This window comes from Pituophis catenifer, unplaced genomic scaffold, assembly GCF_029215685.1.
Source record: "Pituophis catenifer annectens isolate HBS135680 unplaced genomic scaffold, rPitCat1.0.hap2 SCAF_10, whole genome shotgun sequence".
NCBI classification, from domain to species: domain Eukaryota; kingdom Metazoa; phylum Chordata; class Lepidosauria; order Squamata; family Colubridae; genus Pituophis; species Pituophis catenifer.
Genome location: NW_027256890.1, coordinates 28,319,238 through 28,549,237, shown reverse-complemented (window position 1 = coordinate 28,549,237; position 230,000 = coordinate 28,319,238). Strand labels below are relative to the sequence as shown.

Sequence of the window (230,000 nt, the reverse complement as noted above, 5' to 3'; positions counted from 1 at the left end):
ATGCGTGAACAGTGTGATACCTGGGTAACATACATTTTAATACAAATAGACATAATATTATTACCAGTGGTGAAATCCTCCGCCAGTCGACACTGGTTTAATCATGCGCACTTCACACCAAACACATAATTTTGGATTTCCTGCTTTTTTTTTTTTTTACTTTTTAAAGCATTTTTAAATACCGGTTCCAGAGAGCCGGTAGTAAAAAAATGCTTAAAAAGTAAAAAAAAAAAGTTCGAAGATCAGCTGAGCGACACACGATCGTCGGAACTTTTTTTTTACTTTTTAAAGCATTTTTAACTAATTTTTTTTACTTTTTATCGATTCCGGAGAACCGGTAGTAAAAAAAAAATGCTTAAAAAGTAAAAAAAAAAAAAAAAGTTCTGAAGATCAGCTGAGTGACAGGCAATCGTCGGAACTTTTTTTTTTTTTTTTTACTTTTTAAAGCATTTTTAACTATCGGTTCCGGGGAACCAGAAGTAAAAAAATGCTTAAAAAGTAAAAAAAAAAAAAAAAGTTCTGAAGATCAGCTGAGTGACAGGCAATCGTCGGAACTTTTTTTTTTTTTTTTTTACTTTTTAAAGCATTTTTAACTATCGGTTCCGGGGAACCAGAAGTAAAAAAATGCTTAAAAAGTAAAAAAAAAAAAAAAAAAAGTTTTGAAGATCAGCTGAGCGACAGGCGATCGTTGGAACTTTTTAAAAAACTTTTAAAAGCATTTTTTTACTACCAGTTCAGGCAAACTGGCTCGAACGGGTAGCATTTCACCCCTGATTGTTACTCATAGTTTTTACATTTCATTTTCATTGTTTCATATTGTTTCAACATACCTAAGACTGCCACCTTTCAATTTCTAGACCTCCCTCTTATTATTACATATATCTTGTTATATATATATACACTATTATTCCCCTCTTATTTCTATCTCTTTCACCTGCTTTGTTATTCATATTTCCCTTATTTAGCTCTTCACATCTATTTATATTAAAGTTTCATCCTTCATTCTTTCATTGTTCAGTGTTTCGATGTGCGCTTCTAGTACCAATCACAAACATTTAAACATACAGAGCAGTGGTGGTGAACCTCACGTGCCACCCGCAGTAATGCGCAGCTCCTCCCCATGCGCTGCGTGCACAACTGCACCATCTGTGTATGCGTGCAGCTTTTGTGCATGTGCACTAGCGCACGCTGCTTGCGCAATATCACCATATGATCCTGTGCACAGCTTTCATGGTGCCCACAGAGTTGGGCTGGATTAATATGCAGCCAGAGGCTGCTTGAGGTTTGTATGGGGGTTTGTTATCACTTTGCTCTGGGACTTCCCAGAAACATGGGAGCGTTTGGGGAAATTTGTAACAATAAAGGGGCAGTTTGAACTGCCAGCTGCCTGTGTAGTCTCTGGGCTGTGCCCCGGGTCACCACACACTCTGTCGGACTACCCACCTGTGAACTTATTGGCGTGGTAGAAGAGCAGAGTGAGGCCATCTTTCTGGAACTTCCACTCCTGGCGTGTCGGGTTGGGTTGCAACAGTATGGCTTTGCAAGGGAGGCTCACAGCTGGAAAGAGAAGGAAAGGGTGTCACAAGGACCGCCAAGCTAGAAAAATGTGGGTTGGAAAAACAAATAAAATATAGAATACAGGTAGTTTTCGACTTGCGACTCTTCATTTAGTAACCATTTGAAGTCTCGATGGCCGTAAAAAAAAAACCACCACAGGATTGTTTTCACCCCATGGTCCCCACAGTCACGTGATCAAAATTCGGACACTTGGCAACTGGCTCGTATTTATGACGGTCGCAGCGTCCCGGGGGCTCACGTGATCCCGTTTTACGACCATCTGATGAGCAAAGTCAATGGGGAAGCCAGATTCACTTAACAACCATCTTCCTGACTTAACAACGGTGGTGGTTCGCTTAGCAACTGTGGCGAGAAATGTCGTAAAATGGGGCGAAACTCACATAACAACTGACCTCAGGACACTGCAACCGTCAACAATATATGCCAGCGGCCAAGTCTCCGAATTTTGATCACGTGACCTCGGGGGTGGCTGCAGCTGTTGTGAGTGTGAAAAACGGTTGTTAAGTTGCTTTTTTTCAAACACAAATTGGTTCGGAATGATTTAGCCTAGCAGGGCGTATGGCCCACTGTGTTACCTTACACAGGTAGTCCTCAAAGTAGGACTACAGAGCCAGTGGTGGGTTTCAAATTTTTTTACTACCGGTTCTGTGGGTGTGGCTTGGCGGGCGTGGCAGGGGAAGGATACTGTAAAATCTCCATTCTGTCAGACTTCGATGCTGTCTCAAAAATAAATGAATTTCCAAACTGCCAATCTTTAAGGAAATCTTCTCTTTATTCGAGCACAGCAACCGGATCATGACTCGTGCGGACAAGACTGACCTTTTGCCCCCCAATCCCTCCCTTTCCGATCCCCAAATCTCTGCTTCTCATTGGCTATCTTTCAAGTCACTCTCCTGACTTCTTGTCTCGTCATTTCACAGGAATGTTCCCCCCCCCTCTTCATTTCAACGGAGACCGAGCTTCAAAGGGATTTAGCAGGCAAAAATCCAGGGCTTATCTCCCCTTCTATGTCAGCGCTGAAACGCTGACACATTCCCTCCCCACTCCAGGGAAAGGTTACTGCAAAATCCCCATTTCCTCCCAATCAGCTGGGACTCGGGAGGCAGAGAACAGATGGGGGAGGGGCCAGCCAGAGGTGGTATTTACTGGTTCTACGAACTACTCAAAATTTCCGCTACCGGTTCTCCAGAACTGGTCAGAACCTGCTGAAACGCACCTCTACTGCAGACCCGTTCCCTTCCCTTCCCTTCCCTTCCCTTCCCTTCCCTTCCCTTCCCTTCCCTTCCCTTCCCTTCCCTTCCCTTCCCTTCCCTTCCCTTCCCTTCCATTCCATTCCATTCCATTCCATTCTATTCTATAATGGAACCTTGAATTTGCAGTGTAAATCATGATGGGTATAAGTTGAGGCACTTATCTTACCAGACTCAATTTTACAGCTTGTTTGGTAGCGGTTGTTAACTCGATATTGTAACTTTCCCTGATGCTTTCTAGAATCTAAAATTTCTTCAATTTCATAAACGCCTTTCTCCCTTCTCTAAAACTGGAAGCAGAGGTGATTTTTCGATTGGTCTCACTTTTGATTCTTGAACTGGCTGCCATAAGCTACAATGAAACTACCTGCCTCTTCGGTTCAACTTCTCAGACGGTCATTAAGTGAATTTAGGTATTCCTATGGGGGTTTTTTTACAACAACAAAAATACTGCGGTTATGGGACCACGGAATCTGCGACTGGTTGGAAAAATGATCCAAACACCCAAAATAATACAGATTACAGCCATTAGAACTCCAGAAGCCGGCTGTAAGTATCTTTTGGTAAGTCCACCAACCATTCAGAGAGTTGTTAAGCAACTGATCATTAAACAAGGGCTACCTGTAGTTTAGGGTGTCATGCAAAACCAGGAAGTATTGATAAGTTAGCCAGAGGTGGGTGGGTAGAGCAGGAAAACATTTTGCACAATTCTCCTTCTGTGCCCAAGCCAAGCTCCCGAGAAACTAAACTGTTTGGATGGGAGGGGGGAAATTCCTTTGAGCTGGAGCAGTAGATTAGGGGTAGAGTGACTTGGAAGATGGCCAATGAGTGCAGGGGGAGTGGGGAACGGAAAGGGAGGGTTTTGGGTCTGGAAGTCAGTGTTGGCTGCAATTGGAGTCGGACTCAGAATGCCGTGCTTAATAAATGGGAGTTTTACTTCAAAGATTTTGTTTGAAATGCAATTTATTTGAGACGACCTCGAAACCTGACACCAGTCTCTGATCTCTTAAGCTTCGGAAACTAACTAAATTCAGTAAGCTTTGGAAACTAATCCAAGAGAGAAGCAACCTGGAATTAAGGAGACCGTGAAGACAATTAACCAGTGGAACGGCTCGCCACCAGAAATCGTGGGCGCTCCATCACTGGAGGTTTTTAAGAAGAGACTGGACAGCCATTTGTCTGAAATGGGATAGGGTCTCCTGCTTGAGTGGGGGGCTGGACTAGAAGATCTCCAAGATCCCTTCCAGCTCTGTTAATCTTCCTTCCTTCCTTCCTTCCTTCCTTCCTTCCTTCCTTCCTTCTTTCTTTGTCTCTCCCTCCCTCTCTCTCTTTCTTTCTCTCTCTCCCTTCCTTCCTTCGTTCCTTCCTTCCTTCCTTTCCTTATCATTGGAAGTTTTTAAGAAGAGACTGGACAGCCATTTGTCTGAAATGGGATAGGGTCTCCTGCTTGAGTAGGGGGCTGGACTAGAAGATCTCCAAGATCCCTTCCCTCTCTGTTAATCTACCTTCCTTCCTTCGTTCCTTCATTCCTTCCTTTCCTTCCTTCCTTATCAGTGGAGGTTTTCAAGAAGAGACTGGACAGCCATTTGTCTGAAATGGGATAGGACAGTGATGGCTAACTTTTTGGCCATCGCGTGCCAAAAGCGGGGGGGGTTGCGTGCGTACGTGCCCACACCCATAATTCAATGCACCCCGCCTCCCCATGCATGAGTGCATGACTCCCCTCGCCCTCCCCCCAACTTTTGGCATGCGATGGCACGGTGGGCCCATTTTTCGCCCTCCCCAGGCTCCAGGGGCTTTCTTGGAGCCTGGGGAGGGCGAAAACAGACTGTTTCCTGACTTCTGGTGGGACTGGAAATTATTGGGCTGGCGGGCACATGCGCACAGGAGCTGATCTAGGACAACACTTGTGTGCCCACAGATATGGCTCTGTGTGCCACCTGTGGCAGGCATGCCATAGGTTTGCCATCACGGGTATAGGATCTCCTGCTTGAGCAAGGGGCTGGACTAGAAGACCTCCAAGGTCCCTTCCAGCTCCTATTCTATTCCCTTCCTTTGGCCAAATACTAGGAGGTTGTGCGTCAACAAAGCTTTGCAAAACCCAAGATTTCCACCGCACTTAATCTGCCGTGGCAGCTCTTTTGTCGGCCAGCTCCAGGGGGTGCAGGTGAGTCAACGTTAAGTAGCTCCTTAAGCCAAGCCAGGAGTTTTGCACCAACCTCCACTGAGCAACCTGGAGCAAACAGAACTCAAAGTCTGAAGTCACCAAAAGCAACTCCTAATTTAGTGTTTTTCTTGCAGGGGATTTGGGCTGCACAGGTAACAACAGGTGCTGCGCGGAGCAATTTTCTCCCGCTTGCCAGCTCTCTTCCACCCGTGCGGGGATCCTGCCTCCCCCACCCCCACTGGTGGGGAGGGAGGGGGCTGGTGGGGGGTGCAGGAAAGGGGGTGAAAGGCCTCCGGGAGGGAAGGCAGGGGCTTTCTAGGTCCACAAAGGGTTCTGGAGCAGGCTGGGTGCCAAATACCAATAAAGGAGAATATTTAGTAGCGCAGGATTGGACTGTGGGGTGCTTGGTGCTCTCTGACCTTGGTGGGTTTTTTTGCAGGTGTTTCATGACCCAACTAGGGAACATTGTCAGTGTTACAAGGGAGGGGGCTTGTAGAGGGGAGGAGGGGGAGCAGGAAGAAGAAGAAGAAGAAGAAGAAGAAGGAGGAGGAGGAGGAGGAGGAGGAGGAGGAGGAGGAGGAGGAGGAGGAGGAGGAGGAGGAGGAGGAGGAGGAGGAGGAGGAGAACTGTGGGGGTCCTTGGTGCTCTCCGAGCTTGCTTGTTTTCTTGCAGGCGTTCCATGATATCGTCATTACCTAATTTAACCTGGTTTGGATAATGAAATGTGCAAGGAAACAACCAAGTTCAGAGAGCACCGAAGACCCCACAGTCCTCCTCCTCCTCGCAAAACCCGCTCCCTTCTACCACTGATGATGTTCCCTAGTTGGGTCATGAAACGTCTACAAGAAAACAGCCAAGCTCAGAAAGCACCAAGGACCCCCTCACTTATGGCCATTGCAGCACCCCTGCAGTCCTGTGACCATGATTCAGGCGCTTGGCAACCCGCCTGCGTTTGTGATGGTTGCAGCGTTGTGGGGTCATGTGACCTTCCCAGCCGATTTCCATCAACCAAAGTCAAGCGGGGGGGGAGGAGGAGGAGGAGGAGAGAACTAGCAGGGAAGTTTGCAAATTGCAATCATGAGATGTCTTGCTTAACAACCGTTGGTCCCAGCTGCGATGGTAAGCTGAGGACTGCAGCTGGTCCTTGACTTATAACAGCTCGTTTAGTGACCTTTCGTAGTGGAAAAAAAGGGACATGGCTTGTTTTTCACACTTAACGACCAAAGCAGCATCCCCATGGCCCAACGATCAAAATTCAGACGTTTGGCAACTGACTCGTGCTTATGACCGTCGCAGTGTCCCCAGATCAAGCGGTCCCTTTTTGTGACCTTCAGACAAGCAAATGGGGAAGCCAGATTCACTTAACAACCGGGGTTACTAACTTAACAACTGCAGTGATTCACTTAACAACGGCAAGAAAGAACGTAAAGAAAGGTCGTGAAAATGGAGCAAAGCTCACTTAACAAATGTCTCACTTAACAACGGAGGTTTTGGGCTCAATTGCGGTCATAAGTCAAGGACTACCTACACCTGTATACACCTGTATACACCTGTATACAGAGAAGCCAGAATTTTTTTGGGAGCAAATGTTTCTCAAAGAATCACCACCAAGGTGTTTAGAAAATAAATAAAGAATTTGTTCTACAAGTTAAGTTCTCCACCCCTTCCCCGCTTAAGTGGGTGTCTGTCTATTTTCAAAAGAGGAATTACAAAATAATTTGGCAGATTTGGGGCCGAGGAAGTCACACATTTTAACCACAGACAGCTCTCCCTTTTATAGGTTTTTTCATTTTTGCGGTGGAAAACATGACATCAGGCTGGACTTTGTTCTGTGTGATGGGTGCTCAAATTTTTTTTTTTTTAAAAAAAAAACCATTAATTTGTTCTTCTTATGCCTATTAAATATTAGTGTTATTGTGGCTCAGCTCCAAGGAGAAAGGAAGATTCCCATTTGGGAGTAGACTGAAGGTCTATGCCAGACGAAAGGAAAAACAGAACAGAATAGCACAGTGGGAAGGGACCTTGTAGGTCATCTAGTCCAACCCCCTGCCTAGGCAGGAAACCCTACACCACTTCAGACAAATTGTTATCCAACATCTTCTTAAAAGCTTCCAGTGTTGGAGCATTCACAACTTCTGGAAGCAAGTTGTTCTCACTGTCAGGAAATTTCTCCTTAGTTCTAGGTTGCTTCTCTCCTTGATTAGTTTCCACACGTTGCTTCTTCTCCCACCCTCAGGTGCTCTGGAGAATAGCTTGACTCCCTCTTCACTGTGGCAGCCCCTGAGATATTGGAAGACTTCTATCCTGTCTCCCCTAGTCCTTCTCTTCATCAAACTAGACATACCCAGTTCCTGGAACCGTTCTTCATCTGTTTTAGCCTCCAGTTGTTGTCACAAGTCAAGGACTCCCTCAACTCTGCTTTTGCATTACTATTTTTTTTTTTTGCATTTAATGACTATGGGCCTTACATGGATTGATATTATAGTATAGTATAGTCAGGTCAGGAGTAACTGACAGACTGGATGCCAAATTGTGATTTTAATATAGATTTTATCTGTTATTTATTATTTCATTCTAGAATTTTTAAAGTGGATATTCATCGAGTGTTTTTATTTGCTCTGGTCTTTGACTGTCATAAACTTGATTTTGATTTTTTTTTTGAATTTTTTTTTAAAACACAACAAAATATAAAACAACCATCATTCAATACAATGACAGAAAGTGTGTCGATCGGTTATGATTCTTTTGTGCTTAATCCCATACCCAAAATTACAAATTATTTAATTTCTCTTATTTGACAATTTTATATATCCTTTTATATTATTATTCTCATTTGACAATTATTTAACGAAGGCTCTAGAATTGTATTTGCTAAAAATTGGGAAAAAAAGAAAAAATACCTACTGAAGATGAAGTTATTAACAAAATTATGGAATGTTGCTGAAATGAGTAAACTGACATTTGAAATTAGAGAACAGGAAGACAAACAATGCTATTTGATATGGGATTTGCTTTATCAGTGGCTAGATAATAAGCATGGAGATGAAGTATGAAATATAAAATTAATGTAATGATAAAATATATGAAGTGTTTTTTTTTTTTATGGGAGATTTTGACTTTTTGATTTGATATAGACACAGTTTTATTCTTTCCTCTTATACACAGGTAGTCCTCGACTTAGTGACCGTTCAAAGTTACGACGTTACTGAAAAAGGTGACTTCTGACCGTCAATTTTTCACACTGACGACCTTTGCAGCATCTCTATGATCATCAAAATTCAGACGCTCGGCAACTGACATGTACTTATGACGGTTGCAGTGTCCCTTTTTACGGGCAAAGTCAATGAGGAAGCCAAGATTCACTTAACAAACCACGTTACTAATTTTATCAACTGCAGTGATTCACTTAACAATTGTGTCAAGAAAGATCAAACGGGGCAAAACTCACTGAACAATTGTCTCACTTAACAACAGAAATTCTGGGCCCCGTTGAGGTCAAGTCATAAGTCGAGGACTACCTCTATCTCTAAAGTAAACCCGCAGGGATCAGTTTAAACCATTAGTTCTCAACCTTGGCTGTTTGAAGGTGGGTGGACTTCAACTCCCAGAATTAAGCTGCCTGGGGAATTCTGGGAGTTGAATTCCACCCAGCTTCAAACAGCCAAAGTTGAGAAATAATGGTTTAAAGCAGTGGTCCCCAACCTTTTTATCGCCGCGGACCAATCAGCCTTTGATAATTTTACCGTGGCCCGCTGAGCGCGCGCAGGGGTGGGGGCTTTGGGCCACACGTGCGTACCTGCGCGGGGGCTCTCTTCCCTGGAGCCTTTGCGCACGGCCCAGGAGCTTTTGCGCACGGCCCAGGAGCCTTTGCGCTGCAGCGTTCATGTCCCCCGGCCGCTGCGCGGCCCGGTGCCAGGTACTCCACGGCCCGGCACCAGTCCGCGGACCGGGGGGTTGGGGACCACTGGTTTAAAGCAATACTTTAGAATTAAAAGCTGGGGGGGGGACCCACACATTCTACTCCAGAAGAAAGTTCTAGAATAGAATACGTAATTGAACATTCTTTATTGGCCAAGTGTGATTGGACACCCAAGGAATTTCTCTCCGGTGCCTAATTATATGAATTTATTTTGTGTAAATTATAAATTAAATTAATAAATTTATTTATTAATAAATATTAAATAATGAATATTAATTATTTTAATATTTAATTTTAATATTTCAATTTAAATATTTCAATTTAAATTATTAATTTAAATTAAAGTAATAAGTAAATATATTTATTAATGAATATTAAATAATGAATATTAATTGTATTAATATTTAGTTAAAATATTAATTTAAATATTATATTTAAATTTAAATTATTAATTTAAATTAAAGTAATAAGTAAATATATTAATGAACATTAAATAATGAATATTAATTGTATTAATATTTAATTAAAATATTAATTAAAATATTAAAATATTTCAATTTAAATTATTAATTTAAATTAAAGTAATAAGTAAATATATTTATTAATGAATATTAAATAATGAATATTAATTATATTAATATTTAATTAAAATATTAATTTAAACATTAAAATATTTAAATTTAAATTATTAATTTAAATTAATTAAATATATTTATTAATGAATATTAAATAATGAATATTAATTATTTTAATATTTAATTAAAATATTAATTAAATATGAAAATATTTAAATTATTAATTTAATTCTTTAAATATTAATTTAATTAAAATATTAATAATAATTAAATAATAATATAATAATTAATATTTTCATTTAATTTATTATTCAATTAATAGATACGTCGTTATATAAATTAAAGAAGATACAAACGACGACCTAGGTTTAGTGTAGCATTTGATTTAGTTTTATTTCGTGATTAAAAAAGGAGACGCGGGCCGCAGGTTTGAAACTTACCTCCCTTCTCGCGGACTTCCATTTCCAGGGGGGCTTCACCCAGAACCAGGGACCCTAAAGAGAGGAGACCAAAAATCAAGAAATTTCTCTTTAAGACTCGACAAGCTGCCATGGCGATCCTTGAATATCCAGAGCCTTTTCCTGCAGCTTCCGATTCTTCTTCTGACTCAAAATCGGGGTGTGCAGCTTCCTACGCAAACCTCCCCAAAATACACTTCGTAGGGTCACAACCAGACTCCCCCACCCCCAAAAGTTTTTCCCTCTGCAGTAAAATCCAAGCTGAATGCCGAGGATTCTGTCTGCTCTTTGTTTCCCTCTGGAAAAATAACCAGTTCAATGCGGCCAACCCATCGTCCACTTCTGGTCCAGCGAGGCTGGGCTTGCCCAGGAGGCAGACACACACGGAGAGAGGTCAGCTCCAGGAAGAGCTTTCAGCAAAAACTGTGATTCAGTGTTTCAAACCACACGCAGCAGAAACAGGAAATGAAGATTTGTGCGAACGGTCATGGGTTGCAATCAAAGGTGGCAAAAAGAAATCGCTTCGTTAAACCAAAGTCAAGAAAATCTGATTTGCAACACCAAGGACGGTCTCGGAGACATCCAGGAAAGCACCCTTGGTAGATTTGCATATTGCGCCAAACTATAAATCATGGTTTACGTTACAACCTACGGACGGCTGGGTTCGCTTTCGGTCAGCGTCCACAACGTTGAACTATGTTATGGCCTCCGGTTGGTGCGTATTTGCTAGCTTAGATTGTCCTGCATTCAAAACTGACTATCCGCGAAAAACACACAACCTAAGCCGGGGTTTGGTGAGAGCGAGAAATACAAACCATCAATGATGATTAGTTTGTAAACTTTTTAAATAACAAGCTTTATAATCTTTTTAAATAACAAGCTTGCCCTAAAAGTCACTTTTAGTTTTAGTTTGATTAAATTTCTATACCGCCCTTCTCCTGAGGGACTCAGGATTTGATGAATCTTTTCCCCAATATCTGTATACAGGTAGTCCCCGACTTACAACAGTCCATTTAGTGACTGTTCAAACTTAAAACGGCACTGAAAAAAGGAACGCATGACAGTTTTTTCACAGTTACAAAACTTTGCAGCATGCCCACGATCACGTCATCAAAATTCAGACGCTTGGCAACTGACTCGCATTTATGACCGTCGCTGTGCCCCCCCCGGGCCACGTGAACCCCGTTTACGACCTTCCGCCGAGCAAACTCAATGGGGGTGCCAGATTCACTTAACGACTGTGTGACTCATTTAACAACCGCAGGGATTCACTTAACAATGACGGCAAGGAAGGTCGTAAAACGGGACAGAATTGACATAACAACTGTCTCGCGTAGCAATGGGGGCTCATTTGTGGTCGTACGTTGAAGGCTACTTGGGTAGACACATTTTTATACTTTTACTTTATATAAAGGTAAAGGTTCCCCTCGGACATACGTGCTAGTCGTTCCCGACTCTAGGGGGCGCTGCTCATCTCTGTTTCAAAGCCGAAGAGCCAGCGCTGTCCGAAGACGTCTCCGTGGTCATGTGGCCGACATGACTCAACGCCAAAGGCACATGGAACGCTGTTCCCTTCCCACCAAAGGTGGTCCCTGTTTTTCTACTTGCATTTTTTAGGTGCTTTCGAACTGCTAGGTTGGCAGAAGCTGGGACAAGTCACAGGAGCTCGCCCCCGTTACACGGCACACTAAGGATTCGAACCGCCGAACTGCCGACCTTTCGATCGACAAGCTCAGCCTCTTAGCCACTGAGCCACCGCTTCCCTTAATATACCAACAAAACCCTAAGAGTTGCACTGCCAAAAATTGTGACAATCCCCTCCTGAAGTCTGCAGATAAGGTCCGGATTTAGGTTGGGGTGCACTGGCTTGCAAATGCACATGTCGTTATTCGTGAACTAAATAAACTTCTCCTCCAGGTAGCAAAGGGTGGAAGGTGTGGTAATCCAACCGACTTGTTGAGTTTCTTGCCCTGCCAGTTTCAGCTCCCACGAACGAATGACTCACTTCAGCTTTTCTTAGGAGAAACTCAGCTGACGTTGAGTAGCCCAAGAGGTTACTCTTCGGCTACTCACGTCAGCTGAGTTTCTCCTAAGAGGCAGCTGCTTGGGACTTCCCTGCATTTGATCTGCAAATGAATCTGGATTTTGAAACGTCTTTTTGTCTGAAAGGCGTGACACCGCTCGCAGGAGGCAACCCGGCCAGCTGAGTTTATCCTTGCGGGCTTATTGATCGATTGGCAATTTATGGCACCTTTGCCCAATTTGGCATTGAACCAACAGTTAATAACAAAAGAGCACTTAGATTTACATACCACTTCACAGTGCTTTGCAGCCCTCTCTAAGCGGTTTACAGAGTCAACCTATTGCCCCCCAACAATCTGGGTCCTCATTTTACCCACCTTGGAAGGACGGAAGGCTAAGTCAACCTTTAGGAAGGAAGGAAGGAAGGAAGGAAGGAAGGAAGGAAGGAAGGAAGGAAGGAAGGAAGGAAAGAAGGAAGGAAAGAAGGAGGAAACGAAAGAAGAAGGAAAGGAAGGAGGGAAGGAAGGAAGGAAGGAAAGAAGAAGGAAAGGAAGGAAGGAAGGAAGGAAGGAAGGAAGGAAGGAAGGAAGGAAGGAAGGAAGAAAAGGAACAATAGCAATAGCACTTAGACTTATATACCACTTCACAGTATCTTTGCAGCCCTCTCTAAGCGGTTTACAGAGTCAACCTATTGCCCCAAACAATCTGGGTCCTCATTTTACCAACCTGGGAAGGACGGAAGACTGAGTCAACCTGGAGCCGGTCAGGATCAAACCGCTGGCAGTCAGCAGAATTACTCTGCAATCCTGCGTTCTAATCACTGGCTCTCTCAATGCTCGGAATTTGGGATTAAACAGCTCTGTAGAAATTTACTATCTAGTTGGAATTCTGCATCCGTTTAATCATATAATCGCTTCTGACTTGTTTAATGAATCAGATAGAGATTAAGAGAGTTGGAAGGGACCTTGTAGGTCATCTAGTCCAACCCCCCCGCCCAAGCACCATTTCTGACAAATGGGCAGCCCAATCTCTTCTTGAAAGCTTCCAGTGATGAAGCTCCCACAACTTCCAAATTTAGGATCGCATTGGCTTGTTTGGCTGCCGCCGCACACTGCTAGCTCCTATTTAATTGGTTGTCTACTAAGACTCCCAAGATCCCTCTCGCAGTTCCTGCTATTAAGCACTTCATTTACAGGTAATCCTTTACGTTGTGACCATAATGGGGCCCTGCCCACTGCAGTCCAAATAGGGCCTAGGAAGTGATGGTCTCGCTTAACAACTCGAATCCCCTACTCCCCCTGATTGAGGACGTTAAGTGATACCATTTCTGACAGATTCCAATCTCTTCTTGAAAGCTTCCAGGGATGAAGCTCCCACAACTTCCAAAGGCAACTTCTGTTCCATCGGTTGATTGCTTTAACCATCAGAAAATCCCTCCTTATTTCCTTATTTTGAATCTCTCCTTGATCAGTTTCCATCCATTATCCCTTGTCCTGCATTCGGGTGCCTTGGATAATAGCTTGACCCCCTTCCTCCTCTCTGGGGCAGCCCCTCAAGTATTGGAAGATGCTCTCCTGTCTCCCCTGGTCTTTCTCTTCACTAGACTAGCCATGCCCAGTTCCTGCAACCGTTCATCGTATGTTTGAGCCTCCAGTCCCCTCATCATCCTGGTTGCTCTTCTCTGCACTCTTTCTAGAGTCTCTGCATCTTTTTTAATGTTTAATGTCAAATGTTTCACAAGGCTCGGAGGTTTGGTGAGATTTCTGCAGTCAGGGTGTGAGCGTAGAAATCTCACAAGCTCAGGCAGTTTTGCAATACTCCAGGGAACTGGGAAGCAACCTGGTCCACCATGAGAGATCCTGCCACTGAAAGGACCACAGAAACCTGGTCTGTCTTAGGGAGGCATCCTGGTTTCCCTAGCACCAGCCAACATGTCCTGGAAGTCTGCAAGCCGAACGGCACAGGTTGCCACCCAACCAGTCATTGGAGAGAACGACATTCCTGAAGGACAGAAATTATTCATAACCTTGAACCAGGAAAGTCAAGTCCTCGAGGGAGTTGCCCTTCTGTAAATTTACATTATGTAAACTTCTGTACAGGGGACGCGGTGGCTCAGTGGCTAAGACGCTGAGTTTGTCGATTGAAAGGTCGGCAGGTCGGCGGTTCAAATCCCTAGCGCCGCGTAACGGGGTGAGCTCCCGTGACTTCTCCCAGCTTCTGCCAACCTAGCAGTTCGAAAGCACCTAAAAAATGCAAGTTGAAAAATAGGGACCACCTTTGGTGGGAAGGGAACAGTGTTCCGTGCGCCTCTGGCGTTGAGTCATGCCGGCCACATGACCACGGAGACGTCTTCGGACAGCGCTGGCTCTTCGGCTTTGGAACGGAGATGAGCAGCGCCCCCTAGAGTCAGGAACGACTAGCACATATGTGTGAGGGGAACCTTTACCTTTTTAAACTTCCGTACAATTCGGCACTACGGAGTTACTCAGCGAAAGAGTTCGCAGGCAGTCACGACCAAAAACAGAGACGAGAATTTCCATTGTTAAGTGAGACAGTGGGGCTAAGTGAGTTGGGTGCCCTATTCTGCAGCCTTTTTTTCCCCTCAACTTTTAAGCAGTCTTTAAGCGAATCTGGCTTCCTTCAATCACTTTGCTTGAAGTCGGCTGGGAAGGGTGCAAAGGCCATTGCATGACCCTGGGATGCCACAACCATCGTAAATACATGTTAGATGCCAAGCAACCATTTTTTAAATATATATATATATTTGTTTAATTATATAAAATATAAAGAAAAAAAAATAGGGAATTAAGGGAAGGAAAAGGAGCAGGGGCTGCCCCAAAGAAGAGGGAGTCAAGCTATTCTCCGAAGCACCAAAGAGTAGAACAAGAAGCAATGGGTGGAAACTAACCAAGGAGAGAAGCAACTTAGAACTAAGGAGAAATTTCCTGACAGTTAGAACAATTAATCAGTGGGACAACTTGCCTCCAGAAATTGTGGATGCTCCTTGGAAGTTTTAAAGAAGATGTTGGATAACCTTTTGTCTGAAGCGGTGTAGGGTTTCCTGCCTAAGCAGGGGGTTGGACTAGAAGACCTCCAAGGTCCCTTCCAACTCCGTGATTCTATTCTATTCCTATTCCTCTATTCTATTCTAAAAGAAGGTGTGAGATACAAGAGGGGAAAAAATAAAGGCATGGACTTCTGCCTCTTCTTAGCACAGAACGAGATAAAAACACTCCAACTTCAACTTTTTGCTTTTCCACATTAATATATAACTAGCCGTTTCTATGACGACAAATCTTTCTGATCAACAAAACCAAAGTCAACGTTTTCATTTTCTTTTTCACCACAAGCACAAAATCCAGAAGTGATATCCAAGGGAAAAAAACATGCTTAAACTTATTTTCCTCTTTGAATAAAATAATCCGTTTAACCACTTCCTGCTTTATCTTCCATTTTGCTATGGAAATAGCACCGTATTTCTATTTGCACCGAGTAATTTTTCTGAACCCGGGGACCAAATTCTGATCCCGAGATTGAGGGGAAGCTGCATCGGTTGTAAGTGCGAGGACTGCGATTGGAAGTCACACTCGGGAGGGACACTAAACGAGTGGCGGCTAACAGTTGCAGCTTCCCAGGGTCATGTTAGCATCCTCCTCTGTGACCGTCCCAGTTGGCTTCGGACAACCAAAAGAGGAAGTCAGATTCACTTAATGACCTTGGCAGAAACGGTAATAAAGATGACCGCTTCGTTTAGTGATGAAAGTTCTGACCTCAATGGTGGCTGTAAATCGAGGCCATCCTGTACTTCAAAGCCAACTCTGGGCCATAGGGAATCTCCATGTATAATTCCAGGAAAAGCCTAGAGAGGCTAAGGAACATTCTAGAAAACATGGATGAGGCTGTGCAGGTCTTCTCAGCTTCTTCAGGCACGACTGCCTGCATTCATGGTGGTTTGCTGATTGTTGCTCTGAGACCAGGAGGAAAGGAAGGAAGGAAGGAAGGAAGGAAGGAAGGAAGGAAGGAAGGAAGGAAGGAAGGAAGGAAGGAAGGAAGGAAAGATGTGGAGACCCTAGAAAGAGTGCAGAGAAGAGCAACCAGGATGATGAGGGGACTGAAGGCTAAAACATACGATGAACGATTGCAGGAGTTGGGGTATGTCTAGTCTAGGGAAGAGAAGGACCAGAGGAGACAGGAGAGCATCTTCCAGTATTTGAGGGGCTGCCCCAGAGAGGAGGAAGGGGGTCAAGCTATTCTCCAAAGCACCCAAAGGCCAGACAAGGAAGAATGGATGGAAACTGATCAACTTACGGGACCGCCTACTACCACCAACAGCCTCCCACCGACCAGTACGCTCCCACAGAGAGGGGCTCCTCCAGGTGCCGTCGGCCAAACAATGTCGGCTGTCGGCCCCTAGGGGGAGAGCCTTCTCTGTGGGGGCACCGACGATCTGGAATGAGCTCCCCCCAGAGATACGGAGGATTCCGGATCTGCGCACCTTCCGCCGCGAGCTGAAGACGCTTTTATTTCATCAAGCTGGCCTCGCCTAAATCTTCTCCCTTTTAAGTGTAAATTTTAAATTTTTACTGTATTTTAAAATATGGGTATTTTAAATTATGGGTATCAATTCAGCCAAATTTATTTAATTCATTTTATTCGATTTTAAATTTTGTATATCTATGTGTTTTATTTCATGGCTGTGCACCGCCCTGAGTCCTTCGGGAGTAGGGTGGTATAGAAATTCAATAAAATAAAATAAATAAATAAACGAGAGATTAAATCTAGAAATAAGGAGAAATTTTCTGACAGTCAGAACAATCAACCAATGGAACAGAAGTTGCTGGCTGGCAAATCAAAGCGGGAGGGAGGCAGGAACGAAGAGATAGGTAAAGGTTAGAGTGGAGGAGAAAAAGAGAAAGGAAAAAGAAAGAAAGAAAGAAAGAAAGAAAGAAAGAAAGAAAGAAAGAAAGAAAGAAAGAAAGAAAGAAAGAAAGAAAGGAGGAAGAAAGGAAGAAGATATAGGAAAAGGTTAGAGTGGAGGAGAAAAAGAGAAAGAAGAAAGAAAGAAAGAAAGAAAGAAAGAAAGAAAGAAAGAAAGAAAGAGGGGAAGGTTAGAGTGGAGGAAAGAAAGAAAGAAAGAAAGAAAGAAAGAAAGAAAGAAAGAAAGAAAGAAAGAAAGAAAGAAAGAAAGAAAGAAGGAAGGAAGGAAGGAAGGAAGGAAGGAAGGAAGGAAGGAAGGAAGGAAGGAAGGAGATAGGGAAAGGTTAGAGTGGAGGAGAAAAAGAGAAAGCAGAAAGAAAGAAAGAAAGAAAGAAAGAAAGAAAGAAAGAAAGAAAGAAAGAAAGAAAGAAAGAAAGAAAGAAAGAAAGAAAGAAAGAAAGAAAGAAGAGATAGGGAAAGGTTAGACTGGAGGAGAAAAAGAAAGAAAGAAAGAGAAAGAAAGGAAGGAGAGATAGGGAAAGGTTAGACTGGAGAAGAAAAGAAAGAAAGAAAGAAAGAAAGAAAGAAAGAAAGAAAGAAAGAAAGAAAGAAAGAAAGAAAGAAAGAAAGAAAGAAAGAAGAAATCTCCTGGGCCCCAAAACTTGTGCAACTTTAGACTCAGTGCCCATAGAGGCAGAGGGTGAGTAAGGCTGTTTATTAACCAGAAGAACTGGGTGAAGTGTGTGTGTGTGTCTGTGTGTGTGTGTTTGTGTGGGGTCTTTCCCCAGCCAGAGTTTGCACAAAGCAAACACTGCAGATTCCACAGGAAACAGACCTCACCCATGTTCTGTGCGGGGGCATCTTTTCCTGAGTCTGTGTTAAAATTATACATTGAATTACAACAAACCTCCTCAGCAGAGTGCCAAATTGCAAATGCAACAGGATTTGCTCTCATTTGGTATACTAACTATACTACAGGCTTGCCCTGTAGTACCAAACCAATCGAGTCATAAATAATACTCTGGTCATGTATTGATCGGAGCAATCAAACAGTCAACAACAGCCTAATCTACAAATTACCAAGAACATACCAACACTTGTACATAAACAAAGAGCAAACACCACTCCCTTTTTACACTGATGATGTTCTGTAGCTGGATCATAAAATGTCTTCAAGAAAACTACCAAGCTCACAGAGCACCAAGGACGCTACAGTTCTCCTCCTGCTCCTCCTCCTCCTCCTCCTCCTCCATTCCACAAACCCCACCCCCTTCTAGCACTGATGATGTTCCTTAGTTGGGTCATAAAACGTCTTCAAGAAAGCTACCAAGCTCAGAGAGCACCAAGGACGCTACAGTTCTCCTCCTCCTCCTCCTCCTCCTCCTCCTCCATTCCACAAACCCCACCCCCTTCTAGCACTGATGATGTTCCCTAGTTGGGTCATAAAACGTCTTCAAGAAAGCTACCAAGTCACAGAGCACCAGGGGTCCCCGGGTCAACCCTGAGCTAGAAATATTCTGGCGTACTCAAACTGATTAGTCGCTCCCATCTTCTTCTTCTTTTTTAAGACTTTTATTAAAATTATCCTACTATAAAATAGAAATCAAAATAAAGAGGACAGGAAAAGGGAAAAGAAAGGTGTAAGTTAATAGGGTTTGTGGTTATGGAAATGGCTGCTATTGGCTGAGCGGAGGCTGTAATTTTATTTATGCACCGCGCCGAAAAATGCTGGAAATCGAAGTTGGAAACGGGTTGCATATCAAGGCATAAAGATAAATTTAATGAATCGATAGATACAGAATGTGTATGAGGAAGCCTCGTGAAATATGGGACTCGTAGGAAATCCAGTCGATTAATAAAACACAAATTGTATAAGGGTGTAGTAGTTACACACTTGCGTAATGTTTGCACTATAGTAGATATATATAGAACAGTAACTGTTTACTGTGAAGTTTCCGAAAGATGCCCTAATTAATTCATAAGCCATGAGCCAAACTTCAAAAGAAATACAGTCATTTATTAGGAGCACCATTTCGGCAATATTCGGATGCAGTTAGAACTAATCCCACGTAGATTTACGTTCCCCTATGACCCTGTCTCTCCCCTCCTCCCTGGCCATGTTATAAATCACATTCTCCAATTAACCACTTTGGCTAGCTGTGAAATCCAACACCCTCCTTCTGATTGAGGTCAGGAAGAATGTATGGAATGTAGCTTCAGTTAGGGAAATCAATCAGCTCTTATCAGTTCTCCCTCCCTCCTACTCATGGCAACTTGAAAGCTTTGCAAGTTGACATTTACTTTCATAATGACATAATATACTTTTTATTTTTTCTATTGTATTCAGCTCCCTTATTTATTTATTTTTAAAGCACTCATGCTTGCATTTTTCGACAACGTGCAATATGCACTATGCTTGGCCAGGGGCTGGACTAGAAGACTTCCAAGGTCCCTTCCAGCTTGCTCATTCATTCATTCATTCAACTCTATTCTATCTGTCTTTGCATTTTGTGCTTTCTGCTTTCTTCTTTTCTGTGATTTTTTTTTTAAAAAGCAATACAGGTAGTCCTCCACTTCATTTAGTGACCGTTCCAAGTTACAACGGTTACTTGTCACAAGGTGACTTGTCACCACTCTTCGCAGTTACGACCTTCGAAGTATCCCCATGGTCACGTGATGAGGATTAAGTCTCAAGGCAACTGGCATGTACTTATGACTGTTGCTGTGCCCCAAAATCATGTGATCCCTTTTGTGACCTTCGGACAAGCAAAGTCAGATTCGCTTAATGGCTGTGCTACTAACTTGTCAACTGCAGTGATTCACTTAACAACAGTGGCAAGAAAGGTTGTTAAAATGGGGCAAAACTCACTTAAGAAACGTCTCACTTAGCAACAGAAATTTTGGGCTCCATTGTGGTCGTAAGTCGGAGTGGTGGGGTGGCCTAGAGGTGGAGCTCTCGCCTCACAATCAGGAGGCTGTGAGTTCGATCCTAGGTAGAGGCAGATATTTCTCTCTCTCTGAGCACAATCTGCCGAACAAAACTCTGCATTGGAGACAGGAAAGGCATCTGGCCAGTAAACACTCGGCTAGTTCCATTCAGTTGCCCAGACTCCACCCCGCAAGGGATTATGGGGTCGTTAAATGAAGATGATGGTAATTGTGGTTTTAAGTCAAGGACTACCTGTATTACACATAATATATTAAAAAAGAAAGGTTATAATGCTGCAGGCTGTGGTGCAGAAACTAAACCAAGGAAAGGAGAATTGGAAGAACAGCTGGTGGAAAGTCCTCCAGCTGTGCAGATTTAATTTCTTAATTTAATGTCCCAGCTGGCAACCGGCATTGCCGAGAGTTTGGGGGAACCGAAATCCAGAGGTTTGGACAGCCCATTGGGGACTTGTGCTCCACGGCGAAGAAAATGGTGGATTTTCTCCTGGAGTTGAGTAGCCAAGGAAGGTCCCAGAGTGGAGGACAGTCTAGGCCAGCTGAAAACAAGCCCAAAGGACAGATAGTCCTCAACATACGACCAAAATTGAGCCCCAAATGTATGTTGCTAAATGAGAAATTGGTTTGCCCCATTTTACGACCTCTCTTGCCACAGTTGTTAAGTGAATCACTGCAGTTGTTAAATTGGTAACCCGGTCGCTAAGCGAGTCTGGCTTCCCCATGGGCTTTGCGTTTCCAAAGGTCGCAAAAGGGGATTGCGTGACCTCGGGACGCTTCAGCCGTCATAAATACGGGCCAGTTACTAAGCATCCGAATGTAAATCACGTGATCCTGGGGATGCTGCAACAGTCGTAAGTGTGAAAAATGGTCCTCAATCACTTTTTTTCAGTGCCGTTGTAACTTCGGACAGTCGCTAAGCGAACTTTTGTAAATTGAGGACTACCTGTATTCCATGGTGGGACTCTGTGTCACAAACTGGAACCTCAGATGGGTTTAGCAGCAGTTTGGGAAATACAAGTAGTCCTCGACTTACGACCACAATTGAGCCCCAAATTTCTGTTGCTAAGCGAGACAGTCGTTACAGGAATGTCATCCCATTTTACGACCTCTCTTGCCACAGTTGTTAAGTGAACCTGGCTTCCCCGTGGACTTTGCTTGTTCAGAAGTTCGCAAAAGGGGATGACGTCACCCAGTGAAACCGTCATAAATCTGAGTCAGTTGCCAAGCATATATTATACTATATACTATATTATATAAGGGTAGTTTGGAGGGAGGGAGCTAAATGCAATATTGAAGTTTAAAGCTTGCATATTCGAGTCTAGAATAAGATGTGTAAGAATGTGATTTTTTTAAAAAAGTGCCTTTTGGGGGGTTTTTTGTAGTCATTTTAAAGAATATTATTATACATATTTTTCAGTGATGAAATCTAAATTTTCTTACTACCGATTCTGTGGGCGTGGCTTGGTGGGCGTGGCAGGGGAAGGATACTACAAAATCCCCATTCCCTCCCATTCCTGGGGGAAGGATATTGCAAAATCTCCATTCCCACCCCACTCTGGGGTCGGCCAGAGGTTGGTATTTGCCGGATCTCCAAACTACTCAAAATTTCCGCTACCGGTTCTCCAGAACCTGTCAGAACCTGCTGGATTTCACCCCTGATATTTTTATATAATATACTAAAAGTAATAGCTAGATGTAAAGATTAGATGTTGAAAGATGGTATCACTATGTATGTTTAAATAATATTGTGATTGTTATTAGAATGGCGCACAAAAACACTGAACAACTACACAATGAAGGAATACACTCTACAGTAGTGGCCAAAATTGTGGAAACCTTTTGGGAAAAGTGTATTTTTGAGGTTTGATGGCTAATAACACCACTTTTTTGGGAGTTTCAAAAGATAATCCTATTCCACTGCTGGAATGGCCTGGGAATAGCCCAGACCTTCACCCAATGGAAAATCTATGGAGCCGACTAAAAATACTGGTTAGTCAGAAGCGACCCAGCAATAAAACCCAGTTAATAGAAGCCATCATTCAATCTTGGTTTCACATGAGAACAGCTGCAGAACTCAAAGACTTGGTTCCCTCCATGGGGAGACGTTGTAAGGCCGTCATTCATGCTAAACGTGACCCAACGAAGGATTAAATGACACGGGGATCATTTTTGTATATCTCTTTTTTTTTTATGGTGATCATTTTTGTACATCTTGTTTTTTCTACGTGTTTCACTTCTCTTCTATAACTGTAACTGCTATTCTAATAGCAAATCCTTCATCAAAGTTATTGCATCACATTCTTAATTAAATTATCTTTCCATTGATATATAATTTTATGGTACTACTCAAAAAAAAAAGTGGTGTTATTCGCTAGTTTTAGAAAATACACTTTTCCCAAAAGGTTTCCACAATTTTGGCCACTACTGTAATACAAATATGTATAATAATAATACCACAATTACGTAAGTATTATTAATGCAACATATATTTTTAATATTACTATTATTATTTGTATTTAAATGAATGATACCCAGATGCCTCACTGTTGATAGTCCGCTGCACCACCAAAGAGCTTTGGTGGTGCAGCGGACTAAAGTGCTGTTAAGTAGCACTTAGCTGCCAGCTGCCTGCAATTACTGCAAGTTCGAATCTCACCAGGCTCAAGGTTGACTCAGCCTTCCATCCTTTCGAGGTAGGTAAAATGAGGACCCGGATTGTGGGGGCAATAAGCTGACTTTGTATAAAAAAGAACACCGCTTGGGGGCCCCCGAAAACCCTACTAAGCAGGTATATACAAAAGTATGAAGGCTACCGCTCTGAGTCCTCAGGGAGAAGGGCGGTATATAAATTTGATATAAAATAAATAAATAAATATTGCTTAACGCATTGTAAGCTGCCCTGAGTCTCCGGAAAAGGGCGGCATATAAATCGAACCAATAAATAAATAAATATGATATTGATGTATATATATAAAAAAACTTAGTATTTTGAGGGAAAGGAGGGGATGAAAGAAAGAAAAAAAAAAGGCCAAAGGAATTTGAAAGAATACAATGAATCTTGTTAATAAAAATGGTGACAGTTCACAAAGATTATTAGGTGCAAATAGAAATACATCCTATTTCCATAGCAAGGAAGATAAAGCAGGAATGGTTGGTTCAATTGATTATTTTCTTCAAAGTGGAAAATATTTTATCACTTCTGGATTTTGTGCTTGTGAAGAACAAAAAAATCTTGGTTTTGCTGATTAGAAAGACTTGATGTTATGGAAATGGCTAGTTATATATTAATGTGTAAATGCCAAAAGTTTGAGCCTGGGGTATGTTTTATCTTGTACACTGCTAGGAAGAGTTGGATGTCAATGCCCCCTTTTCTTTCTTTTTCTCTTCCTCCTTGTATTTTTCCCCCGTCCCCTTTCCCGCCCTTAATTTCCTATTTTCTTTTCCTTTTTTGGGTATGTTATACAATAAAAAAAAAAAAAGTTCGCAAAAGGGGATCATGTGACTGTCATAAATACGAGACAGTTGCCAAGGCGACGAATTTTGATCACGGGACCACGGGAATGCTGCAACGGTCGTAAGAGTGGAAAATGGTCCCAAGCGACTTTTTTCCCAGTACCGTTGTAACTTTGGTTGCTAAACAAACTCCCGTAAGACGAGGATTTACGTAGGTCCGTAGAACTTCTGAATATTGTTTTTTGAAAAAAGTTTTTTATTTTTATTTCTTATACACATATTGTAAATGTACAACCTTTTATCCGTAATTGATCATATATATATATATATATATATATATATATATATATATATATATATATATATATATATATTTCTAACAAAAGGATAAAAATAAGACATTTTAATCACATTTGGGGTTGCTCTTCTACCCTCTCTTTTCCCAGTCTTTTCACAATAAACCTTCTCCTTCTTCTTTCTTTCCCCCTCCCTCCCTCCTCTCCTCTTTTACTTTCTTCCTCCTCCTCTCCTCTCCTCCCCTACTTCCCTTTCCTCTCCCCCACTCCTCCCCTCTTTCCCCCTTTCTCTCCTTCTCTCCTCTTGTACCCTATCCTTTCTTCCTCTCCTTCCCCTTTCTTCCATTCCTCTCTCTCTTCCTCTCCTCCTCTATCTCTCTCCTCCTCTTTCCTTTATTTCTCCTTTGTTGAGCAATATTTCCCTTATTTGGTATTCAAGCAACTCCAATTTTCTAATAATATATCCTTTCTTTTCAATTTCTTTCCCAATTTACCCAATCTATCATGTCATAATTGTACATTTATATTTACAATCTTCTTTCTCCCCCCCCTTTTCCATTTACTCTGGTGTCATCTGAGTTTCTACTTCTTTTTTTATGTTATCCCTCATTTAACTTTCTATTATCTATATCATTTATCTATCAACTTTTATTCATATTTCTTTTCTATCCATACATAGAATCTTTCCCATGTCTTGAAATTCACAGATTCCTCTTTATCTTTTATTCTTAGTGTCAGTCTATTCATTTCCGCACAGTCTAAAATCTTTTTTATTACTTCACCTTCTGACGGGATTTTCTCTGTCTTCCAATTTTGTGCAAATACAATTCTTGCTGCTGTTATTATGTGTATCATTAAGTACACTTCTTTGCTATATCTTTCTGGCAAAATACCCAATAGAAAAATCTCTGGTTTTGGTTCTATAGGTTTATGTAACATTTCCTCTGACCACATCTGTATTCTAGACCAATAGTTTTTTGCTTCTGTACATGACCATCACATATGATAATATGTTCCCAGCAAATGCAAACATTTCCAGCATTTAGCTGATTTATCTTTAAACATTTTTGCTAGTCTTTCCGGTGGCATATGCCATCTATAAAACATTTTATATAAATTTCCTTTATATGCAGTTGCCATGGTCAATTTATAATTCCTTTCCCATAGTTGTTGCCATTTCTCTAATTCTATTTGCATAACTAAAGTTTTTTGCCCAGGTTATCATTGTCTCTGAACCAGTGGTGAAATGTAAAATTTGTTACTACCTGTTCTGTGGGCGTGGCTTGGGGGGGTTAATATGCCTGAGTGGGCGTGGCCAAGTTTTTTTTTTCTTTTAAAACCATTTTTTCTACAACCTCTTCGGCTGAAGAGGTTGTAAAAAAAATGCTTTTAAAGCCTCTGACAATCCCAGCTGACTTGCCTGATCAGCAGAGGCTTTCTTTCTTTCTTTTTTTTAAAGCTTCTGACGATCCCAGCTGAGTTGCCTGAATGGCAGAGGCTTTCTTTTTTTTTTTTAGCCTCTGACGATCCCAGCTGACTTGCCTGATTGGCAGAGACTTTTTTTCCCTTTAAAAACATTTTTTCTATAACCTCTTCGGCCACAGAGGTTGTAGAAAAAATGCTTTTAAAACCCTCTGATGATCCCAGCTGAGCCGCGCGATCATCAGAGGCTTTTTTTTTACTTTTAAAAGCATTTTTTTCAGCCAAAGAGGTTGTAGAAAAAATGCTTTTAAAAATTAAAAAAAAAAGCCTCTTATGACTGCACGGCTCAGCTGGGCAATGGGGGACGGGGGGGGCAGGGATTTTTGCTACCGGTTCTCCAAACCAACCGCCTCCATCGCTACAGGATCAGGCGATCCGGTCCAAACCGGGAGCATTTCACCCCTGCTCTGAACCTCCGAATATTGTTGAGCTGCTGTGGATTTCTAAGATTGAGCATCAACTGTATTTGTCAGTAGCAACATTATAATTAATTCCCCCCCCCCTTTATTATGCTGGTTTTAGGTTCTTCGGACGCGCGAAGTCAATGGGGAAACGAGATCCACTTAAAAACGGTGTCGCTAACTTAACAACTTCAGTGATTCACTTAAGAACTGTGGCAAGAAAGGTTGCAAAATCGGGCAAGAGAAACGACGCACTGAGCAACAGAAATCTGGAGCTCAATTGTGGTCGTAAGTTGAAGACTACCTGTGGCAGGCACATAATTGCTTTCATTTTTAAGGTGACTGTTATGTGTTTTTTTTCCAAATTACGTGCGTATCTGCCTACACACTGTTGGTTTCAACCCTCCACAATAATTCTAGTTTCTCCTGTGGCCCCTTTGGGAAATTCATAGCCCGCCCCTGACATGAGAGCAGCTTTTCAGTATTAGAGGGGCTGCCCCAAAGAGGAAGGGGCTCAATTTATTTTCCAAAGCACCAGAAAGCAAGACAAGAAGCAACGGATGGAAACTAATCAAGGAGAGAAGCAAGCTGGAATTAAGGAGAAACTTCCTAAGAAGTGAGGACAATTAACCAGTGGAACAGCTTGCCACCAGAAAGTTGTGGGAGTTTAAATCACGGGAGGTTTTTAAGAAGACAGTTGTTTGGGATGGTATATAGTCTCCTTGGAGGTTGGACTAGAGCAGGGGTTTCCAACCTTGGCAACTTTAAGCCTGGTGGACTTCAACTTCCAGAATTCCCCAACCAGTCTTTCTTTCTTTCTTTCTTTCTTTCTTTCTTTCTTTCTTTCTTTCTTTCTTTCTTTCTTTCTTTCTTTTTCTTTCTTTCTTTCTTTCCTTCTTTCCTTCCTTCCTTCCTTTCTTTTTTCTCTCTCCTTCCTCCTTTCTTTTCTTCCTTCCTTCCTTCTCTTTTTCTTTCCTTCCTATTTCATTCTTTCTCCTTCCTTTCCTTTTTTCCCTCCTTTCCTTTTTTCCTTCCTTTCTTTCTCCCTCCTTCCTTCCCCTTCCTTTCCTTCCTTCCTCTTTTTTCTTCCTTCCTTCCTCCTTCTCTTCCTTCCTTTCTCCCTCCTTCTTTCCTTCCCTTTTCTCCTTCCTTCCTTCCCCTTTCTCCTTTCTTCCTTCCTTCTTCTTTCTCTCATTCTTTCCTTCCCCTTTCTCTTTCCTTCCTTCCTTCTCTTTTCCTTCCTTCCTTTCTCCTTCCTTCCTCCTTCTCTTCCTCCTTCCTTCCCCTTTCTCCTTCCTTCCTTCCTTCCTTTTTCCTTCCTTCCTTCTTCTTTCTCCTTCCTTCTTTCCCTCCCTCCCTCTGTGAAAATAAATGAGTCACACACAAAAAGCTAAATAAAATTCTTAATCTTCCCATTTAGATTCTCTCTGAAGTGAGTCATCCCCTTTTGTTGTCTCACACTTTCTCAGGGATGCAAATATCTACCCAGGGGCTTCTGTTAACCAAAACTTTGGGGCTGAAGGGATCAGGAATCGTTTCCTGCCAAAATTTGCTTCTTCTGATGACTTCAGGGGGTTCCTTTTGCTCTCATAGATCCTGGCCAAAACGTTCAGGATGAGAGAACTGGATCAAAGGTGCTACGTTGCTTAAATCTTTTACGCCACCCCACAAAAATTGGGAAATTCAGATTAACCAGAATAACGACACACATTAATGAGTATTCTGGGAAAAATAAATATATCTGATGAGAGGAAAGAAATCTATTTCCATTTACAAATTAGAAAAGGACAATCTGCATTTAACAGGCGAGTTCAGACATGTGGGCCCCATTTTCTGCCCTGTGAAATGGGGAAGTCCTATGTCTCCTAATCCTATTTTTGTCGTATTTTCTCTACATATTATCACACCTTTCTGACTTGACTTCTAACTTTTTGGCTCCAGCTCAGCAGCCGCTAATCTCCCAATTTTTTTCAATGTTCTAGCCATCTTCCTTTAATGGCAGTAAATACCAGTTACACAATTGGTCCTCAGGTATTTTATTCTTGCTTTTTTTACATGGTCATTACAGTAATATCTACTGGGCAAAGATTACTGGAAGCTACCATAGAAGTTATCTAAAATTATTTCTCTGTCATCCGTTTTGAGATCTTTCCCTTTCCTTCCTTCTTTCTTTCTCTCTCTCTCTCTTTCTTTCCTTTCTCTCTTTCTTTTCCTCTCTCTTTCACTGCCCATCTCTGCAAATGACTTTTCTTTCTTTCTCTTTCTTTCTTTTTCTTCCTTCCTGCTCCTTTCTCCTTTCTCTTTTTTCTTTTCCTTTCTTTCTTCTTTGTCTCTCTCTCTTTCTTCCTCTCTGTTCCTTTCTATCTTTTTCTTTTTTCTTTCTCTTTTTAACGCTCTCTATTTATTTATTTTTCTTTCTTTCGTTCTTTCTCTCTCTCTCCTTCTCAACTCTCTCTTTGCCTCTTTCTCTGCTTCTTTTTCTATCCTCCCTTTCTCTTTGTCTGCTTCTCTTCTTCTCTTTCTTTCTCGCTTTCTCTTTTTGTTTCTGTCAGATGTAAATGCCTTATTCTCTAATGTGTAAATAATGTATATATGGAACATCAGGGGTTAACTTATTCTTTGGACTTTAATGTATTCATAATTTACCACTCCCATTCCTGGCTCCACCCCTTGTATATATAAGGAGCCATCCTCCCCATTTTCCTTGCTTCTATCTTGAATATTCAGCGAATATAGAATGCCTATTATGATTAAAGAGATATATATTTAAATCTCTAACTTCTATTATCTTTATTGAGTCTGATCCTGAAAATATTGCAACAAGCTGGTAGCAGAGGATGGTTAATTGACTCAATAAGTAATTAAAAATGTCCAAGAAAGATAGGCCCAACACCAGGGCCTACAGCAAAGAAATAGAAACTGATCAAGAGATGATCAACGAATTCACTAATGCGATTTCGAGAGAATCCGAAGAATACACCACTGAAGAAGAAGAACTGATGAGTGAAAATAACGACCAGGAAGAAATTGAGATAGAAAATAACGAACTCAGGTCAGAGATATTAAAGATACTAAAAAGCCAAAAGAATGATGAAAGCCTCATCGCGGACCTCCAAGAGATGCTGAGGAACAGCGGAGCAGCGAGAGAGAAAAACGTCATTAAAGAAAAACCCAAAGATCAAAAAACTGTGAGTGAAATGACTACTGAGAAAATAGTTGTAAAAAAGAAAAGATGTGACCTCGCGCGAAATTTTGAATGGCAGCCATCTTGGTTTCAACGAACTTCAAAAGAGAGTGAAGCAGAGCCAATCAAAACGCTCAGTTCAAAATTTCTGGCGCGAAAAACGCTATCAGACGAAGAAAGTGAAAAAGAAGTCTCAAACTCTTCAGATGAACCAAAATCAGAAAGTGAAGACGATTTAACAAAGTCTCAAGTAAAGTCAGCAATGAAAACGCTTTTTACTGCTTTTGGGCCAAGATTGAAAATTTCCAAGACATCAACGAAGAAGCAAGAAATCAAACCGACAACTCAAGACCTGCACGCTCCCATCCTGACTTCGAAAACGACGACACCCGAGCCCAGAGAGCCATGCCGATTCCGTCCTACACCGCAGACAGAATCGAGTGCCAGCGCACACAAGAGAAAGAGAAGAACCGTCGCCATCACCAAAGCCCCAAAAACCGAGCCAGAGACCGACTCATCTGAAGAGGAGCGGATCGAGAGAGCTGAAATGGAGAGAACCTTCCACAACGGCGCCAAAGAAGAAATGAGCAACGCGCATGTACAAAACTACGTAGACGGCCCCGAAAGACTTGAACTGACCAGAGAACCGCGCAGACTCGTTACAAGCATCCCAATGCCGTTCTGTAATTTCCTGCACTTGAGAGACCACGGACTGCCTCAGGTCGTAAGTAATGGACAAAATAATGTGGGGAACTTACCCAGTGACTTCCCAAAACTTAGAGTTGATGGCATTAATTTACAAGAGTGGTACCAACAGCTTCAGGTTATTTTCATGAAAGAAAATTTACTATTCTTTATAACTAGTCCTCCAAGAAGACCTTGGACTTTAAAAATAGATTGTTTACATCATAGAGCATTTTTCATAATAATTTCTAGCGTGTCTCCTGCAATGTATCATAGCATCAAACCAAACCTAACTGTATCAGAAATAATTCAATGCATGTTTAATCTATTTCACAGCGATAGCGTAGCCACAACCACAAGAATGTCTAAGGATTTCTTTTCTTCTAGAGTGAAACCAGGGGTTTCTATAAGTGAGCATTTGATAAATCTAAACAAAATAAGAGCTGAGCTGCAATTGAGGGGGGAAGTGATTTCAGATCAAACAATGAAAAGTGTTATTATCAATTCACTTGATCCATCATGGGATAGCTTTATGTCACACTTAGATACCATTAATTTGGGATATTTATCAATAGAAAGTCTATCTAACAAATTGATAGCAGAAGACAATTCAAGAAAAAATCGTTCCAGTAACCAAACAGAACACAAATCTTTTAGGAAAGTAGTCTTTCAAGATAAATATAATGAGGCCTTTAGATGCCACAATTGTGGATCCAGGGAACACAGTAGAAGAGACTGTCCCAAAGTCCCAAGGGAGAGACATAGGCCAGAATATAGGAGCAAATACAATTACAGACAATCTTCCACAGATAGACACAAATATAGAAGTCCACCAAATTACAGAGAAAGTAGAGGGGGTAGAGAAAATTCAAAAGAGAGAAAATCTGGGTCACTAAATGGGCTAAATAAACAAGACAGCACCAGAACACAACAAGATGAGAACAATAATTGGCTTATTGATTCTGGTGCAACAAATCACACCACTAACAACAAAAGTATATTATCTTCATTTACAGAAGATAAGTTTGTGATAAAGGTAGCTAATCAAGAAAAGGTTCAAGTATTAGGCAGAGGAAATGTGACCTTGCCTGGTTTAGGGAAAATAGAGGGGGTATTATTAATCCCAGAAATACCTCACAACATACTGAGTGCTATAAAACTAAGCAGAGAATCTGACATCAATATAGTTTTCTCAAAGGGGAAAGCAACTATAGAAAAGAACAAAACAAATGTAAGTACTGTGATGATAAAAGGGGGTCTACCCTATCTGATAACCAAAGAAAGATGGTTACATAACATTGATTCAAATATGGAAGATTGTATTGAAGCAGATGATGAAAATGTCAGTAACAGTGACAATGATGAATGTAAAATAACTCATGATAACAAAAATACACACAATGAGAAGAAACCAAAAATAGGTAAACCAATTCATGATGAGTGTGCTCACATCTTACATAGGAAGTTAGGACATGCAAGCTTTCCCGTAGTACAAAAAATGACTGAACACGCAGAAGGTGTCAAAATAAAAAATTGTGAAAATTATTTGGAATGCTCAGTATGTAAATCCACCAAACTAAAAACCAGTCCCAGACCAAAAAAATCTAACAGATCAACTAACAATATTTTTGATTTGGTACATATGGACTTAGTTGGTCCATTAACTCCATCAATTACCTATAGAAAACGTTACTTCCTAACAATAGTGGATGATTACAGTCGCTATGGTTTTGTTTACACATTAAAGCACAAGGATGAAACCTTTCAGAAATTTAAGGAATTCTACAAACGCATAGAAACACAGCATAATATCAGAATAAAACAAATTATGACAGATAGGGGATGTGAATTCATGTCTAAAGAATTCTCCCAATGGTTAAAGGATAGAGGGATGCTACATTTCACGTCCAATCCATTTTCTGCATTTCAAAATGGGATTGCAGAGAGAAAGAATTCCACACTACAAACCATGATTAGATGCACATTAGAGGATGCTGGTTTAGGCAAACAATTTTGGTCAGAAGCCTTACATTATTCAAATTACACTCAAAATAGAACATGGTCCAGTATTGTGAATAAGACACCATATGAGGTGATGTACAATAGAAAACCCAAATTAGCACACATGCACATATTTGGAGTTACTGCAGACGTACACATACCTAAACAATTGACGAGAAAGGGAGAAAACGTATCCAGGAGATTAAGATTCATGGGATACGAAACTGGAACCAAAGGGTACAGATTCATTGATAATAATAACAAATTTATAGTATCCAGAACAGCTGTGTTCCATGAGCAGGCCAATTGGTCTAAATTGCACCTTAATGAAATATTTCCTAATAAAAGCAAAGATAATATATCTTGCGAGGAAGGAACAACAGAAAATCAAAATATTAACAAAAGTAAGAACAAAACCAAAACTTGGACAAATAGTCAGCATAAAATAAAGACAGACACATTAACAAAAAAGGAAGCCAGATATTTGCATGACAACCATAGCAAACCTGAAAGAAATATTAGAAACAATAGAAACCAAATACCAAATAAATACAAAGATTACATAATGCATATGGATGGAGAACAAATAACACCTAATACATATGAGGAAGTATTGAAACTTCCCCGTGAAGAAAGAGAAAAATGGGAACTAGCTATGGAAAAAGAGATGGATAGTTTACAAGGATTAGATGTATTCACACCTGCGATCGCACCTAAGGATAAAACAATTATAGGTACCAGGTGGATTTATAAAATTAAGAATTTGGAAGGAGGTAATACCTTATACAAGGCCAGACTAGTTGCACAAGGTTATGCACAAAAATATCCAGAAGACTATACTGACACTTATTCACCAACAGTGAGAACAGAGAGTGTCAAAACAGCTCTTGTAGTAGCATCTGCACTCAATCTGGACGTGTTTCAATATGACATACAGACTGCATACTTACACGCAAAATTAGATAAGGAAATATATGTAAGAGCACCACACAGTCAATACACTAATAAGAACGAAATTTGGTTATTAAATAAGAGTCTATACGGATTGAAGCAATCTGGCAAAAGATGGTACGATTGTTTGGTAAAAGTACTTAAGACCATGGATTTCAACGCCACCACTGCTGATAACTGTTTCTTTGTAAAAAAGAGTAATGATCATATTGAATTTGTATTAATTTATGTGGATGATATTTTATATATTGGAAAGCATAAAGAGAGCAGGGAAATCTTTGTAAATAAGTTAAACGAACATTTCTCATTGAAATCACTAGGTAGAGTGAATAAATACCTTGGTGTACAAATTAACAAAACTAAAAGGGGATTCAAACTTACTCAGAAAGATAAAATCATTGAACTCCTAAACAAATGTAACTTAAATAATGCCAAAACATGTGACACACCTATGCAAACTGATTTTCTTAGAAACACTGATGAATCTTCCCCTGAGTTTAAAGACAACACATTTTACAGATCAGTTATAGGTTCACTCCTTTATATATCTAATTGGACTAGGCCAGATATTGCATTACCTCTCAATTTATTGTCAAGATATGTTAGCAAACCAACCTTGTATCATTGGGAAGCTGTCAAAAGAATTTTAAGATATCTGAAAAGTACATTAGATTTTTGTTTAATATTGGAACCAAATAATGACAAAGAACCAAAAATTACTTGTTATGCTGATGCAGATTGGGCTGGTGATACATCATGCAGAAAGAGTACCTCTGGTTATGTTTTTCTATTGAACGATTGTCCAGTTTACTGGTATACTGGTAAACAAGAACTGGTAGCCACTTCTACCACAGAAGCGGAATATGTTTGCTTGTCTAAAGCTGCAAATAACCTTGTATGGTTCAATGATTTGATCACAGATGTTTGGAAGAAACCTACTTTACCATTTATTATGCATGAAGACAATAAAGCGGCCATTGAAATATCTAGATCCGATGCAATTGGACAAAGGTCCAGGCATATTGATATAAAATTTAAACACGTGAGACAACTATCTCAAGACGGATTCATCAAAGCAATACATTGTGATACTTCTGAACAATTAGCTGATATATTAACAAAACCCTTACCTTCTAAACAACACAAATATTTAACTTCTAAATTATATGTATTATATTGTCCTGAATCTGAATGTAACTGGTGTTGTATAACGAACCGGCATTTAGAGGGGGATTTGTCAGATGTAAATGCCTTATTCTCTAATGTGTAAATAATGTATATATGGAACATCAGGGGTTAACTTATTCTTTGGACTTTAATGTATTCATAATTTACCACTCCCATTCCTGGCTCCACCCCTTGTATATATAAGGAGCCATCCTCCCCATTTTCCTTGCTTCTATCTTGAATATTCAGCGAATATAGAATGCCTATTATGATTAAAGAGATATATATTTAAATCTCTAACTTCTATTATCTTTATTGAGTCTGATCCTGAAAATATTGCAACAGTTTCTTTCCCTCTGATGAGCATCATCAACAGGCAGGGTCCCTCCGCAGCTTCCTCACCTTTCCCTTTGTAACTTGGCATGAATTTTCCTGCGATACTAAGCCAGACTGAGTTTCCAGGGAACGCAACGACTCTCGGCTGACTTTGGTCAAAAACTGTCCTTAACCCCCTTTTTGAAAAAGCCTTCGGGAACCCCGAGATCCTAAACCCCAAAGACATCCCGTCTGCAACAGCAGGAGGGATAAATAGAGCCAGGCCAGGCTGGGCTGGAAGTGGGGGGGTCCGTGTGCCCGCTCACCTTTCCAGAAAAACCTGGGTGTGCCTTGAAAGAACAACAGAAACATGATGCGGCTTGTTCTCGCCCTCCCTTTCAACAATTATTTTTCCGAGAGAAAAAAGTGACTCAAAAGTGCCCAGCAACTTTTCGTGCTTTCGTTTCGAACTGCTTGGTGGATTGATCAGGAATTTAACCCTGTTTTGTCCACCCACACTGTCCCGTGGGAGTCAGCCCTGAAACTATCCCTCCCTCGGCCAACAGTCTGCCGGGCACTCTCTTTTTGGAATCATCATCATCATCATCATCATCATCATTATTATTATTATTATTATTATTATTATTATTATTATTATTATTAATTTTATTTATTAAACATGAAACTCAGTCAACTGAACATTCAAAAACGCATCACAAATACCACTGACTGGTGCTAATGGTTGATACGGGTTGCTGCCATTATTATTATTATTATTATTATTATTATTATTATTATTATTATTATTAATAAAGATTATTATTAATAAAGGCAAAGAGATAATAATAATAAAGATTAATAATAATAATAATAATAATAATAATAATAATGATTATTATTAATAAAGGCAAAGAGATAATAATAATAATAATAAAGATTATTATTAATAAAGGCAAAGAGATCCCAAGCCAGAGATCGGATCAGATGGGCCGGTGAGCAGGAATTGAACACAATCAAATTAAAGTTTTGCCAACTAAGTTGGCATCTCTAAGGCAGAGAGCCCAGCTTAGCCCTGAAGCCTGGACTGGTTTAGACTGGGAATTGGGGTGGGTGGGTTTTCTATGATTCGGATGCAGTCTTCTAGTATTTTGTATTTTTTTAGGAAAACAAAGGCCCCACCAAATCCGTGCAGAATCGAATTCGGCCTTGAAAGCTGAAGGAGCGTTTCACAAACTTTGACAAGTTTGAATGCCGGGAATTGAAGCCCACCCGTCTTTTAAGAGCGGCAAGAGTTGACCAAACATGGGTTTGCAGCACTGTGTGAAACTCAACCGACCGCCTTCCCTGCTTCACAAACCATGGCTTAAGCTCCAAGCTTGCAGAAACCAACATTAAAAACAATAGCCAAGCAGGAGAGGGGGAAGAGAGAGAGAGAGAAAGAGAAATCTTGATCCTTTCAAAAGGATGTCCCCCCCAATCAAACAATAGCTAGTGTCACCCCCCTCCAAAAAAAGTATAGGGTCTCTCTAAGCTTGAGCAGGGGGGGGCTGGACTAGAAGACCTCCAAGGTCCCTTCCAAGCTCTATTCTGATGGATTGGGTGCCTTCAAATTCAAGGCGGTCGAATAAAAGGTGATAATGGGGGGAGGGGGGGAGAAAGGCACGGGTGGGGGGGGAAACACGGGATGGGGGGGTCCTTAGTCCTCCGTGACCCCAATTCTTAGTGGGTTTTTTTCTTCCCACAGGGAGTGAGGGGGATTCCCTCAGCCTCAGCGCTTGAGCCCGTGTCTGGGCTGCCTGCCCTCCTCCCCAGCCCCGCTTCCTTACCCCAACCTGCGAAGAAGAGGCAGCCCCAGAGCCAGCCGTGCGCCGCCATCGCCGCTTCTCTCGCGCTGGCCGCTGCCCAGGTGCGCCAGGTGAGCGCAGAGTGGGGCCGCTCATTGGCTGCGCCGCCCGCCCGTCACCGCCCACCGCCCAGGTGAGGCCCCCCGCGGGCTCCTCCTCCGGCTGGGAAAGCGGGGGCGGGGCCAAAAAAGGAGGGGTCGTCCCGGAGGGGCTCTCTATAGCTGGGAGGGGGAGGAGAAGCGGCCCCATCTTCCCCGGAGGCACCTGCGAAGGAGCCGAGCTCACCTGGGCGTCGCTACCCCGCTTGGATTTCTCCCGGCCCCGCTTGGTTGGTCGGCTGCTTCTTTTATGGCTTCTTTTTTTTTTTCTGCTTCGAATATAGAAGCGGAGATTCCCGAGGGCTGGAAAAGGGGGCTTCTCGAGGTCCTCTAGACTAACACACACACACACACACCCGGCTCAGGCAGGAGTCCTTGTAAACCCCCCCCCACCTCAAATGGCTGTTCAGCCTTTTCTTGGAAACCTCCAGTTTTTCCGTTTTCCATTCACAAGAGTATCAGGGTTGGAAGGGACCTTGGAGGTCTTCTAGTCTGACCTCCTTGTTAAGACAAAGAGATGATCTTATGGCATCCAGGAACAATGGCTGTCCAATCTTTTCTCAAAACTTTCCAGTGATGGAGCAGCCGGAACTCCAGGAGGAAGGTTTGTCTCTTTCTTTCTTTCTTTCTTTCTTTCTTTCTTTCTTTCTTTCTTTCTTTCTTTCTTTCTTTCTTTCTTTCTTTCTTTCTTTTTCTTTCCTTCCTTCTCTTTTTCTTTTCTTTCTTTTTTTCTTTCTTTCTTTTTCTTTTTCTCTTATTCTTTCCTTCCTTCCTTCTTTCTTATTCTTTCTTTCCTTCCTTTCTTCTTATTCTTTCTTATTCTTTCCTTCCTTCCTTCTTTTCTTTCTTTTTCTTTTTCTTTCCTTCCTTCTTTTTCTATTTCTTTCTTTTTCTTTCTTTCTTTCTCTTTCTTATTCTTTCTTTCCTTTCCTTTCTTTTTTTCCTTCCTTCCTTCTTATTCTTTCTTTCTTATTCTTTCCTTCCTTTTTTTCTTTCTTTCTTTTTCTTTCTTTTTCTTTTTTCTTTCTTTTTTCCTTCCTTTTTTTCTCTTTCTTTCTTTCTTATTCTTTCCTTCCTTCCTTCTTCCTTTCTTATTCCTTCCTTCCTTCCTTCCTTCTTATTCTTTCTTATTCTTTCCTTCCTTCTTTTCATTTCTTTCTTTTTCTTTCCTTCCTTCTCCTTTTCTTTTTCTTTTTCTTTTTCTTTTTCTTTTTCTTTCCTTCTTTTTCTTTTTCTTTCTTATTCCTTCCTTCCTTTCTTCCTTTTCTTTTTCTTTCTCTCCTTCTTATTCTTTCTTTCTTTCTTTCTTTCTTTCTTTCTTTCTTTCTCTCTCTTCCTTCCTTCCTTCCTTCCATCCATCCATCTCAAGCAGGAGACCCTACCCATCCCATTCTTTTTACACCTCCAGGGATGAAGCACCCACAACTTCTGGTGGCAAGCTGTTCCACTGTTCTCACTGTCAGGAAGTTTTCTCCTCAATTCCAGGTTGCTTCTCTCCTTGATTAGTTTCCATCCATTGTTTCTTGTCTTTCTTTTCCGGTGCTTTGGAAAATAAGTTGATCCCTCCACCTCTTCTTTGGGGGCAGCCCCTCAAATACTGGAAGACTCCCCTGGTCCTTCTTTTCACTAGACTAGCCAGGCCCAGTTCCTGCAACCGTTCATAATCCCCAGGCTTTTTATCATCTTCATCAGAAGTTGTGGGAGCTTCATTCCTGGAAGCTTTCAAGAAGAGACTGGACTGCCGTCTGTCAGAAATGGTGTTGGGCCTTCTGCTTGGGCGGGGGGTTGGACTAGATGACCCACGAGGTCCCTTCCGACTCTGTTCATCTGTTAAACCTTTGTTGCTCTTCCCTGCACTCTTTCTAGGGTCTCAGCATCTTTTTTTTTTTTTGTGGCAAGACAATTCAAAAGGCAGGAAGAAGAACCTCAGCATAACCCAGGCTTGGGGTTGTTGAAACTGGGATGAGAAGCACTTGGCAATTTTTCAAGGTCCTGTTGTTGGACAATCAAGAGTTTTCGGACACCCTTTCAGTGCCTGTGGCTTCACCAGCTGAGTTTGATGGATTGTTGCATTAACAGAGGGATACAATCAAGATCAAGGGAGGTACTAACACCACTCTATAAAGCCATAGTAAGGCCACACCTAGAGTCCTGCATCCAGTTTTGGTCACCACACTATAAAAAAGATGTTGAGACTCTAGAAAAAGCGCAGAGAAGAGCAACAAAGAGGATTAGGGGGCCGCTGGAGGCTAAAATATACGATGAACATTTGCAGGAATTGGCTGTTCTGACCCGGCTTAGCAGAACCAAGAACCAGACTCCTTGTCCCCCCAAAAAAACCCTCTTTATTTAACTACTGTGAATTCATGGCATTCACACAAGAGAAAAGTCCAGGCAATAATCCTTCCAAGGGTTAATTGCAATAACAGACCTTATCAGTCCTTGGGATAATTGCCAGGCCGAGAGCTTCTAAGTTGCAAAGCTTGTGGGGAAAAAGGTTGTAAAATCAGGCATGGTTTACTAAACAACCAGCTGGCTTAGCGATGGAAACTGTGATCCTGATCGCAGTCGTAAATCAAGGACTAGAAGTCTGGACTAGAAGACCTCTGAGGTCCCTTCTATCTCTGTTCTGTTCTATTATAATTTTATTCTATTCTATTCTATCCCATCCTATTCCTATTCAATTCTGCATTCTATTCCATTCTATTTTCTCTTCTATTCTGCATTCTCTTCTCTTTTTCTCTCATTCTATTCTATCCTCTCCTCTCATTCTAGTCTATTCTATTCCTCTCCTCATTCTATTCTGCATTCTATTTTCTCTTCTCTTCTGCATTCTTCTATTCTATTCCATTCTATTTTCTCTTCTATTCTGCATTCTCTTCTCTTCTTCTCTCATTCTATTCTATCCTCTCCTCTCATTCTATTCTATTCTATTCCTCTCCTCATTCTATTCTGCATTCTATTTTCTCCTCTTCTGCATTCTTCTATTCTATTCTATTCTCTTCTATTCTGCATTCTCGTCTTCTCATTCTATTCTATTCCTCTATTTCTATTCTGCATTCTCTTCTTTCTATTCCTCTCCTCTCATTCTATTCTGCATTCTATTTTCTCTATCTTCTGCATTCTTCTATTCTATTCCATTCTATTTTCTCTTCTATTCTGCATTTTCTCATTCTATTCATTCCTCTCCTTCTATTCTGCATTCTCTTCTCATTCTATTCATTCCTCTCCCCTCATTCTATTCTGCATTGTTTTCTCTTCTGCATTCTTCTATTCTATTCCATTCTATTTTCTCTTCTATTCTGCATTCTCGTCTTCTCATTCTATTCTATTCCTCTCCTCTCATTCTATTCTGCATTCTCTTCTCCTCTCATTCTATTCCATTTTCTATTCTGTTCTGCACTTTTCTCTTCTTCTCATTCTATTCTATTCCTATTTCTATTCTGCATTCTCTTCTCATTCTATTCCTCTCCTCATTCTATTCTGCATTCTATTTTCTCTTCTTTTCTGCATTTTTCTATTCTATTCCATTCTATTCTCTCTTCTATTCGGCATTCTCTCCTCATTCTATTCTATTCCTCTCCTCTCATTCTATTCTGCATTCTCTTCTGCACTCATTCTATTGCATCCTATTTTCTATTCTATTCTGCATTCTCTCCTCTCCTCTTTCTATTCCATTCCATTCTCTTTTCATAAAAAGGCACACCACCTGCATTAGATCTATTTATTGTCTTGGGAGCTGCTGGGACCCGATCAAACAATGGGGAATATTTCCATCGGCCTATTCTCATGATCAGACCCTCCTGGGTTTCTGGGGAGTTGACCTGTGTTCCAGATCTCCGCTGGGAAAATAACACATTTGACCTCGAATGGGCCCTCAGTGTCTGTTGACAAAAGGATTAAATTCAAGATTTTTCAAGACTTGGAAGATTTAGTCAGATTGACATTGTACTACTTTACATTGTACTACCAAGCCAGTTACTTAAAGTGGATTATGGGTTCTCTCTCTCTTTAGGGCCAGCTGACTCCTTCTATGCAAGGGGCAAATCAATCTGCATAAACATCTCTGGTTAATAAAATAAGGAACAATTTGCCGTAGAATAACTTTTGCAGCAATAAGTAACGTATTGACCATCTGGGAGAAGTACAGAAAAAGCAGATTTCACCCCCCCACACACACTTTCTTTCCTCGTTATTAAATGTTTGGTTTTACGAAGAACAAAACACAGAGAAGTTTGCTCAGTGGGGAGAGGAGGACAATATATTCCCATTGCGAGGTTGGATCGGTAATAACAAGACAAAAGATTACAATCTTTTGGGATTCCTAAATGGCCAAAAAATAGCCGGATCGGTTCACCTGAGAGGTTTCAGAAGATGGAAATGAGGAGCATAAAACTTGGAAGCGCTTCAGAGGTTTGACTGAATTTGAAAAAAAAAAAAAACCTCTCGTTTAAAGGGAAAAAGGGAGCTGGGCATCTATTGATTTTGAGTTAACATGAATGTATGTTACCAGACATACATAACAGGCAGAAAGCAATACCCCAATCAAGGAACCCCCAAGGAGAAAAACCACACTCACCCCCCAACAACACTGGCAGGGCAAGCCACACACACACATATAAAGGTAAAGGTTCCCCTTGCACATATGTGCTAGTCGTTCCCGACTCTAGGGGGCGGTGCTCATCTCTGTTTCAAAGCCGAAGAGCCAGCGCTGTCCGAAGACGTCTCCGTGGTCATGTGGCCGGCACGACTCAACGCCAAAGGCGCACGGAACGCTGTTCCCTTCCCACCGAAGGTGTTCCCTATTTTCCTACTGGCATTTTTTTTTTACCTGCTTTCGAACTGCTAGGTTGGCAGAAGCTGGGACAAGTCACGGGAGCTCACCCCGCTAGGCGGCACTAGGGATTCGAACCGCTGAACTGCCAACATACAAACACACACACACACACACACATACCTTTAAGCGCTGATAATGTTACCTAGTTTGGCAACGAAACGTCTGCAGGAAAATAACCAAGCTGAGAGAGCACCAAGGACCCCACAGTCTACATCCTCTTCCTTCACTTCTTCTTCCCTCCTTCTCCTTCTCCAAACTTCCCTCCCCTTTCCAGCACTGATGATGTTACCTAGTTGGGTCACGAAACATCTGCAAGAAAACCACCAGGCTCAGAGAGCACCAAGGACCCCCCAGTTGTTGTCCTCCTCCTCTTCCTCTCTGCAACCCCACCCCTTCTAGTTCTGATAATATTACCTAGTTGGTGTCAGCACTTCAAGCTGCATTTACTCTAGTGCTGACATAAGGAGGAGAATCGGAGGCGTCTGGAAAGGGACGTTTGACTTTTCACCTACTTATTTTCCCTGGAGATAATATCCCCTAGGAGATGGGATGGGAGGGGGGAAATTCCTTTGAGCTGGAGCAGTAGATTAGGGGTAGAATGACTTGGAAGATGGCCAATGAGGGTAGGGGAGTGGGGAACGGAAAGGGAGGGTTTTGGGTCTGGAAGTCAGTGTTGGCTGCAATTGGAGTCGGACTCAGAATGCCGTGCTTAATAAATGGGAGTTTTACTTCAAAGATTTTGTTTGAAATGCAATTTATTTGAGATGACCTCGAAACCTGACAGTTGGGTCATGAAACCTCTGCAAGAAAACCACCAAGCTCAGGGAGCACCAAGGACCCCACAGTTCTCGTCCTCCTCTCCACGACCCCCACTCCCTTCTAACACTGATGATGTTCCCTAGTTGGGCCATGAAACATCTGCTCAGGGACCACCGAGGTCGCCCCAGTCTATCCCTGAGTGAAAAATCTTCTACTGGGTTGACTGCTGCTTGTCCGAGGCAGGATAGGATAGCTTTGGGGTGCCTTACCAGATTGCTGGAAGAGAGATTTGGGGGGTCTGCATACTGACACCCTTCCTCTTTGCTAACCAACCTCCCCCCACCCCCATGGACAGACGCCAGCCGCCCCAGAACAAAAACCACATGCAAATCAACCCAGCAAGGCAGCTTTTTAATTATGTTCCTTTTTGTTGTTATTGTTCTTGTCCAAAACGCAGGATTTTTATATATATATATATATATATTAAAAAAAAGAGGAAAAAAAAAAGAGAGAACTGCTATCCTGATCGTTAAGATGCATCAACTTCGAGAGAGGAAGACGGCGACCGCTCGGCACCCGCTCCGGTCCTTGGCAACTCTGCGCCGCGAGCAACGCCACAACTTTTTCGGCAATGAGGAAACCCACGGGGAGCATCGAGCGTCGGCCTTCCCGGAGTCCATCCAAAGGAGAAGGAAGGTTGGGCTAAAGAGGGCGAGCAGGAGGGGCTGCCAAGAGCGCCACCCCCTCGCTTGGTGGGAGCAGAGCCCCGGGAGGGGGGACGATCCCCAGAGGTCCCTGTGCCACGGCCGGGAGTCGGGAACTCTGGAAGGGAACTACGGGAGGGTGCATGCAAAGGGGGCGTCAGAGGAAGCACGCGAGGGGGGGGGCGTCAATGCTCAGCAAAACGGCAGGGCTGGGAGAAGGTCAACACAACTTGGAGGGAGGGGGGGGCTATTCGTTTTAGGGTCCTACGAACCAAGAGTACATTTGTGTCAACGTCCAAGCCAAAGGGTGAGCTCAGAAGGGCGACTGGGCAAAGTCGAACGTCCTGAGCCGAGTCCTGGCCCCGAGGGAGGGGACGCGGCCTTCCGATCTGGCACCAGAGAGAGAAGAGAGAGGGAGGAAGGCAGGCAGGCTTGGAAGCACCGGTGCAGCTGGGCATCGTGGCCTTCTGCTGTGCTCAAGAGGTGGTAGGGGGGGAGGTCCGTGTTTTGAGCGAGGCCCTCCCTGCCGGTGGGTGGGTGGTCGGTCAGTGGGATTCCTTGATGATCACCTCCACGCCGTGCTGTCGGAGCTGCGCTCGTAAAATCAGGTTTTTGTTCTTCAGATCCTCGACCTGCAGGCAGAAGAGGAGGACAGAGATGGAGGTCCCAGGGTTTTTTAAATTCTAAGGTGCGGGGGATGTCTTAATGGGGATGCCCATCAGTGGGGTAGAATCAAGTTCATGTTAGGGACTAGCACCACTCTATAAAGCCTTAGTAAGGCCACACCTAGAGTCCTGCATCCAGTTTTGGTCACCACACTATAAAAAAGATGTTGAGACTCTAGAAAAAGAGCAACCAGGATGATGAGGGGACTGGAGGCTAAAACATATGATGAACGGTTGCAGGAACTGGGCCTGGCTGGTCTAGTGAAGAGAAGGACCAGGGGAGACAGGATAGCAGACTTCCAATATTTGAGGGGCTGCCCCAGAGAGGAGGAAGGGGTCAAGCTATTCTCCAAAGCACCTGAAGGCCAGACAAGGAATAATGGGTGGAAACTGATCAAGGGGAGATTCAACCTGGAAATATGGAGAAATTTCCTGACTGTGAGAGCAATCAACCAGTGGAACAGAAGTTGCCTCTAGAAGTTCTGGATGCTCTGGAGGCTTTCAAGAATAGACTGGACTGCCACTTTGCAGAAATGGTAAAGGGTCTCCTGCTTGAGCAGGGGGTTAGACTAGATGACCTACAAGGTCCCTTCCAACTCTGTTGTTCTGTATATGGATGACAGGCCACTAATTTGCAAATAGCTTAGTAGTTTAAAAAAAATTCTAGGTGTGTTTTGCAAGAGGTGGGATAGAAAAAAAAATTGAAGTAATGTATTAATCAGTATTCAACTAGGTGGGAAAACATGTGTAATTCTGTGGTTTTTCTTCTTTTTTGCACCTTTTTTTCCCCCAATGGTGTTTTTTTTTTTTAAAATGTGTTAAATGTATTTCAACCTTTTTTGAATAAAACACAAAGATGAATGGACACCAGTTCCCAGAATTCCCCAGCTAGCAGGTTGAGAAGCACTGGTCTAAACATCCAAGGGTTTGGCGAATGAGACGATCAGCAGAGGTTCTGGGAATCAAGTCAGGCTGCTCAAGGTGGATTCATCCTAGAGATCTTTGAGGTCTTTCCCTTGATGGGAAAGCCAGAGCATTGAGGGTCCCCGTCAACCTTACCTGTTGTCGCAAGACTCCATTATCCACCTGGAGCTGGTCCAGGCCCTGAAGCTCCTCAGAAAGACGGATGTTATTCTGTCTCAATTCCTGAATGTAGTCGCAAGCTTTGGAGAGGATCCCGCCTTTACTCTGTAGGTGGAAGAAGAGAAAGGGACTTAAGAGAGTAACCTCGGCTACTTTAGGGGAGCCCTCATTACGGATTTGGTCACCACTTTGAATGAAGAGAAGGCAGAATGTTCTAGATTATTAGTCCCCAAGCATCCTGGACCAGAATGGGCTTCACATAATTTAACAACCGGTTTGCCCCAGCATTGAAAATGTGAGAGCGCGCGCTTGCACGCAGCTTAAAAAACGCAGCTAAATAGGACGGCATAGCGCTAGGGCGGGCCCAGGGGTGAAATGTTCCCGGTCGGACCGGATCGCCTGATCTGGCGGGTGGTTCAGAGAACCGGTAGCAAAAATCCCTGCACCTGCCCCCCCCATGCCCAGCTGAGCCACATGATCATCAGAGGCTTTTTTTTTTACTTTTAAAAAAAATAGTTTTTATTGAATATAAATATTAAAAAAGACATACGTAACATATACACAACGAACATTTATACAACATATACACAAAAAGAATATAATTTCTTCTTAAGCATTTTTTCAGAGTGACGTTCTACAATTCTACTTATAATATATTCCTTCACCTTTCTGTAATCTAATAATATTTTTATTACATATATATTTATCAATCAGTAATATATCCCCTATATTTTTTGTATATTTCTAATTTTTAACCAATTATACCAATTATTCCATATTTTATAATAGTCTGATTCTTCTTTTTCTTGTAATTCTTTGGTTAACCTATCCATTTCAGCACATTCTAAAATTTTCCCTATTACTTCTGTACGCGCAACTCCTCTGGCTTTTTTTTTACTTTAAAAAGCATTTTTTCTACAACCTCTTCCGAAGAAAAAATACTTTGAAAAGTTAAAAAAAAAAAAAAGTTGGCCACGCCCACCGTCACATTAACCCCCCCCACCAAACCACGCCCACAGAACCGATAGTAACAAATTACCGGTTCACTAGAACCGGCTGAATCCCACGCCACTTGGACTGAAAACAAATAGCTCTTTTACTAACAATGAGCTAATGGTTACCAGCCCAGTAGATCACTAACCAGATCACCAACAGTGCAGAATCTGCCATGGGGAGGAACCTGGTGTTTACTAGATGTCACATCAGCCGCAGAGGCCAAGGATGAAGGATGCTGGAGGTGCCTTGCAAGGATATCTTGTAGCATTCAGTCTATCCATCCATCACCTTCTATTCAATACAGGCAAGTCCTCGGGTTACGACAGAAACAGGGACAAAATTTCGGTCGGGATTGTAAAACATGATGTCCTGTGTCTGTATTGCGCTTGGGGACAGAAATTCTGGTCCCAATTGCAGTCATAACCTCAGGACCAATTGAGTCGTTAAACGGGAAGAGATGAGAGTCCCAAGGAATGTACAGGGGCCATGGGGGGTGTTACAGAGTATGAGTTCCCTGCAGTGACTTATGGTGGCAGCTTGTGACCTTCCCAGTTTCCACATTGATCTTGCTTGTGGGTAATTGGGAGGGAACCACTCTCTATATACCACTCTATAAAGCCTTAGTAAGACCACACCTAAAATGATGCATCCAGTTTTGGTCACACTATAAAGATGCTGAGACTCTAGAAAGAGTGCAGAGAAGAGCAACCAGGATGATGAGGGGACTGGAGGCTCAAACATACGAAGAACGGTTGCAGGAACTGGGCATGGCTGGTCTAGTGAAGAGAAGGACCAGGGGAGACATGATAGCAGTCTTCCAATATATTTGAGGGGCTGCCACAGAGAGGAGGGGGTCAAACTATTTTCCAAAGCACCTGAAAACCAGAGAAGGAAGAATGGATGGAAACTGATCAAGGAGAGATTCAACCTGGAAATAAGGAGGAATTTTCTGGCAGTGAGGACAATCAACCCATGGAACAGAAGTTGCCTTCGGAAGTTCTGGGAGCTTCATCACTGGAGGCTTTCAAGGAGAGACTATTTGTCTGAAATGGTGTAGGGTCTCCTGCTTGGGCGGTGGGTTGGACTAGATGACCTACAATGTCCCTTCCAACTCTGTTAATCTGTTAGATAGGAAAGGCGAAAATGGCGATTGTGTAACTTCTGCAGTGTTGTAACTGTAAGTTGGAGACCTGAGCACACAAATCACGATGGTGTCTTCATTGGGAATACTGCAACGGCAGCCGTGTTGCACACTGGTTGTTAAGTCCTTCTCCTTCAGTGCCATTGCAATTTTGAAGGGTGGCTGAACAAGTGGCCGTAACTCGAGGACTTCCTGTGTGACCAATTTCAAGCCAAAGTTTACCATTAGCCTTCTTGGCAGTGAAGGGAACTGCTGGGAAGACTGACGTCACTATTTTTTCCCCTATTTATTTGTATCCTGCCTTTATTTTTTGGACAAATATCTCAAGGCGGCAAACATATCCGGCAAACTTTCCTCCTCCTATTTTCTTCACAACAACCTTGGAAGGTGGGTTGGTCTGAGAGAGAGAGAGAGAGACTGGCCAAAAGTCACCCAGCTGCCTTTCATGCCGAAGGCGGGACTGGAACTCCCAATCTCCTGGTGATTGGCACAAGTACACCCAGCTGTCTTTCATGTCATAAGCGGGACTAGAACTCCCAATCTCCTGGTGATTGGCCCAACATCAACCAGCTGGCGTTCATATCAAAGGCGAGACTAATATCGCTCCCATCACCCACCTCATCTCCCCACAACAGAGCCGCTCCACTGTTCTCACCTGTCCAGATTTGGTGTTCTCCATAGAACAGTCCGGAATGATCTTGGACAGCTGCACAATCCAGTTGTTGATCTTGTCCCTGCGCCGGCGTTCCACTACAGGACACAAAAGGATTACAGGGTTACCTTCTGGAAGGAGAGGCTCTACTACACCGTTTCGCAAGGCTGTGGGAATTCTGCAGAGGTGTTGAGTGCAAGACCGGACATGGTGCTGTTGTAACTTCAAAGAGTCGCTAAATAAATGGTTGTAAGTTGAGGACTCCCTGTATTTATTAGGCATAGCCCTCATCATTTCATGGGGAACTTCCTTTATTCCTATCCCCCGAAACAACAGTCTTGTGAGGTAGATTGGGAGAGAGAGAGAGAGAGAGAGAAAGGGAGGGAGGGAGAGAAAGAAAAGAAAGAGAGGGAGAGAAAGGGAGGGAAAGAGAGAAAGAAAAGAAAGAGAGGGAGAGGGAGAGAAAGGGAGGGAAAGAGAAAGATAAAGAAAGGAAAAGAGAGAGAGGGAGAGAGAGAGAGAGAAAGGGAGGGAGGGAGAGAAAGAAAAGAAAGAGAGGGAGAGGGAGAGAAAGGGAGGGAAAGAGAGAAAGAAAAGAAAGAGAGGGAGAGGGAGAGAAAGGGAGGGAAAGAGAAAGATAAAGAAAGGAAAAGAGAGAGAGGGAGAGAGAGAGAGAGAAAGGGAGGGAGGGAGAGAAAGAAAAGAAAGAGGGAGAGGGAGAGAAAGGGAGGGAAAGAGAGAAAGATAAAGAAAGAAAAAGAGAGAGGGAGAGGGAGAGAAAGGGAGGGAAAGAGAGAAAGATAAAGAAAGAAAAAGAGAGAGAGGGAGAGAGAGAGAAAGAAAAAGGGAGGGAGGGAGAGAAAGAAAAGAAAGAGAGGGAGAGGGAGAGAAAGGGAGGGAAAGAGAGAAAGATAAAGAAAGAAAAAGAGAGAGAGAGAGAAAGGGAGGGAGGGAGAGAAAGAAAAGAAAGAGAGGGAGAGGGAGAGAAAAGGAGGGAAAGAGAGAAAGATAAAGAAAGAAAAAGAGAGAGAGAAAGAGAAAGAAAAAGAAAGGGAGGGAGGGAGAGAAAGAAAAGAAAGAGAGGGAGAGGGAGAGAAAGGGAGGGAAAGAGAGAAAGATAAAGAAAGAAAAAGAGAGAGAGAGAGGGTGAGAGAGAGAGAGAGTCACCTAGTGAGTTTCCATGGCTGAGGACGGATCTGATCTTCCCAGTTCTACTCCCCCAACCTAACCACTATGCAGCATTGCCTCTCTCACCCAATCCGGCTGCCTTCCTCACCTTCGTTGTGCTGGGCCCGACGTTTCTCGTCCCGCGTTGTCCGTGGAGCTTCCGATTTCCTGGGAAAAGGAAAAGGCGGGTCTAATTTTACACTTGCGTCGTTAAATTTACATCGTGTCACCATTTAAGCCAGAATCCTCCCGTTTGCCTCTCCTTTAAACTCCATCCCCAGGTGTGCCTTGTGAAGGGAGTCGGGGCCCTCTCCTCCCTCGTAAGCCACGCAACCCACGTTGCTCTCTTCTGCATTCTTCCCTGCGCACCCTAGGATGAGGAGGGGGTGGGCCTTGGTCTTCATCAGAACCCCTTCTCCCTTGTTCTACCTCTCCCCTGCTCTGCCCAGCTTGATTTTGCCCTTCCCCAGTTTCCTCCACAGCCAATGGAACCGCTCTCCCGCTCTCTCTCAGCTGTTCCTCTTCTATCTCAGAGTCAGACTCCGACAGGGGCATGACAGGTCTCTAACCCCCACCCCATCCCACCCTGGTTCATGGACTGGCACCAGTCCGCGCAAACAAATGAAGCCCCATACGCAGGATACAGGTAGCATGGAAAACCACGTGTCCTCCGGTCCGTGGAAAAACCTCTCTCCAAGAAACCGGTCCCTCGTGCCCACAAGTTTGGGGGCCACTGCCCTAGCAAACCAATTCTGAAAACTTGGAAAACTAAGCTCCCATGCTTCCTATGCCAATAAATAGGAGGCCTGTCACTCACGGGGAATAAGGGTGAGTCCGGGGTGCGATCGACCGCTGGGTTCCACTCTGTAGCACCTCCTGGGGTGACATCATGACGAAAAACTGCCCTGTTGGAAGTGGGAGAGAGAGAGAGAAAGAAAGAAAGAGCTTTGTGTTTACAAAATACTCCAAATCGAATCACATCCAAGAACTAAATCTAAAGAGCCTTGGTAGTACAGTGGTCTAAGGCACCCTGTTATTAAGCTGGTTATTAAGACCAGATGCCTGCAATTACTGCAGGTTCGAATCTCCCCAAGGCTCAAGGTTGACTCAGCCTTCCATCCTTTCTAAGGTAGGAGAAATGAGGACCCAGTTTGTGGGGGCAATAAGCTGACTTTGTATAAAATATACAAAAGTATGAAGGCTATTGCTTAGCGCATTGTAAGCCGCCCTGAGTCTCCGGAGAAGGGCGGCATATAAATCAAATTAAAAAAATAAATAAAAAAAAATCACGGGTATAGGTTCTCCTGCTTAAGCAGTGGGCTGGACTAGAAGACCTCCAAGGTCCTTTCTTGCTCTACTCTACTCTATATTCTATTCCAGTCCATTCCAGTCCATTCCATTCCAGTCCAGTCCTATTCCTATTCTAAATTCTATTCTATTCTATTCTATTCTAATTCTCTTCTCTTCTCTTCTCATACTCTACTCTACATTCTATTCCAGTCCAGTCCAGTCCAGTCCAGTCCAGTCCAGTCCAGTCCAGTCCTATTCCTATTCCTATTCCTATTCCTATTCCTATTCTAAATTCTATTCTATTCTATTCTATTCTATTCTATTCTATTCTATTCTATTCTATTCTATTCTATTCTATTCTATTCTATTCTATTCTGTTCCACAAGAAATAGGCTGTGGTCTACTTTGTCAAATGGGGCCTGGTGGCTCAGCAGACTAAAAGCATTGTGATTAACACCGGCTGCCTGCAATTACTGCAGGCTCGAATCTCGCCAAGGCTCAAGGTTGACTCAGCCTTCCATCCTTTCTAAGGTAGGTAAAATGAGGACCCAGTTTGTGGGGGCAATAAGCTGACTTTGTATAAATATACAAAAGAATGAAGGCTATTGCTTAACGCATTGTAAGCCACCCTGAGTCTCCGGAGAAGGGCGGCATATAAATCAAATTTAAAAAAATAAATAAAAAAAAATCACGGGTATAGGTTCTCCTGCTTAAGCAGTGGGCTGGACTAGAAGACCTCCAAGGTCCTTTCTTGCTCTACTCTACTCTATATTCTATTCCAGTCCATTCCAGTCCATTCCATTCCAGTCCAGTCCTATTCCTATTCTAAATTCTATTCTATTCTATTCTATTCTAATTCTCTTCTCTTCTCTTCTCATACTCTACTCTACATTCTATTCCAGTCCAGTCCAGTCCAGTCCAGTCCAGTCCAGTCCAGTCCAGTCCTATTCCTATTCCTATTCCTATTCCTATTCCTATTCTAAATTCTATTCTATTCTATTCTATTCTATTCTATTCTATTCTATTCTATTCTATTCTATTCTATTCTATTCTATTCTATTCTATTCTATTCTATTCTATTCTGTTCCACAAGAAATAGGCTGTGGTCTACTTTGTCAAATGGGGCCTGGTGGCTCAGCAGACTAAAAGCATTGTGATTAACACCGGCTGCCTGCAATTACTGCAGGCTCGAATCTCGCCAAGGCTCAAGGTTGACTCAGCCTTCCATCCTTTCTAAGGTAGGTAAAATGAGGACCCAGTTTGTGGGGGCAATAAGCTGACTTTGTATAAATATACAAAAGAATGAAGGCTATTGCTTAACGCATTGTAAGCCGCCCTGAGTCTCCGGAGAAGGGCGGCATATAAATCAAATTTAAAAAAAAATAAATCTAAAACTGGACTTCGTTCCGAGTCGTTTCTTCATTGTCAATTCACCTACAGACAGAATCTTGCCAGAGTAAAGCAACGATAGTTCTCAACTTACAACAGTCCTGTCAAGCTCGAAGCACGCTTATGCCATTGCAACCATTATCGCTTCTCAACTTGCCAAAGAACTAAATGTTGTGACCTAGGCTTACTGAGTCATAAAACATACGAGAAGTCCCAAAAACCTCTTTTATTGCAACAGCTGTGAATTACGTTCATTCACAGCTGAGTCCCAATTAGTTGCAAAAAGTCCTTCGGGATAATCACCAACCTTTATCTCCCCTTGACACTCTGCCAAAGACCTACTTGGCAAAGCCACACGGAGTCCAGAATCAAACAGAGATGCCGACTGGGAACAGAATTAACAACGTTGCTTTCCTGCAAAGGGCCCACATGCCTTTGCTCCTCTTTTAAGCCTTATGGGAGGGGCCAATCATCTCTTGGCCCTACTCCCGAGTTGTCCCTTTAGTTTTAACTGTTCGTGCCTTCTGGCAGCTCTGCGCATGCGTGCACTAGGAACAGGCTTCTCCTGTTCCTCTGCCTCTCTGATGTCCGACTCTGGAGGCTCCAGAGTCCGCGCATAACTCCCAGATGGCCCTGGCTCCATCTCTGCCTCTGACGCAGAGCCCCCATCCGAGCCTTCCCCAGACTCCAGGACTGGCCCATGTTCCTCCCCAGCCTCCACACTGTCTGACTCCGCTGCCAGCTCCGCAGGCTGCTGGCGGACCACAACACTAGGGGAGGGGAGGGTGAGATGGAATGCAGGCTGCAGACTTCAAGAAGAAGAGCCATGAGTGCCAAGGACACATCGGCAGGTGTTTGCCAAGACCAGAGACTTTTTCTCATAACAAAATAATGACACTCAACTGGACAATGTGACCTGCAATAGTAGGGGGAGGGGGAAATCCATACTATAACTATGTGGGTTTGCGCGGGAATTAGGTAGAGCTGGTTTTGCCTTCAGCAGTGCCGAAATGATGTACTCAATAAAGTTTTGCATTCAGTTACCAGGTCTCGACTGTGCTTGCTTTGGTTGGGTTCGTCAACTCGGACCGTTGACAAGTTCATGTAGTGGCCATTCAAAGTTACAACGGTCCTGAAATAAGTGACTTATGATCATTTTTCACACCTACGACCTTTATAGCAACCCCATGATCATGTGATCAAAATTCAATGCTTGGCAATTGGTTCATACTTATGACCGTTGCTGTGTCCCCGGGTCACGTGAACCCTTTTTGCGACAAGCAACGTCAATGGGGAAGGCGGATTCACTTAACAACCGTGTTACTAATTTATCAACTGCAATGATTCACTTAGCAACTGTGGCAAGGAAGGTCGTAAAATGGGGCAAAAGTCACTTAACAAATGTCTCACTTAATAACAAAAATTTTGGGTTCATGTATTGTTCACGGTCTATCTGTCATACGAATTATTGTGATTTTTACAACATGCTCTAACAGGTATATAAACCTTAAATTAATTGCTAAAATGCAAGTAATTCTCGACTTACAACGATTCGCTTAGCGACTTTTCCAAGCTACAACAGACCTTCCCAAAAAGTACTTCTGACCCAGTTCTGAGGTTTTGATGACCACTTCGGATACTTGACAATTGGATCACATTGATAAGATTGACACATTGCAGCTTCGTGGACAGACGACTGCAATTTATGGCGCTTTTGCCCCAAATTGGGATTTTACTTTGTTTCTGGCAAAAAATGTCCCATAGCAAACAATGGGTTTGCTTAATAACATGAGAAAAAAAAGTGTCATAAAATCAGCTTTACAGCCATCAAAGATTACCTGTATTACTTTATAAGTAACTCAGGACGGCGAATATATTTTGATAAAAGATTTGCTACAAATATAAACTGAAAATGTAACTGGGGAACTGGAATGTTAACGAATGCTCTAGGGCAGGGGTCTGCAACCTTAAATACTTAAAAGAGCCATTAGGACCCGTTTCCCACAGAAAACACCAGGAGCCACAAAATCTGGCTGGGTGGGCGTGGCCAACTCGATGTCACTCACTTCCACTAGTCACATGACCCCCTAGTCATGCCTAACCAGCCGGACATTAGGGCAGAGAACCAGTTGTTAAAAAACACCGGGAACCACAAAATCCTTTTGACATCTCTCTCTCTCCCCTCCCTCCCTCCCTCCCTCTCTCTCTATGTCTCTTTCTCTCCCCCTCTCTCTGTATCTGCCCTGGCTGCTTCTCCATCCCCCACCGTCATCCTTACCTTCTCAGGCCAGGCGAGGAGTGACTGGGAGGGGAGGGTGAGGGGCGGAGCCAGCCAGTGATGGGATCACCTGACAGGGAGCCACAACAAAGGGCCCAAAGAGCCGCAGGTGGCTTCGGAGCCCCAGGCTGACCTCTGCTCTAGGTCAGGGAGGGGAACGATGGCCCTTTTATGACTTGTGGACTTCAACTCCCAGAATTCCTGAGCCAGCCATGGCTCTAGGCCCATAACCCTAGGCCAAGGTTATTTTTCAATCTTGGCAACTTTAAGATGGGTGGACTTCCAACTCCCAGAATTTCCCAGTCAATACCATTCTGGGAATTGAAGTCCACCAGTCTACAAGTTGCCAAGGTTGGGAAAACTCGGTCTCGGTCTATCAAATTATCACTTCCTTTGGCTCTGTCAAAAATGCTTTACAAGCCAAGAGGCAGCATTTATCAACGGAATACAAATTTATCAAATTAATAGATTGGAGAGAGCAACAAAATTATAGTACAGTGGGTGGATAAATCTGGGCCTGACCTCCATCTGGGATGGTCCTGACTGACTGACCTGTGCCGGTGGGCGTAGCTTGCCCCAGAAGGGCGTCCGAGTTCTGGGTGGTGACCACTGCGGTCGTCCCTGCTCCAGCAGAGGTGCTGGTGTCGGCCACGGTGGCCGGGTAATAGGTGTAGTGGGTCTCGGTGGCCGCGGCTTCGGAGTCGACGGCATCTTCGCTCGTGAACGCTCCTTGGATGACAGCCTGGGGAGAGAAGGTCATGAGGGTGACTTCAAACCAGAAATATTTTTGTTAGGTATATATTACCCAGAAAATTATAATTAAAGGGATTACATATTTAATAATACAAGTGCTGACAGCAGCGAGAATTGTGTTTGCACAATATTGGAAAAAATGGGGATATACCTACAGATGAAAGTATAATTAGAAAAATATCAAGACTGTGCGGAGATGGATAGATTGACATTAATAATAAAAGGAAGAAACAGAATATTTTTAACATGGGATCTGTTCCATCAATGTGTAGATAGAAGAGGTAGAAATTAGAAGATGAAAGGTTATTGATCTATGTAAGTAAAAGATGCAAGAATTGGACTATACGTAAGTAAACATCAGTATTATTATTACCGTGTTTTCCCGAAAATAAGAACTTGACTTATATTTTTTTTGAACCCTGAAATAAGCGCTTGGCCTTATTGCCATGCGCTCAAAAACCCGATTGGGCTTATTATCAGGGGATGTCTTATTTGGGGGGAAACAGGGTATTTATCTATCTATCTATCTATCTATCTATCTATCTATCTATCTATCTATCATTCATCTATCTATCATCTATCATCTATCTATCTATCATCTATCTATCATTCATCTATCTATCTATCATCTATCTATCTTTCATCTATCATCTATCTATCTATCATCTATATCTATCTATCATCTATATCTATCTATCTATCTATCTATCTGTGTTCCCCCGAAAATAAGACCCTGCCATATTTTTTTGAACCCTGAAATAAGCACTTGGCCTTATTGCCATGCACTCAAAAGCCCAATTGGGCTTATTATCAGGGGATGTCTTATTTTGGGGGAAACAGGGTACAGCTGTTATTAGTACTATTATCATCAGAATTATTATATTGTATAAGTAAATTGATCCAGACAATACACTGTTTATTAAGCACTTACGTACTTTAAAGAAAAAAAATGTATAAATAAAATTTTTAAAAAAGATGGTGACTTCAAGATTTGTCGACTTGGAATTCTGGGAGTTGAAGTCCACAAGTCTTAAAAGTTGCCACGGTTGGAAACTCCTGGTCTAGAGCAAAGGGAAAAGTAGGGAAGATGCTCCAGGATGGTGCTCCTCAACCTTGGCCACCTTAAGAGGTGAGGACTTCAACTCCCAGAATTCCCCAGCTGGCTTGGTCCCCTGGGAGAAGCTCCCATTTTTTTTTTTAATTTGATTTATATGCCACCCTTCTCCGGAGACTCAGGGCGGCTTACAATGCGTTAAGCAATAGCCTTCATCCTTTTGTATATTTATACAAAGTCAGCTTATTGCCCCAACTGGGTCCTCAATTTACCTACCTTAGAAAGGATGGAAGGCTGAGTCAACCTTGAGCCTTGGCGAGATTCGAACTTACAGTAATTGCAGGCAGCTGGTCTTAATAACCAGCTTAATAACAGGGTGCCTTAGACCACTGTACTACCAAGGCTCTTGAGACCCACCTGCAGCCAGAGGATTCAGCCCAACCGCTGGACTGCTTTCTCTTCCCCAGGAGGACTCACCTTCCTCTTCCTCCAAATCGGCAGGACCTACCTGGGTCATGGACTGCGTTGCAGGGTAGCCGCTGATGGCCCCACTGCCCTCTGTCTGCCCATCCAGCTGCCCCTCGGCCACCTGTATGACTCGGTACATCAGCTGGAGGAGGAGAGAGCAAAAAGGAGACAGGACAACGGTGTGTGTGTGCATGTTTATGTGTTATGAACGTGGTAAACTGAGAATGGGGAGCTTTGAAATGATTTATTTGTATCCCGCCTTTATTATGTTTATAAAAACCTCAAAGCTGCAAACGTATCCAAACACACTTAAAGAGTTTGTCACTCTGAATGTAAGCTAATTGGCATACCTTAACATGAAATTTTGTTGCATGCAACTCTCAAAAGGTCCCCACCTCTAATACACACGACATAAACATGACAAGATAAATAAATACACTTTCCTCCTCCTCCTACAACCACCCTGTGAGGTGGGTTTGACTGAGAGACAGACTGGCACAAGATCACCCACCTGTCTTTCGTGTCTAAGGCAGGGCTAGAATTCACCATCTCCTGGTGATTGGCCTAAAGTCACCCAGCCAGCTTTCATGCCTAAGGGAGGACTAGAACTCCCTGTCTCCTGGTGATTGACCTAAAGTCACCCAACTAGCTTTTATGCCTAAGGGAGGGCTAGAACTCCCTGTCTCCTGGTGACTGGACCAAGGTCACCAAATCAGCTTTCATGCCTAAGGGAGGGCTAGAACTCCCTGTCTCCTGGTGATTGGCCTAAAGTCACCCAACCAGCTTTTATGCCTAAGGAAAGACTAGAACTCCCTGTCTCCTGGTGATTGGCCCAAGGTCACCCAATCAGCTGTCATGCCTAAGGGAAGACTAGAACTCCCTTCTTCCTGGTGATTGGCCCAGAGTTACCCAGCTGGATTTCAAACAAGGAAGCCAGATTCACTTAGTAACCCTGTTACTACCGTAACAGCTGCAGTGATTCACTTCACATCTGTGGCACGAATGGCTATAACATTGGGCAAAACTCCTTTAACGACCGTCTTGCTTAGTCACAGAAATGTTGGGCTCAATTGTGGCCATAAGGAGTACCTATATCTTTTGGTTTTCTCCCCCCTTTAGAAAAAAGGTAATTGGGAGGCCAGACTGTGTGATGAAATAATCACCTGTGTCATCTGGAACAGATGGAAAAATTATAAACAGACTCAAAGGAAGGGGTTTGTAATTAATATAATCAAGGACCTCCAATCCGTTTCGGAAATAAATATACCAAATAGCAAATGGGGACCCTGGAAATAACAGAGTCGGAAGGGACCTTGGAGGTCATCTAGTCCAACCCCCGTCCAAGTAGGAGACCCTACACCATTTCAGACAAGCGGCTGCCCAATCTCTTCTTAAAAACTTCCAGTGTTGAAGCATTTACAACTTCTGGTGGCAAGCTGTTCCACAGGTTAATTGTTCTCACGGTCAGGAAGGTTCTCCTTAATTCCAGGTTGCTTCTTTCCTTGATCAGTTTCCATCCATTCTTCCTTGTCTGGCCTTCAGGGACTTTGGAAAATAGCTTGACCCCCTTCCTCCTCTCTGTGGCAGCCCCTCAAATATTGAAACACTGCTCTCCTGTCTCCCCTGGTCCTTCTCTTCCCTAGACTAGACATAACTCAGTTCCTGCAACCTTTCTTCATAGTCTCCAGTCCCCTCATCATCCTGGTTGCTCTTCTCTGCACTCTTTCTAGAGTCTCCACATCTTTTTTACATCATGGCGACCACATAAAAAAGATGTGGAGACCCTAGAAAAAGTGCAGAGAAGAGCAACCAAGAGGATTAGGGGACTGGAGGCTGAAACATATAAAGAACGGTTGCTGTATTACTTTTTTAAAAAAATTACTTTTTTCTGATTCCGCCCACCGCCCGCCGCCCCGAGAGCAATGTAGGGCAAATGCATCTCAAAGCCAGCTAATACTGTCATATCCATCATCAGACACTGGCGATCATGTTGGCGATACTATTTTTATCAACAGCCGCACGAAAAATTGGTCCAAACCAGTTCCTTAGATTTTGAGCGAATGCCTACAAGTGTTAAATCGAAACTTGCAAGCAGCAACGATGCAAAGAAGCGAGAAAGTCCTTTCGTGCAGACCAGATTCCTGTTTTCGAAGAATATCTATTAATAGAGGGAGCCAGCAGCACAAGAGATCCGCTTTAGACCAGTGTTTTTGAAGCTGAGAAAATTTAAGACGGGTGGACTTCAACTCCCAGAATTCCACCCGTCTGAAACCTGTCCAACTTGAGAAGCACTGATTTGGATACCTGCAGCAAGCAAGGGAGGAAACCTTCCGGCAGCAGCTCACAGCATCTCACCTGAGTACCTCCATTCTCTGCTCGGAAGACATATTTGATGTTCGGATCTGAAAATGTGGCCGCCGACTGGATGCTCGCAATGGCGACGCTGGTGGGATCTTCACCTGTCGCTACTGCTCCTTCAGAGAAAGAAGAGAAAGAGGCCTTAAATAGGGCCGAAGCCGCCATGTTAAGTAATTCCCGCCCTTTCCCAGGACTGTGCAATACAGGTAAGTCCTCGACTTACAATCATCCGTTTAGTCATCTTCTTTTAACGACCCCATAATCTCTTGTGAGGGGGTGGAGTCTGGGCAACTGAATGGAGCTGAGTGTTTACTGGCCGGATGCCTTTCCTGTCTCCAATGCAGAGTTTTGTTCGGCAGATTGTGCCGAGAGAAATATCTGCCTCCACCTAGGATTGAACTCACTCCTGATTGTGAGGCGAGAGCTCCACTTCTAGGCCACCGCACCACTCTCATGAAGCCTGGCAATCATCATCATCTTTTAAGGACCCCATAATCCCTTGCGGGGTGGAGTCTGGGCAACTGAATGGAGCTATCAGAATGTTTACTGGCCGGATGCCCTTCCTGTCACCAATGCAGAGTTTTGTTCAGCAGATATATTCTCAGTGTGCCCAGAGAGAGAAATTTCTGCCTCTACCTAGGATCAAACTCACAGCCTCCTAGGCTACCGCACCACTCACAATCATCCGTTTAGTGACCGTGCGAAATTACAATGCCCCCCGAAAAAAGTGACTTAGGACTGTTTTTAGGACTGTAGTATCCCCATGGTCATGGGAGACCACCAGGAAATCTCAGACCTTCTCAACCAAGAAGAACCCCCCCCCCCAAATTATGTCTATAAGATCACCCAATAATTGTAGAGGCCAATTTCTGGGGTTCCAGGAACTGAGTCTGCCTTGAAGGGAGCCATCTTGCAGGGGTAGGAAGAGCAAAAAATACAACCGGCCGGAGAATGCTCACCTTCCTGGATTTGAACTGTTCCCTCTTCTGTCTCTGATGTTTTCTGCTGCCTGCTGAGACAAGGAGGAACACATGAGATGGGAACATTCTTTCCATCAGATATTTACCTTAGTTTTTGGCGTATGAGACGCACTCCCCCACCCCAAAAAAAGTGGGAGAAAATTGCAGTGTGTCTTATACACCGGCCATTTTTGGCCTCTGCACATCACATTTTTGGCTGGTTGCAGGCGGCGATGCCGATCCTCACCGCCTGGAATTAGCCGAAAATGCGATGCGTGAAGGCCGAAAACGGGGCGTGCTAAGGCAGTGATCGGCAGTGACGTGCTGTGGCGATCCCAGCAGCCTGGAATGGGTCTAAAATGGGAATGCAGAAGCCAAAAACGCGACACGCGGAGGCCAAAAATGCGATGTGCGGAGACAGTGATGGGCTCTGGCGATGCCCGCAGCCCGGAACAGCTGATTGGCGGTATTCTGGGAGGCTGATCCATCCGCCAATCAGCTGCTCATGCTGAATCAGGCTGCGATAACGTGCTGAAGCTGACCAGGCTGTGTGCTGCAAGGTCGCTAGCCAGATAAATACCAATGGATGTTGGTAGGCAGAGGCAGAATTTTGTTTTTTCTTGTTTTCCTCCCCAAAAACTAATGTGTGTCTTATACTCCGAAGCATCTTATACTCCGAAAAATACGGGTATTTTTTTAATGTATCATATTTAGAGACCATCCATCTCCGTCACAGAGCGATTGTGGGTCCTCTTGGGTGTCCTTCCTGAAGGTGAGGGAGACCCTGCTTAGCTGGACTCCGGTTAGATAAGGAATTGAAGATGATAAAGGATTTAAAGGAGGTTAATTTTTTTTTTTAATTTGATTTATATGCCGCCCTTCTCCGGAGACTCAGGGCGGCTTACAATGTGCTCAGCAATAGCCTTCATCCTTTTTGTATACTTATACAAAGTCAGCTTATTGCCCCCGCAACTGGGTCCTCAATTTGGGTGATGAATGAGTGAGGGTACATCTAGCCTGAACTCCCGTTACTTGTCCCAGCTTCTGCAGGTAAAAAATGCAAGTAGAAAAATAGGGACCACCTTTGGTGGGAAGGTAAAAGCGTTCCGTGCGCCTTTGGCGTTGAATCATGCCAGCCACATGACCACGGAGATGTCTTCGGACAGCGCTGGCTCTTCGGCTTAGAAACGGAGATGAGCACCACCCTCTAGAGTCAGGAACGACTAGCACGTATGTGCGAGGGGAACCTTTATCTTTACCTCTAGCCTACTGAAGACAAGGGTTAGGAGAGGGCATTATAGCAGTATTCCAATATTTGAGGGGCTTCCATAAAGAAGAGGGGGTCAAACCTATTCTCCAAAGCACCAGAAAGTGAGGCAAGATGCAACAGATGGAAACTAATCAAGGAGAGAAGCAACCTAGAACTAAGGAGAAACTTCCTGACAGTGAGAACAATTAATTAGTGGAACAACTTGCCACCAGAAGTTGTGGGTGCTCCATCACTGGAGGTTTTCAAGAGACTGGACGGCCATTTGACTAGGATAGTATATGGACATCTACCTTGAGAGGGAGGGGGGTGGATAAGATGACCTCCAAAGTCCCTTCCAGCCCTATGATTCTATGTAGTATCAGTACCCAGGATGGGACCTGGGACACACCACATCTGGAGAACCTTTGTTTCCAAAAAAAGAGGTTCTATCCACCAAAGGCTCAGATATATTTTTATTCTAAGGGAGGAGATTTCGCATCTCCTTTATTAAAGTTTCCACTAGTTTTCAAAGCTTTACTTCATTGTATTTTAAGCTTTCAATTTCCTAAATGCAATCAGGGTGGGTACATGCTAGGTTTCCAAGTCAGCTTTCTTCATCCACAGCTTGGTGGATAAGCCAGACAACACATAGAAGACAACGTTCTACATGGCTTTTTAAGACAGTTGAAGATCTGGGGAATTTTGGGAGTTGAAGTCCAGACATCTTAAAAGTGGCGAAGGTTGAGAAACTCTGCTCAAAGTTGTCTGCCTTCACACTTCATTAGCCTGGTGTTATCATTTTTGTGGTTTAGTGCATGGTGCAAACCCAGCTCGTTGGCTTAGATTACCACTGAATATTTATACAATTTCTCTGCTGCAACCCAACCTGACCAAGCAGATTACCTACAGCAAAGTTGGGTTACTTTAGATTCGAAGAAACCCCTTTTTTCTAAACATTCATATAGTTTGTTCCACACTCTATAACCGTCATGGCGAACCTATGGCACACTTGCCACCTGTGGCACGCGGAGCCATGTCTCCTGCCACGCCAGCTCAGCTCCGGCGCTAGGAATCTCTGGAGGCTGGGGACAGCAAAAAAGTCACTTCCTGTCCAACCGGAAGTTGGGAAATGGGCCGTTTCAGGCCTCCGAGGGGCAGGGGAAGGCTGTTTTCGCCCTCCCCAGATGCATAGAGAGGATCTAGAGCCAGGTGAGAAAGAAAAACGGGCCTACTGGGCCATCGTGTGCCAGGACGGGGGGGGGGAAGGGGGGTCATGCTTACATCCGCGGAGCGGGACGCATAGAATTATGGGTGTGGGCACATGCGTGCACGAACCTCCTCTGCCTTCCCCTTCCTGGCACGCAATGGCAAAAAGGTTAGCCATCACTGCTCTATAATATTCCGACTCTTCCCTCTCAATTTCCAGCGTCCTCTTATCCATTTCTGCACATTGTAAAATTTTTCAATTTACTGTTTCCTCTCCTGGTACGTTGTTTTATTTCCATCCATATGCGATAGTAATCCTTGCTGCCGTTAAAATATGGAGGAATCAAAACAATTTGGAATGTCAATTTAATCGAGTTAAAACTAGGAAGTGTAAATTACTTACTAGTGTTAACCGGATAATGATGGTTGTGTAAATAGATACAAATATAAATATAAGTACGCAGATGAACAATTGAATAAGAATAGGGAACTATCCATGTCGATACAGAAAGCTGTAAAATAATATATAATGTAATGTTAAGTTTGTTATGTGTTTTTAATGTGTCCTTGTTTTTGTTGTATTTTTCTTTACTTTGTTTTTAAAAGTCAAAAGTTCAATAAAAATTATTTAAAAAAAAAATAGATTCGAAGAAATAACCACAGGGACTTGGCTCTCAAGATCAAAGCAGGGGTATCGTACTGAGAGCCATCCATTTTTCTAATCTAATATGTAGTCTAATCTAAAAATAAATAAATAAATCTAATTTTTCTAACTAATCAAAGAGAGAAGCAACCTGGACGCTAGCCAGATGAATACCGATGGATGCTGATAGGCAGAGGCAAAAATCCCCCCCCCCGTTTTCCTCCCCAAAAACTAATGTGCGTCTTATACTCCGAAAAATACAGTATTTTTTTTAACGTATCGTATTTACAGACCATCCATCTCCCTCACAGAGCGATTGTGGGTCCTCTTGGATGTCCTTCCGGAAGGTGAGGGAGACCCTGTTTAGCTGGACGCTGTCTTGTCCTGTCCTATTTTCTCTTCTCTTCTTCTATTTCTATTTCTATTTCTCGCGGTGGCGCAGTGGTTAGAGTGCAGTACTGCAGGCGACTTCTGCTGATTACCGGCTACCAGCAGTTTGGCAGATCGAATCTCACCAGGCTCAAGATTGACTTAGCCTTCAGCTTCCGGTTGGCACCGCCGGCGTCGCGGACGGTCTTTTCAGACTGCCAGCCCCGCGATTCCATTGGAGCCGTTCTGACAGCGCTAATCAGCTGTCAGACGGCTTGAAAACCTCTCCTTCGAGAGAAGAAGGAGAGGAGAGCCAGTGGGCGAGGGTAGAGCAATTCCAAGGGCTTGGAGGGTGAGAGCTCCCCATTCAGCCCACTGAAGCTCCGGATCCATGGCGACTCCATTTTAAATGGAGCCAGACGCCGGTGACCGACTCTGCTTTCAACAAGGAGATTAATTGATTCCAAAAGCAGACAGAACGGAAGCAGGAGAACAAGCCTTTGCAAGTATGTTGCTTAACTCCTGGGATACATTGTTTCTACTTGATTTTGCTGAGCTGGAGGAGGAAATGGCGTCTTCATTGTGGCTGGAAAAGTGAAAGTTAAGTGCTTGTTAATAGATTTGTGCTTAGAGACTAGACTTCAGCTGCTGGGATTTGAGAGCTGGGTGTAGAAAAGACTATCTTGCTTGATAAACTACAAATAAATCTGAGAAAGCTGCTCAAGAGATTTTATGGCTTTGAAAAGAAAAATTCTTTTAAAATAATATGGCTTCCAAGCAAGGAGTTCCTGAAAGTGGTGGAAGCTCTCTAATGGCGTCAGAAATGACACAGAGAACTGACTCACAGAGCCAGGAGGATTTTTTTAGAGACCTTACAGAATTTATAAAGGAAGCCATGAACAACCAAACTGCAATTATTAATAACTTTACAGCAATCATGGAACAAAAATTTATAGAACTGGTGGAGGATATAAAAGCAAATGAGGATGTTTTTGAAGGAAAGCACAATGACAATGTAGGAGACATTTTGACTAAAACAGAAAAGCTGGATTTGGCTGACTCTCAAGAATCTTCAAACTTTCTTCCTGCTCTTTTGGAATTAACTGACAGAACTTTTCAAAAATATAATTTGGAGCAGAAAGAAGAAGAAACCGACCAGCCCTACGAGGTTTCGGAAGATTTGGCAGAGGCTTTTACACAATTAATTGAAATGCAACAACTGGACTTTTCCTTGCACGCTCATCGAGTTAACTCTTCGTTCTATGAACTGACTTATTATATAAGCAAGAAGAGTCGATATGGGGGCTCCAAATCAGAGGAAATGGTTCCAAGAAAGGGACAAGTTTTAAAGATACATCAACCCCCAGTTGAAATTCAAAACCTCCTCAAAATAAAAGTAAGAGGGAGGAAGAAAGATTGGAAAGGAAGAATGGAAGATCAATTTTCTTTGGTCTAATAACTGATGTATTAATGACTAATTACAATGATTAAGTAAATGAATTAAGAACTCAATTAATGATTAATTAAGGTTTAAGAAAAAATATTTGAATTTTGAGAATAAAAGTAGGAGGGAGAGTAAAATGATTAAGTAAATGAACTAAGAATATCTTACAGATGTATTACAAGAATTTTAGGCTTTGAATGATCTATTAGTGTTTGTTAATGTTTTTAAAACTCTTAGTCTTAAAGGATGTTATTATATGTTATTTTGAGTTTAGAGAGGTTGATGAATAATCTGTAGAAGGGGAGTTAGGGGGTCTAGGGAGTTTTAAGTATTGCATTAACTTAGCATATTTTAGTGTATGTTTGGTAAAATTTATACCGTTTTTCTTCTGGGAAGTAGGGGGAGGGGGGTGGGAAGGGGGGTGGAAGGTTGGGTTTATAAATGTTTAAATAGACAAGTGAAAATGTTATTTGTTTGATTATAAAAAAATAATAAAAACTTTTTCTCAAAAAAAAAAAAAGGTTGACTTAGCCTTCCATCCTTCCAAGGTCAGTAAAATGAGGACCCAGTGTCAACCTTGAAGATGACATATGTGTAGCCATATCTATTGTTGGGGGCAAGAGGCTGACTCTGTAAACTGCTTAGAGATGGCGGTAAAACACTGTGAAGCGGGATATAAAGTGATTTTTTTACCTTTTAAAGACTTCTCTCACCTTGCATCTGTGGCAGACCTCTCTTTTACTTATGCATAAATAAAGAGATATTAACTTATCTTTCCGGCTCAGATTCTATTTTAGCAAAAGCACGAACAGGGTAAGAACCTTGCTGTTGTTTGTGGCTAACACCACATTCAAAATATGGTTCTCACCCCTTCATTTCTTTAGTCGGTTATGCATCAGAAAATCTCAGCCTGGACTTCTTTTCACCTGCTCCTTCTTCAGAGTTACTTCATCCAAAACCTAAAAAAAAAAAAAAAAACCACATTCATGAAGACGAATGCCCCTGTTTTTTGCAGGTAGTCCTTGTTTTATGACAATTAAGCCCAAAATTTCCATTGCTAAGCAAGACAGTTGTTAAGTGAGTTTTGCCCCATTTTACGACCTTCCTCGCCACAGTTGTTAAGTGAATCAGTTAGTAACCTGGTTTATTAAGTGAACCTGGCTTCCCCATTGACTATGACTTCCCCCAAGGTCGCAAAAGGGGATCACGTGACCCTGGGACACAGCAAGTCATAAGTAGGAGCCCCTTACCAAGGGTCCGAATTTTGATCACATGACCATGGAGATGCTGCAATGGCCATAAAGTGTGAAAAACGGTCATAAGTCACTTTTTTCAGCGCCGTTAACGTTAAACAGTCGCTAAATAAATTCAATCCTGTTTGTTAGTCTTATTTTTATAATAAAGTAATGGTTGTAAGTCGAGATCTACCTGTCCTATGGACACGCACCGTCACTTGCACCCTAGTCACCTCCTGGAGAGACTACTGCAATATGCTCTACATGGAGCTGCCCTTGAAGAGTATTCGGAAGTTTCAGCGGGTGCAAAATGCAATGGCACGGGGCAGTCAAGAATTGCACAAGAACATTGTGCCAGGGACTTAATTTTTTTTTACCAAGCTGTTATTGGTGGTGATGTTTATATCCCACCTTTTCAAGTACGGCCGAAGGTGGCAAATGTACCTAATCCTACCAGCTCGTTTTTCCCAGACCAAGGAGAACAGCAACCCTGTGAGGACTGACACAAAATCACCCCGCTGGCTTTCATGCTAGGAGAGGCTGAGAGCTGGTGGTCTCTTGCTTTCTAGGTCGGCACCTTCGCCCCGACACCAAAGGGGCTTCTCAGTTCGGCAATTCTAGACAACTGCCGTGTCAGACAGATTAACAGAGTTGGAAGGGACCTTGTGGGTCATCTAGTCCAACCCCCTGCCCAAGCAGGAGACCCTACACCATTTCTGACAGATGGCAGTCCAGTCCCTTCTTGAAAGCCTCCAGGGATGAAGCTCCCACAACTCTGAAGGCAACTTCTGTTCCATGGGTCAATTGCTTTAACCATCAGAAAATTTCTCCTTTTTTCCTTATTTTGAATCTCTCCTTGATCAGTTTCCATCCATGGTTCCTTGTCTGGCCTTTGGGTGCTTTGGAAAATAGCTTGACTCCCTTCCTCCTCTCTATGGCAGCCCCTCAAATACTGGAAGATGCTCTCCTGTCTCCCCTGGTCCTTCTCTTCACTAGACCAGCCATGCCCAGTTCCTGCAACCGTTCATCGTATGTTCCCGTCCAGTATCCTCATCATCCTGGTTGCTCTTCTCTGCACTTTTTCTAGAGTCTCAAGCAGCACTTTATGGGTTCTTGAAGACCATGGCGCAATCGCTACACCTGAGATGACGTCGCCTGCGGAGGTTCTCCTGCTTGAGCAGAGGGTTGGACTAGAAGACCTCCAGGGTCCCTTCCAGCTCGATTCTATTCTAATGAAGAAGCGAGAGGCGGCAAACCCTGATGGGCACATATTCACTCATTTGCTGCCCTTATGTGTCCCTTCGCCTCACATCACCAGAGGGGGCCATTACACACAAGTGGTCCTCGACTTATAACAGTTCATTTAGTGACCGCTCAGAGTTACAACAGGCTTACCGTTTTTCAAACTTACCACCTCTGTAGCATCATGTGTGTCAACTTGCAAAGCTTTCAAGTTGCCATGAGCAGGAGGGAGGGAGAACTGAAGTGAATTCCATACATTCTTCCTGACTGCAATCAGAAGGAGGGTGTTGGATTTCACAGCCAGCCAAAGTGGTTAATTGGAGAATGTGATTTATGACATGGCCAGAGAGGAGGGGAGAGACAGCGTCATAGGGGAACGTAAATCTACGTGGGATCAGTCCTAACTGCATCCGAATATTGCCGAAATGGTGCTCCTAATAAATGACTATATTTCCTTTGAAGTTTGGATCATGGCTCATGAATTAATTAGGGCATCTTTCGGAAACTTGACAATGTGATCAAAATTCAGATGCTTGGCAACTGGTTCATACTTATGACGGTTGCAGGATTCCGAGGTCATTTTTTTGCAACCTTTTGACAAGCAAAGTCAACGGGGAAGCCAGATTCACTTAACAACCGTGTTACTAACTTATCCACTGCAATGATTCGCTTAACGACTGTGGCAAGAAAGGTCGTTAAAATGGGGCAAAACTGGCTTAACAAATTTAACGAACTTAACAACAGAGATTTTGGGCTCAATTGTGGTCATAAGTCAAGGACTACCTGTATCAGATCTCTGCTGGGCCAGGAATCTTTCTCTCCCCCTCCCTCCCTCCCTCCCTCCTTTCCCTTTATTATTTTTATAAATAGCTCAAGGCAGCAAACACACATATATACTCTGTTCTCTTCCTATTTTCCCCACAATAATCCTGTGAGACGAATTGGGATGAGAGTGAGGGACTGGTCCAAGGTCACCCAGCCAGCTTTTGTGCCTATGGTGGGACTAGAACTCACTGTCTCCTGGTGATTGGCCCAAAGGCACCCCGCCGGCTTTCACGCATAAGGCAGGACTGGAACTCACCATCTTATGATTTTCTAACCTGGCACTTTTACCCACCACCAAACTGCCTCTCTATTCTTCTGTAAACCAATAAACAAAGCATGCTTGTTGTGAAGAAAATAAGAGACGGAACGTATCGGTACGTTTGCTGCCTTGAGTTATATATTTATTAACTCGACTTTCTAGTCCAGAAAGTCTAGTTGGCTCTTGGAAAAGTGCCTTTGGGACAACCATGACCTGGAAGACTGAGAAACTCCATAGACATTTATTTATTAAATGTATATGCCACTTATCTCGCATTGAAAGCGACTATATAAAAAAGGTGGGAAATAATAGTAATAGTAACAACAACAATAATAATTGTATCTGTGATGCGTTTTTGAATGTTCAGTTGATTGAGTTTCATGTTTAATGAATAAAGTAAATAATAATAATAAAAATAAAAAAAATCAATAAATTGCAGCTTCCTGCAATGACACCAGCGGAACTGCAAAAAACTGAGCTACTCGGAACATTGTACATCTTAAGAAGGTACTTGATCTTGTGGGACTTTTGAATACGGACGGATCGTCATTTTGGAATACAACACGACAGATCACAGTTGTCGAAAAGCAAAACGTACAATTTATTGATATCTATTAATTGATATCTATCACTACTATTAATCTTCTCATCATTCCCACCACCCATCTCCTTCCACTTATGACTGTATGACTGTAATTTTTTTTTTTTTTTAATTTGATTTATATGCCGCCCTTCTCCGGAGACTCAGGGCGGCTTACAATGTGCTAAGCAATTTTGTTGCTTGTATCCTTACGATTTATATTGATATTGTTTCCCGATTGCTTATTTGTTCCCTATGACTATCAATAAGTGTTGTACCTTATGATTCTTGACAAATGTATCTTTTATGTACACCGAGAGCTTATGCACCAAAGACAAATTCCTTGTATGTCCAATCACACTGGGCAAATACAAATTCAATTCTATTCAATTCTATTCAATTCTATTCAATTCTATTCTATTCTATTCTATTCTATTCTATTCTATTCTTCTATATTCTATTCCATTCCATTCCATTCCATTCCATTCCATGGTACCAGGAGACGCCAGAGTCGAAGAAAAAGAACTGGAAAAAAATCATGAAATATTGTGACCTGCCTATCAAAACTACACAATTATGGATGAAACATGTAACAATGACACCCATTGTCATCAGGGCACTAACTTGGTACCATGTCCAAGAATTTTATAAAATATCATCAACAAATTGCAGCTTCCTGCAATAACACCAGCGGAAGTGCAAAAAAAGCGCTACTCAGAACATCGTACATCTTAAGAAGGTACTTGGTCGATACCTAAGATGCTGGCAGCAACCCGTATCAACCATCAGCACCAGTCAGTAATATTTGTGATACATTTTTAAATGTTCAATTGACTGAGTTTCATGTTTAATGAATAAAAGAGATAATAATAAATAGGCATTGACAAAATCCCCATCAGGAAATTGCAAAAGATAGCTTAACTTGGAACAATTCTATCCTTTAGCACCATCAAAGAACATCTGCCTATCCCAGATCCTTAGGAAGGACTTGAGAGGTAGATAAAAATGCCAAATCCAATTTAAACATCTGGCTGGCTGTGTAGCCAACCATAACTACATCCTGGATCCACCAGAAGAGAAGAGACAAAATTGGAAAAGACAACAAAATAGAAAGACGTGCAAAAAGAAATAGAATGATTGTGCAGAAAAAAAAGCAACGGTAGCTCCAATAGTAATAGGTGCCTTGAGTGCCATCCCGCCCTGAGTCCGAAAGGAGAAGGGCGGTATAGAAGTTTGAATAAATACAATAAATAAATACCATCAATAAATAAATAAAAACATCTGGAACCCCACTTAAACCGCACTTGGCATTGGCAAAATTCCCATCAGTCAATTGCAAAAGGCAGTCTGACTTGGCACAGCTTACATCTCCCAACGAGATCTTTAATGTTAGTAAACAATAACATCTCCTATTGCAGGTCCTTGGGAAGGATTTGATAGTGGATTAAAAAATGCCAAATCCAGTCTCAACATCTGGATGCTGCTGCAAAGGAACCCTAATAATACACAAGTAAAACCGATACTGTACTATCATTGGCATTGACAAAAATCTTCCTTGGTCAATTACAAAAGGCAGCCGTGCTTGGAACAGTTTATATCTTGCAGACCTTTAATATAATAATAATATATTATTTATTATATTAAATATTATTATTATTATTATTATTATTATTATTATTATATTTTTATATTAATCTGAGACTTTGGGAAGGACTTGAGGTGGGCAAAAATGCCAAAACCAGTTTAAACATCTGGCTGACTGTGCAACCAACCATAATAAGAGTAAGCTTTCATCCTGTGAACAGACTTTGAACACCTCAAAACATCCACACCTGCCTCTCCCAGGTCCTTGGAGGCGGACAAAAATGTCAAATCCAGTCTAATCATCTGGCTGACTAAGCAACCATCCAGAATAAGCTTTCATTCTACGATGAAACCTCTAACACCATCAAATATCTGCCTCTCCCAGGTGCTTGGGAAGCACTCAAGTGGTGGACACAAATGCCAAATCCAGCCTGAACATCTGGCCGTGCGACCATCCACAATAACAATGATAAACTCACGTCCTGCGACGAGACTTTTCATCCCATCAAACATCCACATCAGCCTCTCCCAGGTCCTTGGGAAGGGACTCCGGAGGCGGATAAAAATGCCAGTCGAAACCTCTGGCTGACTGGGTGGCTAATACTAATATACTAATAATATATTGCAGAAGGCGGCTTTAGTTGGAACAGCTTCCATCCCGCAACGATATCTGTCACACCATCAAACATCCAGGTTTGGGTATCCCAGGTCCTTGGTAAGGACTCGATAGGGCAGTGGGTCGGGACCCCTTTGGGGGTCGAACAACCCTTTCACAGGGGTCGCCTAAGACCATCAGAAAACACATATCTTCAATGGTTTTAGGAATAATTTTATGGTTGGGGGTCACCACAACATGAGGAACTGTATTAAAGGGTCAAGGCATCAGGAAGGTTGAGACCCACTGCGATAGGGAGACAAAAATGCCAAACCCCAGTCTGAACATCTGCTGACTGTGGGACGATTAATAATAAAAATGAAAAATAAAATAAAATAAAATCATCATTATCATCATCGAAGAAAAAGAACTGGAAAAAATCACGAAATATCGCGACCTGGTCATCGAAACGACGTGATTATGGATGAAACATGTAACAGTGATACCCATGGTCATCGGGGCACTTGGTACCATGTCCAAGAATTTTACAAAACACATCAAGAAATTACAGCTTCCTGCAATAACAACAGCGGAACTGCAAAAAACTGTGCTACTCAGAACATCGTACATCTTAAGAAGGTACTTGGTTGATACCTAGCACGTTGGCAACAACCCGTATAAACCATTAGCACCAGTCAGTGGTATTTGTGATGCATTTTTGAATGTCCAGTTGACTTGAGTTTCATGTTTAACGAATAAAGTCGATAGGTAGACAAATCATCTCGATAGGTAGACAAAAATGCCAAACCCAGTCTGAACATCTGGCTGACTGTGCGATGATCAATAATAATACAACAACGTCATTGACAGAATCGCCAGCAGTCAATTAAAAAGAGGAAGCTTGGCTTGGAACAGTTTACATCCTGGGATGATGACCTTCAATCCCGTCAAACATCCCCACCTGCCCCTCCGGAGGGGCTCCAGCGGTGGATCCAAAGTGCCAGATAATAATAAATAAATTAATTAATTAATTAATAAAATAATATATTTTAAGAAGATACCAGGTTGATACTTAGGACGCTGGCAGCAACCCATATCAACCATTAGCACCAGTCGATGGTATTTGTGATGCATTTTTAAATGTTCAGTTGACTGAGTTTCATGTTTAATTAATAAAAGAGATAATAATAATAATAATAATAATAATAATAATAATAATAAGAAGAAGAAGAAGAAGAAGAAGAAGAAAAAGAAAAAGAAGAAAAAGAAAAAGGAGGAGAAGAAGGAGGAGAAAAAGAAGAAAAAGAAAAAGAAAAAGAAAAAGGAGGAGGAGAAGAAGGAGAAGGAGATGATGATGATAATACTTGGTTGATACCTAGGATGCTGGCAGCAGCCCGTTATCAACCATCAGTGCCAGTCAATGATATTTGTGACACATTTTTAAATGTTCAGTTGACTGAGTTTCATGTTTAATGAATAAAATAAGAAGAAGGAGAAAGAAGATGAGGAGGAGGAAGAAGAAGAAAGAAAAAGGAGGAGGAGGAGGAGGAGGAGGAAGAGGAAGAGGAGGAGGAGGAAGAGGAAGAGGAAGAAGAGGTAGTAGTAGTAGTAGTAGTTACAATGGCACTGAAAAAAGTGACTTATGAGCATTTTTCACACTTACAAAATAGATACAGTTATATGTGATGGGTTCTTTTTTTTAAAAAAAAAGCTAAATTGCTAGCAAAAATGTGTGTGTTTGGAAAACAATTAACAGAACAGAGAATATAAAATAGAATATAGAATAGAATAGAATAGAATAGAATAGAATAGAATAGAATAGAATAGAATAGAATAGAATAATATGGAATATAGAATATACAATAATAGGATAGGATAGGATAGGATATATTTTATTAGGCCAAGTGTGGCTAGACACAGAAGAAATTTGGTACAAAAGCACCCAGTGTACTTGCAAAGAAGAAGAAGAAGAAGAAGAAGAAGAAGAAGAAGAAGAAGAAGAAGAAGAAGAAGAAGAAGAAGAAGAAGAAGAAGAAGAAGAAGAAGAAGAAGAAGTGGAGGAGGAGGGGGAGGAGGAGGAGGGGGAGGAGGGGGAGGAGGACGATGACTGTGGGGTCCTTGGTGTTTTCTGAGCTTGGTTTGTTTTCTTGCAGAAGTTTCATTACCCAACTAGGTAATATCATCAGTGAGAGGAGAAGAAGAGAGAGAAAGAAAGAAGAAAGAAGAAAAAAGAAAGAAGAGAAAGAAAGAAAGAAAGAAAGAAAGAAAGAAAGAGAGAAAGAAAGAAAGAAAGAAAGAAAGAAAGAAAGAAAGAAAGAAAGAAAGAAAGGAAAAAGAGCCCTGATTGTCGTTGTACATCATCCATACAAGGAACATTGCTTGAGCCTCTACTGGTGCAACCCATAACTGAACATCTGGCTGGCTGTGCCACCGGCCACCCTAGGAGGCCCTGAGAGGCCCAGAAAGACCCTCCAGGCGGGTGTGTCCCAGGAGCAACCAGAGGGGGATGGGGGCTCCATAATTGGCCTGAGGGGAGGGGAGGGGAGGAGGGGGGCTCGACTAGATGACCTCCAGGATCCCTTCGTTCTGAGGAAGCGTCCCTAAGAGTAGGGGAGGGGGCGGCTTCCCCCATCGCCCCGCCGGGCCTCAATGGGGACCCCCACCCTCCTCCCCCCCCACTCCCAATTGTCTCCTTGTGGGGGAGGGGGGAGGGGCGCGGCCTTCTCCTCCTTGCTTGGGAAAGACCCAACCCGGGAAAGGCCTCGGGGAGGCGGGTGGCTGAGGGAGGCGGAAGCCCACCGGGGGGCGCCCACGGACCCCTCCCCGCCCTGCCCGTGGGGGGGGGGTGGCCGCCGTTCTCACCTGGGCCGCCCTCCGTCCCTCGGAGCCCCTCGGCGCTCCATGAAGATCGGCGCATGCGCGCACCGCGAACGCTCGCCCGCCTTCCGCCTTCTTCCCCTCAGCGCCCGACGGAGGAGCGGAAGCCCCGCCCTCCCGGCACGCCTCTTCTCTACCGGCAGCCGGAAGTTGGCCGCTAAAGGACGGCCTGCGCTTCCGGTGGCGGCCATTTTGAGGCGTCAGATTGAGAGAGAAAGAAAGAAAAGAGAGGCCTAGGCGCCTCCATCTTGAGTTTGAAAAGGCGGCCGGGCGAACGGGCGCTTGGGGAAGCAGCGCCCGGTCGCTCTTTCAAACTCAAGAGGGATCTGGCGCTCTGGGTCTATCACCGGTGGTTTTAAAAGATTTGTCATCTCGTGCAAATGAGAGAAATCAGCACTTGGGAAACAAAGACGGAAGGGCGCCATACGCCACTTCCGGTTAGCCGGCCAATGAAGATGCCTGGCTTGGGCGCCATGTTGGAAAAGGGCGCTGGCTTCTGCCTTTTAGTTGCCCACTTCCGGTCAACCTACTTCCTCCAGTGGGCAGGGTTTTCTTTGGGGGGGGGGTCGCCTTTCTTGGAGGGCGCCCGAATAAAAACTCCAGCCTCTGCTGGCCTTTTACGTTGCTAATTGTGGAAATTATTCTGCCATTGTCACTGGAAGTTAGAAGTAGCATTCCTTCTTGCATGCAACTCCAGACTACAACCCCCATAATCCCCCACCCCATCTCAGTGGGAATTATGGGCTTTCAAGCCTCCAAAGTTCAACATCCCTGAATTGGCAGTCATTCTAATACAGAAGAATTGCTCTAGCAAATGTTTTGTATGCTCTAGTTAGTAGTACAATATTGCCAGAGTTCATTCTCTATGACAGGGGTCACCAAACTCGGCAGCTTTAAGACTTGTTGGACTTCAACTCCCAGAATTCCCCAGCCAGCTGGCTGGGGAATTCTGGGAGTTGAAGTCCAACAAGTCTTAAAGCTGCCGAGTTTGAAGACCTCTGCCGTAACTGGACCAATGTTTCTCAACCCTTGAAGATGGGTGGACTTCAACTCCCAGAACGCCTCAGCCGGCAATGGCTGGGGAATTCTGGGAGTTGAAGTCCAACAAGTCTTAAAGCTGCCATGTTTGAAGACCTCTGCCGTAACTGGACCAATGTTTCTCAACCCTTGAAGATAGGTGGACTTCAACTCCCAGAACGCCTCAGCCGGCAATGGCTGGGGAATTCTGGGAATTGAAGTCCAACAAGTCTTAAAGCTGCCAAGTTTGAAGTCCTCTAGCCTATGAGATCATAGCTGGCTTTTTTAAAGTTACAACTGGGAATCTCATCATTACGATGATTTTTTTGAGAGGGCGTAAGTTGAGACAAAAGTCGATCATGCTGTGGTCGCTGTTGGAGAATGGTTCTTTTATTTACTTCTATGTTTTATTTACTTCTATGTAAATAAAACTGTTTTATTTACCTCTATGTGCATCCAGAACCTGAAAATAACGTTTTAACACAGCACAGTATTTAAACAAAACAGTTCGGTTGAGATCTGCATAGGTGGGACTGATTGGGGTAGATTGCAAAGGGTGACACCGAAATACAATTTTATGCCATTTTACTCCATTTTACCTATTTTATGTATTAAATTATATTGCATCTTATCCTATAACTATTGTATTTTACCGTACTCTTGTTTTAAATTGTTTGCATAGGATTTTATTGGTGATATGTGTCTGAACCTTGTGCTTTGATATGGCCTATATTGGCTAATCAATAAAGCTATCTCAATGTAATACAGAGGTTATAAATATCAGCCACTTACTTTTACTCCCAGAATTCAATACTGGCTGGGGAATTTTGGGAAGTTAAGTCCATGTCAGGGGTGAAATCCAGCAGGTTCTGACAGGTTCTGGAGAACTGGTAGCGGAAATTTTGAGTAGTTTGGAGAACCGGTAGCGGAAATTTTGAGTAGTTCGTAGAACCGGCAAATACCACCTCTGGCTGGCCTCAGAGTGGGGAGGGAATGGAGATTTTGCAGTATCCTTCCCCTGCCACGCCCACCAAGCCACACCCTACCCACCAAGCCACGCCCACAGAACTGGTAGTAAAAAAAATTGGATTTCCTCACTGGTCCATGTAATTGAAAGCATGACAACTAGGGAATTCTGGGAGTTGAAAATCCACCCATTTCAAAGTTGCCAAGTTTTGGGAGTTGTGATCCATACATAATTTCTTTCTTTCTTTCTTTCTTTCTTTCTTTCTTTCTTTCTTTCTTTCTTTCTTTCTTTCTTTCTTTCTCTTTCCTTCCTTCCTTCCTTCCTTCCTTCCTTCCTTCTTTTACTCTCTGTCTTTTTTTCTTTCTTTCTTTCTTTCTTTCTCTTTCCTTCCTTCCTTCCTTCTTTCACTCTGTCTTTCTTTTTTTCTTTCTTTCTCTTTCCTTCCTTTCTTCCTTCTTTCACTCTGTCTTTCTTTCTTTCTTTCTTTCTTTCTTTCTCTTTCCTTCCTTCCTTCTTTCACTCTCTTTCTTTCTTTCTCTTCCTTCCTTCCTTCTTTTACTCTGTCTTTTTTTCTTTCTTTCTTTCTTTCTTTCTTTCTTTCTTTCTTTCTTTCTTTCTTTCTCTTTCCTTCCTTCCTTCCTTCTTTCACTCTGTCTTTCTTTTTTTCTTTCTTTCTCTTTCCTTCCTTTCTTCCTTCTTTCACTCTGTCTTTCTTTCTTTCTTTCTTTCTTTCTTTCTTTCTTTCTTTCTTTCCTTCCTTCCTTCTTTCACTCTTTCTTTCTTTCTCTTCCTTCCTTCCTTCTTTCACTCTCTGTCTTTCTGTCTTTCTTTCTTTCTTTATCTTCCTTCCTTCGTTCATTCCTCTCTCTCTCTTCATCCATCTACCTACCTACCTACCTATCTACCATCTTCCATTTTCAGAAGGGACTTGGCCTGGCCTTCCCAGGCCCTTCCCAGTATTGCTTCAAGACCCCCAGCTGGCTTTGTGTTACCACAGGACTCCAACTTGCAAACTTCCTGCTTTCTAGTGTAGGAAGTTAGAACCCACCCCTTCTCCTACAAGAATGAAATATTTTAGGAAACATTAAAAAGGCAGAATATATTTCCTTGGATGAGAAATGGAGAAACATGTTTTAAAGACAAAGTAGCTCCCACCTTCCCGCTTCCCTCCCCCCCACCTTTGTCAATGGACCATCATCTGCAACACAATAGGACCCATCTAGCAACAGAAACTCCCCATATGGCATCTGGGGTGATTACATCAGCCAGCAAGGCTAGCTAAGACCCCTGCCCCCTGGGAGTCTGATAACCAATCAGGATACTCTTACTGGGCTCCAGGAAATTCAAATCCAGAGAGGGCATAAAACCAAGGCATGTTCAGCATCTCTGCCCTTTTCTGTTCAGGAACTCAAACCATGTGATCCTGTCCACCATTAAACCATCTTTCCAAGCCATCTCCATGTTTCCAGTGTCTTTTTCCCCACTTGGAGCTGAAGCCAGGAGGATATTTCTTGCAACACTAGCCTGATGCATTTAGCTACGATACTAAATTGCCTCTCATATTATTTAGAGACATTGTGGACATCTCTGTGTAAAAGTAGACCGTAACTTCATCCTATTGTATATAAAAATAAACATGTAACCAAGCATTCCAAATGATTGAAAACGTTTTGCTTCTTGGCCGAGAAGGGAAACGTTTTCAAAAGAAGGAAACCAAGGGAAGTCCAGTTGCCTTTTGGAAAAAATACTTTTGGGACAACCATGACCTCCATGATTGAGAATCTCCACAGACATTCAGTTTCCAGTTTTAAGTCTCTTAACAAGGTACGAAAGCCTGAGAGTAGTTTGTTTGTAGTCTGATTGTGGTTTGTCTAAGCATGCAGATTACCATTCGTGTTAGTATCTTGTCTCCATAAAAACAGCACAAAGAGCCTGCACCCAACATACATGAGTTATGCTGTCAGATCCATTAATTTTCAGTTCAGTCATCTTTAATAACTAATAACTTGGAAGAGGAGCGATCAGACTCCCAACTTTTTTGCCAGCCAGTTCTCTTGTTTCATAACAAGATATTCTATTTACCTTTTTAGACTACACAATTAATTTCCACCCAAATAGGTGTCTTGATATGTACAATCTATACCTTTTTCTATTTTAAATATAGTACATTGCATTCAAATAATCTGCTAAAGCCACAGTTAAACCACAACTCATTGGACCTATACAACACTCTAAGGCAGTGTTTCTTGCCTTGGGAACTTTAGGATATTGGACTTCAACTCCCAGAATTCTGCAAGTTGAAGTACATGCCTCTTAAAGCATGATGGCTGGGGAATTCTGGGAATTGAAGTACATGCCTCTTAAAGCATGATGGCTGGGGAATTCTGGGAGTTGAAGTACATGCCTCTTAAAGCATGATGGCTGGGGAATTCTGGGAGTTGAAATACATGCCTCTTAAAGGATGATGGCTGGGGAATTCTGGGAGTTGAAGTACATGTCCCTTAAAGCATGATGGCTGGGGAATTCTGGGAGTTGGAGTACATGTCTCTTAAAGCATGATGGCTGGGGAATTCTGGGAGTTAAAGTTCATGCCTCTTAAAGCATGATGGCTGGGGAATTCTGGGAGTTGAAATACATGCCTCTTAAAGCATGATGGCTGGGGAATTCTGGGAGTTGAAATACATGCCTCTTAAAGGATGATGGCTGGGGAATTCTGGGAGTTGAAGTACATGCCTCTTAAAGCATGATGGCTGGGGAATTCTGGGAGTTAAAGTTCATGCCTCTTAAAGCATGATGGCTGGGGAATTCTGGGAGTTGAAATACATGCCTCTTAAAGCATGATGGCTGGGGAATTCTGGGAGTTGAAGTATATGCCTCTTAAAGCATGATGGCTGGGGAATTCTGGGAGTTGAAAGCAGGGGTCACCAACCTTTCAGACCTCAGGGACCACTAAATTCATAATTTTGAATCCCGTGGACCACTAATATGATATTTTTAAAAAGATAAATAGCATTTAGCGCAATATAAAAAAATGCAAATAATTTTTCTGCGGACCACCAAAATTTTCTCACGGACCACCAGTTGGTGACCACTGTCTTAAAGCATGATGGCTGGGGAATTCTGGGAGTTGAAATCCACCCATCTCAAAGTTGACAAGTTTGAAAAATACTGCTCTACAGCACAAATGGCGTTTGTCTTTGTAGCCCAGAACCTCATCAGTTTCATAATACTGAAATCTGTCAGCAAGATTTCATATTGTCGTCTTTCCTCTTTTTAAAAATATTTTAAGACCTTTAAACTAGACATGCTGAACATGTCTGAGTTTATGCTACTTGGCTCATTGTGGTTCAGCTCTTCTCTTAATATATTTTGTGTATCCCATGTGTCCCCATTGTGCTATAAGACAATTTATCTGGACCCCTGTATGATGAGAACACAGTCACTGCCCAAGTCTTTTGCATAAACAGAAAAAGCTTGGATTATCCCCCAAATCAGAAAACAAAAGAGTCCTTCCAACATTTGGAAAGGAAATTACTTTGTCCCAATCTGAGGCTATCTCGGTGGAAAGGGAGAATTTTGGGCCACAGATATCTGCAAAACTACTTTCTCATCAAAGGAGGGGGGGGGAATTCTCAGGCAATTTTTTTTTCTGCAGTTGTTTTGGTTAGGATACAAACTTTGAGCCTTAATCTCTCTCCTCCCTTCGGCCCATCTGGATTTGAAATTATATGCAGGGGGTAGCCCTTGTTTAGCGAACACAATTGGGACTCGCAACTCAGTCATTAAATGCAATGGTCGCTAAGTGAAACTTCAAACGTGCTTACGATCTGACTTCGGCATTCTTCTGCTTTTCAGTAGAAGCCATCAATGCAAAGCAATTTAGGATCATAGAATCCTAGGGCAGGAAGGGATTTTAAAGATCTTGTAGTCCAACCCCTTGCAATCTTCAGAGACATCCAGCAGGTTCTGACAGGTTCTGGAGAACCGGTAGCGGAAATTTTGAGTAGTTTTGAGTAGTTCGGAGAACCGGCAAATGCCACCTCTGGCTGGTCCCAGAGTGGGGTGGGAATGGGGATTTTGCAATATCCTTCCCCTCCACCCCCACCAAGCCACACCCACAGAACCGGTAGTAAAAAAAAAATGAATTTCACCACTGCCCTGTACTACCCTACTTATATGGCTGTCCAGTCTTTTCTTGAAAACCTCCAGGGATGAAGCCATTTCACCGATTAATTGTTCTCATTCTTAGGAAATTCTTCCTTAGGTCTGGCTGCTTTTCTCTGATAACTTTCCACCTGTTACTTCTTGTTATTGCAAATGGTCAGTAAACAAGATAAGTCACTAAACAGGAACTACCTGTCTGGGCTCTTTGATATATATATATATATATATATATATATATATATATATATATATATATATATCAGGATTTGTTAATATTTTCAAACCAATGAAAGATACATTTGACCTCTGTGTTCTCTTTTCCTTTGAACCATTTCTATCATATTATCTTTGTTTGCCTAGAAGGAGACACCGTTTGGGCCCCATCTTGGGAAAGGCTGGGTTAAACAGATCTCTGCTTTGATTTGAGCTAAGATCTCTTGAGGTTTTCAGGAGAATATCATGGTGGGAGCCCCCACCCACGCAGGGTGGCCCAAATTGGCCCCCATGGGAGGACAGGGATACAATCAAGATCAAGGGAGGTACTAATACCAGTCTATGAAGCCTTAGTAAGGCCACACCTAGAATCCTGCATCCAGTTTTGGTCACCACACTATAAAAAAGAGGTTGAGACTCTAGAAAGAGTGCAGAGAAGAGCAAGCAGGATGATGAGGGGACTGGAGGCTAAAACATACAATGGACGGTTGCAGGAACTGAGTTATGGCTAGTCTAGTGAAGAGAAGGACCAGGGGAGACAGGAGAGCATCTTCCAATATTTGAGGGGCTGCCCCAGAGAAGAGGAAGGGGGTCAAGCTATTTTCCAAAGCACCCGAAGGCCAGACAAGGAAGAATGGATGGAAACTGACCAAGGAGAGATTCAACCTGGAAATAAGGAGAAATTTCCTGACAGTGAGAACAATCAACCAAATTGCTGGCTAGCAAATCAAAGAGGGAAGGAGGGAGGGAGGAAGGAGAGATAAGTAAAGGTTAGAGTGGAAGAGAAAAAGAGAAAGGAGAAAAAAAGAAAGAAAGAAAGAAAGAAAGAAAGAAAGAAAGAAAGAAAGAAAGAAAGAAAGAAAGAAAGAAAGAAAGAAAGAGAAAGATGTTGAGACTAGAAAAAGTGCAGAGAAGAGTAACTAGGATGATGAGGGGGCCAGAGATTAAAACATATGATGAACGGTTGCAGGAACTGGGCCTGGCTAGTCTAGTGAAGAGAAGGACCAGGGGAGACATGGGAGCATCTTCCAATACTTGAGGGGCTTTTGCAGAGAGGAGGAAGGGGGTCAAGCTGTTTTCTAAAATACCTTTGAAGGCCAGACAAGGAAGAATGGATGGAAACTGACCAAGGAAAGATTCAACCTGGAAATAAGGAGAAATTTCCTGACCGTGAGAACAATCAACCCATGGAACAGAAGTTGCCTTCGGAAGTTGTGGGAGCTTCATCACTGGAGGCTTTCAAGAAGAGACTGGACTGCCCTCTGTCAGAAAAGGTGTAGGGTGTCCTGCTTGGGCGGGGGGTTGGACTAGATGACCTACAAGGTCCCTTCCAACTCTGTTCATCTGTAAAAAAAAAAATCAGTCATCTCTGCTCGTGGGACAACCCAAAGCACGCTTCGTCAGACACGGACAAGCGCCGTCCTATCTTGGATAAGCTCACTCTGCTCCTCAGAGGAAAATCCTGAGAGAAATGGGAGCCTTCCAGTCTCGGGGTGCGCCCGCCTTCTGGGATGCTGTCAGGCAGCAACCCAGGTGGACATGGCACCTTTCCCAAAAGGTGAGCTTCCGGAGGTCCAGCTGGGTTTACGCAACTCAGTGGCCTTTGAGGAGACCTCAGAACGGGCTTGTGGGCAGGAGCAGTCGTCTCCATTTTGGATGCTCCGGGAGAGCCGTCCACCTCGCCGTAGGAATAAGTTTGCATCCTCCGCATGGGAGCCTGGGCCACGTGTCTCTCCTTGGCGAGGGCCACGGCCTCATCGAACGACATGCTCCCGCTGTAACGCCAGTTGCTCCAGCGCTGCTTCTGGGGAGCGGTGCCCTCCAAGGCGGACCTCTCCGCTCCGTAGCGATGTCCTCCTTTCCCTTCGTTGTGTGGGCCGCTGCTCTGTTTCTCCCAACTGCCCTGTGTGAGATGAAGGCTGCCGACTCCAACGTCTCCACTCTTGGACCACGAAAAGCATTTGTCCCGTGAAGAAGGAGAGGGCTTCGGGGTGATGTCCTCCACGTTCTTACAGTCCTTGCTGAACTTCTCCAAGCTCACTGGCATGGAGTTGCGTTGCTTCGGGAGGGTCTCCGAACAGCTGCAACAATTCTCAGAAGAACTGGATGGGCTAGGAGATGTTGGAAAATGTTCCGTCTTTTGGTCCGAGCTGGTCAGGTGGAAAGGCCTTTTCAAAGAGCTTTGGTTGAGTTCCTGCTTGGTCCCATTCTCACAGGCCTTCACTGGGACGGCGATGAGATGTTCCTTGCTGGGAATCACTGGCTTTAAGGAAGGAGGCACCTTAGCAAATTGAGGCTTCGGGGGCACCACCGGAAATGATTTCACTTGCTGAACTCGGGGTGTGGTAGATGTCAACTTCATGTGGACGCTTCCATCCGAGAATTCGTGTTTCGGAGCATACGAAGCTTCCACTGGCAATCCAGGCTGGGGTTTCTGCAGAAGACTTTCCAGGCAAGGTTTCGGAGGAGAAGCTGGGAGGGAGAAATCTTCAGAGTCCATGTCAGACAAAAGTGCAGGGAAATAAGAAAGAGATGTATGTTCTGGATCCGGTGCTGGGAAGCTTACGTTCTCAGAATTATTGTCCAGTAAAGAAGGAATCAGACTTTGAAGTAAGTTGAGTTCCAACATAGATGAAGCCACATCTCCATGGTGCTTTTCTCCCATCTCTTGAACCATAAGGGTATCACCCAAGGGTTGATTGCATCTTCCAACCACCTCTGGAGGAACATCTACTCTCATGCTGCAAGGAAGATGTGGAATCTGTTCACTTTCAGGTGTGTTCTGAGGTTGCCACTTCTCTTCAATACTTGATTTGATTGGTTGGGTTTCAGACTCTGGACCGCGAGGTGTTTGGCAGGCAACTTTTTCAGGACAACCAGCTCTGGGGACAAAGAGATTCACTCCATTTCTATCTTCTATCTGCAACGATGAAATAATGGGTTCTACCTTACTATCCTCGGTGTTTTTCCCCACAGATTCTGAATCCAGAGATTCTGGGTAAGCAACTTCTTCAGGACATTCAATTATGGGGACAAAGAGGCCGACCTCACTTCCAACATGTGCATCTTTGATCTGCAACATTGAAAAGATGGGTTCTACCTCAGCTTTGTCAGTCAGGTGGCTTTCCATCTCATTGGTGTTGCTTCTGGAACCCAATTCCACTTCATGCGGCTTGGCTAAGTATAGATCCAGGTCCTTGGTTACGACTAGATCACGAGTGGACGTAGTAGTAACCTCCTCGTCACCTTGTTCAGGTTCCAGGCCAGGTTCTGGTAAATGTGAGCTCTTTGGATCTTCAACCAAGGTTTCGGCAGCCATCTTGGAGGTTTGATCTTCCACTGTGAGATTTGGGGAGGGGATGTGAGGAGTTTGACCTACATCTAATTGCTGAAGTTGTTCTAGTTTGCTAGCTATGGGGCTGAGATCATCAAAAGCGCTCAGATAGACTTCTTCAGCATCGACCTCCTTAGATGGCTCTTCCTCGATGTATCCCATGGCGAGATAATACTGGTCGTCATCTCCTTCCAAATGCTCATTCATGCATTCTTCAATGGACAGGTAATCCAGATGTGGCACCGTAGAATACATCTCCAGCTAAAGGGGGTGGGGTGGGGGTGGAAGGAAGGAGAAAGCGTTAGAAACAAAGACCTGTAACTAATTTCTCAAGAATGAATAGCGAAGGTAAGCATTTAATAATTTTCACACGGTTAATTTGAAAAAGAAAAAAAATTAGAGAATTTTTAACTTCCACTTTCTCATCATAAAATCAATGAGAATCGTACTTGCCATTTTAGGCATTAGGTGAAGGCTCTAGGCTAGAAACCAGGAGAAAGGGAGTTCTAGTCCTCCCTTAGGCATGAAAGCCAACTGGGTGACTTTGGACCAATCACCAGGAGAATGTGAGTTCTAGTTCTGTCTTAGCCATGAAAATCTGCTCAGTGATTTTGGGCCAATCACGAGGAGACGGTGAGTTCTAGTTCTACCTTAGGCACGAAAGCTGTCTGGGTGACTTTGGACCAATCACCAGGAGATGGTGAGTTCAAGTTCTGTCTTAGGCATGAAAGCCGGCTGGGTGACTTTGGGCCAATCACCAGGAGACAGGGAGTTCTAGTCCTCCCTTAGGCACGAAAGCCAGCTGGGTGACTTTGGACCAATCACCAGGAGATGGTGAGTTCTAGTCCTGTCTTAGACATGAAAGCCAACTGGGTGACTTTGGGCCAATCACCAGGAGATGGTGAGTTCTAGTCCTGTCTTAGACATGAAAATCTGCTCAGTGACTTTGGACCAATCACCAGGAGATGGAGAGTTCTAGTTCTGTTTTAGGCATGAAAGCCGGCTGGGTGACTTTGGGCCAATCACCAGGAGACAGGGAGTTCTAGTCCTCCCTTAGGCATGAAAGCCAACTAGGTGACTTTCGACCAATCACCAGGAGACAGGGAGTTCTAGTTCTGCCTTAGCCATGAAAATCTGCTCAGTGATTTTGGGCCAATCACCAGGAGACGGTGAGTTCTAGTTCTACCTTAGGCACAAAAGCTGGCTGGGTGACTTTGGACCAATCACCAGGAGATGGTGAGTTCTAGTTCTGTTTTAGGCATGAAAGCCGGCTGGGTGACGTTGGGACCAGGAGACAGGGAGTTCTAGTTCTATCTTAGCCATGAAAATCTGCTCAGTGACTTTGGGCCAATCACCAGGAGACGGTGAGTTCTAGTTCTGTCTCAGGCACAAAAGCCAACTGGGAGGCTTTGGGCCAGGTCGCATTTTCTCAGCCCAAGCCAACTCACAGGTCGTTGTTGTGGGGAAAAGAGCAGGAGGAAAGCCACGAGAAGGAAAGCCTCCACCAAAATACCAAGCGAGGAGAAAGCGTCCAAAGAGAACTCTTTCTCTTCTTCACAATGCCCTCCCTACTGTTGCTCAGAAAGTCCATTTTTCTCAGGCCGGGGGAAAAAAAAAGGGATAGGAGAAAGATGGCCACATCAAGAGCCTTGATAGTACAGTGGTCTACGCACCCTGTTATTAACACAGCTGCCTGCAATTTACTGCTGGTTCGAATCTCGCCATGCTCAAGGTTGACTCAGCCTTCCATCCTATCTAAGGTAGGTAAATTGAGGACCCAGTTTGTGGGGGCAATAAGCTGACTTTGTATAAATATACAAAAGGATGAAGGCTGTTGCTTAACGCATTGTAAGCCGCCCTGAGTCTCCGGAGAAGGGCGGCATATAAATCAAATTAAAAAAAAAAAAAAAAAAGGCACTCGCCTCCATCCCAGCTGCGATCATCTCGTTCATAAACCCGCTTCCCAAATCCTCTTCCATGCTTGGGACGGTGTCCAAGCTGCGTGGGGGAACCTCAGGGCCTTTCCCTGCATCTGTCTCCAGCTGTTCTTCCTCTAGCACGTTGTCGATCCAGCCATCGGGCCCGTCCAGGAACGAGAAGGAATCCTCGACTTCCATAGACATCTGGCTCTCCATTTCGGCTTCGAAGTTTGTTCCTAAAATGCACGCAAGCAAAAACAAAACAAAACTCAGTGCATATTTCACAGTAGGGACTAGGCCCTTGCTGAGTACAAATACAGGTAGCCCTTAACCTATGACCAGAGGTGGGTTTCAGCAGGTTCTGACCAGTTCTGGAGAACCGGTAGTGGAAATTTTGAGTAGTTCGGAGAACCGGTGGTAAGCATTCTGACTGGCCCCACCCCCATCTATTCTATTTATTTTATTTATTTATTAGTTCAATTTATATGCCACCTTTCTCCGGAGACTCAGGGCGGCTTACAATGCCTCCCAAGTCCCAGCTGATTGGGAGGGAATGGTGGGCGTGGCTTGGTGGGCGTGGCTTGGTGGCAGAGGTGGGTTTCAGCAGGTTCTGACCAGTTCTGGAGAACCGGTAGCGGAAATGTTGAGTAGTTCGGAGAACCGGTAGTAAAAATTCTGACTGGCCCTGCCCCCATCTATTCTCTGCCTCCCGAGTCCCAGCTGATCGGGAGGAAATGGGGATTTTGCAGTAACCTTCCCTTGGATTGGGGAGGAAATGGGGATTTTGCAGTAACCCTCCCCTGGAGTGGGAAGGGAATGGAGATTTTACCCTTCCCCTGCCATGCCCACCAAGCCATGCCCACCAAGCCACACCACGCCCACCAAGCCACGCCCACAGAACCGATAATAAAAAAATTTGAAACCCACCACTGCCTATGACACACAACTGAGCCCAAAATTTCTGCGGTTAAGTGAGACAGTTGTTAAGTCAGTTTTGCCCCATTATGCCACCTTTCCTGCCACCGTTGTAAAGCAAATCACTGCAATTGATAAGGTTGACTTGTCCTTCCTTCCTTCCTTCCTTCCTTCCTTCCTTCCTTCCTTCCTTCCGTTGTAGACTGGAAATAGATGATGTCATATCCCTCCCCCTCGCTTGAGGGAGGGCCGTTCAATTTTGACATAGATGGTTTCTTTGACCCTTCTTTTAAACCAACCATGCACTCTGTCCAAAATGAGGACTTTGCTGTCTTCAAAATTACATGCTCGCATGTAACACCCCTCCTACGCGAGCTGCACTGGCTCCCGGTGGTCTTCCAAGTGCGCTTCAAGGTGTTGGTTCTTACCTTTAAAGTGCTCCATGGCTTAGGACCTGGGTACCTACGAGACCACCTTCTGCAACCGATAACCTCCCACCAACCAGCACGCTCCCACAGGGTGGGCCTCCTCAGGGTGCCATCACTAAAGCAATGTCGACTGGTAGTTCCCAGAGAAAGAGCCTTTTCTGTGGGGGCACCTACCCTTTGGAACAGGTTACCCCCAGGGATACGAATGATCCCAGATCTTCGTACTTTCCGTCGTGCACTTTCTGTTTCACCAAGCCGGGCTGGCATAAATCTCTTCTAATTGTTCTAAATCTTTATGCTGAAGATACTTAACTGATGAACCAAATTGGCTTAATCATCTTATATTCACATTTTATATGTATGTTATGTTAACTGTTCACCGCCCTGAGTCCTTCGGGAGAAGGGCGGTATAAAAATTAAATAAATAAATAAAATAAATAAAAGAGCGGCCTTTGTCTTTTAACTATAAATGGACTAATGAATCTTGTCCTGATGGGTTTGTTCTCCTATGTTATGCCATGCGTTTATGAAGTGGCTGTTTTGTTTCCCCAATGTACACCATCTATCTCCAGCCTACAACACAGTTCCAAGAAGGCTCCACACCCCATTTGCGCTACTCAGGTAAACCCCCAAGTGGCCTCAATGACTCTTTAAAAGGATGCAAATTTCCAGCTGTCTGCAAGGAGTATAAATCCTTCCATTCCCCACCATCCAGTCAGAGCTGAAGAAGCTTCTTGGATGAGAAGCAAAATGTCTTTGAAGAAAAAACAAGAAAGTCCAGTTGCATCCTGAAAAAAGGCACTTTTGGGAGAACCATGACCTGGATGACGGAGAATCTCGACAGATTTTTAGCTATACAATTTGGGATGAGGACCTTTTGAATGGTGTGGGAGTAGGAATGGATTTTCAGAGGAAAAAAATTGCAGATTACAGGAATCATTTGCACCACTCAGATGATCCTGAGGACACAGATAAACCTCCAAGTGTTGTGGCCCGTCAGCAGCCTGTGCAGCTAGTAGTTGATTCTGACAGCGAGGAGGCTGGTGTGGTGCTGCGCCAGCAGCCTGTGCAGCTGGCACTCAAGTCGGACAGTGAGGAGGCTGGAGAAGATGTGGTGCTAGAGGCGGGAATTCAGCCAGGGCCTTCAGGACCTCCAGAAGCTTCCATGAGTGAAGAGGAAGAAGAGGAGGAGCCTCTTCTCGATGCACGGGCGCGCAGAGCTGCCAAAAGGCAGGAGTGGCTCCTCAGGAGGAGGTCTCCTCGAGAGTAAGGCTTGGGGCTAATTGGCCACTCCCTTAGCCTATTTAAGGAAGGATGACGATTGAGGCAATTTGCAGGGAACAACTTCGTTCACTCTCCTTCGCGTCTGGATCTTAGTTCTCTTATCAATTCCCTGCAAATTGCTTCTGGGCTTTCTGCCAACCCTAGTAAGATTACGATTATTTATTCTTTGGATTCTTGTAGGCTGCTAAGAAAGTTAATTCACAGCCTTTGTTTGAAAAAAAAAACTGATTTAATTTAGTAAACTAAGGTTTGTACAGGCTTTGTATGTGCTGCGTTCTCTGAGGTCCGTAGCTGGGGCCGAACACCAAGTGGCCTCAATGACCCTCTAAAAAGGATGCAAATAACCAGCTCTGTCTGCAAGCTGTATCAATCCTTCCATTTCCTTCCATCCAGTCAGAGTTAAAGAAGCTTCTTGGAGGAGAAGCGAAACGTCTTCAAAAGAAAAACCAGAAAGTCCAGTTGCCTCTTGAAAAAAATCACCTTTGGGAACAACCAGGACCCAGATGATTGAGAATCTCCATAGACGAGTAGTAGGAATGCGCAATTCACTAGGTTAAGAGGCTACATTGATTAAGGAACTGGTTTCCTCTTAATATGGAGCGTGTACCCTAATTTATATTTATTATTTTATTTATTTTTATTAGTCATATTTCTATGCCGCCAACTCTCCGAGGATTCTGGGCGGCTTACACCAAAGACAGTATACTAAATATTGGCATATTGCCCCCTAACAATCTGGGTCCTCATTTTACCCACCTCAGAAGGATGGAAGGCTGAGTCAACCTTGAGCCGGTGAGATTTGATCCGCTGATCTGCTGAACTAGCAGTCAGCTGAAGTAGCTGCAGTACTGCACCCTAACCACTGCGCCACCTCGGCTCTAAATATCTTTGATATTTGAAGGCAGTGCAAAGAGCTGGAGCCACAAGCGAAGCCATCCCTCTGGACTGCTGCTTCTGGAATCATTACTTCCTGCCCTTGACAACAGTTTAACAGTTTAACTGGTTAGGGTTAGGGTCACTGTTGGGAAATTCCTCCTAGGTTTGATTAGTTTCCATCCATCGCTTCTTGTCTTGCTTTCTGGTGCTTTGGAGAATAGCTGGACCCCCTTCTTCAACCTATTCTCCAAAGCCCCAGAAGGCAGGACAAGAAACAACAGATGGAAACTAACCAAGGAGAGAAGCAACCTGGAATTAAGGAGAAACTTCCTAACAGGGAGGACAATTAACCCGCGGAACTGCTTGCCACCAGATGTTGTGGGTGCTCCATCCCTGGAGGTTTTTAAGAAGAGACTGGACAGCCACTTGTCCCAAATGGTATAGGGCCATGATGCCAAACCTATGGCACGCGTGCCACAGGTGGCACACGGAAGCATGTCTCTTGGCACGCCAGCTCAGCTCCAGCGCTAGGAATCTCTGGAGGCTGGGGACAGCAAAAAAAATCACTTCCTGTCCAACCGGAAGTTGGGAAATGGGCCATTTCAGGCCTCCGGAGGGCCTCCGAGAGGGTGGGGGAAGGCTGTTTTCGCCCTCCCCAGATGCATAGAGAGGATCTGGAGCCAGGTGAGAAAGAAAAACGGGCCTACTGGGCCATCACGTGCCAGGAGCGGGGGAGAGAGGGGTCACAATCACATCTGCGGAGCGGGACGCATAGAATTATGGCTGTAGGCACATGCGTGCGCGAACCTCCCCCGTCCCCCCCCCCCTTCCTGGCACACGATGACAAAAAAGTTAGCCATCACTGGTATAGGGTCTCCTGCTTGACAGGGTTGGACTAGATGACCTCAAAGTTCCCTTCCATTCCCTTAGAATGTTATTCTAAGTCTAACATTCAGAACAATTAACCAGTGGAACAGCTTGACACCAGAAATCATGGGAGCTCCATCAATGGCTCTCTACATGGGGCTCCCCTTGAGGAGTACCCGGAGGCTCCAACTGGTGCAGAATGCGGCCGCGCGGGGGATTATGGGAGCGAGGGGTCGCTCCCATGTGACACCTCTCCTGCGTGAGCTGCATTGGCTTCCAGTGGTCTTCCGGGTGCGCTTCAAGGTGTTGGTTACCACCTTTAAAGCGCTCCATGGCATAGGACCTGGGTACTTGCGGGACCGCCTTCTGCCGCCAATAGCCTCCCACCGTCCAGTACGCTCCCACAGAGAGGGACTCCTCAGGGTGCCGTCGGCCAGGCAATGTCGGCTGGCGACCCCCAGGGGGAGGGCCTTCTCTGTGGCAGCCCCCCGCCCTCTGGAACGATCTGCCCCCGGAGATAAGAAGGATATCGGATCTTCGGGTCTTTCGCCGAGCCCTGAAAACTCTTCTTTTCCAGCAAGCAGGGCTGGCGTGAACCCCGCCCCCCTTTTTTAGTTTTTAATGGTTATTAATTGTTTAGTTTTAATTTGTTAATGGGTTTTAATTCGCACTGTTTTAATTCGGGCCAAAGTATATAATTCTTTTAATTAATTTTAAATTTTGTATTGTTATGTATTTTAGTTTTGGCTGTGCACCGCCCTGAGTCCACTAGGAGAAGGGCGGTATATAAATTGAATAAATAATAATAATAATAATGGAGGCTTTTAAAGAAGACCCTGGACAATCATTTGTCTGACATAATATAGGTTCTCCTGCTTGAGCAGGGGGTTGGACTAGAAGACCTCCGAGGTCCCTTCCAACCTGGTTATTCTGTTCTGGTGTTCTGTTCTATTACTATCAGTCTCGAATGCAATACAAATATCAACACTGACCTTCGTCTGCTTCCTTATTTGCAGTGAGGGCAGACATGAGTTTCTCATTGTCTTCTGTCACCCTGGGAAAGTCTTCTCCGTTGGAAGGAATGGCCTCTGGAGTCTCGAAGCTGGTGTAGCTCAGGGCTGGACACTCCAGACCTCTGGTCAACCGGGACAAAGTGAGGTTGGACGTGATGTGGAAGGGGACGGTGACCGAGAAAGGTCCCGAGATATGGACCCCGGCACATTTCTCAGCCCGGTTCCTGGAGCTCTTGGGTGAACGTCCTTGAGAGGTCCCTCCGATGAGACCGGACCTGGTGGCTTTGGGGGTGGTGGGTTCTGACTTGGTGGCTTCCTCCTGCGTGTCTTCGCATTTGCTCTTGGCAGACATGTACGCGGATTCCGAGAAGCTGCTGTCAAGTGAAACTGGGCCATCAAAACTCTCGTGTTTTGGAGGTATCTCGGTCCCCAGGTGAGCATCGTCTGCATGCCAAAGAGAGGGACCAATCACTGAGAGTCGTGGAGCAACGCCCAGGTATTCAACCAATGGAATGGAATGGAATGGAATGGAATGGAATGGAATGGAATGGAATGGAATGGAAGAGGAGAGGAGAGGAGAGGAGAGGAGAGGAGAGGAGAGGAGAGGAGAGGAGAGGAGAGGAGAGGAGAGGAATAAAGAGAAGAATGGAAGGGGAGGGGAGAGCAGAGGAGAGAAGAGGAGAAGAATAAAGAGAAGAAGGGAAGGGAAGAGGAGAAAAGAGAAGAGAAGAGATGTAGAGAAATAGAGAAATAATAGAGAAATAGAGGAGAAATAGAATAGGAGAGGACATAACAGAACAGAAGAGAATAGGAATACCACAGAACAGAACAGAACAGAATAGAAATAACAGAACACAACATAATAGAATAGGAATAGGACAGAACAGAACAGAATAGGAAAAAAACAGAACGGAATAAAAATGGAACAGAACAGAATAGAATAGGAATAGCACAGAACAGGACAGACTAGGAATAAGACAGAACAGAATAAAACAGATTAAACTAGAATAGGAATAGGACAGAACAAAACAGAACAGAATTATACAGAATTATTCCTGATGCTTTCCCCCCACACCCTTTCCCCTTTTACCTATACCTCTTTTTCTCCTTTCTTTCCCTTCCCCATTTTCCTGCTATCTTTTATTTTTGTTTGGATTAATTAATTAATTTATTTATTAAATTTGTACGCCGCCCGCCTCGCTATCAAGTGACTTCGGGTGGCTTCCACTACCATGAATAAATAAAAATAAAACAACATTATGAACATTCTAATAAAATTGTTATGAAACAAGGAAGCCAGCCAGCTGTCTCGCCCATGTCTCTGGCTGGGTGGGATCACCAGGAATGAGAGAGCTAGAGGAAGCAAATATTTACCGTATTTTTCGGAGTATAAGATGCACCGGACTATAAGACGCACCTACCTTTTTTGGTGAGGAAAAGAAGAAAAAAAAATCTCCCTCTGCGTCTGAGCAATTTTGCCTCGTTGCAGCAAACAGCAAACAGCCTGCTTTACTTTCATTTTCGTTTTCAGCATAGCTTGATTAGCACAAGGAAAAAAAATCTGCTTCCAGTCATTTACCTCCTTGCAGCAAGCAGCAGAGGTCCGTGCAGTAAAATAGGCAATCCCTGCAGCCTGAAACAGCTGAGAGTCGGGAGGCCGATCCAACGGACAATCAACTGGTGCTAATTAGGCTGTGCTGAAGCTGAAAGGAGCTGTTCCTTCTTGCTGCTTGCTGCAAGGAGATAAACTGCTGGGAGGCAGAAGCCAAAGGATGTGGGCTAGTGGGTGGGCGGGGTTACATTCGGTGTATAAGACGCACCTAAATTTTCACCCCCTTTTAGGGGGGGGAAAGGTGCATCTTATACTCTGAAAAATACGGTAATCCCACGGGAGGTTACAAACGGTTTAACCATAGTTGGCATCGGATTTATAATCTATTGTGTGAATAGGATCATAGAATTTTTTTTTTTTTTTTTTTTTTTGCAGATTTTGGCTGATTTTTCGACCTACCGTCACCGACAGACTGCATGCAGCTGAGTGAGTCCATGCTTTTGGCTGGACGTAGGCGCATCTTACCCAGTTTGTCATCTGGAACAGAAAAGACAGGACTGAGCTGTATCAACAAGAATTCCCTCAATGTTGTGGTCCGCCAGCAGCCTGCGGAGCTGGCAGCGGAGTCGGACAGCGAGGAGGCTGAAGAAGAACAGGGGCCAGTCCTGGAGGCTGGGGAAGGCCCGGATGAGGGCTCTGCGTCAGAGGCAGAGATGGGGCCAGGGCCATCGGGGAATGATGTGCGGACTTCGGAGCCCCCAGAGTCAGATACCAGAGAGGCAGAGGAACAGGAGGAGCCTGTTCCTAGTGCACGCATGAGAAGAGCTGCCAGAAGGCAGGAGCAGCTCAAGCAAAGAGGACGACTCAGGAGTAAGGCCAAGAGATGATTGGCCCCTTCCATAAGGCTTAAAGGACCAGCAACGGCTCTTGGGCTCTTTGTTGGAAAACAACTATTGAGAGAATTGGTTCTTGTTTCACTGTATTCATTTCTTGTTGGTGTCTTCTGCTTCTGAACTTTTGCCAAGAAAAGCCTTTGGCACTTTGCCTAATTATCCCAAGGTCGGTTATAAACTATGGAATGGTGTTTTGAAGAATTTGCTTTCATTTAGTTTGGACGACGCTGAAAATGAGTTAATTCTCAGCTGTTCTAATAAAGTCTGTTTGTTTTCGAACTGTTTGTATTTAATACTAACTACTTGGGCCTGGGACACAACACTCAACCTCAAATGTTTCTGTTACGAATGCAGATTTTTTTTTTCCTTACAAAAAACAAAACAGCCCCCCCGGGAAAATTCAGGTCATCCTCAACTTATAACCGGTCGCTTAAAGAACATTCAAAGTTGCGATGGACTGTAAAAAAAAATAGAACTGGTTCAAACTGGCCAGACATAAAGTTTTGAACTTTAGTAACTGAAAACTGATTATAATGTGGGAAAGACGCCTCCTGAATATGCAAGTTGTGTGTTAACAAGATCAGGCTAAGACTATCATGGGATGATATGGAATGTTACGTGGTACATCAAGCTAGTGAGAATGCTTACTGGATTAGGTTTTTGACTCGTAAGTCTTTTTGACTTTCCTTGGTCTTCATTGATCCATGGTGTCCCCAGAACCAGCAGCAGGAGGAGAAATGTACCCCTCCCATTAGGGGAGCCCCGTTTTGACCCCCTCCGAAGAACCCTGTGATGGTAGCCTTTCCCAAGCCCCGTCCTTGGAAAGCTGGGGTGAATGCACACTGGGGAAGGGAGAGCTCTCTGAGTTGATCTTCCATGACATGGGAGACAGGTAGGGGTGGGATTCAGCCAGTTCAGACCGGTTTGGGCAAAACGGATATTAATTTTAATCTGATTTGCTGAACCGGTAGTTGCAAGAACTAGCTGACCCCACCTACCCCGCCACACCCCTCCCAGGAGTCTCCATGTGGCCCGTTTTGGATGCCCGGTAAATGCAGGGCCCCCACGGAAGCTCCGAGAGAGCGAAAAATGGGCCTCCTGGAAGTTCCAGAAGTCTGGAAATGGGCTCATTTCTGGCCTCTGGAGGGCCTCCGGAGCCCAGGGGAACTCGAGAAAAGCCTCCGGAGCCTGGGGAGGGCAAACAACGGGCCTACCGGAAGTACCAAAAGTACCGGAAGTCCAAAAACGGGCCTGTTTCTGGCCTCCAGAGCCTGGGGGTGGCTGTTTTTGTCCTCGCAGAGACTCAAGGAAAGCCTCCAGAGCCTGGGGAGGGTAAAAAATGGGCCTACTGGAATTACCAGAAGTCCAAAAACAGGCCTGTTTCTGGCCTCCGGAGCCCGGGGGAGGCTGTTTTCGTCCTCCCAGAGGCTCAAGGAAAGCCTCTGGAGCCTGGGGAGGGCGAAAACGTCCCCCCCCCACATGGTGTAGGAGGCCGAATAGGCCATGGCCACCATGGCCATGCCCACCCAGAAACCGAGCAGAGAACCAATTGCTAAAATTTCTGAATCCCTCCCCAGGGGGGCAAGCAACCACATGTGTGTGGCACAGAGGGCTATGCCCCGTGCATGGATTTCGCCTGGGTGAGGAGGACCAGGTGTTTCTTACCTTTGTCTTCCGCCTTATTCAACTTGCGTTTGGAGTCGTGGCTGGATCGTCCTAGGTTGAAGATGGACTTCCATTTCTTGGCCTTGATGGAGCCTTTTCTTCTGAAAAAGAGGTGGAATTCAGGTTACAAAGAATGCTGAGGGGGAAAGCCGTATATCTAGGGGACCTTGCCCCCTCCCCAAGGGATGAAGCTGGTGAGGCCAGAACCAAAGAATCCCAGGTCAATGTAGAACATAGAATAATAGGGTTGGGTGGCAACTTGGAGGTCTTCTAGTCCAACCCACCACCCATGGCAGGAGATCTTATACCATTCCAGACTTTATTTGGGCTTGAAGGGATGGATACATGTGATCATAGAGAGAAGGAAGGAAGGAAGGAAGGAAGTTGAAAAAAGGAAAGGAGGGAGGGAGGGAGGAAAGATAGGTTGGAAGGAAGGAAGGAGAAATAGAGGGGGAAGGGAGAAAGGAAGGAACGGTAGGTTGGAAGGAAAGAAAGAAATTGAAAAAAGGAAAAGAGGGGGAAGGGAGAAAGGAAGGAAAGATAGGTTGGAAGGAAGGAAGGAAGAAAGAAAGAAGGAGAGGAAGGAAGGAAGGAGGAAAGGAAAAGAAGAAATAGAGGGGGAAGGGAGAAAGGAAAGAAGAATCAGTAGAAAGGAAGGAAGGAAAGAAGGAAGGAAGGAGGGGGAAGGGAGAAAGGAAAGAAAAATAAGGAAGGAAGGAAGGAGGGAGGGAGGGAAGGAAGGAGGGAGGAAGGGAAGGAGGGAAGGAAGGAAGGAAGGAAGGAAGGAAGGAAGGAAGGAAGAAAGGAAGGAGAAATAGAGTGGGTAGGGAGAAAGGAAAGAAGAATAGGTAGGAAGGAAGGAAAGAAGAAAGGAAGGAGAAATAGAGGGGGAAGGGAGAAAGGAAGGAGAGATAGGAAGGAAGGAAGGAAGGAAGGAAGGAAGGAAGGAAGGAAGGAAGGAAGGAAGGAAGGAGAAATAGAGGGGGGAGGCTTGCATACCAGTTCAAAATTGAGAAAGGAGAATGTCAAGATCATACATAGGCGGGAAATAAATAAATAATAATAAAATAAAGAAATTGCTCCCTAGCTATTGGCCTCAATCGTGCCTTGAGAAAAACTGGATTAGAGACCACAAAGCTTGGGATCGAAATCGCTTAAGCGGCTGCCAGGGAAGGGAAGGTGCCTTAGTGGGCAGCAGGAAAGCAAGGGGTGTGTTTTGCCAACTGGCAAGTCAGCTGGCTGAGGGCGAGGAGGGAAGTGGTGATGCGAGGGAGGACCAACATCCTGCCGTGCGAAGAGCGATCGGGCGCAGCCACAGCAGCAGTGGAGGAAAAACTGATGGCTCCCACCATACTGGAGTTGACTGGGTGGCCTTTTGTCCAAGAAGAGCCAAGACCCTGGTGCTGATCATAGCTGGAGCAGTTAACTTATATGAGCAACGGAATTGAGGGGGGCTGACTGTCAACCATGATCCCAGTATGAGAGGTAGAACCTCAGCCTAGACGTGGTGGTTGAGCAGGGGGTGAAGACTGACCCTCCCAGGAGAGGGAATGGATTGACACCCCTGGGGATCCCTCCCCTTGTGAGTAAGGCAAAACCAGGGTGGTCTTCCAAGCGTCCTCTGGTTGTTTACTAGAGTAGGACCATCGTGTAGAAGAGACCTGGGTTAGGAGAAGCTGCTCTTCTCTTGGAGGGAGCCGGAGAAGGCAGAAGAGATGGCCGCTTACTTTTCGCTGAGTTCGATGATGGTGTGGTAGGGTCTCATCTGGGGGGGGCCATCCCCCTGGTTCAGCATGGTGGGCACATTGTAGGGGGTGCAGTACTCAGGTAGGACCATCGGCGACAGAGCCAGCAGGGATCTCCGGATGGATTCACGGGTGCCACCTAGGAACGACGACAAAGAAGCTCTGCATTTAGATTCCGCTTATACGGAATAACGGACTTGGAAGGGACCTTGGAGGTCTTCTAGTCCAACCCCCTGTGTAAGGTGCAGACCGCATATCATTCTGAACACATTGTTGTCCAATCTCGTCTTAAAAACCTCCAGTGATGGAGCAAGGCGTTCCACTGATTAGAATAGAGCTGGAAGAGACCTTGGAGGTCTTCTAGTCCAGCCCCCTGCTGAAGCAGGAGAACCTATACCAGTGATGGCTAACCTTTTTGCCATCGCGTGCCAGGAGCGGGGGGGGGTGGGTGGGTGGTGTCACGCGCGTACCCACACCCATAATTCTATGCACCCTGCCCCTGCAATGCATGTGCAACCCTCCCGCTCTCCCTGCTCCTGGCACGCGATGGCACAATAGGCCCATTTTTTGCTCTCCCCAGCTTCCAGAGCCTTTCTAGGAGTCTAGGGAGGGCAAAAACAGCCTTCCTCACCCTCCCGGAGGCCCTCCAGAGACAGGAAACAGTCTGTTTCCCTACTTCTAGTGGGCCCAGAAGGCCTGAAAATCAGCTGGCCAGAGCGCGCATGCGCACCGGAGCTGAGCTCATGTGCTCACCGATATGCATGCCACCTGTGGCACGTGTGCCATAGGTTCGCCATCACGGACCTATACCATTTCAGATAAGTAACTGTCTAGTCGAGTGTTGGCAGACCTTTTCAGCACCGAGTGCTGAAACAGGAGCGTGCGCGCATGTGCTGGAAACTGGAAGAGCAGCCGCCCGGAATGCATGCGCGCGCCGGGAAGATGATCTTCCGGTTTCCAGTGCATGCATGTGTACTGGCCTCCTGGTCTTCCAGTTTCTGGCGCACATGTGCACGCAAAGAGCAACTGGCAGCTGTTTCTTGTGTGCACATGCATGCCAGAAACTAGAAGATCAGGCGGCTGGTGCGCTTGCGCGTGACGGAAGTTGGGAGATCATCTTCCCCGTGCACACATGCACACCGGGTGGCTGTTCTTCCGGTTTCCTGCACTCCCGCGTGCGTGAAAACCATCTGCCCGGTGCACCGGAACCCGGAAGAGCAATGGGCGACGGCTTGCGTGCCCGGAGAAATGACTCTGTGTGCCACTTCTGGCATGCGTGGAATTGGTTCGCCATCACAGATCTAGTCTCTTCTTAAAAACCTCCAGTGATGGAGCGCCTACAATTTCTGAAGGCAACTTCTGTTCCACTCGTTAATTGTCCTCACTGTTAGAGGAAGTTTGTCCTTAATTCCAGGTTGCTTCTCTCTTGGATTAGTTTCCAATCATTGTTTTCTTGTGCTTCGGAGACTAATGTGACCCTCCTCCTCTCTGGGGCAGCCCCTCAAATATTAGAAGACTGCTATCATGTCCTCCCAATCATCCTCTTCATTAGACTAGACCAGTGATGGCTAACCTTTTTGCCATCGCGTGCCAGGAGTGGGGGGGGGAGGGAGAGGTTTGCGCACGTGGGGAGCCCACCCCCATAATTCTATGTGCCCTGTGCATGCACGTGCAACCCCCCTTCCCCCCGCTCCTGGCACAGGATGGCCCGGTAGGCCCGTTTTTCTTTCTCACCTGGCTCCAGATCCTCTCTATGCATCTGGGGAGGGTGAAAATAGCCTTCCCCATCCCCTCAGAGGCCTGAAACGGCCCATTTCTCAACTCCCAGTTGGACAGGAAGTGACGTTTTTTGCTGTCCCCAGCCTCCAGAGCCATCCCCAAATGCATAGAGAGGATCTGGAGCCAGGTGAGAAAGAAAAACGGGCCTTTCCCACCCCCACAGGTCCTTCAGAGGCAGGAAACAGCCTGTTTCCCTACTTCTGGTGGGCCCAGAAGGCCCAAAAATCAGCTGGCCAGTGCGTGCATGCGCGCCAGAGCTGAGCTGGCATGCCCACTGATATGGCTATGCGTGCCACGCGTAGCCATAGGTTCGCCATCACGGGACTAGACACATCTAGCACCCTCAATTGTTCAGTTCATCAGGACAGCGGTGTCAAACTTGATTTCATTGAGGGCCACATCAGGGTTGTGTTCAACCTTGTGGGGCCAGGGTGTGCGTGGCCAGGGTGGGTGTGGCCAGCTTGATGTCACTCATGTCATGCATCTGTGGTGGCCCAAGCGCTCTGCCAGCAAAAATGAGCTCATGAGCTCCGTGTCAGCGTCTCAGCACTGACATAGAAAAGGGAGGAGAAGCCTGAACTTTTGCCTGCTAAATCCCTTTGAAGATTCGGTCTCCTCGGAGATGGGGAGGGGGGGAGACATTCCTGTGATCTGACGCGAAAGGAATCAGGAGAGTGACTTGGAAGATAGCCAATGAGAAGCAGAGAATTGGGGATCGGAAAGGGAGGGATTGGGGGGGCAAAGGTCAGTACTGACCGCGAAGAGTCAGGATTAGATTGCTGTGCTCGAATAAAGAGAAAATTTCCTTAAAGATCGGCAGTTTGGAAGTTCATTTATTTTGAGATAGCATCGAAACCTGACACTCCGTTTTCGGCTGTGACGGCTTCCTGCAGCCCTCTGCCAGGAAAAATGGAGCGGCCCTCCTGAGCTCCATTTTTGCTGGCAGAGGCACCAGGCCGGTCCTTCGCTGTTTCCAGGGTGGCCCCGCAGGCCAGATCTAAGCACCTTGTGAGCCACATCCGGCCCCCAGGCCTTGACTTTGACACCCCTGACCTAGGATACCAACCTTTGTTGCTGTTCTCTGCACTCTTTCCAGAGTCTCGATATCTTTTTAAAATTTTGGCGGTGACCCAAAGTGGATGCAGCATTGCAATTGTGGCCTTATAAAGCGGTACTAACACTTTACGTGACATTGATACTATTCCTCTGTTGAGACAGCCTAGGATTGCATTGGCTTTTTTTTTTTTTGGCAGCTGCAGCAAACTTTTTTATTTTTTTTTATTTATTTTTTGCGTTTTCCCGACGTTGCAAAACACAGCGGGAAAGAATCGAAAGAGACTCACCGCACAGCGGAGCGTTTCCAAAGATCTGTTCCACGTGGGTCAGGATGAACTCCACCACGATGGACTGGATACGGACTTCCATGAAGGCTGCGGTGCCATTGAAACCAGAAACTTCGATGTCCTTGGACCTGAGAAGGAGGCGAGAGAGGAAATGGAGGCGTCAGGAGTGGTGGGATTCAAATCATTTAACTGGTTCTCTGCCCTAATGACCGGCTGGGTGGGCGTGGCCATGGTGGGCGTGGCCAGGGGGTGTGACAGGCAGCATTTGGTTTCCTGCAACCCCCTGGGAGCAAAAACGGGCCACGGGGGGGCGGGTCCTCCTGCTCCCTGTTTTGGGCCTAGGAGACCTCCCTGAAGCCTCCTGGGAGTGAAAACGGGCCGTGGGGAGAGGTTTGCATGCGCAGGGAGCCCACACCCATAATTCTATGTGCCCTGTGCATGCACGTGCAACCCCCCTTCCCCCCACTCCTGGCACAGGATGGCCCGGTAGGCCCGTTTTTCTTTCTCACCTGGCTCCAGATCCTCTCTATGCATCTGGGGAGGGTGAAAATAGCCTTCCCCATCCCCTTGGAGCCCTGAAACGGCCCATTTCTCAACTCCCAGTTGGACAGGAAGTGACGTTTTTTGCTGTCCCCAGATGTCTCCCTGAAGCCTCCTGGGAGTGAAAACGGGCCGCAGGGGCAGGGTGCGCGCTGTACCTCCCGTGCTCCATTTGGGCCTAGGATAGGAGTCAGCAACCTGTGGCTCTGGAGCCGCATGTGGCTCTTTCACCTCTCTGGTGCTGCTCCCTGTCACTCAAAATATGCGTCACAACCGCCAATGTGCGACACCCGCTGGCACACGATTTATTGAGCTTTTCAACCCCCGGTAGGCCAACCATGGATAAATCCAAGAAAAGATAAAAGTTTCAGAAGAAAACAGAACGTTTAATTCAACTACCTATCCTAGTTTTGGGACATGATCAGTGAAGTAAAGACAAGGCTAGGGAAAGCTCGAACTGCATTCTTCAAAATGGAAAACGTCTTCTGCAGTCACGACATAAACCTATGATTGAAAATCAGGCTTGTCAGATGTTCCATCTTTTCAATCCTGCTCTAAGGATTGGAGAATTGGTCTCTGACAGAAAACCACTTGAAGAAACTAGAAGCGTTTGAAATGTGGATTGACCCTAGAGTTATTATTGAATGAGGTCAGAAGAAATCAAGGAATTAGAGGGCTAAGAAACAGAGGGGAAGAGTTTAAGCTCCAAGCCTTTGCGGACGACTTGATATTTGTCTTGGAAGAACCTTTGGAATCGGGACCAATCCTGCTACAGGAATTGGAGGCTTACGGGAAAGTAGCGGGATTTAAATTAAATAAAGATAAAACCAAGATCCTAATTAAAAATATGACGAAGAATCAAAAAGCGCAGTTAGAGGAAGAACTAGGGATCCAGATAGTCAAAAAACTAAAATACTTAGGAATTTGGCTTTCATCTAAATGCTCGACCATTAAAGAAGACAACTACCAAAAACTACTTAGTCAAACTAAAGAAATGTTGGAAGGATGGAAAAGTTTACAGCTATCATTATTAGGTAGAATTGCAGTAGTTAAGACGTATATCCTGCCTAAATGGATTTTTCTCTTTCAGACAGCCCCAGTTTTAGTAGATACAAATTTTTTTCATTCTTTAGATCAGTGTATACATAGATTTGTATGGCAGAATAAAAAACCAAGGATTAAATTGAAAATGCTTCAAGAATCCCCTTCCAGGGGAGGATTTGGCCTACCTAAATGGGAGCTTTATCATCAGGCAGCTGTCTTAACTTGGATCAGAGACTGGATTGCCTTGAGGAGGAGGAGAATCCTTAGCTTGGAAGGCCACAATTTGCAACAGGGGTGGCACTATTATCTGAGTCAGGAAAGGCCCAAAAAACATAAATATTTTATGGACCACTTTATTCGAAAGGTTTTGATGACCATATGGGATCGAATAAGAAATAAATTTTACCTGATGACTCCGATTTGGCTTTCCCCTTTAGAGGCAATGACACACCCGACTCTTTACAACAGAAATAAACCACTAATCTACCAAGCTCTGTTGGATCCTTCAGGCAAAGTAAAATCTCGAAATATGCTGGGGGAATTAGGCTATGAGCTAGATTGGTGGTCATACAATCAGATCCAATCCAGGACAGCTCAGGATAAAAATAAAGGAGGAATTTATAATTCTCTACAGGAACTTGATAAGAGCTTGTTGGGGAAGGATGAGAAGGTATTATCCAAACTCTATCAATTCCTCTTAATGGACTGGATTGGAGAGGAGGTCATCAAAGACTCAATGATTGCCTGGGGGAGAAATTTGGGATACTCGATCGAACTTGAAAAATGGGAAGAAATCTGGGGGACAACCTTAAAATTAACAATGTCAGTTTCCTATAAGGAAAATATATACAAAATGCTATATAGATGGCACCTGCCCCCGGCTAGATTATCGAAGATGTTCCCGGGGACCTCTCCGGTTTGCTGGAAATGCAACGCCGCTATGGGAACTTACTTTCATAGTTGGTGGACCTGTCCCCGAGCAAAAGAATATTGGGTTAGAATTCAAAAATGGATTTTAGAAATCATAGGATGTAGAATAGATTTGAACCCGGAAACGTTTTTACTAGGCATGAAACCAGAGAATTTAAACAAATCTAATTGGTATCTCGCTCTCCACATCATCATTGCAGCCAGGATCTCGTTCGCGCAAGAATGGAAATCTAAAAATATCCCATCGGAGGCTACGTTAATTGCAAAGATCATGGACTGTGCAGAAGCAGACAAGCTTACTGGACTTTTGCGAGATAGACAAGAATCGGGGTTATATAGGAGCTGGGACAGATGGTATGCTTGGCTGCAAAAAAAGAAATCTTAAGAAGAACGAAAATATTAACCTTAATGTGAACGTGGGTAAATACTTCCAGGAGTACTGCATGACGATTGAAAATTTTTTTTTCTGGTTAAACCTTCCTTTCTTTTGATGAGTTAGCTTAATGGAAGTTTGTACTTTCTCCAGGCGAAAATTGATACTTTAAAACTCTATATGTATTATATTACTCTCTGCAATTCTATCCATACTATTATATTTTTTTCTGTATTTTTTAATAATTTTCAATAAAAAATTTAAAAAAAAAAAAAGAAAAAAAAAAAAAGAAAAAGTTAGAATATTTTGGACATGTCATGCGACATCCAGAAAAATACGGCGTCCTTCACTTCGTCCTCCAGGGAAAGATTGAAGGCAAACGAGGTCCAGGCAGAAGAAGAATATCGCGGCTTCAAAACCTAAGGGACCGACTGGTTTGGACAAAACTCAGCAGCACTTTTTCATGCGGCCGTTGACAAAAATAAGATTGCCAACATGATCGCCAACGTCCCATGACGGACATGGCACAAGAAGAAGAAGAAGAATGCCGCTCAATAAATAGTCCGGCCTGGGAAGGTTTTTGTGGCTCCCAGTGTTTTCTTTTCTGTGGGAAATGGGTCCAAATGGCTCATTGAGTGTTTAAGGTTGCAGACCCCTGCCTTTATCTGGGAGCCAAAATGGGGCACGTGGGGACTCCTGGAAGGAGCAGGGAGGGGTGGGGCAGCCAGTAATTTAAATGAATCCCACCACTGAACAGATCTACTCATAGGAACAAAGCAATCTTAGCTGTCCTTTTGTTCTTATTAGCTTCATCTTCATCCAGGCTTAGCTGCAGGAAGGTCTTGATTTATGACCCCTTTGCTTAGTGATCAAAGTTACGACGGGGCTGCGAAAGCGACCTGCGACTGCTTCCTGCAGTTATGGCTGTTGCGTAACGCTCAAAGGTTCATGAAATTGGGCACGGCTCACTCAATGACCATATCACTTAGCGACAGATGTCTCAACTGCGGTCCTAAGCCGAGGGCTACCTGAAGCTCACATTTTTCCTGGTCAAATCAGTTTATCAGGGAAGGATGAGAGAGAGATGTCTACTTCCCTTATTCAATAATAAATTGGAAAGGTTGGTTTTTTTAAAAAAAAAAGTACTCCAAAACCACAAAAATCAAGGATTTTTGGTTCCACCTGGGATAGTCACGGATGGAAATATTGGACTGAAATAAACAAGCATAGCAGGAAAACATGTATTCAAGATGGACTAGTGATTGACATTTATATGTATCATCATCTTCTTTTAACGACCCCCTAATCCCTTGCGGGGTGGAGTCTGGGCAACTGAATGGAGCTGAGGGTTTCCTGGCCGGATGCCCTTCCTGTCGCCAATGCAGAGTTTTGTTCGGCAGATACAGTATATTCTCATTGTCTCCAAGAGAAGGAAATACCTGCCTCTACCTAGGATGGAACTCACAGCCTCCTGATTGTGAGGCGAGAGCGCCACCTCTAGGCCACCACACCACTCTATGCATTTATATGTATGGGTATAGGTATATTTTATTTATTTTATTTTATTTTGAATTTGTATACCGCCCTTCTCCCTGAGGACTCAGGGCGGTGAACAGCCAAATAAAAACATCAAATACAAATATTAAAATACAGTTAAAAATATATATATAAATTTGGCCCCATTAATTAAAACGATAAACAAAACAATTAAAAACATTTAAAAAGAATTAGGCCAGCCCCGCTTGTTGGAAAAAGAAGGTTTTAAGGGCACGGCGGAAGGCACTGAGGTCTTGGATTCTCCTTATCTCTGGGGGCAACTGATTCCAGAGGGTGGGTGCCCCCACAGAGAAGGCCCTCCCCCTGGGGGTCACCAGCCTGCATTGTTTGGCTGATGGCACCCCGAGGAGGCCCTCTCTGTGGGAGCGCACGGGTCGATGGGAGGTCGTCGGTGGCAGCAGGTGGTCTCGAAGATAGCTAGGCCCTATGCCATATACATATTGTTCTGCCCCAGCTACGGACCCCAAGAACACAGCACACACAAACTCTATACAAAGCTTATTTTGCTCAAATAACTCAGTATTTATCAACCAAAGGCTGTTAATAAACTGTCTTTAACAGCCTACCAGAATTCTAAGATAAGGTAATCACAGTCTTACTAGAGTTGGCAGAAAGCCCAGAAACAATTTTGCAGAGAATCCAAACATGAAGGAGAGTGAACTAAAGTTGTTCCCTACAAATTGCTGCAATTGGTGTTCCTCCTTAAATAGGCTAAGGGAGTGGCCAATTAACCCCAAGGCTTAGTCTCGAGGAGACCTCCTCCTGAGGAGCCACTCCTGCCTTTTGGCAGCTCTGCGCGCCCGTGCATCGAGAAGAGGCTCATCCTCTTCTTCCTTTTCACCCATGGAAGCTTCTGGAGGTTCTGAAGGCCCTGGCTGAATCCCCGCCTCTGGCACCACATCTTCTCCAGCCTCCTCACTGCCCGACTCGAGCGCCAGCTGCACAGGCTGCTGTCGCAGCACCACACCAGCCTCCTCGTTGTTGGAATCAGCTACAATCTGCACGGCCGCTGATGGGCCACAACACATATGTATGTATATAACATGTCTATATATGTGTATGCATGTGTACACTTTTCAGAGCAGGCAACAGAATTTCATTTTGAATGTGTGCCCGTGTTGTAAAAAAAAATAACAATAAAGATGATCTTATCTTTAAAAAAAAAAACCATGTTTGTGACCTCAGTGCTATGTCACACCCAAGACCAAAACTGACATGTGTGTTCCTTCCGAGTAGTTTCTTCATGTTGTTTGCCTACAGACAGAATCTTGCCAGAGTAAAGTAACTACAAATAGTCCTTGACTTACAACAGTTCCTTTAGGGACTGCTCAAAGTTACAACTCACGACCGTTTTTCACACTTATGACCATTGCAGCATCCCACCCCCTTGGCCTGGGGCTGGGGCTGCATCTGGCTCCTAAGAAGGTGGCTTGTTCTCCCCACGCAGTGATTTGCATGGAAGATACTGTGGCTTGGCCCCCCACCCAGGGGTGGGCTGCTGGGGGTTCGCAAGGGTTCGGGAGAACCTCTAGCTAAGATTCTGTGCAGTTTGGAGAACCCCCAAATCCCACTCCTGGCTGGCCCCGCCCACCCCATCCCATCCTTCCCAGGAGTCCCCACCCGGCCCATTTCGGACGCAGGTAAGTGCTGGGTGCATGTGGAGGCTCAGGGAGGGTGAAAAACGGGTCTATTGGAAGTCCAAAAAGGCTGGAAATGGAACCGTTTCCGGCCTCCAGAGGGCCTCTGGAGCCTGGGGAGGCCGCTTTTGCCCTCCCGGAGGCTCAAGAAAAGCCTCTGGAACCCAGGGAGGGCAAAAACAGCCCACCTGTGGTGCAGGAGGCCGACTAGGCCACGCCCACCATGGCCACGCCCACCCAGCAACTGGGCAGAGAACCCCTTGCTAAAATTTTTGAATCACACCCCTGCTCCCACCCTAAAGGACCCTAAGGGGGGGGTCCAGATTGGAAGCTTCCCCCACCCCCCATGGCAACCTCTCTTACCTGAGCAGGTTGGGGGCCCAGACTATAGCCAGGTTCCTGACGTGCATGTTGGTCTTGGAACTGAAAGATGCCATCTGAACCAGGTGCCTCATCAAGAATTCCAGGGTTCTGGTTGCAAATTGGATTTCAGAGCAGAGACGGAAAGAGGAGAAAATCAAAAGATGATTTTGATTATGAGGCTCAATCGGTCTCAGACGGGAATCCTCTTGATTTGCCATTTACACCCATTTTCCCAGCCAGGAATGAATATCATTCAGTTAGTTTCTTAAACTTACAGAACCTCCTGCTCCACCCCCTCTTCCCCTCCTCCTCTTCCTCTTCCTCCTCCCCTCCTCCTCCTGCTCCTCTCCCCCTCCTCCTCCGCCTCAATTTGTCCTCCTCCTCCCCCTCCTTCTTCTCCTCCTTCTCCCCTTCTCCTCCTCCTCTCATTCTTCTCCTCCTCCCCTTCCTTCTCCTCCCCCCTCCTCCTCTCCTCCTCTACCTCCTCCTCTCATTCTTCTCCTCCTCCCTTCCTCCTCCTCCCCCTCCTCCTTCCCCCTTCTTCCTCCTTCTTCCCCTCCTCCTCCCCTCCTCCTCCTTCCCCTCCCTCCCCTCCTCTCCTTCCCTTTTTCTCCTCTCTTCCTCCTTTCCTTCTCTTCCTCCTCCCCTCCTCCTCCTCTCCTTCTCCTCTCCTCCTCCTCCCCTCCTCCTCCTCCTCTCCTCCTCCTCCTACTTCCCCTCTTCCTCCTCCTCCTTCTCTCTTCCTCCTCCTCCTCCTTCCCCTCCTTCCCCTCCTCCTCCTTCCCTTTTTCTCCTCTCTTCCTCCTCTCGTTCTCCTCTCCTCCTCCTCTCATTCTCCTCCTCCTCCTCCTTCCCCTCTTCTTCCTCCTCCCCTCCCCTCCTCCTCCCCTCCTCCTCCTCCTTCCCCTCTTCCTCCTCCTTCCCTCTTCCTCCTCCTCCCCTCCTCCTCCTTCCCCTCTTCCTCCTTCCCTTTTTCTCCTCTCTTCCTCCTTTCCTTCTCCTCCTCCTCCCCTCCTCCTCTCCTCCTCCTCCTCTCATTCTCCTCCTCCTCCTCCTTCCCCTCTTCTTCCTCCTCCCCTCCCCTCCTCCTCCCCTCCTCCCCCTTTTCTCCTCTCTTCCTTTCCTTCTCCTCCTTCTCCCCCTCTTCTTCCTCCTTCCCTCCTCCTCCTCCTCCTCCTTCCCCTCTTCCTCCTCCTCCTTCCCTCTTCCTCCTCCTCCTCCTCCTCCTCCTGCCGGGAAGACAGAGCCAGAGGCAAACAGTGTCCCTGCAAATACCGGTGGTGTGGTGATGGCAGCTCCTTCAGCACTTCCTTGATCTTCTCCAGGCGGCTTTCTTCCAGCTGGATGGCCACCGCTTCCTGGAGGGAGGAGGACATTGATGGTAAGTCATCCATTCCATCTGCTCAACACCCTCCTTGTTCTCTCACTCCAGCGGAGGAAAGAACCACTTGTTGCCTCTCAAAGCTGAACCATTGAGTGATCAGTTATAGGGACCAGGAGTTCAGAACGGGTCCAATCAGTTATGGAAATTTGAGTGGAAGATTAAAGGAGCACAAAATGGATTCCCACCCCCAGTAAGGATAACGTGTCAGGCCCCAAACCTAGAACCGCCCAGGGCAATTCTTCCAAGCTGAGCTCTTATTGATTCACATCTACAGACAGAATCTTGCCAGACTGAAGTATCTCCAATGGCATTTGCAATATACTCTGGGAACTATTAGGGAGGGACTGCCTTCACCCTCTTTCTCTCACACTGTTCTGACCTAGGCTCCCTTAAAAAGCATGAAGCTGAGTCTTGGTCCTGGCAAAGCCTCTTTTAATTCCACGACTGTGAATTCCTTTCATTCACAGTCAGCAAGGCCTGTCCAAACAGTTTTTCAAAGGAATGTTTATCAACACAGACCTTATCTCGCTTGGCAAGCTGCCACGTAACTTGTTTCCAAACGCAGCACAAGGCCAAACTTGGCACAGAGTCTCTTAGAGTCACGAACAGAACTTTCCACTCTTGAAATGAACGAACGAATGAACGAATTGTTTCCTGCAAAAGCCCCCTCCCCATTTGCTCCTCTTTTGTTTCCTATGGGAGGGGCCAATCACCTCCGAGGTGTGGCTTTACTCCCTGCTTTCTGAGTTGTTCTGGCAAGAGCTTTCCCCAGCCCCCAGGACTGGCCCAAGTTCCTCCCCAACCTCCTCACTGTCCGACTCTGCTGCCAGCTCCACTGGCTGCTGGCAGGCCACAACCAAGCGTCGGTTCTACTTACCTTTACTACCAGTTTGCAACAGACCGCACATGCTCGCTTTGCTCGGTGGGCTTCTGTGCATGCGAAGAAGCTTCTGCGCATACACAGATCACCGATGATGATGTCGTGGCGGGTGGGCAGAGCCTCCCGCTGGTTTTACTACCGGTTCTATAGAACCGGACCGAACCAGGAGCAACCCACCACTGGCCACAACACACACATAATACCCAGGCTAAGTTGTCTCTTCTTCCTCTGGAATGCAGCCCCTACTACGTCATCTTCCTTACTACATTCCTCACAATAAACGACCAGTTGTAAATCAATAACGACCTTTCCTATCTGCATCTAGAATATACTATAGGAACTATTAGGAAGAAGCTTCAGAGTAACAGAGTTGGAAGGGACTTTGTAGGTCTTCTGGTCCAACTCCCTGCTCAGGAAACCCTACACCATTTCAGACAAATGGTTGTCCAATTTCTTCTTAAAAACTTCCAGTGTTGGAGCCCCCACAACCCCTGAAGGCAAGTTGTTCCACTGATTATTTTTTCTAACTGTCAGGAAATTTTCCTTAGTTCTAGGTTGCTTCTCTCCTTGATTAGTTTCCATCCATTGCTTCTTATCCTGCCCTCCGGTGCTTTGGAGAACAGTTTGACTCCCTCTTCTTTGTGGCAACCTCTCAAATAGTGGAACACTGCTATCCGGTCACCCTTAGTCCTCCTTTTCATGAAACTAGACATTAGCAGATTAACCGAGTTGGAAGGGACCTTGTGGGTCATCTAGTCCAACCCTCCACCCAAGCAGGAGACCCTACACAGTTTCTGAGAGATGGCAGTCCAGTCTCTTCTTGAAAGCCTCCAGTGATGAAGCTCCCACAACTTCTGAAGGCAACTTCTGTTCCATGGGTTGATTGTTCTCATTGTCAAGAAATTTCTCCTGATTTCCTTATTTTGAATCTCTCCTTGTTCAGTTTCCATCCATTCTTCCTTCTCTGGCCTTCGGGTGCTTTGGAGAATAGCTGGACCCCTTCCTCCTCTCTGCAAAAGCCCCTCAAGTATTGGAAGATGCTCTCCTGTTCTCCCCTGGTCCTTCTCTTCTCTTCACTAGATTAGCCAGGCCCAGTTCCACTCATTGGGTGGATTATTCTCACTGTCAGAAAATTCCTCCTTATTTCCAGATTGAATCTCTCCTTGTTCAGTTCCTTGTCTGGCCTTCAGGTGCCTTGGAGAATATCTTGACTCCCCCTCCTCTCTGTGGCAGCCCCTGAGATATTGGAAGACTGTTATCAAGTCTCCCCTGGTCCTTCTTTTCATTAAACTAGACATACCCAGTTCCTGCAACTGTTCTTTATATGTTTTAGCCTCCAGTCCCCTAATCCTCTCGGTTGCTCTTCTCTGTACTCTTTCCGGAGTCTCCACACCATTTTTATAGTGTGGTGACCAAAACTGGAATAAAAGCCCTGGTAGTACAGTGGTCTAAAGCACCCTGTTATTAAGACCAGCTGCCTGCAATTACTGCAGGTTCGAATCTCGCCAAGGCTCAAGGTTGACTCAGCCTTCCATCCTTTCAAAGATGGGTAAAATGAGGACCCAGTTGGTGGGGGCAATAAGCTGACTTTGTATAAATATACAAAAGGATGAAGGCTATTGCTGAGCACACTGTAAGCCGCCCTGAGTCTCCGGAGAAGGGCGGCATATAAATCAAAATTAAAAAAAAAAAAAAAAGATAACGAATCAATGAACTGAAACGAAGGGCAGCCTGCAACCGTCATACTCACCGCAAACTTATCATACAGCTGGTAGGTCAGGAGTGGATTGGGCAGCTCCCTGAAGTAAGCTTTGCAAATGGAGCTCACACAGTGGACATCCTTCAGATAGTCCTCTTTGTTGAGGTCAGGATTCCGGTCATTTTCGAACTCAAGCCTGAGAAGGATTTAAGGGGGGTGGGGGTGGGGGTGGAGAAAATGAGAAGGTAGTGGGACCCAGCAAAGATCAGGATCAGAAGATCACAATACAGGTAAGTCCTGAACTTACAGCAGCTTGTTTAGTGACCAAAGTTACAAGGGCACTGAAAAAAGGGATCATTTTTCACACTTATGACATTTGCAGCTTCCCCATTGGTCATTTACATTCCCCATTTACATTCGGATGCTTGACAATTGGTTCTTTTTTAAAAAAAAAAATTATTGAAATTTATTATAGTACAATACAATACAATCAGTCAGACAGTGTTACTTTTCTACACAGGTTAGATCGATTCTTCCTTTATGTTTCATAGTTCCAGATTCATATATATATAGTATATATACTGTATCTCTCTTAAGATTTGTATTAACGTTCATCTATTCTTTATTCAGTTATCAATCCACCTCTACCAATCATCCCACACCGTATAATATTCTGAATCCTCTTTTTTGTTTAGTTAATTAACGTCAATTTGTTCATTTCGGCACCGGTCTACCCATTTATTTTTGGAGGCACCGGTCTACCCATTTATTTTTGCAGGCACCTGTCTACTCATTTATTTTTGGAGGCACCGGTCTACCCATTTATTTTTGGAGGCACCGGTCTACCCATTTATTTTTGGAGGCACCGGTCTACCCATTTATTTTTGGAGGCACCGGTCTACCCATTTATTTTTGGAGGCACCGGTCTACCCATTTGTTTTTGGAGGCACCGGTCTACCCATTTATTTTTGGAGGCACCGGTCTACTCATTTATTTTTGGAGGCACCGGTCTACCCATTTATTTTTGGAGGCACCAGTCTACCCATTTATTTTGGGAGGCACCGGTCTACCCATTTATTTTTGGAGGCACCAGTCTACCCATTTATTTTTGGAGGCACCGGTCTACCCATTTGTTTTTGGAGGCACCGGTCTACCCATTTGTTTTTGGAGGCACCGGTCTATCCATTTATTTTTGGAGGCACCTGTCTACTCATTTGTTTTTGGAGGCACCGGTCTACCCATTTGTTTTTGGAGGCACCGGTCTACCCATTTGTTTTTGGAGGCACCGGTCTACCCATTTATTTTTGGAGGCACCGGTCTACCCATTTATTTTTGGAGGCACCGGTCTACCCATTTGTTTTTGGAGGCACCGGTCTACCACCACACTGCCTTTTAACACTGATCAGCTGTAGGGCAGCCCTTTGAAGCCCCGCGGCAAGAGTTTAAACAGCTTTTTCCTTCTAGCTGATCAGCTGGGACTCAGGAGGCAGCAATAGATTGGGGGTGGGGCCAAATAAAAGGTAAGAATAATGCAGGGCGGGGTGCGGGGGTGCGAGGGGGCAGGGGGGGCAGAACCAGTTCGGTGATGTCATATCGTCACTGCTACCGGCTTGGCGGAACCGGGCGGAACCCACCACTGCTGCAGTGGTGAAATCCAAACTGGTTTGCTACTGGTTCGCTGGCCGCACATGAGCGCTACATGCCAAATGCGCGCTGCAGCGCACACCAAAAGGAGGCTTGGGAAGGTAAGTAGAACAGTGAGAGGGGAGGGGAATCAACTGTGGCGCATGATTTAGCTTTGCTAGAAAGCAGGAAATCCTTTTTTTTTTTGGCTAGAAATTTGCTAGAAAGAAGGAAAGCGCCAAAGCTGATCATTGGAAATACCAGTTGGGAGGTAGCTCTTTTAAACCGGAGCGAACCGGTAGCATTTCACCCCTGGTGACCTTTTGTGACCTTCTGACAACTGAAGTCAATGGAGAAGCCAGATTCACTTAAGAACCGTGTCACTAACTGATCACATTCAGTGATTCACTTAACAAATGTGGCAAGAAAAGATGTAAAATGGGGCAGATTTTCTCACTGCCCACTTAAACATTGGGCTCAGTTGTTGTCATAAATTGAAGACTTCTTCTAGTCCAGTGGTGAAATGTAAAATTTGTTACTACCGGTTCTGGGTGTGGCTTGGTGGGGGTGGGTGTTAATGTGACTGGGTGGGTGTGGCCAACTTTTTTTTTATTTTTAAAAACATTTTTTCTACAACCTTAAGAGGTTGCAGAAAAAAATGCTTTTAGAAGCCTCTGACGATCAGGCAACTCAGCTGGGATCGCCAGAGGCTTTTGAAGGCATTTTTTTTTCCTACAACCTCTTCGGCCAAAGAGGTTGCAGAAAAAAATGCTTTTGAAAGCCTCTGACGATCCCAGCTGAGCCACGCGATCATCAGAGGCTTTTTTAAAAAAACTTTTAAAAGCATTTTTTCGGCTGAAGAGGTTGCAGGAAAAAATACTTTTAAAAGTAAAAAAAGAAGCCTCTGATGATTGTGCGGCTCAGCTGGGCATGGGGGGGCAGGGATTTTTGCTACTGGTTCTCTGAACTACCCGCCTCCATCACTACCGGGTTGGGCGATCCGATCCGAACCGGGAGCATTTCACCCTTGCTCTAGTGAAGTGGAGAGCTTAAATTGTGGGGAAGGGGAAACGTTTGAGGGGAGACCACATTCCTTATCAGAGACCCCACCTGTAAGGTGGTCTTTGGTCCCTCTCAAAACCAGAGAAGCCTCAAAACCTTCCCATAGAATCTAAAGTCTGAAGGTACTTACAGGCAGGGGTGGGCTTCATAAATTTTAGCAAGGGGTACTCTGCCTGGTTGCTGGGTCAGCGTGGCCATGGTGGGCATGGCCTAGTTGGCTCCTGCACCACATCGGGGGGGGGCGTTTTTGCCCTCCCTGGGCTCCAGAGGCTTTCCTTGAGCCTTCGGGAGGGCGAAAACGGCCTCCCCAGGCTCCAGAGACCTTCTGGAGGCTCGTTTCTGACTTCCTGAACTTCCAATAGGTCCATTTTTCGCCCTCTGAGCCTCCGCAGGTGCCCTGCACTTACCTGCATCCAAAATGGGCCATGTGGGGACTCTGGGAGGGGCAGGACGGGGTGTGAGGGGCCAGCCAGGAGTGGGATTTGGGGGTTCGCCAAACTGCACAGAATCCTAGCTAGAGGTTCTCCTGCGAACCCCCCGCGGCCCACCCCTACTTAGAGGTCATCTAGTGTTTAAATGACAATGTTTAACCTAATGAAGAAAAGACTTTTAGGGGAGGGTCTATGACAATTCGCCACAGCCAGGTGTGCTATTCAGCAGGTTCTGACAGGTTCTGGAGAACCGGTAGCGGAAATTTTGAAGTTTGGAGAACCGGCAAATACCACCTCTGGCTGGCCCCAGAGTGGGGTGAGAATGGAGATTTTGCAGTATCCTTCTCCCAGGAGTGGGGAGGGAATGGGGATTTTGCAGTATCCTTCTCCCAGGAGTGGGGAGGGAATGGGGATTTTGTAGTATCCTTCTCCCAGGAGTGGGGAGGGAATGGGGATTTTGTAGTATCCTTCTCCAAGGAGTGGGGAGGGAATGGGGATTTTGCAGTATCCTTCCCTAAGAAGTGGGGAGAGAATGGGGATTTTGCAGTATCCTTCCCCCAGGAGCGGGGAGGGAATGGGGATTTTGTAGTATCCTTCTCCCAGGAGTGGGGAGGGAATGGGGATTTTGCAGTATCCTTCTCCCAGGAGTGGGGAGGGAATGGGGATTTTGCAGTATCCTTCCCCCAGGAGTGGGGAGGGAATGGGGATTTTGCAGTATCCTTCCCCCAGGAGTGGGGAGGGAATGGGGATTTTGCAGTATCCTTCTCCCAGGAGTGGGGAGGGAATGGGGATTTTGCAGTATCCTTCTCCCAGGAGTGGGGAGGGAATGGAGATTTTGCAGTATCCTTCCCTCAGGAGTGGGGAGGGAATGGAGATTTTGCAGCATCCTTCTCCCAGGAGTGGGGAGGGAATGGGGATTTTGCAGTATCCTTCCCCCAGGAGTGGGGAGGGAATGGGGATTTTGCAGTATCCTTCCCCCAGGAGTGGGGAGGGAATGGGGATTTTGCAGTATCCTTCTCCCAGGAGTGGGGAGGGAATGGGGATTTTGCAGTATCCTTCTCCCAGGAGTGGGGAGGGAATGGGGATTTTGCAATATCCTTCCCCCACCGTGCCCACCAAGCCACGCCCACAGAACCGGTAGTAAAAAAAATTGAATTCCACCACTGGCCACAGCCTACTCGCCATGGCCGTCTCGCCACAAGACAACTCACTGCGGGACAAGAGTTACACTAATATCAAAGAAATGGTGGAACAGAATCATTAAAAAAAAGGATGCAAAAAAAAGGAGGGACAGGATGAAATGTGAATGGCAAAAATTAAATTTTTTTCGGCATTCAAGAAACCAAAAGAAAAACGGAGCTTGGGAGGACCCTCCCGAGCTCCGATTTCGCTGGCAGAGGGTTGCAGGAGGTTGTCCCAGCCAAAAACAGAGATTGGCAGCCCGTTTTCGCTGGCAGAGGCACTGCAGGCCGGTCCTTCACTGTTTCCAAGACAGACCCGCAGGCCAGATCTAAGCACCCCACGTGCGAGATCGAGCCCGCAGGCCTTGAGTTTCACACCCCTGCCCTAATCCATTAGACTAGAACAGGGGTCGGCAACCTTAAATACTCAAAGAGCCACTTGGATCCATTTCCTACAGAAAAAAAAAACCACACTGGGAGCCACAAAACCTGGGTGGGCGTGGCCAACTCGATGCCACTCACTCCCACCCAGTCACATGACCACCTAGCCACGCCCACCCAGCCACAAAACTATTCTCTATGACAGGGGTCTGCAACCTTTAAACACTCAAAGAGCCATTTGGGCCCGTTTCCCACAGAAAAGAAAACACCGGGAGCCACAAAACCCTTCCCGTGCCTGACTATTTCTGTATTCCTGTAGCTCTGGAGCCACGGGTTGCTAACCCCTGAACTAGACATACCCCAATTCCTGCAACCGTTCATCGTATCTTTTAGCCTCCAGCCTTCTAATCCTCTTTGTTGCTCTTCTCTGCACTCTTTCTAGAGTCTCAACGTCTTTTTTGTATCACAGTGACCAGGTCATGGTTCTCTCTCTCTCTCTCTCTCTCTCTCTCTCTCTCTCTCTCTCTCTCTCTCTCTCTCTCTCTCAGTTTAGAGATGCTGTTTGGTACTCCAATCCAAACTGATATTCCCACCTTTACCTTAATTTTTGGATGTTTAAAGATCCTCCGGAGATCCGGTAGATGCCGTCCACGATCCCACGCTGTTCCACAAACTCTGTGCAGCTCTTCAGGACCTGGGGAACTGGAGAAGCACCAAGATTCAATTTGGGAATAGTAAATCTCTCCAAATCAGCTAGGAAAAGCTCATCACTCACCTAAAACACTGGGTGATTTCCTCCTAAAGTTTCTCCTCCATTGGGACTTCCTCAAAGTTTGGGAAACCAGGAAGACTGGCAATCCCTGGGGTGCTAATTGAACAATCGAAGGCAATGAAGAGCCTGAGTGGCGTAGGAGGCTAATGCCTCCTACTAAGGCAGCATTTAACATCCAGCTGCCTGCAATTACTGTGAGTTCAATTCTCACCAGGCTCAAGGTCGACTCAGCCTTCCATCCTTTCTAAGGTGGGTAAAATGAGGACCCAGTTTGTGGGGGCAATAAGCTGACTTTGTATAAAATATACAAAAGTATGAAGGCTATTGCTTAACGCATTGTAAGCCGCCCTGAATCTCCGGAGAAGATAAATCTACTCACACCTCATCCTTGGTCAACTCAACTGTTCCGACCATTCCTCCATCACTGGCTGCTAAAATCCCATGGGAGACATCTCTCTTGATCCCAAAGCAGTGGTGGGATTCAGCCGGTTCGGAATGGTTCAGGAGAACCGCTAGTTAAATTGCTGGCTGGCTCTGCCCCTCCTCGCCCCTCCCCTTCCAGGAGTTCCCACGCCAGAGGTGGGATTCGCTTACCTTCCCTACCAGTTTGCAAATGTGAGCACACCCACGCAGTAGTCCGGGCAGGTGGGTGAAGCCTCCTGCAGTCACCGCTACTGGTTTGCACGATCTGGACAGAACCGGCTGAATCCCACATGCCCCTTCTTGACACTCAGGTATGTGTAAGGAGGTCTACTAGGCCCAAAATGGGAGCAAAAAGGGGCAGCGCACCCCCCACTACCCCTTTTTGCTCCCAGGAGGCTTTAGGGAGGCCGACTAGGCCCAAAATGGGGCGCGGGGGGTGATGTGCCCCCCTCTGCAGCCCATTTTTGCTCCCAGAAGGGTTGCAGGAGGCCAAGTGCTGCCTGTCAAACCCCCCGGCCACGCCCACCATGGCCACGCCCACCCAGCCAGTCATTAGGGCAGAGCACCTAATGTTAAATTATTAACATTAGTTAAATTATTTGAATCCCACCACTGTCCCAAAGGTGCTTTTTCCAAAGTCAACTAGATTTTCTTGGTTTTTTTCCTTTGAAAACATTTCATTTCTCATCCAAAAAGCTTCTTCAGTTCATGAATTTCATGAAACTGCTTCAGTTCGGTTCAATTCAAGCTTCAGGAACCGGAGAAACTTCTTAGATGAGATGTCAACCCTGAAGCTGACCTGACCAAAGCCATCGGAGATAGCTGGGACACTGTAGTCAAAACAAAACACGTTCTCTTGGGAACCAAGGTCATTCTCACACCTGGTCAGAAGAAGGCGGAGTGATGTCACCAGGCAACCAGAAAGTGCCGTGATTGGATCATGCGGCTGATTGTTTTGAGAAAGTGACAAATTTTCACTTTTAATTAGGTGAAAACTGCGGGAACCTTCAGAGTCGGTTTTCACCAGATCTGTGCCAATATGATACTGTATGTCCAATAAAGCTATTCTTTGAGGAATCTACCTGCCTCGGAGTTTTGCTTGCTATGGGTCTATTACTTGGAACCCTGACATGAGAAGTGAAATGTTTTCAAAAGAAAGAAAAAACAAGAAAGTTCAGTTGCCTTTTGGGCAACCAGCACTGAGCCTGGTTTAGCTCAACAGACAGAAGTACTGTAATTTAACACCAGCTGTCTGCAATTAAAGTAAGTTTGAATCTCGCCAGGCTCAAGGTTGACTCAGCCTTCCATCCTTTCTAAGGTAGGTAAATTGAGGACCCAGTTTGTGGGGGGCAATAAGCTGACTTTGTATAAAATATACAAAAGGATGAAGGCTATTGCTTAATGCATTTTAAGCCGCCCTGAGTCTCCGGAGAAGGGTGGCATATAAATCAAATTAAAAAAAAAAAAATCTTTGGACCACCTGGACAATTGAGACTCTCCACAGACCTACAGTTTCTCCTGACTCTTTTCTTAGAGGTGAGTGCAAAACAGAGACTGCAGAGAAGATTTTGCACCTGGTCGCTACTGACATGCAAGAACATCACACTTTCCCTGTGAGAATTTCTCTGAAATGTTTTACTCCAGGAATTCTCGTCTCCGACAACATGAATCTCTAGAACAAATTATCTTTCCACAAACTGAAGGAGGGGGAGAAAGAAGCAAAAATAATATCTCTGCCCAATACCAAAATTTTGGAAGCCCACCAACAATCTTCAGTGATGGTTCTATCATCACTGTCTCAGTTAAATGTCCCCCATTTTTAACATCTGGGAGAAATTTGACTAAGCCAGAGGAACCATAAGGAAGGCTGAGAAGGCCAAAGAATGGAGATGTTCTGTCCCCGTCCCACACATGCACACAAACAGACAGCCAGGGGTTAAATAAACTGGCAGACAACCAATTCTTCCGATAAGACGCTTGGCAGCAACCCAGTAGCTGCTTGCCAAGAACTTTTACTCAGTAAACAAAATACACACAGTTAAGAATTGTCCATTTCGTAAAATAAATCCAAGGCCGATGAAGTTGTTTCCAAAGATGCAATGTGACTCGATAGTAGTTAGTTTTGTCCGTCACAGAGTCTGAGTGGCCACCTCACCCCCTTTTATACACTGTGGGGTGTGGTCCAGTGACTCAGCCTAATCTCTGGCACGCCTTTTCTTCTGTTGCACGCGCTTATCTCTGCGACGCTGCCGAGGATCCAGCCAAGATTCATCTCCCTCATCACTGTCCATCTGTGGCTGCGTGGACGTGCTTGGCCCCGGCCCTATCTCTTGCCCTTCGGTGGACACCGAAGGCATTGCCAGAGAGGAGGGTCCTGGAGAGGGAGGCCTTGCCAACTCCTCTTCTTCACTCTCGGAGTCCTCTCCTGCCGATGACACAGGCCCAGGTAACGGAGCCACAACAGGAGGCCTTTGAACTCTGGTGCTGGAGAAGACTCCTGAGGGTCCCTTGGACTGCAAGCCGATCCAACTGGTCAGTCCTAGACGAGGTCGACCCTGACTGCTCTTTAGAAGGCCAGATCCTGAAGAGGAAACTCAAATCCTTTGGCCACCTAATGAGAAGGAAGGACTCCCTGGAGAAGAGCCTAATACTGGGAACGATGGAGGGCAAAAGAAGAAGGGGACGGCAGAGAAGAAGGTGGCTGGCTGGAGTCATTGAAGCTTAAATGGACTCCAGAGGATGGTAGAGGACAGGAAGACCTGGAGGAAAGTTGTCCATGGGGTCGCGATGGGTCGGACACGACTTCGCAACTAACAACAACAAGCCAGAGGAAACATAAGGTCCAACTGCATGTCCTCTACAGCAATGGATCTCAACCCTAGCGACAATAAGGTGTAGAATCATAGAAAAGAATCTGGATCGATTCAGGATTGGCCACAGGACATAGGGATGGAAGGAACCTTGGAGGTCTTCTAGTCCAACCCCCTGCTCAAGCAGAAGACCCTGTACCATTTCAGACATATGGCTGTCCAGCTGTGTCACCTCCAGTGATGGAGAAGGGAGGGAGGGAGGAAGGAAGGAAGGAAGCAGAGGGAGGAAGGGAGGATTGGAAGAAGGGAGGAAGGAAGGAAGGAAGAGGAGGGAGGGAGGGAGGATGGGTGGAAGGAAGGAAGGAAGCAGAGGGAGGGAGGGAGGGAGGGAGGGAGGAAGGAAGGAAGGAAGGAAGGAAGCAGAGGGAGGGAGGATGGGCGGAAGGGAGGAAGGAAGGGAGGAAGGAAGGAAGGAAGCAGAGGGAGGAAGGGAGGATTGGAAGAAGGGAGAAAGGAAGGAAGGAAGCAGAGGGAGGAAGGGAGGATTGGAAGAAGGGAGGAAGGAAGGAAGGAAGAGGAGGGAGGGAGGGAGGATGGGTGGAAGGAAGGAAGGAAGCAGAGGGAGGGAGGGAGGGAGGGAGGAAGGAAGGAAGGAAGGAAGGAAGCAGAGGGAGGGAGGATGGGCGGAAGGGAGGAAGGAAGGGAGGAAGGAAGGAAGGAAGCAGAGGGAGGAAGGGAGGATTGGAAGAAGGGAGAAAGGAAGGAAGGAAGCAGAGGGAGGGAGGGAGGATGGGAGGAAGGAAGGAAGAAAGCAGAGGGAGGGAGGGAGGATGGGAGGAAGGAAGGAAGGAAGCAGAGGGAGGGAGGATGGGAGGAAGGGAGGAAGGAAGGGAGGAAGGAAGGAAGGAAGCAGAGGGAGGAAGGGAGGATTGGAAGAAGGGAGGAAGGAAGGAAGGAAGCAGAGGGAGGGAGGATGGGAGGAAGGAAGGAAGGAAGCAGAGGGAGGGAGGGAGGATGGGAGGAAGGAAGGAAAGAAGCAGAGGGAGGGAGGGAGGATGGGAGGAAGGAAGGAAAGAAGCAGAGGGAGGGAGGAAGGGAGGATTGGAAGAAGGGAGGAAGGAAGGAAGGAAGCAGAGGGAGGATTGGAAGAAGGGAGGAAGGAAGGAAGGAAGCAGAGGGAGGGAGGGAGGATGGGAGGAAGGAAGGAAGGAAGCAGAGGGAGGGAGGGAGGATGGGAGGAAGGAAGGAAAGAAGCAGAGGGAGGGAGGATGGGAGGAAGGGAGGAAGGAAGGGAGGAAGGAAGGAAGGAAGCAGAGGGAGGAAGGGAGGATTGGAAGAAGGGAGGAAGGAAGGAAGGAAGGAAGCAGAGGGAGGATGAGAGGAAGGAAGGAAGGAAGGAAGCAGAGTGAGAGAGGGAGGGAGGGAGGAAGGAAGGAAGAAGAATAGCAGAATAACAGAGTTGGAAGGAACCTTGGAGCAGTGGTGAAATCCTCTACGGGTCGCCACCTGTTCGCTGTGCGTGCATGCGCAGTGCAGACCAAATGTGCACTTCGCATGGAAAAAGGAGCCATTTGAAGGCAAGTAGAACAGCGAGGGGGGGGGGAACAGCTGTGCCGCACAATTTAGATTTGCTAGAAAGCCGGATTTCCTGCTTTTAGTGAATATAAATTGCACGGCACAGCTGATCATCGGAAATACCGGTTTGGACCAACCGGTAGCTTTTTTTTTTTACTACCGGTTTGCCGAACCGGTAGATTTTATCAGTACCTTGGAGGTCTTTTAGTCCAACTCCCTGCTCAAGCAGGAGACTCTGTACAAATGGATGTCCAGTCTCTTCTTAAAAACTTCCAGTGTTGGACAGTGGTGAAATCCAAATTTTTTTACTACCGGTTCCGCGGGCGTGGCTTGGTGGGCATGGTGTGGCTTGGCGGGTGTGGCAGGGGAAGGATACTGCAAAATCTCCATTCCCCTCCCCATTCCTGGGGGAAGGATATTGCAGAAACTCCATTCCCACCCCACTCCAGGGGAAGGATACTGCAAAATCTCCATTCCCACCCCACTCCAGGGGAAGGATACTGCAAAATCTCCATTCCCACCCCACTCCAGGGGAAGGATACTGCAAAATCTCCATTCCCACCCCACTCCAGGGGAAGGATACTGCAAAATCTCCATTCCCACCCCACTCCAGGGGAAGGATACTGCAAAAAAAGAGCCTTGATAGTACAGTGGTTTAGTGCACCCTGTTATTAACACAGCTGCCTGCAATTTCTGCTGGTTCGAATCTCGCCAGGCTCAAGGTTGACTCAGCCTTCCATCCTTTCTAAGGTAGGTGAAATGAGGACCCAGTTTGTGGGGGCAATAAGCTGACTTTGTATAAATATACAAAAGTATGAAGGCTATTGCTTAACGCATTGTAAGCCCCCTTGAGTCTCCGGAGAAGGGCGGCATATAAATCAAATTAAAAAAAAAAAATCCCCGTTCCCCTCCCTATTCCTGGGGAAGGATATTGCAAAAACTTCATTCCCACCCCAGTCTGGGGCCAGCCAGAGGTGGTATTTGCTGGTTCTCCGAACTACTCAAAATTTCCGCTACCAGTTCTCTGAACTGCTCAAAACTTCTGCTCCTGGTTCTTCAGAACCTGTCAGAACCTGCTGGATTTCATCCCTGGTACTGGAACAGCCACAACCTCTGAAGGCCAGTTGTTCCACTGGTTAATTGATCTCACTGTCAGGGAATTTCTCCTTAGTTCTAAGTTGCTTCTCACCTTGATTAGTTTCTATCTATTACTTCTTCTCCTGCCTTCAGGTGCTTTGGAGTTGTCCAAAGTTGTCCCTTTCTTCTCTGTGACAAGCCCCTCGAGGATCGGACCTGAACACCCAGAATCCCCCAGCCAGCATGGATGGATTTAAATTCCCAGCACACCAGCTGCGGAATTCTGGGAATTGAAGTCCATACATCCTAAAGCTGTGCACGTTGAGATGTCACTGCTCTTCTCCCAAACGTGCCACAAATAAGAATTAGTTGCTCATGAGTAAGCCAGAAAGATTTCCAGTTGGGCTTCCTCATTCAGATTGAGCATGTGGGTGGAGTGCCTGCATGATTTCATTTCTGAGCCAGAGACAGGAAGTGAAAGGCAGAAAGCAAGACAGCAATAAAACATGGCGCTGAAGACGTCAGCAATGTTTATGTTCCTAGTTCTTGGGTCCTCTCATGGCCTTCCCAGGCTGGCTGATGCCCAATACTTTTCATTCTACCCTGTTTCCCCAAAAATAAGACCTCCCTTAAAATAAGGAAGGGAGGGAGGAAGGAAGGAAGGAAGGAAGCAGAGGGAGGGAGGGAGGACGGGCTTTTGAGCACATGCGCTAAAATAAGACTCCCCCGAAAATAAGCCCTCCTTGAAAATATTTAAACTCAGAGCTGGAAATCAGGTAAGACGGCAAGAGGAACCCCATCTTGCTCCACGGGCCCCAAAATAATAAGACCTCCCTGAAAATAAGGCCAAGCGCTTATTTCGGGGGTTCAAAAAAATATAAGACAGGGTCTTATTTTCGGGGAAACACGGTACTTTCTGCTCACGACCAAAAGGCATTTGACATCCAGCTTGCTCCTCCTGTTGTTCTATGCAACACCAGCTTTGTGAAATAGGTTGGAGGAGTATTTTTCCATGCTGGCTGGCTGGGGAATTCTGGGAATCGAAGTCCCCAAGTCATAAAGTTGCCAGGTTTGGAGACCCCCTCCCCCTGATCTGACCTATTTTGCTGGGTTGTTGTTACAGTGAACATATAATTGAGGGAGATCCCCATGTAAGATTCTTCGGGTTCTTGAAGAAAATGCAGGACAAACATCTAACAAACGAAATGTCTTTCTTCTTGGAGATGTAAAAAATGCTACTTCTGCTGTGGTTGTCTTCTGCGATACAACTTTACATAACTCTGCAACCTCCCTGACTATCCATAGCTTAACAAAACTACTCCTGGTATCAGTGGTGGGATTCAAATAATTTAACAACCGGTTCTCTGCCCTAATGATCAGCTGGGTAGGCGTGGCTTGGTGGTCATGTGACCATGTGGGTGTGGCCAATTCAATGTCACTCATGTCAATGGGCACTTCACCTTACTGTTACAATGTAATAAGGGTTAAACCAGAGAGGCAGTTTCTGTAAGCAGGGCAATAAAGATTAGGCTAGAAACAACACCAGGATGTTGTAATTCCTTACAGGATTAGCCCCGTAAAGTGGAAAAAAGCAAAATAAGATTCCTTCCAACAACTGGTTCTCTGAACTGCTTAGAAAGTTAACAACCGGTTCTCCCAAATAGGTGCGAATCGGCTGAATCCCACCACTGCCTGATATGTTATTTACCTTCATGTGGAAACCAGGAAGGATGCAAATCATTGGGGAAAGGACTCTACCACGAATGGTAGAGAACTAGAGTCCCAACGACGATATATGTTTATAGAATTACAGAATAACAAAGTTGGAAGGGACCTCGGAGGTTCAACCCCCTGCTGAAGCAGAAGAACTTATGGCACGTGTGCCCAAAGTGGCACGCAAAGCCATTTTTGCGGGCATGTGAGCTGTCGCCCTAGATCAGCTCCACTGCTCATGTGCACGTGCCTCCTGCCAGCCAGCTGAATTTCAAGTCGCTGCCGCGGACTTGAAAGGAGACATGTGCGCATGCCATTGCCGCCCCTCCCCTCCCAGGAGTCTCCACGCGGCCCGTTTTGGATGCCAGGAAAGTACAGGACTCACGCAGAGGCTCTGGGAGAGCGAAAAATGGGCCTACCAGAAGTCCGGAAATGGGCGGGGCGTGCATGGGGGGCATTGCATTATGGGTGTGGGCCAGTGGTGGATTGCCCCAGGTTTGGACCGGTTCGCAAGAACCGGTAGTAAAACCAGTGGGAGGCTCTGCCCACTAACCTGGATGTCATCATAAGTGATCTCCGCATGCACAGAAGCTTCTGTGCATGCACAGAAGAGAGAGAGCACAAGCTAAGCACACGAGCGTGCGTGGGCACGATGCGAACCGGTAGTAAAGGTGAGTAAAACCCACCCCTGGTTTGGGCACGTGCTTTTGGCACCTGAGGGAAAAAAGGTTAACCGTCACTGCCCTATACCATTTCAGACAAAACCTTCTTCAAAGCCTCCAGTGATAAATTTTAGGATTGGTTAGAAAGGAAATATGAATAAGGGTATGGAGATAAAACGGATAGAAAAAAGATGGGAGAAAATAATCAGAAGAATAGAAACCCAGATGATAACCTAGGTAAAAGGAGAAAGGGGAGGGAAAAAGGAAAAAGTGAGATTATTATAAAAATGTACACAAAGGATGAAACAGATATAAATATTAATCAAATAAGAAATTGAAATGAGAATAGAGATAAATAGGAAAACGGGGCTGCTCGAATGCCATTCTTGATTGAACTGAAAAGGGAAACAACAAGAGAGAGGGGAAGGAGGAGAGAGAGAGGAAGGGAGAAGAGAGGAGAGGGAGAGAAAGAAAAAAGGGGAAAGGAGAGGAAGAAAAGGGAGGGGAAAGAGTAGAGAGAGATGAAGGAGAGGAGAAGGAGAAGGAGAGAGAGAAGAAAGGGAAAAGGAGAGGAAGAAAAGGGACGGGAAAGAGGAGTAGGAGAGAAGGTTAGAAGGAGGGAAGAAGAGAGGAGTGGGAGAAGGGAAGGGGAAGTAGGAAAGAGAAGGAGAGGAAGAACGAAGAAAGTAGGAAGAGATAGAAGAAGGAAGAGAAGGAGAGGAGAAGAAGAAAGGTTGTGGCAAAACAAAGAAGGACAAATGGTAAAAGAGCAGCCCCGAATAATTAAAAATTAAAAATGAAAGTTAAACGATAAGATGAATGGAAAATGGTGGATAAATGACTGTACATGTAAATATGTTTATGAGAAACAAAAATAAAAACTTTTTTTGGGGAAAAAAAAAAACTCCTCCAGTGATGGAGCACCCAGAACTTCTGGATGGAAGCCATGATTCCACTGATGAATTTTTTCTCACTGTCAGGAAATTTCTCCTGCGTTCCAAGATGGATCTCTCCTTGATAGGTTTCCATTCATTACTTCTTGTTCTGTCCACAAGTGCTCTGGAGAATAGGTTGACCTCCCTCTTCTTTGTGGCAGCCCCTCAAAGACTGGAAGACCGCTGTCATGTCCCTCCTTAATCCTTCTCGTCAACAGGCTAGACATACTGTAGGTAGCTCCTTCAAGACGTTCTGGTAAGACTACAACATCAATCACGACAAGGGAGGTTTTGGCTTGTTTACGACACTCAACTGTCCTTGACTGCAAGTTTGCTCAACTACAATATTGCTGCAACCACTCCCAGGGACAAAAGGCTGGGGCAACAGCCCAAACAAGGAAGTCACAAGAGTTGTAATAGACTTGCTTCTCCTCCCCTCCTTGCTAGCTGGGCTGTTAAGGGCCACCTCCCAGATGACTTCCTGTGTGCCGCACAAGCTGTGCATAAGGAAGTGGGACGGTGCCCAACCCAGCCTTTTGTGTATCACGGCGTTCGACAAAGAACAGGTGGAACCGTGTCCATCAAATGCGTATTTCTTCTCTTGCATACAGTTCATACCGTGTATGTTGGAGTGAGGATGGGTGATGGCATCTCAACCTGACATCCGTCAAATGAGCTGACTAGGGTGCCAACACCCAGGGAAAACAGCCATGCAGGCTGGGGTGGCAGGAACTACACGGTGGATGGTGGACCATGGTCCGTGCTTCGTCTGGGAGCGACAATGCTCGGTCCCAACATTTAAAAGTTTAGGGTTCCACTTACCTTCGCTACCGGTTCGGAACTGGGAGCGTGCTCGCGCGTGGCGCTTCTGTGCATGTGCAGAGTGTCTGTGATGACATCTGGGCAGGTGGGTGGAGCCTCCCACTGCCACCATTGCTGGTTCACCCAAACTGGGGCAAACTGGTAGAAGGCCACCACTGGTTCCTGACCAGTGGGAAAATGTGCAGTTTCGTGAAACCGTGGAGCGTCTTAAAATGTTGACAGAGACAAGGGAGGCACCAAACATCTGTCTCTGTCATACTTCTCATTTTGGAACTTTTTCCTTTGACTTTTGGGACGAAGGTTTAAGTTGCCAATCTTGACAATTTAAAGAAGGGTGGACTTCAACTCCCAGAATTCCCCAGTTCAGGAAATACAACATGGACCACCATGTCGAATATTCATTTCAGAACGGCGAAATGTTCTGTATACATACAAGATGTTTAAAGTTTATGCTTCATGTTTGAGGGGGGGAAAAAAGTCTTGGGAACTTTGAAATGGGTGGATTTAGGCTTCCGGAATTCCCCAGGGAGTGTGTTAGATGAGGAATTTGGGGAGTTGAAGTCCACCCATCTCAAAGTGGCCAAGGTTGAGAGGCACTGCTTTGGGGGGCAAGTGGGCATCTTTTAAACCAAGCTAGCCACCATTTTTATTTGCAAATAATGTTTGTAAAGCTAGGTCCGTGATGGCGAACCTATGGCACGCATGCCACAGGTGGCACACGGAGCCATATTAGTGGGCACGCCAGCTCAGCTCTGGGGCGCATGCGCGCGCCAGCCAGCTGATTTTCGGGCCTTCTGGGCCCACCAGAAGTAGGGAAACAGGCTGTTTCCTGCCTCTGGAGGGCCTAGGGGGATGGAGAAGGCCCGTTTTTCTTTCTTACCTGGCTCCAGATCCTCTCTGTGTATCTGGGAAGGGCAAAAACAGCCTTTCCCACCCTTTTGGAGGCCCTACGGAGGCTGAAAGGGCCCATTTCCCCACTCCCAGTGGGACAGGAAGTGATGTTTTTTCCTGTCCCCAGCCTCCAGAGACTCCTAGAGAGGCTCCTACAGACTCCTAGAGAGGCTCCTAGAGACTCCTAGAGAGGTTCTGGAGGCTGGGGACAGCAAAAAATGTCACTTCCTGTCCCACCGAGAGTTGGGAAATGGGCCCTTTCAGCCTCCATAGGACCTCCAAGGGAGTGGGAAAGGCTGTTTTCGCCCTTCCCAGATACACAGAGAGGATCTGGAACCAGGTAAGAAAGAAAAACGGGCCTACCAGGCCATCATGTGCCAGGAGTGGGGGGGAGGGGGTTGCGCACGCATGCGCGTGGGCACGTGCACGTGCGACCCTCCCCTGCCTTCCCCTTTCCTGGCATGCGATGGCAAAAAGGTTAGCCATCACTGGGCTAGGTGAACAGTGGTGGGTTGCTCTCAGTTCACCCCAGTTCGGGCAAACCTGTAGCGGCAGTGGAGGCGGGAGGCTCTGGCCAGGGTCAGACGTCATTAAAAACACTCTGCGCATGCGCCAAAGCACCGCGCGCTCACAAAGCAAGCGCACACGCCCCCGTGCTACCAATAGTGAACCGGTAGTGCTGGGATTTGAAACCCACTGCTGTAGGTGACAGGTGGAGGAAATCATAGAAATAAAGGCTCCTACAACAACATATTGATTTGAAACCCGAAATATTTTTGTTGGGGATTTTACCAGAAACATATAGTAAAGAAAAGGTATATTTGATTATCCATGTAATAACTGCAGCTAGGATAGTATTTGCACAAAATTGGAAAAGTGAAGAGATCCCTACGGATGAGAATGTGATTAGGAAAATATTAGAAGGTGCAGAAATGAATAGGTTAACACTTGCAATCGAAGAGAAGGAACAAAGTGAATATTATATTGTATGCGAACTATTTTACCGATGGCTAGAGAATAAATAGGAAAATTAGGCGGGGGAAAGTAGATTAGTGAAATACAGAAAATATATTAATAGAATTAAATAAGCTAAGAAGAGAATTGTTATGGTATTAGATATGCTATGTATATCAGTATTAAAAATAGGCAAATAATGAGTATAATTTTAATTGATATTGCACAAGACATTTGTACCTGTTTAATGGAAGATGGATTGTTTGTATTAAAATTAAAAAGAAATAAAAATTGATTCTAGAACTTTGTGGCATATAGTTTCCCATCTAATTTTTTAGAGTGGAAAGAATATTAAAAACCACAGCCACCTGGACAGAGATCCTGATAAGAAAAGCTAATTCAGAGCCTTCTTCCGCTCTTCACTGGCTGGCTGTAAGGCTGGAGATCCTGGATGGATAATTCCTTGCAACTTTAACTTCTGAAAAATGGGCACCTGTCATTAGCTCATCCACAGAAAAGAAAACACCGGGAGCCACAAAAACCCTTCCCGTGCCCGACTATTTCTTGAGCGGCCACAAAACTACTCTATGTAGTTGAATTAAACCTTCTGTTTTCTTCTGAAACTTTTCTTTTCTTGGATTTATCCGTGGTTGGCCTACCGGAGGTTGAAAAGCTGAATAAATCGCATGCCGGCAGGTTTCACATATTGGCGGTTGGGACACATATTTTGAGTGACAGGGAGCCACAGCAGAGGGGTGAAAGAGCCACATGCGGCTCCAGAGCCGCAGGTTGCTGACCCCTGGACTAGAAGACCTCCAAGGTCCCTTCCAACTTCTCTCCTCTCCTCTCCTCTCCTCTCCTCTCCTCTCCTCTTCCCTTCCCTTCCCTTTCGTTTCCTATTCCATTCCATTCCATTCTTTCTCTTCTCTTCTCTTCTCTTCTCTTCTCTTCTCTTCTCTTCTCTTCTCTTCTCTTCTCTTCTCTTCTCTTCCCTTCCCTTCCCTTCCCTTCCCTTCCGTTTCCTATTCCATTCCATTCCATTCCATTCCATTCCATTCTCTCTCTCTTCTCTTCTCTTCTCTTCTCTTCTCTTCTCTTCTCTTCCCTTCCCTTCCCTTCCCTTCCCTTCCGTTTCCTATTCCATTCCATTCCATTCCATTCCATTCCATTCTCTCTCTCTTCTCTTCTCTTCTCTTCTCTTCTCTTCTCTTCTCTTCTCTTCTCTTCTCTTCTCTTCTCTTCTCTTCTCTTCTCTTCTCTTCTCCCCTCCCCTCCCCTCCGTTCTGTCCTATCCTATCCTATCCTATCCTATCCTATCCTATACAGGTAGTCCATGACTTATGACCTCAAAATTTCTCTTGTTAAGTGAAACAGAGAATTTTGCCCTACTCTACCACACATATCTTGCCATAGTTGTTAAGTGAATCACGGAATTCGTTGAATTGTTGAGTTAGTCACGCAACTCAACATAACGCCATTGTTCAGTGAACCTGACTTCCCCATTGACGTACCTCGTCAGAAGGTCACAAAAGGGGATCGCATGACCCCAGGACACTACGACCGTCGTAAACATGAGTCAGTGGCCAAGCATCTGAATTTTGATCACGTGATCATGGGGAGGCTGCGATGCTTGTAAGTGTGAAAAACACTCATTAGTTCCTTTCCCCCCACTATTTTAACTTCGAACGGTCACTAAACGAACTGTCGTAAGTTAAGGACTACCTTCATTATTCTTTGTTAATGGTGGAATGCGGCTGTGGGTTTGAATATGTCTGCTTTCAATGTTGGTTTGAGATTTTTCATCCTAAACTTAACATTGCTGGATATCTCTTACTATTTCGACTCAGCCTTCCGTCCTTCCGAAGTCGGTAAAACGAGGACCCAGATTGTTGGGGGCAAGAGTCCTCAGGGAGAAGGGCGGTATACAAATTCAAAATAAAATAAAAAATAAAATAATTCTGTAAACCGCTTAGAGAGGGCTGGAAAGCACAGTGTGAAGCAGTATATTAGTCTAAGTGCTATTGCTATTTCATATGGAATTTGCAGGAAACCTTGCAAGTATATTCAAAGTTGCTCTGCTTTCTTTATTAGAAATATTTTCTAGCTGTGCACCACGGAATATTGTTATGTGCGCCGTTAAGTATATCAATTTAATGATCAAATAAAAAAAGTAAAAATAAGCTGAATGCAATTCTCACAGTTATTTCAATTTCAACAATAGAGAGAGCCTTGATAGCACAGTGGTCTACGCACCCTGTTATTAACACAGCTGCCTGCAATTTACTGCTGGTTCGAATCTCGCCAAGGCTCAAGGTTGACTCAGCCTTCCATCCTTTCTAAGGTAGGTGAAATGAGGACCCAGTTTGTGGGGGCAATAAACTGACTTTGTATAAAATATACAAAAGTATGAAGGCTATTGCTTAACGCATTGTAAGCCGCCCTGAGTCTCCGGAGAAGGGCGGCATATAAATCAAATTAAAAAAAAAAAAAGGAATTAAGTAAACTCTGTTGTGCATTAGGAGATGTGAATTGGGACTGATCTGCACAGTATATAGCATATTTCTTCTTATTTTTTTTTTCCACACAATTATTCCCTATGCAAACAGTTTTCATTTTAGACCTGAATGTAAAAGTTTAAGAAACTTTTTTTTTTAGAATTTTCTGGTCCGGCTAAATCATGTGTGAATGTAGTTCAAAGAAGGAAGGGCAGGAAAGAGAAACCGAACTCACGTCCAATATGGTGGTTGAGGGAACTGCAAAATGACACAGCAATCACAGATTTAATAATAATCCATATCTGAGATTCGATATGACAATCCTGGATGGCGGGCAAGGAATAACATCCAGGAAATAAAGCATCGTTTTACTGATATCAAACTCTGCACGGCGGCTAATATCTATTTCAGAAACAGCAAATATTTAAAGCAGATGCCGAACATTTGAGTGAAATGAACAATTTCTGAGCTGTAAAACTGAGTGGGCTCATACAGATTGTAATTTCAGACTGCTTTGGATCAGAATAAATCCGACGCAATAACTACACAACTACACAATAACTGCTTGCGTAGTTAGCAACTTTAATTAAAAGCCACAAACTTCCATGCGCTACAATTCACATCATCGGATGCAGCTCGCCAAAGCTTACGTGGATTTGTAAAATTTACTAATTGGAGAAGGTGCTACAGAAATCCTGAATTTTGCCTGCCTGTCCTCACACGGTGTCTCCATTTTGAGGCACCCCTAATTTTATTTATTTATTATTATTATTTGGGTATCTCATGCCACCGATGAATCAAATGGCCCTTTATGAATATCCAGGATGATTCACAGAAAATTTGCTGACTATCTCCTGGTTTTGTAAACTCAGCAGGTTAAGATCGACTCAGCCATAGAGGGAGAATTACAGTAGATACAAAGAACAATAGAGTTGGAAGGGATCTTAGAGGTCTTCTAGTCCAACCCCCTGGCCAAGCAGGACATACCATCCAGGACAAATGGCTCTCTCTTCTTAAAATCCTCCAGTGATGGAGCATCCACAACTTCTGGAGGCAAGTTGTTCCATTGGTACATTGTTCTCACTCTTAGGAAATTTCTACAGTCTAACATATTTTTTTCTATCGGGGTGACCAGAACTGGTTGCCATATTCCAAATATGGTTTTATCACACTTGTTCTCACTCCTTCAAAAGTTTGGGCCCCAGTTTAAATCAGCTTCATTGCTTGGCTTTTTCATAGGTGCAATTTAATGTTGTTTTTATAATGCTGCCAACGGCTTTGACCAACATGGTTTTAATTTTTTTAATTTGTTCTTTAACAAGATGTGATTGTTAATTCCGGAATATGCTGGGTTAATACCTGGTAATGCATCTAGATCTTGGAGAAGACTCTTGTAAGGGCCCTAGATTTATGCATAAACTGGAGTAGAGCAGGGGTCTCCAATCTTCAGGTCTTGTGGACCTCAACTTCCAGAATTCTCCAGCCAGCCAGTATGGCTGGCTGGAGAATTCTGGGAGTTGAAGTCCACCAGAGTTGAAGGCCCTCAGACTAGAAGATCTCCAGTCCCTTCCTGCTCTTGATTCTACGATTATGGATTACCGAAGGCTGAAGCCTTCTCAGAAAAAAACAGCGAAGCACATTCAGAACCAAGTTTTGTTGTTTAGCAGAAGTTCTCACCCCATTTCCTGTTTGGTCTAATGAACCTTCAAGAGGATTTAAAAATTTGTGCCAGTCTCCAAAAAAAGAAAAGAAAAAGAAAATCACTTACTGTCATGGCCAGATGATTGCAGATGTTCCATCAGATCACACCCAAAGACCCGATCTTTCGCCGGTCCTTTCCGTTTCACCTTCTGCCGAGCTTTCATGGCCAGCGACATGGGTGCGAAGGAGGCTGCTCTCCTCCTCTCCCTCAACCCTTACACCCTCGTATCAACTTCTCCTCCCAAGGTTGGGCCCAAGTCCATCGGTCTTGAGGAGAAACCTGTCGATGGTTGAGTTCCTGCCTCTCCAGAACTCATTTACTGGCCCATGGCGATCTTCTGCTTCCTTAAATTCATTCTAATCTCCGTGTCCAACGCTCGTCACATCCAAGGTCCTTCAGAAAGGTTGGGAGATCTGTCTTTGCAACTATGGGCCCACCAGAAATGTGGTTCTCGGCCAAGTGGAAGGTTGCTACGGTGGTAGATGAGAGCAAGGTAGAAAATCTGTGCCTTTTTTTTTTTTCATTAAAAATTGTTCTGTTCTTACTCAGACCTGACAGGAAGTGAGTTCAGCTTGTCTCCAAACACAACTTCCCCTACACAGCATCTCCAAAACCACAAAGCTAACAGCTTTTAGCAAACGGCTCCTTGCCGTGTCACAAGCTAACGCTTGGCGGGTGAAGGATTAATTACAGATTAACAGAGTTGGAAGGGACCTTGTAGGTCATCTAGTCCAACCCCCCCACCCCGGCAGGAGACCCTACACCATTTCTCACAAATGGCTGTCCCGTCTCTTCTTGAAAGCCTCCAGGGATGAAGCTCCCCACAACTTCCGAAGGCAACGCTGAATGGCTTTGCAATCTTGCATTTTTGATTTGTCCCACTTAGCTTGGCTTGTGGATGGCAGGAAGTGCACCTGCAACCGGTGAGGGGGTTATGGGGAGGGGGCCAGAAAACCACCTGAGGACAAGAAGTAACACGTGGAAGAATTTTAAAGAGATTCAACCTGGAAATAAGGAGAAACTTCCTGACAGTGAGAACAATTGACCGGTGGAACAGCTTGCCACCAGAAGTTGTGGGTGCTTCATCACTGGAGGTTTTCAAGGAGAGACTGGATGGCCATTTGATTGGGACGGTATAGGGTCTCCTGCCTGAGCAAGGGGCTGGACTAGAAGACCTCCAAGGTCCTTCCAACTTCTGTTACTTCTGAAAATGAGAATAATTAACCAGCGGAACGGCTTTGCTTTCAGAAGTTGTGAATGTGACTGTCCATCACTGGAGGCTTTCCAGAAAAAGATCAGACAGCCACTTGTCTGATAGGGTCTCCTACGTGAGCAAGGGGTTGGACTTGAAGACCTCTGAGGTCCCTTTCAACTCTGTCACTCTACCTGATCCCTTCACAAATGGGTTTTTATTCAATGTTAGATGACTTAAGACCTATAGCTTGACGGTAACACCCATGCTTCTCCACCTGTTGGCTGAAGCAGGGTTGAGGTGGATGTTTTTCTATGATCTTTGTGGGTGGCAGAGGAAATTATATGTCTTGTGATCTTACAGGAGACCTTCAACCATCGGCAGAAATGCCCTACTAGGTACTTGGGTGTGCGCATTTATTTATTTATTTATATTTAAATTTATATACCGCCCTTCTCCCAAAGGACTCAGGGCGGTGAACAGCCAAAGGTAAAAAACATAGAATACAGTTTAAAATATATTAAATAATTTGGCCCAACAATTAAAATACCCCGTTTAAAATTCAAATTCAAATTAACAATTGGAGAAGTTAGGCCAGCCCGGCTTGTTGAAATAAAAAAGTCTTGAGCGCCCGGCGGAAGGTACGTAAATTCGGAATTGTCCGTATCTCCGGGGGGAGCTCGTTCCAGAGGGCAGGTGCCCCCACAGAGAAAGCTCTCCTCCTGGGGGTCGCCAGTCGACATTGTTGGCTGACGGCACCCCGAGGAGCCCCTCTCTGTGGGAGCGTACTGGCCGGTGGGAGGCTATCGGTGGCAGAAGGCAGTCTCGTAGATATCCAGGTCCTAAGCCATGGAGTGCTCTAAAGGTGGTCACCAACACCTTGAAACGCACCCGGAGGACCACCGGGAGCCAGTGAGCTCGCGCAGGAGAGGTGTTACATGGGAGCGCCATGACGCTCCCATAATTCTGGACCAGTTGGAGCCTCCGGGTGTTCTGCAAGGGGAGCCCCATGTAGAGAGCATTACAGTAGTCCAGGCGGGAACTGACGAGGGCGTGAGTGACCGTGCGCAAGGAGTCCCGATCCAGAAAGAGACGCAACTGGCGAATCAGGCGAACCTGATAGAAAGCCTCCCTGGCCACGGCCGTCACATGTTCTTCTAAGGACAGCCATGTGATTTACCAACTTGTGATAACACTTTAGACCAGGGAGTCTCCAACCTTGGTGACTTTAAGCCTTGTGGACTTCGACTCCCAGAATTCTGGAGGCTTTCTAGAAAAGATCCTTCTGGGAGTTGAAGTCCACAAGTCTTCAAGTCACCAAGGTTGGAGACTCCCTGCTTTTTACACCAGTGTTTCTCAACCGTGGCCGTTTTAGCAGAGGTGGGTTTCAACAGGTTCTGACCAGTTCTGGAGAACTGGTAGCGGAAATTTTGAGTAGTTTGGAGAACCGGTAGTAAAAATTCTGACTGGCCCCACCCCCATCTATTCTCGGCCTCGCGAGTCCCAGCTGATCTGGAGGAAATGGGGATTTTGCAGTAACCTTCCCCTGGAATGGGGTGGGAATGGAGATTTTACAGTATCCTTCCCCTGCCATGCCCACCAAGCCATGCCACGCCCACCAAGCCCACGCCCACAGAACCAGTAGTAAAAATTTTTGAAACCCACCTCTGCATTTTAGCATGTGTGAACTTCAACTCCCAGACTTCCCGGAACCAACACCTCAGCCTGAGAGAAATGTGTACATTTTGCACCCTTATACTTTTTGGACTTGTGCAAAAATTGAGGGAATCACCAAAAAAAAAAAATCAAATTTCAGCCTTCCTATTTCTCCAATACATACAGGGCAGTGGTGGGATTCAGCCAGTTTGCACCACTTTGGGAGAACCGGTTGTTAACTTTCTGAGCAATTTGGAAAACTGATTGTTGGAAGAAATCATTAGGGCAGAGAACCTAATGAGGACCCAGTTTGTGCGGGCAATAAGCTGACTTTGCATAAATATACAAAAGTATGAAGGCTATTGCTTAACGCATTGTAAGCCGCCCTGAGTCCCCGGAGAAGGGCGGCATATAAATCAAATTTAAAGAAAAACAAACCGATTGTTTAATTACTTGAATCCCACCACTGATACAGGGCTATTATTTTTGACATTTATCTGTGATGGGTCGCTTAGAATAGAAGTAGAGAGAAACTCAAGATTTGCAAGATTTAGCAAAAAAGCAGAATTCTGGGATGGCAAAAGTGCAATTTATTTACAAAAACCAGCAGTGCATATTACACCTGACAAGGCCTACCCCAAAGTCCCGCTCTATACACACTTACAGAGTATTTTACACGCGTGCACACACGCAGACAATACAGGGAGGCACACATACGTTGCTTTTCCCCCCCTAATGTACAAAGATATTTACAGATCGTAGAAAGGCAGTTGCTCATTTCCTCACGCTAAAAAAAAAAAAAAGCTAATAACAATATTAATACATATTTAAAAGGCTTCTAAAAGTCTGGAGTCTGTCGAATTCGCTTCCAAAGAGTCCCGTTGCGATAGTTGTGAGATTCAGAGGAAGGGCAGGAGGAAAAATAAAAAAATTAAAATAGAAGTTTTTGGGGCCCCACAAATTCTCTGATCGCGTTTCGAGGAAAATCAAGAGTTCTTAGCAAATTGACCCTTGGAGAATTTTCTTTCAACATCCTTCTCGCTCTCTGGATTTGTCCAACATGCTGAAAGGGGTCAGTTAAAGACCTGTGTGTACACAAGATGTAAAAATTTTGTGGTTACCTTAATTCTTCTTTGGCACTTTGTGTTAAACCCAGCCCGTTTAAGTTCACTTCTGTAGCTTATTGATTCATTAACATATTACAGGTAGCCTTTGACTTGCAAAGGTTCATTTAGTGACCATTCCAAGTTACAGCGGCAATGAAAAAAGGACCATTTTTCATACTTACAACTGTTGCAGCCTTCACCTGATCCAAACTCGGATGCTTGGCAACTGACTTGTATTTATGACGGCTGCAGTGTCACAGGACCCCCTTTTGCGACCATCTGACAAACCAACTCAATGGGGAAGCCAGATTCGCTTAACAACCATGTTCCTAGCTTAACAACTGCAGCGACTCGTTTAACAACCGCGGCGAGAAATGTCGTAAAACGGGGCAAAAGTTCTCACTTAAACCTATTTCTCAGTTAGCAACATAAATGTGGAGAGCTCAAGGGCGGCCGTAAGTCGAGGACTGTGCCTGTACTCACACAGAGGCTAAAGACAAATCTAAGTTTGCAACAGGTTTGAAGATGGGGGGATTTCTATTTGTTAGCTCAGTTGTGGCAGTTCCAGGAACTGCATGTCTGAATGAGCCAATCTGAGATGTAGATCGGTCGGTCTTCACATTATCGCATGCCCTACGCCGCTGACCCAACCAGGGTCCAGGCAGAAGGTCCAAAACTGGGACCCAGAAGGTCGAAAACTGATACGTAAACCCCGATACCAGTTCTGATCCTGCCTTCAGAGCTGTGGTGCACCAAATTTGTCACTCCCTCATCCAGGAGTGGGATTCAGCCGGTTCGGGGAACCGGACGCTAATTTTACATCTGATTCGCCGAACCGGTAGTTGCAAAGACTGGCTGGCCCCGCCCACCCCACCCTGCCCCTCCCAGGGGTCTCCACGCAGACCGTTTTGGATGCCAGATAAGTGCAAGGCCTGCACAGAGGCTCTGGGAGGGTGAAAAACGGGCCTCCCAGAAGTTCTGGAAGTCTGGAAATGGGTCTGTTTCCGGCCTCTGGAGGGCCTCTGGAGCCCGGGGAGGCTGTTTTCACCCTCCCGAAGGCTCGAGGAAAGCCTCAGGAGCTTGGGGAGGGCGAAAATGCCACCCCACCCCCCCGTGGTGCAGGAGGCTGAGTAGGCCACGCCCACCATGGTCGCGCCCAACCAGCAACCGGGCAGAGAACTGGTGGTTAAAATTTTTGAATCCCACTCCTGCGCCCCACCCCAGATATTGTGGGTGACTTCACCCCCACTTTGGGACAGAAAGTTTTGTAAAGGAGGCAGCTACTCAGCCCAGTTGCAACTCTTTGCAAATATGAAAAAATGAGGTGTAGTAGGCACAAGAAGACTTAAAATATACTTATCGGAGAAGGGTTGATGTTTAAGAAACTTTCTCCAAAGAGAACATGGAGCAGTTTTGCAATTCCCCCTAAAACTCAAAATCCGTGTTTCTCAACCTTGGCTTAAGAATGGGTGGACTTCGATTCCCAGAATTCCCCAGCTACTGGGGAATTCTGGGAGTCGAAGTCTACTCCTCTTAAAGCATGCTGGCTAGGGGATTTGGGGAGTCACAAGTCTTAAATTTGCTCACAAATCTTAAATTTGCTCACAAATCTTAAATTTGCTAAGATATTGCTAAATTTGCTCACAAGTTCACAAGTCTTACATTTGCTAAGATAGACTTCAAATTCAATAGCAAATGTGCGGACTTCAAATCCCAGAATCCCTCAGCCCCAGCTTTAAGACGCGTGCACTTTAACTCTCATAATGGCTGGGGAATTCTGGGAGTTGAAGTCCACCTTTCTTCCCGTTGCTAAGATTGAGAAGCCACTGGTCAAAATGCAGACTCCCTCACAAAATCTGTCCTCAGGGTCACACACTTATCACGTATACGTATTTCCATAGTTGTTGGTTAGCTCTAGAAATATTCATAGTTACAGCATGCTAAGAAATACAAATTAAAGACATGAGATGGGGGGACTTGAAGTTCACTTGCTCCCCAATGGTGGGACAACACTGCTTGGACATGTATTGGACTCTCTAAACCAGTGTTTCTCAACCTTGGAAGCTTGAAGATGGGTGGACTTCAACTCCCAGAATCCCCCAGCCAGCGCTGCTGGCTGGGGGATTCTGGGAGTTGAAGTCTACCCATCTTCAAGCTTCCAAGGTTGAGAAACAGCTTTAGGAGTTGGAGAACCACTGGACCCATGATGCACTTCATTGGGGCGAGCAGAAGCAGGTTATTCAACATCGTTGACTCAGTAGAAGATCTGGAAACAGGACTTCTTTTGGGGAGTTTGTGTGTCTCCAGAGATTTTCTTCAGCATTTTCTGGAAAGTCCTTGAAGCTTACAGTGGAAAAATTCCTTGCTCGGTTGGTAATTAATAATACAAATAAAAAATAATAATTAAAATGGAGCTCATCTTTTTAACAGCCACAGTTTTGCCCGTGGGAAAACCTTTAGCCCAAGATGGACCAAGGGCCATCTGAACCGTCGACGACAACAGTAAAGGAGAATAATTACGATTAAAGATGCAAGAGTTTCTATGAGTTTGCCCCTCTTGAGCCCAGCCGAGTCACTTGAAGAGACCCGAAGCATCTTCGCTTCTGCTTCTCCAACGTTTTGTCCATCCCACCCACCCCTAAATCATCCCTGGCCAAAAGAAAAGACTCCAAAATGAATCCACACAAAGAGGCAGCCCATGCCAGGTGGAGAAGAAACTGAACTGGCTTCTGAGCATCTTCACGTTGGAGGAGAAGTTGGGCTTCTAACGTTGGCCGAAGTCTTGGGAAGAAGGAAGGGGCCTTCAGGAGATCCCGAGCTGGACAGCCTGCGGTCGGGTGGCTCAGAAGGAGAGGACCTGAGTCTCTAGAGGTCTTTGGGCCCCCCTCCCCAAAAAGAGGCACCAGTAAGCAGTTAGGGATGGGGGCTCAGAGCTGGCTTGGATCTGGGCATCTGGCAGAGAGGGGGATGAGCGTCAGACCAAGTGTCCCCGTCCGTTGATGTAGATGCCGTTGGAGGTGGGCTTCGCTCGTAGGGTGCCATTCTCTTGGACAAAGTGAGTCATTGCTTGCTTGATATTGTTTTCATCATTCCGCTCTTCCTCGTCTTCCTTCGCTTTCTCTTTCTCCTTCTCATTCTCCTCCGTCTGATCTTCTGGGACAGGGGTTGGGGGCGGCGGGGGAAGCTCAGTCTGGGTCTCAATTTCCCGGACGGTTGACAAGGTTGAGTAGCTGCGTCCCTCGGCGTCTTCTCCCTGAGCGGGAACGAAAAGAAAAGAGGGGTCACCCAAGGGGAAATATGGGGCGGCGGGGGTTGGATTGGGACGTGGGAGGAGGTCCCGACTCCAGCCACAGGAGCTCAAATGTTGGAAACAGTACAGGCAGGCAGTCCTCGACTTATAACTGTTAGTTTAGGGACCACCTGAAGTTGCAATGGCACTGAAAAAAGTGACTTTTTTTTTTTAATTTTGATTTATATGCCGCCCTTCTCCGGAGACTCAGGGTGGCTTACAATGCGTTAAGCAATAACCTTCATCCTTTTGTATATTTATACAAAGTCAGCTTATTGCCCCCACAGACTGGGTCCTCATTTCACTTACCTTAGAAAGGATGGAAGGCTGAGTCAACCTTGAGCCTGGCGAGATTTGAATTTACAGTAATTGCAAACAGCTGGTGTTAATCACAATGCTATCAGTCTGCTGAGCCACCAGGCCCTTATGAGCATTTTTCACACTTACAAAATAGATACAGTTATATGTGATGGGTTCTTCTTTTTTTTTTTTTAAAGGCTAAATTGCTAGCAAAAATGTTTGTGTTTGGAAAACAATTAACAGAACAGAGAATATAAAATAGAATAGAATAGAATAGAATAGAATAGAATAGAATAGAATAGAATAGAATAGAATAGAATAGAATAGAATAGAATATGGAATATGGAATATGGAATATGGAATATGGAATATAGAATAATAGGATAGGATAGGATAGGATAGGATAGGATAGGATAGGATAGGATAGGATAGGATAGGATAGGATAGGATAGAATATATTTTATTAGGCCAAGTGTGGCTAGACACAGAAGAAATTTGGTACAAAAGCACCCAGTGTACTTGCAAACAAGAAGAAGAAGAAGAAGAAGAAGAAGAAGAAGAAGAAGAAGGAGAAGGAGAAGGAGAAGGAGAAGGAGAAGGAGAAGGAGAAGGAGAAGGAGAAGGAGAAGAAGAAGAAGAAGAAGAAGAGGAGGAGGAGGAGGAGGAGGAGGAGGAGGAGGAGGAGGAGGAGGAGGAGGAGGAGGAGGAGGAGGAGGAGGAAAAAGAAGAAGAAGAAGAAGAAGAAGAAGAAGAAGAAGAAGAAGAAGAAGAAGAAGAAGAAGAAGAAGAAGAGGAGGAGGAGGAGGAGGAGGAGGAGGAGGAGGAGGAGGAGGAGGAGGAGGAGGAGGAGGAGGAGGAGGAAAAAGAAGAAGAAGAAGAAGAAGAAGAAGAAGAAGAAGAAGAAGAAGAAGAAGAAGAAGAAGAAGAAGAAGAAGAAGAAGAGCAGGAGGAGGAGGAGGAGAAGATAATGATAATCATAATTTTTTATTCAGAAAAAATTCTACTCAGAAATATTTCTCCTTGAAACATCATACATCTTAAGAAGGTACTTGGTTGATAGCTAGGACGCTGGCAGTGACTCATATTGACCATCAGCACCAGTCAATGGTATTTGTGATGCATTTTTGAATGTTCAGTTGACTGAGTTTCATGTATAATGAATAAAAGTTAATAATAATTAATGAATAAAGTAAGTATTTATGAATAAGGTATTAATGTATTAATGAATAAAATAGTTATGAATAAAGTAAGTATTTATGAATAAAGTAAGTATTAATGAATAAAGTAAGTATAAGTATTATTATTATAAAATAATAAAAAATGAGTTTCGTGTTTAATGACCAAAAGAGATAATAATAATGATGTGCAACCAGTCGAGGAAGGAAATAGGTAATAAAAGGATAAATAACACTACAACCATACTTGATGAGTTAATATACGTATACATTTGTCAGCATAATTAATCCAACATTTAAAAAAAAAATACCCAAATGAAAATGGGAGAACGCTAGAAGAACCTGTCAGCCTTGCAACGCTGAGCCACCCGGAGAACCCCGAGGCTGCCTCCTTCCTTGACTCCACTCACCATCACCGAGCAGAGGCTGGTTTCCCGGAAGCTGTCTGTGCGGAAGCTGCCCTGCCTGCTGTCCCGGCAGAGGCTATCCCCTCGGAGGCTTTCCCGGCACAGGCTGTCCCCGCGGAAACTCCCTTGCCGGCTCTCCGACCTCAGTGGAAGGTTTTCTTCGATCTGAAGGGCAGAGAGAGAGAGAGAGAGAGAGAACGGAGAGGAGCTCCCTTCAGAGGTTGCGGGAGCTTCGTCCTTGGGAGCTTTCAAGGAGAGATGTCAAGTTTCGTTGCTATCTTAAATCAACTTCATTCTCAAACGCAAGGTCTCTGATGAATCTTTTTTTTTTATTTAAGAATAGAAAGAACGACATCCCTGAACTCTGGGTGCAGCCAAGACTGGCACCTCCTTCCAAACCCCTCCCTTTCCGTTCTTCAACCCCCATGTCTCATTGGCCATCGTGCAGATCCATCTCTTCGTCCCAAGCACTTTCTTTTCACAGGAATTTCCCCCCTCCCTCTGTCTTTTTTTTTTTTAACTTTGATTTATATGCCACCCTTCTCCGGAGACTCAGGGCGGCTTACAATGCATTAAGCAATAGCCTTCATACTTTTGTATATTTATACAAAGTCAGCTTATTGCCCCCACAATCTGGGTCCTCATTTTACCTACCTTAGAAAGGATGGAAGGCTGAGTCAACCTTGAGCCTTGGAGAGATTCGAACCAGCAGTAAATTGCAGGCAGCTGTGTTAATAACAGGGTGCGTAGACCACTGTACTATCAAGGCTCTACCTGTCTCCCAGGTAACGCTATCTACTATCTACTGAAGAGCAGGGAACTAGATAAAAGTTCATCTCAGCATTAAAGCAAAGCTTCTCCCGCTTTCGTTCATTTCATTCATGTCAGCGCTGGAGGAGAGCATAATTTGGAACGCTGACAAGAGACTGGAATGCCATCTGTCAGAAACGGTGTAGGGCCATGATGGCAAACCTATGGCAAGTGTGCCAGAGGTGGCACGCAGAGCCTCTCGGATGGCACCCGAGCCGTTGCCCCAGTTCAGCTCTGCTGCGCATGTCCGTCTGCCTCCCGCTGGCCAGCTGGTTTTCGGGTTTCTGCTGCGCATGTGCAGGGGGAGGAGCAGGGGTGAAGTGCTCCCGGTTCAGACCGGATCGTCCGATCCGGTAGCGATGGCGGCGGGTGGTTCGGAGAACCGGTAGCAAAAATCCCTGCGCCCCCCCCCTCCACCATGCCCAGCTGAGCCGCACGATCATCAGAGGCTTTTTTTTTAACTTTTAAAAGCATTTTTTCTACAACTTCTTCCGCCGAAAAAATGCTTTTAAAAGTAAAAAAAAAAAAAAAGCCTCTGATGATTGTGCGGCTCAGCTGGGATCGTCAGAGGCTTTTCAAAGCATTTTTTAAACCACCTCTTCCGCTGAAGAGGTTGCAGAAAAAAAATGCTTTAGAAGTCTCTCTGATGATCCCAGCTGAGTTGCCTGATTTTCAGATAGGCTTTTAAAAAAAATATCTGACGATCAGACAACTCAGCTGGGATCGTCAGAGAGGCTTTTTAAAAAAAATGTTTTGAAAAGCCTCTCTGATGATCAGGCAACTCAGCTGGGATCATCAGAGAGACTTCTAAAGCATTTTTTTCTGCAATCTCTTCAGCGGAAGAGGTGGTTTAAAAAATGCTTTGAAAAGCCTCTGACAATCCCAGCTGTGTTGCCTGATCGGCAGAGGCTTTTCAAAGCATTTTTTTTGCATTTGCAGAAAAAATGCTTTGAAAAGTTTAAAAAGAAAAAATAGGCCACGCCCACCCAGTCACATTACCCCCCACCAAGCCACGCCCACAGAACCAGTACTAACAAATTTTACATTTCACCCCTGGGGCGGAGTGCATGCGTGGGGCTGCGTGTACATGCAGGGAGAGGGTGCATGCAGGGGGCACACATGTGCAGGGGTGGGGCACATGCAGGGGACCATGCACGCATGTGTGGGGGGCGGGCTGCATGCACATTGTATTTTGGGGGTTCAGGCGTGTGCCTTGGGCACTCGGTCAGGAAAAGGTTAGCCATCACTGGTGTAGGGTCTCCTGCTTGGAAAGGGGGTTGGACTAGATGACCTACAAGACCCCTTCCATCTCTGTTCATCTCTGTTATTTTTTTGGGGGGGTCTTTCTTCCTGCTCAACCAGGTGGACTTCTCACTGGGTCCTTAGTTCTCAGAATCTGAGGAGGACCATGTAGATTTAGGGGTCCTCAGCTCCTGGGCCGCAGCTTATTACTGGGCCTTGAGCCGTTTGGAACTGGGCCACAGAAGTGGTGGGCAAGCATGGTGCATGTGCGCACCCCCATTTCCGCGAGCTGTGGGTGAACGTGTGTGTGCCGGGGTGGTACAGTGGTCTAAAGCACCCTGTTATTAAGAACAGCTGCCTGCAATTACTGCAGGTTCGAATCTCGCCAAGGCTCAAGGTCGACTCAGCCTTCCATCCTTTCTAAGGTGGGTAAAATGAGGACCCGGTTTGTGGGGGCAATAAGCTGACTTTGTATAAATATACAAAAGTATGAAGGCTATTGCTTAACGCACTGTAAGCCGCCCTGAGTCTCCGGAGAAGGGGGGCATATAAATCAAATTAAAAAAAAATGCTACCAGTTCGTTCCAGTTCAGGCGGATCGGTAGTAAAAAAAACCCTACCAGTTTGGTCGAACCTGTAGTTTAAAAAAAAGCTACCGGTTCTTCTGAATTGGTATTTCCGATGATCAGCTGTGCCGTAGGGCTTAGCTTTGCTAGAAAGCAGGAAATGCTGCTTTCTAGCCGAAGCTAAATCGCGCAGCACAGCTGATCCCCCCTCTCGCTGCTCTACTTACCTTCCCAAGCCTCCTTTTGGCATGTACTGTGTATGCGCGCACGCAGTGTGTGTTTGGTGCACACTGCACATGTGTACGCAGCACATATTTGGTGTGCACTGCACATACGCAGCCAGTGAACCAGTAGCAAAACGGTTCAGATGTCACCACTGGTGTGCAGCCATGTGCTCACTGCTCGCACAGAACTATCCCTTCTCCCCACTGCCTGCCGGGCCACAAAGCTGGAAATGTTATGAATGTTATAACAGTAGCACTTAGCACTTAGACTTATATACCGCTTCACAGTGCTTTCCAGCCCCCTCTAAGCAGTTTACAGAGTCAGCCTCTTGCCCCCAACAATCTGGGTCCTCATTTTACCCACTTCGGAAGGACGGAAGGCTGAGTCAACCTTGAGCCAGTCAGGATTGAACTGCTGGCAGTAGGCAGAGTTAGCCTGCAATACTGCCTTCTAACAGGAAGGAAGGAAGGAAGGAAGGAAGGAAGGAAGGAAGGAAGGAAGGAAGGAAGGAAGGAAGGAAGGAAAGAAGGAGAAAAGAAACAATAGCAATAGCCCTTAGACTTATCTACCATTTCACAGTCCTTTACAGCCCTCTCTAAGCAGTTTACAGAGTCAGCCTCTTGCCACCCAACAATCTGGGTCCTCATTTTACCCACCTCGGAAGGACAGAAGGCTGAGTCAACCTTGAGCCGGGTGAGATTTGAACTGCCAAAATGCAGGCAGCCGGCAGTCAGCAGAAGTAGCCTGCAGTACCACAGTCTAACCACTGCGCCACCATGGCTCATTATGTTAGCCAGATGTTATGAAGTTCTTAAGAATTACAGAATAACAAGAGTTGGAGGGGGGTCCTTGGAGGTCTCTTAAATCTAGCCCCTACTCAGGCAGGAGTAAGTTTGGGGTTTTGAAGCTTGAAATTTGGATTTTGGCACTTGCTTTAAAGCAAACCCCCACTCCAGATTTTAGGGTGTTTCTGTAAAGTTCTGCTGGTTGAGCAGGGAGTTGGACTAGATGACCTCCAAGGTCCCTTCCAGCTCTCTTATTCTGTTCGGTCAGGAGACCCTATACCAGTGATGGCTAACCTTTTTGCCATTGTGTGCCAGGAAGGGGGGGAGGCGGGGGAGATTTGTGCGTGCGTGTGCCCACACCCTTAATTCTATGTGCCCGGCCACACGCATGCGAGAGTGACCCCCCCTTGCCCCCCCAATCCTGGCACGTGATGGCCCAGTAGGCCCGTTTTTCTTTCTCACCTAGCTCCAGATCCTCTCTATGCATCTGGGGAGGGCGAAAACAGCCTTCCCCCACCCCCTCAGAGGCCGGAGGTTGAGAAACGAGCCATTTTGGGCCTCCGAGGGGCTGGGGAAGGCTGTTTTCGCCCTCCCCAGATGCATAGAGGGGATCTGAAGCCAGGGAGAAAGAAAAATGGGCCTTCCCCCCCCCCCCAGGCTCTCTTCTGGTGGGCCCAAAAGGGCCAAAAATCAGATGACGGAGCTGAGCTGGCGTGCCAGGCAACATGGCTCTGCGTGCCACCTGTGGCACGCGTGCCATAGGTTCGCCATCACGGCCCTATACAATTTGGGACAAGTGGCTGTCCAGTCTCTTCTTCAAACTCTCCAGAGATGGAGCACCCACAACATCTGGTGGCAGGCTGTTCCACTGGTTAATTGTCCTCCCTGTTAGGAAGTTTCTCCTTAATTCCAGGTTGCTTCTCTCCTTGGTTAGTTTCCATCCATTGTTTCTTGTCCTGCCGTCTGGTGCTTTGGAGATTAGTTTGACTCCCTCTTCTTTGGGGCAGCTCCTCCTATATTGAAAGATGCTATTATGTCTACCCTCTCTGTCTGTCTGTCTCTCTCTCTCTCAAAAATAAGAGATGCCATGTTGTTATGAAGTCCTTTCCCACAATACTAAACAATGTAGACTTAATTATGCCAGTTTCTTCCACAGGGGCTTTTTCAAAAGGCAACTGGATTTTGGGTTTTTTTTTTCCTTTGGAAACATTTCGCTTCTCACCCAAGAAGCTTTTTCCAAGTTCTACACTTGAAATATTGTTTTGGATGGCATCTTTGTAGGTTTCGAATGTACAGTTAGCCTGCCACCCAGCGTTGTGAGAACCTGATGGGTGGCCAGAATCGTCAAAAGAAACGGCGCCTACTTTTCGTTCTGGCCTCTCCTTTTTTTCCGGGGTGTCTCCCCAAAACCCTCAGATCAAACCAGCCCTACGTCCAATGAACGTCCTTAAGGGTTTCCGACATACTTAGAAAAGGAGATGCACAAGGCACAAGAACCCCAGTTTCTCCATCTCAGCTCCCCATGTCAGAGTTAGCCCTAAAAGTGAGAATTGAACCTCACGCTTTCCCTTTTGCGCAGCTGTTTGTCTTAATTGTTGCGGCCCGCCAGCAGATCTGGCAGCAGATTCGGACAGTGAGGAGGTTAGGGAGGAACCTGGGCCAGTCTTGGAGTCTGGGGAGGGCTCTGATGAGGGCTCTGCGTCGGAGGCAGAGAGGGGGGGTCATGGCCGGATGCCAGTTATCAGCTGCCTTTGGGCATCAGTGGGGCAGAAGAACAACTGGAGCCTGTGCCTAGGGTGCGCATGCGCAGAGTTGCCAGACGAAGGGAACAGCTAAAGAACAAGGGGCGACTCAGGAGGAAAGCCACAGGTGGACGATGAACGGCCCCTCCCAGAGGGAATAAAAGAGGAGCGAAAAGGGAGAGGAGGAGGTTTGCAGGAGACAATTAGTTCATTCCTGCATTCTTGGTGTCTGAAAGATATCGTCCTGGCCACTCTCCAAGCCTGATAAAGGTCGGTAATTGTGAACTATCATGAAAGACGGTGAGAGAGGAAAGACTTTGCCGGAGAAGAATTCACTGTAAATTAAATAAAAGGGGTTTGTCGGCATGACTCGGACAACGGAGGACTCCGCTTCATGCTGCTGGGGAAGCCTAGGTCAGAACAGTAATTTAGGGTATGTTCTCACTCCTTTCCCACGGCCTGGAGCTTGCAGATTCTTCTTTAAACTGGATTTGCGATGTTTTCTCAGCAGAAAATTCCTCGAAATGCGTTCTAGATGCATGTTTTTCCCACGTGCGTCCACTAGGGAGCGCTGGAGGACTTAATCCATCAATCGGAATAGAGCCAGAACTTCGTATATGAAAAGGAGGGCAGGATGTAAAAATTTTAAAAAAAAATAAGAAGAAGAAAGGTTCCTTCCTAGGTTGAGCTAAGAGTTAGAGCTGTAATAGCTAAATGGCCCCTCCCTGGCCAGAAATGGCATTTCACTGGTGTGGCTCTTAGGACAGTGATACCATCAACGATGCTCTTCCTGTTAGTCACAACTTCTCCATGAAAATCCACCTGGATGAAATTTCCGGACAGTTGAGAGCAATTAACCAGTGGAACACCTTGCCACCAGAGGTTATGGGTGCTCCATCGCTGGAGGCTTTTAAGAAGAAGCTGGAAATCTATTTGTCTGGTAGAGGGTCTCCTACGAGAGCAGGGGGTTGGACTAGAAGATCTCTAAGGTCCTGTTCAACTCTGTTATTCTGGAATTCTGTTAATCAGTGGAGTAGCTTGCTTCTAAAAATTGTGGGGGTTCCATCCCTGGAAGTTTTAAAAGAAGAGATTGGACAACCATTTTTCCAGAATGGTATAGGACCGCGGAGCCATATCTGTGGGCACGCAAATGTTGCCCTGGCTCAGCTCCAGCGTGCATGTGCATGCCAGACCAGCTGATTTTCAGGCCATCCAGGCCCACCGGAAGTCGAGAAACAAGCTGTTTCCGGCCTCAGGAAGGGTGGGGAAGGCCGTTTTCAACCTCACCAGGTTCCAAGAAGGCCTCTGAAGCCTGGGGAGGGCAAAAAACAGACCTTCCGAGTCCACCGGAATTTGGGAAATGTTCCATTTCCGGCCTCCAAAGGGCCTCCATGGGGGTGGGGAAGGCCGTTTTCACCCAAAAAGCCTCTGGAGCCTGGGGAGGGCGAAAAATGGGCTTACCGGGCCCACCGGTAACCTTTTTGCCATCGCATGGCAAAAGTGGGAGGGCGCCAGGGGGCGCACGTGCATACATGGGGGGCGTGGCATGGGGGTCATTGAATTTTGGGTGTGGGCATGCGCGCAAATGACCCCCCTGCATTTCCCCCCATTTTTGGCATGCAACGGCAAAAAGGTTAGGCATCACTGGTCTAGGACCATAATGGTGGACGAGGTGGCTCACAGGGGGGCTCTCTGTGGGCACGTGCACCGTCGCCCCAGCTCAGCCAGCTGGTTGTTGGGATTCCGGTGGTCTGGTGCGTATTTGCGCCTTCCAATTTGGGCACTCTGTGCCTAAAAGTTTTGCCATCACTGGTACAGGGTCTCCTGTTTGAGCATGGGGTTGGACTAGTCCAGGGGTCTTCAACCTTGGCAACTTTAAGACTTGTGGACTTCAATTCCCAGAGTTCCTCAGCCAGCTTTGCTGGCTGAGGAACTCTGGGAGTTGAAGTTCACAAGTCTTAAAGTTGCCAAGGTTGGAGATCCCTGGAGTAGAAGACTTCCAAGGTCGCTTCCAACCCTATGATTCTATGTCCTTCGGCCAGTCAGGAATCTATCCAGAAGGCAATGAACTTTCCTCCAGAACTCACAATCCAACCTTCCATGTTCCATCACACCTCAGGTTTTTACCTGATGCCGGGTTTCCGTGCTGTGGCTCGAATGCAGGCGCCGGATCGAATTTTCCCGGGTCAAAGTCAGTTCTTCCTCACTGCCAAGGAGAAGGAGAAGGAGAAGGGGAACTGAGGGTGGGAGCTTGGCGAAAATGCCTCTCCGCCCAACCGTTGACTCAGTTCCGTGGTTCTGTCTCCAGAAGAAGGAGTTGGCTAGCCTCTCCACAATGTGGAGTTGAAGTCCACGACTTGAAAATGGGCGGACGTCAACTCCCAATGTGACTCCACTTCATGGATGGGTGGACTTCAAATTCCAGACTTCCTGGAAGAGTATTTCTCAACCTTGGTGATTTGAAGATGGATGGACTTCAACTTCCAGAATTCCCTGGCATGACTGGGTGGGAATTCTGTGAGTTGAAGTCCACCCATCTCCAAGCGCCCAAAGTTGACAAACGTTGTCCTACAGTCAGAAACTATTGGCAAGTGGTACTATCTCTTCTGCCATAAGGTAAAGGTTCCCCTCGCACCTATGTGCTAGTCGTTCCTGACTCTAGGGGGCGGTACTCATCTCCGTTTCAAAGCCGAAGAGCCAGCGCTGTCCGAAGACGTCTCCGTGGTCATGTGGCCGGCATGACTCAACGCCAAAGGCGCACGGAAAACGCTGTTCCCTTCCCACCAAAGGTGGTCCCCCTATTTTTCCTACTTGCATTTTTTTTACCTGCTTTCGAACTGCTAGGTTGGCAGAAGCCGGGACGAGTCACGGGAGCTCACTCCGTTACGCGGCACTAGGGATTCGAACTGCTGAACTGCCGACCTTTCAATCGACAAGCTCAGCGCCTTGGCCACTGAGCCACCGCATCCCTTATCTAAATCTTCTGCCATCTCTAAATATAAATCCATTCTTTTTCCCTGTCTTGTTTCACCCCACCCTTGATCTCCTTCACCCACCCAAGGGCCTCTGAGCAGCTTCAACTCAAGGACGATGTCCAATGTCAACCCTGAAGCGGACCTGGCTGAGGCCATCTTGGAGGCTTCAGGATTGTCACGAGGCAGAAGAGGGGACAGGGAGGGGGGAATAGTTAGCTGGGGTTTTGCAGTCAAAGCAAAACGTTTTCCCGTGGGAACCAAGGTCATCCCAACAGGTGGATAGGGAGAGGAGGAGTGAAGTAACCAAGCAACCGTCCAGCACCTTGATTGGACGATGTGACTTGGGGGAAACTTTCACTTTTAATCTGGTGAAAACTGCGGGAACTTTCAGAGTCGGTTTTCACCAGTTGTGCCAACACGATGTATCCAAATAATTTATTCTTTGAGGAATCCATCTGCCTCGGAGTTCTGATTTCAAGGGGTGCGTTACTCGGAACCCTGAACAACCGAAGGATCAGGCAGACCGGTTCTCACGACCTTCTCGTAAGACGAGGTCGATCATGAGAGGAGAGGAAATCAACACTGGCGTTCCACGCGACCGTTGCTTACTATTTCTTGGTGATGCGCCTGGTTTTCCGCTTGTGGTAGCAAGTCATGAGGATGATCACCAGGATCAGAAGGCAGAGCAAGACCACCGAAATGATGCCCACCCCGATCATGGAGATGGAGACCACGTCCACCTGCGTCTCTGGGAGTCCTGCGGGTGAGACACACACACACAGATAGGCAGGGAGGTCACAGCCGCAGGACATTTCAAGCTTAGAAGAACTGGGAATCACACCTGTCTGTTCTGAAGGGCCAAGATATATATATATATATATATATATATACATATACTGGACATAGTTGAATGGAATTAAATATATATATTTAATTCAGTTTCTGAGATCTCTCTCTTTGTTTCTCTCTCTCTCTCTCTCTCTTTCTCTCCCCCTCTCTTTCTCCCTGTCTTTCTCTCTGTCTCTTTTTCTCTCCCTCTCCCTCTCCCTCTCTCTCTCCCTGTCTCTCTTTTTTCCTCTCCCATTCCCTCTCTCACTCTCTCCATCTCTCTTTCTCTCCCTGTCTCTCTCTCTCTCCCTCTTTCCCTTTCTCTCCCCCTCTCCCTCCCTCCCTCCCTCTCTCTCTCTCTTTTTCTCCCTCTCTTTCTTTGTTTCTTTTTCTTTCTTTCTCTTTCTCTCTCTCCCCTCTCTCTCTTTCTTTCTCTCTCTCCCCCCTCTCTCTTTCTTTCTCTTTGTTTTTCTCTCTCTCTTTCTCTCCCCCTTTCTCTCCCTCTCCCTCTCTCTACCTGTCTCTCTCTCTTTTTTCCTCTCCCATTCCCTCTCTCTTTCTCTCTGTCTCCCCCTCCCCCTCCCTCTCTTCCCTCTTTCTCTCCCTGTCTCTCTTTCTCTCTCTTTCTCTCCCTGTCTCTCTCTCTCTCTTTCTTTCTTTCTCTTTCTCTCTCTCTTTCTCTCCCTCTCCCTCTCTCCCCCCTCTCTCTCTCTTTCTTTTTTCTCTCTCTCTTTTTCTCTCCATCTTTCTCTCCCTGTCTCTCTTCCTCTCTCCCTCCTTCTTTCTTTCTTTCTTTCTTTCTTTCTTTCTTTCTTTCTTTCTTTCTTTCTTTCTTTTTCTTTCTTTCTCTCTCTCTCCCTCTCTCTTTCTTACTCTTTCTTTCTCTTTCTCTCCCTCCCTCTCTCTCTCCCTCCCTCTCTCTTCTCAGACACCACCTGGACAAGTCCCTGCAGTTTTCTTGACAAAGTTTTCCAGCAGTGATTAGCCATTGTCTCCTCCCCGGGGCTGAGAGAAAGTGACTGGCCCAAGATCACTCAGCTAGAATCATGCTGGGTGGGACTAAAATTCAGGTCTCCCAGTTTCTAGTCTTTATATTTTGCTGAGAATTGCTTTAATAAATGGCAAAAATATAAATGTGGCACAGAAGTGTGGATTATACAGATAGTCCTCATCTTACAACCACAATTGAGCCCAAAATTTATGTTGCTAAGTGAGACATTTGTTAAGTGAGTTTTGCTCCATTTTTACGACTTTTCTTGCCACGGTTGTTAAGTGAAAAACTGCTGTTGTTAAGTGAGTCACACGGTTGTTAAGTGAATCTGGTTTCCCCGTTGACTTTGCTCATCAGAAGGTCGCAAACGGGGAATCACGTGACCCCGGGACCGTCATAAATGTGAATCAGTTGCCAAGCATCTGAATTTTGACCCCACGACCATGGGGAAGCTGAAACGGCCATAAGTGTGAAAAAAATAAGCATTACGTCACTTTTTTTCAGTGTCGTTCGAATAGCCATTAAATGAACCGTCAGGTAGGATATCTGTATTTATTTTTAAAAACACACAAGCCAGACAAGGAACTTTTAAACATCCTTGCAAAGTACAGCATTTCTGCAAAAACTGCCGGCTCTTTCAAACCGAAGACTTTTCCCTTGCGATAGATCAGAGGTTTTCAAACTTGGCGGCTTTAAGACTTGTGGACTTTAACTCCCAGAATTCTCCAGCCAGTTTAGCTAGTCGTTCCCGACTCTAAGGGGGCGGTGCTCACCTCCGTTTCAAAGCCGAAGAGCCAGCGCTGTCCAAAGACGTCTCCGTGGTCATGTGGCCGGCATGACTCAACGCCAAAGGCGCACGGAACGCTGTTCCCTTCCCACCAAAGGTGGTCCCTATTTTTCTACTTGCATATTTTTACGGGCTTTCGAATTGCTAGGTTGGCAGAAGCTGGGACAAGTCACGGGAGCTCACCCCGTTACGCGGATTACACTAGGGCCGTGATGGCGAACCTATGGCACGGGTGCCACAGGTGGCACACGGAGCCATATCTGTGGGCACGCTAGCGTTGCCCTACCTCAGTCCAGCACGCATGTGTGCGCTGGCCAGCTGATTTTCGGGCCTTCCTGGCCCAACGGAAGTCGGGGAACGGGCTGTTTCTGGGCTTCCGGAGGGCCTCCGGGGGAGTGGGGGAAGGCTATTTTCGCCCTCCCCAGGCTCCTAGAAAGGCTCTGGACCCTGGGGAGGACAAAAAAATGGGCCTACCAGGCCCAGTGTGCCATCGCATACCAAAAGCAGGGAGGAGAGTGGGGGGTCACATGCTCATGCGTGGGGGGACGGGGCGCATTGAATTATGGGTGTGGGCACGCACACGCACAATCCCCCCCACTACTCCCGCTTTTGGCACACAACGGCAAAAAGGTTAGCCATCACTGCACTAGGGATTCGAACTGCTGAACTGCCAACCTCTCGATCGACAAGCTCAGTGTCTTAGCCACTGAGCCACCCGCATCCCGAGGCTGGACTAGAAGACCTCTAAGATCCCCTCCAGCCTTATGAATCTATGTTTCTAACTAACATGACTCTCAAACTCCTTAAGCAGGCCTGAAAGGCAGAGGAGTTCAAGCAGGGAAGAGAAGAGTGATTTTAATGGGGCCAATTGTACCTCTGCCTGTTTCAAACATTCTTGATCCAGTTGTTACTGGGACAGTGCAAACAGGAGCTGTTCCTCCTCACGCCGGATTTCCTCGGGGATTGGGAACCGTGCAAGATAGGAAGGCCCGTGGACAATTCCAGATGTTGGCTTCTGAACCTACCTTTGATGCCCACCGCAGCCCTCACTTCCTTGGCTGCAAAGCTGTTGGAGACTCGGCAGACGTAAATCCCTTTGTCTCCAGTTTTGAGGGGTCTCTGGAAGAGCAAGGTGTCCCCTTTGATCCTCACCCCCCTGGGGAGGGGCTCGTTGAGCCTGTGGGGAAAGAGCAAGAGAAAGTCAAGACGGAAAAGGAAGCAAAACATGGGACTTGCTGGCCTTAGACGGTTAGCTTAGAGAAAAGGGAAGCGAAGGGAAAAGAGACGAGAGGGGAAGGGAGGAGATGGGAGGGAAGGGAAAGGGAGATGGAAGGGAAGGGAGGGAGGAGAGGAAAGAGAAGGGAAGGGAAGGGAGGAGAGGGAAAGGGAAGGGAGGGGAGGGAAAGGAGAAGGGAGGAGAAGGGAAGGGAGGAGAGGGGAAGGGAGGGGAGGGAGAGGGGAGGGGAGGGAGGAGAGGGGAAGGAAAGAGAGGGGAGGGGAGGGGAAGGGAGGGAAGGGAGGGGAGGGAAAGGAGAAGGGAAGGGAAGGGAGGAGAGAGGAAGGGAGGGAAGGGAGGGGAGGGGAAGGAAGGGAAGGGAAGGGAGAAATGAGATGGGAGAGGGGAGAAGGGAAAGGAGAAAGGGAAGGGACTCCGTATTTCAAAGAAGGCAAATACTGGGCAACACACGTTACAGTGCAGGACTTCTTGTCAGCCTGACCAGACAGGAAACACAACCAGATTACACCAATCCCATTTTATTGTGAGGCTACATGTACAAAATCTCGCCAGTCCGAAAGTACAAATCTCCCACTGTCTGTTTCACAGCCTTGGGAGGCTCAGGAGCCCTTCTGGGCCCTTCTGACGCTCGTCCCCCCCGTTATGCAGCCGAGGGCTCTGCCGCCCCTTCTCCGATTGTTCTCTTGGCCCCCCCACAGCCCATCCCATCTGCAGACGTTGCAGGTAGCATTACCCCACAAGGGGACGGTGACCCAGGCTCAAAACCTGGACCGAGTCACCCCAGTTGCGTGCGATGACCTCAGAACGAGCACGACCGCAACCCTCACAGACAGCACAATCACACACCCAGCACACACGGGCGCGCACACACACACACAGACACACACACACACACACACACACACACACACACACACACACAAAACACTAGACTAGAAGCTAAGCAAGATGCAAGTATTTCCGGGTAGCATCCCACAGGATGTCTCTCTCTTCCTTTGACTTCCACCGTTGATAAATTTACTATCCTATTTACGGGACTTGAAGGGCAGCCTATTTAGGGCGAGTTGTTAATACTCATCCTTCAGGTTTTAGCCTCCACGCCCAATTCATACGTGTGCCACCCAGGGTCACAGCTTCTCTCTCTTTTTTTTTTTAGCACAACCGAATAGGCTGCAACTCGCAAGGATCCTTTCTGCTAGTATTTTTTCACCCTTTCTTTTAAATATTTATCGGCTATTTCCTCCGCTTGCTTTCGGTGCAAAAGTTGGGAAGGAATAGCTCGAAAACACCATGCCGTGAAAAATGAGCACAAAACGCCAACATTTCTTTTCTGCTTTGGCCAAAAACTTGTGCAGGACGAGGCCTCGCTCACTTCTTCAAGGAGTCAGAGAAATGTGGAAGCTGACCAAGATTTTCAGCAGAGTAAAAACGAAGGCTTATTTTAAGGAATAAAAGGGGAACAGTTGGTCCTGGACTTACGACCGTTCATTTAGTGACAATTCCAAGTCCTGCTGGGACTAAAAAAGCAACTTATATAACCAGTCCTTGTACTTTTGCCCCATTTTATGACCTTCCTTGCCACCGTCGTTAAGCGAATCTGGCTTCTTCCCCATGGACTTTGCTTGTCAGAAGGTCGCAAAAGCGGATCACGTGATCCTGGCACCAGTGGTGGGTTTCATATATCCGGGGGTGGGATTGAAAAAAATTTAGCAACTGGTTTTCTGCCTGGTTGCTGGGTGGGCGTGGCCATGGGGGCGTGGCCTACTCAGCCTCTTGCACCGCAGCAGCGGGGGGGGGTAGTTTTTGCCCTCCCCAGGCTCCGGAGGCTTTCCTCGAGCCTCCAGGAGCGCGAGAAAACGGCCTCCCCAGGCTCCGGAGGCCCTCCAGAGGCCGGAAATGGGCCCGTTTCCAGACTTCCAGTACTTCTGGTAGGCCCGTTTTTCCCACTCCCAGAGCCTCCATGCGGGCCCTACATTTACCTCACATACAAAATGGGCCGCATGGAGACTCCTGAGAGGGGCGGGGCAGGGTGGGTGGGGCCAGCCAGTCCTTGCAACTACCGGTTCGGCGAATAAGATGTAAAATTAGCATCCATTTCACCCAAACTGGTACGAACCAGCTGAATCCCACCTCTGAATATATCCTTACCACCGGTTCGCCTCATGCGCGCACACTCACTTTGCACGCGCACCTTCCGTGCGTGTACCCGGTCTTCCGCGCATGCGCTCTGCTCGTGCGCACAGCCTTCCGCGCAGGCCTCGAAAACGTAGCTAAATAGGAGGTCTTTACGCCGGAGCAGGTGGGTGGGCTGAATCGGTCCAAACCGGCTGAATACCACCTCTGCCTGTGACACTACGACCGTCATAAATATGAATCAGTTGCCAAGGGTCCAAAGGGTGATCATGTGACCGTAGGGATGCTACAACGGTCGTAAGTGTGAAAAGTCCCTTTTTTCAATGCCATTGTCGCTTCGAATGGTTGTAACTCGAGGATTGCCTGTACGTGGGTTGTGTTTTTTGCCGGTTAAGGGAAGCGAAGGGGGAAAGTGCAGATGGGCCTGGCTCTTTTTCTCTCCCTTTCTTGGCTTCTCCTCCACCCCAGGGACATGTTGCGACTGGTGATAGAGGGAAGAGAAATGGGGGGGGGGGAAAGGGAGGGGAGGGAGGGAGCCATGACATCATCCACAATAGGTGCTGAAATCAAAGGAATGCCTTCCCTTTTCCCACGGTGACCTGATTAGCAGAGCCGGTGCTGAAACCTGTTCGGGCCCCACCCAAACTCTGCACCCGCGGATGCCAGCAGCATCGGAGATGCCGGGTGCCTATCGGCCTGGGCAGCTGCTGTGCCCCCTTCCTAACCCTAACCCTAACCCCAGCCGAAACTCTGGCCATAACCACAAACCCCAAACCCTAACCCTAACCCCAAACCTAACTCAAATCCAAACTCTAACCTCAACCCTCAACCCCAAAGCCTAGCCATAATCCCCAACTCCCAACCCTAACTCCCTACCACAACCCCAACCCTAACCCTAATCCCCAACTCTCAATCCTAACCCCCTACCACAACCCTACCCCTAACCCCCAACCCCAAACCCTAGCCCTAACCTCAACCCTAACCCTAACCCTAACCGCAAATCTAACTCAAATCCAAACTCTAACCTCAACCCTAACCCCAAAGCCTAGCCATAATCCCCAACTCCCAACTCCCGACCCTAACCCCCTATCCCCAACCCTACCCCTAACCCCCAACCCTAGCCCTAACCTCAACCCTCAACCCCAAAGCCTAGCCATAATCCCCAACTCCCAACCCTAACCCCCTACCACAACCCCAACCCTAACCCCAAACCCTAACCCTAATCCCCAACTCCCAACACCCGACCCTAACCCCCAACCCTAGCCCTAGCCCTAATCCCCAACTCTCAACCCTAACCCCCTATCCCCAATCCTACCCCTAACCGCAAACCCTAGTCCTAACCCCCAACCCTCAACCCCCAACCCTAGCCCTAACCTCAATCCCCGCTAACCCTAACCTCAACCCTGACCCCAACCCCCCAACCCTAGCCCTAATCCCCAAACCCCAACGCTAGCCCTAACCTCAACCCTAACCCAAACCCAAGCTCTAACCCTAACCCCTAGCCCTAACCCCCTTACCCCAACCCTACCCCTTACCCCCAACTCCACCACCTCAAACCCTAGCCTAACCCTAGCCTCAACCCAAACCCAAACCCTAACCCAATCCTGACCCCAAACCCACCACCCCAAACCCTAACCCTAACCCCAATCCTGACCCACAGCCTCGCATGTGCATTGATGCATGCAGCAGAGCTGCCTACTGTAGTTGTGCAATGTGATGGAGAAACCGTTCGGCTTTTTTGTAAAAGAAAGGAAACCCCTGGGGGCTCTGAAGAAGGGCTTCGTATGCTCAGGTCACAAGACATTAACGTCTCGCCTGGGCCGGGGGTTGGACTAGAAGACCTCCAGGGTCCCTTCCAACTCTGTTATTCTGTGCGGCCTTTTTTTGTCGAGGTTCTTTAGCCAATCACTGCAGTCGTTAAACAAATCAGCAGTCGTTCAGCAACCCCCCCCCCCCCCGTTTGGCTTTGCTTGTCAGAAGCAAAGGGAAACCACATCATCCCTCAGATGCTACAACCGACACCAATCCATGCCAGCACCCCAAATTTTGATCGCAAGACCGGGGGGATGCTATGACGGGCCTGGTTGTTAGGAAACAAATATTACCTAACTTGTTGGGTTGGCAATATATAAACCCTCAATGTAGCTTTAAGACTGCTGTATTGCATCATACTGTGTCCTGATTGGTTAGCTCTGTAGCCAATGTCCTTAAGAGGGAGCTAGAAACATGGTTTGTCTTTTCTTTGCTGTTCTTGCTCTCTGATATCTCTGTATGCTACTGTTTGCAAATCCAGAAGAACTGTTTATTGTGAATGACTACGACGACTGGTAAGAAGACTTTGTTATTGGATTATCCCTGGACTGTTGTTTTGCTATCTCCTGTTTTATATGTGTTTGACCTGGACTGTTTATTGGACTGTGCCTTACTATTTCCTGAAAGTAAACACAACTCAGTGTATCTGTGTTTCTTCGTAACTACTCTCAATCGCTTTCATGTGCACACCCTTGCTACTCAAGGGTTACTCTGCGAATTCCTTAACACTGGTTGCAAGTCACTTTTTTCCCCCCAGTGCTAAAAGGATGGTTTTAATTCAAGGGTCTCCTTGTACAGGTAGTCCTCAACTTACAAGAGCTCAGTTAGTGCCCGTACAAAGTTACAACGGCACTGAAAAATATGACTTACGACCGTTTTTCACCGTTACGACTTTTGCAGCATCCCCGTGGTCACGTGATTAAAATTCAGACACTGGGCAACTGACTCACAGTTATGACGGTTGCAGTGTCCTCCTGGGGGGGTCACACAATCCCCTCTGGCGACCTTCAGATGAGCCAAGTCAAGGGGGAAGAAGCCGGATTCGCTTAACAACCTGGTTGCTCATTTATCAAGTGCAGGGATTCACTTAACAATGGTGGGGAAAAAGGTCGTAAAACGGGACAACCCCCCCTCCCCCTTAACAAATGTCTCCCTTAACAGCAGACATTGTGGGCTCCGTTGTGGCCGTAAATCGAGGATTACCTGTATTTGTTTCTGGGAATCTACCGGGTTAACGCAACTATGCGCAAATGTGGCTTCCTATCATTTATTTATTTAATGCGAGGCTGTCAAACTGCAGGCATATAATTAAAAGAGAGAGAAGGGTTTGCCGGGTTCAAAAAGAGCCATGCCTGTCCGGGGAACATACCACGGGACAATACCGTACAAAGGGGCTCGACACCCACCCCAGCCCCAGGCCTGGGAAGATCGCCAGGTTTTTTCCCCTTCAAAGGCTTTTCGAATGTCAGCAAGGGTGGGAAGCCATGTGGGTCTCGGGGTGGGGTTGGGGTGCTCCAAAGGGCAGGCGCCGCGATAGAGAAGGTGGCGCATTTCCTAAGTCCCCCCACAGTGTTGAATTGAAGAATAAGAGAAGAATAGAGATGGAAGGGACCTTGGAGGTCTTCTAGTCCAACCCCCTGCTTCAGCAGGAGACCTGGCTTATACCGTTCTGGACAAAAGGGCTGTCCAAACGCTTGTTAAAAATTTGAGGGGCTGCCCCAGAGAGGAGAAAGGGGGAAAGCTATTTTCCAAAGCACCCGAAGGCCAGACAAGGAAGAATGGATGGAAACCGATCAAGAAGAGATTCAACCTGGAAATAAGAAGGAATTTTTTGACAGTGAGAAGAATCAACCCATGGAGCAGAAGTTGCCTTCAGAAGTTGTGGGAGCTTCATCCCTGGAGGCTTCCAGGAAGAGACTGGGCTGCCATCTCTCAGAAATGGTGTAAGGGTCTCCTGCTTGGGTGGGGGAGGGGGCTGGACTAGATGACCTCCAAGGTCCCTTCCAACTCTGTTATTCTGTTATTATTCTGTTATTCAGAAATTGTGCTACCTTCATCCCTCGAAGCTTTCAAGAAGAGGCTGGACTGCCATCTGTCAGAAATGGTGGAGGGTCTCCTGCTTGGGCGGGGGGTTGGACTAGATGACCTCCGAGGTCCCTTCCAACTCTGTTCATCTGTATCTGTAAAAACCTCCAGTGATGGAACATCCACAACTTCTGAAGGCAACTTCTGTTCCATGGAGATTTTGCAAGATCCTTCTCCCTGGAGTGGGGAGGGAATGGGGATTTTGCAGTATCCTTCCCCTGGAGTGGGGAGGAAATGGGGATTTTGCAGTATCCTTCCCATGGAGTGGGGAGGAAATGGAGATTTTGCAGTATCCTTTCCCCAGGAGTGGGGAGGGAATGGGGATTTTGCAGTATCCTTCCCCCAGGAGTGGGGAGGGAATGGGGATTTGGAGTGGGGAGGGAATGGGTATTTTGCAGTATCCTTCCCCTGGAGTGGGGAGGGAATGGGTATTTTGCAGTATCCTTCCCATGGAGTGGGGAGGAAATGGAGATTTTGCAATATCCTTCCCCCAGGAGTGGGGAGGGAATGGGGATTTTGCAGTATCCTTCTCCTGGAGTGGGGAGGGAATGGGGATTTTGCAGTATCCTTCCCCCTGGAGTGGGGAGGGAATGGGGATTTTGCAATATCCTTCCCCCTGGAGTGGGGAGGGAATGGGGATTTTGCAATATCCTTCCCCCAGGAGTGGGGTGGGAATGGGGATTTTGCAGTATCCTTCCCCTGGAGTGGGGTGGGAATGGGGATTTTGCAGTATCCTTCCCTTGCCACGCCCACCAAGCCACACCACACCACACCCACCAAGCCACGCCCACAGAACCGGTAGTTTTAAAAAAATTAGATTTAACCCCTGGGGCACACCCTGAAATACTGGAAGGCTGCTATCCTGTCCTTCTTTTCATTAAACGAGACCTCCCCAATTCCACCAACCCTTCTTTCTCTTATCATCTGAGTTGCTCTTCTCTGCACTCTTCCTAGTTTTCCAAAGGTTTTTTTTTTTTCTTCTGGTTTCGGTTTTAGAGACAACCTCTCACAATCCAGCAAGGCAGGTGCCATTTATTGCCATCAAGCCAAGGAAATGACATTTCTGGGCACGCCCCACCGGGCACCGTTTTGGCAGGGCGGCTGCTGCCACCCTGGGCTGCTCCGGTACTGCTCTTCCGCACCGCTGTGTGACAAGTTGCGCAGGGCGGCAATTGGCAACGGTATTGTGTTCCTGCCAGCCGCACCCCCAGGAAGACTCCCAGCCCCCCCACCCTCCCCAGCCAGCCGTGCTGACTTGGCTGTTCCTTCCCGGCTCACCACAAAGGCTGCATTTTGCCCGGAGGCTCCTTACCCGAAACCCATGGCAAGTCCCGGCTGGTCCCTCCCCAAACAAAAAAGCAGTTTTAAGAGACAGCCGAGAAACGCCGGATGGAGAAGAGGTGTTTATGGAGCTTTCTGTGGGAGCTTTTCATGGCAGCTGGGCCAGATCGGCTGCCATCCGGCTGGCAGGAATAGCGTGGCTCTTCCCTTGGGCTTGGAAGAGAAGGGGTACCCACAGGAGACGGTTTAAAAAGGCCCAACTGGGGCGATCAGAACTCTGCCTGGTTTTTACAGGGCAAGGCATAGGGAATCCTTGACTTACGAACGTTTGTTTAGTGACGAAAAAAGCAACTTACAGCCGGTACTTACAGCCTTATGCTTACAACCCTCGTAGCCTCCCCGCGATCAAAATTCACAACTGGCACGTATTTATGATGTGTTTCATATTGTAAGCCGCTCAGAGTTACCATCCGTAAAATGGGTGGATAAGGGAAGCGGTGGCCCAGTGGCTAAGACGCTGAGCTTGTCGATCGAAAGGTCGGCAGTTCAGCGGTTCGAATCCCTGGTGCCGCGTAATGGGGTGAGCTCCCGTGACTCATCCCAGCTTCTGCCAACCTAGCAGTTTGAAAGCAGGTAAAAAATGCAAGTAGAAAAATAGGGACCACCTTTGGTGGGAAGGTAACAACGTTCCGTGCACCTTTGGCATTGAGTCATGCCGACCACATGACCACGGAGACGTCTTTGGACAGCGCCGGCTCTTCGGCTTTGAAACGGAGATGAGCACCGCCCCCTAGAGTCAGGAACAACTAGCACATATGTGCGAGGGGAACTTTTACCTTTACCTTTAATATTGTAAGCCACTCAGTGTTACCTGAGGGAGGGAGGCAGGAAGGGAAAGGGAAGAAGGAAAGAGGGATGGATGGATGGATGTAGGGTGGAGAGGGAGGGAGAGAGGGAGGGAGGGAAAGGGAAGAAGGAAAGAGGGAGGGAGAGATGTAGAGAGGGAGGGAGGGAGGGAGGGAGGGAGGGAGGAAGGAAGAAGTAAGGAAAAGAGAAGAAGGAAAGAGTGATGGACGGACGGATGTAGGGAGGGAAGGAGGGAGGCAGGCAGGCAGGAAGGAAGGAAAGGAGGGAGGGAGGGAAAGGGAATAAGGAAAGAGGGATGGATGGATGGATGTACAGAGGGAGGAGAGAAGGGAGGGAGGAGGGAAGGCAAGAAGGAAGGAAGGGAAAGGGAATAAGGAAAGAGGAATGGATGGATGTAGGAGGGAGAGAGGGAGGGAGGAAGGAAAGGGGAAGGAGGAAAGGGATGCAGGGAGGGAGGGAGGGAGGGAGGAAGGAAAGAAAGAAAGAAAGAAAGAGAAAGAAAGAAAGAAAGAAAGAGAAATAAAGAAAGAAAGAAAGAAAGAAAGAAAGAAAGAAAGAAAGAAAGAAAGAAAGAAAGAAAGAAAGAAAGAAAGAAAGAAAGAAAGAAAGAAGAAAGATAGAGAAGGGAGGGAGGGAGGGAGGATGGAAAAGAAGGAGGCTGGGGAATTCTGGGAGTTGAAGTCGATAAGCCTTAAAATGCTAAGTTTGGAGACCCCTGTTCCAACCAACAACCTAAGTTCAGATCCTTGCCCCATCTGGGACTAGGCTATCCCAACAAGCCAGGAATCAAGGCTAAAGACTTGGCACCAGACTCACCGAGACCAGTTGTAGATCGGTGGTGGGTTCCCATCTCCGAGGCACTTCAAAGAAGCCCCTTCCTGGCCTTCCGTCCAGTCCTGCTCTGCCTCGTGACCCAGGATGGAGGCATCGGACAGGTCTGCACGGGGGAGGGAGGGAAGGCAAGGTTAGGCAAACCGAAGGGATGGGGAAGAACGTGCCCATGTGGCACAGCCCAGGACTGCCTTGTAACCAGGCCCTTACTATGACTATAACTAGAGACAACAAGCAGGACTGTCTGTCTGTCTGTCTCTATCATCTATCTATCTATCTATCTATCTATCTATCTATCTATCTATCTATCTATCTATCTATCTATCCCCTCTCTATATATATCCTCTATATCTATCCCCTCTATATATCCTCCCCCCCCTCTATCTATCTATCTATCCCCTCTCTCTATCTATCCCCCCCTCTCTCTCTATCCCCTCTATATATCCTCTCTCTCCCTCCCTCTCTCTCTCTCTCTCTCTCTCCTCTCTATATATATCCCCCCTCTCTCTCTATCTATCCCCTCTATATATCCCCCCTCTATCTATCTATCTATCTATCTATCTATCTATCTATCTATCTATCTATCTATCTATCATTATCTATGTAGTATCGATGATCTATCTATCTATTATCTATCATCTATCTATCTCTATTATCTATCTTTAATCTACCTATCCCTCTTTCTCTCCCTTTCTCTCTCTCTCTCTCTCATATATATATATAAAATCTATCTATCTATTCTACCTAGTTATCTATCATCTATCATCTATCCGTAATCTGTCTACTTCTCTCTCTTTTCCTCTATCTACCTATCTACTTCTCTCTCTCTTCCTCTCTCTCTATCCATCAATCCATCCATATCTATCTATCTATCTATCTATCTATCTATCTATCTATCTATCTATCTATCTATCTTATCTATCTTTAATCTACCTATCTCTCTATTTCTCTCTCTATTTCTCTCCCTCTATCCTCTCTCTTTCTTTCATATATATATATAATCTATCTATTCTACCTACTTATCTATCATCTATCTGTAATCTATCTACTTCTCTCTCTTTTTTCCTCTATCTACCTATCTCTCTCCCTCTGTCTCTCTCTATTCATCAATCCATCCATATCTATCTATCTATCTATCTATCTATCTATCTATCTATCTATCTATCTATCTACCTATCTACCTACCTATCTATCCATCTATCCATCTCTCTATCATCACAAATTTATATGGCTGCCCAACTCACACACAGATGAACTCCGGGTGGTTTACAACTTTAAAAGTCACAACATAAAAATCCATCAAGCTCACACCTCAACCCCTGGCAGCAGCAACACAATCAAATCAGCCCCCTTCCTGGCTCCATTCGGGGTCCCCAGGAACCACTGACCAAACCCCATATGTAGGGCCTTTGAGAAAAGCAAGAGGGTGGGACCCGACCAACCACCCCCAGGGGAACGATGGTCTACAGAGAAGGGGCCACCACCGAGAAGGCCCTTTTTGATGGTCCCACCAGAAGCACATCCCCGATCGAGGGGACCTGTAACGTGCCCTGACTTCATGTCCTGGGGGGCGTCTTTCCGGCATTCCCCTATGGCAAGTTTGGACCCCTATCCGTTCGCCCAAGTGTCGGTCCCAAATCCCAGTGGAACATGATGGCAGCCTCTCTGCCTGGCCACGGAAGGTCTACAAGAGACAGCGGCGGGAGGACAGGCAGTCTGGAGGCTCAGGTGAAGGTGAGAACAGGTACCTACAGGCCACACTGAGGGTGTGAGTGATCCTCTTCAGGTGCTGCAATCCCGGGTGCGAAACCACGCAGGTCAAGGGCTTGCCGTTCATGCTGCGCCCAGGGACCACGTAGAATTCGCTGGTGACCGAGGCTGAGCGGGAATGCGAGGATTCCTGGGTGTTGGATACGCCGCGGATTTCGGTCTCCCAGGTGACGGTGGGGACCGGGTTCCCTTCGGCTGTGCAGGAGGCGGCCAACGTGCGGCCCTGCCCTTCCTCCAGCGGAGGCCCCAGGTTCAGAATCGGCAACGGGGGCACTGCAAAGAGATGGAGAAGACAGGATGCGGTTTAGGAGAGACGGAGGACTCACAAAGGACGGGCCCTTGGCGCCCTCTGAACTTATTTATTTATTTAGGGGATTTATATTGCCCCCTATTGCTATCCATCCATCCTTCCTTCCTTCCTTCCTTCCTTCCTTCCTTCCTTCCTTCCTTCCTTCTTTCCTTCCTCCCTTCCTTCCTTTCTTCCTGTTAGAATGCAGTATTGTAGGCTAAACTCTGCCCACTGCCAGCAGTTCGATCCTGACCGGCTCAAGGTCCACTGAGCCTTCCATCCTTCTGAGGTGGGTAAAATGAGGACCCAGATTGTTGGGGGGCCAGAGGCTGACTCTGTAAACTGCTTAGAGAGGGCTGTAAAAGAACTGTGAAGTGCTATATAAGTCTAAATGCTATTGCTACCGTCCATCCATCCTTCCTTCCTTCCTTCCTTCCTTCCTTCCTTCCTTCCTTTCCTTCACTCCCTCCCTCCCATCCATCCATCCACCCACCCATCTATCCATCCTTTCCTCCTCCTTCCTTCCTTCCATTCATCCAGCCATCTTTTCCTTCCTTCCTTCCTTCCTTCCTTTCACTCCCTCCCTCCCATCCATCCATCCACCCACCCATCTATCCATCCTTTCCTTCTCCTTCCTTCCTTCCATTCATCCAGCCATCTTTTCCTTCCTTCCTTCCTTCCTTCCTTCCTTCCTTTCACTCCCTCCCTCCCATCCATCCATCCACCCACCCATCTATCCATCCTTTCCTTCTCCTTCCTTCCTTCCATTCATCCAGCCATCTTTTCCTTCCTTCCTTCCTTCCTTCCTTCCTTTCACTCCCTCCCTCCCATCCATCCATCCACCCACCCATCTATCCATCCTTTCCTTCTCCTTCCTTCCTTCCATTCATCCAGCCATCTTTTCCTTCCTTCCTTCCTTCCTTCCTTCTTCCTTCCTTCCTTCCTTCCCTTCACTCCCTCCCTCCCTCCCTCCCTCCCTCCCCAGTTGTCAGAATGCAGTATTGCAGGCTAATTCTGCCCACTCACAGCAGTTCAATCCTGACCAGCTCAAGGTTGACTCAGCCTTCCGTCCTTCCGAGGTGGGTAAAATGAGGACCCAGATTGTTGGGGGGGGGGGCAAGAGGCTGACTCTGTAAGCTGCTTAGAGAGGGCTGTAAAAGCACCGTGAAGCGCTATATAAGTCTAAGTGCCATTGCTATTAACAAACGTCCCACTTAACAACAACAATGTGGGGCTCAATTGAGGTTGTAAGCCGAGGACTACCTGTGATCAATACGGATTGGTGCCAAGCCAGCTCCAGCTATGAAGCCTGGCCTTTTTGGGAGAACAGAAGGTTTACAAGGTCCCAGACAGATGTGTTTGTGCGCATATCTGTGTGCTTCTGTGGGTATATCCTTTATTTTTCACGCTCGTGGAGCTAAATCAAAAACCACAGGATACCCCCCATTCCTCGATTCTGAAGTGCAGTTTCTCCTTTCCAGGAATCGGTCAGGTGAGAAGAGCCCAGCTTTGGACAACCAAGGCTCTCCCTCAGGGGTGAAATCCAGCAGGTTCTGGAGAACTGGTAGCGGAAATTTTGAGTAGTTTGGAGAAGCGGCAAATGCCACCTCTGGCTGGCACCAGAGTGGGGAGGGAATGGGGATTTTGCAGTATCCTTTCCCTGGTGTGGGGAGGGAATGGGGATTTTGCAATATTCTTCCCCTGGGGTGGGGTGGAAATGGAGATTTTGCAGTATCCAGAGTGAGGTTGGAATGGGGATTTTGCAGTATTCTTCCCCTGGAGTGGGCTGGGAATGGAGATTTTGCAGTATCCGGAGTAGGGTGGGAATGGAGATTTTGCAGTATCCTTCCCCTGGAGTGGGGTGGGAATGGAGATTTTGCAGTATCCTTCCCCCAAGTGGGGAGGGAATGGGGATTTTGCAGTATCCAGAGTGGAGTGGGAATGGAGATTTTGCAGTATCCTTCCCCTGGAGTGGGATGGGGATGGAGATTTTGCAGTATCCAGAGTGGAGTGGGAATGGAGATTTTGCAGTATCCTTCCCCTGGAGTGGGGTGGGAATGGAGATTTTGCAGTATCCTTCCCCCAAGTGGGGAGGGAATGGGGATTTTGCAGTATCCAGAGTGGAGTGGGAATGGAGATTTTGCAGTATCCTTCCCCTGGAGTGGGATGGGGATGGAGATTTTGCAGTATCCAGAGTGGAGTGGGAATGGAGATTTTGCAGTATCCTTCCCCTGGAGTGGGGTGGGAATGGGGATTTTGCAGAATCCTTCCCCCGGAGTGGGGTGGGAATGGGGATTTTCCAGTATCCTTCCCCTGGAGGGGGGAGGGAATGGGGATTTTGCAGTATCCTTCCCCCGGAGTGGGGTGGGAATGGAGATTTTGCAGTATCCAGAGTGGAGTGGGAATGGGGATTTTGCAACATCCTTCCCCTGCCCACCCACCAAGCCACGCCCACCAAGCCACACCATGCCTACCAAGCCACGCCCACAGAACCGGTAGTAAAAAAAACATTGGATTTCACCACTGGTCTCTCTCCAGCTCCAATTTCACCTGCTCGATTTCAAAATCCCGTTAAAACTCAGCCTCTATGACCTTATCCATCCTCGAGGCAGGCGCAGCTTCTAATTGCCGTAAAATCCTACACACTTTTTAGAACTATAATTAAATGCAGGTCTGGGAAGGGCCCACGGGGCCACTCCGAGCTAGGAACCCAGGGTCGGCTGCTCTGGGGCACGAGGGAGAAGAGTGGGGCGTGGCTGAGCTGGTTTCACTGGGTCCATGTAGGAAGCCATCCATGCTGGGCACGAGAAGCCTGGCACGCAGCTCCCCATTGCCCCTCGATATTGTTTGTTTATTGTTTGTTTATCATTTGCCCCCCACGTGAAAGAGGAGATAATAATCGGTGGGCTTGATTAATTTTCATCCGGCACTCTTTTTTAAAAAAAAAAACTTCGTCTTCACCCTGGCACCACTTTCCAATTCTTCTTTGACACCTGCCATTTTTGGGGCTGCAATCCCAGGAGTGGGATTCAAAAATTTTAGCAACCGATTCTCTGCCCGGTTGCTGGGTGGGCGTGACCATGGTGGATGTGGCCTATTCGGCCTCCTGCACCATGGTGGGGGGGGCATGCGTATTCGCCCTCCCCAGGCTCTGGATGCTTTCATCGAACCTCCGTGAGTGCTTCCCCTGGCCCTCCGGAGGCTGGAAACGGCCCCATTTCCAGACTTCTGGAATTTCCAGGAGGCCCGCTTTTCGCCCTCCCCAGGCTCTGGAGGCTTTTCTTGAGTTCCCTTGGGCTCTGGAGGCCCTCCGGAGGCTGGAAACGGGTCCATTTCCAGACTTCTGGAATTTCCAGGAGGCCCACTTTTCGCCCTCCCCAGGCTCTGGAGGCTTTTCTTGAGTTCCCCTGGGCTCCGGAGGCCCAAAGGAGGCTGGAAACGGGTCCATTTCCAGACTTCTGGAATTTCCAGGAGGCCCACTTTTCGCCCTCCCAGGCTCTGGAGGCTTTTCTTGAGTTCCCCTGGGCTCCGGAGGCCCAAAGGAGGCTGGAAACGGGTCCATTTCCAGACTTCTGGAATTTCCAGGAGGCCCACTTTTCGCCCTCCCAGGCTCTGGAGGCTTTTCTTGAGTTCCCCTGGGCTCCGGAGGCCCAAAGGAGGCTGGAAATGGGTCCGTTTCCAGACTTCTGGAATTTCCAGGAGGCCCGCTTTTCGCCCTCCCCAGGCTCCAGAGCAGTGGTGGGTTCCTCCCGGTTCGGTCCAGTTCGGCCGAGCCAGTAGCGGTGACGATATGACATCACCGAACCGGTTCTCCCCCCCACCGCCCTCCCACCCCCCCCACCCCCCCCCACGTTATTCTTACCTTTTATTTGGTCCCACCCCCAATCTATTGCTGCCTCCTGAGTCCCAGCTGATGACTAGAGGGAAAAAAACTGTTTAAACTCTTGCCTGGGGGCTTCAAAGGGCCGTCCTACAGCTGACCAGTGTTAAAAGCAAACAAATGAGTCGGGTCGTAAGTGCGAGGACTGGTCGTAAGTGTGAGGACCTTCCAGAAATGACTCTGACCAGCTAGCCACGCCCACCTAGTCACATGACCTCCAAGCCACACCCACAAAATAAGCCACGCCCTCAGAGCCGGTAGTAAAAAAATTTAGAACCCACCCCTGCTCCAGAGGCTTTTCTTGAGTTCCCCTGGGCTCCGGAGATCCTCTGGAGGCTGGAAACGGGCCCATTTCCAGACTTCTGGAATTTCCAGGAGGTCCGTTTTCGCCTTCCCAGAGCCTCCGCGTGGGCCCTGCACTTACCTGGCATCCAAAACGGGCCTGGGAGACTCCTGGGAGGGGCGGGACCAGGTGGGAGGGAGTGGCCAGCCAGTCCTTGCAACTACCGGTTTGACGAACCAGATGTAAAATTAGCATCCGCTTTGCCCGAACCGGTCTGAACCAGTTGAATCCCATTCCTGCTGCAACCCCATTTGCAAAAATAAAAAAAAAACAGCCCTCCCACCACAATTCCTGCCCCTGACTTCCACTTGAGGGTTTCGGTTATTTGGGTACATGACACCACCCCATAAATTACATCCCTTTTAAAAACGGCCGGTTTTAGTAAACGGAGTAACAGCGTTGGAAGGGAGCTTGGAGATCTTCTAGTCCAACTTCTCTTCAGGCAGGAAACCCTATACCAGCGGTGTCAAACTCAATTTCATGGAGGGCCGAATCAGGGCTGTGGTTGACCTCGGAGGGGGTGGGGGGTGGGAGCCATGGCCGACTGGGTGGGTGTGGCCGACTGGGTGGGCGTGGCCTTCTTGACATCACTCCCCAAACCGCTGCCATGTTTCCTCTTCGTATTGGGTAGACTGGGCCGAAGCTACGCTGGCCCAAACTTTCCTCTTCGCATTGGGTAGACCAGGATGGACCTGCTGCGGGCCAAATATGACCACATCACGGTCCAGATCCGGCCCGCAGGCCTTGAGTTTCACACCCATGCCCTTATACCGTTTTTAGACAAATGGATGTCTGAACCGGTAAATACTACCTGTGGTTGGCCCTGCCCCCGCCTACCCGCTCGCCGCTCACCCCGCCCCGCCCCGCCCAGTCACGCCCCACTGTGTGTGGGTCCTCACTTGCGCACGCGCACAGTCTCTGCTCTACGTTGCCTGCCTAAGCTGCCTTCCCAAGGAGCACCCACAACGTCTGGTGGCAAGCTGTTCCACCGATGAATTATTCTCACTCTCAGGAAATTTCTCCTTCGTTCTAGGTCCGTGATGGTGAACCTATGGTATGCGTGCCATAGGTGGCATGCACAGCCATATCTGTGGGCACACCAGCCATTGCCCTAGCTCAGCTCCGGCGCACACACTTGCGCTGGCCAGCTGATTTTTGGCTGGCCCCGCCCATGCTGCCCCTCCCCTCCCAGGAGTCTCCATGTGACCCGTTTTGGATGCCAGGTAAGTACAGGGCTCACGTGGAGACTCTGAAGGGCATTTTCGGCCCTCCGGGAGATGGGGGGAGGCTGTTTTTGCCCTCCCCAGGCTCCAGGGGCTTTCTTGCAAAAAACAGGCCTACCAGGCCCACCGGTAAACTTTTTGCCGTCACGGGCCAAAAGCGGGGGGAGTGTGGGAGGGTTGCACGCACATGTGCGGTGGGGGCACGGGGGGCATTGAATTATGGGTGAGGGCACACGCGTGCGCGATCCCCCTGTGCTCCCCCCGCTTTTGGCACACGACGGCAAAAAGGTTAGCCATCCCTGTTCTAGGTTGAATAAATCTCTCCTGGATGAGTTTCCATCTTTTTGCTCCTTGTCCTCCCTTCCCGATGCCACCCTCTCCTCTAGAGGAGACCGCCTGGCTCTGCCACGTCCACACACGGTGCAAGGAGAAACCCAGGGAGCTAGTCCTCGGGTTACAACCGTTCATTTAATGACCACTTGAAATTACCACGGCCCGGGAAAAAAAGGATCATTTTTCCACATTTTGATCATGGTGACCATAGGGAATGCCGCAAAGGTTGCAAGCGTGAAAAAAACAGTCATAAGTTGCTTTATTCAGGGCCTTGTAACTTCGAACGGTCACTAATTGAACTGTCATAAGGGGGGGGGAACTAACTGCATTGTTATTGGAGAATGATCTATACTGTGTCTCAGTGAGAGCTGAAGCTTCTCAGGGGCCCTTACCTAGAACCTTGAGGGCCAGTCGATGAGAAAGTTCAGCGGTTCAAATCCCTAGTACAGGTCTCCTGTGTGAGCAGGGGGCTGGACTAGGTGACCTCCAAGGTACCTTCCAACTCTGTTACTGTTAAAGGTGGAGACCTGAAGCTCCTCGGGGGTCGTTACCTAGAACCTTGAGGTCCAGGAGAAGACCAGAAGCTCCTCAGGGGTCCTTACCTAGAACCCTGAGGGCCTCAGGGGTCCTTACCTAGAACCCTGAGGGCCTCAGGTGTCCTTACCTAGAACCCTGAGGGCCTCAGGTGTCCTTACCTAGAACCTTGAGGTCCAGGAGAAAACCAGAAGCTCCTCAGGGGTCCTTCCTAGAACACTGAGGGCCTCAGGTGTCCTTACCTAGAACCCTGAGGGCCTCAGGTGTCCTTACCTAGAACCCTGAAGGCCTCAGGTGTCTTTACCTAGAACCCTGAAGGCCTCAGGTGTCCTTACCTAGAACCTTGAGGGCCAGGTGGAGACCTGAACCTCCTCAGGGGTCCTTACCTAGAACCTTGAGGGCCTCAGGGGTCCTTACCTAGAACCTTGAGGGCCTCAGGGGTCCTTACCTAGAACCCTGAGGCCCTCAGGGGTCCTTACCTAGAACCCTGAAGGCTTCAGGTGTCCTTACCTAGAACCCTGAAGGCCTCAGGTGTCCTTATCTAGAACCTTGAGGGCCAGGTGGAGCCCTGAACCTCCTCAGGGGTCCTTACCTAGAACCTTGAGGGCCAGGTGGAGCCCTGAACCTCCTCAGGGGTCCTTACCTAGAACCCTGAGGGCCTCGGGGGTCTTTACCTAGAACCTTGAGGGCCAGGTGGAGCCCTGAACCTCCTCAGGGGTCCTTACCTAGAACCTTGAGGGCCTCAGGGGTCTTTACCTAGAACCTTGAGGGCCAGGTGGAGCCCTGAACCTCCTCAGGGGTCCTTACCTAGAACCTTGAGGGCCAGGTGGGACTTGAAGTTGCCCTGGGGGAAGGTGATGAGGTGGCATTCGTAGGCGCCCTCGTCAGCCTGCACCGCGTTCTTCAGCAGGATGGAGCTGTTGACCAGGGACCCCTGCGCCTGCCGTAGCACCCGGCCGGCGTAGGCATCCTGGATGTGGACCCCGTGCTGCGAATTCAGGACCGCCAGCTCCGTGCTCTTCCCGCCGTCTCCTCGCTTCAACCAGGTGACCTGCAGCACCGTCTCGCCCTGCGTGGCCTGGTAGCCACAGGGCAGGACCACGTCTTTGCCAAACACTGCCGTCACGCTGCTCGGGGTCTCCAACACTCGGGCCAGCAGACCTGGGGAGACGGGAGAAAGGAGGAAGAGTGTGAACTATCGAATTCAATCCCATGAGAAAAGAGAAGGCGTGATTTTGGAAACCTGCAATGCCCTTCTCCTTGTGATTAAAACCTGGAGACTAAAACATACGAAGAACGGTTGAAGGATTTGGGTCTGGCTACTCTAGAGAAAAGAAGAATTAGGGGTGACATGATAGCAGGATTCCAGTATTTGAGGGGCTTCCACAAAGAAGAGGAGGGGGTCAAATTATTCTCCAAAGCACCTGACACCGGTTCACACCGGTTCGCAAGAACCGGTAGTAAAAATTTGTAGTAGTTCGGAGAACCGGTAATAACATTGGCTGGCCACGCCCCCGAACCGGTCCCCGGCCCGGTCCCTGCTCGCTTACCCCGCCGACCTCATCAGAGGCTTTTTTTAAAAAAACTTTTAAAAGCATTTTTTCTACAACCTCTTCGGCCGAAAAAATGCTTTTAAAAGTTTTTGAAAAAAGCCTCTGATGATCGCGCAGCTCAGCTGGAATCGTCAGAGGCTTTTAAAAGCATTTTTTTCTACAACCTCTTCAGCCGAAGAGATTGTAGAAAAAAAAATGCCTTTAAAAGCCTCTGGCGATCCCAGCTGAGTTGCCTGATCATCAGAGGCTTCTGAAAACATTTTTTTCTGCAACCTCTTAAGGTTGTAAAAAAAAAAATGCTTTTAAAAGTAAAAAAAAGCCCACCCAGTCACATTACCCCCACCAAGCCACGCCCACAAAATAAACCACACCCACAGAACCGGTAGTAAAAAAATTTAGAACCCACTCCTGACCTGAAGGCAGGACAAGAAGCAACGGATGGAAACTAATCAAGGAGAGAAGCAACCTGGAATTAAGGAGAAACTTCCTAACAATGAGAACAATTAATCAGTGGAACTGCTTGCCACCAGAAATCATGGACGCTCCATCACTGGAGGTGTTTAAGAAGAGACTCGAGAGTCACTTATCTAAAATGGTATAGATTGAACCTAGACCTACCGGGCCCATCGGTAACCTTTTTGCCGTCGCCAAAAATAGGGGGAGTGGGGTTGCACATGCACGTGCTACACCCATACTTCAATGCTCTCCCCACCCACCCCCCACATGCGTGCATGATACACCCCCCCCCCCCCGTATTCCCCCTGCTTTTGGCACGCAACGGCAAAAAGTTTTCACCCTCCCCAGGCTCCAGAGGCTTTCTTGGCGCCTGGGGAGGGTGAAAACAGCCTTCCCCATGCCCCCCGGAGGCAGTCCGGAGACTGGAAACAGCCCGTTTCCCAACTTCTGGTGGGCCCGGAAGGCCTGAAAATCAGCATGCACGCTGGAGCTGAGCTAGGGCAACACTTGCATGCCCACAGATATGGCTCCGTGTGTCACCTGTGGCACGCGTGCTATAGGTTCGCCATCACCAAGAGCCTTGATAGTACAGTGGTCTAAGCACCCTGTTATTAACACAGCTGCCTGCAATTACTGCTGGTTCGAATCTCTCCAAGGCTCAAGGTCGACTCAGCCTTCCATCCTTTCTAAGGTAGGTAAATTGAGGACCCAGTTTGTGGGGGCAATAAGATGACTTTGTATAAATATACAAAAGGATGAAGGCTATTGCTGAGCACATTGTAAGCCGCCCTGAGTCTCCGGAGAAGGGCGGCATATAAATCAAATTTTAAAAAAAAATCACGGGTATAGGTTCTCCTGCTTAAGCAGTGGGCTGGACTAGAAGACCTCCAAGGTCCTTTTTTGCTCTACTCTGCTCTATTCTTTTACAGAATAACATTCTATTCTATTCTATTCTATTCTATTCTATTCTATTCTATTCTAATTCTCTTCTCTTCTCATACTCTACTCTACATTCTATTCCAGTCCAGTCCAGTCCAGTCCTATTCCTATTCTAAATTCAATTCAATTCTTTTCTCTTCTCTTCTCTTCTCTTCTCTTCTCTTCTCTTCTCTTCTCTTCTCTTCTCTTCTCTTCTCTTCTCTTCTCTTCTTTTCTTTCAAGAGCCGTGTTCGGAATAGTGTAGGGAAAAATGTTTCGGTTCAGGGAACTCAGCTACAAAACTGCATATGTGGAAAAATAGCTTGGGAAAACATGTGTATGTTGGTCCAAATTAGGAATAATCAGGTTTTAATTTGTTTCGTGTCTAGCAAGAAAACTGAAGATTTAAAATATAAAACATAAAACTCTTTTAAATTCCATCAACCATCTTGGCAAACTCAGGGAAAGGGGATTGGAGTCCCATGGGCCAGTCCATCCTGACAACTGATGGATCGATCAATCAATCAATCAATCAATGGATAGGAAACAGAAGAATGCCCAGGCGCAAAGAATTATAGAATCATGGGACTGTAAGGGACTGTGGAGATCCTCTAGTCCAGAGGCCTTCAAACTTGGCAGCTTTAAGATTTGTGGACTTCAACTCCCAGAATTCTCCAGCATAGCTGGAGAATTCTGGGAGTTGAAGTCCACAAGTCTTAAAGCTGCCAAGTTTGAAGACCTCTGCTCTAGTCCAACCCCCTGCACAAGATCATAGAATCATGGGGCTGGAAGGGACCTTGGAGGTCTTCTAGTCCAACCCCCTGCCCAAGATCATAGAATCATGGGGCTGGAAGGGACCTTGGAGGTCTTCTAGTCCAACCCCCTGCCCAAGATCATAGAATCATGGAACTGGAAGGGACCTTGGAGGTCTTCTAGTCCAACCTCCTGTGACAGATCATAGAATCATGAGGCTGGAAGGGACCTTGGAGGTCTTCTAGTCCACCCCCTGTGCAAGATCATAGAATCATGGGGCTGGAAGGGACCTTGGAGGTCTTCTATTCCAACCCCCTGTGACAGATCATAGAATAACACTGCCTCCTGTATCTCCTTCTCCTTCGAGCCCCACCTTCAACTCAAGAGTTGTTCCTCAAATCGGCTGCAAGTTGCATGCACCCAGGAAAGTGGACCAGCCCGGGAGTCCAGCTCAACCTGCCTGCACAGATGCTGAAGCTTTGCCCCGGCTTGTCCGGATCCTGCCCTTCCCTCCCTCCCCCCCCACCTCTTAAGCCTGCCATTGTTTCTTCCCCAGCAGACACACACCTTGCAAAATCGCAGCCTCTGCCAGCGGCCTCTGAAAGCAGATTTCTTTCGGGGTTTTTCTTAAACAGAATAGAATTAGAAATGAGCAGAAATCGAATAGAAATAGAAATAGAATAGGATTAGAATTAGAATTAGAATTAGAATTAGAATAGAATAATATATAGAATAGAATAATATATGGAATGGAATGGAATGGAATGGAATGGAATGGAATGGAATGGAATGGAATGGAATGGAATGGACTAGAATAGAATAGAATAGAATAGAATAGAATAGAATAGAATAGAATAGAATAGAATAGAATAGAATAGAATAGAATAGAATAGAGTGAATGGAATGGAATGGAATGGAATGGAATGGAATGGAATGGAATGGAATGGAATGGAATAGGAAATGAAAGGGAAGGGAAGGGAAGGGAAGGGAAGGGAAGGGAAGGGAAGAGAAGAGAAGAGAAGAGAAGAGAAGAGAAGAGAAGAGAAGAGAAGAGAAGAGAAGAGAAGAGAAGAGAAGAGAAGAAGGAATGGAATGGAAGGGAAGGGAAGGGAAGGGAAGGGAAGGGAAGGGAAGGGAAGGGAAGGGAAGAGAAGAAGGAATGGAATGGAATGGAATGGAATGGAATGGAATGGAAGGGAAGGGAAGGGAAGGGAAGGGAAGGGAAGGGAAGGGAAGGGAAGGGAAGGGAAGAAGGAATGGAATGGAATGGAATGGAAGGGAAGGGAAGGGAAGGGAAGAGAAGAGAAGAGAAGAGAAGAGAAGAGAAGAGAAGAGAAGAGAAGAGAAGAGAAGAGAAGAGAAGAGAAGAGAAGAGAAGAGAAGAAGGAAAGGAATGGAATGGAATGGAATGGAATGGAATGGAATGGAAGAGAAGAGAAGAGAAGAGAAGAGAAGAGAAGAGAAGAGAAGAGAAGAGAAGAGAAGAGAAGAGAAGAGAAGAGAAGAGAAGCTGGAAGGGACCTTGGAGGTCCTCTAGTCCAGCCCCGTGCTCAAGCAGGAGGCCCATTTCAGATAAATGGGAAGGCCTGTTCTTCAAAATCCTCAGCTTCTCAGACCTGTTAATATGACGACTGCTTCTCCTGGTGGGGTTTATGGTTCTCATCTATTTTCTCCTGCCAATTTTTTTCTTTTGTTTTGATACTGCAGGTAGTCCTCGACTTATGACCACAACCGAGTCCAAAAGTTCCCTTGCTGAGCGAGACAAATGTGAACTAAGCCTTGTCCCATCTTACGACACGTCTTGCCGCAGTTACTAAGTGAATCACTGCAGTTGTTAAGCCAGTAAAATGGTCGTTAAGTGAGTCTGGTTTCCCATTGAGTTTGCTCATCCAAAGGTCGCAAAAGGGGATCATGTGACCCCGGGACACCGCAACCGTCATGAGTCAGTTGCCAAATGTCTGAATTTGGATCATGTGTTCATGGAGATGCTGCAACGGTCATAAGTGTGAAAACCGGTCCTAAGTCACTTTTCCAGTGCTTGCTGTAACTTTGGTCACTAAACGAGGACTACCTGTACATTCTTAAGGAATCTACTTTGGGGGTGGGTCATGCATGCCTTATCCCAGCAACGCTGTCTGGGGAACTCTGGGAGTTGAAGTCCACAAGACTTAAAGCTGCCAAGGTTGGACGCCCCTGTGTCTCCTCCTTGCCCAGGGGGCTGGACTAGAAGACCTCCAAGGTCCCTTCCCGCTCTGTTACTCTGTATTCTGTGATACGGGGGTGAGAGCTACTGAGTTTCCTGGCCAGGGGCCACATCACAGACCTGGTATGTGGTTCCTTGCTTGGGAATCTCCACTCCGTGCCAAAAACAACAATTACCCAGAGAAGAAAGAAAGGCCTCTCGGTCTCACACACACACACACAACACACACAACGTCAGAGGAGGAGCTGGCTTCCTTCTCGGCCGTCTGCGGCCCCCATCCTGACTCAGGCTCCTCCTTCACACCTGGCAGACGGGCACCTGGCCATGAGAACCATGCCACGAAACACAGCCGGCTCTTCCAAAGTCAACGGTAAACAGTTACGGCCACCGAACAACTTCCTCATACCAGGGTTAAAACATTCTTTTCTTTTCTTTTCTTTTCTTTTCTTTTCTTTTCTTTTCTTTTCTTTTCTTTTCTTTTCTTTTCTTTTTCCTCTTCCTCTTCCTCCTCCTCTTCCTTTTCTTCCTCCACCTCCCCTCTTCCTCTTCTTCTTCTTCCTCATCCTCTTCTCCTTCTTCCTCCTCTTCCTCTCCTCTTCTTCTTCTTCTTCCTCCTCCTTTCTTCCTTCTCCTCTTCCTTTTCTTCCTCCTCCTCCCCTTCTTCCTCTTCTTCTTCCTCCTCCTCTTCCTCCTCCTCCTCTTCCTTTTCCTCCCCTCCTTTCTTTCTCTTCCTCCTCCTCTTCCTTTTCTTCCTCCTCTTCTTCCTCCTCCCCTCTTCCTCTTCTTCTTCCTCCTCCTCCTCTTCCTCCTCCTCCTCCTTCTCTTCCCCCTCCCCCTCCTCCTCCTCCTCTTCTTCCTTCTCCTCCTCCTTCTTCCTCCTCCTCCTCCTCTTCCCCATCCTCCTCCTCCTCCTCTTCTCCTTCATCCTCCTCTTCCTCTTCTTCTTCTTCTTCCTCTTCCTCCTCCTCCTGCTCTTCCTCCTCTTCTTTTTCCTCCCCCATTCTTCCTCCTCCTCTTCCTTTTCTTCCTCCTCCTCCTCTTCTTCCTCTTCTTCTTCCTCCTCCTCCTCTTCCTTTTCTTCCTCCTCCTCTTCCTTTTCTTCTTCCTCTTCTTCCCCTCTTCCTCTTCTTCTTCCTCCTTTTCTTTCTCCCCCTCTTCCTCTTCCTCCTTCTCTTCCTCCTCCTCCCTCCTCTTCTCCTCCTCCTCTCTCTGTCTCTAGTTACCCTACATACAGGTAGTCCTCAACTTACAAGAATTCATTTAGGGACCATTCAAAGTTACAGCCAGCTTCACATAACAACCATGTTACTAATTTACTACAGTGGTTCACTTAACAACTGTGTCAAGGAAGGTCATGAAATGGGGCAAAACTCAGAACTTAACAACTTTCTTGCTTAGCAATAGAAAGTTTGGGCTCAAAATGGTCATAAATTGAGGATTACCTATATAGGCTTGGAAGGGACCTTGGAGGTCTTCTAGTCCAGCCCCCTGCCCAAGGCAGGAATCCTTATACATTCCTGGACAAACAGCTGTCCAATCTTTTTTTTCTGAAAGCCTCCAGCGATCGTGATTCAGACATCTGAATGGACGAGTTACCCCTCCAAACGATTTCTGGAAAACGATGCAGAATCTTTGACGCATCCCTCAAATCTTTCTTTTAAGCTAATAAGGTTCCCAAACAGAAAGCGTCTGACTCAGCCCCCCAAAAAACCATTATGTGGGTAGCTGGTAAAATAATATTAATCCCCAGGACTCAGTAGTCCTTTAGCAGCTGGCTTAGGGGAATCTCGTCTTGGCTTCAACCTCTGCCCGCCACTCCCTGATTCTGAATTTAAATCTCAGTTTTCATGTGAAAAGAAAGACCCACATTTAACATACTGTTAACACAGTCACATTGGATGAGCATTATTTATTTACCTTATACGTGTCTTTATCCCTGGACAAAAGAAAACCTCAGCAGCTAGCGGTACAATAAAACAACAAATAAATAAACATTTAATGAGTAACGGCTCTGCAACCTCAAATGCTGATTTGTCGTATAATTTAAAAATAGTTACGGTAAATCAGGGTTAACCCCTAAAGTCCTACCCCATCAAGCTTTGAGCGCTGAGCTTCTGCTGAACATGGTAGAATAACAGAATAAAACAGAGTGGGAAGGGACCCTGGAGGTCTTCTAGTCCAGCCCCCTGCTCAAACAGGGACTCTCCAGGACAGTGTTTCTCAATTTGTCGACTTTTATGATGTGTGGACTTCAATGCCCAGAATTCCAGAGCCAGCAGGCTTGGTTGGAGAATTCTGGGAGTTGAAATCCACACGTCTTAAGAATTTAAAGCTGCGAAGCACTAAAGTCCATACGTCTTAAAAGATGTTGCTTAGGAAATTATGGAAATTGAAGCAGGGGTGAAATGCTCCCAGTTCGGACCGGATCGCCTGATCCGGTAGCGATGGAGGCGGGTGGTTCGGAGAACCGGTAGCAAAAATCCCTGCCCAACCCCCCATGCCCAGCTGAGCCACACAATCATCAGAGGCTTTTTTTTTTTACTTTTAAAAGCATTTTTTCTACAACCTCTTTGGCCGAAAAAATGCTTTTAAAAGTAAAAAAAACAAAGCCTCTGATGATCGTGTGGCTCAGCTGGGATCATCAGAGGCTTTTAAAAGCATTTTTTCTACAACCTCTAAAAAATGCTTTTAAAAGCCTCTGAGGATCCAAGCTGAGTTGCCTGATCGTCAGAGGCATTTAAAAGAAAAAAAAGCCTCTGCCGATCAGGCAACTCAGCTGGGATCGTCAGAGGCTTTTAAAAGCATTTTTTACAACTTCTTCGCCAAAGAGGTTGTAGAAAAAATGGTTTTAAAAGTTAAAAAAAAATGGCCATGCCCACCCAGTCACATTACCCACCCCCCCCACCAAGCCATGCCCACAGAACCAGTAGTAACAAATTTTAGATTTCACCATTGAATTGAAGCCCATACATCTAAGTCAGGGGTCTCCAAACTCAGCAAATTTAAACCTGGAGGACTTCAACTCCCAGAATTCTGGCTGGCTTGGGAATTCTGGGAGTTGAAGCCCACCAGGTTTAAAGTTGCCAAGTTTGGAGACCCCTAGTCTAAGTGTTGTCAAGGTTGAGAAGTCCACCCATCTTAAAAACATGCTGGATGGGGAGTTCTGGGAGCTGAAGTCCAGACATCTTAGATTTTTCAAGGTTGAAAAACACTGCCTCCAGAGCTGAATTCACACAATCAAAGTGTAGCCTTTTATAGATCATGGTTTCTTTAAACCGGGAAACTCCAAAACAGAACCTCAGATTTTTCAGTAAAACAAGAATTGAGTTTACATGTAGCCTTAATTTTATTATATGCCGCACATGTGGGATGTGGCTTGTTTAGTTTGCCATGTCGGGTAAATTCCACCACCATTACAATAATTTGTTCAACTACGGTAATCATCATTAAAAAGCAGTACAATTCTAGCCACTTTCTACCTTTCATGATGCCACAGAGAAGAGTTTCCATCTAAAATCCCTGGAAATGCTTCTCAGTTAGAAGTGTTAAGAGTTAGGAATTGAAGTCCACAAGTCTTAAAGCTGCCAAGTTCGAAGACCTCTGGATTAGATTAACAGAGTTGGAAGGGACCTTGTAGGTCATCTAGTCCAACCCCCTTTCCAAGCAGGAGACCCTCCACCATTTCTGAGAGATGGCAGTCCAGTCTCTTCTTGGAAGCCTCCAGGGATGAAGCTCCCACAACTTCCAAAGGCAACTTCTGCTCCATGGGTTGATTGTTCTCACTGTCAGAAAATGTCTCCTTATTTCCAGGTTGAATCTCTCCTTGATCAGTTTCCATCCATTATTCCATCCATTATAAAAGAAGGTGTCATTTTAATTTTGAATTTCAAAAATATTACATCTTCTTATGAACTGAAGTAAATGATTTTACAGACTTCTCCGCTCATAAAACCAAGCTATAGAAGTTTCAAGCAGCCTCTTAAGTCTTTTTTTTTTTTTAATTTGATTTATATGCCACCCTTCTCCAGAGACTCAGAGCGGCTTACAATGCGTTAAGCAATAGCCTTCATACTTTTGTATATTTATACAAAGTCAGCTTATTGCCCCCACAAACTGGATCCTCATTTCACCTACCTTAGAAAGGATGGAAGGCTGAGTCAACCTTGAGCCTGGCGAGATTCGAACCTGCAGTAATTGCAGGCAGCTGAATGTTAATAACAGGGTGTGTAACCACTGTACTATCAAGGCTCTTGACTTGTTTTGTTGATTATTATTATTTTTGGTCTTACAAAAGTGATTTAAAAAATGGTTGTTAAAAAAGATCTGGGTTCTCCTTGGAAATTGTACTTCTTCAGGGAAGAAACAGGGGAAAGGATGCCCAAATCTTTGTTTTTAACGCAAAGGCCAAATTTGCGCTCCTTCGACATTTTCACAAATCATGTTTAAGGTTGATACCCACACTTAACTGACAATTTCCCACAGAAAATACAGTAAATTGTGAATATTAGTGAAACTTGCATTAACAGAGGGATCAAGGGAGGTAGTAATACCACTCTATAAAGTTTTAGTAAGGCCACACCTAGAATCCTCCATCCAGTTTTGGTGACCACACTATAAAAAAGATGTGGAGACTCTAGAAAGAGTGCAGAGAAGAGCAACCAGGATGATTAGGGAACTGGAGGCTCAAACATATGATGAACGGTTGCAGGAACTGAGTTATGGCTAGTCTAGTGAAGAGAAGGACCAGGGGAGACAGGAGAGCATCTTCCAATATTTGAGGGGCTGCCACAGAGAGCAGGAAGAGGGTCAAGCTATTCTCCAAGGAACCCGAAGGCCAGACAAGGAAGAATGGATGGAAACTGAACAAGGAGAGATTCAACCTGGAAATAAAGAGGAATTTTCTGACAGTGAGAAGAATCAACCCGTGGAACAGAAGTTGCCTTTGGAAGTTGTGGGAGCTTCATCACTGGAGGCTTCCAAGAAGAGACTGGACTGCCACCTGCCAGAAATGGTACAGGGTCTCCTGCTTGGGCAGGGGGTTGGATTAGATGACCTCCAAGATCCCTTCTGACTCTGTTAATCTAATCTAAAATGTATAACAGGGGACGGAAAGCATGCACCAATCTGAATCCCCCTTTTTAAAAAAAAAAAAAAAAAGTTGCAAAGTGATGCAGAACAGACAGAGAGAATAAGGTTGCAAAGAGTCCAAACAGACCTCCAGCTGACTTCTCGCTCTTTAAGATTATATTTGACAAAAAAAAAAAACCACGAATTTTTTTTTTTTTTTTTAAGTTTGTTATTTTGGGGAAAAAAGTCCGAAACTCCCCTTAGCAAGTCAGACCAGTTTTAAAGCAGCTATCTCAGGGAGGGGACCTGGGATCTGGCATGTAAAAGATGTGCTCCAACATGAGAAACCAAGTTATGGCATTTCCAGGCACGCTTGGCTGAGTGTACAACACACCAGGTATGGCGATAGAGGCTCCCATTGATCTCAAATCACAAGCCATGATGAATAAACCATAATCAGTCTGTGTGAACCGGAATCCACCTGGCCCATGGGACAAAAAAAACAACCATCAAATCACGGTTCCCACAATGCCTTGTGTCATGGAACATAGGAAGACCAATCAGAATTGTTTGCAGAGTTATTGGTGGGTGTGGTCAAGAGAACCACGAATGGCGGTATGATCTAAGCTCCACCCATTTATGCAAATGCATGAAAAAGGGACAGGGCTTCCCCCTGCGCGGTTCTGGGGGCCATTTTGACTTTTTTGACTTTTGTGGTTGGGACAAAAAATTTAGTCTTAGGGCTTTCCTAGAGGAAGGGAGGGCTGTCATTTTTACATTCGTCTCTTTAAGTTAGATTTCTAATTTGTATTTTTCTTCAAGTTTTCTTTCTTTTTTTCATTCATTTTCTTTTCCTTTATTTTTTCATAGTAATTTTTTTTAAAATTATGCTTACGTTTTCTTTTAATAGTACTCTTATTGACTAGTATATTTATATCATTATATATTTAAATATATTATTTAAATAAATAAATAAATAAATAAATTATTATAATTATATATTTAAATGCCATTTCTCTCCTCACTGAAATCTGAATATATACATGTGTACAAGTACATGAGGTAGTCCTCGACTTAGAACAGTTTGCTTTAGTGACCGTTCGAAGTTATGACGGTGCTGAAAAAAGAGACTTACGACCATTTTTCACACCTACGGCCTTTGCAGTATCCCCAGGGTCACGCGATTTTTTTTTTTTTAATTTGATTTATATGCCGCCCTTCTCTGGAGACTCAGGGCGGCTTACAGTGCGTTAAGCAACTGTAAGACGCCCTGATTTACATTCAGATGCTTGGCAACTGACTCACATTTATGACCGTGGCAATGTCCCAGGGGCGTTTGATCCCCTTTTGCGACCTCCTGACGAGCCAAGTCAACGAGGAAGCCAGATTCATTTAACAACAGTGCGACTCACTCAACAACTGCAGTGGTTCGCTTAACAACCGTGGCAAGAAAGTTCATAAAATGAGCCAAAATTCACTGAGCAACTATCTCACTTAGCAAGAGAAATTTTGACTCCATTGTGGTCATAAGTCGAGGATTGCTTCTACTGGGAAAACCAGAACTTTGATATGATCTTGGATGGCACTAAAGACACAACGACAAGAACTCACAACCGGTCGAGATGCTTAGCCTCCTAATCAATAATCTCCTGATGGTGGTTTGGTCCCCCAAGGAAGCAAATACATCGAAATATAAATCTTAGGAAATGCAAAATTCAGATTTGTTAGTCGAGCGATTGGGAGGGTGGAGGGGGAAAAAAAATGAACAACCTGCGTGGAAAGAAGCCAATTAAATCTCACCGATTCAGCAGCCCTTCCACTCCCCCCCCCAAAAAAAACCGCATTAATGAAACCAAAATATTTATGCGGGTGACATAATCCTTTTCAAAGAGGCACCCGGAGAAATGAAAGCAGGAATTAGGTCAAGCCGTGCCCATTTTTCGAAGGAGCATCTCCTTAGCGCAGGTTATTCCAAGGTGCAGATTCCCCCCAAAATGGCACCCCGACAATAAACGCCCTGTGCAAATGACTTTTCCGGGGAGCCCTGAAAACAAACACCCAGAAAGATCTCTTTCCAATTAAGACGCCTGTTTATTAGCCAGAGGCTTCGGCCCCAGGACGACATAGCCAGGTGAGCTGCTTATCGGCAGGGAATTCTGGGCGTGCAGGCGCCAGGTTTTTTGGCAAGCGACGCCCGATTCTAAGTGCAACTTCGCAGCCTTTAAAATTCTAAGAAGGTTGTCAAAAGTTCTGTTTTCCCCTGTTGGAAACTCAAAGAAGCCCCTCTCTAGCACAATGCAGTTCATCAGGGGTGGGTTCTAAATTTTTTTACTACCGGTTCTGTGGGCGTGGCTTATTTTGTGGGCGTGGCTTGGGGTAATGTGACTGGGTGGGCGTGGCCACCTTTTTTTTTTTAACTTTTAAAAGCATTTTTTTTTTTAATTTGATTTATATGCCGCCCTTCTCCGGAGACTCAGGGCGGCTTACAATGCGTTAAGCAATAGCCTTCATACTTTTGTATATTTTATACAAAGTCAGCTTATTGCCCCCACAAACTGGCTCCTCATTTCACCTACCTTAGAAAGGATGGAAGGCTGAGTCAACCTTGAGCCTTGGTGAGATTCGAACCAGCAGAAATTGCAGGCAGCTGTGTTAATAACAGGGTGCACTAAACCCCTGTACTATCAAGGCTCTACAACCTTTTCTACAACCTTAAGAGTTTGCAGAAAAAAAAAAGTGTTGAAAAGCCTCTGATGATCAGGCAACTCAGCTGGGATCACCAGAGGCTTTTAAAGGCATTTTTTTTTTCCTACAACCTCTTCGGCCGAAGAGGTTGTAGAAAAAATGCCTTTAAAATTTTTTTAAGCTCCCCCCGGAGATACGGAGGATCCCGGATCTGCGCACCTTCCGCCGTGCTCTCTTTTTATTCCACCAGGCGGGCCTGGCCTAATCTTTTCCCTTTTTTAATATGAAAATTTTAATCTGTTTTTAAATGATTGGGGTGTTTTAAATCTGTCTGGGCCAAATTGTTTAATTCGGTTTTATTCTGTTTTTAAATTTTGTATTTATGTATTTTATCGTTTGGCTGTTCACCGCCCTGAGTCCTTTGGGAGTAGGGCGGTATATAAATCAAATTAAAAAAAAAAAAAAAGCCTCTGACGATCCCAGCTGAGCCACGCGATCATCAGAGGCTTTTTTTTTTACTTTTAAAAATCATTTTTTCAGCCAAAGAGGTTGTAGAAAAAATGCTTTTAAAAGTAAAAAAAAAAAAAAAAAGCCTCTGATGAGGTCGGCGGGGTAAGCGAGCAGCGACCGGGCCGGGGACCAGTTCGGGGGCGTGGCCAGCCAATATTATTACCGGTTCTCCGAACTACTACAAATTTTTACTACCGGTTCTTGTGAACCGGTGCGAACCGGGAGCAACCCACCACTGCAGCTCATCGGGGAGAAAAATCAGGTTCTGCACGTAGGCAGGAAAATCCAAATGCCCAGGTAGAGTTTAGGTCAATTTCAACACCAAGTGCCCAAACAAAAATGCGCGCGCGCACATGTGCGTGTGTGCATGCGCTGGAGCCCCAGAAACATGAATACCAGTTGGCTGGTGCGCATACGTGCGCCAGCCACCTTGTCTCCTGGTTTCCAGCACATACATGCGTGCCCCCCAGCTGGTCTTCACGTGTGCTGGAGTGCCACAAAACCGAATACCAGGTGGCTGGCGAATGTATGGGCACCAGCTAGCTGGTCTTCGGCTTTCCAGGGCTGTGGCACATGCGATGACCAGGTGGCCAGCGCACATGCGCGCGCCAGAAACCATAACAACAACTGGCAACGGTGCGCGTGCCCACAGAGAGGGCCCATCTCTGGCACGCATGCCATAGATTCGCCATCACGGGTTTAGTTGCTTGAGCTGGAGTAAGTGCAAGAGGGCCAGATATTAACAGAGTTGGAAGGGACTTTGTAGGTCATCTAGTCCAACCCCCCGCCCAAGCAGGAGATCCTACACCAGTGATAGTGAACCTATGGTTCGCGTGCCAGAAGTCGCACACAGCACCCTCTCTGATGGCGTGCGAGCCGTTGACCCAGCTCAACTCCACTGTGCATGCAGGCGTGCCTTCTACCGGCCAGCTAATTTTTGGGTCGGCTGTGCATTTGGGAGATGTGTGTGCATGCACAGGGGTGGGGGAGCACGGGGGAGCACACACAGGGCAGGGGATGTGAGGGGTGCATGCGTGGGGGTGGGGGGAGCATAGGGGGGCCGTGTAAATGCATGGGGTGGGTAGCATGGGGGGGGTCACGCATGCATTGCATTATGGGTGTGGGTGTGCGGGCACGCTGTCACACGCACACATGCACGCTTTCGGCAAGCAATGACAAAAAGGTTAGCCATCACTGCCCTCCACCATTTCGAGACCGATTGCAGTCCAGTCTCTTTCTGGAAGCCTCCAGGGATGAAGCTCCAACAACTTCTGAAGGCAACTTCTGCTCCATGGGTCGATTGTTCTCACTGTCAGAAAATTCCTCCTTATTTCCAGGTTGAATCTCTCCTTGGTCAGTTTCCATCCATTCTTCCTTGTCTGGCCTTCGGGTGCCTTGGAAAATAGCCTGACCCTCTTCCTCCTCTCTGGGGCAGCCCCTCAAATATTGGAAGATGCTCTCCTGTCTCCCCTGGTCCTTCTCTTCACTAGACCAGCCATGCCGAGTACTTAACAGATTAACAGAGTTGGGAGGGACCTTGTAGGTCATCTAGACCAAACTCCCACCCAAGCAGGAGACCCTCCACCATTTCAGACAGAGGGCAGTCCAGTCTCTTCTTGGAAGCCTCCAGGGATGAAGCTGCCACAACTTCTGAAGGCAACTTCTGTTCCATGGGTTGATTGTTCTCACTGTCAGGAAATTCCTCCTTATTTCCAGGTTGAATCTCTCCTTGGTCAGTTTCCATCCATTCTTCCTTCTCTGTCCTTCGGGTGCCTTGGAAAATAGCTTGACCCTCTTCCTCCTCTCTGGGGCAGCCCCTCAAATATTGGAAGGCTGCTATCATGCTAGCTGTCTTCCAGCACTTGGGGGGCTGCCACAGAGAAGAGGGGAGTCCATCTATTTTCTAAAATACCTAAAGGTAGGACAAGAGCAAGGGTGAAAGCCAGCAGGTTCTGGAGAACCGGTAGCAGAAATTTTGAGTAGTTCGGAGAACCAGCAAATACCATATCTGGCTGGCCCCCAGAGTGGGGAAGGAATGGAGATTTTTTTTTTTTAATTTGATTTATATGCCGCCCTTCTCCGGAGACTCAGGGCGGCTTACAATGCATTAAGCAACAGCCTTCATCCTTTTGTATATTTATACAAAGTCAGCTTATTGCCCCCACAAACTGGGTCCTCATTTCACCTACCTTAGAAAGGATGGAAGGCTGAGTCAACCTTGAGCCTGGGGATTTTGCAGTATCCTTCCCTTGCCACGCCCACCAAGCCATACCACGCCCATCAAGCCACGCCCACAGAACCGGTAGTTTAAAAATGTGGATTTCACCACTGGACAAGAAGCAACAGGTGGAAGATTATCTAAGAGAGAGCCAACCTGGAGGTAAGGGGAATTTTCCTGAGCGGAAGACCTCTCTGACGTTTAGCTTGTCATGCAACCCCAGCCTGTTGGCTTGGTCCATGATTCAAACTATTATGCAAGTCCAGGAACAAGATTAATTCAGTAACTCAGTTAACTCGCAGGAGCCGAGCCTGTCAGGCTACCTCCGCAAAGCCTCTTCATCACTGCGGCGTTTGGCAGCAATTAAACTGAGATTTTGGCAAGCTTCTGCGCCAAATGACTTTGCTTGCTGTTTTGTTTTTCTTAGCCGGGGTTGGTTGAAGAGGTTGCAAAGCTTCAGTTTGCACAATAGGCGAAGGCAAAACCAGTTTCAGCCCTGTCTGAGGGATGCGAAATGCACCGATACAAAGAGAATATCTCTAGCTCAAGGTTGAACCGGGGCAGTTACCCTGGTGCTCTCTGGGCTTGGTGGTTCTCTTGCAGATGTTTCATCACCCAACTAGAGAACATTATCAGTGCTAGAAGGGAGAGGGGTTTGCAAGGAGGAGGAGGAGATGAAGAAGAAGAAGAAGAAGAAGAAGAAGAAGAAGAAGAAGAAGAAGAAGAAGAAGAAGAAGAAGAAGAAGAAGAAGAAGAAGAAGAAGAAGAAGAAGAAGAAAAGGAGGAGGAGGAGGAGGACTATGGGGTACTTGGTGCTCTCTAAGATTGGTGATTTTCTTGCAGACATTTCATGACCCAGCTAAGGAACATTATCAGTGCTAGAAAGAAGCAGGAGGAGGAGGGGGAAGAGGAGGAGGAGGAGAAGGAAGAAGAAGAGGAAGAAGAAAGAGGAGGAGGGGGAAGAGGAGGAGGAGAAGGAAGAAGAAGAGGAAGAAGAGGAAGAGGAAGAAGAGGAGGAGGAAGAAGAGGAGGAGGAGGAGGAGGAAGAAGAAGAAGAGGAAAAAGAAGAAGAAGAAAAGGAGGAGGAGGAGGAGGAGGACTTGGTGCTCTCTAAAATTGGTGATTTTCTTGCAGACATTTCATGACCCAGCGAAGGAACATTATCAGTGCTAGAAAGGAGCAGGAGGAGGAGGAGGAGGGTCCTTGATGTTTTCTGAGCTTGGTTCTTTCTTGCAGACATTTCATGACCCAACTAGGGAACATCATCAGTGCTAAAAGTGAGTAAGGTTGGAACTGCTCTCTGTTTAGCACTGAAGATGTTCCTTAGCTGGATCATGAAAAGCCTGCAAGAGAACCACCAAGTTCAGCGAGCTCCAAGGACCCCACAGTCTTCCTCCTCCTCCTCCTCCCCATAAACTACAAGTAGCCAAAGTGGAGAAACGCCCGATGAATAGAAATAAATTATCAAGATTTCAAATCCTAGAATTGGCCCGGCCGGAGCAGCCCATCTCAGAACAACTTCTAGCAAACCAGTAGAAGTCCTTTCTTGGATCCTTCAGCTGGAGGTGGCATCACCCTTCGACTCAGTTCCCAACAAGGAGTTGTTTGGTTGTTGTTGTTGTTTTGAAAAAGCCTACCAAACCCTCTAGGTTTCACCCCAAATTTTGGGGGAGAGCACCCTTCCCTCGCCCAGGTGCTAAAATAAGCTTTGCAGCCAGTTCCCCTGGCCGCCCCATTGCCTGCAGCTGTTTCCACCCAGCCCAAGCGGAGCAAATCATAACACCCAAAATGTCACTCTTGAAACTCACCCCCAAGGAGGAGCACATGAGAAAGGAAGACACCCAACCAGCCCAACCAGATTTCTCGGGGGGTCATTTTATGCGAGGCTTCTTAATCCCACCCACCCCGCCAGCTGGGCACCAGGCCGCCTCCTTCGGCTTCTCCTTGCCAAACTTGTTTCCTCCCAGGGAGCCGCAGCAGGCAGGCGAGAGTGCAGCAAGAAGAGAGGCGAAGAGGGCGGCCAAGGCTCACCGAGGAAAAAGGATTGGCAGAGAGAATATTCAGGCAGTGAGAGACCCCCCCCCCCCGATCATCCTTCCTGATTCTGGAAGAAACTAGGCACGAATCTGGCATTCCGGATCTACAAGGGGTCCTTGCTGCGCTCTCGGAGCTTCCGTGCAGACGTTTCGTGACCCAACTAGGGAACGTCATCAGTGCTAGAAGGGAGAGGGGTGTGTGAGTGGAAGTGGAGGAGGGGAGGAGGAAGAGGAGGACTATGGGATTCTGGGGCAGTGGTGAAATTCAAACATTTTCCCTACCGGTTCTGTGGGCATGGCTTGGTGGCAGAGATGGGTTTCAGCAGGTTCTGACCAATTCTGGAGAACCGGTAGTGGAAATTTTGATTAGTTCGGAGAACCGGTAGTAAGCATTCTGACTGGCCCCACCCCGATCTATTCTATTTATTTTATTTATTTATTAGTTCAATTTATGTGCCGCCTTTCTCCGGAGACTCAGGGCGGCTTACAATGCCTCCCAAGTCCCAGCTGATTGGGAGGGAATGGTGGGCGTGGCTTGGTGGGCGTGGCTTGGTGGCAGAGGTGGGTTTCAGCAGGTTCTGACCAGTTCTGTAGAACCGGTAGCAGAAATTTTGAGTAGTTTGGAGAACCGGTAGTAAGCATTCTGACTGGCCCCACCCCGATCTATTCTCTGCCTCCCAAGTCCCAGCTGATCGGGAGGGAATGGGGATTTTGCAGTAACCTTCCCCTGGAGTGGGGTGGGAATGGAGATTTTACAGTATCCTTCCCCTGCCACGCCCACCAAGCCACACCCACCAAGCCACACCCACAAAACCGGTAGTAAACATTTTTGAAACCCACCACTGAGGGAAAGAGGTATGTGAGTGGAAGGGAAGGAGAAGGGAAGGAGGAAGAGGAGGACTGGGGGGTTCTGGGGCAGTGGTGAAATTCAAAAATCTTCCCTACCAGTTCTGTGGGTGTGGCTTGTGGGCGTGGCTTGGTGACCATGTGACTGGGTGGGCGTGGCTTGGTGGGCATGACCAGGAAAACTATCACAAACTATCACACTTTACACAAAAATAAGACAAAAGCTGCACAACTGACTCACACGCAATGTAAAAGCTGCTTGACTTCACACAAAATGGCCCCTGCAACAAGCAGGAACCTCACAGAATCACAGAGAGCTCAAAAACGAACTATCACACTTTACACAAAAATACCGGTTCGGGCAATAGGTAGTAAAAAAAAATGCTTTAAAAAGTTTTTTAAAAGTTCCAACAATCGCACTGCATAGCTGATTGGTTTTTTTTACTTTTTTAAAGCATTTTTTTACTACCTATTGCCCAAACTGGTAGTAAAAAAATGCTTTAAAAAAGTTTTTAAAAGTTCCGAGGATCAGCTGCGACCCGCGATCATTGGAACTTTTCTTTTTTTACTTTTTAAAGCATTTTTTTTACTACCGGTTCAGTGAACCGCCCTCAACCGGTAGCCTTTCACCCCTGATTTCAACCCATTTTGCAATGAATGTTTATATGAGCAAGAGTTCTTGGCAATTATTGCATGGTAGTGTTTCTCAACCTTGGCCACGGTAAGACGGGTGGACTTCAACTCCCAGAATTCCTCAGCCGTCTGGTTGGGGAATTCTGGGAGTTGAAGTCCACCCAACTTACAGTGCCTCCAAGATTTAGGAAAGGAGCAATAATGTAGAACATTTGGGGGAAATGCTCATAAAATATGTAAACATCAGAAAAATCCCAGATTAAATATTTTCAGGGAGGGTTTATTTTCTGGGGGGGGGGGTATTTTAGCACATGTGCTCAAAAGCCTGATTGGGCTTATTATCAGGGGATGTCTTATTTTTGGGGAAACAGGAGAGAGAGAGAGAGAGAGAGAGAGAGAGATGTAGATAGATAGATAGATAGATAGATAGATAGATAGATAGATAGATAGATAGATCGATCATAGATAGATAGATATGTAGAGAGAGATAGGTACATGAGAGAGAGATGAGATAGATAGATAGATAGATAGATAGATAGATAGATAGATAGATAGATAGAGAGAGAGATAGAGAGATAGGTAGAGAGATAGGTAGATGAGAGAGAGAGAGATGATAGATACAGAGATAGAGAGAGAGAGATAGGTAGATGAGAGAGATGAGAGAGATGATAGATACAGAGATGGAGATAGATAGATAGATAGATAGATAGATAGATAGATAGATAGATAGATAGGTATGTAGAGAGAGATAGGTAGATGAGAGAGAGAGAGATGAGAGAGAGATGATAGATATAGAGATAGATAGACAGACAGGAAGGAAGGAAGGAAGGAAGGAAGGAAGGAAGGAAGGAAGGAAGGAAGGATAGATACATTGGGATTATATTTATTGAACAACATACAACAGCACATATACTAATTATTCTGAATTATGTGGGCCAGTATCTTCTTGCCTCTATTTTTGTTTTCAAGGAATGCCTCTGTGTTTCTCCAGGGCTGAATCCCAGTTCTGACTTAAATCTGAGATTAGAAATGGGAATGAAAGTTGCCAGGATTTCAGAAGCCACTTGAACATGAAAGAAAACCATTTGGGAGAGCCTAATCCTCACCATTAGCTTCTCTCTATTTCTATTTCTCTCTCTTTTTTTGTACAAATATGAAGCCCATTTAAATCTCTTCTAAATTCTGAGCATACGCTTGGAAAATGTGTTTTTTTAACAATCATATTAGTATGCCCGTGTATTTTGCTGCAGAATTCTCAAACATGCAATTTTGTTTCCCAGTTTGCCCAATAAATATACCATTTACATTTTGGGAGGAGAAGAATAAATTCTAAAATTATGAATTCTTTAAAGATCATTACCGTTCACTGATGTATCCTTTTCTTGACTTTTTTTCTAATAAACCTTTTTAATTGCGGTTGAACTGTATTACGATACACATGGTGAGTTATGAATGACTGCATTTCAGTCTCAAACATAATATTCCCACATCCTGAATCAGTTGAAATTGTTCAACGCGTAGTCCTTGATTTAGAGCCATTCGTTTAGTGACCAGTTGAAGTTACAACAGCACTGAAAAAGGTGACATCACCATTTTTCACAGTTACGACTGTTACAGCATCCCTATGATCATGTGATCCAAATTCGGACGCTCGTCAACTGACTCATATTCATGACAGTTGCAATGTCCTGGGGTCTTTTGCAACCTTCTGACAAGCAAAGTTAGCGGAGAAGCTGGATTCACTTAACAACCGTGTTACTAACTTAACAACTGCGGTGATTCACTCAACAACGGTGTCGAAGAATGATGTAAAATGGGGCAAAACTCACTTAGCAACTGTCTCACATAGCAATGGAAATTTTTGAGCTCAATTGTGGTCATAAGCGGAAGAGTACCTGTAATTTCCCCGAAGGAAAATAAAATAAAACCATCAAACAGAGCAAATTTGCACTTGTGAAAGTTTCACTGTCCTGGTTGAAATGTACCTGTTCAACCTAGGTAAGAAAAGGTGTGAGAAGGCTAAACCTGGAGATTAAACCGTATGAAGAATGGCTGCAGGTTTTGGGTTCGGCTACTCTAAAGAAAGGAACGCGGTGGCTCAGAGGCTAAGACGCTGAGCTTGTCGATCGAAAGGTCGGCAGTTCGGCGGTTCGAATCCCTAGTGCCGTGTAATGGGGTGAGCTCCCGTGACTTGTCCCAGCTTCTGCCAACCTAGCAGTTCGAAAGCAGGCAAAAAATGCAAGAAGAAAAATAGGGACCATCTTTGGTGGGAAGGGAACAGCGTTCCGTGCGCCTTTGGCGTTGAGTCATGCCGGCCACATGACCACGGAGACGTCTTCGGACAGCGCTGGCTATGAAACGGAGAGGAGCACCGCCCCCTAGAGTCAGGAACGACTAGCACATAGGTGCGAGGGGAACCTTTACCTTTAGTCTAAAGAAAAGAAAGACTAGGGGTGACATGAGAGCAGTCTTCCAGTATTTGAGGGGCTGCCACGAAGAAGAGGGTGTCAAATTATTCTCCAAAGCACCAGAAGCAGGACAAAAAGCAATGGATGGAAACTAATCAAGGAGAGAAGCAACCTGGAATTAAGGAGAAACTTCCTAACAGCGAGGACAATTAACCAGTGGAACAGCTTGCCACCAGAAGTTGTGGATGCTCCATCACTGGAGGTTTTTAAGAAGAGACTGGACAGTCACTTGTCTTGAGATGGTATAGGTTCTCCTGCTTGAGCAGGGGGCTGGACTAGAAGACCTCCAAGGTCCCTTCCAGCTCTATTCCATTCTAAGAATGGCCATCCAATGTCTTGGAGGAAGGAGCTACCGATAAGGGCTGGGTGGACCGATTGCTTTGAACCATGATGATGGGGGCAGGAGAGGGGTGTCTCTCTGAATAATGTTTTCAGTGACTAGGAGTGCCTTTGATTGATGTTTTTACTTTCTTTGAAGTTAAAAAAAAAAAAAGCAAGAATGTGGATTCTAATAAAACCAGTTCAGGCTGGCCAGAAACAAGAATTGCCCAGAAAGTTGAACTTTAATAATCTGAAAATTCACTACAAAGTAGGAAACACACTTTCTGAATATTCAATTGGTCATCAACAAGATCGTGCTAAGAATATCATGGGATGCTTTGAAATGTTGGATGGTACATATAGCACTACTGAGCATGCTCCCTAGATGCTTGATGACCCCAATGATGCTGGCCAATTGACGAGCACATTCAAAGCCAAAATGTTTGAAATCTATATAGATAAAAACGAAAACCACTCACGCCGTAATCACGAGATCTCCAGAGTCTACAAAGAAATCTGTTCCAAATGCAGAGCACAAGCAGAGGAGAGGAGTTTCACTCTCAGTTTTACTTTCACAGCAGCAACCAGGGAATAGGATAGGGGAGGCTTCTGTGGGGCAAGGCTGAGGGAGAGAAGGGGAGAGGAGAGGCTGATTGTAACTACTCATTAATTTTCAAGCTGTAAGTGTCGATTTATCAAGCCCCATCACATAGTTTCGTAGCGAAGCACAGGTATCCAGCTGTGGTATCCAACAATCTGAATAAAATAATGTCTGATCATTCTTTGTAACCCTGCCAGCTGGCTTCCAATAAGCAAAGTCAATGGGGGAAGTCGACAAGGAAGGTCACCTGTTGTGATCCAACGATATCGTGCTTAACGACGCTTAAGTGATTCACTTAAGGACCACATTAAAAAAAAACCATGTGATGTCTCGCGTAACAATTGGGATGCATTGTAACAATTGTAACAAATTCCTCTTAATGATGAATTTTCTGGTTCTATTGTGGTCATAAATCGAGGACTATACGTATTGCCTAAATCTGCCTATCACACTGAGCTGCTGGTCACTAGATGGTTAGCCATAAACAATGGCAAGGTTTTCAGCCCAGTGTGCTCTTGCGATCTGAGCTGGAGAGATAGATTAATATCTCTTCATTTATGCATAAGTAAAAGAGAGGTCTCTCTAACAGATTAACAGAGTTGGAAGGGACCTTGTGGGTCATCTAGTCCAACCCCCCGCCCAAGCAGGAGGCCCTACACCATTTCTGTCAGAGGGCAGTCCAGTCTCTTCTTGAAAGCCTCCAGTGATGAAGCTCCCACAACTTCTGGAGGCAACTTCTGTTCCATGGGTTGATTGTTCTCACTGTCAGGAAATTCCTCCTTATTTCCAGGTTGAATCTCTCCTTGGTCAGTTTCCATCCATTCTTCCTTGTCTGGCCTTCAGGTGCTTTGGAGAATAGCTTGACCCCCTTCCTCCTCTCTGGGGCAGCCCCTCAAATATTGGAAGATGCTCTCATGTCTCCCCTGGTCCTTCTCTTCATTAGACTAGCCGGGCCCAGTTCCTGCAATCGTTCATTTGTTTTAGCCTCCAGTCCCCTAATCATCCTGGTTGCTCTTTTTCTAGAGTCTCAACATCTTTTTTTATAGTGTGGTGACCAAAACTGGATGCAGGACTCTAGGTGTGGCCTTACTAAGGCTTTATAGAGTGGGATTAGGACCTCACTTGATCTTGATTGAATCCCTCTGTTAATGCAGTTTAGGATTGCACTGGCTTTTTTGGCTGCCGCTGCACACTGCTGGCTCATGTTTAAGTGATTGTCCACTAGGACTTCAAGGTCCCTCTCACAGTTCCTGTTTTTGAGCCAAGTTTCACCTAATCTGTACTTGTACCTTGGGTTTTTCTGGCCTAGGTGTAAAACTTTACTTTTCTCTACATTGAATTTCATTTTGTTAGATAAGGCCCAGGGTTCAAATCTATCAAGATCCATCTGGATCTTGAGCCTATCTTCTAGGCGTGTTGGCTATTCCTGCCAGCTTGGTATCATCTGCAAATTTGGTAAATTCCTCTTCTATTCCCTTATCTAATATGACCCCCAGGATGCTACAATTGTCATAAATGCAAGCTATTGTCAATCACGAGACTGTGGGGATGTGATAATGGTCGCATGTGTTAGGACAAGTTTTAATTTTTTTTTTTTAGTGTAGTCGTAACATCAAACGGTCGCTAAAACGGTTCTAACTCAAGGATTATCTGTAAAGCAGACTAAATTATCACAATCTACCTGGAACAAAGCGATTCTGTTTTCAAATTCCAGCTTTAGAGTTTTAAAGATGTGCTTACAGCTCGGTTTCTTCAGCTGGATTTCTTTTTTGGCTCCCTGCTTGTGGCTTTTTAGTAAGGAGGTTACCTAAAACTACTAATAGCCTAAAATTACTAAGAGCCTTGGTGGCGCAGCAGACTAAAGTGCTATTAAGTAGCACCAGCTGCCTGCAATTACTGCAAGTTCAAATCTCACCAGGCTCAAGGTCGACTCAGCCTTCCATCCTTCCGAGGTAGGTAAAATGAGGACCCAGATTGTGGGGGCAATAAGTTGACTTTGTATAAAAAAGAACACCGCTTTGGGGGGGGGCGAAAGCCCTTCTAAGCAGGTATCTACAAAAGTATGAAGGCTATTGCTTAACTCATTGTAAGACGCCCTGAGTCTCTGGAGAAGGGCAGCATATAAATCGAACCAATAAATAAAATAAATAAATAATAACCAATTAGAAGAAACCTTCCCACTAAGACATTTGTGCTGAAGAAAGGGAATCCTTAAACGTTGAAAATCCTGTGCCGTGAATTCAGCAGTATTTCATTTCTGCTTCCACAACGCAGCCGAGGCAATGGATGGCAAGGAAACATAAGGTCTTGTGATGTAGCTGTCCATTGGCAAGCACAATTTTTTAGGGTACGTCAAGGCAGGTTCATTTCCAAATGATGGGAAATGGTTTTACTTTAAAAAAAAAAATTATTGGGTCTCTAAGGCTGCTCACTCAGTGCGTGACGCTGGGAAGCTTACGGGAGGATTAAAGGTATCAAAATCGAAAAAGAATCACAATGGTGAGAACAACTGGACTGGAAGAAGGAGAAGAAAGAGAAGGAGACAGACCCTGAATAGACAAGGGGCATCTTCAGAGTCCCTGGACGTGATAGAATATAGAATAGTATTTATTTATTTATTTATTTATTAGTTCAATTTATATGCCGCCCTTCTCCGGAGACTCAGGGCGGCTTACAATGCTTTTAAGCAATAGCCTTCATACAATTTTTTTACAAATTTTTATACAAATTTTTATACAAAGTCAGCTTATTGCCCCCACAATCCGGGTCCTCATTTTACCTACCTCGAAAGGATGGAAGGCTGAGTCAACTTTGAGCCTGGTGAGATTTGAACTTGCAGTAATTGCAGGCAGCTGGTGCTACTTAACAGCACTTTAGTCTGCTGCGCCACCAAGTAGAGTTGGAAGGGACCTTGGAGGACTTCTAGTCCAGCCCCCTGCTCAAGCAGGAGACCCTATACCCGTGAGGGTGAACCTATGGCACGCGTGCAACAGGTGGCACATGGAGCCATATCTGTGGGCACGCGAGGTTGCCCTAGCTCAGCTCCAGCATGTGCCAGCCAGCTGATTTTCAGGCCTTCTGGGCCCACCAGAAGTCAGGAAACAGGCTGTTTCTGGCCTCCAGAGGGTCTCCAGGAGGGTGGGGAAGGCTGTTTTTGCCCTCCCCAGACTCCACTTGTAACCTTTTTGTTGTTGCGTGCCAAAAGCGGGGGGAGTGCAGAGGTGTCACGGGCGCATGCGCGGGGCGGGGAGGCATTAAATTATGGGTGTGGGCACGCGGGTGGGCAACCGCCCCCGCTCCCCCCGCTTTTGGCACGCGACGGCAAAAAGGTTAACCATCACTGCCCTATATTATTCTGCAGAAATGGCTGTCCAGTCTCTTCTTAAAAACCTCCAGGGATGAAGCACCCACAACTTCTGGAGGGAAGCCTTTCCACTGATTACTTATTCTTACTGCCAATAAATTTCTCCTAATTTGCTTCTCTCCTTGATATTGTATTGCATCGTATTGTATCACTTTGTGGTTCGGAAGTATTACTGTTTCGGATAGGAAGGCTGTGCAGCAGTGGTGAGATTCAGCCGGTTTTTTCCGGTTCAGGCAAACCGGTAAGGCTGATTGTGGTAGGCCACGCTCACCCGCCCGGATGTAATGCCGTCCTATTTAGCCACATTTTGGAGGCCATGCACGTGCGAGGAAGGTGGTGCATGTGATCGTAGCGATCGCATGCGCGCAAGCTCACATTTGCGAATCGGTAGGGAAGGTAAGTGAATCCCACCTCTGCTGGGCAGAGAGTGAGTGAGTGGTGAGGACAGCAGAAAAGATGACTGGAAGTTCTCCTCCTTCTTTCCAGGACACGGCATAGAAGTGATGCTTGACCAGGGTCTGCAGTATGGTCTGGAACCCTACACATCCTGTCCATGGCCAATTTTCTTTATTACTTTCAGGGAGGAGGCTTCGTGCTATCCGAAGCACAACAAGGAGAATGTCTAATAATAGCTTTATACGATATAGTATCAAACTTGTGAACTCTCAAGATTCTTTTTTTTTGCTATGTATTCTAAATGGTCTGTGTTTAATGGGGGGGGGTGTGTATGTGTGTGTGTGTGTGTAGCAAATGTATCAGTGGTGGATTTCAAAAATTTTTACTACCGGTTCTGTGGGTGTGGCTTGGTGGGCGTGGCATGGCTTAGTGGGAATGGCTTAGTGGGTGTGGCAGGGGAAGGATACTGTAAAATCTCCATTCCCTCCCCAATCCAGGGGAAGGTTACTGCAAAATCCCCATTTCCTCCCGATCAGCTGGGACTTGGGAGGCAGAGAATAGATGGGGGTGGGGCCAGTCAGAATTTTTACTACCGGTTCTTCAAACTACTCAAAATTTCCGCTACCGGTTCTCCAGAACGGGTCAGAACCTGCTGAAACCCACCTCTGATATGTATGTGTACAGATTATTTATCCATCCATCTATCTATCCATCCATCCATCCATCCATCCATCCATCCATCCATCTATCTATCTATCTATCTATCTATCTATCTATCTATCTATCTATGTATCTATCTGAGCTGAGGTGGCGCAGTGGTTAGAGTGCAGTACTGTAGGCTATTTCAGCTGACTGCTAGCTGCAGTTCAGCAGTTCAACAGTTCAAACCTCACCAGGCTCAAGGTTGACTCAGCCTTCCAGCCTTCCGAGGTGGGTAAAATGAGGACCCAGATTGTTGGGATTGTCTGTAAACTGCTTAGAGAGGGCTGGAAAACACTGTAAAGCGGTATATAAATCTAAGTGCCATTGCCCTTCCTCCCTCCCTTCCTTTCGTCCTTCTTCATTTCCCACAGAAAAGAAAACGCCGGGAGCCACAAAAACCGTGCCTGACTATTTCTTGAGCAGCCACAAAACTAGCCTATGTAGTTGAATTAAACTTTTTGTTTTCTTCTGAAACTTTTCTTTTCTTGGATTTATCCATGGTTGGCCTACCGGGGGTTGAAAAGCTCAATAAATCGTGTACCGGTGGGTGTCACACATTGGCAGTTGTGACGCATATTTTGAGTGACAGGGAGCCGCAGCAGAAGGGTGAAAGAGCCACATGCGGCTCCAGAGCCGCAGGTTGCTGACCCCTGTACTATGATGTTCTTCAACGGACCAGACGGAGCCTTCCCTCCCTGACTGATCTTCGAGAACAGGTAGAAACAGTGGGAGAGACACCCGATTCCAGGCCGTGTGCTATAAAAGATTTAAGAGATGATTAGGCCTAGTGGTCTTGGAGAACGTCCTTGACAAATAGAGGAGGAGGAGGAAGATGAGAAACAGACTCCACAACAGTCAGATAAGAGGCCACTGAGCCCTCAGAAGAAATGAAGACATGGTAAACATCTAAGGAGGCACCCTCCTCAGTTTCTTGGACTGTAGAGGTGAGGGGGTAGAATTGCAAACTTTTCTGCATATCAACTTACAATAAAGTTCGGATTGGTTCAGGAGAACCGGTAGCGCCTACCCGCCTACCCGCCTACCCGACTGGATGTAATTTAGCCATGTTTTGAGGCTGGGCACATACGTGGAAGGTGCACACAGGGCAAACTGGTGGCAAGAATATGTGAAACTCACTGCTGGATAGAACTCATGACTTGGAAATTCTTGCCTCTGACATCACAAGAACCTTGAATTGCACCAGGAAGCCCTATGGCCGTGATGGCAAACTTATGGCACGCGTGCCACAGGTGGCACACATGAGCTCAGCTCTGGTGCACATGTGCACGCCAGTCAGCTGATTTTCGGGCCTTCTGGGCCCACTGGAAGTCGGCAAACAGGCCGTTTCTGGCCTCCGGAGGGCCTCTGGGGAGGGGGAGACAGTTTTCACCCTCCCCAGGCTCCTAGAAAGGCTCTGGAGCCTGGGGAGGGCAAAAAAACAAGCCTACCAGGCCACTGTACCATCACATGCCAAAAGCGGGGGAAGCATGGCGGGGGGTCGCACACACATGCGTGGGGGTGGGGCGCATAAAATTATGGGTGTGGGCACACACGCGCCTGGCACCCCCCCCCCGCTCCCCACACTTTTGGCACGCGATGGCAAAAAGGTTAGCCATCACTGCCCTATGGGTTGTGTGAAGTAGAGGTGTTATACGGGCAAATCAACAGGTACTTTAAACGACTTAGACTAGATTTCTGGAGGGGGAAAAAATGGAGAACTGAAGACACTTCGATTAAAATAGGGATCTCCAACCTTGGCAACTTTACGACTTGTAGACTTCAACTCCCAGAATTCTTCAGCCGGCATGTTTTCTTAATGGTCTCCATCTGGACACCCTGAATGGGGAGGAGAAAGAGGCTGCCCCAAAGAGGAGGGGGAGGGCAATTTATTTCCAGAAGCACCAGAAGGCAGGACAAGAAGCAACGGATGGAAACTAATCAAGGAGAGAAGCAACCTGGAATTAAGGAGGAATTTCCTGACAGTTAGAACAATTAATCAGTGGAACAGCTTGCCACCAGAAGTTGTGGATGGAGACTTTTAAGAAGAGTCTGGACAGCCACCTGTCGGAGCTGGCATAGGATCTCCTGCTTGAGCAGGGGGTTGGACTAGATGACCTCCAGGGTCCCTTCCAGCTCTGTTCTGATTCCGATTCCGAAAGCATGATTTGTTATATTGTCGGTTTTCGTGTTGTTAAGTAGCTCAGAGTCACCTCTGTGCGTGTGAAGTGAGCGGCCGTATCAGTGTGTTTAATAAATAAATGAATACAAATTTCGGAACTTAAAAATATTCCTCTGGAATTGGGAGCCGAAGAGTAATTGGAACTTTAAATCTGGATGGTTCTGAACTAAACAGAGTAAGGGGTTCAGATGGATTTGAAATAAGATGTTGGAATTAATCTTTCCTGGGTGGGGGAAAATGCTTTTGTTTTGAATCGTTTTATAAAAAAAAGATGGTAAAATGAGACTTTGAGGGTTGAATTACTAGAGGGAACCAGAAGGACCTAAAGATTGCACTTAAAGGAGGAGAGCATTTAAACTTGATTTAGAGAATGAAGCAAAGGAGCGACTTACACTACATTCTGGACCTGCTACAAATTCCAAAGTAGTCCTTCGGTTACAACCATAATTGGGGCCAGAATTTCTGTTGCTAAGCAAGTCGGTTGTTAAGTGAGTCGTGCCCGATTTTACCTTTTTGCCACAGTTGTTCAGCAAATCGCTGAAGTTGTTAAGTGAATCATGCAGTTGTTAAGTGGGTCCAGCTTCCCCCATTGACTTTTCATCCATTTGTTTATCCATCCATCATTCATTCATTCAGCCATATATTCATTTGTCCATCCATCCACCCACCCACTATCAATCCATCCATTTATCCACCCATCATTCTTTCATCCATATATTCTTTCATCCATATATTCATTCATCCTGCCAGCCAGCCAGCCAGCATCCCTGCATTTACCATGGCAAACAATTCCTCAGTAATCAGATTATGGCACTGTAAAAATCTCAATATATAAACGAGTAAGTCTACCAATGCCTATGAATTTCTCAGACTTGGTTTGGTTGAACTTAAACAGTCACTAAAGGAATGATTGCTAAGTCTACCTATTGTTGAGAGCTCACTTAGCTACAATCTTATCCAAAGCCACCATCACCTTCTCCATCCAGCCATTTATCCATCCATCATTCATTCATCCATTTATTCATTCATTCATCCATCCATCTGTCCGTCTGTCCATCCATCCACCCACCCAATCCAAAATGGATTCATCCATCCATTTATCTATCCATCATTCATTCATCGATATATTAATTTGTCTGTCCATCCACCCACCCACTATCCATCCATCCATTTATTCATAATTCATCCATCCATGTATTCATTTGTCCATTCATCAATCCATCCATCCACCCACCCACTATTCATCCATCCATTTATCCATTCATCATTCACTCATCGATATATTAATTTGTCCATCCATCTGTCCATCCATCCATCCATTTATCCATCCATCATTCATTCATCAATATATTAATTTGTCCGTCCATCCATCCATCCCCCCACTATCCATCCATCCATTTATTCATCATTCGTTCATCCATTAATTCATTCATTCATCCATCCATCCACCCACCCAATCCAAAATGGATTCATCCATCCATTTATCTATCCATCATTCATTCATCGATATATTAATTTGTCCATCCACCCACTATCCATTCATCCATTTAGTCATCATTCATTCATTCATCCATTTATTCATTTGTCCATCCATCCATCCACCCACCCACCCAATCCAAAATGGATTCATCCATCCATTTATCCATCCATCATTCATTCATCGATATATTAATTTGTCCGTCCATCCACCCACCCACTATCCATCCATCCATTTATTCATAATTCATTCATCCATGTATTCATTTGTCCATCCATCCATCCATCCATCCATCCACCCACCCACTATTCATCCATCCATTTATCCATCCATCATTCACTCATCGATATATTCATTCATCCATCCATCTATCCATCCATTCATCCATTTATCCATCCATCATTCATTCATCGATATATTAATTTGTCCGTCCATCCATCCATCCCCCCACTATCCATCCATCCATCCATTTATTCATCATTCATTCATCCATTCATCCATTTATTCATTCGTTCATCCATCCATCACCCACCCACTATTCATCCATCCATTTATCCATCATTCATTCATCAATATATTCATTCGTCCATCCATCCATCCATCCCTGCATTTACCATGGCAAGCAATTCCTCATTAATTAGTAAATATCTGTAAATATCTCAATATTTCCAATACATTTGCAGGGACAGGACTGAGTAAGTCTGCCAATGCCTGTGAATTTGTCAGGCTTTGTTTTTCCTCTGTGACTCAATTTCCCTCACCCAAAGCGGTTGGGTTGATCTGAACTTTTTTCAATCGCACTAAAACATGTCCAGCGACAAATTGCTCCAAATGTGCAATTTTTTGCCTAAGAATTCCTTTTCGATTTTGCAAAGATTTAAGCTTTAGATACTATTTTCAAGGTTATAGAATATTCAGAATTCAGGAGTTCATTGTTATTTATTTATTTTCCAGGTCGAGAACATCTTAAATTTTCCAAGTCTGGAACATATTACATTAAAAAGAGAGAATATAATAATTAAACTGGTATAATAATCTAAATAGAAAACTTTCAATAACTATTTTACAACTATAAACGTTACTGGCTTTTAATCTTTCTAAGACACCCAGAGTCAGCGGGATGGGCACCATACAGGCAGTTCTCTACTTCTGACCACAATTGAGCCCAAAATTTCTGTTGCAAAGTGAGACAATTGTTAACCGAGTTTTGCTCCGTTTTACGACCTTTCTAGCCACTTGTTAAGTGACTCACTGCAGTTGTTAAATTAGTAACACGGTTGTTAAGTGAATCTGACTTCCCCATTGAATTTGTTTGCCAGAAGGTCGCAAAAGCGGATCACGTGACCCCGGGACACTGCAACCGTCATCAATCTGAGTCAGTTGCCATGCGCCTGAGTTTTGATCAGTGTCCAGGGAGATGCTGCAACGGTTGTAAGTGTGAAAAACGGTCATAAGTCACTTTTTTCAATGCCATTGTAACTTCGGTCACTAAATGAATGCTAGTAAGTCGAGGACTGCCTGTACAAGTCTAATAAATGAATAATTAAACCCAAATCAACCCATGGAAGAGAAGTTGCCTTCAGAGGTTGTGGGAGCTTCACCACTGGAAGCTTTCAAGAAGAGATTGGACTGTCCTCTGTCAGAAATGGTGTAGGGTCTCCTGCTTAGGCGGGGGGTTGGACTAGATGACCTACAAGGTCCCTTCCAACTCTGTTATTCTATTCTATTCTATTCTATTCTATTCTATTCTATTCTATTCTATTCTATTCTATCCTATTCCAAGGTTCCTTCCAACTCTGTTAACCTGCCAGAAATGGTCTATGGCAGGGGTGAAATCCAGCAGGTTCTGACAGGTTCTGGAGAACTGGTAGGGGAAATTTTGAGTCGTTCGGAGAACCAGCAAATTCCACCTCTGGCTGACCCCAAAGTGGGGAGGGAATGGGGATTTTGCAGTATCCTTCCCCTGCTACGCCCACCGAGCCACGCCCACCGAGCCACACCACACCCACCACGCCCACCAAGCCACGCCCACCAAGCCACACCACACCCACCACGCCCACCAAGCCACGCCCACAGAACCGGTAGTAAAAAAAAATTGAATTTCACCACTGGTGTAGGGTCTCCTGCTTATGTTTATGTTTTATGTTTGTTTTTTTATGTTTTATTTGATTTGTATACCGCCCTACTCCCGAAGGACTCAGGGCGGTGAACAGCCACAAGATAAAAACACACAAATACAAAATTTAAAAACAGAATAAAACCGGATTAAATAATTTGGCTGAAGACAGATTTAAAACAGCCCAATAAATTAAAACCAATTTAAAATTTGTATTTTAAAAAGGGAAAAAAAGGGAAAAATTAAGCCAGGCTTGGCTGGGGGGGGGGGTTGGACTAGATGACCTCCAAGGTCCCTTCCCACTCTGTTATTCTGTTAGTAAATAACTACCCAAAATGGCTCTGAAAATGCAACATTAGCTAATTTAGCTATGGGTGCATGGCCTTTCCTTCCCCATTCCTAGTTCTCACCGTCAGATGGGGTGTTTCCCCCCTCCAAAAAAAAAATTAAGACCCCCACCCTTCCTTCCTTTGCAGCCTATCTTTTTGGACAGAGGGCGTGTTTTCATGCACACCCGGAGACATCAATGCGCCGGTTGTGTGTGTGTGTGTGTGTGTCTCTCTCTCCGGCGCACACGCCCAATTCTCAGCCACTCGGCAGTTTTGAGAGCTTTCCGACAGATTCAAAACATGTTGCCCAAGATTCAGGGGTACCAGCCAAACCAGCTTGATGTCCCTGCAGGCGAGGGGCGAGGGCTGCGGGAATGCGTGGAGGCGGTTTGCAGGCACGCAGCCCAGCTGGGCTTGGGAAGGTGTTGCAGCCTCTCTGAGCATGGAGTTCAGGAGAACCTCCCTGCTGCCGGAGAGCAAAGACCAGCGAAAGAGCGATTGGGGGAGTGGAATCCAAGTTCCAACAGCCCGTGGAACTCACGGCCACAAGAGGCAGCAGCAAGCAGGGCCCCTGATTTTGATCTGCATTCTTTTTAAAAGGAAGGCTTGGAGAGGCAGGGAAGGTTCAAATGTGCCAAACCGAACACACTTTTTAACTTTAGCAATATTAAGAGGCCTGGACTACAATTCCCGGGATTCTGGGAGTTGTAGTCCAGGCACCTTGACGTTGCTAAGGTCGAGAAGCACTTCGAAGATGAACGGATTTTCTGCATTTTTAAGGGTGCAGGGAAAAAAACATATCCCTGTGTAGAAAATCAGGGGGATTCTGGCTGGGGGATTCTGGGAGTTGTAGCGCAGGCGTCTTAAAGTCGCCAAGATTGAGAAAGGCTGGCTTAGAAGGTGCTGGGTTTTCTGCATTTTAAATGAATGCAGAAGAATAGAAAATAGAATAACAGAGTTGGAAGGGATCGCTCTATACCAAATCAGAGGGATGCTGGCTGGGAAATTCTGGGAATTATAGTCCAGACGTCTTAAAGTTGTTGAGACTTTTGGAAAAAGCGCAGAGAAGAGCAACTAAGATGATTAAAGTACCTGGAGACTAAACCAGATGAAGAACGGTTGCAGGAATTGGGTTTGGCCAGTCTAGAGAAAAGAAGAATTAGGGGTGACATGATAGCAGCATTCCAGTATTTGAGGGGCTGCCCCCAAAGAAGAGGGGGTCCAATTATTCTCCAAAGCCCCAGAAGGCAGGAAACTAATCAAGGAGAGAAGCAACCTGGAATTGAGGAGAAAGTTCCTAACTTCCCAGTGGAACTGCTCGCCACCAGAAATCGTGGACGCTCCATCACTGGAGGTTTTTAAGAAGAGACTGGACAGTCACTTATCTTAAATGGTATAGGATCTCCTGCTTGAGCAGGGGGCTGGACTAGAAGACCTCCCAGGTCCCTTCCGGCTCTATTCTACTCTAAAGTCACTCAGGGTGAGAAACACCTGGCTTAGAGAGTGAAGAGAGCTGGATTTTCTGAAGAGCTGGGTTTTACCAGCTGCTCCCTGGTGTAACTGGCCTTAGCAAATGGGGCAGATCAGAGATCATCATAATCCCTTGTGGGGGGTGGAGTCTGAGCAACTGAATGGAGCTGAGTGTTTCCTGGCCGGATGCCTTTCCTGTCTCCAATGCGGAGTTTTGTTCAGCAGATAATATTCTCATTGTGCCCAGAGAGAGATGGTGAGTTCTAGTCCTGCCTTAGGCATAGAAGTTGGCTGGGTGACTTTGGGCCAATCACTAGGAGACAGTGAGTTCTAGTCCCATTTAGGCATGAACACTGACTGGGTGACTTTGGGCTAATCCCGAGGAGACGGTGAGTTCTAGTCTTTCCTTAGGCTTGAAAGCTGGCTGGGTGACTTTGGGCCAATCACCAGGAGATGGTGAGTTCTAGTCCTGCCTTAGGCATAGAAGCCGACTGGGTGACTTTGGGCCAATCAGTAGGAGACGGTGAGTTCTAGTTCTGTTTAGGCATGAAAGCCGACTGGATGACTTTGGGCTAATCACCAGGAGATGGTGAGTTCTAGTCCTGCCTTAGGCGTGAAAGTCGGCTGGGTGACTTTGGGCCAATCACCAGGAGATGGTGAGTTCTAGTCCTGCCTTAGGCATAGAAGCCGACTGGGTGACTTTGGGCCAATCACTAGGAGACAGTGAGTTCTAGTTCCATTTAATCATGAAAACCGACTGGGTGACTTTGGGCCAATCACCAGGAGACTGTGAGTTCTAGTCCCTCTTTGGGCATAGAAGCTGGCTGGGAAGGTCACAATGGCGATCACATGACCTCAGGATGCTCCAACTCTGGTAAACGCATGTCAGTTGCCAAGCGCCTGAATTTTGATTATGGGACTATAAGAGTGGTGCAAATGCGAAGACCGGCTGTAGTAAGTCACTTTTTTCACTGATTTTGTAACTTCAAACAGCTGCTAAACGAAAGGTTGTAAGTCAAGGACCACCTGTAAACAGGCCCGCTCCAGCCCTCTTCATAGCAGGGCAGCAGCCCCCCGTTTTCCGCCCTCCCCCCACACCACGGCGGGGTCTCCCCAGCCCCGTCTGGGAAGAGCTAAACCCTGAAAAGCTCTGGCTTCATCCCAGCAGAATTCAGAAGCCGTCGCTAAGACCGGGGATTTGGGCTGCACAGGTAACGGCAGGTGCTGCGCGGAGCAATTTTCTCCCGCTTGCCAGCTCTCTTCCACCCCTGCGGGGATCCCGCCTCCCCCACCCCACTGGTGGGGAGGGAGGGGGCTGGTGGGGGGGTGCAGGAAAGGGGTGAAAGGCCTCCGGGAGGGAAGGCAGGGGCCTTTGTAGGTCCACAAAGGGTTCTGGAGCAGGCTGGGTGCCAAATACCGATAAAGGAGAATATTTAGTAGCGCAGGATTGGACTGTGGGGTGCTTGGAGCTCTCTGAGCTTGGTGACCCAACTAGGGAACATTGTCAGTGCTACAAGGGAGGGGGCTTGTGGAGAGGAGGAGGGGGAGCAGGAAGAAGAAGAAGAGGAAGAAGAAGAGGAAGAAGAAGAAGAAGAAGAAGAAGAAGAAGAAGAAGAAGAAGAAGAAGAAGAAGAAGAAGAAGAAGAAGAAGAAGAAGAAGAAGAAGAAGAAGAAGAAGAAAAGAAGAAGAAGAGGAGGAGGAGGAGGAGGAGGGGGGGAGGAGGAGGAGGAGGAGGAGGAGGAGGAGGAGGAGGAGGAGGAGGAGGAGGAGGAGGAGGAGGAAGAGGAGGAGGAGGAAGATGACTGTGGGGTCCTTGGTGCTCTCTGAGCTTGGTGGTTTTCTTGCAGACGTTTCATGACCCAGCTAGGGAACATCATCAGTGCTACGACGGGTTCAAAATGCAGGGTGGGTTGGCAGGGGGCCTGAAAGGTTACAGCATCCAACAGGATAGGTGGGTTATGCTACTTTAAATCCCAGTGGAAACTGGGCCTCTTCCCCAGGGAGACCTTTATTTTAAATAAATCTCTGCCCTAGGAAATTAATAACATGTTGGCTACAGATAGTCTTCTAGTCCAACCCCAAGACACACCTAGAATCCTGCATCCAGTTTTGGTCACCACGCTATAAAAACGATGTTGAGACCTTAGAAAAAGTGCAGAGAAGAGCAACCAGGATGATGAGGGGACTGGAGGCTCAAACATGTGATGAATGGTTGCAGGAACTGGGCCTGGCTAGTCTAGTGAAGAGAAGGACCAGGGGAGATAGGAGAGCATCTTCCGATATTTGAGGGGCTGCCCCAGAGAAGAGGAAGGGGGTCCAGCTATTCTCCAAGGCACCTGAAGGCCAGACAAGGAAGAATGGATGGAAACTGAACAAGGAGAGATTCAACCTGCAAATAAGGAGGAATTTTCTGACAGTGAGAACAATCAACCATGGAACAGAAGTTGCCTTCAGAAGTTGTGGGAGCTTCATCCCTGGAAGCTTTAAAGAAGAGACTGGATTGCCATCTGTCAGAAATGGTGTAGGGTCTCCTGCTTGGGCGGGGGGTTGGACTAGATGACCCATAAGGTCCCTTCCAACTCTTAATCTGTTAAATCTGTCATTCTATTCCAGACCCATGTTGACCAAAAGGGGATCAACTTTGGAGATCCAGTAGCTTCCTTTCTTCTTTGCTTCACAGGAGCCAAGTTTTTCCAGCGGATAAATCCATCCATTGATCTTACACCGGACCCAAGACAGTGCGGTATATTCCCTGTGTAACCCAGAATTTCTCAACTGCCTCCTGGGGAATTCTGGGAGTTGAAGTCCACGCATAGCATGTATTTACTATGATTGCAGCACCCTGGAGTCTCGTGATCGCCATTTCCCACCTTCGCAAGTAACTTCCAACAAGCAAAGAAACTCTACACCATTTCAGACAAATGGCCCTCCAGTCTCTCATTAAAAATGGATGGAGCACCCACAACTTCTGGTGGCAAGCAGTTCCACTGGTTGATTGTCTTCACTGCCAGGAAATTTGTCCTTCGTTCTAGGTTGCTTCTCTCCTTGATCAGTTTCCATCCATTCTTCCTTGTCTGGCCTTCAGGTGCTTTCGAGAACAGGTTGACCCCATCTACTCTGTGGCTGCCCCTCAAATATTGGAAGATGCTACCATGTCTCCCCTGGTCCTTCTCTTAATTAGACTAGACATTTCCAGTTCTTGCAACCGTTCTTTGTATGTTTTAGCCTCTTTCCAGAGTCTCAAAATCCTTTTTTTGTTTGTATTGTTATTAGAATTATATAAGCCTGCTAAATGTAATGAATATGAATAAATAATATTTTATGTGTATTAAAAGGTATGCCATTTAGAATAGGGTGATTGGCATAAAAATGACACATTGAAACACTGAATAACTAAACAAAGAAAGATTATAATTTAATAAAAATATGTATATTATTAATAGAATTATATAAGCTTGTTAAATGAAACAAATAAGATTAATTTTTGGTGGCACAGCTGACTAAGTGCTGTTAAAGTAGCACCAACTGCCTGCAATTACTGCGAGTTTGAATCTCAGCAGGCTCAAGGTTGACTCAACCTTCCATCCTTCCCAGGTAGGTAAAATGAGGACCCGGATTGTGGAGGCAATAAACTGACTTTGTATTAAAAAAAGAAGACCGCTTGGGGGGGGGGGGCGAAAGCCCTACTAAGCAGGTATATACAAAAAGTATGAAGGCTATTGCTTAACGCATTGTAAGCCGCCCTGAGTGTCCGGAGAAGGGCGGCATCTAAATCAAACCCATAAATAAATAAATAAATAAATAAATAAATAAATAAATAAATAAATAAATAAATAAATGAATGAATGAATGAATGAATGAATGAATGAATGAATGAATAAATAAATATTATTTTATTCGTATCAAAATGTATGCCATTCAGGTGCCACACTCTTCACGCATTGATATGTTTGTAAAAAAATAAAAAATAACTTGGGGGAAAAAAATCTTTTTTGTTATTAATATCTTTTTTTTTTTTTTTTTTTTTGCATAATGGTGACCAGGACTGGACTTTTATTCCAAATGTGGCCTGATCAGGGAGTTCCTAGCACTTCCCGTGATTTTGATGTTAACCGTCTCCTGATGTATCCAAGGGCTGCAATTTTGGAGGTATATCTCTTATCGGTTTAGTTTGACAATAAGAACCCTGCCCCATAGGGGGGAAAAAAGGGAGGGGGGGAATAGAGACAGAGCAAGGCTTTCTGGGAAAGCCTGGAGAACAATAGAGGGAAGATAAAATGGTGGGGAGGGGGGAGCCAGGGGGAGCTGCCAAGCGTTTGAGGCAGAGTTTACATGAATTAGGAGGCTTAAGGCTGCTCAATCCGTTGCCAGTGACTCATCGGAGCAAAGCTTGGCGCAGTGGGTGGCTGGCTGGATTGGCACAGGGGATGAACTCACCAGCCTGTCTCGTCCTGGCCCCGTCCTGCCACCTCCTCTGCCCCGTAAGGCATCATCACCCATGGCCCTGGCAGTGGGGTGCAAGAGGGCAGAGATCTCGGCTGCTGGCTCAGAAGGGTCCCCGCTGGGATACAGAAAGAAGGAGGAGGAAGAGATTCGCACTCGCAGCAAAGTGGGGAACAAAGCAAAGGGTCATTTCTTTGTGCGCAATGTGTCCCCCCCTGGGCCAAAGTGGCTACACAACTGTGCTGTGGCACTGCCAAGGACTCAGCCTGGTTCTCAGAGTAATGACAGGGGTTCTTTTCTTTTCTTTCCCTTCCTTTCTTCTCTCTTTCTCCTTCCTTCTTTCCTTCCTTCTTTCTTTTCCTTCCTTCCTTCTCTCTTTTTCCTTCCTTCCTTGTTTCTTTCCTTCTTTCTTTTTCTTTCTTTCTTTCTTTTTCTTTCTTTCTTTCTTTCTTTCTTTCTTTCTTTCTTTCTTTCTTTCCTTCCTTCCTTCCTTCCTTCCTTCCTTTATTATTTTTACAAATAACTGAAGGTGGCAAACGTATCCAGCGCACCTTCCTCCTTCTATTTTTTATTTTTTTAATTTGATTTATATGCCACCCTTCTCCGGAGACTCAGGGCGGCTTACAATGCGTTAAGCAATAGCCTTCATACTTTTGTATATTTTTATACAAAGTCAGCTTATTGCCCCCACAAACTGGGTCCTCATTTCACCTACCTTAGAAAGGATGGAAGGCTGAGTCAACCTTGAGCCTGGCGGGATTCGATCTTGCATTGCAGACAGCTGGTGTTAAATTACAGCGCTTCTGTCTGTTGAGCTAAACCCGGCTCCTCCTATTTTCGCCATAACAACAACCCTGTGAGGGGGGGTTCGACTGAGGGAAAGTGACTGGTCCAAGGTCACCCAGCTCGTGACGGTGTACAATCTCACTCCCAGTTCATCTCTCATTCAGAATAACAAGAGTTGAATGGGATCTTATAGATCTTCTACTCAGGCAGGAAACCCTACACCATTTCAGACGAATGACTGTCCGGTCTCTTCTTAAAAACCCTAGTGATGGAATACCCACAAGTTCTGTGGCAAGCAGTTCCACGGGTCAATTGGTCTCACTGTCAGGAAATTTCTCCTTAGTTCTAAGTTGCTTCTCTCCTTCATTAGTTTCCATCCATTATTCCTTGTCTGGCCTTCAGGTGCCTTGGAGAATAGTTTGACCCTCTTCCTCTTCTCTGGGGCAGCCCCTCAAATATTGGAAGATGCTCTCCTGTCTCCCCTGGTCCTTCTCTTCACTAGACTAGCCAGGCCCAGTTCCTGCAACCGTTCATCATATGTTTTAGTGCTTCATCATCCTGGTTGCTCTTCTCTGCACTCTTTCTAGAGTCTCAACCTCTTTTTTATAGTGTGGTGACCAAAACTGGGTGCAGGACTCTAGGTGTGGCCTTACTAAGGCTTTATAAAGTAGTATTAAATCTTCACGTGATCTTGATTCTATCCCTCTGTTTATGCAGCCCAGAACTGTGTTGGTTTTTTTGGCAGCTGCTGCACACGGTTGGCTCCTATCTAAATGGTTGTCCACTAGGACTCCCAAGATCCCTCTCACAGTCACCACTATTGAGCAAGGGACCACCTATATTGTACCTGTGCATTTTGTTTTTCTTGCCTAAATGTAGAACCTTGCTTTTTTCACCCTTGAATTTCATTTTGTTAAATAGCGCCCAATGTTCCAAGTCCGTCAAGATTCTTCTGTATTTTATGGAGTGTTGGCTATTCATGCCAGCTTAGTATCATCTGCCAATTTGATGTTCCTCTTGTATTCTCTCATCTAAATCACTGATGTTGAAGAGTAAGGGGCTTAAAACAGAACCTTGGGGTAACCCCTCCATGTAGATGTCCTTCCACCGTGGAGGTCATCTAGTCCTATGTTGAGTGTGGTACGTCAGCCAGTTACGAATCCATCTGGGTGTGATAATGTATAAACCACATTTTTTCTATCTTACTGGAGGCTTTCAAGAAGAGACTGGACTGGCATTTGTCAGAAATGGTATAGGGTCTCCTGCTTCGGGGGGGTTGGACTAGATGACCTACAAGGTCCCTTCCAACTCTGTTAATCTGTAATTAGGTCTCCATTCCTCCATGCCTCCAGGTTTGCCACACCCCTTCTACCAACATATGGATTCCTACTTTTATAAGCAATCCAAAAACCATAGAATCAGTGGTGGGATTCAACCGGTTCGGTCCAATTTAGGTGAACCAGTTGTTAAATTGCTGGCTGGCACCCTGTTTGGGCTCCCTGTTATCACGCACCCTGTTTTGGCTCCCAGATAAGTGCAGGGAGGCCTACTAAGCCCAAGTCAGGAATCCTTATAGCCATGATGGTGAACCTATGACATGCGTGCCATATCTGTGGGCACATGAGTGTTGCCCTAGCTCAGCTCCAGTGTGCATGTACGCACCGGCAAGCTGATTTTCGGGCCTTCCGGGCCCACCGGAAGTCAGGAAATGGGCTGTTTCCAGCCTCTGGGGGGTGGGGGAAGCTGTTTTTGCCCTCCCCAGGCTCCAAGAAAGCCTCTTGAGCTGGGGGGCTGGTGCAAAAACGAGTCTTCCGGGCCCACCAGAAGTCAGGAAACAGGTCATTTCTGGCCTCTGGAGGGCCTATGGTGGGGGGGATTTGGGGAAGGCCATTTTCACCCTCCCCAGGCTCCAGGAAAGCATCTGGCGCCTGGGGAGGGTGAAAAACAGGCCTACCAGGCCCACTGGTAACCTTTTTGCCATTGCGTGCCAAAAGTGGGAGTGTGGGGGGTCGTGCGCACATGTGCGGGGGGTGGGGCGCAAGGGGGCATTGAATTATGGGTGTGGGCACGCCCAACCCCCTCTGCACTCCCCCCACTTTTGGCATGCGATGGCAAAAAGGTTAGCCATCACTGCCTTATAGCATCCTGGAGAAACGGATGCCCAGTCTTTTATTTATTTATTTATTCAATTTATATGCCGCCCCTCTCCGAAGACCGAGGGCAGCTCACAATACACTCAAAAAATCACTATAAAAACACTTAAAAACATTAAGAACATTAAAAACTCATTCACACCATTCATGGCCGGATCTCGCCAGATCACAAGAGCGAGATCAACGGCCCCAGGCCTGCCGGAAAAGCCAGGTCTTCACCGCTTTCCGGAAGGCCAATAGGGTAGGGGTAGTCCGGACCTCAGGAGGTAACTGATTCCAGAGAGCTGGGGCCGCCACAGAGAAGGCCCTCCCCTGCGGGCCCGCCAGCCGGCATTGTTTAGCTGATGGGACCCGGAGGAGACCAACTCTGTGGGATCTTACCGGTTGCTGGGAGCTATGCGGTCTCGAAGATACCCTGGCCCTGAGCCATGTAGGGCTTTAAAGGTAATAACCAACACCTTGAATTGTGCCCGGAGACCAATAGGGAGCCAGTGCAGCTCGCGGAGAATTGGTGTAATGTGGGTGTACCTAGGTGCACCCACGACAGCTCGCGCGGCTGCATTCTGGACCAACTGTAGTCTCCGAACACTTTTCAATCTTGAGATCGTCCAGTTTTCCATTTTTCTTGAAATCCGGGTGACACACACACACACACACACACACACACACACACACCCTCAGTTCATATCTTTTGCGACAGCGTTTTGATTCACAACTCAGGCTTCTTACTCAGAGCACAGAGTGAGAACTCGAAGCCCTAATATGGAGCGGCAGCTGTGGCGTGCCGGCTATTGTGAAACCTGGTCGGTAGTCCGCGCAAAAGGAGCAGACTCAGCAAAAGTGTGAGGGTTGCATTGCACATAAAGGAGGACTCCTGTATGGAAATTTATGACATCAGGAGTGAAATCCCAGCCCCGCCCTGTCTGGGTGGAAAACAAGGGGGGAGGGGGAAACAACAATCGGCACTGTTGTAAGTGTGAACAGCAGCCCATTGCATCCATCAGAAAATACAAACAGTCCTCAACTCACAACCAGAAGGGACCGGAATTTCCATCACTAAGCAAGGCACTTGTTTAAATGAGTTGCGACCAAATTTACCGCCTTTTTTTGCCACGGTTGTTAAGTAAATCACTGCCGTTGTTAAGCAATTCACATGGTCGTTAAATGAATCCAGCTTTCTTCATCAATTCGTTTACTGGAAGCCGGCCGGGAAGGTCAGAAATGGGCAATAACATAACCTTGAGATATGTCCACAATTGTTAAATAAATGCCCGGTTGCCAAGCTCCCCAATTTTGACTACATGACCCTGGGGATGATGCGACGGCCATAAGTGTGAGGATTGGTCATAAGTTGCTTTTTTCAGGGGCGTTGTCACTTCGAATGGTGGCTTAATGAATGGTTGTACATTATCTGCATACATGAAAGCATAATCAAGATGGCGGAAATGTGCAGGAACTACCCCACTGTGATAAATGGAGGATTTGAACCACCTCAACTGGGAATCTGACTCTGTGGCAGAAAACAGATACAACAACTTCTGCATGTGTACAAAACATCTGCAAAAAAGAGGTTGAGACTCTAGAAAGAGAGCAGAGAAGAGCAACCAGGATGATGAGGGGACTGGAGGCTCAAACATACGATGAACGGTTGCAGGAACTGGGCATGGCTGGTCTAGTGAAGAGAAGGACCAGGGGAGACAGGAGAGCATCTTCCAATATTTGAGGGGCTGCCCCAGAGAGGAGGAAGGGGGTCAAGCTGTTCTCCAAAGCACCTGAGGGCAGGACAAGAAGCAATGGGTGGAAACTAACCAAGGAGAGAAGCAACTTAGAACTAAGGAGAAATTTCCTGACAGTTAGAACAATTAGAACAAGAGCCTTGGTACTACAGTGGTTTAAAGCACCCTGTTATTAACACAGCTGCCTGCAATTTACTGCTGGTTCGAATCTCTCCAAGGCTCAAGGTTGACTCAGCCTTCCATCCTTTCTAAGGTAGGTTAAATGAGGACCTAGTTTGTGGGGGCAATAAGCTGACTTTGTATAAATATACAAAAGGATGAAGGCTATTGCTTAACGCACTGTAAGCCACCCTGAGTCTCCGGAGAAGGGCGGCATATAAATCAAATTAAAAAAAAAAAAATTAATCAGTGGAACAACTGGCCTCCAGAAATTGTGAATGCTCCAACACTGGAAGTTTTTAAGAAGAGGTTGGATAACCACTTGTCTGAAGTGGTGTAGGGTTTCCTGGGTAGGCAGGGGGTTGGTCTAGAAGACTTCCAGGGTGCCTCCCAGTTCTATTCTCTGGCAATGGGCAGAGTTAGTTTGCAATATTGCATTCTGACAGGAAGGAAGGAAGGAAGGAAGGAAGGAAGGAAGGAAGGAAGGAAGGAAGGAAGGAAGGAAGGAAGGAAGGAAGGAAAGACAATAGCACTTAGACTTATATCCCGCTTCACAGTGTTTTACAGCCCTCTCTAAGCAGTTTATAGAGTCAGCATATTACTCCCCCAACAATCTGGGTCCTCATTTTACCCACTTCGGAAGGATGGAAGGCTGAGTCAACCTTGAGCCGGTGAGATTCGAACTGCCAAATTGCAGGCAGTCAGCAGAAGTAGCCTGCCGTACTGCACTCTAACCACCACATTACCACAGCTCATATATTGTTGTAAGCCAACCAGAGGTTGGACTACAAGACCTCGAAGGACCCTTCCAACTCTGGCATTCTGTGTTCTGCTTTGTAGAGATTTTCATTGTGTAAAAGGCAGAGGAGGAATTTAAGGGAGCAGTGATGCTACAAGAAATGGCGGAGGAAACGGATGTTGTAGTAGGACGTGGGAGGGAGTGATGTGAGAATTCTCCACACTTTAGACAAGGAGAATTGAAAGCAATGCGATTAGTGTGTTAGATTTCAAGAGAGATTAGCCCAATCAGCTCAGAGAGTGACGAATGAACGTTTTGGGCCGGGTGTGTCAAAAAATGTGGAAAATGCCGAAATTATCACACATAGGTCCCCTTTGCATCCTGATCGATGTACAGTTAAGTACCTCACAACTTCTGAGCCAGATTTGTTTAACTTGTACACATTTTAATTTTGTAGCTTAGTTTTTAAATTGTATGTTGTTTAACATGGCTTGTTTTAACTGTGATGCTTCTGACACAAATATAGAAACGAACATCACACACAATCGCTAGTCTAGTGAAGAGAAGGACCAGGGGAGACAGGAGAGCATCTTCTGATATTTGAGGGGCTGCCCCAGAGAGGAGGAAGGGGGTCAAGCTATTCTCCAAAGCACCCGAAGGCCAGACAAAGAAGAATGGATGGAAACTGACCAAGGAGAGATTCAACCTGGAAATAAGGAGGAATTTTCTGACAGAGAGAACAATCAACCATGGAACAAAAGTTGCCTTCAGAAATTGTGGCAGCTTCATCACTGGAGGCTTTCAAGAAGGGACTGGACTGCCCGTCTATCAGAAATGGTGTAGGGTCTCTCCAGCCTGGGCAGGGGGTTGGACTAGATGACCTACAATGTCCCTTCCAACTCTGTTAATCTGTTAATATACAGAGATCTCTTGGATAAAAGCGAACCAATTTTTTACATATTCATCTATTTTTTAATAAAGTCCAGTCCAGTCGTGTGTGGTGCTGTGTATTATATAAAGAAACATCAAATAATTAGAAATATGAGTAAAACAAATTCATTGTTGGACAGTCCGGAAGCTGAACAAGAGCAGGGAATAAGGAGAAATTTCCTGACAGGGAGAACCATCCACCCATGGAACATAAGTTGCCTTCGGAAGTTGTTTGAGCTTCATCCCTGGAGGCTTTCAAGAAGAGACTCGGCTGTCATCGGTCAGAAATGGTGTAGGATCTCCTGCTTGGACGGGGGGTGGGGGGTGGACTAAATGACCTGCAAGGTCCCTTCCAACTCTGTTAATCTGTTAAAGGGTCCTCTAGCGTGCCTTGCAAAGGCTGCCCCCTTGTCACGTGGGCTCCAGCGCCTCCGAAAATTGCACAAGGACGGGGTGTGCTTATGAGAATTGTTGTTATTGCGTGTTGCGTGATTGCTGGTGTGTCACCCAAAATATTATAGCGTGTCACCTTTGACGATGGGTGTCACAGTTTCCCCATCACCGAGCTAAGAGAAACAATAGCAAAAACTGCAGGGGTGGAAATCTTGAAGGGAAAACCAGTTCAGAGGTTAGGAAATTCCCCAAAATGAAAAGTTTCAAGCCCAAACAAAATTAATCCCAGAGAGAAAAGGATGCAGCTGGGGCACTTGGAGAAGTTTAAAAGATTGAAAGAAGGGTATAAAACCGAAGCGGAGAAATCAGCAAACAGCCCCAAGCTGTAAGGATGGGGGTCAGGAAGGCAAAGGATCAGGAATAAGCTGAGCTTGCAATCAATGCCAGAATATTTTTTTTTTTTTTAAAGGTCTCAGGAGCGTACAGGGGAAGAAAGTCAAGGAAACACTGTGCCCTTTTTGGAAGGTGGCTTTTCCAAAAGGCAGCTGGATTTTCTTTGTTTTTCCTAGAAGATTAACCGATTAACAGAGTTGGAAGGGACCTTGTAGGTCATCTAGTCCAACCCCACGCCCACATTTCTGACATGTGGCAGTCCAGTCTCTTTTTGAAAGCTTCCAGGGATGAAGTTCTTCTGAAGGCAACTTCTGTTCCATGGGATGATGGTTCTCACTGTCAGGAAATTTCTCCTTAATTCCAGGTTGAATCTCTCCTTGGTCAGTTTCCATCCATTCTTCCTTCTCTGGCCTTCAGGTGCTTTGGAGAATAGTTTGACCCCCTTCCTCCTCTCTGTGGCAGCCCCTCAAAATATTGGAAGAGGCTCCCATGTCTCCCCTGGTCCTTCTCTTCACTAGACTAGCCAGGCCCAGTTCCTGCAACTGTTCTTCGTATGTTTCAACCTCCAGTCCCCTCATCATCCTGGTTGCTCTTCTCTGCACTCTTTCCAGAGTCTCAACCTCTTTTTTATAGTGTGGTGACCAAAACTGGATGCAGGACTCTAGGTGTGGCCTTACTAAGGCTTTAAAGATGTTTCACTTCTCATTCAAAAAATGTCTTGGCTGGGGCTTCGTGCGTCAAAAATTGGGAAAATGACGTGTCATGGGGAAGTCATGGTTTCAGCAGAAGATGTGACTCATGCATGGAGACTGGACGAGGTTATGGGTCTCTCTAGTCTTGTGGTTGATCAGATGCACCTTGCAAGCTAATAAGCTATTATTCTATTCTATTCTATTCTATTCTATTCTATTCTATTCTATTCTATTCTATTCTATCCTATCCTATCCTATCCTATCCTATCCTATCGTATTCCATTCCACTCCATTCCATTCCATTCCCTTCTATATTTATTCTATTCTATTCCATTTCCACTCTTCTCTTCTCTTCTCCTCTCCTCTTCTATTTTATTCTATTCTATTTCCTCTCTTCTCTTCTCTTCTCTTCTCTCCTCTCTTCTCCTCTCCTCTCCTCTCCTCTCCTCTCCTATCCTCTCCTATCCTATCCTATCCTATCCTATTCCATTCCATTCCATTCCATTCCATTTCATTCCATTCTATATTTATTCTATTCTATTCTATTTCCTCTCTTCTCTTCTCTTCTCTTCTCTTCTCTTCTCTTCTCTTCTCTTCTCTTCTCTTCTCTTCTCTTCTCTTCTCTCCTCTCCTCTCCTCTCCTCTCCTCTCCTCTCCTCTCCTATCCTATCCTATCCTATTGTATTCTATTCCATTCCATTCCATTCCATTCCATATATTATTCTATTCTATTCTAAACTTGAAAAGAGGATGGTATCCTTATCCTTTGTGGTCTCCAGCCCCAGATTTCAAGTGTGCTACCTATGAGTCTAGACTACAGATAATCCTTGATTTACATGCATTTATTTACTGACAATCCAAATTAAAATGACACTGATTTATGACCAGTTCTCGGACTTACGACTGTTCACAGCATCTCATGTTGTCAAAATTTGGTCACCTGGCAACTGGCATGTATTTATGATGGTTGCCGCATCCTAGGCTTTTTGGATTGAGAAGCAAAACTTCTTCAAAGAAAGAAAGTCCAGTTGCCGTTTGAAAAAGTACCTTTGGGATAACCAGAACCTGGATGACTGAGAATCTCCACAGAAGCTACCAACATAGGCCCTATCCAACAAAAATGCAATTCAGGGGTGAGAAAAGTAAGGTCCTGCATTTACAGATTAACAGAGTTGGAAGGGACCTTGTAGGTCATCTAGTCCAACCCCCCACTGAAGCAAGAGACCCGACACCATTTCAGATAAATGACTGTCCAGTCTCTTCTGGAAAGCTTCCAGGGATGAAGTTCCCACAACTTCTGAAGGCAACTTCTGTTCCATGGGTTGATTGTTCTCACTGTTAGAAAATTCCTCCTTATTTCCAGGTTGAATCTCTCCTTGATCAGTTTCCATCCATTATTCCTTGTCTGGCATTCAGGTGCTTTGGAAAATAGTTTGACCCCCTTCCTCCTCTCTGGGGCAGTCCCTCAAATATTGGAAAATGCTCTCCTGTCTCCCCTGGTCCTTCTCTTCACTAGACCAGCCATGCCCAGTTCCTGCAACTGTTCTATGTTTGAGCTTCCAGTCCAGAGGTGGGTTTCAGTAGGTTCTGACCAGTTCTGGAGAACCGGTACCAGAAATTTTGAGTAGTTCGGAGAACCGGTATTAAAATTCTGACTGGCCCCGCCCCCATCTATTCTCTGCCTCCCAAATCCCAGCTGATCGGGAGGAAATGGGGATTTTATTTTTTTATTTTTTATTTTTTTGCTTTAATTTATATGCCGCCCTTCTCCGGAGACTCAGGGCGGCTTACAATGCGTTAAGCAATAGCCTTCATTCTTTTGTATATATTTATACAAAGTCAGCTTATTGCCCCCACAATCTGGGTCCTCATTTCACCTACCTTTGAAAGGATGGAAGGCTGAGTCAACCTTGAGCCTGGTGAGATTCGAACTTGCAGTAATTGCAAATAGCAGATGTTAGTAACAGTGCTTCAGTCCACTGTACTACAGGCTCTGTAGTACAGTGACCTTGCAGTAACCTTCCCCTGGATTGGGGACGGAATGGAGATTTTACAGTATCCTTCCCCTGGAGTGGGGTGGGAATGGAGATGTTGCAGTATCCTTCCCCTGCCACTCCCACCAAGTCTCGGTAGTAAAAAGTTTTGAGACCCCCCATTGCTCCAGTCCACTCATCATCTTGGTTGCTCTTTTTCTAGAGTCTCAACCTCTTTTTTATAGTGTGGTGACCAAAACTGGATGCAGGATTCTAGGTGTGGCCTTAATAAGGTAGGTAATGCAGGAAAACCCAAATGTACAGGGATAGAAGAGGTGGAACCTGGCTCAAGGGCGGGAACTGTGAAAAGATCCAGGTGTGCTGGTGGACAAGCACTTAAGTATGAGCCAGCCGTGTGCTGCAGCTGCCCCAAAATGCCAAGGCAATCCTAGGCTGCATCAACAGAGGGATAGAGAGCATCAGGGACCTGAGAAAGGGCTTTATAGTGCTTTGGTAAGGCCACACTTGGAATGCTGCCTCCAGTTTGGGTGACCACCATACAAAAAAAAAAAAGGTTGAGAGTCTAGAAAGAACAGCAGCAGGATCGTTTTTCACTGGAGGTTTTTAAGAAGAGACTGGACCACAATTTGTCTGAAATGGTACAGGGTCTCCTGCTTCAGCAGGGGGTTGGGCTAGAAGACCTCCAAGGTCCCTTCTGACTCAGTTGTTCTATGTTTTATGAGATAGATAGGATACATACATAGATAAGATAGATAATTGATAGATGATAGATAGGTAGGTAGGTAGGTAGGTAGGTAGGTAGATAGATGATAGTTAGGTAGGTAGATAGGTAAATAGATAGATACATAGATAATAGGTAGGTAGGTAGGTAGGTAGGTAGGTAGATAGATAGATAGATAGATAGATAGATAGATAGATAGATAGACAGATAGACAACAGATGATAGATATGTGGGTAGGTAGGAAGGTAGATAGGTAGATGATAGATGATAGGTAGGTAGATAGATAACAGATGATAGGTAGGTAGGTAGGTAGGTAGGTAGGTAGATAATGGATAGCTAGATAATAGATAGATAAGTAGTTAGGTAGGTAGATAGATAGATAGAGATAGATAATAGATGATAGATATGTAGGTAGGTAGGTAGGTAGATAAATAGATAGATACATAGATAGATAGATAGATAGATAGATAGATAGATAGATAGATAGATAGGTAGGTAGGTAGGTAGGTAGGTAGGTAGGTAGATAGATAGATGATAGGTAGGTAGGTAGATAAATAGGTAGGTAGGTAGATAGGTAAATAGATAAATACATAGATAATAGATAGATAGATAGATAGATAGATAGATAGATAGATAGATAGATGATAGGTAGGTAGGTAGATAAATAGGTAGGTAGGTAGATAGGTAAATAGATAAATACATAGATAATAGATAGATAGATAGATAGATAGATAGATAGATAGATAGACAGACAATAGATGATAGGTAGGTAGGTAGGTAGATAGATAGATAATAGATGATAGATACGTAGGTAGGTAGGTAGATGATAGATGATAGGTAGGTAGGTAGATAAATAGGTAGGTAGGTAGATAGATAATAAATGATAGGTAGGTAGGTAGGTAGGTAGGTAGGTAGGTAGGTAGATAGATAGATAATGGATAGCTAGATAATAGGTAGGTAGGTAGGTAGATAGATAGATAGACAGACAGAGATAGATAGATAGACAATAGATGATAAATAGGTAGATAGATAGATAGATAGATAGATAGATAGATAGATAGACAGACAATAGATGATAGATACGTAGGTAGGTAGATAGATAGATAGATAGATAGATAGATAGATAGATAGATAGATAGATAATGGATAGATAGATGATAGCTAGATAGATGATAGATAGATAGATAGATAGATAGATAGATAGATAGATAGATAGATAGATAGATAATAGATAGATGTAGATGTAGATATAGATATAGAGATGGATGGATGGATGGAAACAGACAGACAGACAGACAGACAGACAGACAGCATCTCCCATAGTCACATGATCAAAATTTGGGCACTTTGCAATTGACATATATTTATGACCGTCTCAGCAACTTGGGGATCACGTCATTCCCCATCTGTAACTTCCTGTAACCGGCTTCCAACAAGCAAAGTCGATGGGAGAAGCAGGATTCCACCTGATTACTTACCAGCTGCAGTGATTCGCTTAACAGCTGCAGCCAGAAGGTTGCAAATTGAGGCACAACTCACTTGCCTTGCTGAGCAGCAGAAATGTTGGGCTCAAGTGTGGGATCGTAAGCCAAGGACTCCCTGCAGCCCCAAAGCACCTGGAGGGCACCAGGTTGGAGAACGGAGGTGTCATCTTCAGGAATGGGTGTGTGCCCCATTCACACGCGGAATTAATCAACCTTAATTCAGTCCTGCATTCCAAACCTATCCGCGGAACTAACAATGGCTCAGCTTTTAAACCAACGGAGGGCACTTATGTCTTGCCTCTGGGCAGCCTACACATCGAAGAACAAAAGACACACAACAACAGCAAGAACCTGAAACTTATAGCAAAGAGAACGCATATTTAATTACCCATGTATTAACTGCAGCTAGAATTGTATTTGCACCCAATTGGAAAAGTGAAGAGATCCCTACGGATGAGAAGGCGATTAGAGAAACTATTAGAATGTGCAGAAATGAACAGATTAACGCCGGCAGTTAAGGAGAAAGAACAAACTGAATATTATATGATATGGGAATTATTTTATCAATGGTTAGAGAAAAAAAATGGATGTTTCAAATAAAAAAAGGCGATTAACGAAGAGTAGAAAATATGTTAAGATAGAGATGTAAACAATATGATGGTTGTTATTATTATGACTATTAGGATTATTATGCTTAATATTATTATTATATTCTTATTAGAAGATACGTTGAGAGGGAAAAATGAATAGGGTTACTATGTTCAATACTAAAATTCAGGGGTGAAATCCAGCAGGTTCTGACAGGTTCTGGAGAACCGGTAGCGGAAATTTTGAGTAGTTCAGAGAACTGGCAAATACCACCTCTGGCTGGCCCCAGAGTGGGGAGGGAATGGGGATTTTGCAGTATCCTTCCCCCAGGTGTGGGAAGGGAATGGGGATTTTGCAATATCCTTCCCCTGCCATGCCCACCAAGTCACGCCCACCAAGCCACACCACACCCACCAAGCCACGCCCACAGAACCAGTAGTAAAAAAATTTGAATTGCACCACTGCTACTATTGTAAGACCAGAGACTTAATACCAATGTAATAAATGCTGTTGTAAACCTTGATGGTTATTACACAGAAATATTGGTACCCAGATGACACTCTGTTTAAGGGAAGGTGGAATCCTTATATTAAAAAAATAAAAATCCTTAAAAAACAACAACAAGGAATAATATCTCTATTCAGGACAAATATCAGCAAAAATAAAGACTCACATTCAGCTGAGAGCGAGAGTCAAAGCGTTAGGAAATTTGCCTTGGCACATAAGGAATACTGGATAGTCCTTGACTTACAATGACAATCGGGACCAGAATTTCTGATCTTCAGCAAAACGGTTGTTAACTGAGTCGTATGTAGTTTTATGACCTTGTCCGCCATGGTTGTTAAGTGAATCACTGCGTTTGAGGGAATCCAGGGGCCATTGAGTAAATCCAGCTTCCTCCATTGATTTCGTTTGTCGAAGGTCACAAATGAGACTCCAGGATGCTGCGGCCATCGTAAATACATGGCCAAGCATCTGAATTCGATCACATGACTTTGAGGATGCTGCAACGGTCATAAGTGTGAGAACCAGTGGTGGGATTCAGCCAGTTCGCACCTATTCGGGAGAACCGGTTGTTAACTTTCTAAGCAGTTCGGAGAACGGGTTGTTGGAAGAAATCTTAATTTTATTTATTTTCCACTTTAAAGGGCTAATCTTGTAAGGAACTGAAACATTCCGGTGTTGTTTCTAGCCTAATCTTTATCGCCCTGCTTACAGAAACTGCCTCTCTGGTTAACCCTTATTACATTGTAACAGCTAAGGCGAAGCGCCCATCGACGTGAGTGATGTTGAGTTGGCCACGCCCACAGAGTCATATGACCACCAAGCCACACTTACCCAGCTGGTCATTAGGGCAGAGAACCGGTTGTTAAATTATTTGAATCCCACCACTGGTGAGAAACAATCATGAGTCCCTTTCTTCGGGGTTGTTGTTACCATCTGAGCAGTCACTAAAGGAATGGTCATGAACTATCTGTAGTCTACACTTCTAGGTACAGTAGAAAGCTTGAAATCTGGAGTTGGAGAACCTCAAGAGATCAGGGCCACCACCTATTTCTCAGGCTTAGTGGCTTCCAGGGTGCATTTGATCAACCCCGTTGGATCCCTGGATTAGACAGACCCCATAACCTCATCCAGACTCCGCACATAAGTCACATCCTCTGCAGAAACCGTGACTTTCCCATGACACGTTGAACATGTGATGAGTTGACCTCATTTTTCCCTTCACACTTAAGATTCAGCCCAACCTAAACAGAAAGTTTAGGTCAAGTGCACCAAGAAAACTGGTTTCACCGAACGGCGATGGGTAAACATGTTGTGAGAACCCGGTCAACCCAACCCACATCGGGTTTAAAGGAAAGCTGCGAGATGGCCTAGATATGGACTCGCCCACACAACTCATACCACACGGGTGGCATACCGGGCGCAGAATGAAAGGTATGGCATTCCTATTCAAATTGCAATCCTGCCCATGCAAATGAATGGCCATATACAGGCCTTATGCTAATCTCTGGGCCCGCCTTCGGTTTTGTGCCCCACACTTCGAAGGAGGGCCCCGCCAAGCAGGGGTGAAATGTAAAATTTGTTACTACCGGTTCTGTGGGCGTGGCTTGGGAGGGTAATGTGACTGGGTGGGTGTGGCCAACTTTTTTTTTTTTTTTAAACTTTTCAAAGCATTTTTTCTAATGCTTTGAAAAGCCTCTCTGCCGATCGGGCAACTCAGCTGGGATCGCCAGAGACTTTTAAACACATTTTTTTTCCTACAACCTCTTCGGCCAAGAGGTTGCAGAAAAAAATGCTTTGAAAAGCCTCTGATGATCCCAGCTGAGCTGCGCAATCATCAGAGGCTTTTTTTTTACTTTTAAAAGCATTTTTTCATCGGAAGAAGTTGTAGAAAAAATGATGATTGTGCGGCTCAGCTGGGCATGGGGGGGGGCAGGGATTTTTGCTACTGGGTCTCCGAACCACTCACCGCCATCGCTACCGGATTGGGCGATCCGGTCCGAACCGGGAACATTTCACCCCTGTCGCCAAGCCTGTGGGGAGAGCCATGGGGATGCAAATGGATCTCAGCCAGGTGGGGGCAGGTTTTTACACAACCTTAACGGAATTGTAGAGTCCGACGTTGCATTTCCTCCAATGGGCATCGCCAAAAATTCAGTGGTGAAAAGTAAAATCTGTTACTACCGGTTCTGTGGGCGTGGCTTGGTAGTGGTGGTGGGGGTAATGTGACTCGGTGGGCGTGGCCAATTTTTTTTTTCCTTTTAAAAGCATTTTTTCTACAACCTCTTCGGCCGAAAGAGGTTGTAGAAAAAATGCTTTTAAAAGCCTCTGACGATCCCAGCTGAGCCACACGATCATCAGAGGCTTTTTTATTATTATTATTTTTAAAAGCATTTTTTCGGCCGAATAGGTTGTAGAAAAAATGCTTTTAAAAGTATAAAAAACAGCATCTGATGATCGCAGGGCTCAGCTGGGCATGGGTGGGGGAGGCGCAGAGATTTTTGCTACCGGTTCTCTGAACCACCCACTGCCATCGTTACCGGATCGGGCGATCCGGTCCGAACCGGGAGCATTTCACCCCTGCAAAAATTACAGGGTGCGTCTCGGTTCACGAATGAATAAGGGAAGACAAATAAAGGAAAACGGAAGTGGACAATGCAGAATAGATGATAAATAGGTAGATAGATAGATAGATAGATAGATAGATAGATAGATAGATAGACAGACAATAGATGATAGATACGTAGGTAGATAGATAGATAGATAGATAGATAGATAGATAGATAGATAGATAGATAGATAATGGATAGATAGATGATAGCTAGATAGATGATAGATAGATAGATAGATAGATAGATAGATAGATAGATAGATAGATAGATAATAGATAGATGTAGATGTAGATATAGATATAGAGATGGATGGATGGATGGAAACAGACAGACAGACAGACAGACAGACAGACAGCATCTCCCATAGTCACATGATCAAAATTTGGGCACTTTGCAATTGACATATATTTATGACCGTCTCAGCAACTTGGGGATCACGTCATTCCCCATCTGTAACTTCCTGTAACCGGCTTCCAACAAGCAAAGTCGATGGGAGAAGCAGGATTCCACCTGATTACTTACCAGCTGCAGTGATTCGCTTAACAGCTGCAGCCAGAAGGTTGCAAATTGAGGCACAACTCACTTGCCTTGCTGAGCAGCAGAAATGTTGGGCTCAAGTGTGGGATCGTAAGCCAAGGACTCCCTGCAGCCCCAAAGCACCTGGAGGGCACCAGGTTGGAGAACGGAGGTGTCATCTTCAGGAATGGGTGTGTGCCCCATTCACACGCGGAATTAATCAACCTTAATTCAGTCCTGCATTCCAAACCTATCCGCGGAACTAACAATGGCTCAGCTTTTAAACCAACGGAGGGCACTTATGTCTTGCCTCTGGGCAGCCTACACATCGAAGAACAAAAGACACACAACAACAGCAAGAACCTGAAACTTATAGCAAAGAGAACGCATATTTAATTACCCATGTATTAACTGCAGCTAGAATTGTATTTGCACCCAATTGGAAAAGTGAAGAGATCCCTACGGATGAGAAGGCGATTAGAGAAACTATTAGAATGTGCAGAAATGAACAGATTAACGCCGGCAGTTAAGGAGAAAGAACAAACTGAATATTATATGATATGGGAATTATTTTATCAATGGTTAGAGAAAAAAAATGGATGTTTCAAATAAAAAAAGGCGATTAACGAAGAGTAGAAAATATGTTAAGATAGAGATGTAAACAATATGATGGTTGTTATTATTATGACTATTAGGATTATTATGCTTAATATTATTATTATATTCTTATTAGAAGATACGTTGAGAGGGAAAAATGAATAGGGTTACTATGTTCAATACTAAAATTCAGGGGTGAAATCCAGCAGGTTCTGACAGGTTCTGGAGAACCGGTAGCGGAAATTTTGAGTAGTTCAGAGAACTGGCAAATACCACCTCTGGCTGGCCCCAGAGTGGGGAGGGAATGGGGATTTTGCAGTATCCTTCCCCCAGGTGTGGGAAGGGAATGGGGATTTTGCAATATCCTTCCCCTGCCATGCCCACCAAGTCACGCCCACCAAGCCACACCACACCCACCAAGCCACGCCCACAGAACCAGTAGTAAAAAAATTTGAATTGCACCACTGCTACTATTGTAAGACCAGAGACTTAATACCAATGTAATAAATGCTGTTGTAAACCTTGATGGTTATTACACAGAAATATTGGTACCCAGATGACACTCTGTTTAAGGGAAGGTGGAATCCTTATATTAAAAAAATAAAAATCCTTAAAAAACAACAACAAGGAATAATATCTCTATTCAGGACAAATATCAGCAAAAATAAAGACTCACATTCAGCTGAGAGCGAGAGTCAAAGCGTTAGGAAATTTGCCTTGGCACATAAGGAATACTGGATAGTCCTTGACTTACAATGACAATCGGGACCAGAATTTCTGATCTTCAGCAAAACGGTTGTTAACTGAGTCGTATGTAGTTTTATGACCTTGTCCGCCATGGTTGTTAAGTGAATCACTGCGTTTGAGGGAATCCAGGGGCCATTGAGTAAATCCAGCTTCCTCCATTGATTTCGTTTGTCGAAGGTCACAAATGAGACTCCAGGATGCTGCGGCCATCGTAAATACATGGCCAAGCATCTGAATTCGATCACATGACTTTGAGGATGCTGCAACGGTCATAAGTGTGAGAACCAGTGGTGGGATTCAGCCAGTTCGCACCTATTCGGGAGAACCGGTTGTTAACTTTCTAAGCAGTTCGGAGAACGGGTTGTTGGAAGAAATCTTAATTTTATTTATTTTCCACTTTAAAGGGCTAATCTTGTAAGGAACTGAAACATTCCGGTGTTGTTTCTAGCCTAATCTTTATCGCCCTGCTTACAGAAACTGCCTCTCTGGTTAACCCTTATTACATTGTAACAGCTAAGGCGAAGCGCCCATCGACGTGAGTGATGTTGAGTTGGCCACGCCCACAGAGTCATATGACCACCAAGCCACACTTACCCAGCTGGTCATTAGGGCAGAGAACCGGTTGTTAAATTATTTGAATCCCACCACTGGTGAGAAACAATCATGAGTCCCTTTCTTCGGGGTTGTTGTTACCATCTGAGCAGTCACTAAAGGAATGGTCATGAACTATCTGTAGTCTACACTTCTAGGTACAGTAGAAAGCTTGAAATCTGGAGTTGGAGAACCTCAAGAGATCAGGGCCACCACCTATTTCTCAGGCTTAGTGGCTTCCAGGGTGCATTTGATCAACCCCGTTGGATCCCTGGATTAGACAGACCCCATAACCTCATCCAGACTCCGCACATAAGTCACATCCTCTGCAGAAACCGTGACTTTCCCATGACACGTTGAACATGTGATGAGTTGACCTCATTTTTCCCTTCACACTTAAGATTCAGCCCAACCTAAACAGAAAGTTTAGGTCAAGTGCACCAAGAAAACTGGTTTCACCGAACGGCGATGGGTAAACATGTTGTGAGAACCCGGTCAACCCAACCCACATCGGGTTTAAAGGAAAGCTGCGAGATGGCCTAGATATGGACTCGCCCACACAACTCATACCACACGGGTGGCATACCGGGCGCAGAATGAAAGGTATGGCATTCCTATTCAAATTGCAATCCTGCCCATGCAAATGAATGGCCATATACAGGCCTTATGCTAATCTCTGGGCCCGCCTTCGGTTTTGTGCCCCACACTTCGAAGGAGGGCCCCGCCAAGCAGGGGTGAAATGTAAAATTTGTTACTACCGGTTCTGTGGGCGTGGCTTGGGAGGGTAATGTGACTGGGTGGGTGTGGCCAACTTTTTTTTTTTTTTTAAACTTTTCAAAGCATTTTTTCTAATGCTTTGAAAAGCCTCTCTGCCGATCGGGCAACTCAGCTGGGATCGCCAGAGACTTTTAAACACATTTTTTTTCCTACAACCTCTTCGGCCAAGAGGTTGCAGAAAAAAATGCTTTGAAAAGCCTCTGATGATCCCAGCTGAGCTGCGCAATCATCAGAGGCTTTTTTTTTACTTTTAAAAGCATTTTTTCATCGGAAGAAGTTGTAGAAAAAATGATGATTGTGCGGCTCAGCTGGGCATGGGGGGGGGGCAGGGATTTTTGCTACTGGGTCTCCGAACCACTCACCGCCATCGCTACCGGATTGGGCGATCCGGTCCGAACCGGGAACATTTCACCCCTGTCGCCAAGCCTGTGGGGAGAGCCATGGGGATGCAAATGGATCTCAGCCAGGTGGGGGCAGGTTTTTACACAACCTTAACGGAATTGTAGAGTCCGACGTTGCATTTCCTCCAATGGGCATCGCCAAAAATTCAGTGGTGAAAAGTAAAATCTGTTACTACCGGTTCTGTGGGCGTGGCTTGGTAGTGGTGGTGGGGGTAATGTGACTCGGTGGGCGTGGCCAATTTTTTTTTTCCTTTTAAAAGCATTTTTTCTACAACCTCTTCGGCCGAAAGAGGTTGTAGAAAAAATGCTTTTAAAAGCCTCTGACGATCCCAGCTGAGCCACACGATCATCAGAGGCTTTTTTATTATTATTATTTTTAAAAGCATTTTTTCGGCCGAATAGGTTGTAGAAAAAATGCTTTTAAAAGTATAAAAAACAGCATCTGATGATCGCAGGGCTCAGCTGGGCATGGGTGGGGGAGGCGCAGAGATTTTTGCTACCGGTTCTCTGAACCACCCACTGCCATCGTTACCGGATCGGGCGATCCGGTCCGAACCGGGAGCATTTCACCCCTGCAAAAATTACAGGGTGCGTCTCGGTTCACGAATGAATAAGGGAAGACAAATAAAGGAAAACGGAAGTGGACAATGCAGAAACAGTGTGTGTGTGTGTTTGTGTGTGTGTAACAGTAACAGAGTTGGAAGGGACCTTGGAGGTCATCTAGTCCAACCCCCTGCTCATGCGGGAGACCTGTACTAGGGATTCGAACCGCCAAACTGCCGAGCTTTCTGATCGACAAGCTCAGTGTCTTAGCCACTGAGCCACCTAGCCAATCTATGTGTGTCTGTGTGTATCTGTGTGCACGTGCATCTTGATTTCGTTTGGTTGGGAGAGGTAGCCCTCGACTTACAGCAGCTCGTTTAGTGACCATTCAAAGTTACAACGGTACTGAAAAAAGGATGGTTTTTCACACTTACGACCATTGTAGCATCCCCGTGGTTACATGATCCAAAATTTGGACCCTTGGCCAATGACTCATATTTATGACGGTCGCAGTCTCCCGGGGTCACGCGATCCCCTTTTGCGACCTTTTTACAAGCAAAGTCAATGGGGAAAACCAGATTCACTTAACATCTGTGTCACTAAATTAACAACTGCAGTGATTCACTTAATGACTATGGGAAGAAAAGGTGGCAAAATGGGGCAAAACTCACTTAACGAATGCCCCGCTTAGCGACAGACATTTTTGTCCTAGTTGTTAAATAATCAATTCGACTAATAATAGCTCTCTCTATTCTTAATCAACCTTAAATTTTTCAACATAAGTATCAATATCAATAGTCTATGTAGATTAATCAAGCTATACCAACAAGAGCTTTAAATTAAGTCAAATAGCAAGTCTATATAAGTGTAAAAGTGAGTATTGATAATCACTTAGTAAGTATATATCTAAAGTTGATTCTAATTATCAATTTGTACAAGAATATGGTTACAATTTACTGACTATATTTATATTTGCTGATTTAAATGTTTTTACATTGTAAGCCCAGAGTCACTTTGAAACAAGAAGGGCAGCAAATAAATTTCATAATAAAGAGAGAGAGAGAGAGAGAGAGGAAAAAGACAGAGTAGATAGATAGATAGATAGATAGATAGATAGATAGATAGATAGATAGAAAGAAAGCTAGATAGATGTTAGATGATAGATAGATGAGATAGATAGATAGATAGATAGATAGATAGATAGATAGATAGATAGAAAGAAAGAAAGATAGATGAGAGATAGATG

The 230,000-nt window shown here is 45.8% G+C and overlaps 4 protein-coding genes across 7 annotated transcripts in view; all 4 read right to left on the bottom strand.

Moving 5' to 3' along the window:
• Positions 1-10,041, bottom strand: part of F11R (F11 receptor) — a 27,479-nt gene extending 17,438 nt beyond the window's left edge. Inside the window, 2 exon segments of the mRNA XM_070951024.1 lie at positions 1,444-1,557; positions 9,930-10,041. Coding sequence (XP_070807125.1) covers positions 1,444-1,557; positions 9,930-10,041 — 226 coding nt within the window.
• A 31,653-nt stretch (positions 10,042-41,694) lies between these two features.
• Positions 41,695-72,447, bottom strand: USF1 (upstream transcription factor 1). 4 transcript variants are annotated; one of them, XM_070950562.1, is made up of 11 exons: positions 72,355-72,447; positions 64,041-64,131; positions 58,262-58,314; positions 57,300-57,418; positions 54,985-55,086; positions 53,222-53,411; positions 48,530-48,617; positions 47,822-47,880; positions 46,549-46,643; positions 43,733-43,861; positions 41,695-42,640 (listed from the first exon to the last, which is right to left on the bottom strand). In XM_070950562.1, the coding sequence occupies exons 2-11, from the start codon at positions 64,046-64,048 to the stop codon at positions 42,554-42,556; spliced, it is 930 nt and encodes a 309-aa protein (XP_070806663.1). In that variant the 5' UTR covers positions 64,049-64,131; positions 72,355-72,447; the 3' UTR covers positions 41,695-42,553. The 4 variants fall into 4 exon arrangements, with proteins under 4 accessions (XP_070806663.1, XP_070806665.1, XP_070806664.1 ...); XM_070950564.1 differs by having other exon boundaries at positions 57,300-57,412; XM_070950563.1 differs by having other exon boundaries at positions 58,262-58,311.
• A 7,646-nt stretch (positions 72,448-80,093) lies between these two features.
• On the bottom strand, positions 80,094-130,434 carry ARHGAP30 (Rho GTPase activating protein 30). Its single transcript, XM_070950941.1, has 12 exons — positions 130,326-130,434; positions 114,028-114,130; positions 108,802-108,946; positions 106,063-106,145; positions 104,788-104,895; positions 98,344-98,471; positions 95,204-95,360; positions 93,477-93,577; positions 91,378-91,455; positions 89,346-89,810; positions 83,987-84,219; positions 80,094-82,325 (listed from the first exon to the last, which is right to left on the bottom strand). The coding sequence occupies exons 1-12, from the start codon at positions 130,432-130,434 to the stop codon at positions 80,094-80,096; spliced, it is 3,942 nt and encodes a 1,313-aa protein (XP_070807042.1).
• A 6,753-nt stretch (positions 130,435-137,187) lies between these two features.
• NECTIN4 (nectin cell adhesion molecule 4) lies at positions 137,188-170,950 on the bottom strand (the record flags this gene model as incomplete). The annotated part of the gene is made up of 9 exons (XM_070950902.1): positions 137,188-137,466; positions 139,388-139,549; positions 146,882-146,960; positions 148,339-148,486; positions 151,361-151,512; positions 160,567-160,687; positions 162,334-162,624; positions 169,761-170,114; positions 170,920-170,950. Coding segments are annotated over 9 exons (1,617 nt in total), but the record flags the coding sequence as incomplete, so codon positions are not given.
• Between the last annotated feature and the right edge of the window lie 59,050 nt (positions 170,951-230,000).

Coding starts and splice junctions, on each gene's coding strand:
- USF1 (XM_070950562.1), bottom strand. Junction 48,618..53,221: donor AGCTACGCCCACCGGCACAG/GTCAGTCAGTCA, acceptor CACTTCCAACAG/GGCAGTTTTTCGTCATGATG. Junction 46,644..47,821: donor TCGGGCCCAGCACAACGAAG/GTGAGGAAGGCA, acceptor TGTGTCCTGTAG/TGGAACGCCGGCGCAGGGAC.
- ARHGAP30 (XM_070950941.1), bottom strand. CDS start 130,434: ATGTCGCTGGCCATGAAAGCTCGGCAGAAGGTGAAACGGAAAGGACCG. Junction 104,896..106,062: donor CTGCCATCACCACACCACCG/GTATTTGCAGGG, acceptor ATTTGCAACCAG/AACCCTGGAATTCTTGATGA. Junction 93,578..95,203: donor ATCATCGAACTCAGCGAAAA/GTAAGCGGCCAT, acceptor CCTCTTTTTCAG/AAGAAAAGGCTCCATCAAGG.